This window comes from Ambystoma mexicanum, chromosome 7p (assembly GCF_040938575.1).
Source record: "Ambystoma mexicanum isolate Mex_15411 chromosome 7p, UKY_AmexF1_1, whole genome shotgun sequence".
In the NCBI taxonomy this organism is placed as follows: Eukaryota; Metazoa; Chordata; class Amphibia; order Caudata; family Ambystomatidae; genus Ambystoma; species Ambystoma mexicanum.
In genome coordinates this window covers 566,071,007-566,359,364 of record NC_090939.1, presented here as the reverse complement: position 1 = coordinate 566,359,364, position 288,358 = coordinate 566,071,007, and positions in this window count along the sequence as shown.

The window sequence follows — 288,358 nt, the reverse complement described above, 5'->3', positions numbered from 1 at the left end:
TGGATTTTTCACACTATGTGTAGTGTTGCTTCATGTATAATAATATTGGCCTTGATATATTGCAAACAAGAAAATCATGTGTTTCTTCGCTAATATCAATGCAGCTTGAAAACCATAGTTCTCTTCTAATCATCAGTCTATGTTTCCATACATTCATCTTTCTGGCAGCTTCTATGCAATGGTGTATGTACCTTTCCCATTGCTTTAAATCTGTCTTGCTGCTTGAGCACTTTTGCATTCTGCTAATATGAATGCTATGTCTATGCTAGGGTATGTGTACCGTTTCATAAGGCTACTGATCTGTGTCCTGCATCTAAAACAACAGCCTCCTTGTGGCTGCCGTTTTTTGTTTTGGCTATTAGGTGGCACTAAACTGACACCTGTAAACCAACACATTTGCATTGAAGTACAGAAGGAAGGGAAATGAGCTTTGTGGAGGGATACAGAGCCTGTGGGTGTTATTTGGTTATTTACTCAACCATTGACTGTTCTGCCTCATGCTAATCCCTGTGGCCATTCTCACCCACTACCAACCTCTCTCTGTCCACAACACATGCCCCCAGGATCTCTTTGAGCTAGCTTTGTCAATCTGTAACATCAAACTTTGACCTGCCCGTATTCTTTCTAAACAGTATTCTGATAATGAATACCTGTGTTACCAAGATTTATAAGCAGTATGCATGTCCTTACACTGAAAGCAGAACAAGCTATGGGTTGAGAACACATAGGTGGGGGGGGGGGGTTGGGGAGAGAGGAGATTCTGGATCCCGTCTTTTTTTTGGTTGTGCACTGCGGCAAAAGGCATCTATGCCACGGGCCCCAAAAATCCTGAAGATGGCTCTGCTGCCCATTGCAACACACACATACACAAATACCATTCAGTAATAGCGGGCCTACAAATCCTGTAATCGTCCTTTGGTATCTCATGGGGTTGTATCTGCGAGGTCAACTGTGCTTGTGGGTGAAATAAGATGATTTGCTATGAGTGTCATTTTCAGTTTATTGAAAATCGTGTTTTATGGATATGGTTGGCAACAAATGTAAGGCTAACAAAGGAATAGAGAGAAACTAATAAGCTTGTAGGGACGGTCATTATAAGTGCATGCAGACCTTCCCCCCTGTGCCCTGAGATGTGATGCAATGGAACGGTCTGCAGAAAAAAGGCTACTGTCCCACCACGGACGATCGCAGGGGTTAATCCTAAGTAAACACAGTTTACAAAGTTTACACAGCTTGAATTTCGCATGGCTAAGTTAGAACTGAAGAAAGCAGAGAAACATAAGGACAGGGATAACCAGTTGGATCTTGCCAAGTTACAAGCTGCCAATGGCTCCTCTAGAGGATCTGATAATGGGCCTGGCTCCTCCCCTCATCCAAGGTTTCCAAACAATCTGCTTAGTATGTATGATTACAAGAATGACATTATGGACTGGTCAATTGCATTTAAGTGTGCATGTGAACGGCAAGAAGTTTTTTGTGCTGATAGGATTGCATGGTTGCATAGTCGACTACCCCATTCTGGCTGCAGTGCCATTATGGAGTGTCTAATGCTGACAGAAAAGACTTTGCAAAATTGAAGCAAACTCTGGTCTTGAAGGTTGGGAAGACTCATGCTCAATACTTGAAAAGATTCAGAGATTACAAAAAGAAAGAAGGTAATACTTGGGTCTCACATGAAACAGATTCCTTGAAAACCTTAAATAGCTGGGTGGAAGGTTATAAGGTCACATTTGAGGGTATGATTTCTTTAGTCATGCTTGAACATATTGTTGCTTCTTGTTCCCCAGAGCATAAGCAGCACTTGGCTGATTCTAAGGAAATAGATCCAAAGAAGCAGATGAATGGGTGTCGTACAGAGTGTCCCGTAAGGACAGGTTTGTTCCTGGCCAGCAGGAGGAAGGGAACAAGCACAAAGATAAGGAGGGTGGGGGTACTAATAAAACGTCCTCGTATAAGGGCCACAAAAAGCATAGTAAGGGTAAGTCACATGAGAATGTTCAGAATAGTGGGAGTCAACCTCCCAAGTATAGCTCTGGTTACAGTAAGCCTCACTATGTCCCAAGACCCAGTGGATCTTGTGTGGCTTATGGAGCAAGTGACCATGTAAAGGGTGCCGCCAGATGTAAGGCAAAACCTTGGGGGTCCACTCTGTGAGAGTGGCATTCCCCTCTTATGAGGAAGAGGAAATTGTCACGGGGCATCCTTCTCTCCAGACTCCTTCCCCAGTGGGATAGAGTCTGAAGTAGTCTTAGTATCGCTGGGTTCCTGGGAGCCTAGAGTTTCTGAGGTCTATGCTAGTATTGCCGACAATACCAAGCACTACTTTAAGGACAGTGTGCTAATCAATGGAGGTAACTCTGCTGCCCTTAGGGATAGTGGGCCAGCAGAACGGTGGTGTATTCCCCATTGGTAATCCAAGAAGACCTTGCCAGAGCTCCCTTGATGCCCAACAAGTTAGGTGATTGCCCCCCACTCAAGTTACCAATAATGTCTGTCAATCTAACCATTAATTGTACAGTAGTAAGGATACTGGTGTGTTTACAGAGGCATGTGCCTGGGAAGGTTCTACTGGGAAATGACCGCAGAGACTTAGGTGTTGTGGGGGACAAAGCAAAAGGACCATGCACAAGGTCACAAACAAAGGCTTCCCTGGCCAAGTCCACGTCTGAGCCAAAGCCAAAGGGGGAAACCAAGGCTAAAGTAGTCAAAAAACTGAGAAGAGGGAAAGAGAATATTCACCCTAACTCACCTGCTACTGAGGTGGAGGTAGTTGGCCAAGCACCTGAACCTGATGAGGAAGAGGTGCTGCCTGAAATTCACAACCCATATGACCATCCTGAACTCCAAAGTGTATTGGTTGAAGGTGGTCCTGATCGGGAAGAGTTTAGTAAGGGCCAACGTGAGTGCCCAGCTTTAGAAGGCCTAAGGAGACAGGCCGGTTCCCAGCTTGAGGGTGGACCTCATACGATTTATTGGGAAGGCGGGATCCTGTACAGTGAGCCCACATAGTCTACTGAAAGTGACCATAGGAGGTTGGTGGTCCCCCTTCAAGACTGTGACTGACAAGTCATTTGCAAAAGCATTACTTGGAATATTTACTAGGGTTGACTTCCATCACTACCTATGTAGTAGACTATGGGCCTCATTACAACGCTGGCACTCCTGGAATGAAGGGGGCCAGTACGGGACCGCCCCCTTCATTACGGGAGCGCTGATTACGAAGTTCCTTTTGCGGGACCCGGATCAGATGTCTGGTAAAACCAGACGTCTTTTCTGGGTCCCACAAGGGGAAGGGGGAGGTAATAACGGGTCACCTGTAATGTGCCCGTTATTACCTCCCTCCCCATTGAGCCCTATGGGGGCTCAAATGGGAATGGGGAATGGTTCCTTCAAGGAGGAATTACTGGGTCCTCCTATGTCGGAATGACCCGGTAAATCCCCATTGCAGGAACCCGGTAAAGGAGCCCGGTTTGGAGGCAGCCATGGTGCTAATAGCACCATGGCTGCCTCCAAACTCGTAATGAGCCCCTATGTGCTGGGATTAAGGAAGAGAATGGTCCTTCTGATGGCTCAGGCCAGCAATAGGTTGAAAGCTGGTAAAGCTCTGGTAAAACATTGATATGACCATAAGGCTTCACTTATTCACTTCACCCCAGGCCAAGAAGTCCTGATTATGAACCCTATGAGGCCTGGAGCCCTACAAGATAAATGGTCAGAACCTTACACAGTGTCATGGCCACAGGCCCCAGAACAAAAAAACACACCATCTAGTGATGGAGGCAATGTGTCACCTGACTCACTTATGTCCCTTTAGGACCCATAAACACAGGGACCCTGGCTGGACTCAGTGCTGGCCCCTTTGGCGCCAGGCTCATATAGAGATGTGAGCAGGAACACTTTATTTCAGAGCAGGTGTGTTTTTACTTTAGCAATAGAACAGTGTGGTCCAAAGGCCTATGTGAACAACCAGTGCTAATACTCAATATTAAGAATATGAAAGAGGCAGCGTTCAACTTGAAAATTTGAGGGTGCCAGGACCAAGAACCCTCAGTGAGAGATAAGTTAAGTGTAATCAGTGAACTGCGCCAATTAACAATAATACAATAACAATTGAGTTATATTTGTAATTCCATTCCACAGCCTGACACGTGTTTCGAGCAAAGCTCTTTTTCAAAGGCTGTACATAGTTGCAAATATACAATCAATAGCATGTTCATTATTGTATACACATCATATCAATTGGGCAAACACCAAGGGGTTACGAAGGGAAAGTGCCCAAAAATAAATGTGTAATACATGACAACAAAATTAACATCATGACAATATTGCACAACCATTATGGTTAAATAGCATTAAATGATAGTGAAACATTTTTCAAATTCATACAGTCAATTACCGTTTGATAAAAGGCATCCATCCGGTTCCAAAACCAATAAAAGGGATGACAATACAACATGGTAAGAGAATAAGTGCGTGCGGTGATCAAACAACCATAGATTAATTCATATACCGAATCAACTAAATTAGTCAAGACGAGCTAGATATATTTACCGATGAACCTTGTCCAAGAAGAATCTGTACAACAAAAATTCACAAATATTATCGATTGCCATAGCTATTACGTCCATAGCCCAACCAAAATTCCACGACATCAAACCGACCAGAATCAGTTCAGATAAATTTAATTCATAATTTAAGTCAATATCAGCTCTCTCCAGAAGAACACTCACTGTTAAACAAAGGGTTATCATTTGCTCCATCCTCTATCAATGACTGTGTGCAGGTACAGATCGATCTATTTAAATTTATCAGAAAGCTCAAGTTAAAGAAGTTCTTTGCCACACAGGTCAAACAATACTCCCCTATGACGCCTGTTGCCGAACTATCAGAACTTTCATTGCAAACAATGATGAGTACACACATACTTATGTCTATCGATGAGTCAATGTCTGACAGTGAGTCTAATCTTCTTGATACCATGAAAGAATTAGATATTCAGCATCGTAATTTGACAATTAAAGAATTTGCAAACAAATCCAAATTTACTCCTATTCTTTCAGATGATAATGTCATAGATACTTTTCATCGGGTTGTGACTAATGATATCCGCACATTGGTTGATCGTTGTTCTTCTCGTTCTCATCATACATATTCCAATCTATCAGTAGCACAGCGTTCCACCCTTCATAAATTAGCATCTAATGAATCGCTGGTGATTAAGGAGGCTGATAAAGGTGGAAACGTTGTAATTATGGATAAAGTAGACTATATCTCTATGGCACTCGACCATTTGAACTCTCCAGGTTGTTATGCCATTTTCAAAAATAATCCTATCGCACATATACGTAATAATGTTCACTCTTTAATCGACGAATGGTATAAACTAGGCATTATTACAGATGTGGAAAAATGTTTTTTGTTCTCTGATAAACCTACAATGCCAACTGCCTATTTTTTGCCTAAGATTCACAAGCCATTTGATAAGATACCTGAAGGTAGACCCATCATCAGTGGCCAGGGTGGAATTTTGGAACCTATATCAGTTTATGTTAATGAATGTATTGTACCACTGGTCCACTCCACACCCACATACATACGAGATACTATGCGTAGTCTTGATATTCTTGCACAATTGCCTTGTATTTCTGAAGTATTATTGGTCACACTTGATGTCAAATCACTATATACTTCTATTGATCATCATAAAGCAATTGCCAGCATTACCTATATTTTCCGACACAAATCAGCATCATACCATCTTCATATTGAAATGATCAAAGAATTTCTTCTTTGTGCTTTGCAAAATAATGTTTTTCTTTTCAATGATACTTATTACCAACAATTGATTGGGATTGTGATGGGAGCTAGCTTTGCTCCTTCTGTGGCAAATATATTTATGCACCAATTTGAAGAACAATATGTGTTTCAGAACAAAGTTTTTTCTCACTTGATATATCTTTGGAAAAGATACATTGATGATGTTTTTATGATTTGGACTGGCAATGTGGCGGAACTAAGTGAGTTTGTAAATTTTCTAAATGCTAACAATTGGGGTTTGCAATTTGTACATCATTATTCCAATGATTCTGTGGATTTTCTTAACTTGAATATCTCGATGTCCCCTACAGGTTTTATCACAAAAACTTTTCGTAAACCTACCTCGGTTAATGCAGTTTTACACTCATCTAGTTCTCACAAACGTTCTGTTATCAACAATATTCCGAAAGGTGAATACATTAGAGCTAAACGGAATTGTTCCCTTAATGCTGACTTTGATGCAGAAAAACTGTTTATACATGACCAATTTGTACAACGTGGGTACCAACCAAATCTTCTCGCTAAGGTTGAACGTGAAGTGTCTAGTATGAAGAGGGCTGATTTACTTAAACCTAAAATTAGAACAAATTTAGCTAACAAGCCTTTTAATAAAATCAGACTGATTACTCGATACAACAGTGATAGTAATGAGGTGTATGCTATACTAAAACGTCATTGGCACTTACTCCACCTTGAAAAGGATCTTACCAAATTATTGGAACCAAACCCATCAATAGTATTTAGTAGAGCTCCTACTCTTAAAATCTTTTATGTCCGTCCTTTATGGCACCAGCACTCACTGCCAAAACATGGTTAGATCAAGGGCGCTTGAATGGGTTTCATAAATGTGGGAGTTGTAACATGTGTTCACATACATTTGAATCTGAGGCTCTTGATTTTGGCACAACAGGCAAGCATGTAATTAACTCATTTATTAATTGTAACACTAAGTTTGTAGTGTACTGCATCATATGTGTTTGTGGCTTATTCTATGTTGGGAGCACCATCAGGCCACTCAAAATTCGGATCTGTGAGCATTTGGCCTCTTTGAACAAACAGGATGCTAAATATCCATTGGCATTACATTGGCAGACTCTACACCAGTTGGATGACTTCAAGGACTTAAAATTTATTGGGTTGGCTCAAATACGTCCTTTAAAAAGAGGTGGCAATATGGAACTTAGACTCAGACAATTGGAAGCAAGACTTATTTGTAAACATAGATTGGTTAATTGTGGACTTAATTCCGATCATGAATTTCATGTTTTCTTATGATTTACTTCTTATTTTAGATACTTTCTTACTAATGTATGGTTTTAATCTGCTTTTATTATACTGATTATAACTTACATAGGTCGCATATAGTTGCTGACTCATGTGTCAGACTTTGTTATTGAGTGAAATCAGTAAGTTTGGTTACTTGTGCCATTGACATTTAGGTAGCTACACTTGACTACCGTGCTCTTTATGCTATTTATTTTCATTTTGATTTTCTGATCGAAAAGGGAGCTAACCTGACTGTGATTATGCCCCGTGATGAATTAATGGGTGTGTGCGGTTGATTACACAACCTAGGATGACATATCTTTTTTAGACTGCTAAGACTTATCCTTCTTATCACAACAATAATATATATAATTGCGCCAGATGATTCGGATCATTTTTTCAATTAAATTGTAGTCTCAAGTAGTAATTCAGGCTTAGTAGCACCAATAGGTGTGTGTGTTGAATACATAACCAGGATTCACTACTTTCAGTGTGCTAATTTTAATTTTATTTCGTATTAACACCTAAATTATGCATGTAAAAGCACTAACATATCCGCTTTAATCTTATAATTAATTGGTGGATCCTAGTGTTTAATTACGGCTCAGGAGCATGTCACTTGACTGCAGCCGGTCCTCTCCCTCACCTAATATAGCCGCCGCTGGATGTTCTGTCATGTTGATGTCTACGTGATCTAGTTTTCTTCCTTAACTACACGAGCAGCACTACGCGCGCGCGCTCTCCCTTGGATACTGTTGTTGCCGGAAGGCTGGTAAGCGGTCTGCATGTCCTTTTGATACGGTCCCTGTGTCTCAATCAGGCGCTTCCACCTAATTCCGTTCTTGTTCCCCTTTTTTCTTTCTTGTTAACTGTTCAATCATCTACTGACATTGGATACGTGCTTCATCCTGAATTGGTTGATTATTGCATCCTTACGGGCAACAATTCCATTTCGTACGTGGATTACTGCAGAATTCCTCTAATTGTTATTGCATTTGCAAGTAATATCAAGGTATTTACTTTTTATATTAAATGTTGTGGAATTTTGGTTGGGCTATGGACGTAATAGCTATAGCAATCGATAATCTTTGTGAATTTTTGTTGTACAGATTCTTCTTGGACAAGGTTCATCGGTAAATATATCTAGCTAGTCTTGACTAATTTAGTTGATTCGGTATATGAATTAATCTATGGTTGTTTGATCACCGCACGCACTTATTCTCTTACCATGTTGTATTGTCATCCCTTTTATTGGTTTTGGAACCGGATGGATGCCTTTTATCAAACGGTAATTGACTGTATGAATTTGAAAAATGTTTCACTATCATTTAATGCTATTTAACCATAATGGTTGTGCAATATCGTCGTGTTTTTACTTTATTTCAATGCAGTAGTGCTTTTATTTTACAAGAACTTTCCAGGAGCTGAAAGCCTTTATTCCAGAGAATATCCTCATGTGCTGACTCATCAGGTGTGGCTCCCTAGGCCTGCGGTTCATGTGCTGACTCATCAGGTGTGGCAGGGTGCGGCAGGCAGGCTGAACCTGGTGGGCATGGCTTCAGAAGCTCAGCTATATAAGCTGCTCCATCCTTAAGGCCGGTGCTTTGCATTACTGTGCACTCACATGCAACGTGAGCTCACCACCGCTAGGACCAGTTTACTTACCTTTGAAACCAGGTGTTCTCCTGAAGGAAACCGGTGCTTCATTGCTTCATCTGCAGACTCATCTCCTGACATCCAATGATCTTGATCCTGACTCCGCAGCACTGCACTCCGCATCCACGAACTCGGACCCTGTGAACAAGAAGAAAGACAAGGTTAGAACATCAACCTAGGGCCGCACCGCATTTGAACCCTGCGCACCCCCTAGTTAACAATTTACCAGCTACTGTACCGCTGCAGCTTCGTTCCTCATTCCCTCCAGCTGCCGCCTCAAGCTCCGCAGCGGGCTGGCAACATCACCTGCAAGGGAAGAAAGCAAATGAGCAAACATCAAAAGTGGAACGGACAGCAATACAAGACAACGAACTTTACAATACAACAAAAACAGACGAGGAAAGACAAAGGCAGCCAGGAAAACTTCCATTAAGTATAGTGGCTTAGTCGCAGCAGGACTGGACTACCACGTCCAAGGGACCAGTGAAGGAACTTGGTCCAGATCATACAAGCACCCCTGCCAGAAGCAGCAGGCCGGAGTGCTCGTCAAAACTAATCAACAGGTGAGCCTTCCAGGGATAGCACAGCCCACTAGTACCACGGTTGGGAGAAGGGGACTGGAAGGGGATCAGGCGCACAAGCTGGCATACTCACGCCCCCTATTCTCCACGCAGGAGCAGTGCCGAGCAGCATCACCTCTTACCACAAGTCACCACATATGCGCAGAGGGCGAAGTCGGACCCGAGCGACCTCACCCCCGGAAGGGCTGCAACCTTACCCCAACGCCTCCACAGAGACCAGGTGAGCTTAACACACAGTTGTGGAGCAGCTGGAAGAGGTAAACTATTTAGTGGACCCTAGGAAGCCCGGGTCAAGCCCACAAAGTGTTCCTCATAAATAGGTCAAAGGCTTTCATCCTTAGGGTTGATATAGCAGCACTTACTTTGGCATCTGACAGTGATGATGAGGAATCTGAACCTCTGTCTCACTTGTTCCAATGTAGCCCTTCAGATGGCTCCATTGAGGGTGTCAAAGTAGCCCCTCTCCTGACCCCTATGCATTAAGAGGAAGTAAGAACTTTTCTTAGGCAGTTCTACCCCTTGTTCACACTTCCTCCTGGTTTGACACTTTGGTGCAAACCCGAAATTGACACAGGGGACGGTGTACCTATCAAAAGTAGCGGGTACAGGATGTCAGACAAGGTGAGATCCTACATTAAAATCGAGGTCACAAAGATGTTGGATCTTGGGGCGATTGAACCCTCCAGTAGTCCATGGTCTAGTCATGTGGTTCTGGTGCCAAAGGCAGATGCTTCTGAACACAGGTTCTTTGTGGATTACAGGGCTCTGAATGCTGTTGCCAGGACCTTTGGCTAGAACTGATGAGCTGGTGGCTACTTGGGTGCCTCCAAGTACCTCAGAAAATTTGACCTCACTGCAGGGTATTGGCAAATAGCCTTTGCAGAACATGCCAAGGAGAAGACAGCATTCTCAACCCCAGAGGGTCTTTACCAGTTCTGGGTAATGCCCTTTGGATTAAAGAAAGCCACTCTTCGAAGGCTTATGAATCATGTCCTAAATGGGTTGGATGAATTCTGATTAGCATATCTGGATGGTAATACAGTTTTCAGTGCCACCTGGGAAGAACATGCGAAACACCTGGGAATAATGTTGCAGGCTCTTCAGAACCCCCACTGTACCATAAAGGGCAGTAGGTGCCAGATTGCTGCAGTGCTCTCATCCCATGTTCACACAGAGGATCCGAGCTATCTGCCAGCTCGGCACAAGCCTTGTTCCCACGCAAGTCCATCCTTTCCATGTCCCCTCAATGTTGCAAATATCTAGTATTGTTTCCAAAGGATGCGCCCTGTGAAGAGCATGAAACCATACTAGGCCCCAGCGCAGTGTCTATCCATCTCCACTAAAGTGCCATTGCACCGCAACCCCCTACCTCTTCACATACCGATAAACATCAGACCCTCTGATCCTGACCATTTCAGATTACCCACCACAGATCTAAAGCCTGCACGATCTTTCTAATAGCAACAAGCATCTCTTTGTATCAGGAGGCAACAGGGAAGGTAGACCATAGATCAAAACCCTCTGGTGAGAAACCTGGGTGCGCGAACTTCAGTATTAATGAAACCCTGCATGTGTGGGTCAACATACCTATATATTATTCTCCTTTCTTGTGGGCACCCCTTTCATATGATGTACAGGTACCTGCCATGACAAATGAGTAATTGGTTCCTGTTGTTTAGCTTAGATTAGATAGAATGTTTCTAACATGTGGCCTGACCTTCACCACAAAAATGAACCACCCAGCTATATGAATTGTTACTGTATAGGTACACATCAGTGATGATGCGTTTGGCATTTTTAATGTGCGGCCCGTGTAATTTTTAGAAGAGCACTCTCAGGCAGGAGAGTTCTTTTGCTGGCATTTATATTACATAAACCTTTGTTATCCTTGCAAAACGATCTCCTTGCTTTATTCCCTAGCGGGGTGTGATTATTTTGGAGTGGACGTTCAGATGTCTAAACATTCACTACCCCCACTACACAAACCCAAGTGAGAGCCTTCTTAGGTCTCCCTGGGTACTACCAAAATTTCATGGCAGACTATGATACCATAGCTGCCCCTCTGACTGCTCTCACTACTCTGAAGAAACCCAAGAAGGTCTCTTGGTCTGAGGAGTGTGAGATGGCCTCCAATGGCTTAAAAGACTCCCTGTACCAGGCCCCCGTTCTCAGGGCCCCTGACCACAAATGTGCTTGTATTGTGCAGACAGATGCATCTGACACTGGGATAGGTGCTGCACTATCACAGGTAGATGATAAAGGCAAGGAAACCCCAATTGTATTCATTAGTTGCCAGCTAAAGGACAGAGAGCTCAGGTGGTCCACTGCAGAGAAACAATATTTCACTGGCGTGTCGGCCATAAGGAAGCTGAGGCAATACCTCTATGGGCCCCACTTCACTACAAAAACTGAACATAAGCTCTTAAACTGCCTAATGAACATGAAGGTAGAGAATCCGAAGTTGCTCAGGTGGTCCATAAGCCTGCAGGGGTTTGACTTCACCATTGAGCACAGGCCAGGTGTCCAACATAGCAATGCTGATGGGCTGTCCAGAATGTTAAGTCGACCTGAACATGAGACTCATCCAGGGGTGGATTAATTCACCCTTCCTTGGTCTGGGTGGCGCGAGTGTTAGGAAGATTTCCCTTATGTGCAATTTTCCCTCCTTTTATGGACCCCCAAACGTTTAGCTTTTGTTTGGCTTACCTAAGGTCACTTTTTCCAGTGGAGCACATCCTTGAGCTGCACTCCTCTGCTCTTTTGCTCACTTGTTATGGGCAAACTGACAAGTTTTTCAGGCTTTCAGTACTGGGAAACTATGTTCCCCTTAGTCTTTCACTATGTTGCCGTTTCTTGGGAACTTTTTATCAATGTACCAACATTACTGCGCATAGGAGTACTTTTGTTTTATGGTCCTAGCCACCCTCTATGGATTTTGTGGTGTTTGTTCAAGTGTTCCTAGCATGAACTGGTGGCAGCAGTTTACTTTTAAACTGTATTTACTTTGTTTTTATTGACCATATTGTGTTTACCGTGATTGGGCCAGGTCTGTGGCCAGTGCCGAAAATGGCTGTGCCACAAAGTCTTTTTTTTCTGTTCTTTGGCTATTTTGTCCCTTAGTTTTCCCCCTGGTCGAGATACCCAGTTATTTCTTATTTGGACATGCTGCCTCCCGTGCAAACTGCATCTTTTGCGGGCTCCTGCATGTCACGTGTGCTAGTGCTGAGGAAGAGTGCGGGGACTGTCTGGTCCCAATCCCCACTACTGGTGCCAGTATGTCTGCTAGGCCTGAATGACAGGAACCACCATAGGTCATGATTGGCCCACGCCTCGCATGCATGTAAGAGAGCAGATCTTCCTTTGGCTATCTCAGATTTGAGCATAAAATGAATCTTGGATAAGAGAAGGGGCTCTGTATCCCTTCCAGGTCAATCAACTGAAGTTCACACTGAATTACAGAAGGAACCAAATATCCTGAAATGAAAGAGCAAACCCGTGGAATCGTCAGAGATGTGTTGGAAGGTTTGGCACCCTTTGGCTTTTGCATCGAACCAAGAATGCCTACAAGGATGATTCGACCCTTTGGAGTAGTAGGTCCAACTACTCTGGGCATCTTCAGCTTACCCTCGCAAAAAGCCTCTTCTGAAGTGTTCCTGGTGTCAGTCTAGAAAAATGGATACCTCTCATGATTGGCGGCAAACGTATTTTGGTGGCGGTGGGCCAACAGTCTCATGCACGATATGATAGACAAACAGGTTTCCGAGTTTGCCAATGAACGACCATTTTGATGTAACAAGGATCGCCATTTTGTTTTCTAACAATTTCTCATTGCTTTCTGTTCAAATTGCTTCCCAGCACATTTTCTGCTCACACTGCTCGATTGTTAATATTGTTGTCTGAACGTGAAAGGACAAGGCCGCAGGGCCGCGAGGCTAATAAGAGTTTGTTGAAACACAACGTAGACAGAACCGGGAAGGAATGCCTGGCTCCCTCCCGAATGTAGCCTTGAAGCAGAGCCGCAGGGTATTTAATAATTTCACAGCTGCCAGCCAGTCTCGTTATATGGTAGAATATGTTAGAATAAAGCAGCTAAAGGCTTGAATTATGCTCTTCTTAAGGCTCCCCTTTACTGAGTCCTGTAGAGCGTGTTGGCTCCCAGGACACGAATAGCACCTCATAGAGAGCAAGGTCTGGAATGTGACTCTTCCCCGTATGTAGCTCGCTTCCAAGAACAGAAGCACTGTGTTCTTTTCAACAACTAAAAGATGCCTCCGCACTTGCAAAATTGCATATTGTTACTAGAATAGATATTTGAAGGTGTCATATTTGTCGAAAGTGTCCATCATCACACAGAGTTCAAAGAAACCCAATAAAGGGGGGTGTTAAACATATCATAGCTGATTGTATGATATGCATTCTGTATATATGTAACTGATGTACATAATTCACTCTCTTGCGTCCCTCGAGGTCTAGAGATACACGTTGCGGGGCGTGAGACCGAGTTGGCCAACTGAGACTATTTGCTTTGCAATAAACCCTAGCTTTGGGAATACAACCTCGTGTCTGGCGTATCTATCGTGTGTGGTGACTTGCCTTGTTTCCATAGATGTAAGGGACCGCTAGGGCCCCTTTCAAGATGGCGCCCGAATAGGGACCCTCCCCCACTTGTTCCATCGTATACGTTGTAATTGAGTAAAGGCAGAGAACGGCAGGACGGGACGATCGAGCCGGGATCAAGAGGTGCTCGGGGTGCCCTGTAGAAGTGATGAGAGATTCCTTTGCAGATCTGCACACATCTGATCCCTGATCAAGGGACCTGGCTAGAGAACAAGGAGGCGAGGGTCCTGAAACGAGGCAGAAGCCAAGAAACGCAGAGACGACGTAATTGGTTGCGTCAGTATACAGACGACTTGTGTCCTGAAGGACAAATTGATTTATCAGGTGAGTCATTCCCCGATTCAAAGTAATCCTGATATAGGTTGAGAGTTGACTTTGCAAAATCAAACTCCTTAGGTAAGGTTGACTAACCAGGGGGAAGGTTGAAACATGCCTGGGGTATTGTCCACCCTAGCAGGGTTTTTCCGCTGTGGTAGACAATCTTTGGAAGATGGCCTAATTACACCACCTGGGGGAACGCCGGCATATGAGATGTATGTGAAGTATGGAGTGGGTGCAATAATATTCTGTGAGACTTGACATAGGCAAACCAGAAAGCAACAAGACCATCAGTGGCAGATTAATGGTAGTTTTGAGATAGCGAGAATAGATAACCTGGAAAGGGTGTTGATAAAAAGAAAGCGCGTCCTGCAGCATTTAATACCGTTAAGGACCGGAGAAGGAAAGCAATGCTCCAATTTAGAAGTAGAGCGAAGCATGCGCGCCGGCATAAATCTAAAGGTGAAGTAGCGGAAGCAAAGGAGGAGGAGGAGTAGACTGAGAGTCTAAGGAGGCCAGGTAGACGTGACCAGTTGAATATAGAAAAAATATACCCACAACGAGAATTGAACATAGCAGATGAATTGATGGAAAACATATTGATCCATACAAAACAAGGCCCAAGATCAGAAGCGAGGCCAAACACGTTAGTAACTATTGCCCAAACCCCGCTCGGAGCTCAAACTCTCCCTCCCGTAGCTCAAGCCCTCCCACAGCCACAGACCGCGCACGTAACACTTCCTATTAGCCAACCAAGCCCACAGCAGACACTCCCCGCTTCTGTTGTCCCATTTGCACCTCCTGCCTTAGATACAGACTCGATATCGTCCGTCCCTCCTGGGGTTGAAGTTGAAACCACGGGGGCGAGAGGCGGGACAGAACAAAGTAAATGCACAAGGGTAACTCGCAGTGCGATCAGCAAGGAAAGGAAGGTGGGATTACAGCAACAGGCAGAAATGTATATAGACGGAATGATGGGATGACAACATTGGCTTCGATATATGACTTCCGAAGAAGCAATGAAAGACAGGTAGTGTTGGAATGTATGGGTGAATATTTGGTAGAGAGATGGAAACAGTTAATTGGGAAATTACCACCGCAGCGATTGTTAGATTTGAATGCATTATCACGCTGTAGAGGGAGGGATGAGGAAGTGAGAGAACATGTATATGGACTTTTTGAACTTAAAAATTAATTAGATAATGATTATGCTGAAATGTTTACTGCACCTGGGTACAGGGGTAAGGATATCGGGAGACATAGGAAGGAAACTGTAGAGCCATATATACAACGACGACATTCAATGTCGTCAGTACAGAGGGGCGACAAGTTGAAAGTATGTATACGAGAAGCGTTTAGATGGATGTCGGATCCCAGTATCCCCACAGTGGAGATACATGAGATATTTGATGAATATTCCATGCCCATGAAAAGAAAAGCACTGCAGTCCATGGCTGAACATTTATTAGACAAAGATATAAAAAATGACAAGGCCAGCCCACCCGAAATAATGGCACTATATAAGAGAGCACTAGAGCGAGGGACAGGAGAACCAGCCCTATCGCTTGATCTGGGAATATTGTTGCACATGAGAGAAGGGGGAGGGACAGTGAGTGCGGCATTTCCTATGAGAGAGGTCCCACCTACCTTTGTGCCCAAAGTAGAGATTCCCGCAGCGGGCGCCGTAGCGGCGCAGGTAACACCAGCCCATTATACCGCCCAATATGTGCATGTCCCCTTTTCCAGACAGGAGGTGAACAACATAAAGCAGACGATTCCCGATATAAGAAAGAATCCTGCAGGGTTTTACAAGGAAGTAGAGTCCTGCCTGCAATCATCCGTGCTTACCATGGATGACATAGACCTGATATTCCCAGTGATCCTGCCAACAGACATATGGAAACAAATAAGAAAGGTGGATGACATAACAACCTTTGGCGCCACATGGGCGGATTTGATAATAGAAGACAAGAATAAAGCGGTTGGAGGAACACCGGGAGCGAACCTGGTAGCATTACCAGCACGCATAATACAGAAATTAAAAGAAATTGTCCCAGAGAAAAGAATTCAATGGGACAAATTGACTGCATGTGTGCAAAGCAAGTTTGAGTTAGCAACAGATTATTTTAATAGGTTTGAAGAGGTATTTACAGACTTCAGTGGGCAGGAGGTCAGCTCGGAAGCGGGGAAGAGGTTACTTGTTGACAAATATGTGAGGGGGTTAAAACTTCCAATCCAGAACCTAATAATGACATCAGAGAGTGCATGGCAAGCAAAAACGCTGGGCGAAGTATTACACACGGCCCAATATTATGAGAACAGAGTGACTGCGGAGAAAGAAAAAGAGGAGAAGGATAGGGTAAATCTGAAAACACGGGTGCTACTGCAGCAAGTAGCAGGACATAATAGAGGGAGAGGGAATGCACAAGGAAGGAGTAATTCGAATATGCATGGGGGGCCAGTGGGACCAAATCAGTGTCCGTACTGTAAGGAGGAAGGACACTGGCGAGCGCAATGTCCACATCTGCAGAATAGAAATGGGTCTGGTCAGAGAAGACAGCACAGAGGGCAACAAGGAGCGAATGGACCAAATAGGAATAGTATGCAGCAGCACCACAATAATGGAGGTAATCAAAACCAAGCCCAAAACCAAAGTGCTCCTAACCAGAGTCAGGGACAGCAATACCGACAGTATGGAAATCAGAGTGGGGGAAATAGAGGGAAGAGTGGGAACGTTTTTGATACACAGCCAAATACGTATTACAGTAATAGTAATGATTACACATCGGACGATGTGTTATTTCCCCAATAGGACAGCCCAGGACAGGGGTCGGAACCAGTGTCTATTCCCGTGAATCAGAGAGGACCCTAAGTAGAAATGAGAATCGGGAATGAGGAGCATCGCTTCCTTGTAGATGCAGGAGTGCAAAAGTGTTCAATAGACCATCACTTGGTTCTGGATATACCACTGTCAGGGCAAAAGAATGTTTCTGTAGGGTTCGCAGGTACACCAGTCATAAACCCAGTGTCCCAACCAGTCCCAGTTAGTATAGGACCATTCACTAAATATTGTCCTTTCCTTTACCAGAAAATTGTGGGGAGAACCTGTTGGGTTAAATTTGTTGAAAAAGTTCCGTTATACATTGCACGGCAGACGGGGTGTTCCTAACGATTTGGCCACAGGATGCCCCTGTGTCAGAATTCATGTCTGAAACTTTACCAGGAGAACTAAGTAAAGTGCCAACCTGTGTATGGGCAATGCATGATAATGATGTAGGATGCTTGAAAATAGAGCCAATAAAGATCCTTTTGAAAGAAGGTGTTACAACCCGCGATTTCCCCAATACAGAATTTTGACTGAAGGTGAGAAAAGATTGAAGAGTATTGTTACAGATTTGGTGAAATTAGGGGTGATTGAAGAAATTACAGGCATTTACATGCAACAGCCCGATTCTTCCAGTTTATAAAAAAGGAGGCAATGAAGTACCATACCGTTTCATAATTGATTTGTGCGCGATAAACAAAGTAGTAGATCCACAATTTCCTTTAGTCCCAGATGTCACTGCAATATTGACAATGATACCTGTCTCAGCAGAATATTTTAGTGTAATTGATCTAAAGAATGCTTTCTTTAGCATTCCGGTGGACAAGGACAGCAGATATTTGTTCGCGTTCACATTAGGAGGACGATCATTTACATTTACGCGGATTCCACAAGGTTACACGGAAAGTCAGAGTATTTACAGTAGAGCATTGAAAGAGCAGCTAGACATGCTAGAATTACCAGTGGGTTGCGTACTCTTGCAATACATAGATGATCTATTGTTAGCTGCTGACACAGAGGAGATTTGTAAAGAAAGCACTGTATTACTACTGTCACACCTAGCAGCACATGGCCATAAAGCTAGTTTGAAGAAGTTTCAATACAATCGAAAGGAGGTGGCCTATTTGGGCCACCTACTTTCGAAAGAAGGGAGAAGGCTAACTGCAGAACGAATAGAAAGTATTTCTTGTATGCCTATTCCAAAGACACAGAAAGGAGTCAGAGCCATAATAGGCATGGCTTCGTATTGCCGACAATGGATCAGTAATTTTGAGATAATTGTGAAACCGATGGTGAATTTGACTAGGAAGGATGCGGTTATTCCTTTACAGTGGGATGAGGAATGTCAGAGAGTGTTTGATCAATTGAAAACTGCATTATGTTCTGCTCCAGTTTTGGGCACACCAAATTATGAAAAGGTTTTTAGACTGTTTGTGTGTGAAAGTGAAGGATGTGCATTGGCGCTTTTGACACAGGAACAAGGTGGAAGAAATAGGCCGTGCGGCTATTTCTCTTCCGCGCTGGACCCTGTAGTGCGCGCACTACCACGATGTTTGCGATCTGTCGCGGCGGCTGCTGCATCGGTGAAACAAACGGAAGGAATGGTATTAGGGCATACTTTAATTCTGATGGTGCCACATGCCATAGACGTTCTATTAAATAGGACACAGATGCAACACCTCACCTCTGCTAGATTGACAAGATATGAGATTATCTTGTTCGCGCCCCATATCCAAATTATGAGGTGTAGCGCTTTGAATCCTGCAGAATTAATGCCACTACCCATAAAAGAAATTGGTGACAATGAATCACCCCCCCCATGATTGCTTAATGGTCACTGAGGAAGAAACGAAGGGGAGAGTTGATTTAAGTGACACCCCACAGAAAGAGCCAGATGGAGAGTTATTTTGTGACGGCTGTTGTTTTAAATTACCTGATGGCATGACAACTGCCGCCTATGCTATCACTACCCTAGAGAGCGTTGTAGAAAGCAAAAGAATCCCCTAGAACTCGGCACAAGCCGCAGAGATAATAGCATTGACCAGAGCCTGCGAGATTTCTGAAAATTTGAATGTGAATATATATACTGATAGTCAGTATGCTTTTGGGGTGGTTCATAACTTTGGTTGAATCTGGGCTGAGAGAGGTTTCTTGACATCACATGGTGCCAGAATTCAACATGGCCCTTTGATTGTACGATTGCTGTCTGCACTCACGTTTCCAAAATGCCTAGCAATAGTGAAATGCGAGGCACATAAAAAGGTAACATGCAAAGTAGGAGAGGGAAACACGTTTGCAGACAGAATTGCAAAACAAACTGCCACTGATTTAAATACTAAAATGATGACAGTCCAGACTGAGGAAGTACCCTGTATGATAGAAGATGGAATTGCCACTGTGAAAGAGATGCAGGCCGAAGCCACGGCCGATGAGATACAAGGGTGGGCGGAGGACTCTGCTGAGTTAGATCTGGAGGGTTGTTGGGTTGTCAAGGGAACTAGAAACTGGATGTTGCCAAATTCTTATGCGACTGTAATGGTCACAATGTCCCACAGACCTACTCACATCTGTGCGAAAAAGATAATACAGCACCTATCTACAGTATGGCAGAATGTAAACATAAAGAAGAATGCAGAGATATTGGTGCGGAACTGTATCACGTGTTTACAACACAATGTAGGAAAGGGAACAGTGACTCCGGTAGGGAGTTTTGGCCCACCCTCTATGCCTTTTGAGGTAATCCATTTTGATTTTATAGAGATGGAGAGATGCCAAAACTTGAAATATGTCTTAGTGGTGATTTGTGCATTAGTGGGTGGAGGCATATCCCTTAAAAGATTGCACAGCAATAAGCACAGCAAAAGTAATGCTTAAAGAATAGTTTTCCTGTTTTGGCTTGCCCCATTTCCTATGGTCAGATAATGGTCCACATTTTGTGGGCGCAGTGGTGTTACAGATATGTGCGGTCTTCAGATTGATAAGAGATTTCATAGTTCAAGACATCCGAGTTCGGCCGGTCTTGTGGAGAGGCACAACGGGATCCTCAAGTCAAAAATAAGCAAGATATGTGCAGGAAGCAAGTTGAGTTGGGTCGATGCATTAGCAATAGCGCTATTATGCATGCGTACATCTGTACAGGCTAGAACTGGGCTCTCCCCGTACAAAATCGTAATGGGGAGGCGCTCCTCATCCAAACCGACTTAGAGAGGTAGAACATCCTGTGCTTTTATGGCCTTTTAATGCAGAAATTGCATTTGATTCATCAGCAGGTGCAGGAGGCTCTACCAGTGAGATACACCGGTCCGGGGAACACGCTGGAGCCAGGCGACTGGGTGCTGCTAAAACGTTTTGAAAGAAAGTCATCGTTAGCACCCAGGTGGCTCGGCCCCTATCAAGTACTCTTGGCAATGCAGACGGCTATACGGGTGGATGGACGGAAGTTGTGGATCCATGCCACCCATGCCAAAAAGATTCCAACTTCGTTGAAAGACTTGCCTGACCCAGAAGACTGGAAAGAGACAGCAGTCCCAGGAACGAATGAAACTGTTGCCAGTAAGCTGCCACCAAATGTGCCCGAGCGAGGAGTGAAACTCGAAACAAAGCCTGAAACGATTGCCAAGAAGGGGGAAGGGCAAAGAGTGCCCCAACGTTGCCCAGCAGAATCTACATCACTGTTGCCTGACACAAAATCTGCATTGTAAATACCGGCAAACACTAAACGTGTACCCCTTTGGCGCCCACCAGCCCTTGCCAGCACGCCAAAGACAGAATCTGCATCACTGGCGCAGCGCACAACAGCACCTGCCGTAGGGCCACAGGCTGACTTTGAGCCTGGATCTGAAAGTGCACCGGCACTGTTCACGGATCACACAATACCAGGAGTGAGGCAATATGATTTACGGCCTGGAAAGACAAAGTGATCCACAGTTCTTTGGTGCCTATGTTAACCTCTGGTTCCGCTCATGGACGGAGAAGGAACTAGAGGTGTAGAGGAGAGAAGCGTGAGAATTGTGCAAGTCGAATAATTCAAGACTCGCGGCTCCTTGGTGCGATCATGAAAAGTTCATGTGTCTGGAACCAGAGCGGACAAGCTGGGCGCACATGGTACTAAGGGAATAGATAACTGACCAAAAATCCTCTGAGCAGTATGAGAAAGGACATGTGATCTTGCCTAAAAACAAATAAGCAAATCCAGGCTATAAAGGACTGGCAGAACTGAACTGTGACAATTCCGTTGAACTTATTGACATCAGAGCAAGTGCAGCGAAGAGAGATATCCACAACGAACTCTAATAAGGAAGAAGAAGGACGATGAGAAACATGTCGGGACCGGTTTCAGCCTCCTCCTGCACCGCTGCTGAGAATGAGTTAATTGTAAAGACTGTAAGCTTAAGAAAAACGCATGGTAAAAAAAATGTATGCTGGCACTGACAATAATTATGTGCTTTATAAGTGTGGTAGCACCAATAACGACAGCCTTAGTATTATGGTATGTGGAATAAATATGCCCATTGGGAATGTTTTAACTGATATATCCACTACTGAAAGCCCGGTTCAGGTGATTATTTATACCTTGTCCCCAACGGAAGAAAGACACAGAGAAGGGTATGGGAACAATACGCTGTTATTGATTATGAATTAATAACAGAAATTGAAAAACCCTGATGCTTATATTCATCTAAATGCTTCTCTCCAAAAGCAAGAGTTGGGGGTAAACCCAACACCACTAGTCAATGTAGAACATGATACTAGTCCAATAGAGGTGGATAACAGCGACTTACAGAGTATCACTCTAGCCGCAGGCACCATTATTAGAATGGCGGTTGATGACCGACATTTTTCCATTGATTTAGGCAATGAACTGTTAGGACCAATCCCCAAGGACTGTTTTGACAGTGATGACAACACAACACCAGACAGAGGGCCTCATTACATGGTAGGCGGTAAGGGTTAACCGGTACCGGTAAGGGCACCGGTACCGGTAAACCCTTACCGCCTTACTACGAGTTCCCTTTGCGGGACCCGACCTTAACGGCTGGTTTCACCAGCCGTAAAAGTAGGGTTCCGCAAAGGGCCCTTGGTGCTAATTACGGTACCGCAATTTGCGGTACCATAATTAGCGCCTTCCCCTTTCCCATTATGCCCTATGGGGGCAAAAATGGGAATGGGGAAGTGCCTTGGTGAATGGGGATTTACTGCCCCCGCTCACCTTGGATTAGGGCGGTAATTCCACCATCCACCAAGGCGGACACGGTAAAATACCGGCGGCAATCATGGCGCTAATAGCACCATGGTTACCGCCTACCGTGTAATGAAGCCCATGATCTTTACCCGGCATTGGGGGAACTTTCTGGTGTACACTACCTGCCATTATGGTAAGGAAGATGTGACTTGTGACTTCAGGAGGGATGAGGTGATTTTCCAGGTCCATGAGGGCTGCCTTTCCCACCTGAAGCCACCAGTCCAAATCAGCACTTTGACCAGGGACTTCTCCACCCAGTTGGAGAAGGCCGCTGAGATAGTGAAACCAGAAATCTTTCCAGGCTTCAGGCAGATGGTTGAAGAGAGAGTTGACGTAGCTGATGCCTGTGAGACTCTGGAGCAGAAGCAAAAGTTGAAACAAGTTTTCTTGGATTTTCAAGATCTCTTTGCGGTGGACTCATATGACTGTGGTCGCACCGAAATTCACACAACAACAATTCCCACAGACCCTGGCATGACTCCAGTGTTTGTGAAGCAATATATATTGCCTCTAGCATCAATGGAGTCCCTTACTGAAATAATTAAGAACCTTGAGTCCCGTGGGGTAATACGTCCAGTCCACAGCACCTTCAATAATCTGGTGCTGGGGATATTGAAGCCAAACGGCCAGTGGAGACTCTGCGCCGACCTTAGGGAGCTCAACAAACGGGTCCATACTTCCCGATGGCCTCTTCCCTGCATTAACCAAGGGCTGGCCCAGATCCAGGGGTCACAGGTATTCACTGCAATAGACCTGACCAATGGATACTGGACTGTACCTGTCAGTAGGGAGGACCAATGCAAGCTGGCTTTTACCTTTGGGGGACAGCAGTACACATGGACCTGAACTCCCTTCGGATACATCAACTCCGGCAATGAATTCATCATTTTCCTACATAAGGCCATGCCTGACCTGGGTGAGAGGGATAACCTGGCCCATGTAGATGATGTTCTCATCAAAGGCTCAACTGTGGGGGAACACATAGCGGAGATCCGCTTTGTTCTGACACAGTTGAGGGCCGCCGGAGCAAAACTTTCCTTTCAAAAGGCACAATGGTGTAGAACACGTGTCAATTTCTTGGGGCATGAGATTACTCCTCAGGGTCTCTGCCCCCAGGAAAAGAAAGTGGAAGCACTCCAGAAACTGAAAGACCCCACAACTCTGCGGGAACTCAGGAGCCTCCTTGGACTGACTAATTACAGTAGAAAGTTAATTGAGGGCTACACAGAGATCACCAGACCCCTGATTCATCTTTTGAAGGGGGGGTCAAGTGGGAATGGGGTCCATAACAAGCCGAGGCAGTAAGACAACTCAAAAGAATCCTCTCACAAGCGCCTTGCCCAGCTTATCCTGTCAGAAACAAGGAGTTCTTCTTGGAGACAGGGTTCTCTAATACGTGCTTGACTGCAGTATATACCAAAAGCATGACAAGGTCAATAAAGTAATCTCCTATGCGAGCAAAACTTTATCCTCTGTGGAGGAAAAATTCAACAATTGTGAGAAGGCACTCCTGGCAACGGTTTGGGCATTGAAGAATTACCACCCGTTCATCCAGGGGAACACATCACAGTGGAGACTCCACACCAGCCTCTGCAATATCTCCAAAGTGACAGAATCCGGGCCGGAAATGTGAGTAATTCGAGAATTACTTCCTGGATTCTGTCAATGCAAGGCTTTCCTGTGGAGGTCAGATATGGCCAAAACAAGAAGAGTCCCAACGCACAAGGTCTGGCTGACTTGCATGATTGTGCCAGAGAAAACTGTCTCGAGGACGAGAGTCTAAAAATCAAGGACAACATGAGGCATACCTTAATTCCCCACACAAAGTCTTTGAAGAAGACAAGTGTGGGGGAATGCCCGCTATCTATGTGGATGGATGTTCTTAACATGTTGGCAAAAATGGGGAAAAAGAACTTGTGGCTGGTGTATGGAATGCATGGGTGAATGAGATCCCAGAACCCTCCGCTGGGTACAAGATTGGTCCCTGAAGTAGTCAAGTGGCAGAGTTGATGGCTGTGCATCAAGCCATGCTCACTGCTGTCCAACATCAACTCCACGAACTGGTCATAATCAATGATTCGGATTATGTACGTAATGGGATCGTGGAGCACCTGGTTAATTGGAAAACCAGAGGCATGCTATGTGCTAATAACAAACCCTTGAAACATGGGAAGTTAGTTCAAAATATTGATGATCTGGTCACCTCGAATGGGATGACCATCTACTGGAAAAAGATCAAGGGTCATTCCAAAGTAGAGGGACCAGACAAAACTGGAAATGACTTAGCTGATCAGCTGGCTAAAACCAGGGCCATCCAAGGGGATCTAATAAAGATTGAGTCCCTGATGGGGGAAATCCAGGTCACTGCTATCACTAGGTCCCAGACAAATGCTCACAATGACCTCTCAACTGCACAATGGAGTAAGGGGACCCCAGATGCTGATTTGATTACGGCTCAGAAGGGGGATCCAATAATTGGTAAGTTTTATCAACACATTGAGGACCCTGAGAACTTTCCCCTGACGGATACCGATTACATTGGGAAAGAGGACCTCAGAGTGTTGGTGAAATGTCCAAAAAATGTTCTGAATCCAAGACGGTTTGTTGGTAAGGAGATCCCTAGCTGGCCATGATCAGTGGGTGGTCCCTACCTCATTCCGAAGCCTGATGTTAAGTCACGCCCAAGATGCGGCCACAGCCGGTCATAGAAGGTTTCATAAAACACTTCAAATCTTAAGAGAGGTTGCATACTGGCCACATATGGGGCAGAAACTAGACCAATACTTGAAGGGGTGTCTTGTGTATGCACAATTTCAGCCAACATCCCTCACACACCGTGCGCCTCTCCAAAAGAGAGGGATGACACTGCCATGGTCAGATTTGCAAGTCAACTTTATCGGCCCCGTGATTCGCTCCTCTAGGGAAAACAAGTACATGTTGACCGTGACATGCTTGTTTACTAAATAGGTGGAATATCTCCCGGCCCCAAACTGCAAGGCAGGAACAGCAGCTGCCCTGATGACCAACCACGTCTTTTCGCATTTTGGTCTACCCCAAAGGATCAAGTCAGACAGAGCTAGCCATTTCACCAGTGAAGTAATGACAAAGATGTGGGAGATAGTTGGGGTTAAAAGGAAGCTACAAATTGCTTACCGGCAAGCCTCTAGTGGTGCAGTAGAAAGATACAACAGAACAATTGTGAGCATATTAAAAAAGTTTGTGGCAGATTCTGGGCCAAGTTGGGATATTCGATTACCTCTTGTCCTAATGGCCATCAGATCTACCACTTCATCTGCAACTCAAATGTCACCGTTTGAGCTGATGACTGGACGCAGAATGGTGCTTTCCCAGCAACTGCTCTACAGGACCCAAGAGCAGACATTGATCAATGCCTCCACAACTCATGAGTATGTTGAAAACCTAAGAAAATACCTTCAACATGCTTTTGCCTATGCTCAGCGAAATCTAGAGAGATCAGCCGACAGCATGAAGACCCAATATGACTTAAAGACTACCAGAAAATAATACAATGTAGGAGACCAGGTCTACTAATACAATTTTCAAAGGAACCAGGCCAAACAGCGAAAATTTCTGCCTACCTGGAGGGGTCCTTTTGAAATTGTAGACAAAGTCTCACCAGTCGCCTACAAGATCCGCATCCCCAAAGGCAGTTTAGCAGAAGGGGAAGATAAGTGGGTCCACATTAATCAACTAAAGTGTTGCCATCCTAGGTACACTCTGCAGCAACTGGAGGAGTCTTCTGGAACCCCAGAGGGGGCCACTCCAGACCCATAAAACTCCAAATGTATAGTCTATTAAATATAATAATAACAATGTGTCCTGATTATAAAAATATATCTGTCCGACCCACTACATTAATAGTGGTGGGGAAATGTCTACAAATATGTTTTTTGCTTTGTCATCCTAGGAGAGATAACCTATCGTTGATTGGAGACCATGGAGACTAACCAAGGAGGACTACCCAGGGACCGGGAGCAAAGATCCGAGGGGCCCAGAGTATCGCTCAATACTCCCATCAGGACTGGCGAGGAGAACCGATCGATCCACCCCTGATGGAGGAAAAGATGATGAACTTTGCCTTTTGTAGAATCAGAAGAGATGAGGCTGATATACCAGTCTTGCGAATTCCCATTGATGGATGATCAACGCAAAATCGCAAGAGGGGGGCTTTTGGGATGTTTCACCCCATTAGTCTAAGCCCTGCAACATTACTGTGCATTGCTTGCAGCAGAAACATCAGAATGGCCGCAGGAAAGCATGCTGCTCGCTAAAAATCACCAGTAAAAATCCGAAAAATAGGCCACCATCCACTTTTGACTATGTCAGTGGGAACACAGGAGACCACTGCCAAAACCCATCATTTGGCTGCCCACAGAGCAAAATCATTGCATAAGAAATACAGAGCTGTTTTAAAAATCCGTTTTTCCCTGGCTGTCAAAATTGCAAAAATCATGGCTCACAAACTACCCAAAAAGATCCAACCTCCTTGTTGGGTGCTGAACATCATTCTACTTCGAGAATCCACATAAATACAATGTCCACAGCAGTATATGTTATCTGAACAAAGTCCACTTTTGAGGATGGTTTAGCTGGAAGAAATCTGTCAAAAATGGGTGTAGTACCGTTACTCACCTCTGTCAGAAGCCGGCGATTTAAAACCTGTCATTTGTAAGGTTGTACATTGAACTCAAACTATGCCAAAGAAAGACTTGCTATCAGAAGCCTAAGAGGTGGATACAATTCAAAACTATATTCTAAAAAGGCTTGAACTAAGAAATTGTTTGATGTATTTGTTAAAAATGTAAGTTATATTTTAAGACAAGTCAATTTCAGACATTAGGTTTAAAAGTTAATGTTTCCCACACTGGGCTTCAAACACATTCCACACCTCCTCCCTAAACAAAGGAATCTGTTCTCCTGTGCCCTGCTAAGAAAGTGGCTGGCTGGTGTGAAAAGGAACTGGCAGGGGCACCCTGGCCTGTTACTCTGAGTGCAGACAAAGGGCTCCCTTGAGCTGAATGTAGATGCTAATTTGGGGCATCAATAGAAACTGCCCTGGCAGGATGGAGGCCATGTGACTCTCTGACTCAGCTAAGAACTTGGAGGCAGGCCATATTGAAAATGTGGATTTGACATTGGATTCAATATATGTTAAAGGAAAATACTTCTAAAATATTGTACCAAACTGACAAAAATATGAAACTTAGAGATTATTAAAATGAAAAATTCGCTCACAGTTTAAAACTAATCTGGAATCTGTGCGATGTTCTGGGACTGAAGCACAAACATTTTTAATATTGCGCCTATTGTAGTTGTGCTAGGAACATGAATAATTACAGAAGTATGACCAGATGGTATGTGCATGTATATGTAAAAAATTGTACTGATCTGAAAAAGTGTAACCAACCAAAAGCGCGAAAAAACTGTCATTTGTGACCCGAAACTCGTAGGAACATGGGACTTGAACAGAGATGTGCCTTAATTAATCTGTGATGTTTATATGTAATATTAACAAGTTGTGCATATGGGAAATATGTTTTTTGGGAAAAATAGATTTTCTAAGTAAAAGCAAAGGGGAGGTTCTTCTCTAGATTGTAAATGGCAGCATCACTATGACACATGATAACACACAGTTCCTTTCTCAAATCAGGGGACAGGGAATTCTCCGACCTATTGGATCCTTAAGGGGTTGGGCATAGACAATTAGCCTCCCCACCCACTTTGGAAAATGGATAAATAGGGACTGTTAAGGACCCAGAAGGACAGACAGACTTTTCACTCATCAACTGATTCCTTGGCGAAGCACCCTGCAGGAAGATCCAGGCTCCAGACATAGATCCAGAGACCAGACTCTAGAACTTTGAAGCAGAAGGGCCCAATCCCAAAAGGTGAACTCTTCTCAGCTGGCCTTCAGAATCTTAAGCAACCTGATTCTTACCCCTAAACTTCCAAAGGGCACCACAAAATCCAACAGCCTGGCTGAGCTGTTTTGCTGTTCTAGCTAAGAACCCTGTGCTAGAACAAAGATCCAGATCCGTCCAGCAAAGCTGTAACCCAGAACCCATCAGACCCAGTCCAAAAGGCCGTGCAGACCAGAGGGTCTTGCTGAGAGCAGAACCCAGTGCCTGAGTTTAGTCTAGAACTGTCCATAGTCATCTCTTAGTTAAAGTAATCCTATTCAATCCATTTAAACCAATCCAGAACTGCATTATAGAATATTGTGTCCATCCTGAATTCTTCTCATGATATAGTCTGTGATAGTTGTAGCGATAATCAGCTATGTGCTGATATTTTTGAAGAAAGTCAAGTGTCCTGGCGCACAGCAATCAGAGTGGAAGGCGCCCTGTTCTGGTGGTTGTCCCGTTGGGTATCTTGTACTTTCATCGCCCCTTAGTATAAGTCCATATTGTTCAGAATCTTTAAAGCGCAATCTTCATTTTGAAATCTTGACTCTGTTTCTGAAAAATCTACCTTCACAAAAACCTCTGTAACTTTTGAACAGTACGTCCTAAAAACGAAATTGAAATTTGAAGCTAACATCCCCAGCTTTAAAAAGAACCCAAAACGGCATTCCAATCCCTGTTAGTTTTGCGGTAATCGCGTTTCCCGCACGTGGAAAAATTGCTGCAATTTCGCATTTGGCTCAATTTAACCCTATGTAAAACAACAGCTATTTCTTGCTTTCAACTTCTGAATTTCGTTTTCCATCTGCTAATCATTCTATAATCATTGCTAGTGTTGACCTGAACCAATCCAAAGCAACTCTCACTAGTTCTGAATCCCATTTAGCGAATTAAAGTCATTTTTAGCAATTGCAAATCACATTTAAAAGCATTTTGACCTGTTTTTAAAATCATTACTGTTCTCTCTAAGCTTGCTGGGGGAACTGGGATTGAACTGCATTGTTGATTGATATTCCTGAAACCTGTGCGCCCTCATTCCACCTCTTCATATTGCATACTGGGGGGAATGAGTAATAACAGGGGGAAAGAGTGATCATATTGTCTTTTGATTGAAGTCATATCAAGTTTTATTTCTGTGTTGCATTTCTTCCTATCATTGTAATCACTTGAACCCATTCAAAGTATTCTCTGCTAGATTATTCTTCCTATTCCTACTCCTAATTGATTAAATAGATTGTTGATATTGTAATATGATCCATTGCTGATCATTGTTCATATTCATAAGTGTGATATTCAGATATTATTCATATTCATAAAAGTATAATATATATATTGTTCAATTCTTCAAATAAATCTTTTAATTTGCAAAGCAAACCTATTTCTTGGTTCAGTGAGACCAGGGGAATTCAAAGAGAGGGGCGTTATATAAGGGTACATCATCCATAATTAAACAAACTTTTGACATAAAAATATATAAATAAGGGTTTCCATAGGGCATCCCATCCTAGGCATTGATTTAGTTGGAGTGCTGTATTGAAATCACTTACACAGTGAAGGAATCTCTTTGATTTATTGTCAGAAAACACTTTTGCTTAGAGCCCTGTGTTTTTGGAACGCATTGTAAATGGTTCCATTATTCTCTACAAAGCTGCTGAAGGTATGTGCATTGCTTGTGTTACAGCAGCTCGCAATATTTCATGTCAGGATGAAAGCCGCAGTATGTTATCCAAACAACAGCGCTTCATGGTTATGCAAATGAGATATGTCTGGGTTTGCATTATTGATGTCATTTAGGGTTAGCTAAGAATAGCAACCGCTACCCCAGGCGATCTCATTGTTTCCCCTTGCACTGCCTCTGTAACTCTTGGACTACTAGCCCTCGCACTTAGCTGTCAAGGAGCGATTTATTGCTAAGTGAAAAGAAACATTGTTGGCCGGAAAATAATCACTTTGGTTTTTTTACTCTAGGGGAGGCCATTTAAACTGTTCTAAGCTGTACACCAAGGTGTAAGTGCAAGAGCTAATGATCTTACGCCTTGCTTGACCACTCCAGCCCATTTTCCCATTCTTGCAAGGCAGAGAAGGGACACAAATCATAGCAGGGCCATTCCCCATTGTCCCCCCGCACTTGAGGGAGGAGGCAAGGTGAAAATACTATCAGGGGAGTCAGGGGAGGCTGTCCCTCTAGCGACCCCCTCTGGGGGTTGGACATCTCCTTAGCGGTGCCATTCCCCATTATCATCCCCCTCTAGGGGTATAAGACATCATTCAGTGATTATACATACCTAGGAATCACAAGGACAATTTGTGTATATTTGGAAACACAAGATCACATTTAATGGAGTCATACAACATTTTGGGGGGCGGCCTGAACCCTAAGTAAAGTCACATCTCCTTAGACCTCTAAGTTAGCCTTTGGTTATGTCGGGCATTCTCATTATCTTATTTTTCCCAGGGATACTTGTCACTTCCGGTTTGCAGAGTTGCGGATGTCCACCTCTGATTGTAACTGTCAAGCAGTAATTCTTTGGGACCACTGAATCTCGTTGACGAGGAGTCTCAACTGTCCCTAAAGGACTCATTGCCCGTCATCCGAATTCGGCCCGAGTGCGGCCATCAGGAAACTGCTCACAGCCGAAACTGCAGCAACAAACTCTTCCCCGGCTAGGACCGCCCTATAACTCTGCCACGCTTTGGGGGTGGCACCCTGCTGCCCCCCAAAACCCCCACACACAGAAATGTATACTTACCATACAATCTAGCTGCAACCAGCCTTCAATAATGCCACCAGTATCGCTTTGAAGAAGAGATCATTTCCCTGATTGTTTAAATGCACCCCATCAGCAATGTAGTGAGAAGGGAGTGAATTCAAGCAACTGTGTCTAATAAATCCCAAGCCCTCAGTCCTTGTGAATTTTTCAGTCCCTTTGTTCAACCTCCTTCTAGATTTCTTCATCCCTAACTGGGATGCTGAATCCCGCCAGTTAAGTCTGGGCACTACCTCCGACCAGAGTATGTCTGTGCCCGCAATTTGTGCGCCAAGGGGCACAGAGCGACTTGTATTTGTGCCAACAAGCAGCCCATCCCAATGATGGTGAGGTCATTACCCCCCTCTACCAGCATGCATCAGGAGGGGGCCCGGCGCTTGGGCCTTCATGAGCAGGACTGGACAGCTCTCCCGGTGGGGCCATCATTCAGAACAACCCACTTTCCTTTACCCTCTTGGTCCCTCTAACACTGTCCCAACTTGATCCTCAACACTTTGCTGTCGTTGCTTGACTAAAATTGTGAGTGAGGGCTTTCCCAGATTGGTCCCGCCTGCTGGCTGGCATTACTTCACTGACCCGAAAAGCCACCAAAATTGCCAGCGCGAATGCTGTCCTATACAATACCACCTCAAATGCATCACTGCATACCCTGGGCAGGGCGGGCAATCATTTCTGCAACAAGTCAATGTCAATGGGTTTGCAGCCATCCTGCTTGGGTCCCTCTAACCAGCCCATCCCTTCAATGCCATGCGTAACACAGAACCTTTGGTGGGGTCACCCTTGCCAATTAATTTGCAGTAAAAGGCTATGGCTGCCACGTGCCCTATCGCTCACCAGGTTCTGCTCCTCTAGTGCACAGTCTGTTTTCTGCAATGCTTTCGACACACTCAAGAATTTACCGTAGCCATGCTGGTACCTGGACCTAATTCCGGGTGTGAGCGATCGCTCCCCCAGGTCCCAGAGCCCCTTGTTCATGACACCAGCTGCCACCACTCGCTCTTGAACAGTGCCCCCTCCTTCTTGGCCTCTGGATTTGCTTCCCGGAACTTGCGGCGCTGAAAACGAGAAAGAGCGTCAGCCTCAACATTAACAACCCCCTGCACATGCCAAGCCCTGAACTCGATATTCCTGTGTAAACAGACCTCCGCCAATTTCCTCAAAAGGCTCAGAACAGTCGGGAATGATGCAGACTGTACATTTATGGCTTGTACCACTGCTTTGTTGTCGGACCAAAAACACACCCTTTTTTTCCAATTCCTTGGGCCACAAAATGAATGCTATGACAATGGGGAAGAACTCAAGCGCCATGATATTCTTTGTCCTCCCTTCTTATGCCACTGGGTCCGCCATTTTTGTGCACACCACTCCTGGCCAAGGATTACCCCGAATCCCTCATACCTAAAGCGTCAGCGTACATCTTTAATTATCCACTGTGTAATGCACCCCATTCAACCCTAGGAGGAAGGACCATCACATTCGTGGATACTCTTTTAAGCCCAACCGCAACCGGATGAGGTGATGCCTCTGTGAAACCCCAGCTGTTGCCCGTGCCGATATGTGAGCGAACACCATGTCTGCGGGGTTCACCTTGGCAGCAAAATTCAATTTTCCCAACAATTGTTGGACTTGCTCAAACGGGGTCCTGTCCTTTGATAAGGTGCCCTCTATCTCAGCAATCAACTCAGAAGCTTTTTTTCCCGTGGCAACCTGCAAGTACCCTTTCGTGTATCAATTTCAATACCTAAAAAGGTTAACACTTCTGTAGGCCTTCCAGTTTTCTCTGGTGCCAGCGGAATGCCCATTCTGTCCATCAGGTTTTGAAAGGAAGACAGCGCATGCCTGCTGTCCGTTGACCCTTGCCTACCAATAAACAGGAAATCATATAGATAATGCATGATGCCACCCCATTGCTCTACCCTGCGCGCAGCCTATTCTAAGAATATGCTGAAAGCTTCAAATAGTGCGAAAGACGCAGAGCAACCCATTGGCATACATTTGTCAATGTAGAAACGTTACCCGTTTGCCCATGCCGGCCACCATACCCATGGCCTGGTCGAAGGACGCATAATGCACTTAGCAGTGGTCCTGATCTAGCCAGTCATGGACTGAGTCCCCTTTTGGGTATGATAAGTGGTGTATCAATTTGAACTTGCCCTTTTCCTTCTTGGGCATCGTGCCCAAAGGGGAAACAATGCAACTTGGAAGCGGAGGGTGGAAAAAGGGGCCCACAACCCGACCCAGTTCTGCTTCTTTCTTTATTTTGTCACTTACCACTTGTGGCTGTTGAAGTGCAGAGGGGAGGTTCTTGACCACCCGACCCATCAGTGGTCCACCATAAGGGATCTTGAACCCCTTGCTAGAGCCCTCCATCAATAAATCCTGTCATTTCTTTTTGGATAGTCCTGTAAAAATTCCTGCAACACTCTCCTGTCAACAGGGGAAGACCCCTTCACCCACTTCACACTATTGCGCACCTCTGCCCCTCGGGCCCCCTTCTGTTTTGAAGTAATTTGCAATTGTGTGATTCCCCCCTCATTTAGAGCATTGGTGTTGAAATCTGCACCTGGAGCCGCAGGTACAAGACCCTTTGTTAAGATCTTCAGGCCACTCACGCAGAAAAACCCCAGTGTGCTTGTTAATTTCCCCTCTGTGGTGAGGGGCCCTGCTGAAAGGGCTGCCAATCGGTTTTCTAGTTGTGCTCAGACTTACCATACCATGCTTTCCTTGTACCTTTTGATACTTCAAAACTCGGTTTACTGCCCCTGTCCTTTCCACCCATGTATGATACCCAACCTTCCATGTCCTTCTGATCTCATGTCATGTCGGGCACCATAGCGATTTTGGACTTAAAGTCTCTTTCATAATCTATTCAACCCATGGAGCCATACTTCCTTTGCTCGTTTACAATAATATCCCTGTATTTCCAAAAGGCCGTCCCCTGTTTAGATTATTTTTCCATCAAAACCACTGCCAACAAAGAGAAAGCCTTGTTCCAATTAAAATAGTTCTCCTCAGGCCTATAGCTTTCTGCCTCCTCTTATCCTCCTCCTTGCTAAGAGAAATATCTGGACCTGCTGTCTCCACTGCCAATAACGAGAATATGTTGAAATATTCCCTTTCCCAAATTCATTCCTTCACTTGCCTGCGGATATGCCATGCCAAGGTGGACCGGCCCAATAAGGTAGGCGCAATAGTAAATAAAGAAGTGGCAACCCCCTCTATTTCATTCCCTTTGGTGCCGGTAAGAGTGTCCACCTCTGCTAGTCCCCCAGGTTGCTGCTGAACATGTACCTCCAAGGCCGGGGATGCCACCCATTTCTCCCCTAGCAACTGCACCCCAGCGCCCTTCAAAATTGCCTGAGTATGCAGAGATAAAGCACTTGGCGAGGCTACACCCCCCTCAAGCAATGCAAGGTAATTACCCCTGAAACCTCTTCGATTGCAGCAGGTTCTGGAGGACCTTCCCAAACTCTTCTAATGGTCCCACTGCTAGCACCTTCCTTTGACGCCTGCACCACTCCCCGTAATAATTTCAGCATCACATCCAAAGCATTGCTTATCTTTTCACTTATCCCTGCATTACCTGCAGGCAGTATACCTACCAAAACACTGCCCACCTGCTCCCTGGTTTGTGCAGTCCCAATCCCAACTGTAACACCTAACTGTCCAGCTGCCAGAAGGACTAGCTGCTGCACTTCCATGGGGTGCCCTGCGTGATTACCCACCACCTCTACCAACACAGGATCTTGCAGCAAGACGACCACCGTTTTACCCCTAGGTTTTGTGCACCACACGTTTTTTTGGTGGTGGTGCTTCTGGACTACCCCCTACCTGTGACAACACAGCTTCTTGTGACAAGACAGATACAGCCTTACCCCTCGGCACACGCGCTGCACTTTCGTTTTGGATGGTGTTATGATGGCAGGCATCTCACTTGCCGGTGGATTGTCCAGAGCTTGAGGCGCACACACCTGGGCCTGCACAATCTACTGCTGAGTGAGAAACTCGTGTTCATCCTCCAGCATCCTTTTGGCCCATTCTTTCCCTTTCTTGTGCATTTTCTCCTGGAAAAGTGCGAACATTTCTGCCTCCTCCTCAAACTCATCATCGCAGGGACTGTTAAAATTGACATTGATGCTGACAAACATGTCTGGAGAACCTAGTTGGGACATGCTGTGTGTCCTGCATTGATGAAAAACGAATTATATCAGTAATTTGTGGGAGACAGTGAATGGGGGAACAAGAAGATGCCCCCCTAATCTCTGTAGTCCTATGACACCGTAAATAACATTCCTCTCGATGCCATTCAAATTCCTGCTTAACCCGTAGACATTGCCTAGGTCTTGTATGCAACCCAAGCCTTTTTTCACTCTTCCTTCCAGGGCAACCTTACCACTACCTACTGCTCTTCACTTGTACCTTGACCGACACACCAATAAACTCTGTCCTTTCTGGACCTGCTTGAGTTGGCCCCACTGCGGGGTTCTGTGCATCCCAATCTCATAGCTTGGAGTTAAGCTAGCCTTTTAAAGTTAGATGGCATCACCCAGTGGCTCTGACGCAACATGATAAGAAATGCACTTAAACGTTTGAATTGAAAAACAAGCAGGAGCCGAAACTTCACAAAGCCCCTTTGCCCCTCTGCATACTGTGTAATACATGCTTGCCAGAGATACTTACTAACCCCACTATGGCATAACCTTGACACCGGTTCATTGAACAGCAATTGGTAAATAAAGAAAAGCACAAAAACTAGGAAGCCGTAATTTCAAGATAAATGCTCACATGGTTTTAAATGTTTGTCGTGCCAGGCCTGGCATTTCAAATATGCGACCTTGTGACAAACGGGCAGCTTACTCAGTATCTAGGGCCATGACTTGCATGCATTGTTTCTGGTTGGCGGCTCATCCATTTATAGCACAATCCATTTCATGAAATGTGGCACGGCTGCTGAAAACGGTGACCACAAACATCAAAGTGCTAACTCATTCTCCCTTAAGGCCCTTGTTTGCATCGTTTCGGGGTGCTCATCCATTTATTGTAAAATTCCTTCCATGCAATGCGGAACGGTTGCAGAAAACAGTGACTAAACCAAGTGCGAATTATCCCTTAAGGCCCTTGTTTAATCAAATTGCAGGCTTGCACTTATCCTGCTACCCTGAAAAGAGTGTTTCATATGGTTTCGGGGTGTTTGATCGTATGAAAAGTGACTGCGTCAAACTGACCGGAAAAAAAACAGCCTGCATGCAAACACTTTTCACATGATCCAACATCACCCCTCCAACCCCCAAACCCCATTCCCAACTTACCAGTTTGCTCGCCGCCTGGTTGACTGCAGCCCTGCAGCATCAGATCTGTCCCTCAAACGCGGGTCGGATCTGACGCTGCAGGGAACTTTTATTTTGTTTTAATTTTTTTGGTTCCCAGCCTCCAATATTGAGGAATTGGGGGACACCCCCGCATTCCCCCTTGGCTAATACATACTGATCATAGGACAGGGGGACACCCCCGCAACCCCCGCTCCACATGTTCGGTATTTATTAGCCAATTTGTACATTTATATTCGGTGAAATGTACCATTCGGCCAAATAAAAGCAGACACGTTTACTGATACCGTTTCATATACAATCAGATGTTGCACTGCGACCTCAGCAGGTGCATGCCATTCAAAACATGGACATTTAAATTATTTTCGGTGCTCTATCCAATGTGGCGCGACAGCCTCATTAGGTGCCTTCAATTTAATCATCTGAACATTCAAATTCATTGCGTTCTTTGTTAAAAGCACACCTCTTAGGTTAAATCACCTGTGGCACGGCGGTTGCAAAATGTGTATGAATTAACACATTTGGTGCGGCATGTGTTCAGTAAACCCCCCCTGGCTGTACGGCGACCACACAGGACACACACAACATAATGCAAAGTAATACTGCACACAGAAAACATCCAATTGCTGCCACATATGAAACAACCCGAGGTGTGATGTGAAACTACTGTGTAGGGATAAACCTCTGTGTCAGGTACCCTCCCCCAGGACAAAGTATTTCCATGGCCTTGTTCCATCTCTTTGCTGCCCATACAATGCAAAACCTTTTAACCGTTTTGCGCGATCGCCATTTTTTTCTTACACAACTAAAGGCAGCCTCCCGCAGCAATTACCCAATTCCACAGCAAACAACACATTTGTTAACAAAACTGAAACGGTGCATGTTAAATAGGCGCCTCTTGCGACCCTGCTACTGGCAGGACATAGCGTGCATCCAAAATAAAGTGATGTCTTCCCCTAGTCCCCTGAAAGGCAAGGGGGACTGCAAACGCTGTTCACAAAAACTCAACATACTTCCATATTCCAACGGTACAGGGATCACAACAGTATAGACAAAAACTCCAGACAAAAGGGCACCCCCCCCCCCAGCAATTACCTGTGCGGTGCTGGGACCCTGCAGAGAGAAACCTGTAATTCTTTCAAGCAATGACCGGAAAGTAACCCCCTGTCGCATTACCTATGCAGTGTGATGTCCGCCATGGGTCAAATCTGTTAACTATTTCCCAGCCAATGCAAAAATTGAGGTGCCAGATTGAACATCAGGATGCCCCGCATCACCGGCCTCGTATCCCCCATTACTCCTAAAGTCATACCCACCACAAAGCAAACTGTGCACTGTCTTCAGACCAATCAAGCTCCTTCCTCCAACTGGATCGACGGTCCATCATGCTGCTGCTACTGCTGCTACTGCTTCTTCAGGCGGGGGCTGCAGAAAGAGAATGGGCTGAGCAGCCCCCACCTTATCTACTCCCGGAGGAGTCCAGTCGGAGGTGGCTGGGCCCGGGCTATGCCCATCCCAGCCGGGAGGGGGCGAGGGGAAATTACCCCTGGGGGGTGGTCAGAAGGGTGGCCCACTATGCTGGCTGTCCATCTAGTGCCCCCTGCGGGGGGGGGGGGGGGCTGGACATCCCCTGAGTTTCATCTCCACAGGGCTTTCCTACTCTGTCTTGGAAGAGCACAGCCATTTTATGTCTGCATGACATTTTCATGCAGGTGTCAAATTAATAGACTACTATGAATCTGCCTCACATTTGCATTCTGCCTTGCAAAAGTTGAACATTGCATGCAGGGGATGTAATAGCATGCAGTGGCGGTCCACTGTACCGATTAAGGGAGTTTGGTTCCAGTCACGCTTTCCCTATGATGGATATAAGGTGCGTGCCTCCACCACAAGTATATCATGCCGGAATTTACGCTTTGTTCAATGGCATAAAACCATTTAACATTTACCACACTAACAATTGCCACGGCATCTTGGTTGTGTGTACCATCCCTCTGGGGACTTTAAAGTTATTATTAACACACACCATCTCTCTGGGGGCTTTAACATCAAGATCATCACACACTATCTCTCTGGGGACTTTAATATCATTATCATCACATACCATCACTCTGGGGACTCTAAAGTTGTTATTAACACACACCAGCTCTGTGGGGACTTTAACATAATTATCACACACCATCACTGCGAGGATCTGGATATGATTATCATGACATACAATCTCTTTTGGTACTTCACCATCACCAAGCAAACACGATATTTATGGGTACTTTATCATTATGTTAATCACACGCCTTCTCTGTGTGGTTTATAAAACAACATAGGTGTAGGGTCTTTAACATGATTATTCATACAAACCATCTCTGTGAGGACCTGAAATCAGTATCAAGGTACACAATCTCTACTGGGACTTCAACATCACCAACATCAAACACCATTTAAATGAGGGGGGGCGCTGTTGAGCACGATAGAAATGGCTGCCTGATTCCAGAGCTCCTGCTCCACCGAAAAATCCTGAGCCATTTTATCTATCTGTCACAGCACTGCCTATTTACTCCAAACGCTCTGGGAAGATAGCCCAGCCACCCGGTGTGGGTTGGGCAAACTCCTGTGGGTCAGAAGTCAAGAACGCCGGAGATACAGCTATATGCAGATTTGCCGACACACAAGGGGAAAAAATATCCGGAGGCAAGCTCCAGGGAAATCCACTCGAGAGCCGCTGACGTGGCTGAAGTAACTGGGCCCCAGGTGGGAGGAGCTTAATTCCGGCTCAAGCCCAACGCCCTGCTGGTGATACGCTGCGGTCTCTGGGTTGGCCGCGACACGGATGGTCCGCTGTACGGGCCTGCCCGTGCCCCAACCCGGCCCCAGTTGTGGTGGCTGCGGTTGCTGAGCCCCAGAGAGCTCCTCGCGGATCCTGCAGTATAACACGGGGCAAGGCATCCGGCGGGTTCGTGGTACGGTGTTAGGGAGAATTCTCTGTTTAGGCTGAATTTCCTAACCTAGTGAGTTCCCCAGCATTTTTCTGGATTTTTGGGGTTTATTTTTTTTCTCCTGCCAAGAGTGAGACTCTTTTACCCTCACTCTTGGACATGATTTGAGTGTGTTTCTTTGAATCTAGATGTGTTTAATGGGCTGTGGGGTCTTTTACTCCATAGGGCTTCATGTGTTTTTTGTGATGTGTGTTACACAGCACCCTCAGTGCAGTAACACAGGGGTGTCATAGTGACCCCCCAGTATAGACTCCATACCCTGGGACTGACTACTGTCTCCCAGGGCATGTAAAGTCACCATTGTCTTTACTAGTCTTAAATTCTGAACAGAACCAGTACAAACCATCATATTGTGGACGTACTGGCTGGGGCAATTCAATTGCCCCGGGGTCTGTTAGTCGAGGGGGCACGTCTCCGTCCCCCCTGATCGATCTTTGGCTGGTGGCAGTGGATACTACTTTTTATATTCAACCGCGAATATTTTCCTATGGGATTTCCCATTGTTTTAGGCTACTATCTTTATTTAATTATTTACAGTAGCCTCGAACATACCGCCGGTTTATTTAATTAATATTAATTCTCCAGTTGGTATTTTTTGCCAAAACCTGATTCTAAAATGGCGTTTGTGTTCTCTCCTGTAACTCCAACCCAAGTCGAGCCCTTTGTTCCACTTTTTGGCGGGCTTCTTCACAGAAGCCCTCCAAAGTGGTGCCACTCTGTCTGGGGTACTTAGGATGGGTGGAGGGGAATTTAGGCACCCTGGACTGAGTTGCCTAGGCAGCTCAAGTCGCACTCTGTCCTGATTGGCCCAAGTGGTGAGCCGGCCGGCTCACCACTTAGCATGTTTGAGTGACAGCTAGGCTGAGTAAATGGGGGTTTTCTGCATAAAAGCAGGGCTTTGGGGACTGGAACTTCAGAAGTCGCCACAGGACCTAAGAATCTGACGAGGGAGAAGCTGAGCTGACCTACCACGACGCCACCACCGGTGGAGCCCTGCTGGACCGTCTCACCACTTTTCCCAACGACAGAGGAGATCTCCCGCCGGAGAGTCTTCTTCCTTTGACTGGTGGGGATAACCAGTTTCACCGTCTTTTCGCCTTCCCAACGTACCTCGTGGCCGCCTTGCCTGTGCCAAGCACCCCGGCAACCGGGATACCACGTTTTACCATGACCGCGAATCAAAGGTACCACCTTTAACTGGAAAACTCTGCGGCTGGTTTCTTCCCTGGTAGTGCAACGACCTTCATCTTACCTCCAAGTCGAGATCTTCTCTTCCCCTGGACGACGACGCAACTTGCACCCACTGCCAGGAACAACTGCCACCGCTGGAGGACCCTTCCCACTCAAGGTACCGTGTCCCGCCTGGCTTCCCTTGCTACGGACTGTATGGGGTAGATTTAGCCCCCGGCTTTTCGAACCTGGGTTAGCCTGGGACACCCTGGCTAAACTTCCCTAAGCCTCTCTAAACTCTCTTTGGAACTCTCTGCAAGACTTTCTAAGCCGAGTGTAACTGTGTGATCTTGGGCGCATTTGTGCTCTGCTCTCTCTAAGAGTGGGCCCAGCCTTTGGACTTTGGCTCACCAGTGACTTTTTGCTCTTCTGCCTTGCTAACAGTGTTCCTGAACCTCAGAGTGGTATATCTTTCCCTATTCTGTCTTTTTCCCTCCCTTTCTCACAAACTTATTGGAGTGCCATCTAGTTAAGCGCTCACCTCTGTATGAAAATAAGTGGTGTTTTACTGTGACTTATCTGATAAGGAAAAAAGGGGTTATATATTACAATAGTAACTGTGTTTAGAATATTTTACAATGAGAGTGCTGGAGTGTTTCAAACAGTGTGTTTTTAAATAAATAATTATATACTTTGATACCAAAGCTCTGGTCCGTGTTTGCTTGTATTGGTGTGTCTGAGTGCCTATCGTGTACACTTTGCATACTGCCCAACTCTTCTTGAGAGAAGTCTGACTGCTCAGCCACAGCTACCAGGTAAATCTGGGTGGTACAGACTGCTACCAAGTGGGTTTACTGCCAACACCTGTAGTCTTAAATCTTTTGCAGTGTTCCCTAAGGGAACTGCACAGGTTTCTGCCTAACATACGGGACCGCGAAGAAATCCTGAGGAGGAGACATTCGCACTAACGGCTGGTAAGGAGAGGAGTTGCCGCAAAGGGACACATAGTTATCCGGGGTTAACGGCTGGTGCAGACCCGACGACAATCCTTATTGAGACGATTTATTCTATCTGCCGACGAATCCCGACAGTGCACGTGGCACGTTAGAGTTCCTGGACCGGTTCCCCGGTTCGGGAATCAGCCCCCACAAAAACCCCAATACCAGCTAAGGGCCCCTCCCATTGAGGCACTGGTCGGGCCACTGTGGGCTCACGTTTCGGTGATATTCTCCAGCCCCCAGGCTCACTACAGTGCGCTCCATAAGACCTCTGGGGGGCACAAGCCAACATCGCTGTCTCTTATAATACGGAACATGCCCCGCGTAGGGTCCAGGCTGGTCTCAGGTCCTGAACATGTGCAGCGGCTCCTGACCGGAACGGATCAGAACCCCCCTTGAAACAAATCAGAACTATAAAGGAGCACAAACGTGGTAACCGTAGAGTTCAGTATGTGGGGGGACACCGTCCACTCGGAATATCGGGCTCCGGCTGGGGGCTCATTATGATTAATCGCTTATTACGCCTCTAACCCCTTACTCTGATCCTTCCCAGGGCTGGGGCACTGGGTAAGCATCAAGCTTCAACGACAAATAAGTTTGTCTGACAATATACTGCACCGCCTCGGAACACCATTCAGACAGTATCATGGGGAACCGCAGAGACCAGCAAAAGGCACCAAGACTCCGGGGAAGCAAAAGAAAGGCCCTATGGACGCCTACACGGGTAGTCAGAGTCAGGCCACGTCAGCTGAATGCCACACTGACAATACCGAGCCCCCTACTACGGAGCCCAGTGAGAATTTAGACAACCTAACCGCAATAGTGCAGAATGGTTTTCGCGCAGTCAATACAAAGTAGGATGGCAAAGGGTCCACCATCGGCTCCTTAAAGGCTAGAGTGGAGAAAGAAAGTTTGTGTATAACAGAAACTGAAAGCAGAATAAGCACTAATGAAGACACTATCTCACACCACAGCCGTGATATCATCCAAATTAAGGAAAGCATGGCGAAACTGCAGAATAAGTGCAAGGACTTAGAATCGCGCTCAAGGAGAAACAATATCCGTGTGGTGGGCGTAGCGGAATCATTTGGCAAAGGCCAAATGGAGAAACAACTTGAGACACTGCTTAAAACCCTGTTTGGACCGGAGACATTCTCTGAACATTTTTTGGTAGAACGAGCACAACGCACATTGGCTCTCGCACCTAAGCCAGGCGCACCACCACGCACCATAATTGCTCGACTCCTCACATTACAGGGACAGAGACACAATCCTACATAAGGCAAGAGAGGCGGGCACCCTCCAATATAAGGAAAGTCGCCTACATATTTATCCGGATTTCTCATCGAGGGTCCAGGCAAGCAGAAGATCCTATGAGCCAGTCAAGAGGCTCTTAAGGGAATGCCAGATCCCATATGCTTTAATGTTCCCTGCGAAAATGAGGATTCAGCATGCAGGAAGGGCCCATTTCTTCGAGTCTCCAGCCGAAGCCACGCATTACATTGAAACTTCCATACCCCTTCCTCCCAGAGCGGGCAGACCGGCACAAAACAACAGACCCAGACCTGCAGACTAAGAAACACTCGAGAGTAAACCCTCTCTAGAGCTAGAGTCCAGATAAGTAATTGATTAAGTTAGACCAGGCAATTTGGTTAGTGGAGTTGATGGACCTGATCGGCTGCCATGTGAAGCAACATGGCTATCCGCGGAATATTCCATAAGTTTGGTTGGACACATCGTCAAGTTGGGGGTGATTATGTGGGGGGTGGGTGGTACAGGGGAGGGGACTGGTTATTTCAGCTCTTGTATTATTGACTTATGGTGGCATTTTGTTGGGGATTGGGGCCACTCTATGGAGCTATGTTCAGGTCGACAGTGGGTTGAGGTAACTCGTTGGTTGAAAAGCAAAATTTTGGTCGCATTGAAGCTGGCACTGATTATGTTGCACGACTACGGTAAACTCGTCAGATGTGGCAATGGCTAATTTTCCATCTCAGATCCCATGTGATGGGCTTAAGGTCAAACTCCTAACGTGGAATGTACGGGGATTAAACAATCTAGTTAAGGTCAGGAAAATTTCCAATTATGTTTCCAGGCATAATACCCAAATCCTGATGCTACAAGAAACCCATGCAGTTGGAACAAGTAATGCTCATATATTACCCAAATGGGGTCCCCTAAGGTTTTATATGGACTATTCATCCCAGTCCAGAGGGGTTCTCACCCTCATTCACCCAGGCCTTGGGTTCAGGGTGGGAGGGCACAAGGTTGATCTCCTGGGCAGATATGTCATGGTCTGGGGTGTGGTTGCCACCCAACAACTGCTCTTGGTCAATACATATGGGCCCAACATCGATGACCCTTCCTTTTACATGTTTATATATCAGATAATTATGTCACTTGATGTTCCAAATGTTCTAAGGGGGGGAGACTTCAATTTAGCCCTGGACCCGGTTCTTGATAGATCCTCAAAGGTTGTTAGATCCCCAAGCAGGTCAGTACTAAATCTGAGACATGTGCTGGCACAACTCTTGCTGGTCGATGCATGGCGGGAAACCCACCCGGGTAGCAGGAGATACACGTTTTATTCCTCGGTGCATGACTCCGAGTCCAGGATTGATTATTGGTTTATTTCCATGCCCATGACAGCTGTAGTTGAGGGATGTGAAATCCTTCCTCGAACCCTGTCAGATCATTCCCCAGTGTTATTGGCACTAATGTTCCAGAATGCCCTGCGTCCCTTCAGGAGGTGGAGAATGCCAGGTGGAATGCTGGGTGACCCCGGGATAGTAGAGTCACTCCATGTTGAGATTGCAGAGTTTCTATCCAATAATGTGGGATCGGTTGACAAATACTCAACAGTGTGGAAATCCTTCAAGGACTGGATAAGGGGTTTGTTGATGTCCAAAACTACAGGTATGCTGAAGGCTGTGAGAACTGAGTTGTCATCTATTGAGAGCAAATTAGATGCTCTGGAGAAAACATACACAAACACGCAAGACAAGGCAGTATTAGCCGATATATACTCGCACCTTCAAGAGTTTGACAAACTTGCATTAAGGGAGGCCCGATATGTGGCGGCCCCCATTCGGGCGTGTAGATATGGGGAGGGCAACAAGGCGGGCAGAGCGCTTTCCAACTTACTTAAGCACGATAAACAACCTACACAGATTACAATTATACGCACAGCACAGGGGAGGGTACTCCTTAGAGATGAAGACATTAATGGGGAATTTATGGAATTGTATAAGCAATTATATTCAAACTAAGACAAGAAAACATTCACAGAAATTTAGATTTATCTTGAAGCTCTCTCCCTCCCTAAGCTCCCTGACGAAGAATGCCTAGCAATGGATCAACCGGTGACTGCGGAAGAGATTGTAGAGGGAGTCAAAGCGCTGTCTACAGGCAGGGCACCGCGGTCGGACGGGTTGGGAGATGAATTATACAAAGAATTCCATGAGGAACTTGTTCCGATACTGTTGCATGTGTGGGAAGAGGCACTCGAGTGCGGTAGGCTACCCCCAACTATGAGAGAGGCCATAATAACTGTACTCCATAAGCCTAGGCGCCCACCACAGGACGTTTCATCCTACAAGCCCCTGTCACTCATCAACACCGATGCTAAAATATTTGCAAAGGTCCTGGCGAATCGCCTTCTGCCGGTAGTCCCATCCCTAGTTCATCCTGATCAGAACAGGTTTATTCCTACTCGATCTACAGCCCTAAACCTCTGACGACTCTTTGGTATGATGGCACAAATAGATCCCGCGAGGAGCGCAGTGGCCATATCCCTTGACGCTGAAAATGCATTTGATTCGGTTTTGTGTGTCTATCGCCTTTCGGTGCTGGAGGCGTTTGGGGTGGGGCCCAACTTCATAAGATATGTAAGACTTCTCTATACAGAGCCTGGGGCTCGTGTCCTGACCAATAAAGCCATTTCCGAATGTTCCTTCTGGGGAGGGGAACCAGACAGGGGTGCCCGTTTTCGCCCTTACTGTTCGCATTAACCATTGAGCCAATGGCGGCTGCGTTCCGTCTTAGACATGCGGATAGAGGGATCAAAATGAAGGGATCCACCCAACTAATGTCTCTCTACATGGATGACACGTTGCTATATGTCAGGGACCCTGAAGTAAATATAACACCCATCATGGCAGAGGGACAGGAGTTTGCAAATTACTCTGGGTACACGATAAATAAGGCTAAATCGGAAATATTTCCTCTTACACCTGCCACCCAATGCCCTACAGTGACAGATGGACTTAAGTGGTCTGAAGACCACATTAGATACCTGGGAATACTGGTCTCCAGAAATAAGCTCACACTGTACTCAGATAACCATGAAAGTTCCCTTCAAACTTTAACTGCTAAGCTTCAGATGTGGGGGTGGCTCCCAATTTCCTTAGCCGGCCGAATTGCTATTCTTAAAATGGTGGTCCTGCCTAAACTCCTTTACCTGTTTGTCAACATCCCTATATGGCCTGGCAGAGCCTTCATTGCCAAACTCAGATCCATGGCGGTAACATTTCTCTGGAACGGTAGGACAGCAAGGATAAATTGGGAAAAAATGACAGAACCCTATTCTTCTGGAGGTATATCAGCCCCTGATTTCGAGCATTACTACTATGTGGCCCAAGCTCAATTTTGCTAAATATTGGTACAATGATGAGAGCAGTACACTCCACGCATGGATAGAGGAATACACTACACATCTCACAAACATACAATCAGTCATCTTTGATCCACACTACAAAGACACGTGTGAATACAATCCGGTTAGCTGCACAGTCAAGGCATGGGAAGCTATATACAAAAGGCTGGGATTAGAGACCCCCTACAATCCCGAGATATCTCTTTGGAACTTTCCGGGTATACCTCCACCACATGACACGAAAATACAGGAATCCTGGGACCCTAACTGTGAAATGAAGCTTGGCGATATGTTTGTTATTGGTATTTTTTTAGACCTGGACCTGATGCTGAGGGCGCTGGGAGACGGACCACTGAAAACGTTGCAATATTACTGTATGAGATCTGCATTTCAGAAAAGGTGGCCCCTCTTCCCGGATGAACCCCCACCACATCCTTGTGTACAACTAGTGACAGCTAAAAATGGCCTGGGGATTTCTAAGTTATATACAGTAATTCAGGCCCATACCCCTACATTGAATCAGATAAAGGCGCGGTGGGAAGCGGACTTACAAGTTCCCATCGAAGAGAAGAAATGGGCCAGATATTGCTCATTAACTAAGAAGGTCTCGCTTAACTCTGGCCTGAGGTTGATCCAATTTAAAATTCTAAACAGGTTGCTTTACACACCGGCCAGAATCGCAAAATTTGCACCAGATACCTCTGACACCTGTCCTAAATGCAATGCACCTCAGGCCGGTTCCTTTCATATGTACTGGGACTGTCCAGTTGTGAGGGGGTTCTGGAGGGCGGTGGCAGAACTGTTGGAAAAAATTACTCAGGTACCCCCCGATTTGACCCCCCCCAGAAATACCTGTTTGGGGACATAGGCAAGCACTCAGAAAAAATTAGAAGACTGTTTAACATTCCATGCGCTGTTGCCAAAAAATGTATTTTACAGAAATGGAAAAGTGTTCTTCCACCCAGCATGAACCAGTTCCTACAAGAATTGACGCATGTCAATGAATCAGAGGAGCAGTTTATGTTGACCCAACCTTCAGCATGCAGACCCAAAGATATTTTGGGCCTGTTTAGAGTCTACCCATGCAATATGATTACTGATTATGACTTGTCACCATAATATTGTCTTGGGAAAATGTATTGAACAATTTACTTCAGTGGTAACTGTGAAATAACTGTGCAGTGGTGCTGTTTGCTTTTCTGTGACCAATAATAAAACATATTTTTTAAAAAAACACCATTTAAATGAGGACTGTAACATCATCATCAGACCAATCGCAGAGAGTAGATGTGTTTCGGTGGACGAGATGGTGACTGTGAAACAATGACACCTGTATTCAAATCACTGCTTCCTCACTTGACCACAGTGTGTGATCCCAAGCCATTCACCTAATCATTATGTTCCCTAGTTCTCTTTTCAGACACATTTGGAGTGCTTTAAAATAATGTATAATGCCACATTGAGCTTGTTTTTAAGGGAACTTCTTATAGGAAATACAACAACATTACCATCCATCTATTGTGTATTTTTCTGGTACGGGCAGGTACTCATATATGGAAATTGAACTTTGTATTTTACAAAGATGTCTGTGAAACAAACCTTTAGCTATTTGCATAGGGAAACATTCAATTCCAAATAAGAATAATAAAGTCCTCACAAGGATGGTAACACGCGTTCAGGTCCCCAGAGTGATGGTACCGTACACAAAATAAAAAAATAGCATTTTTGCACATTTGAAGGGAAACATTCAATTCCAAATAAGAATAATAAAGTCCTCACAAGGATGGTAACACGCGTTCAGGTCCCCAGAGTGATGGTACCGTACACAAAATAAAAAAATAGCATTTTTGCACATTTGAAGCTGGATCCGATATACATTTTTTCTGAATATATTTCTGCTGTTAGCATATTTTTAAAACATTCGGAAAGGTTAGTCCCCACAAGGTAGGTATCCACACATAGTCCCCACAAGGTAGGTAAAACGTGTATGTGTGTGTGTGTGCATTCAACATCCCCGTGTTTGAAGTTTGATGAAGTGAAATGCTTAATGTCTTATGTTTGATACGTCATTGTAAACTGGGCACATCACTTATTTCTATGTACATTTGACATTTAGGGAATTACCTTTTTTAAGCAGGATGGGGATAGCTCAGGCAAGTATGTGTTGACTTCTAGTTACTGTATTCCTCCTGCATCCCAGTACATCTTGTACCCAGCAGGTTTTAATACATATTTATTTGATATTTTTAAATTGATTTAGAATGTGTTTTGACACTTCACATATCGCCTTTATTAAACGCAAACAACTACTTCGGCACAACATGCAGACATCTTAGTTGGTGTACAATTTAAGATGGAATGGTATGATATGTGGTCTACTGGGTACATTAGAGACAAATGACACAAGCATAAATCCCAGCATCACTTGTGTAAGGCAAGACCTCCAGACAACCAGACAATAAAAAAAAACACTCCTCTTGGGAAACAAGCTTGGTGCACCGCTTTGTATTGCTTTTATTTTGTATAGAAAAAAAGGAAAAAGGTGTCAGGTGGCCCCGTAGAACCAAACTGACATAGAGCTCTCTGTTACTTCAAAGCAAGTATGGGTTTTTTAAGGAAAGAAATTGTCACTCATGATGTAAACAATATACAGTGTTATCCCGCACCCTCACATACATACTACCAGTCACCTACAGTCCCTTCATCGATTGGCCACATCCTAATCTACACCTGCCCTCTAGCAAAATGTCCCCCTATTCCGTCCCTTTGGTTCCCAGCTACTGGATTTGTGAGTTTATCTGGAATGTTACTCTCCCCATTGGGCTAGTCACATGTTGTGCACCTGGTTGTTAGCATGAGCCCAGTAGACAACTGCAAGGTCAAATTGGCCCTTTGAAATATAGTGCACTCCTCTTGATACCAGACATGCAGGCACACCAGCCATGCCTCCCCAACTCCATTTGTTGGCATCACCTCTTGCTCTTCTTATGACAAATCACAGGATGGTCTGCTCCTCGCTCCCCTATTATCAGTTGCCCACACACGGTACACCTCCTTGCTCTCTCGAGAACCACATTAACCAACCCAATTCTGATGGATTTACGTATTCTATTTTCCAGCCGCCTGGCAGTTCAAATAGGATGGCCATTGTCCCTGGGGCCGCTCGTGCCTTAAATCTAAACCGTGCATGTTGGCAGCTCAAGACCTCTAACATGCCTCCCATGGATTTGTCCTTCAGGATGGGCTAAGCCCTACTCTTGCTCTGCAATTCATATTCCACTCTGGTTCTGCAGGCCTACAGCTTTATACAATTGAACAATGTCACTATTCTCAGCTTTACTCCTGGGACTTGGGAAAGGGAAAATGATTTGAGCTCTTCATTATGCCACACTGCTAAACCTCCAACAGAGAATAGAAAATGCTAACATCCACTTCCAATATGGCCATATTCCAGAATTTCCAGCACTCCAGTCAAGTGTCTATATCATCATCGTTACACAATATATTTCACTACTGCTGCATAATATCTTCCATGCACTATACCTGAGTCTACCTAAGCCTCTATAAGTACTTTAGGAATACATTTGTTGCTCCCAAGTGCGCTCTCCAAGCCCCAGCAGCTATGCACCTTCACATTCTCATGAGCAAATAGATTTTTCTTGGCCTGAATCGTTTGGCCGTTTATGGGAGCTGTATGTGCATCCCAAAATTCCCCCTTAAGTTAATCCTCCATTAACCTACCCAGCAGCTTCCCTTCTTCTATAATCATCATCTATGGGCACCCATACCCAGCACATGTGGTTTAAACTTCCCCTATCTTGGGCATATTTTTATGGGGTACAGGTAAGGTAAAGAGAATCGCTATCCCCAGCTAAGTTGATCCAGTGCTCCACATAATTTACTGGATCTGGTGGGGGCAAAGTTAATGTCGCCGGGGGGTGTACAGGATGTTCAATTCTCACCATACATGGTCTGTCTGGACTGTCTGTTTAGGTATACTATGTTTTGTGATAATAGGAGCTCCACCTGCCCTTATCGATACCATCATCATGGCACTGTTTGGGAGAGTCTTGGTACAACATCGAAGGATCATTTGGCACATGCAGAAAATTAGCAGCAGAAACACCATGATAGGAACCAATATTTTCATTGCTACTCATAGCTATGTTGGGGCCCAGAAGAACGTGGTATGAAACCAATAATCTGCTGCACGCCACTTCTGTCTCCATTCCTGTATTCAATTTGTGTAGGGCTCCTATTATGTGGGTCAAGGACCCATTGTCTGCATCGTTTGTGGGGGGTTATGCATACAACATGAAAACCACATTTTTTTAAAGACACCCACCTTCTATGGCCGTCAACAAGTCCAAGATGCATCAATTTTTCAGGGTCATCAGCCATATTTCTCGCAGCTCATTTTCTATCAAATTCAGACCCTGGTCTGTATCATTCACTAACTGGAAATGGAGCATTTCCCACTGCACTATCTGCAACCATTTAGTGTTGGCTACAGCCTGGATACCTGGCACCAAAAGGGAGGCAAAAAAACGTTTCTGCCTTTGTAGTCGATATTTGTCTGGAATTGCTTTCAAAGGTTTGGAATATTCTTCAGACAGATAATTTGATTGTTTCTGGTGGCTTCTTCTGATAGAGCGTTTCTCTCACCTTGCTTGCAGGGGTTGGGATGCCTCTGGTCTTGGCATATTTACTAGAGAAAGGTGTGCCTCAGGAACCACTCAGACAGCTGAATGCACAGTAATTAGTGAACAAGTGCCTCTCAACAATTGCAGAAGTTGCATGTAGGCTTGCTGGCCGCAAACCCAGGATATGTCTGTAAGAGCAGCTGTTCCTTTGCTAAGATCATAGATGAATAATGTCTTGTTGCATAGGCTGTTAGTTCCCACAGGAATGGTGCCATTTCTGAGAAAGCAAAGCGCATATTCTGCTACTGTCTGTATCTTCACTGGAATCTATTTTGCTTCGACCGATGTTTGCTTTGACACATATCTATCTCATATGGCAACACAGATCCTGTTCATGTTCCAAATTGCTTCTTATTTGAATCCCACCAAATTCCCTGCTGCACATCTTACAACTGCCGCCTCTCATTTATTGTTGTTGTGAAGGCATCACGAAGCAAGACAAAGGGCCTCATTACACGTTGTGCGGTAACCATGGCGCTATTAGTGCCATGGTTGCCGCCGGTATTTTAACGTGTCCGCCTTGGTGGATGGCGGAATTACCGGCCTACTCCAAGGTGAGCGGGGCCGGTAATTCCCCATTCACCAAGGCCCTTCCCCATTCCCATTTTTGCCCCCATAGGGCATAATGGGAATGGGGAAGGTGGTAATTACGGTACCGCAAATTGCGGTACCGTAATTAGCACTGCGGTCCCTTTGCGGCACCCTACTTTAACGGCTGGTAAAACCAGCCGTTAAGGTCGGGTCCCGCAAAGGGAACCCGTAGTAAGGCGGTAAGGGTTTACCGGTACCGGTGCCCTTACCGGTACCGGTAAACCCTTCCGCCTACCGTGTAAGGAGGCCCAAAGACAACAGATTCAAAGTTCAAACAAAAATGGTTTATTAACTTAAATGGCAGGATGGTTATAGGCCTAACTTGCCTAAGGAGGGATTTCCCTACCTAAAGAAACTAAGGATAGTACGAATCAGTACGTTCAACTTAAAGGTCTGTCTGTGTCCAAAACCTATACATGCCCTCGCAACTACATATAAACAGTGTGTGGGAATCTCAGCAACAAAGGAAACAGTGTTCAAAATAAAGTTCTGAGCTTCTTCCAGCTCCTGGCTTACTTTCCAGCTCTCCTTACCCAAGTTCAAGACAGTTCAGCAAAATCTCTGGGTTCCCTTCCCCAAGAAGACAACACAGTTCAAAAACGGGGTCTCGAGGTTCCCTTCCAGAAGACAACCACAAAGTTCATAAGGTCTCAGGATTCCCTTCCCCAAGACTTCAGCTTGTTCAGCTTGCCAGAATGTACTTAGTGTGAGAAACCAGAATGTGTCTCACCTCCTAGTATCCAGAGATCTGTCATCCAGGCGGCCAGGACACAGCCATCGCTTTTGGATCCAATTCCCGAGGGTGGACCATTGCAGTAGGATCACCTGGGTGAGGGGTCTTCGGGGAGTGGGAGTGGGACGCCGGATGGTGAAATGCAGTATCCCGTTCCGTATAACACCTTTGCCCCATCCTACCAGGGAGGATATTTAGGAACTCTACCACTCCCACTTTACAACAAGAACACTTTCTCACGGACAGCCCGCTGTGAGAGAAAACAGACTAAGACCCAAGCCATTTACCTGACGTGTCCCAATACAATGATCAGACAAGGTCAGGCAACTACTGACCATCACACACACCTGACTTCCATTGAGCTTCCCCACATAGATAAAAGGTGGAGCATGAAAGCACGCTCTGAGCGAGGCAACACATATGAGGAAACAGCAGTTCCAAGATGGCAGTTTAAGGAGAAAAGAAAGACAGCAAAATAAAAGGGGATAGCAAGGAGGTAAGTTCCCTTGACCTTTTCGATAAGGAACCATTGCTTTAATGAACCCTCGAGATTGGAAAGCGTAAAACCAGGAAAATAGGCTGTAGAATCCTGCATTGTGTGTAGGGGTTTCCCGGGGCCCTCCCGCGTCAATAATCAAGGCGGGGAGAATCACCAGCCACCATGGTACTGTCCTTAGCCCCAAGAACAAAGCAGCATCTGTAAAATGAACACAGCCAGTGAGTTGATTGGACCGATGCAAGACCGGTCTGTGTTGAAGCCAAGGTTGCATGCAGCAACATTGTATGGTGAACGCTGGAATGAACATTGTTTGAAGTACATGCAATAAAAGATGCAAGTAAAGTTGAACTGCTGATGAATGATTGAACTTTGACACCAAGCTACAATACCTTTGGCAGAGTGGTCCGGCACTGCGTGTATGCTCAATTGAACATCTCCATAAGGTATTCAGTTGAAAGTGAGAGTTGTAGAGAATTGTGAATCAAAGTGGTCCTGTGACAGGTCATGCTAAATCTCACGCACAGTCGAAAGTTTTTGATGTTGATACAATAAAGAAAGTTTGTGGCAAAGTAGAGAAAGTTGGACCGCCCGGCAGAGGGAGATCAATTGAAAGCTTTGTGTTAAAGAAGGAATGAGCCTGACGAAGACGGACCTGTGGGTGATGCAAAAATCACATGAGAAGGTTTTGTGTTCAAATGGGTCTGAGCCCAGCAGAGGGGGACCCGGGTGAATAGAAAATCACCTGAGAATTTGTGCATGTGAAATCCTAAGAAGAAAGGAACTTCGATGTTTGGGGTCTGAGCCCTGTAGAGGGAGACCCAGGGTTTACAGAAAATGCCCCAAGAATTTGTAAATGTCAAATCCAAAGAAGAAAGGAACTTTAATGTTTGTTGAGTTCCATCAGGCCTTCTGAAAAAGAGACTTAGAATGGCAAAGAGACTTTGGCACAGAAGACCATGATATTGAAGTTTTGAACTGCACCTTGTGCTAGAGAAGCCTGAGACTGTGCTAAACTCGAGTGTGCCGCCTTGTCCTGTGCTGGATACGTGGGAAGGGAAGCCAACAGCTTGAATATCCTGACAGATCATTTCTTGAACACTTTTCTTTTGCATAACATTGTTTCCCACACTATTTGTACTTAGACTTAAGGATTGGCAATAGGTTTATTAGTATAGGCCCTTTTATTTTGACAAGACACCACTAGAGGTGTGTTATTATTATTTGATGGTCATAGCTTGCTCCCACTTTTAGATTTAGGATTAGATAGGCATTTTTCAAACCCAGCTGAAGTTCAATAAACACCCTTGAACTGTGATCACTTGTGTCTGTCTTACTGTTTGATACCATGCCTTCCTTACAATATTCTCAGTCTCTCAATATTCAAAATCAGTTCCAGGTCAAAAGTCCACTACTTCTGGTTTCTTGACAGTTCATCCAAATTGCTTTCTTCTGCTTCACTTCAGCAATCTCTCCCACACACTTGGATTTGCTCTCTGTATGCTTCTTTGGCTTTCACTGTAACCCCAGTCTAGCAGCAGTTGTCGAACCTCATGGTCCATGCAATACAGGTCACGCAACAGGTAACCCTATTCTTTGTTGCCCACAAAGGTTTTTCTGTAACTGCACCTGTGTTCTGGTTCACATTAATTTGGCTTTCTCCTTGCCAGCTTTTTAACTTTGCCACAATGGGTTTTTCTCTTTGCCAGTCTCTGGACTTTGCTGCAATGTGCGCTTTCATACAGTTTGCTTTGTGGTGCTCTATTTCCTATACCCATTGCTTCCACACTCTTCAAAAATATTAAAACTTTCTTTTTCACTGCATGTTATAAGAGTCACTCTTTTTTAAAAATATATTGTACGTGTACTTCACTCAAACTTGACATCTGTTCATTGGTTTGTCAAAAGATTTAATTTAGTTCAGTATTCAATAGTTCAGAGCTTTTATTCTGTTGCTCACAGTTCATCCTATTCGTATTACACATCACAGCCCATTGCTTTGGGTTTAATATATTTTGCATATCATCTTCATTCATTCCACATTCACTTTTGTTCTCTAACAGCCCCCAGGAGCGCCCTGGTTCAAGTGTTCCCTCCTCTGCACGCACTGGACCCTGACGTCTTCTCCAGGTGGCTGCTTTGTCTTCTTCTCTGTAGACTAGTTCCTTTGGATTGCAAGCCCTGCTTGCACTTTGCTCCACTTTCTGTGGTTTGCCAGCATGCCGGTAACTTGCAGCTGGCAGATTTCTTCCATTCCCACAGCTCCATCTACGGGCATCCTACCAGTGAGTCTCCGACCACTGTACCCCTCTTACAGCAATCCTGGGCCTCGGCTCCACAGCTCCTTCAGGATACTTGCTGGCATCCTGACTTACCAGTAGGACCTGACGCAGCTGCCTCCTTCTGCACTGGATTCTCCCCTCAAGCCTGCAAAGCTCGGCCCAGCTTCTCTCCTGCTGGTCTCTCCTCTCTCCATGTCGGCTCCACCTTTTATACACCTGCAACCATTTGACAGGTTGCAGGTCTGAGTCCTCATGCCCAATTGCCTGACCATAATTAGTGGAGTACTGTGGACATGGCTGATCCTTACAACAGTCTGCAGGCTTCTTCCTCGTCTCAGTACCATAGTGGTGACATGACATGCTAGTGTGCACTACTTATAGTTGCCTCTTCCTCGTCCCAGTGCTATAATGGTATGAATGAGGGGAAATTAGGGAAAATGGTTTGCAATAGCCTATAAAGGCAGGGGGAGGGGAAGGTTGGCTCTCACAAGGAAAAGGGGATTCCATGTCTTGCCTGCGGATATCCTCACCCCAATCCCCAAGGACCCTCCACCCAGGTGATCCTCCCTCGCATCTCCACCCCCAAGGTCAGGATCCAAAAGCAATGGAATTTCCCTGGCCAGCTGAGAAGAGGATCCAAGGGGTGTCGGTGTGAGGATACCCTCAGGTTTCTCACATTGGGCCTCAATATTAGGTTGGAGGTATGTAACTGTCCTTACCGGCATGGAGCAAATACTGTGTCAGGGTAGTAAAGAGCCCGTTAATAGAGGGCTATTATGAGTACGTGTGCACAAGCTTTGCGCCATGCCGGTAACGACATTACCGGCACGCCGTTAAAGTCCAAAAAATGGCCCTTAGCGGCAGCATGGAACATGCAGACAGCACTACCGGCATCAATTGAAACGGCATTAGCGGTGACCGCTATTAGCGGTCACCGTAAATAAGCGGAACCGGAAGTAGCGTCTTCGCACAGGAACGGGAAAGAGCATGGTGGCCATCTTTAAAAACACAATCCATTGTCATACTCAGCACCGAGGACCTGGAGTATATTGCTGAGTATATACATCAACCTCCAACAACTATATCATGCCCAAGGCAGTTAAAAAAGGTACCTCCCACCAGCTCAAGGAGCGCTTTAATGAGGATGAGCTCACCATGCTGGCTGAGACCCTGGCTGACAATGCGAAGGTCGTATTCACAAACAGCCTCAAGAGGGAGGCAGTGATCAAGAAAAAGGAAATCTGGGAACTTGTCGCCCAAAGAGTCAGCGCGGTGGGCAACACCCCCCTCACAACAAAGGATGTCCGGAAGAGATGGGATGACCTGCACCTGCGAGTCAGGAACATCCTGTCCACAAACAGGAGCCAGGCCATGGCTACTGGTGGAGGAGCAAGCTCACCAACAAAGCTAAACTGGTGGGAGGAGATCTGTGCTAGCACGATTGGCATAGAGGCCATCGAAGGCATGGGCGATACGGAGCGTGGGCCACCTCATCGTCGGAAGGAGGTGAGTGTCCGTAGAAAACACTGTAATGCAAAGTCTGATGATAGTCCACCAATTTGTCTGTCTAAAGAGGCAAGGCACAGCCCAATACATACACATTCCCAGCCTAGTTGTCGTCCGCAGCACAGACACATGCACATGCCTGCAGCATGGCAATGCCATACCTGACACACATCACAAAAATATGAAAATGGCATAAGTCACACTGCAGGCAGGCCACAACACAAATGCATGTCGCATAGCATATGCCTGCCCCAACATGAGTGACCCCGATGGATGCCTGCATGATCCACCCATATAGCAAGCAACGTGATCATCAAAGCTCCACTGCCTATTCCCCTCTAATGTGTAGATGAGCAATAATACAAATGTATGCATGATGCTTGTCAAACCATCACTCATGCTGTCGCTCTCTTCGTCCCCCACAGGCTCAGATCCTGACAGCGAGGCCCGAGACTCACCCCCACAGGCGACTACACCCCGGAAGAGGGCCAAGATGAAGGCAACAGGCCGTCCACCTCTAAAGCCCCACACAAGCCACGACAGGCACCGAAGACCAAACCAAGCCAGGATGCCATGTCACTGGTGCCGCCAAGGCCCATCACCACAGTACCCACAACACCTGTGACACCTGCACAGGAGACAGTCGAAGGGGCACAATCTGCAGAGAACAGCTCTGTTGGGGAGGCGGCAGCTACAGCACCCCTGACAGATGACGACGTGCAGGGACAGGTGTGTGTGCCCATCGAGGATGACTCCTCCGACCTACCTGCTACACCAAGTCCGGCCCCATGCCCCCAGGTCACACCTGTCGACTCCTACCACGACACCACCCCGGAGCAGTCTGTGGGGGAGTCCATACAAGGGAGCATGAGCCCCAGAGAGGACCCAAATGCATTTGCCCATGTCACACATGCACCCTCCACCTTCAATGGTGTACCAGCATGGGTGCAGCAGGCAGGACACGCTGCGCAGCGCCAGAAGGAGCTCACTGCCCTGGTGAGACAGTTCGTCACAGACAGTGCCCAAGCAAGGCAGGAGGGGCGCGACAACACCGCTTCCCTGAGGCAGGTCATCGTGGAAAGCACCAACAGATTGTGCGAGGAGGTATCTGCCTTGAGGCAGGTCCTCACCCGCATTGAAGATTCACTGGAGGCTGAGCGTCCAGCCCCCAGAATGTAGCAGGCGGCTACCCCATTTTCTTCAAGCTCCACGCAAACCAGCCCACTACGCAGGTCGGCGTGCACTCTGCGCTGCTAGGGTCATGCAGCCACCAGGTGCAGGGAGTGGCAGGATGTAGACGGGGCAGCCTGATGAAGGCAATAGACAATTGCTTGGACACCATGTGTGGGGGAGTTGTGGGGGAAGTGGGAGGTGGTGAGGGTGTGTGGGGGAAGGGGGAGGGGGTGAGGGTATGTTGGGGAGTTGTGGGGGTAGGGGCAAGGGGGAGAGGGTGTGTGTGGTGGAGGGTTTGAGCACTTTAATCTTTATTAGACAGTTAAATACACCCATTGTGTGAAAAGAAATCTTGAGTGGACATTCCTTATTGCATATGTGTCATTTATTCATATACAGTGCATAGTGTACATGTACTCCCACACCCAGTGCCCTCTGTCCAACTTTCATGTCAGCCTCTGCACCCATGGGTGTTAGAAATATTGTGCAATCACTGACTGACGCACAGCACGTCCCTCCTGTGCATCAGCACCGTGATGATGTGCAGCCACATCTTCTTCATTCCCTTCATCATCACCAGGTGGTTGCAGTTCAATGTCAGGGGGCGGGGCATTTTCTGTCGGATACACATGTTGTGCAGCATGACACATGCCATGATGATCTTGGCCACCTTCTCATGCCTGTAGAGGAGTGCCCCACCCGACCGGCTAAGGCAACGAAACTGTGCCTTCAACAGGCAAAAGGTCTGCTCGATGACCACACGGGTACGGGTATGGGAACGATTGTAGTCCTCCTTGTGCCTGTTCTGTGGGTTTCGGACAGGGGTGAGGAGCCACGGCTTCATGGGATAGCCACTATCACCTGCATGAGAGACAATAAAAGGTATATGTCAGTCGATTCATGATGGACAGCTGTACTAGTCACACATGCCTGCAGATTATCGTTGGTCACATGCACATGTCCCTGGTTGTATGCACACAATTGTCATGCCCTCAATGTGTTCTGTGCCATGGACTTATGGTGTGGGTTGCATCTCCAAGTTGATACACAGTGTACACTGCCTTGATGTTGTTCATGCATTGTGGATGCATACTGCTGTGTTTGTGTCAAATTTGTGATGTCTAGTGTTCTGTCTGATTTTCTAACTGGCAGCGTTGGCAGTTGGCTCTACAATATTAGGCATTCAGTGCTGATTATTACGATGGTGACATGCTGCACTTCTCTGGTGGTGGCGGCCCTGTGACAAGCAGTGGATTCCCTTGGTGATTTTGTTCAGTGGACTCCCATGGATGCTTGTCCTGTGTAGTGATTTGCTGCAGTCATTTACATAGTGAATATTCACAGCATGTTCCAGGATTGTTTTACAGAGGATGAGGTACAATGATAGGTGGTGGACGTGTTGTGGGATGTGGGGTGTTTTTAAGTTTGGCATGTTGTGATAGCTGTCCAGCTTACTTCATTGCTATGGGATTTTGCTGTCATGTTAATTCAGGGATGCTTTAGGGCACAGTGTTTTGTGACCCCATGGTGGTGTGTGCATCTATCCCCCCATTTCACTGCCATGTGCCTGTCATGCAACTTACCAAACAGCGAGGCACAACATCCTGCATGTCGCTCCATGTAGCCTTGTAGCGTAGAGTTCCACAGGACCATTGAGTCATGTGTTGATCCAGGATATCGGGCACAACAATGTGTGATGATCTTGCTGGCGTCACATACCATCTGCACATTAATGGAGTGGTATTGCTTGCGGTTGTTGTACACCACCTCCATAGCATGCGGGACCACCAACTCCACTTGGGTACAGTCGAGGGCACCTATACAATTTGGCATGTTTGCCAGTGCATGGAAGCCAACTTTTGTGTCAAAAACCTCCTGGGGAGTCCGTGGTAGGGATATGTGGGCCCTTGTGTGCTTCAGGAGGGCATCCATCACTTGGTTCAGCATGCGAGAAAATAAGGGTTGTGACATGCCATGCATGTGCCCCACTGTGTGCTGGTAGGTGCCTGTGGCAAGGAAGTGGAGCACCAACACTACCTTCAGAAGAGAGGGGATGGCGGTGCATATTTCTATGAGGCTGACAATGTCATTGTGTATCATGTCCACGATGGTGGTGATGGTGTAGCGGTCCAGACGGTACAGGGTGTGGATCTTCTCAGGGGTTAAGTTGAACGGACTGGCTCTGATGCGAGGGATTGGGGGCTGCCTGCATGGTACCACTGGATGCACTGGTGGGGTATGCTGGGCCTGTCTCACCCTCCTTCTCCTCCTGCATCTCCTCTGTGGTGCCTGCTGTTGTTGTTGTTGTTGTTGCTGGTGTAGCAATGCAAGCATGTCCTCCATCCCTAGTATTGCTACTACTAGTGGAATCATTTTGGTGTGGGAAGGGGTGTGGTGTGTGGGTTTGCTCCTTTTGTGCTGGCCCAGACTCCATTGCCTCCACCTGTGCTGATTGTGTGCACCTGTGGCAGTTGGGAACACTGCACAAGCAGTTTACGGGTGCTTTGCGATGCCGGTATCCCCTATCAGTGCCATCATGATGCCGGTATTTACATGTCCACCCGACTTGTGATGTCCTCCTGTTATCCCGGTATTGCCGGCTTGAAGGCCTGCATGCCCGCACCCTTGCCGCTATTAGAGGCACCATTATTAGCGGTGCCTCTAATACTGGTTTCTTAGGTCAGAATATCCCGGAGCGGTATGCGATGCCGGTAATCCTTTACCGGCATAATTTTTCCATTACCTCCAACCTCGTAATGAGGCCCATTGTCTATTATTCTAGTTCTTTTCATATGGACATCATTTTGAAAAATATCCCTTTGTGCACACCCTCTACACCCCCCTTTATATGTCCCCACCATATAAACTGAACCAAAGTATATACACAATATAATGCAATAAAACCTAAACATATGTACAATATTGACAATATTACACAATGCTTGTGGTGTGAAACCTTCAAAGAACTAAAAGGAAGAGACTTCCATACAGTGATAACAATATTCATCATGCTCCGTACCACTTGAACTAATGTATTATACAATTGAATTAACACATTCATGAAATAAGAACACATTCTCTACTTGAAATGCTTGCTTTAAAACATCAATTGCTGGCATTCATACTTAAACAGCTATATCTTGATTATGAGAGTTGCTGTGGATCTGACAAAGGGGGGGCTTTATAAGGTGCCTTTCGGATATCAGAAAAGTGAACACAATACCGTAATTAATTAATCTTGACAGCAAACGTTGCTACAAATACAACTATGTAGGGCCCATTAAATCTTGGCTGACTCCGTCAGACGAAGTTCCTGACATGGATGGAGTCTCCAGGCAGGAGGTGCAGGGGCAGTAAGCTTATGTGGTTCGGTGATGTGCCGTCCTCCAGCTCTTCTCTTTTTGGTGCTATCTGCTGAGAGAGAAATGTTATCCATCTGATGAATTGACGCAAATACCCTGTACACTCCTCCCCAAAAATACTTGCAGACCTGTGAGAATCAGATGAACTACGTGTTGGTGAAAGTGGCGTGTGCGTTCTCCTCTCCGTCACAATTTTGTGAGGCGAGAGGTAATGATTTTGCAGGGTTGCATTCTTAAACTGAATAAAGCCATGGGCAAAAAGTGGACCCAATCCTTTTTGAGGGTTACTCACAACTTAGACAATTTCCCCTTAAAAAGTGTGACCATCCATTCAACAATCTTGTTGGCTTAATGATGGTTAATGGGGCGCATCTTATGCCGAATGCCTAGCAATACTGCTATCTCCTTGAATAGCTTGTTGAAGAAGTGAGTGCTATTGTCAGATGTATGTACTTCGCACACTCGCCATCGGGGGAACACTTCTCAAACTAAACATGTGGTGGCTGATTTAGCATCTGGATGTGCATATGGCCCTGCCTCAACCCATAGGCAAAAACAAGCATACAATGACAATAATGTACATCTTTACCCCATATTGGTAAAGGCTATATGGAACTCAAAGAATGGTCCACTGGGGCAGGGTATTGTGCCACGCAGTGCGCTTAACATTTGCCACATTTTACACATGTGACATGCAGTACAGTTAGCTAAAAAACATTCAGCAATTCCTTTGTGTTCAGAACAAACACATCTTCCTGAATATCTGCAGCAATACTGTTTAGACCTGTGCGCGGCGTGATGCAGCTTCTCAAAGGCAACCATAACCAACTCTTGGGGCATCACTACATTACCTGTGATGACCTGTCTCAAATAAGATCAGTGGGCGATTGCATACATCCTCTTTTTTCCACAACTCTTATTCCTCCTGTGGTGCCTGTCCGTGTAGTTCAATCATTTGAGTGACTGGTACAGCAGCATATGCAACCATTAATTGCACTTGCAAACTTGCTACTTCTGGATAGGCTGCAAGGTCTGGCACTGGGAGATACGCTGCTATGGCTGGTTGTACTGCCGCCTCGCTAGAGGGCATAAATCAATCCGTCAAGTAGTACCACATTTTGCACTGGGGACCCGTCAGACCTGCAAAACCCTCTCCTCTTCTATCGAGATAATCCTGAATGCACAGTGGTGGTGACAATCAGAGTATATTGTCACTCAGCAGCCTTGGGATGCTTCTAGCGCTTCAATGAGGCCAATGTGCTCTGCAGCTTGTGCAGAGTAGTGCATGGGCAAAGTTTTCTGAACCAATATCTCATACTCTCCATCTACTGCTGCACCCATTGGCCTTTTCCCCTTCTCCTGGAACTTATGGTCAATGAACCATCCACTAAGAACCCCTCCCCCTCGTCAAGAGCACCATCCCTCGCCTTAGGTATGTCATCCTCTGGGCCCTCATAGTTAACACAGTCATGCATTTCGCCCCCTCCTTAATTTGTTCAGTGAGAAAAGAAGCTGGATTGACAGTTCTGCACCTAACAATGCAAATGGATGGGCTTGATGAAATCACTTCATATTCTGAAGCTCTCTGTGTAGTCAGTGTGGTTTTGAATCTCAAGAATTAAAATACTGCATTTTCCACAGACAGAGTTACTGAACACCCCATTGTAATCGTGGCAGATCTTTTAATGGCAAAAGCTGCCACCGCCTGAGCTGCCCACATGGGAACTGCCCTTCCATCACTGAATCCAACATCCCACTATAATAGGCCAACGGCTTGTGATCCATAGTACTTTTCCGAGTCCACATCTGTCCATTTGAGTAGGAAAACAAATATAACTCCTGTGTATAGTCAGTGGTTGCTAAAACAGGGGCATAACTGATAACGTCTATGAGTTCTTGGAAGATTGCAACCCTCTCTTCTGTCCATGTGATGGGGCTTTTCATCTTTTGGGCCTCCTGAAGTCCTTGTAATAATAGCCTTTTGTATGTGATGTAGTCAAAAATCCATGCCCACTAAATATTAAAACAAACAAACAAACAAATTGCAAAACCCCAGGAAGCTCTGCATGTTTTTAACTGTGACTGGGTGTGGGGTGCTGCACACTGCAGCTGAGTGCTCAGGTGTGACTCTCACCATCAACAGAAATAAGATGTCAAAAATATAACTCTTCCTGTTGACAGTATTACATTTTGGCCATGTCCACCATTTACCCTTTGTCTGCTAACAATTTCAACAGTGTGATGGAGTCCTCTCTGCACTGTTGTTTGCTTGCACTGCATACCAACAAATCATCAACATATTGGATTATGACAGTGGGCACATGCATGTTCCCTAAGTCAGCATGGAGTACCCTGTTGAAAATAGTGGGGGACTCACAGTATCCCTGTGGGAGCCAAGTATGCTGGAATCTCATCCTGCGCTAGGCAAACACAGTGAGGTATTGGGAATTGGGATGAAATGGATGGAGAAAAATGCATTCTTTAAGTCAATGGGCCTCATTACGAACCTGGCGGAAAGTGACTGACTGGACCGCAACAGCGTAAATAGCGTTTCCGCCATTGCACGAAGGAGCAAAGTGCGGCCCATTCCGACCCATCGGGCACGAGCACCACGGCATGGCGGAAGTGCAAACTCCGCGATGGCGGAAATGACCCCAAAACGGCCCACACCGCCGCCGTACGTCGCCCTAGGTGCAATACCGCCACCCATCACAGCGGACACCGCAGAGTGCGCCTACCGGAAAGTACGGTGACCGGAAATATACGGAAACGGAAGTAAAAACATGGGCCCGGAACGGGAAACATCCCGCCGTACACCTATAAAACCACAAAAACCACACAACCACTAAGAACACTACCCCGAGACACACCCCAACCCGTCATCCACCCTAGCGAAACCAAGAAAAATGGGAAAAGTAGCGAAGAAAGCGTGCGACCGCAAACGGCAGGTCCACTTCTCCCGTGAGGAACTCACCGTGCTAACAGAGACCCTCCAGGAGAATGCTGCCGTCGTCTTCTCCACGCAAATGACCAGGACGGCACTTGCGAACAAGAAGGCCATATGGGCTCTGGTGGCACAGCGGGTAAGTGCGGTGGGGACCGCACCCCGCACCCCACAGCAATGCCGAAAGCGATGGGACGACCTGCGGATAAGCGTCCGCAGCATACTCTCTGCCAACCGCAACATTGCCACAGCCACCGGGGGAGGCCCAGAATCACCCATCAAGTTGACCCCCTGGGAAGAAATCTGTGCCTCCACCATCGGAATGGAGAGCATAGAGGGAGTCGGAGGGAGTCGGAGGGACGGAGAAAGGAGTGCAGACATCCGAAGATTCAGGTAGGTGGGCCAGATAAAACAATGCTAAATCCACAATGTCCAATCCTGTGAACTATCATGTGTCCACATAGTGCAACAGAAACACATGTCCAGGAGAACGTCCACACACATCGCCCTGATAGCGCACTTTAAAACTCACAATAAATACATAAATAATTAAAAACCCCTAAAACACCCACTACACGTGCAGCAGGCACACCCTAACTGCAGCCTGCCAAACAACTGCACCCTCACTCCACACACAAATGAAAGCACCTCCAAGGCCCCGACCCAAATCACCCTCAGGTACCACCCCAATGCATGTGATACAATGCCATTCCAATACCCACAGACCCATTATTAACCCTCGCCCTCCTTTACTCCACCACAGGGTCTGATCCAAACGACGAGCATCAGGACACCCCTACCAGCGCACCTGCAAAGAGGGCCAAGACCAACGGCCAAAGACCCTCCACCTCAGCTGCACGCATCAAGACACGGCAGCAGCACACATCAGGTGTCAGCACAGAGGAGGGAACATCAACAGGCACCCCAGCAGCCAGCATGCCCACAACACCACCACCACAGGTCCCCTCAACGGATGCCACAGAAGGCACTGGCTCTGGTGGCAGCAGCACCATAGGTGACACCCCAATGATGGCAGCATGCTCCGACACAGAAGACGGGGATGTCGAAGTCAGATCCATCCATGACCTGTCCCATTCCCCCTGTCTGTCCCATCCCATACAACATGAGGATACCACGCAGGGGCACCCACAAGACGACGACTGGCCATCCCCCACAAGCCCTGTGGCAAGGCAACATGAGCTCAACAGCCCCTCTGTGACACCCCCGCAAATGGCCATGGCCCAGCAGAGGCAACAGTCCCTCGACCAGTTAATCGTGCAACAGCAGCAACTGGCCACGCTCCTCAAGGACCATGCCGATGAATGTGGGCGCACTAAGGCAGACATAGAAACATCAACTGAGACACTCAGGGCAGAAATGGAGAGAAGTACAGAGACACTAAGGGCACAAATGGAGAGTAGCACCGAGTGCCTGAGGGGGGAACTGCAAGCGACGTCCAAAGACGTATGTGCCGAACTTGCCGCAGTGCGCCGTGTGCTCACTGAGCTCTCACAAACCCTTAGGGACATGCATGGACGTGAGCAGGCAGAGACATCATCCGTTGCAAGTTCCGTCCAGGGCAGCCCCCAACGTAGATCTGGGAGGAACCTGCGCTCCACAGGCAGGGGTGCCCCTGACACCCGCAGAGGGGGCTTGCAATAGCGACCGCCCACTGACAATGAGCATCTTTGGACACTGGTGTTCGGGGGGGAGGTAGGAGGGTGGAGGGGGTGTGTTGGGCTCACTAGGGTGGCGGGTCGATAGGGTGTTCAACATGATATCACATATGCCATAAACAGTGCACGATCAACCAATGAGATGTGTGGACAATGATTTTAGTGTACTAGGCCATCATAGGCGTACAGTCCATATTGTGCATGTACCAGACACACACAGTGCCACGAGTCCCGTGTCCATGTATCAGCCACCAGGCGTGAGTGCTAGAAGCATGCATCAATGAGATGCTGACGAATGTCACGGCCCTCCGGTGCCTCGCAGACTCCTTGAGGTGCTGCCACATCCCCACCCTCATCATGACCATCATCAGGTGCTTGCAGTTCTGCGTCAGGGGGCATGGGCACATTTCTACGTACGCACATGTTGTGGAGCATGACACATGCCATGACCATCTTAGCAACCTTCTCATGGCGGTACAGGAGTGCCCCGCCAGACCTGCTGAGGCAGCGGAAACGAGTCTTCAGTAGGCCGAATGCCTGTTCAATGACTACACGGGTACGTGAGTGGGCATGGTTGTAGTCCTCCTCTTGCTGGTTCCGTGGGTTCCGGACTGGTGTGAGGAGCCATCTCTTCAGTGGATACCCAGCATCACCTGTATGTGGACGATAAACGTATGATGTGGAATGCCATTGCTACGTACGCACACCCCCCCCCCCTTCCTGCCAGGTCATTGCCGCATCACATACCCCACATCATCATGCATGAAAAGAGACTCACCGAGTAGCCAGGATCTGTTCCCTGCGTGTCGCTCCATGTAGCGTGGTATAGTAGAGTTCCTCAAGACCATAGAATCATGGGTTGATCCAGGGAATCTGGCACAACAATGTGTAATGATCCTGTTGGAGTCACACACCATCTGTACATTCAGGGAATGAATTTGTTTTCGGTTGCGGTACTGGGCCTCCATGGCATGTGGGACGACCAATTCCACATGGGTGCAGTCGATGGCACCAATGCAACCCGGTATGCCGGCAAGTGCATGGAATCCCACTTTTGTGTTGGTAATTTCCTGCTCCGAGCGTGGTAGAGAGATGTAGTCGTCTGCGTGCTGCAGGAGGGCATCGAGCACTTGCAATAGTGTCCGTGAGAACAGTGGCTGAGAAATGCCATGCAACTGTCCGACTGTGTGCTGGTAGGTGCCTGTGGCCAGGAAGTGGAGTACAGACACCACCTTCAGTAGGGGTGGGATGGCGGTTGGGCTATCTATCATGCTGACAAGGTCAGCCTGTGTCATGTCCACTATTGCGGCTATGGTGTCCCGGTCCAAACGGTAGAGGGTGTGGATCTGCTCATCAGTGAGGTTGAACGGATGTGCTCGGAGGCGTGGGATTGCGGGCTGCCTGCGTGGTGGTAGTGGCTGTGCTGGCGGCCCTTGCTGGCCCTGCCTTGGCCTCCTCCTCCTCCTGCCTCTCCTCCGTGCGGCCGGTTGTAGTTGGTGTTCGTCTTCATCTTGGAGTTGCAGTACTTGCAGTGCTATCAAGTCCCCCAGGGCCAACATTGCGAGTCCTGCCGGTAGCATTTCGGAGTGGGTGTGGTTGTGGGAGGAGACTGGGTGTGCATTTTATGTGTTTTCAGGCTGTATGGCCTCCACCTGTGGTGATTCATTCCACCTGTGCAAGCTGCTCTCCCCTTTGGGCGAACACGTCCCGCACACAACGCTGCGAATTGAGGAATGGCATCTTGCTATTGCAATCATGTATTTGTACCCGATGGCCGTGTAACATTTGTTGATATGTACATTCGGCTATGGTGCCATTGTTTCACATACAATCTTTGCAGTCGCGAACAGACTTGTGATGGGTCAGTGGAACGTAGTACTCGAGTAACGGTGGGCCCTCATGCATCACTGTACCGAGTTGCAACGACGGGCGGGGCGTCCCATTAGTGGGTGATGGCAGTTGCCATTTTCACACACAGCCGCACTAGCTGGATTAATTTGTGATTTCAAACGGCCACAGATGCCTTTTCGACGTGATGTTGCAAATGAGGAATTCGAAGGCCGGCGCTTTCGGTATTCAGCTAGCGGAGAGGAGATGCCCACAGGTCTGACTGCAAATATAACGTTCTATTGTTCAATGTCCTTGGGACAGAGGCCATGGCGAGGAGCAATGATTGATATGAATAGTTTGGGGTGCGCAATAGTGACGTGGCCGATGAGGCCGGACGTTCCCAAATACATGTAACTCCACAACACTGGAATTACGGGCTGGGGCACTGTGGATTTTGCAGGCTGCATAACGCACAGACTCAATGGAAATTTCGAATGTTTTGTGAGTAAATATTCAGGCGTTTTTATGACAGGATGAGGGAATGATGAATGGATGCTTGGGCAGGTGATTTGATACAGGGTTTGCCATGTACAGGGCTTCTTGGAATCTATCCGCCTCCCCTGCGCTATGTGATGCAGGGCTGCCATAGTGGGACCATCGTCTATCTGGCCTTGTTGAGCCCTCCCTGTCTCGACGCGCCTTCAGACACTTGTGTCCATGCACGTTAACATTCCCATCTGATGGGATCTGTTTTGACAGACGCATGCACACGTACACTCGTTTGTGATGGTGTTTACACCTCGATATGGATAGTTATGAGTCGCAAGTGGTTTTGGGGTGGTGATGTTCCTTTGGAGTGGGCTAGCATGCATATGGCTGTGGATTTAGTGTGATCATTGAAGTGAGTTGTTCGAATGTAGTTCTGATGGCCATTCTGTTCTTTTTCTTTTCTTTTGGTTGACAGGTATCTCCTCCCCTTTTGCCACTGCCATCTGTATGCCACTCCTGCAGATGGCGTTTACTCCCGACACCTGCTGCTTCGTGTTAATCAGTGGAGCAGCATTACGATCTTATGGGACGATCGCCAATGGGCCACATGCCCTTACGCAGTACTAGTGGCTCGGAGCAACATTTCGGCCTTTCAGCTGGACTAGTGCCTCCCCATTGGGACGGGCCTGCGGTTCTGTGCGCTTCCATGTTGCCTTTTCGTACGTGAATGTGGCTCTGTGTGCCATGATGGAAGAGGGCGTCACACAAGTAGTAGCTGGTCATTCCTTGCGGATGCAGCCCACGATGGTGATATGTGTTTTGGAGTTCATGGACTAATGGCTGTATGAGCTTGGTGATTTAGTTGTGCATAAAATTTCTATTCTGATATGGGCCGTGTAGCGTTCTTCTTTGCGAGTGATGTGGCATATTCCTATTTGGGGATCGATGTATTGTGAGGAGATCTGCATTGGGTTCCGGCTTCGGAGTATAGTCGCGTGGTACTGTGCTGGGCGCGTTTGCCTACGGAGCCCAGTGAGGTCAGGGATGGGGGCTGCCAATATGACTGTTTGAATGTTGTCATGCTCAGGGGCGGGGGATTGGGTTTTGTGTAACAGACGCCGGTCAGCCAGGTGGACTGGTGGAATGTTGTGATTTTCGGAATATTGCTGGTCACAGGTGCCTGTGTTTGCGTGCGTTTCGGGGGGGGGGGACTGTGGTCATGTCCATTGGAATGGATTCTGTATTCGTGCCATCTGTGCCCTGCAGCTCCCATTGGCCCCTCTTGTGAATCTTTTGTTCGTTGGCATGCATGGGTGACTTGTACATTTCACTGGTTGCATTGTGTCTTCATTGCACCTACGGGGAGTTGTACTTTGTGGGCAGGGAGCGGTGTACAGGCACTCAGTGGGGCCGTTTACGGTTGATTCGCGATGCCGTACTTCTCACCATGGCGGAATGGTGCTTTCCGCCATGCTTGATGGCGTTAGGTACATGTCCGCTAGGGTCGGAATTCGCGTACCCTTGCGCCATGGTGGTATTTACGGTTTGGCATGGCGCGCGCGCGCGTACTTGGTGCAGTTAGCGTTGGCGTTCACTACGGTGTCGCTAATGGCTTCGTACTTTGCGGTGACGGGTCATAGTCGCACCGAGCGCTATTCAATGGCGGTATTGCATTTCCGCCATCGTTTTCCGATTTCCGCCAGGGTCGTAATGAGGGCCAATGACAGTAAAGTGAGATGCTGTGGTACGGATGTTACCAAGAATAGTTGCTGGGTTCGGTACAGCCAGGCATTCATCTTGAACCAAACCTTTTAAGGGGCGTATGTCCTGAATCATATTCCAACTAGATATTTTTGACTTCTTAACATGGTGTAGTATATAGCGTGTTTCAGGGGGACTCTGATGGCACTGTAATAACCTGGTGCAGTAGTGCTATGATGGTGTCATATATTCCCTAATTTTCTTCCTTGGACAACAGATACTGCTTCACTGTGGGTAATATTGCTCCTCGTTTGAGGGAAATGTACACTGCGCCACACTCTTTTACTGTGCTTCATCATGGGAATTACTTTTCCACAAACCGTCTGGTACTTGTGGTAAGTCATCCTGGGCAAATTATGGCAAATTATGGCATACTTCCAGCTACCATGATGGGACCTGGAACATTGCGATATTGGATCATTATTTCACATATAATATAATATACTTCCCTGACAAAGTCAGTGTCCTCAAACAGTTGCCTGTCTGACACCCCCTCAATGGTTGGGTTGGGTTATTGCACAGGACAGTGTGCCACTCTCCTCCCACTGCATCAGTCCCTATCAACACAATTTTGTCTCCTGTGACCACCACCCTTTCCAAATCTAATTTAAGGATCGCCCCAGCTTCATGTTCTTGGGGCAAAGCTGGTCAAAATAAGAATTGAGTTGGCACCCTCCTTGTCTGGTAGCCATACCTAGCACTGCAATAACCAAAATTGTAACCCTGTATGCAAACACATCTGGGTGTACAGGTACTCATCTGGTTGCTCCCTCACTTCCCAATGCATGCACAATGACCGTAGGCTTCACAAAACATATCCCTGGGGTCGAGCAGACCACACCTTCCTCCATGAATAATATTGTCATGTTGAGTTTGCTTAATACTCCCTTACAAATTCATAGAGGATGCGGTTAAAAACAACAATGGGGCTCACACCTCATATTATCTACCTTGATGGGTAATTAGTCTGTATGTGGAACCAATCTTATTGCCTGAGAGAACCATGATGTGTTCATTACTTTACCAGATAAAGTGAAATGCCCATCCCTGATACATGACTTCATTGCTCGGGTGCCTAACATTAAAACAAATGATGTGTCTCATATCTCCATGACCAACAGTGCTTCCTCTTCTGGGTTTGAAGTGACTGACAGTACTGGGCCTGCTAAAGCTCTCTGTGGGCCTCCCTAATTTGGGTAGGTGTTTGTTCCTGGAAATGTAACTAGGTTCCCACCCACCAGACTGGACCCTTGGTAGTGAGTGACTGTGCTGTTGGTTACTACGTTATTATTTGGCAACTGAGGGACCTGCATTGGTGTCTGATGTACAGCATAAACTGGCGTGCTGTTGGGTGCTGGCGTGGGCATCTGCGGGTACTGGGGCTGGGCATTAGATATGGGCATGGGCGGTATATTATACGGAATATTCAGAGGTTCCATGGCATGTGGCTGGGCATAGGGGGCTGGTCCTCCTGGTGTGTATGTGGGCATATGTGGGTCATATGCAGCTGCTTGCCTTCTCCTATATTTCTGTGAGAAATGGCCTGTCCTTCCACTTGTCCAAAACTGCCCTTCTCTCCCAAATTCTGGACTAATTTCTCCAAATCATCCTCTGCCCAGTCTGAAAACTGTGATGCCCTCCCCCCTCCCTGGAGTAACCCCCCTGGGGCCCTCCTGGGTATTGTCCCTGATACCCAAATTGACTGTATACATTATAGCAGTGGTCTTCAAACTTTTTTGGCCTGGGCCACCCTGAAAAAAATGTGGGCAGGCCGGGCCCCCCCAAAAATGTCAAATGGACAGTATGTATTGTGCGCTGTCATGGCACCCTACTCCCAGTACAGTCTCTGGGCTCCCCCACATGCTCCCATCACAGCTTCTGGGCATCCTCATACCACTCCTACCCAGTCCCGGGGCTCTCCCACCCCATCATACACCGTGGGCTCTCCCCACCCTGCTCCCACCACTATCCCATGGTTCCCGCCCATCCTGCTTCCACCACAGTCCCTGGGCTCCCCCATCCCTTTCCCAACATAGTCCAAGGGCCAGTGGCGGCTGCTGAATTTTTTAGGTGGAGGGCATAACTATTTCCCCCAATAAATGCCATAGCAACCGAGCGCATGGAGGGTGCCGGAACGAATCAAGGGTGGTTTGGGGGGTTTTCCTCCCATCAATATGTATTAAAATAATGGGTTAAAATGTTGTATTGTAGAGCATATTTAAAAAAAGGTAAATAGCCAAACAGTTTGAAATTGGTGCTGGGGGGCCCAAATGGCAGGCATAATATTTTTTACTGGACATCTATGATAGAAGTCCAGTAAAAGGATACCATCCCTCTCCCCTGGGCCCCACTGGGCCTAACACAATCAACATGATTATGTGTGTATGCAAGGCGCTAGGGTCCGAAGCGGGAAAGCATGGTATTTTTAAATGAACGTCTATGAAAGAAATCCAGTAAGAAAATACCATCCCTGTGCCCTGGGCTCCACAGCGCATCAGAAGAAGAGCTGATTTTGGCAGGTGGGTAGGGGGACTGTGAAACAAAGGCATTTAGGCATTTTAAAATGCCTTTGTTGTACCACCCTCCTTCCCCCCTCTATCCACCACTTGCCAAAATCAGCTCAACGGACCAAACAAACTAACACACACACAAACACACACACACACACACTGCAATCACTCTATCATTCACACAAGCATCCATTACACTCACTCATAACACAAGCATACACAATACACACATCCATACACATGTTTACATTTAAAAACAAATGATCATAAATGTACCTTCTGCATTGGCCTGCGTGTGGGTGTTGAAATGCCCTGCTCCAGGCTGCTCTGTCCGTATGTGCAAGGAAGTGCAGGAGCTCCCCCTCGCAAATACAGACATGCAGTGTCCCAGCCAGCATTTCCAATGAGCTATGCAATGTTGGCGAAGCAAAGCACCTCAGCCTTGCATGGCTCAGTGATCATGTGCAGCTGGGGAACTGAATTGTCAAAGGGAAATAGTGGCTCCTTAGCCCCTCCATAATGGGTGAGGGGGCCACTGGGCGGGCACCCCCTCGCCCTTATGGATAAGCCACCAGTCTCGGAATGGCCTATAGGGCAATAAGGCAATGCCGGTACCAAAAATGCAAAATGCTAGTGTGGGCCAGTCAAAATGGACCACCTTTTTGGCAAATGTGGGCCAGTTTGATGAGTTACTTCACTATGCAGTTAGTAATTTTGAGCATTGTTGCTGAATAAATATTCTTTAAATATCAGAATATACTTACATTTTAACACAAAGTACCCCCTTGGCTATTCATACAGTCTGTGACTAAAGGAATGAATATCCATTTACAACTGCGGGCCGCTTTTGGTGCCTGAGACAGTTTCATGCTTCAGTCCGACCACGTGAGCCGCCCCTGCCAATTTATTCCAATTGCGCGCCCCACAGTTTGAATACCGCTGCATTATAGTGTCACACAACTATTGCAATGGCATCTTCTTAGGACAACCAGAGTTCTTATTCTATCATTTCCAGATACTGCAGAATTCTGCAGCTCGCCTTGCACTTAATGCCCTGAGGTGTACCCATATCTTACCTCTGCTTGATCAGCAGCATTGGCTTCCGTTCAAGAGGCACATTGAGTTTAAGCTCCTCTGTATCGTCTACTCAGCACTCGGGCCCTCCTTTCCTCGAACAGAAACTCTGTCAGTACTTTCCATCAAGAGGCCTGGGCTCTGGCTCTCAGATCTCATTTACTGTTCCTAGATTTCGTAGTGCCTGTGAGGGTGGGCGTTCTTTCACAGTTCAGTCTCTCGAAGCTGTGGAACACTCTTCCTTCTCACTGTCGTGAGATGCCTGACCATCTCTCATTTCGTAAAGCTTTAAATATATTTATCTTTGTTTAGGTTTGGAATAGGGGCTCCTCTTATAAGCAGTCCTTGCATGCAGAAGCACCCAGATGCCTCAGGACGTTGTCCTTGCGCTTTATAAATCACCATACAATACAATACAAAATGGGCCCGTCATAGATGTTGTCCGATATCTGTACTCCGGGATACCCTACCTTGACCCAAATGTCATTGGCCTGGTCTCCTAATACTGCGACAATCAAACTTTTCAGATCGCCCTCGGCTAGGGTAATGCCAGCGGTCTATTTTTCAAAGGCATATATCCATTTACCCGCACCTGTGGTGTGGGATGGTAACGTCTTAATCAAATTATTCCTGTCCATGTATTATGCCCTCCCAGGATCTTTGTTTAATAGCAGGAACTGTGCCCCTACTGGTCTCCCCGTCATCTTTTTCCCCCCTCGTTATCCTTTTTCTACTGCCATGCACCCATGCCGCAATCGCAATCTGGGCCGCCGCAAACAGTCTACCTGCAGCGATACAATGGGTGGGGCCACATCCTCCCCTTGCTGCTCCCCATGCCCCACTCTTCCTCTACCAGAACTGCTGCAATATTGGCATTGGACTGAGCCAATCCGTAATCCAAGTTCTTGGCCTGTGGACTGCCTCTGTGCTGCCCTTCTGAATACTGTTCTTTACCTTCTATCTCCACATGTACATCGCAGTACTATCAATTCAAAACAGGATGTCACCTGCTCGCCATTCATCTGTCCCAACAGAGGCTCTCTGCCCATCTTCTCTATCCAACTTCAACCTTGCTAACTCTTCTTCCGTCTTACTTAAAGCCACTTCTAAATTCCTCTGTGGCCTCTGCTCTGGTTCTCTGGTTGCTAGAGCTCAAGTAGCTGCAGATGCTATGGGGTGGTAAAGCAGGAGGCGCAGTGGTCCATACACAGGATTTGTGTACAATGCCACTGCGTGCATGTGATAACACACTACTGGGGAAAGCTGCATGGTGTGTGCTGTGCTCAAAAGGATGGGGTACCCCTGGATGCTCTAGGCAGTAGGAGCCTTCAGGGGCATCTCTACTTTTGCGGGGTCTGGGCATACATTGTCCAAATATTCCACCATCCTCCATAGTTCTAGAACCCCCTTTCTGTTCTTCAATTTCTTTCCCTTATACTTGGCTGCCAAAAAGGTATACATGTGGCCCAAAACCTACTTGTTATGTGTTCCCTGCTTGGTCATGGCTTAAACATTCCACTTCTTGTCTCAGCCACCCGCTCCTTATGGTACTTCATCATTTGCTCCCCATATACAGGGAGGCCCATACACATATACTCCAATGGAGTTGATGGCTCACTTTTTGTTTCCCTTACTCGCTCGTAATGTCTTTACTCAACCCAGGCTCTGATCCAGCAGTCCCATAACACCCCTTTCCCACCCCTTTCCCATTTTGGTCCCCATTCCCCACTCATCACTCTTCACACACCCACACCTCGTATTACCACACTACTAAAATCCACACACTCTCACACAACTATGCACACATTACTGCCACAAAATTATATAAATACGTAGCAAAGCTGGGCTCCTCCTCGGTCTGTACCACCACAATCAAAACACCAATAAAAACCCACAACAAAAAACAACTATTCATTCTCATGCCCCCTTTATAATCAGGCAGAGGGATCCCATACCCTATCTTTATACTGGGCCTCTACCCTTATTCCTCTTTTTCTCCTCAGTTCAGAGAGAATTCCGTTACTCTATTATCCTTTTACCTCATATAATTAAAAACATATATAATGTTATTCCCTACATGAGCATGCCAAATTACCTGTGCCTGTATATGATATGATTGTTTCTATCTTCAATGTTTATTAGCCTGCATAGATATAGAACACGTAGCTCCCCATGCCCTCTCTCGCACCTCAAAATCCTACTAGCCCATACCTTGCATGTGATATTGCTTACCTATTGTGGCACCACTTCCTATTATATTGCGGCCACTAGTTATATATCAATTGTTTGTTATTAAACTTGCGATTTGTTAGCATCTACAGTCACTGCACCCGCATAGATCCTATCTCTGATGCCTGCATAGACCAGTGATAGTCTCCCAGCACTGTCACCAGATACTGCCTGCCGGTTCTGGCTTTACAACCACTGGGGGCTCGACTACCTTTATTGCCAAACTATACCATGCCCACTACTAAGTTACAACTAATGCTTATGAAACATATACTCCTCGGAGCCCTCATAACAATGACTTGCACCCCACTCATACCCTGTACTCCGCAGGAAAGAAACATAAGACTGAGAGCGAGATTGCCACGGATTTACGACCCTCAGGCTCGCATCCTTAGCCTCCAAGACTCCAACAGACGGCAAAAAACCAGAACCTCACTTTCCCATCTACCTACACAACCTGTAGAAACTGTACATAAAACCTATGCCAAAACTAACCCACCCAAAGAGAGACTTCCCTCTATACAAGGGCAGAACAAGGCAACAACTATCAAAGGAGCTATCATCAATGCCAGATCCCTCCTAGCACATACCACATAAATAGCAGACATACTTACTACTGACAATCTAGACATCCTAGCTGTGACCGAATCCTGGCTTCATGATCCAGCGGGCCCAGCCCTCATGTTAGCCATACCAGATGGATACCAAATACTTAGAGTGGACAGGCCCAACGCCAGAGGGGGTGGCCTGGCCATCAGAGCCATAACTAAACTTGCATTAAGGCTGAGCATTTCATCTGAACCCAAATCCTGTGAGCTACTCGCAGCAAAACTCCCGATCTCTGACAACAGTATACTAACCATTTTTCTAGTATACCGACCCCCAAGTCCAATTGGCTCATTCGAATAAAACCTTTCCAGCCTCCTTACCAACAACATCAAGGACACCTCACAACTCCTACTGCTAGGAGACTTTAATCTGGGATTTAACGACGCCACGGATAAACATGCCCAATCTATTGAAACTATCTTGACAGATCTTGGCATGACCCAAACAGTCTCCCTACACACATAACAGGACTCACTCTAGACTGGATAGCTTACCTACATTGCGCGATCACCATCACCAAAATAACCCCCCAACCTTGGACAGACCATTACTTAATCAACTTCTCGACTGCCATAGAGCCACCAAAACAGAAACATCTCGAAATGGCACCACTGCTCCATACTAGAAGCAAAAAAGACATTACTGCAGAAAAATGACTCCCACTCCTCCTACCTTCCCTTTCCGCTCTCACCAACAATTCAAACCCCAATACTTTAATAGCCACTTTCAATGAGACTATGACTAAAGTCCTTGACGTCATTGCGCCCACCAAACTCTGCAAAAGCAAAGAAAAATCCCATCTGAACACATGGTTTACCCCCCAACTTAAGGAATTGAGACTCCAGAAAAGGAAACTTCAAGCCATCTGGTGACACATCCCTACAGCAGAAAATAAATCTACCCTAACCAATTTCGCTAACTTGTACAAAAAAGAAATTATCCTCACCAAAAGAAATACACACAATGAAAGAATATCCAAAGCTAACCACAATACTAAGGAGCTCTTCTCCATCCTTCGGGAAATGGAGAACCCTATTCCACCTATGGATAAGAGCTCGAAAGATAAACAATGGTGCACCAGCATCCAAAACGACTTATCAAACAAAATAGCCACACTGCAGGCTAATATATCTGCCATAGAAAAGCTCCTTGCACTCTACTGAGACGCTCACTACCCCTCCCACCACCACCTTAATACCAAACTCACTTTTCAGATTCAATAACAGTGCCTGTGCATCTGACCTGCTTGACTCAAGGGTGCCTTTCTGCCCGCAAGGTCCGACCTGGCAGGCAGAAAGGCACCCACGAGCACAACACGTAGTTTGCAATCTTACCGGTACCGTAGTTCCTGGACCGGCAAACTCATAATGAGGCCCATAGTCTTTCCACTCCACATCCATTTCACCATCAACACACACACACACACTTTCTCCTCCACACTCTCATACCCCTTCCCCTTACTGATTTTTCCCACAAAGATGCACTTACATCTACATGCTCAGCTGAGCTCCTCCTTCACAGGGTCCCATCAACAGCCTGCATAATCCAGGAGCAGCGGACTTCAGGCAACAGGTTTCCAGTAAACCTCTCCAGTTTGTATATAAGATGGCAGGGTGTGGTATGTGAGGAAGTATTTAGCATATTGTGGCTATACCTGGCAGGCGAGACTTTAACAGATGTAATATGGAAGAAAAGGTCATATAAGGCAACAGTGGCATAAGAAGGCAGTGCTCCTGACCTGTGTTGGATCTGGCGCATTTTCCTGTATGATATCATGACTTTACCAATCCATATCGGGGCAGCGCTATAGTTGATATATGGTTTTAGAACTAAAGCTTTTAATCATACTCTAATAACAGTTTTTGTAACTTTTGTAATGTCACTTCCTGTGATATCACCATGGCAAGAGGTCATATGGCAGCATATTGTGTGATATTAGGGTCAAGTTTCACCTGCCATGACTTGCTTCCATGTTATCTGTCATGATGTCAGTTTCACTACGCCTGGCATTTTGGTGAATTAACGTCTCTGTCATGCATGATAGTAACCAGTCAGCAAAATTAAAGCAAGTGTCGGGGGGAAATTCTGCCGGGGTCGGCCGGGCCATCCGTAGACCTCCGGGCAGGGAGGCCCCAACTCCTCCCGTATATCCCGAAAGAGATAGAGTATGAGACACACGCAAGAAGCAAGGTGACTCTGCTGTTTATTAGACAAAACGGCAGGGATGGGTCAAGGATCGTACGCGTCTGTCCTGACACACACACAATCGTGGGGCTCGCAGGCCCTTTTTACCTTAGTATGACGCGCTACTTGCGTCACCTTAAAAAGTTTAGCAAAAAACCTATTTCCACTCTGGATTGGTTACTCGAGTGGTAGGGTTAGTATAGCATACATATAGAGAACGGTGTTAGTGGTTGAGGGTTAGTCAGGTGATATACTTGGGCTGTCCCTTCAATTTGATACATGAAAATTGTTACATGAAGACCTCTGAGGATTGGTCAATTTTAATGGCGTCAGTGATAAGAGCCCCATGTTCTGATTGGTCCGCTCGCGAGCCTCCCAATCTGGGACTATCGCTGTTCCCAGCTCGCGGTGCACCTGTCATTTGCAACAATGTTTTTACTATGGGTAGGTGTAAACAATGTGAGGATTTATTCATATGTTGGGAGGTCGACTACTCCCACTGCTGCAGATGTCCAAAGAGCCTTTTAATTGTATCTGCCTGTGTCTTGAAACGTGGGATTCAGGCGTCTCCTTCCTCCTGGGCTTGGCATCCTGTCAGGTTTGGCTTTGTCACGTGAGGTGGGACCGTGTTTGAGGCAGAATTCAGCACAATTCATATTGTTTTTCCCACTGTGTGCCTGGTTTATCTTGCAGGTGCGACCTTGGCGTCGGCTTGCGGCGTGCGAGATTGCAACATCGTGCCCTTGGCTGTGTGCTTTCGCCGGGCTCATTCTGCAGGGTCAGCAACCGAGCTCTTGCTCATTCAATGTTCATGAAAGCTTTTGCTTGCGGCCTACTTGGGCCTGGTGCATAGGTGGAACCGTTTGATGCAGAGCGCTTTAGGTTACGGTATCATATTGCTCTATCCCCAGTATCGTGTCTCCGTTATATTCTTCATTATGGTACATGGTTCTTAGAAGAAGCGTGAGCAAGCCTTTTTAAATAAATTCATTATGCGTCTTGCGTTTCTGCATTTTGAGAGCCTATGTGGAAAATAATAAAGATGCACGTCCGTGGGTATGTCTGTCGCCTACGTCATAGCACTGAGTATGTTCTTCGTGTGGATTGGTGTGGGAGTGTCCGGTGTGCATGTTTGCACAGGTGTGCTGACCGTTGGCTAGGTCGTCATGGCATCTCTAACGACGTGTAGGTTTAGTCGAGTTGATCCATGCCGCAGGTGTCGGCATGGGCAGGGCGGGCTGCTGGGCAGGTAGGTGGGCACATCCGTATGTTCCTGTACCAGGGTATTTGGTCGTCTGGTAGATAGGCAAACTCCTCTCGTGGCGGGTGTCTAGGCCGTGATCCTCTAGGCCAAGCGCGAGAGGGGAAGGGCGGGAGCCTGTTCTTCCATTCTCCCACTTCAGTCCCCCCTCTGGTCGACTTGTCGACCACAAACATATCCTTTTCTTTATCTCCTCTTACTCTCCATATTTTAGTTATTCCTCCCAAATGTCCATAGTGGTTAACATGGTCTTGAAATGACCAATACATATATGCACAGGTTCCTCCAGGAGTGCAGTATACCCATTTCCCTATGTAGCTCCTTGGGTTTCTTGGGTTTTCGAGCTTCACAGATGGTGGGTCCAGGTGGTTGGTGATGATCTGGTTGCGCAACTTCTCTCTCTCTTTTATGATTGTGCCTGTGTGTTGGCCGTCGTCTGTTGGCATCAAGAGGTGCATACCAACCATTTCGATCATCTCGTCTGTGGTGCGTGCCTTCCGGGCCTTCCAAAATCTTATTATGATCAGTGTAGCTCCAGCCAAAATATTACATCCAACTATAATCTTCAGTCCATCTGACAGCCAAGATGGCATCCATGACCATAATATTGAAAACCAGCTCTCATCCTTTTTCACACCTTTACTTTCATCCATCATTTTTGAGTGCATCTGGGCCAATTGTAAAACTGCTTCTGTCAGTGTACCATTGTCAGCATCGTTGGCAGGGATGAATGTGCAGCATGATTGTCCTATCTTAGCGCAAACTCCTCCTTCCATTGCTGTGAGGAGGTCCAGTACATATCTGTTCTGAAGTGCTACCATCCTCACAGCTCGCAGTTCCTCTTTTATTGCGTTGAATCCATTTACCGTAGAATTAATAGTCATCATTAGTTCCCATCGAGTTATCTGGAGCCATTTTGCGTTTGCGTAAGCCTGTAGTCCTGGATGTATTATCGAGGAGAAGAACATTGCTGCTCTGCTGAATAGTCTGTGGTCTGGTGGAATTGAAGTGAGTGCTGTTTCCGACCTTCCCCATAGGTAATTTCCTGTCAGAGGTTCTCCTTGTCTTTTCTTTCTATTCAGGACAGTATTATTGCCGTCGGTTTTGCTCTCTGGCCCCTTCTGAGGTTGTACAGATCTCTTCTTCCTCTTGTTCCCTTCATCCATTTTGGGGAAGGTCGCCACATTGACATGTTTCTGGGGTACCACTAGTGATGGTACATTAACGTGCACCATTGTGCATATACCATTCCACAGAGGGGGCAGTGTGTGGTATGCTTTTTCTCCACAGGCCCAGTAATGGTCCATTACTACTGCTGTTCCTGCTCCCCCCTCAGGTAACTCCATCACGCTTGCACAGTTGGTGTTGTATCCTACGTCCACCTTCCCTTTATGTTGGTAGCATACCTTAGGCGCAGTTAGCGGCAGTATTGTTATTGGGTCTTCATCCTTCTCCATCCACGTGAGCATGGGTACGTACTTGACCCAAGTCATCCAACATCTATGGTTGTGTCCATCAATAGTTGAAATATTTTCTCTTGTTACCATGTTGCTGCCAACCACTCCTATGTCCCATTTGTTGTTCATGTACACCTTCCCTGTTATTATCACCAGTGGTCTTTCCCAACATCCGTTTTTACCAGGGACTTCAGTGGCGTACCAATCACATGGTAGGTACTGTAGTGTTACTTTCTTTGTTTCTCCTTTTTCAGGACCACTTGTTATGTATCTGAATCCTTCAGCATGTAACCTGCTCTTGTGGTAACTCAAATAAGTCTTGAGGAAGTTGTTTTCATATGGATATGTATCTCGTGTTTTCCACACCAGTTGCACCAGTGTCCCTTGAAATCTTCCTTTCGTCTGGAACAGTGCCAGGTATATTATACATCGTGCTATTTTTTCATCTATCTCTGTGGCAACAAATGTTCGAGAAGCGCTCATGGCGTATGGGATTAATGAGCAAACATAGCAGCTGTCTTCTGTTGTCTGCTTACCTATGTGGGTCATGTGTTGGTACCATATGTTGTTTGAGATGTGTGCTGAATCTTGTATGTAGTTGTCAATACCTTTATTATCTGAGTATGTGCTGCGTTTAACTCTATTTTCCTTGTGTGGGATTTTACTAGTACCACCTGACGTAACACCTGTTGCAGCTGGGGGTGGGGGTGTATTAGGTTTGGGTACAGCAATAATATTGATAGCATAGCTGTACTGCCATATAGAGGCAGCCAAGAACCCGGTGGTCATTAAAATCCCTATCAATTTTATTACAGATGCTAATTTCACCGGCATTTTGCTCTTACCTTGCTGCAGTCCGGCAGCTTATTCTTGCGACGTTACATTTGCCCGCCTGAAAATTCTTAATATGCTTGTTATTAGTGTTAGTTGTCATTTTTAAGCTCTCCCTGTCAAGTAGTCATTCAGTGCCCAGGCGAAGAGCTGTTCCCACGCCAATCTAAGCGATCTATCTCTTAGGGCAGGCAAGTATGGTTGGAGGTGGGGCATTGAATGTTCTATGGCCAAGAGGAATGCTGTGTAGTAGACACGTACCCTCCTTCTTTTCAGGTACGTTGGCCTTTTTATTTCATATACAAATTGGTGTGACAATTCTTCCGGGTAATTATCGTCTGAGGGTACCATCTACTCCTGGGCAGTGAGTTTGTTAGTTATCTACTTTCTTAGTAGTACAATAATACGCTGTACCTGCATGTGCGAGAGAAAAGAAAGAGAACATTCAGGTGTTTACATGTGTATATGTGCAAGACAATGTCCTTCAGTTCAGTTATTACTGCAGTGGGTAGGGGTTCAATGGGCAGAGGGTTTGAGGCTCAACTGGCGGAAGTCTCTTTACTCTTTAATCGTGTAACCATGGGGTGGGCGGTATGGGGATCACCCCTTTCTTTTCTAGTAGTTGCCTCTGGGGAATCTGAGGGGTGGCAGGGGTGAGGGGGACACTTAGGCCGTTAGTTGTGGTAGAAGTCTCGTCCTCCGTTGGTGACGCTGTTGTTGTTCTTCCAGTGGCCCTGTCGGTGGCGCTGGGGCGGGTCTGGAGTTTGTAGATCTTTACGTCGTGTAGTTGGTTCCAGGCACGTTTGTCCTGTAGCTTTACTGCTCTCGTTGATACCTCCTCTACCAGATGGGGGCCAGTGAAGCATGGGCTGTTCCACTTTCTGTTGAAATTGCGAAGTAGTACGTGGTCACCTTTAGCAACTTTGCACAGTCTTTCCTTTTCCAATTCTTTATCCGCGTCTTCTTGTTGATCGCTGTTAGACCCGCCCCGCGTGCGCTCGAGCTGTTGAGACACAAACACTACACTAGTAATCAAAGAAGACACATATTGGTACATTTCATCACCAAGGACATTTGCAGTACTCTCGTGGTCGGTAAATGCTCTTGATGTTGGCGTTAGGGGAAGGCGCATTTGACGTCCGGTAACCACCTCGTGAGGGGTGAGGTGGTGGTCGGAACCTGGTCTATTCCTTAGCTCAAATAGGGCTACTGGAAGGCAGTACAACCAACTCTTCTTTGTTGTTTGCTGTCTTTTTGCAATTGCCTCCTTTAATAGGCCATTCAGGCGTTCACATAAACCGTTGGCCTGTGGGTGGTATGCACATGCAAATTTATGCTTGATGTTCAGTAAGGATGTGATGTGCTGGAACATTTCGTTTGCGAAATGTGGGCCATTATCTGACCGCAGTACCTCGCACACTCCCCACCTGGGGAAGACCTCCCTCACTAGGAATTTAGCTGCTCTGAATGCATCTGGGTGTGAACAGGGCCCTGCTTCAATCCACCTCGAGAATGGGCATACTACTACAATCATATACCTATTTCCTTGACATACGTTGATCATATCAACATAGTCAATATGGAGATGTCGGAAGGGTCCCTCTGGCCGGGGTATAGTACCTCTTATCACCTTCAGAGTGTGACCGGCCGTAAATTGTTGACATGTGAGACAATTGCTGATAAAATTTGACACATGAGAATTTAACTCGGGGCAGAACCAGTCTTCCCTAATTCGTGCTGCAATTACTTCCTTGCCTGTGTGGGCTGGGTGGTGTAGTTGGCTCAGGGCGGTGTTCAATAGTGCCAGTGGTATTACAATCTTTCCAGTGTCACCCTGGCGCCATAGTGCGTCAGTTGGTGACATTGTGCATCCTCTTTTTACCCATATTTCTTTTTCTGCCATTGGTGCAGCCGCTTGTAGCTCCATTATCTGTGTGGCTGGGAGATGGGTGTACCCTTCTCTTATCAACATCTCCTTAGCCATTCCCCTCCCTCTCCCTCTCTTTGACTCTGGGGGGTTCCATATCTCACCAAAATATGCAGCATACTTTGCATGTGCGTCTGCTGCTGCATTCCCTTTTGAAATGTGGTCTTCACCATTGGTGTGTGCGGTGCATTTGACCAAAGCTAATTCTTGGGGGTCATTTATTGCTTCAATTAGTTCAGCCAATCGGAGGGCATGTTGCATTGGAGTGCCATCAGCTCTCCTAAACCCTCTTCTTCTCCATTTCGACAGCCCTGAGTGGACAGTGGACGTAACATATGCGCTGTCGGAATATATGGTCACTCGTTTGTCAAAGCTTTCCTTCAACGCCAAGATTAGTGCAATTAATTCTGCTGCTTGAGCGGAATAATGCTGTGGTAATTGTACACATTTCATTGCCACACACACCGGTACCTCCATCATTTTTACCACTGCTGCCCCAGTCCTCCTTATACCATCCCTTTGGTCGATAGTTGATGACCCATCAATGAACAGGAGCTCACCTCCCTCTAGTGCGTTCTCTTCAATCTTTCTAGTACATGAGTACATTTCAGTGATTTGCGTACAATCCTATGCATAATCTCCTTCCTCAATAACTTCTGCTAGGAACCTTGCAGGGTTGACCGTGCTACATCTAACAATTGATAGTTCAGCTCTGGATAAGATGATCTCATAACCTGATGCCCTTTGCGTGGTTAGGGTGGACTTAGGTTTATTCAATATTGCAAATAGTGCATGTTCCACAAACAGTGTAGTTGGGCACCCCATGGTGATTGCTGATGCTTTCTCTACCGCAAAAGCAGCTGCGGCGAGACCTTGTTCGCAAGGGAAATGACCTAACATCACAGGATCTAAGTGGCCGCTGTAAAATGCTACTGGTTTGTAGCCCATGCTTGTTTTTTGAGCCAACACTGCTTTCATTACTGCTGAGTCGCAATGTGAAAATATAAAGAATTGTCGCTCATAGTCTGGGGTCGCCAGTACCGGAGCAGTTGATATCGCATCTTTCAGTTCATCAAAAGCCTCTTTCATTTCCATTGTCCACCCCAACTTTTTCTCCCCTTTATTAGCTTCCTTTAACGCCTCAAGCAGGGGTCCTATGTATGAGCTGTAAACAAATACCCATGCTCTACAATAGTTGCACAGACCCAGGAACTGCTGTAGTTCCCTCACTGTTTGTGGCACTGGCGTTTTTGAAATGGCCTGTGCTCTTTGTGGTGCAATCTTTCTTCCATGTTGGGATATGAGCTGACCAATGTAAAGTACCTGTTCTTGACAGTACTGTAACTTTTCCATGTCTACCTTGTAACCTTTTTCAGCCAATATTGTCAGCATCTTTAATGAGTCCTCTGCATGTTCTTTCATTTGTACTGCAAATTATTATGTCGTCGACATACTGCAACACTGTGCTTTCTACTTCAATGTTAACCAAATCCATCTGTATTACTCTGTTGAAGATTGAGGATGATTCGCAGTACCCTTGTGGCAATCTGGTGTGTTTCCACTTTGTGTTTCTGTAAGTAAAGCTTGTCAGATCTTGTGAGTCTGGGTGCAATGGTATTGAGAAAAAAGCATTTTTAAGGTCGATCACTGTAAATCGTGATGTTTCTGCTGGAATGCCACACAATATTGTGGTTGGGTTTGCGGCTATGGGGTATTCTGCTTCTACTATGTTGTTCAAGGGCCTGAGATCCTGTATGAAGCGCCAAGACCCCCCTCTAGCCTTGCGCACTGGGTATACAGCCGTGTTACATGGTGATTCTGAGGGGACCAATATGCCATTATCTATAAGGGCCGTTATGGTTTCATATATGCCCTCATCTGCCTCTTTTGATAGTGGGTACTGTTTCACTCTGGGGAGTATTGCACCTTTTTTCAATTTTATCCTTACTCCCTGTCATGATCTCTGCTTCCAAAAGGTCAGGGTTTTCCCAACTCCCTTGGAAGCAGATCCATAACCCAGGTTCCGAGTGCCAACCAGTCCCAATTGGGACCTTTTGGACCCAGTCCTGGCACCAGTGGCACCAGGCTCATAAATATGCCCAGTCCCAGCGCTGGAAGCGCCGGGCTCATAATGCTTGGGTGGACTTACCTGCAGCAGACCATGCTGCTTACTTGCCTGCCAGTTGAGCCTCTTATCCTCTTCTGTTTGGAACTACTTTTCCTGTTGGGTGGGGCAGGAGCCACTCCCTAGGTTCAGAACACTGGAACTCTTCTAGAAAGCAGGAACTCTTTTCTTACCTAGGCGTGGCTGTGGAAGGAGACACCTAAGCACTACAGGAGGCTATTTAAACCACACCCGATGGATGAATCTTGCTTTGCGTTATTCTGCATCCTCTGCAGCAGAACGCTCATCGTGTCTTCTGCATCTGATCCTGGGCCTAAGGAAAAAGGCTTACCATCCTGAATCCAGTCTTCAGCAACACCTATAAAGACAAGAAAGAACAGGTTAGCATTACGGTCTTCAGTGACAGCGCTTCACTTACCTGGTCCATCGGCTGTCACCAACGCCTCGCGCTGCATTCCGGCATCTGAAAGACAAAGGCTTACCTACTCTTCGTGCGCTCCGGAGGACTTCGCACTGCATTCCGGCATCTGAAGGACAAAAGCTTACCAACTCTTCGCACTGCATTCCGGCATCTGAAGGACAAAAGCTTACCAACTCTTCGCACGCTCCGGAGGCCTTCGGCGCTGCATCCCACATCTGAAAGACAAAACAAGGTGCGTTTAAAGACATTGGGGAACTTTAATACTCACGTGCCATTACTCCTTTCCACATCTAACCCAGTGGGTATTCCGGCACCCTGCAGCCGCTCCGAACTTGTACCTGCAAAATAAAAAGACAGTTAGAGCGCATCGTGAAGCAAGCAACAAGCGCTTACTTACGTGCTTCCAGGCGCTTCTATTCATCACACGGGCTCCATCTTCAACTCACTTCAGCCCGGCATCCGCCATCGCCGGAACCCTGCAAAACAAGAGACATCATTACTAAAGACTTTTAAAGACATTAGAATTACTCGAAACTTACTGTTCGTGCAGTAAACGACGGACAGCAGTCCTCTGAAGTCAAGAGGCCTGCTCCCCTTATCCAGTGAAGAAACTGGTTACAGCACCCTGCCCCGAGGCAGATGGAGAGCACGGCGTTCACTTACCTAAGGTGAGAGCGTTAACCTTTGGGGTTCTACAGGAGAAGAGAAAGGGAAGAAGAGAGAGACATTCAATAACCCAGTTCATTAATCCCATATTTTCTATCTGCAGACATCTTACCCTTTGAGTCAGACATACAGTGCACAGAGGTCCAGCCCAAAGAGCCAGCCGTGTGTTACACATCACCTTTGAAGATACCGTATACGCCCAGTCAAGACCGGCGCCTCTACGGGAATCAGGTGAGCGTTACAGAACGCAAAGCCTACCGCAAAACTCCCGTCCAGGCGCTATGGAAACCTCGGATACCGACCAGCTAGCCCAGTTACTTGGGGAACTAAGGGCAGAAGTGCATGCAGCCCGTCAGGAAACGAACGCTCTAAGAAGGGAACTGATTATTTCCAAGGAGCGAACAGATGATCTCGCTAGACAATTGCTACATTCACAAGCCGGACAGACCCCGTTACCCGCATCTGGGGGAAATCTTCCTTCTACATCCTCTATGAATCCAGTGCAGATCAACTTACCTGGGAATGTACCTCTGGCTCCGCCCGAACGATTTTCTGGTGACCCAAAGAGGTTTGCAGTATTTATCAATCAGTGCCGGTTGCATTTCTTATGCCGGCCACCAGCCTTTCCAACTGATCAAGCTAAAGTAGCTTTCGTGCTTTCGTACCTTAGTGGCAATGCGGCAGACTGGTCGATCCCTCTAGTAAATCAAGATGATCCGGTCCTCCATGATTTTCAAGCTTTTCAGCTCAGTATGGAAAAACTGTTCGCAAGACATTCACAGGGGCAGGCCTTGGACAATGAGCTTCTTTCGTTGCGACAAGGTAATCAAGAGCTTTTGGCTTATATTGCGTCTTTCAACAGACTGATAGTGGAAACTCAATGGCCTGAGGACAAAAGGATTACGCTGTTTTATAGAGGTCTACGTGGAGAGCTCAAAGATGTGTTAGCCCAAGTAGTGAATCCCCCACAAGATTGTTCGGACTATATAGACTTAGTCGTTCAAATAGATCACAGACTGCAGAACAGGAAGGCCGATCGTTCCAAGTTTGATGCTCGAGTATTTTCCAAACCGCCAACTCCTTCCAAAGGAGTAGACTCCGGGGAACCCATGCAAATAGGGGGCCTGAAAGGTCCTCTAACACAAAAGGAGCGGGAAAGGAGAAAACAGTTGCAATTATGCCTCTATTGCGGAAACTCAGGGCACTTTCTTCAAGACTGTCCGGTGAAACCTGCCAAGAAGGCAGTAGGAGCTGCAGTTACCAAAGTCACAAACTCTGAGCAGGGAAACGACCTCGCCCGACAAGAATAGAGGTCCTCTTGCCGAGCGTGAAAACCAGTTCCGTGACCTCGCATTTCGTGATACCTATGGTCCTCATTAGCCCTGATAATCCGGATCGATTACATGCAATTGAAGCTTACGTCGACAGCGGTGCCATCGGCAATTATGTGGATCATGAAATGGTTTTGAGGATGAATCTAACTCTTTGTCCCAAGGCTGTAAAGGACGTCATTACTACGGTGGATGGAACGGAGATAGCCTCCGGACCAGTAACGCATACCACTCAAGAAGTGACGCTAGTAAGTCAAGATGGACACCATGAGAAGATCGTGTTCGATGTGATCAAGGCTCCTCAGTTTCAGATTATTCTAGGAATACCTTGGTTAGAGAAACACAATCCTCTGATCGATTGGCGAGCAAGAACGGTCCAGTTTCCAGAATGTGTCTCTACTTGTCACCCTCCACCTGGTGTTGCACTGGCAGCAATTTCTTCAGAGACTCCCCAGTTACCTCCCGAATACCTAGAATACCAAGATGTTTTCCGGAAGGATCAGGCTAACTCTCTACCTCCTCATAGGTCTTATGACTGCCAGATAGACCTGATACCTGGATCTACTCCTCCTTGTAGTAGAATTTATGCCCTCACCGAGCCTGAGAACCTTCACCTTCGACAATACCTGGATCAATACCTGGCAAATGGGTTTATTCGTCCTTCCAAGTCCCCTGCTTCTTCAGCTTTGTTCTTCGTTCCAAAAAAGGAAGGAGACCTTAGAACTTGTATAGATTATCGCTCCCTGAACCAGATCACCGTCAAGAATAGATATCCGTTACCTTTGATCCCTGAACTCCTGGACCAAGTCAGAAAAGCATGCATATATACAAGGCTGGATCTTAGAGGAGCCTACCACTTGGTACGAGTAAAAGAGGGCGATGAATGGAAGACGGCCTTCCGCACCAAATATGGGCTATTTGAATATCAGGTCATGCCCTTCGGACTTTGCAATGCCCCGGCCGCCTTTCAATATTTTATGAACGATGTCCTCAGAGAGCTCATAGATGTGTGTGTTATTGTTTACATTGACGACATCCTCGTTTATTCTTCATCGGAATCTGAACATCGGAAACACGTGAAAATGGTCCTCGAAAGATTGCGTCAACACAAACTTTTCGCTAAGTTGGAAAAATGTGTTTTCAACGTGACTGAAGTTGAATTCTTGGGATTCATATTATCACCTAGCGGAGTGCGTATGGATTCAAAGAAGGTCGATGCAGTTCTCAAATGGCCATCACCATCCTCCGTAAAAGGTGTGCAAAGCATGTTAGGCTTCGCTAACTTTTACCGCAGGTTTATCCCCGAATTTTCTCGAATAGTCGAGCCCATCACTGCCTTGTTAAAGAAAAACAAGCGTTTTGAATGGTCTACCGAGGCGGAACAAGCTTTCCAGGATTTGAAGACTAAATTTATCTCTGCACCAATCTTAAAACACCCTCGCCCCGAACTCCCCTACATTGTGGAAACTGATGCTTCAAGCCTTGCCATGGGGGCAGTTCTATCACAAAAGGACCCGGTAACCAATCAGTTGCATCCCGTGGCATTTTGGTCCCGCAAATTCTCGCCTCCTGAAATCAATTACACGATTACTGACAAGGAACTTCTGGCTATCAAGTCTGCCTTTAAGGCTTGGCGGCATTATCTGCTGGGGGCCCGACACACCGTTACTGTGATTACGGATCACCGAAACCTGAAATATTTGAAAACCGCAAAAGCCCAATCCTCTAGACAACTCCGTTGGGCATTATTCTTTGCCGAGTTCGACTTCATAATTACCTATCGACCTGGTACAAAAAACGGTAAAGCTGATGCCCTTTCTCGGATGGGAGTGGAAGAACACTTGATCAACCCTAAACCTGTACCAATCATTCCCGAACAAAGAATTCTGGGTGTAATCGCCACACAATCCATAGAGGAAGTTAAGGATAAAGCCAGGCAACTTGTAACTCCAGCAAACATACAGAATTGGCATCTGCAGGGAAAGGACTTTGCAGTAAAGGACAACTTATTGTATTTCCAAGAACGATTATACCTGCCCAGCACAGATTTACAGAAAAAAGTAATCTCTTGTTATCACGATTCTTTAATGGAAGGACATCCCGGTATGGCCAAGACCTCAGAAAAGATCAAGCGCTACTTCTGGTGGCCGTCTTGGAAAAAAGATATCAGAGACTTTATAATGTCCTGTGGAGTATGCGCCCAAAACAAGAGTCAAAAGGAAAGACCAGCAGGCCTCTTACGCCCTATTGACATCCCACCTCGCCCTTGGCATACGCTTTCTATGGACTTCATCACCGATCTACCTCCATGCTCCGGATACAATACGATTCTAGTAATCGTGGACTTATTCTCCAAGATGGCGCATTTCATTCCGCTCAAAGGCTTGCCAACAGCAGCAACTCTGGGACGAGAATTTCTCGAAAACATCGTCCGACTGCACGGTTTTCCTTCGGTTCTAATTTCGGATCGAGGTAGTCAATTTATTTCTCATTTTTGGCGAAGTTGCTGTCGGTCGGCTCAAATTGATGTGAGACTAACGACCAGTCACCACCCTCAGACCGACCGACAAACCGAGAGGACCAATCAAACTCTGGAACAGTATTTACGCTGCATGCTGCAACAAACTGAAAAAAACTTGGAAAGACATCCTTTGAATAGCCGAATATGCCTACAATAACTCTGTCCATTCGGGAACTGGGAAAACTCCGTTTTTTCTTTTATACGGCAGTCACCCTCGAACCTCGGAGTTGGATCCCCTCCAAGATCTTGAAACACCAGCAGTAGACTACCTGCATTCTACAATCACCCAATCCTTTAAGGAAGCTGTTTCTCACCTTCAAAGGGCTAAAGAACAATACAAGAAAGGAGCAGATCAACATCGGAAGGAAGCCCCTCAATATCAAGTAGGGGATCAAGTCTGGTTATCCACCAAATATCTACCTCTAAAAGGGCCACGCACATTCAACCCAAGATACCTTGGTCCCTATTCCATCACTACCATAGTAAACCCAGTTGCGGTCAAGTTGGACTTGCCCCCGCACATGAAGATACATCCGGTCTTCCACGTCTCTCTGTTAAAACCCGTGCAACCTCAAACCCGACTAACTAAATCTCCAAAACCCATCCTAGTTGATGGAGAACTCGAGTTTGAAGTCAAAAGCATTCTGGACTCCAAGATCTCCAAATCTAAATTATTTTACCTAATTGACTGGAGAGGCTACGGCCCTCAAGAGAGATCCTGGGAACCTGCTGAATATGTCCACGCTCCTCGCCTAATCAAAAGATTTCACCGAACATTTCCTGACAAGCCAAAACCCCCGGAGAAGCCCGGTTTGGGAGGGGCCTTGAGGGGGGGTACTGTCATGATCTCTGCTTCCAAAAGGTCAGGGTTTTCCCAACTCCCTTGGAAGCAGATCCATAACCCAGGTTCCGAGTGCCAACCAGTCCCAATTGGGACCTTTTGGACCCAGTCCTGGCGCCAGTGGCACCAGGCTCATAAATATGCCCAGTCCCTGCACTGGAAGCGCCGGGCTCATAATGCTTGGGTGGACTTACCTGCAGCAGACCATGCTGCTTACTTGCCTGCCAGTTGAGCCTCTGATCCTCTTCTGTTTGGAACTACTTTTCCTGTTGGGTGGGGCAGGAGCCACTCCCTAGGTTCAGAACACTGGAACTCTTCTGGAAAGCAGGAACTCTTTTCTTACCTAGGCGTGGCTGTGGAAGGAGACACCTAAGCACTACAGGAGGCTATTTAAACCACACCCGATGGATGAATCTTGCTTTGCGTTATTCTGCATCCTCTGCAGCAGAACGCTCATCGTGTCTTCTGCATCTGATCCTGGGCCTAAGGAAAAAGGCTTACCATCCTGAATCCAGTCTTCAGAAACACCTATAAAGACAAGAAAGAACAGGTTAGCATTACGGTCTTCAGTGACAGCGCTTCACTTACCTGGTCCATCGGCTGTCACCAACGCCTCGCGCTGCATTCCGGCATCTGAAAGACAAAGGCTTACCTACTCTTCGTGCGCTCCGGAGGTCTTCGCACTGCATTCCGGCATCTGAAGGACAAAAGCTTACCAACTCTTCGCACTGCATTCCGGCATCTGAAGGTCAAAAGCTTACCAACTCTTCGCACGCTCCGGAGGCCTTCGGCGCTGCATCCCGCATCTGAAAGACAAAACAAGGTGCGTTTAAAGACATTGGGGAACTTTAATACTCACGTGCCATTACTCCTTTCCACATCTAACCCAGTGGGTATTCCGGCACCCTGCAGCCGCTCCGATCTTGTACCTGCAAAATAAAAAGACAGTTAGAGCGCATCGTGAAGCAAGCAACAAGCGCTTACTTACGTGCTTCCAGGCGCTTCCATTCATCACACGGGCTCCATCTTCAACTCACTTCAGCCCGGCATCCGCCATCGCCGGAACCCTGCAAAACAAGAGACATCATTACTAAAGACTTTTAAAGACATTAGAATTACTCGAAACTTACCGTTCGTGCAGTAAACGACGGACAGCAGTCCTCTGAAGTCAAGAGGCCTGCTCCCCTTATCCAGTGAAGAAACTGGTTACAGCACCCTGCCCCGAGGCAGATGGAGAGCACGGCGTTCACTTACCTAAGGTGAGAGCGTTAACCTTTGGGGTTCTACAGGAGAAGAGAAAGGGAAGAAGAGAGAGACATTCAATAACCCAGTTCATTAATCCCATATTTTCTATCTGCAGACATCTTACCCTTCGAGTCAGACATACAGTGCATAGAGGTCCAGCCCAAAGAGCCAGCCGTGTGTTACACATCACCTTTGAAGATACGGTATACGCCCAGTCAAGACCGGTGCCTCTACGGGAATCAGGTGAGCGTTACACTCCCCCTATACTTTTTATGCACCCCACGTCATAGGGGCTAGTAGTCCATAATGATGTGGGTACTTTTGTCATATCCTCCTCAAAGAAGGGAACTGGGGTGGATGTGGGTGCCTCAAGTGCCATTGCAATTTTCTGTGCCACTTGTTTGTACGCCACTCTTAGCCATATTTCCACACTCATCATAAACACCATTTCACCTTCCTCCTTTTCTTCTGAGAACAGCTCCTCATCTGACACCTGGGTGAGTCTACAGCCTTCTGCTAATGCTATCACTGCCCTCCATGCTCTTCCTTCTCTATCTTGGGCATGTACCGCAATGTAATCAGCTGTTGCTATAATGCTCTCAATGTCCACTGGAACCACCTTCCCTTCTAGTTCATTGGCTGGTGTTTCTGGTCTGAACAAATAGGCTGCTGGCCTCCTCCAGATCTTTCCCTCTATCCCTGGCATCCATGCAAATGCCATGTCTGTCCCGTACTGGAATAGTTCGCCATCTACTGGCTCAGCCCTAATCGCTGTCTGTCCGCAGTATGCTTGCATAATCTGTCGTGCTGTGAGCATGTTAATTCCTGGAGTAGAGCAAATGATGCCGTCCTCCGTAAAGGAGTCGTCATATTCAACCTGTTCATGATGTCTCTCCCCAGTATATTTACTGGTGAGGCACTATAACATAAAAGTGGGACTGACATGTCATAATCTCCTATAGATAAGGGAATGTTATCAGTAAAGGGAACCAACCCTCTAGCCCCAGAGAATCCTTGGGTGTTCATGGCTTCGCCCGACATCTTAAATTTACCTTCCCTTATGCAAGACCGGGTCGCCCCGGTGTCAACAAGGAATGATAATTTTTTGTCACCTATCGTTACCTCTATGCGTGGTTCCTCCGCACTATTAGGTGTTACTGACAGGATGGGACACACCAACGCCGTCTGTGGGCTGTCCTATTGAGGGTACAACGATTGACCATTTCCTGTGTAAGGGTTGTGTCCCAGGACCGTCACCCTACCCAGTTGTGTTTGTTGTGCTTGGGGTTGTTGTGTTGTTAGTTGTTGCTGTTCATTTCCCTGTTGCAATGTCTGCTGTTGCTGTATGCCCTGCTGTTCCTGTGTGGGCCTTGGTTGTCCCTGTTCGCTCCATGATGGTGTTCCTGGTCTTACTCTACACGTGCGTGACATGTGCCCTACTAATCCACAACTCCAACACACCGGTGGTTCCCTACTCTGCCATGGAAAGCTTCCTGTGTTGTCCTAGTATACTGGTTGCCCGGTGGGGTAGGAATTTCTAAGTCCTCCCACCTGCTGTTGTGTGTTATATCCGTATCCTCTCCCTCTCATAATTCCTCCTCTTCCCCTGTTGTAATTCTAATACCCAGCTCCTGGCATTGAGTATCCTCCTCCCATGTTGGTCGTGTATGGTTGGAGTGGCGGCACCTGTTGTGTTATAGTCTGTGAGGGTGGTATTTGGGAGGGATCTTGTGCAGCCACTACTTGTGTGGGGCTTTGGGTCATTGTTGTAGGTGTAGTTATTAGTGCCCCTTCCATTGTGTATTTAGTAAGTTTTTTCTGTACTAATTTAGCCTCTTCCGTTTTCCTGTCCTCTTCCTTTTGTTTCATTTTTCCTTGCCATGTCCTGCAATGATGCACTATTGTCAGTTGTATTTCTGGCCATGCTTTTGCTTCCATTCCCACTACTTTCTTCAGTTGTTTCTGAACTCCTTCTGGGAGCCCTTGTACTAGTATATGATAGAATATTGCTGGTGTTTTGTCCCATTGTTCTCTAGTTTCCATGCGCCACTTCTCTTGGATTTCCTGGATATAATCAACAGGATCTTCGTTCTCACGCATCTTGCGTGAGGTAATTGCTCCTATGTCTGATGTGTCTGGGTACTGTACCCTCAGTGCCTGCCATAGTGCATGTCTGCAGTTTGCGAATGGTGCCCCATCGTGTGATGTGTTTGCTATTGTTACCCCAGTGAATCCCGCTCTCTTCCAAATGTCATCCGCTGCATCCCCTAATATCGATATTAGAAGGCCCTTTACATCTCCCACTGCCAGTTTCTGTCCTGCGGTGTGTTTTTCCATTTCATATATCCATTTACCCGCACCTCCACTTAATGATGGGAGCCTGCACTTTATATTTTCTTTGTCTGTATGCTTCCAAGGGACGTACTGTGGTCTAACCCCTCCCCTCTCCAGAAGTGGCATTAAGTTGTGTCTCGTTTTACCCCTTGGGTTCCATAAAATCGAGTCCTCACACCCCTCCTCTTCTTCCCTCTGTCCTACATCGTCAATTTCGTCCGTATTTCCCCTGCTCGTAACTCTTTCTTCTCCATCTTTTCCCCTTCTTCCATCATTTCCTGTATTTAATGTGGGCGTGTGTATTCGTCCTTCCTGCCTGCGTCTAGGGAGGTCTCTAAGCCGACCTGCATAGGGTGTCAGTTCGTTTGTGAAGGGCGCAAGTTTGATTGTACGTAATGAGCGTGAGGTGGTTGAGCATGTAGGGTGGGATGGGAGAGGGTGTGATGGTGACGGTGTGGCTTCATGTGTCTGTCTTTCCGCTATTCCTTGCTCTTCCTCCTCACTTCTCTCCAGTTCATCCTTTCTCCTACAGATCCATGGTGAGTCTGTATTGGTCCGGGTGGTGTATAGTTTATCTAGGCTTTCCCTTTCACTGTTTCTTCCTTCCTTCTCCATTCCTTCTTCTTCCTCACTACAAAAGTCATTCGTAAACGGCAGCCCCCACTCTGTCTTTTTCCCCTTGATTGTTACTGTTTTTAAGTCTATTAGGTCCGGTTCTCCCTTTTCTCCTTTACCAACCGCTCCACTTTGCGCTGATGTTGTTGCTACTTCTGTGTCTCTATATACATACCCCCTTACTTCACTCTCCCCTCTCCTATCTTCTCTTTCCCCTTCATTTCTCTCCTCCATCTCCCTACCAATTTCCTCCCTTTTCCTTTTTAATTCCTCCATTACTTCACTACTCATCTTTTCTAATATCTTTTCATCCTCTTTCTTCCTTTCCCATCTCACCCTCTCCCTTTCTAATATACTCTCTATCACCCTCCCTTCTTCGTATTTCCTAGTCGTTTCTGATAGTAATCTCTTCTTCCACATTGCCATTTCTTTTTCTTTCTCTTCTTCTTCCTTTTTCCTCTCTCGTAGTACTGCTCTTGATACCCTTTCTGCTGCTGCTTTTGCCCTTTCAGCTTCTCTCCTTTGCTCGTCAGTTCGTTCCCTTATTTTTTCCAATTCGTTCTTACCTTCTTTCCTTTCCCTCGCTCTCTCTCTTTCCTCCCTCTCGAGCTGTTTGATCAGTTCATTCTGCTCATCCCTTAACTCTGCTAGTCGTTCCTCCAAAATCTCTTCCTTTTGTCGTAACAGCTCTTCCCCTCTCATTCCACTCTCCCTGGTATTATCCTCGTCTATTTTCCTTACTACCTCCTTCTCTTCTCCTGTTAATGAACCTTGTAATTTTAATAGTATCTGCGCAGCTACCCACTCATCATGTCCTATTTCCACAGTTTGTTCTTCTCCAGTCCTCCCCTCCCCTGCTGGCATCTTCCTATGAGCCACATATGGTGGCGGGCTGTATGCCGGGTTCGAGTACCCCTCAGCCGCCCTTAACTGTCCTCTTTCTATTTCTCCTAATTCTCTTAAAGGGTACAACCCCCCTCCCTCTGTTTTCACTACCTTTGCTAGGGGTATATCGTTGCTCTGTTCCTTTTTTATTTCATTTTCTTTTGAGTTATTATTCTTTTCTCCTCCCTTTTGTCCGTTCCCCGTGTTCTTTGGGTCTTCGCTCCCCTTTTTCCCATTCTCTCCTTCCTCCTTAATCTCTTTTTCTTCTGGTATTTCCCCCACAGTGAACATTCCATTTGGTCCTGGTCGGGACCCTTGGAACATCCTCCATAAGTTAAACACCTCCACGTGGTGTGTCAACTTCTTCCCTTTGTATGTATTATGCCGATGGTTTAATAGTGAATGTTGGGTATATGGATCAAAGCTACCATTAGGTGGCCATGGTGTTATCATTTTGTTGTCCGTCCCCTGTGTCCATTCTATGCTATACTTGATCAGTTTCTCCCTATGGGGTGACAGTGTTCTACATATGTGTTGTAGTGGGGTAGTGAGGGTGTTCCCTTACCCTCCTGATCCTGTCCCGTATGACATAGTGGCGCTTTACTTATTATCCTTCCCCTATTTGGTAGTTATTATCTTACTAACACCTACAATACACATCCTTATACCTTTACCTGGCCCCGTAAATTTGGGGACTTGCGATAGTCCGCTAAGGAAAATTATTAAAATATAGTATTTACATTTGTATATTTTCTTCTTTCTTTCTTCCTTTACACAACACCGTTACGGCCCCCTGCGGCCGAGGCACACTTAGCCCCCTGCGGCTGCGTACCCCTTGTGACGTGCTTATACAGTCGTCCTATTTTCATTTGCTCCTCCTCCTTCTTCTACACTTGCCGTGGCCGGCGTTCTCCGTGCGCAGCCACGTCCCCCGTTTCGCCTTTCCCCGATCAACTCATTACCGTTTATCTCCGTTTCCACTCCCTTACCACAGTTCTCTTCCCCACCACTCTCAGAAAGAAAGATGCCTTGTGCTCGGGATATCCTATGAAAGCCCTACTGGTGACGTTACCGATCTCTTCGAACTACTGGTAAGTTCTTCATATATTCTTTAAGTCCAAAATACACTTGCAATCTACCCCCGTTAACCTCACAGCTGTCTTCCTGTCACTCCTGGAACAAGGTAATCAATAATATAATCGGACTGCGCACGCTGCGTCGCCTCGCGTGTGATACGCCCCTCGACAGGAGGGCTTAACCAGCCAATTATCTTCCGTATTGGGCAACTAACTAGCTACCGCCTACAGGGAAACGTCATCTACCTATCGAGTTTCTTGCTCGAACAATAGGGATCCTCATCTACTCATTGATCAATAAATGCCAAATCGTAGGAAACCACACACACACACCCTTACACGTAGTCGCGACCTAGGCCAATCAGTGTCTACGAGCGGCCGCACGTGATGTTTTCGTGCTCCCCCCCTCTCTCGCGTAATGTAGCCGACTGCTCTCGCACTCGTTCGGCTACCATTCATTTCATTGCCAACACTAAATTGTCAAACCTTCGCCGCGCACCTGTGCAACACCTCCCACCTCCCGTATTTAATTCCTCCCCCCTCCCTCACAATTTCACATTGCTTGTTGTGCGTGGCATGCTCACCAAGTTCTCTTGATGCGGGGCCGCTCGACTGCGTGCACCCCTCCAAGCGGCACGCCACCTCCCCTCGTCTGGACCACGTCTGGACACTCGCCAACCGCGGGCGGGATACTTCTCAACCGGCTCCCGAAGGCCAATATCCGGATTGCGCTGTCCGGTCTTCTCGCAGTTCCGCGATGGTCCTGTAGTCCTCAGAAGGGGGCAACGGCAGAGGGGGCCGCGCCGCCGGGCCTCCTCGCAACGGGAGTACCTGGAAAAATTAAAATTAAAAAAAGCAGATCTTAAACAGATCTCAGCAGTGCCTCCAACTTGTCGGGGGGAAATTCTGCCGGGGTCGACCGGGCCGTCCGTAGACCTCCGGGCAGGGAGGCCCCAACTCCTCCCGTATATCCCAAAAGAGATAGAGTATGAGACACACGCAAGAAGCAAGGTGACTCTGCTGTTTATTAGACAAAACGGCAGGGATGGGTCAAGGATCGTACGCGTCCGTCCTGACACACACACAATAGTGGGGCTCGCAGTGCCCTTTTTAGCTTAGTATGACGCGCTACTTGCGTCACCTTAAAAAGTTTAGCAAAAAACCTATTTCCACTCTGGATTGGTTACTCGAGTGGTAGGGTTAGTATAGCATACATATAGAGAACGGTGTTAGTGGTTGAGGGTTAGTCAGGTGATATACTTGGGCTGTCCCTTCAATTTGATACATGAAAATTGTTACATGAAGACCTCTGAGGATTGGTCAATGTTAATGGCGTCAGTGATAAGAGCCCCATGTTCTGATTGGTCCGCTTGCGAGCCTCCCAATCTGGGACTATCGCTGTTCCCAGCTCGCGGTGCACCTGTCATTTGCAACAATGTTTTTACTATGGGTAGGTGTAAACAATGTGAGGATTTATTCATATGTTGGGAGGTCGACTACTCCCACTGCTGCAGATGTCCAATGAGCCTTTTAATTGTATCTGCCTGTGTCTTGAAACGTGGGATTCAGGCGTCTCCTTCCTCCTGGGCTTGGCATCCTGTCAGGTTTGGCTTTGTCACGTGAGGTGGGACCGTGTTTGAGGCAGAATTCAGCACAATTAATATTGTTTTTCCCACTGTGTGCCTGGTTTATCTTGCAGGTGCGACCTTGGCGTCGTCTTGCGGCGTGCGAGATTGCAACATCGTGCCCTTGGCTGTGTGCTTTCGCCGGGCTCATTCTGCAGGGTCAGCAACCGAGCTCTTGCTCATTCAATGTTCATGGAAGCTTTTGCTTGCGGCCTACTTGGGCCTGGTGCATAGGTGGAACCGTTTGATGCAGAGCGCTTTAGGTTACGGTATCATATTGTTCTATCCCCAGTATCGTGTCTCCGTTATATTCTTCATTATGGTACATGGTTCTTAGAAGAAGCGGGAGCAAGCCTGTTTAGATAAGTTCATTATGCGTCTTGCGTTTCTGCATTTTGAGAGCCTATGTGGAAAATAATAAAGATGCACGTCCGTGGGTATGTCTGTCGCCTACGTCATAGCACTGAGTATGTTCTTCGTGTGGATTGGTGTGGGAGTGTCCGGTGTGCATGTTTGCACAGGTGTGCTGACCGTTGGCTAGGTCGTCATGGCATCTCTAACGACGTGTAGGTTTAGTCGAGTTGATCCATGCCGCAGGTGTCGGCATGGGCAGGGCGGGCTGCTGGGCAGGTAGGTGGGCACATCCGTATGTTCCTGTACCAGGGTATTTGGTCGTCTGGTAGATAGGCAAACTCCTCTCGTGGCGGGTGTCTAGGCCGTGATCCTCTAGGCCAAGCACGAGAGGGGAAGGGCGGGAGCCTGTTCTTCCATTCTCTCACTTCACAAGAATAAGTCTTAAGTTATAGACGGGAGTTTAGCAATTGTTAAGTGGAAACATTGGGGACTCTCTAGAACCACAAATCTATAAAAGAGAAGCTTTGGCAAAGCTAAGGGATATGGTTTTGTAAATACAGGGTGGAGCCTTGTTTGCCTTGCATGGTCTTTACACAGAAGCTTTCCCAGTGTGTTTAAACAGTCACCTAGGTTTGACAATATTGAACAAAATGTTTGACTGCTCATTTACGGCACCCACAATAGTTATTACTTGCATTAGTGCTTAGGCTGTCACAATTCATGATTTTTAATTATGCAGAGTAGAATGGACCCCATGCCTAGAATTCATCTATCTTGCTATTTACATAGAGCCACAGCTAAGGCTCTTGTAGACGCACTCCAAATGTGCCCACTGTTAAAGTGCCATATATTGGCAATGGTGGTGGAAAGTGGTGTAGTGGCTCATTGTTGACTAATCCCAAGAGTTTTTATTTTTTATGTTTTGTATTGAACTATCACTAATTTTGTATGTGAGATCAATTTTAGGTGAGGCGGCAAAGTGTGGACATGAAGAAAAATTGTCAATCTCTTGTTTTTACCCCTTTCGTAGCACAGTTTGTGGATAGAATGCTACAAGTATGATGTAACTGCAATTCGATAAAAAAGTGGTTGCCAAATTAAGTGGACTGGGGGTTGTATGATCAATGGTGTGTTAAGTGTTGAACTTGATTGCGGAGCAGTAGAGTTGTTAAAAAAAAGATGGACCTGATTTAAAAAAGCATTTTTCAATATGAACATGCCATTGAAAAAGGCTTTGTAACTCATGCCGACTGTCTCATGAATGCTCGTTTCTAAAGATCGATGTATACGTAAGACCCTTGCAGACATTTTTTTACTTATTCTATAAGGTCCCTTTGTTAAATGAAACATGTTTTTTACCTACAGTTATGTTACATTAATCTGAATTAAAGGGATTTTAATGCATCAGCTAAGTACTGTGTGTCTTTTCCACATTTATCCTAGTACTCCCTTATGACATTGAGGTATTTAAGTTATTTAAGTCGAATTTAAAGAATTGCAGATTAAATATCCAATAGAGCTGTGCGTTTCGAAATGAGTAATTAAAGTATTAAACATATCAAATCAACATTACAAGAAAATCTATAAGGCCAGATGAATTAGCGGGGATTTAATTGCAGGAAAAGTAGCCATTATTTGTGGTTTGTGGGTTGGGCACACTGGTGTTGCTAATATATTTCATATAATGACGTCACAATGCATGCTTTCAGAGCCAGAACATTGAGCTAACTGACACTTTCTAAGCAGAACAAGCTGCCACCTAGTAAACTCCTAATTAAATAGATGTCTGGATCTCGGATTCCTGTCTTCCGATCTGACTTTCCCTAACAATTCATAATCATTATACGACAAGGGGACATTTGTATTTATTGTGTTTATATAGCGCTTTACTCCAAAGTGCTTTACATTATAACAACAAGATACATAGAAGATTGTAACAGTAGAAGCAATTTACAAGACATGAATCAAACCAACAAAACTGTGAGTAGAGCAATTAACCTGTGAGGGTAAACAAGAGAGTAGGGGGGTGAGGAAGGGAAAGGAGGAGGGAGACAGAATGGGTTTTAGGGTGAAGATGCAAGGAGTGGGTGGTAAGGGTAAGAGGAAAAGGAGCGGGTGGGAGAGGTGAGTAGAGGACATTTATGGTAAAATGTTTAGTGAGTGCACTGCCAGAGTTTATGAAGGGTCTTGTACTAAACCAGAAAGCCAGGCTTGTTAATGCATTTGTTTTAAACTGCATATAATATGCTATGATGAATATCTGGCTGTCATGCTGTAAGAATAAGCCTGTGATGTCAGAGTGTTGTGAGGTCAGAGTTGATCCAGAATGCCATGAGATCAGTGTGTAATGTAGGGTTTGTGACTTTGTGAATGCTCTAGTATGACAGTTACAACCGGCTGGTTGTGGGTGGCCAGTGTGCCGGTGTATATATAACATCTTATTACCTACCTGTGAACCAATGGACATTAAAGCTACTTATCTGAAAGCACAGGTCCAGCGTCCTCTGTGATCCCAGGAAGTCACTTTAAAACATTGTCGGCAAGTGCCTTCAGGGATGTCATTACACCAAAATGCTTGGGGTAGCGGAATTGGCATCTCACGACCCTTGACCTCTGAAGATATCACAGGAAGTGATGCTATTTCACCCCGCCCCCAAGTGACATCACCGGAAGTGATCAGTGTGTATAGTCTCCAACACCCAAGACAATAAAGCATTGTCAACAGGTGAAACAGTGTATGAAAAACCAATATAAAGAGAAACACTGGGATGAATATACAACCAGAACAAAAAAGATTGTTTAAGCTTTTTACAGCATGTAAACTCAGCTTCTGCCCAAAGAGAATACAGCGGTGGTTTCCAAATTAGGATGCCTGGTGTCACAAGGCTCTACCACCTGATGACAGCAGAACTACCAACAAAGTCTGCCACAACTCGCAGGTGTCTCCAACAAAAAGTGTCTGTCTCCCGCACTGCAGCAAATTTAGTCTAGAGGGAATCATCCTGTTGTGGAAGCAAATCTCAGTCTTTCTTGGGATAAGTTAAAAGACTTCCCCAATTTAACACTTATATGTGCTCAAAAACAGTTCCTTGATGGGTTTGCCATATACAATGGAGGAGGTGACTGCTACTTTAATCTCGAAAGAGGCAAGGAGGAAATCCGACGCGGTCAGAAGTCATAGTGCTTGTGCCAATGTGTGTTTCTGCACAGTGATATTGCATACCTCAGTCCATCCATGAAAATATGCTCCATTCCATTTGGAAGACAGAAGCATAGCCCTGTTTGCAAGGCATTCTGGGAATTGTAGGCTTGTGTTTTGAATGGGGAAACCCAAGACCACCAGTCAAGGAATGCACATGAAAACACCTGACTGGACTAACATCTGCCAATTGGAATGTATCAGATATGTCCACCATTTTGTGAGGTGGCATTAGCAAGAAGGTTTCAGCATGCTCTAATGCATAGTGCACTGAGGAGCACATGTTGCCCAATGCCTATGAGCTTGAAGCAGCAGATAACAGACACTCTTTTTTACAATTTTTTACAACTAAGTCTAAAATGAGTGCCAGATGCAGCAAACAAGGCTGGCCTTAATATGCCAGAGGGAAGCTATTTAAAGAGGAGTTATTTTCATGAAGAAATGTGTGGAAAACATTCCCAACTAGTGGTCATGGTGCACTTTTAGTTGCACCAGCCCTTTTGGCTGCACACTTCAGAAACACATATAAGTGTTAAGGCAGCCATGGAGGGATTTCAGGAAATCATGACCCAAAAAGGATTTGCCCAAGATCGCACCATTGGTTCTAGTGAGTCATCCAGGATTGAAACTAAGGCTGGTTTTATTACTGCCAGTTTAGCTACTTGACTGAAATGTACATGGGGGTTATAATGCCGTGAGCTGAGCACCTTAGCGCCTAACAAAATAAAAAGCTAAAAATACAGTTTTGGAGGTGATTCTGTGAGGTGCTGGCTGGGCATGGTGTGATGTTTACACACTTGGCAGAGCTTTGGAACACCAGCAAGGACTCAAGACAGCTGGCGTTAGTCATCAGTGAACCAACCGGGATGGCTACCAAGCGCCAGAAATGTCACCATATGGAATATGTTGCCCCTAAGGTCACCAAGTGCTATATGGTTTCCAGAGGGTGAACATATTTGTGGGTGGCGAGAACTGGTGAGACCAATCTTTAGAAGCACCATCAGGATTATGGAAGAAACTGTTTGTACAATGGATGCATTTGTCTTGCAAGGATTTGATTTCAAACGTATTTTGCTTTTATAGGAGATAATGTCTTTTAGATGGGTAATGGGCTGATGTTAGGTTTGGAGGCCTGCTAGTTATATCATGCTTATGTTTGTGTTTATGTTGTGGCCTCACATTTAGTCAGTGGGTAAGCAGTCATTTTATGGATATGGGTGCGGGATAGTCCACCTTAGTTGTCAATGGAATGGAGACTGGTGGGTGTGGGGTGATTTAAATGTATTGGAAATGGCAATGTGGGTGCAATGTGCCCTGCTTTTGACTGGGATTTGAATGAGTGGGTGCTGTTGGTCGTATTGGTATATATATTATTTTTGTGGAGGGTCAGTGTAATTTGTGTAATCTGAATTTGTAGGTGCCAGGTAGTTTCCAGGTACTTGGGGATTATGTGGTACTATTTGTAGTATCAGTTGGGTAGTTGTTCCATGTTATTGTCATGTTGTCGGTTTTATTTCTGGAATGTGATGATTGCTGGTTGATTATATAGACATAGTCATTATTATGGTTTGTTAGGTGTGTTGCCCAAAATAGCCAGTTGGGTTCTGGGGGGGGGCTGGGAGGGTGCACTGCTGGCACTTCAGTGGGGCTGGATGTCATGTTTCAAACGTATATAAAGTGGGACTATTCTAATGTACAGTACCACTCGCTGAGCACACCGAACCACGCTGGAGTTCGCTGTGTTGTACTGAGGGCAGATAGCTATCTGTTACTTTGTCCTTTGAAACTGTTCAGTATAAAATAAAAGATCTTTGTATGTTCCTTTGTAACCCGTGTTCGGTGTATTTCTTTTTGGGGTACTCAGCCTCGATATTTTCTCTTTGTTTTCACAGTTGGCGCCCGAATAGGGACCCTCAAGATTGATGCCGGATTGTCGAAGGTTGACACGCGCTATCGGACCGGGATCGGATAGTGAAAGGGGCTCCTTCTGAACAAGACGCGACACCTCAGCAGCGCTGCACGACCCGATCCCTGGACGATTAGCGTGTGGTCCGAGACGGCATCTTGACGAGGGTCCACTTATCGAGGCGGACAGATTTGCCGAAATCACCAAACACGAGGTAAACTTAGTTAGGTAAGATTCTTTGTGATCCGATCGAACATCCTTAGGATTGATCAGGTGAGTCGTGACCCGATTCTTAAGTATCCTGGTCATTTGATTTTGGTGTATTGTATCTGCAGACACAATTATTGACCAGGTAACACCAATATTTTGATATGCCTGGGAAATTGTCTGCCTGTTTCAGGGCATTATTCCACAGCGATAGACAGTCTTTGGAATTTAGCCGTCCGGCACCACAGGAGTGGTCGCCGGCTTGTACTATGTACTGTAAGCATGGCATTGGAAGAATAGTGTTTAATGATATTTTGCACAGACAAACCAGACATTCCTCCGAATTTCAGTGGCCAATCAATGGTAGTTTTGAAATCCCTCGTATTGAGTATTTAGAGTCAATTTCGTTAAAGAAAAAGGCTAGACCTGCAGCATTTGATGTTTTGCAGAATTAGAAAAAAGAAGCGTTACAGCAACTTAAGAGTAGAGAGAAACATGCACGCCGTCATAAAACGAACGCCGAAAAAGCATTGTTATATGACCAGGATAAACATTCTGAGTCGGCTAGAAATATGGATAGGGCTTTCTCACTTGGTATTCAGAAAATCTATCCTTCCAAAGACCTTCATGTTTCCGATGAATTTATTGATAAATTGTTAAATGAACGAAGGCCTGGTGCCTCTGCGCCACCTCTGTATGTTCCTTTTCCTGTTGTTTTGCCTCTTCCTGCTGTTATTCCTGCTCTTCCTGCTGTTGTTCCTGTTGTTCCTGCTCCTCCTAATGTTCTTCTTCCTCCAGTTGTTATTCCTCCACCTCTTCCTATTGCACCAGTAACAGTACCTCCATTGAATTTGCTTGCTCTCCCTCTTCCAAGTGGTCTTGTACCGCTTGTAATCGATCAGGGTGTGGGGTCAAAGGTTGTCACTCGTAATACTGTACCTCCAGAAAAAAAACATGAATTGATTGCATGGGCCAAGCATTGTATGGAGAGAGATGATCAAGCTAACGTTTTTTCCACACTTTCTAATATGGATAATTTACCGGAGAAAATGTTTTTCATTGAAGGTTTAGGGGTTCATTTATGTGTAATGTGGGGCAAATTAAATAATACAGATCTCCCGCAAGGGTTAAGGGATCTAAACACTTTAGCGTTTTCAAGAGACACTGTGGAGAAAGTAAATGAGCATGTCAAGAGGTTATTTGAGTATAGAAAGGAGTTGGAAAGGTTACAGAATGAGCATGACGATGGGGAAAGTATGTATGTACAGAAACAGTTCCTTACGAAAGATGCAATTAGATGGATTTCAGACATGTCGATAACTTCAGTTGAGGTATATGACACATAGACTCAGTATACGCCAGAAATGTAAAGGAAAGTGATACAGGTAATGATATAGTACCTACAGGATGATTGTGTGAAGAGAAAGATTAGTTGTCCCACAGAGTCATTGAGTATTTATAAGAGAGCTTTCTCACTTGACACTTCTTCGACTGCTTTAGCGCTCGACTTGGCTCTGTTGCTTAGTAAGCATTCGGAGTTGCCTACTTCTCAGTTGCCTATGAGAGAGGTTCCTCCGACATTTGTCCTGAAGGTTGAGATTGCGGCTGATGCTGCAGCGGGTATAGTTTCTGTGAACATTCCTGCACATTATGTATTGCAGTCTGTTCATGTCCCGTTCTCAAGACAGGAAGTGAACACTATTAGACAATCTATTCCTGACATTAGGAAAAATCCGACAGGATTCTATAAAGAAATAGAGTCTTTCCTGCAGTCCTCAGTATTCACCCTGGGTTATATTGATTAGTTATTTCCTGTACTCCTTCCCGTAGATTTGTGGAAACAAGTTAGGACTATAGACGACATACTAGGGTTGGGAGATACATGGGATAACATAATTAGTTTCGATGGAGAAAGACCAGCTGGTGAGAGACCGCCCCAGGTGATACTAACTTTGCCTGATAGAATCATTGCAAAATTGAAAACTATAATTCCCGAAAAGAGAATTATTTGGGACAAGCTTACGGACTGTGTCCAAGGGAAGTCTGAGGGTGTTACTGAGTTCTTTAATCGGTTCGAACAGGGATTCTCAGATTTCAGAGGACAAGACTTAGGCACAGAGTCTGGGAAAAGATTATTTGTGGACAAATTTGTGCGTGGATTGCTGCCTGACATCCAGTCACAAATTATGTCTTCTGAGAGCGCTTGGCAGGTGAAGTCCCAATCAGAAGTACTGCACATGGCTCAGTACTACGAGAATCATGTCAATAATGAAAAGGAAAGAGTAGAGAAGAGAAAAGGTGATTTGAAGACTAAAGTATTATTACAGCAAATTGCTAGAGGCCCCAGAGGGGGTAGTTCGCAGATTAGAGGTCAGTATGTTCCACAAGGGAATATGCCCTTGGGTCCTGTGAACATTAACCAGTGTGCCTATTGTCGACAAGAGGGTCATTGGCGTGCACAATGCCCCGTCCTTCGACAAAGGTCAAATGACACATTCGGAAATATGGGTAGAAGATCCAGAGGTCGCCCGGGTGAGGGGGCCCTGGTAGAGGTCAGTTTGCACAGGATCCTCAGCAACCTTTTTCACAGGATAATCAGGTACCAAGTGTGGATACTAGAAACATATTTGATCATCCTTCTTCTACTTACCTCTCTGAAGAGCTTCCTTTCGACGATAATCTGTTTCGTTAGGATTGCCCGAAGAAGGGTTTGGAACCTACACCTATGCCCGTTAATCAGAAAGGTCCCTACATTGAAATGGTAGTGGGAAATAGGAAACATCTGTTTTTGATAGATACTGGAGCACAGAAGTGTTCCATTGATCATTCTCGGGTTCCAAACATTCCACTGTCAGGGCAAACCAATGTCTCTGTAGGGTTTTCTGGCACACCAGGTGTTTGTACGGTTTTTTCCCCGGTACCTATTTCTTTGGGTCCTTTTATGGACCACTGTTCATTCCTTTGACTTCTAATTGTGGAGAGAATCTGCTAGGGTTAAATCTGTTGAAAGAATTAAATGCAGTAATTCATTGTTCTTCTGATGGAGTGCGTTTGACGATTTCACCACAGCAACTTTCTGTCTCTCAGTTCTTAACCAGACCTTTGCCACCAGAATGAATTCATTGATGTACTAGAGTGTTTATGAGCAATTGACGACAGTCATGTCAGTGTTTTACAGATTGATCCGATTAAAATAGTCTTGAACCATGGAATTAAGCTGCCACGCATTCCACAGTATAAGATTTCAGTTGAGGGCGAGCAAGCTTTGAAATGCATTGTTTCCGATTTTGTGCATTGCGAGGTGATTGAGGAAATTTCAGGCAGTTTGTGTAATAGTACGATTTTACCCATGTACAAAAAAGGAGATAATGCAATTCCATTCCGTTTCATAATTGATTTGCGTGCCATTAATAAAGTCGTCGCTCCGCAATTTCCAATTGTGCCTGATGTGACAACAATATTAACCATGTTTCCAGCTACAGCTACTTACTTTAGTGTTGTGGATCTGAAGAATGCTTTCTTTAGTATTCCTATATACAAGACAGTAGATACTTGTTCGCGTTCACCTTAGGGGGACGCTCGTTTACATTTACTCGTGCACCGCAAGGCTACACAGAGAGTCCTAGCATTTATAGTAGGGCTTTGAAAGAACAGATTGATACCCTTGAATTGCCCTCTACTTGTACATTGCTTCAGTATGTTGATGACTTGCTTTTAGCTGCAGACTCCGAGAGCGCCTGTAAGGAGGGCACTGTGTTGTTGCTTATTCATCTGGCTAAACATGGTCACAAAGCTTCGCTTAAAAAGTTTCAATATTGTTGCCAGGAGGTCTCCTATTTAGGCTATCTCCTGTCAAAGGAGGGAAGAAGATTGACACCTGAAAGAATAAAACACATTTCTGGCATGTCTGTCCCAAATACACAGAAGGAAGTTAGAGCCTTGATAGGTATGGCTTCTTACTGTAGGTTGTGGATCCCAATCTTCTCACTAGTGATTAAATCAATGTTGGCGTTGATGAAGAAGGGCATTTCTTTGCGATTGCCGTGGAACGGGGAACACCAGCTATCATTTGATCTGCTCAAGACTGCGTTGTGCTTGGCACCAGTTTTGGGCACACCAAACTATGAAAAGGCCTTTGTGTTGTTTGTGTATGAATGTGATGGATGTGCTTTGGCTGTATTAACACAGGAACATGGAGGGAAGAATAGGCCATGCGGTTACTTTTCTGCCGCCCTTGATCCTGTAGCATGCGCTTTGTCAAAAGGTTTGCAAGCTGTCACTGCTGCTGCTGCGTCTGTAAAACAGTGTGAGGGAATGGTCTTAGGCCATGATCTAACCCTGATGGTGCCTCACTCTGTGGATGTTCTACTGAACAAAACCCAAACGCAACACCTCACTTCCACACGGTTGACGAGATATGAATTGATCTTGTTTGCTCCTCACATCCAAATTAAGAGGTGTTGTGTTCTTAATCCGGTTGAACTCTTACCTTTCCCACAAGGTACTGCTTGCGGTGACGAAGAGTCACATGACTGTCTGTATACTACCGAACAAGAGACAAAGGGTACAATTGATCTAAAAAAACACTCCTTTGAACAATACACAAGGAGAGCTGTTTTGTGATGGCTCCTGCTTCAAACTTCCGGATGGTACATCCACAGCTGCTTATGCAATTACCACATTGAGCACGGTCGTGGAAACCAAGAGAATAACGCATAACTCCGCGCAGGCCACAGAGATTATAGCATTGACCCAAGCTTGTGAACTTTCCGAAGGGCTTACAGTAAACATATATACTGATAGTCAGTATGCCTTTGGGGTGGTTCACAACTTTGGGAGACTTTGGTCAGAGAGAGGGTTCTTAACTTCGCATGGCACAAAGATCCAACATGGCTCCCTAATAGTACAACTGCTCTCAGCGCTCCCTACTCAGTTAGCTGTCGTGAAATGTGCAGCTCATCGAAAGATTATAGATGATATAGGAAAAGGGAATGCTTTCACTGATCAGATTGCTAGACAAACGGCCACCAATCTCTTCACAGAGATGTATGTTTCAAGGGAGACTTATAAATGCCTATGCAATGGACGTGGGTGTCGGGTCAGTACGGGATATCCAAGCAGATGCCACGGTTGAAGAATCCAAGAGGTGGGCTGAAGGCTTGGTGAAACTCGATGATGATGGGTGTTGGGTGGACATAGTTGATGGGAAATGGCTACTCCCTGACGCTTATGTGATGATGATGGTCATTATGGCCCATGGCCCTACACATATATGTGCCCAGAAAGTTATGAAAATGTTAAAGAAAGTTTGGGCAAATGACAAAATTTCTAAAATTGCCCAGCGTTATGTTCAGGACTGCATGATTTGCCTACAACACATTGTGGGAAAGGGGACATCAACTCCAAGGGGAAGTTTTGGGCCACCTTCTGTCCCCTTCGAAGTCATTCACTTTGATTTTATTGAGATGGAACATTGTAATAATATGAAGTATGTGTTAGTTGTCATCTGTGCTTTTAGTAAATGGGTCGAGGCTTTCCCTGTCAAAGATGCTACAGCCATGACTACTGCGAAAAGCATGTTAAAGGAATATTTTCCTCGGTTTGGGCTACCAAGAGTCATCTGGTAGGACAATGGTCCACATTTTGTCGCTGCTGTAATTCTGCAGATTTGTGCGGCATTACAGATCGAAAAATGGTTCCATTCGGCCAGAAACGCTCAGAGCGCCGGACTAGAAGAAAGACACAATGGTATAATCAAGAACAAGCTCGCTAAGACGTGTGCCGTCACCAAACTAAAATGGCCGGACACCTTACCGATCGTGTTACTAGCCATGCGTACAACCCCTCAAACTAAGACTGGGCTCTCTCCATTTGAGGTGGTAATGGGGAGACCTGCCAATATCTGGAATCTTCCTAAATGTAGATCATTGAAAAATGTTGAAAATGCACTTCTTTCAGATTATTGTAGCCAGTTGACTAAAAACCTGTATTTGTTTCATCACTACGTGCGAGAGGCTTTACCTGTGTGGTACGAGGGTCCGGGCCACAGCATTCAGGCTGGGGATTGGGTGCTTACCAAGGCATTTGAGCGTTGTTCCTGCCTTGCACCTCATTGGCGGGGCCCATTCCAGGTCCTGCTGGTCACACAGACGGCGGTGCGTGTCTCAGGCAGGAAACATTGGATCCATGCGTCGCATCTCAAGAAACTTCCTCACCCAGTGCCACACGATACAGAAGAAACAGAACCCCTCACTAACGCTGCAACCAATGATCCCAAAGCAGTAAATAGCGCTGAGAGTGCTTCGGAGAATCTTTCTGAGCCCGTGAGGCTTGGGAAACCCGTCATTCTGTCTCCACACTCTCCAAAAGTTTCGCTTCTGGAAACTGTCATTCCGAACTCCGCATCTTCACTTGCTCTTGATAAGTTGCTTCCAACGGGAAGTGATGACACATTGTTTCTGGATCAATCAGTACCGGGAAAAGCAAGGTACAATCTGCGTTCAAGGAAATAGACTTACGGCACGGTTTTGCTGTGCCTCTTATAGACTTACGGCACAGTTCGGCTGTGCATTCGGAGAAGGAAAAGAATCATCGAGGGCTTGCTTTTTGCCCAAATAATTGTTTGAGAGAAAAAGGGGATTCTGTTGGCTAGGGTTGTGGAAGGACTAAGAAGTCACGCAGCCGGGACGTCGCCAGCTAATGACACTGGAGTTTTTCGTTTGAAGACTACAATGCCTGCCACCGCTACCGCTCGTACGGGACTTGTAAATGAATGTGTGACCAGCCGGGATAATGGACAAAGCACTTGGTCCCCGAAAACGTATTGCTGTGTTTTTATAATATTTGGTTTTATAATAGTCACTGTTTTAGGCCTATGGTACCTCAATGAAACTCATCCTTTAGAGTCCTTGTTACCGACTGAAAATGTACCCACTGTTTCTACTCCCTTCGTACATTTGCATACTCTGTCCCATAGGGACTCCCAGCAGAGACAAAGGTATCATAACAATACTCTGTTACTTATCATGAATGCTACGCATCCTATTTTTAATAGGTCCAACTGTTGGGTCTGCTCGCATTTACAGCAACATGGGGAAAAGGGGCTAGGTTGGTATATCCATCCTTTACCTTTGACAACTGCTTGTTATGCTTCTCTTAGGGCACTGTTCTTTGGCCGATGGAACGATAGCATCTCGGGGAACTTTGATGGTACTAATTTGAATGCGTTTGAGAAATGTATTCTGACTGCCCTGGGATGCTCGCTTTTCGCAAATAGGAGTAAGCTCAAGGTTGCTTCTATTAGACCTTCTGATAGACTGTCTCATCCCTTTCAATCTTTGATTTCCTTCAAGATGGCTCCGATAGGCAATAAGGATGCCATGCTTCCTTCTTACACTGTTAACCATAGCCCTGATTCAGTTTCTTTCTGCGTACAGAGGAATGGTACTCAGTCAATTAGAGATTTTAAAGGTTGGGCCAACGTTGCAAATTTGACTGGGGAAGACAGACCTTTGTTTGCGGTAATGTAGCATTTCCATGGTTAGCCAGGGATTGGCAGGAACCTGTTATTTAGGGATCCTGTTACTGGGTGTTCATAGCTAGTACAGTAGAGGTTTCAAAGGCTCGTCCACGATGGGATGAGGATGGTGACACTCCACCACAGGTCTTGGGAGATGTAGCAAAATCATTTGTGCCATTTTGGGGGCAGATAGCGAATTCCGAAGATATCAGAAGACTAGCGAGAGTACTGGAGAGAACCATCAACTGGACCACGGACATACTCTATAACATGACATTAGAACAGAAAGCGATAAGACTAGTAGCGCTCCAGAACCGGATGGCATTAGATGTCATTCTGGCTGAACGTGGTGGAGTGTGTAAATTAGTGGGGTCCGCTTGCAGTGTTTTCGTGCCAGATTCCTCCCCAACTATCTTGAAAGCAATACAGAATCTGCACGTCCTTAGTTCAGAAGTGCATGTTCCCGAGGGAAACTGGGATCTTAGCGCTTGGTTCTGGGACTTCTTGCGATCTTGGGGTTGGAAGGTACTTTCGGTCTTACTGATCATTTTGGGAATTCTGTTGTTCCTTTGTTGTTGTATCCAGTGTTTACCTAGTATATGTTCGATGCTAGGGGGATGTTGTGCACAAGCGATAGGTACAATAGGACATGAAGTGTATGCCCCAAATAAAACCTCCAAGCAATATGTGTTAAAAGAAATGTTAGCGAATGATCTGATGACAATAGATATTTCTGACAGCGATTCAGGGTGCATGGATGATGATGCATGGAGTTGTTTGCAAGGAGATCAGAAGTGGTTTAGCACTTGGCATAGGCCAAAAGGAGGGTTTGTCAAACGGGAAATTATATCGTGCCTCCTATTGCAATGAATATATCTATATTGGTCTACGCCAAGCTGCTTATAAGCCACTTGCGAAGAAATTAGTGTTGCAAGGTCGTAACCTTAGAATCGATGTAAACCGCCATTTTAGGTCAATCCGCCATTTTAGGTTCTCGCTGCAAAGTCACCCTGTGAGCTAAAATGGTGGACAGTGTCATTGCAAATGTAACATGGCTGTCTTGACCTCTGCGTACAACTAATATGTAACTTGCCTGCAGGCCACCTGTTAGGGTCATGAACTGAGAACTTGTCCTTCGTTCACCTGTATGTAAAGGATTACTTGTGCCAATGAAACTAATCCGCGAGCATATGTTAAGAACACGGTATCCAAATACTGAACTGAGAAAACTTGTTTAACTACATTTTATTAATGTTTGAGAAGATCTATGAGAAATCCTAAAATACACTGTTACCGTATAGGCTTGTTGGCGAATGTATTAGAGGCAAACCCTAAGCATATAGATGTGTGAACTCGGCATGAACCCTAGATCAGTAATGTATTAGAGGAATACTAACCCACAGTGGGGCTGGACGTCATGTTTCAAACGTATATAAAGTGGGACTATTCTAAATGTACATTCCCACTCGCTGAGCACACCGAACCACGCTGGAGATCGCTGTGTTGTACTGAGGGCCGATAGCTATCTGTTACTTTGTCCTTTGAAACTTTTCAGTATAAAATAAAAGATATTTGCATGTTCCTTTGTAACCCCTGTCCGGTGTATTTCCTTTTGGGGTACTCAATATTTTCTCTTTGTTTTCACAGTGGCAAGCTGACTGAGTTATGCATCGGTAGGATAATGGGGTGCTGCAAGAGGCTTGTGGCAGTAGCTTATTTGCTGTAGTCTACATCGCCTGTTATTCTGTGGGTGTTAAGTCTTAGTTTGCAGTGTGGTGCTGTGGTTGGCAAGCTGACTAATGTCTGTATGGTTAGGTTAGCAGCGGGATGCTGCAAGGGGCTTGTGGCCGTAGCTTATTGACTGTGGTCTGCATGCCTAGTTATACAGTGGGTGTTGCAGGAGGCCTGTGGCTGTGTCGTTTGTGCTGCGGTCTACAAGGCCTGTTTAAGGGTGTAGAAGGGTTACATATTTTCATTTGTTTTTGAGGTTAGGTGTGGGAGTAGTTACAGGTGCAATGGCATCTTGGTGTGTGCAGTGGATGGCTCTCTACATGTTACACAGTAGTATATTTATTTGGTTGTCATTGTGCCTGTGTGTAGCAGTTCTTTTTTATTTGTTGCCCTTTTCTACGTCTTTAGAGTTCTGACTCCATGGGGTCCAGGTTACCTTGTGTTCTTCTCCTTGTGTGACATTCTTTACCGTTAGCTTGTCTGGTGGTCACGTATGAACTATGGTAGTGAGTGTGGTGTGTGTAGGCAAGGTTCCCGTGATGGTGTCAAGTGTGGTGTTTCCATTATTTCATGTGTTTGGTGTTAGGAGGTTGTGTTCGTGGAGTAACAGCAACTAATATTGTCATTTTATTATGTGGAAATGTGCATTTTAGTTCATGCGAGGCCTATGCCACTCCTAGAGAGCAGAGTGAAATATAAGCTATTAGTGCAACATTTGAAAATGCACCCAGGGAGAGGCGTTATGATCTTGTACATCTTGCTGTTATGCTGTAGGTATAAACCAGCGATGCCAGAGTGTTGTAAGCTCGGAGTGGATCCAGAAGGCCATGAGGTCAGTGTGGAATGTGGTGTTTGTGTGTCTGAGCGAGTGTTCTGGGAATGCCAGTTAACACATGGAGCTAGCTGGGTGTGGATGGTCAGTGCGTCGGTCTATATACCATTGTATTACCTTGCATGTATATCAAAGTAATGTACCTGAAAGGACAGTCCAACATCTTATGGGATCCCAGCAACCCACTTTACAACATAATACTTGTTTACAAAACCGCACAGGCTGCATATTTGGTGTTTTTTCAACCATGCCCTTTCTACATTCATTGCATGGTAAACGTCAAGGTATATAGCACCTTTTGAATTTTAATATTCTGACGGACAAAAACACCAGGCCTAGATATAGCAGTGAACAAAAACAAGTGGCCTAGATATGTGATGTCATCAGTGATGTCATAGATTACATTTGTGATGCTATCATTGATGTCCTGGGTGTTAATGTTAGCAGTGCATTGTGGTGGTGCAAGTTATGGTTGCTTAGCTTACCATACATAACTGGCAAATTTCTGGGGGGTTTCGGTTTTACTTGTAATCATAACGTCTCTTTAACAAAGTTTTTTCACAACATTTCATAGGTTTGGATTAGTGCAACTTAACCATAACGTCACTTTAACAAAGATTTTTCACAGAATTTCATGCATTTTTACTAATGTGCCCTCATTTGCTTCAACTTCCTAAAATAATACCCATAATATAGCTGCATTTTGGATTTAAAACTGTGGCATCCCCCACTTCCTAGCAACATTTTAAACACTTCTATACACTTTTTGCAACTTTTTCCAGTTTTTGTGTTCACCGATGTTCATGGACATCTGATGTCACCGCAGACTTTCCAGCCAGTGTCACATGACCTCACGCATGCAGCATGATGACGTGTTTGTGAATGCGTTAGCACTTCACAAACGGGTCCGTGCTTCACGAATAGTTTGAAACTGCATTTCCGTCTGATCTAGGAAGTTTAAACTGAAAATGTGCCCTTGCACAGCTCCTACACCTATTTTTTACAGATTCTCCATTTGCAGTCCAGGACACAGCACATGCTTCTAACAATAGTAGCAGAACTGCTATTTATCTTCAATAATTGCATCAGCTATTGTCATTTCTCCTCCCCAGAAGCCACCGCCACTACCACCAGTTGAAGGGCTTAGAGAGAATCATGGGTGTGGCAATTAATTACCACTGTTGGGAGTGTACCAAAGGCGAAAGCTACAAAGGTAAAATGCACTGAGTGCAACGTTATACTCGGTTGCCAACAACCTGGGTAGTATTCCTACGGTACCACCTCCATGAGCCAAATCCAAGCATGGCAATGCTCTAAAAAAGGCTGTTCCTTTCTCAGGAAGAAGTAGGTTGTCTTCCTGTACCTCATCTTCCCCAGCCAATACTGCCCCCAGCTACCTTCAAACTACAAAAGAGACTGTTGATCCATATCTTTCGAAAACAACTATATACTGCAACACATACTGTGCAGGGGGGAGCAGTTTCAAAGTGCTTTCGATGATGCAATCAAAGAGCATGAGAAACACTGCCTCCTACCTTCGATTTAATGCACACCCAACATCTTCCCCTGTTCACCTTCCTCTCCATAGCTGTGCTTGCGGTCCCTTCCCTTACACCCCCCTCCCCCAACTTACATCCTGGCCAGTCCTGCAAAAAATAAAATCAATAAACAGTTAGAAGCCACCTTTCACAGTTAAAACATAGAACTAATAAAATATCAGCTTATAGACTCCATCTACTTTACCTTGTTCAGTAAAGTAGTTGGACTCAATAAGATGCTCCAACATTCCCATTAGCATTTTCTACTATGCTAATGGTTATAATGTACAATAGTATACTAGAGAAGAAGAACAAAACACAGAAACAATTTTCTGTCCCAAATACTTTTCTTTAGCATACAATAAGGACCATAATCCATAATTATTTGAATTGTATTCATTTATTTATTTATTTATTGCAGGAGAGGCCAGAAAGTAAGGTGGGGAGGGAAATGAGGGAAGGGGCACCAACCATAGATATGCGGGAGCAAGTCGACAAGGGAAGATGTTGTGCATTTGTTACATCTAAGGTAGGGGGCAGTGTTTCACATGCTCCTTGATAACAGCTTCAAAAGCACTTCGAAATTGCACCCCTCTGAAGAGAGGTGTGTTGCAGTATATACAGAGTACTGTTATTTTCAAAAGATATGAATCAACAGTCTCTTTTATCGCTTGCAAGGTAGCTGGTGAGATTTTGTGTCCCATAGAAGTAGGCTATGTGGTTACAATATTTGTTGAGGCAGATGAAGTAGAGGAAGACAGCCTACTAATTTCTAAGAAAGGAACAGCCTTTCTGAGAGCATTGCGGTAATTGGACTTGGTGTGCTGGCGCATGGAGGTTGTCCCGTAGGAGTACTACACAGGTTGGCCAAGACTGAGTACATTTAACCATGGTAGCCTTAGCCTTTGGTGCACCCCGAACAGTGGTAAAGAACTGCCACAACCATGATTCTCTCTGGGTGCTAGAGGTATGCACTTCCTCTACCTCATCTTCCTGGTCCTCTTTATTGTCTTTTAAGGTATTGCGCTTCTTTCGTGTGGAGGTTCTCCAGCTGGTTGTGGCTCTAGGGGGTAGGTATGGTAATAGCTGATTCCATTCTTTAAGATAAATAGCAGTTTTGCTAATATTTTTAGTATGTGCTGTGTGCTAGATTGTTACTGGATAATGAGTAAACATAGGCGTAGGAGCTGTGCCAGGGTAAACTTTGAGCTTCAAAGTTTCTCGATCAGCTGAAAATGTAGTTCCGAACTGTTAACGAAGCACAGACCTGTTCATGAAGTGCAGATGCATTCGCAAACACGTCATCATGCCACACGTGCATTGTCACGTGACACTGTCCAGAAAGTAATAACAATGATGCTAGAAGGAGGGAGTTTTAAGGTGAAACTTTTAATTGGACAAAAATGCTGCTGTATTGGGGGTAAGTAGATTTTAGTAAATTGTAGCAAATTACGGTGCAATGGTAAAAACCCATGAAATGTAATGAAAAAACTTTCTTAAATGGAAGTTATGCTTAAACTGCACTAATTACAACCTATTAAATTCAATGAAAAAAGTTGTTAAAGGGACGCTATGGTTACAAGTAAAACCGAAAAAAATCCCAGAAACTTGCCAGTTCTGTTGAGCTAAGCAACCATAACTCGTGCCACCACCGTACACTGCTAAGACTAACACCCAGAACATCAAAGATGACATCACAAATGTGGGAACAGCAATCCAGCTGCTCTTGGGCTTTCTGGTGCTTACTGCATTTGAACTGCATTCATCATCCTTCACATTTGTACAGGACCAGCGGAGCTGCCTTTGGTACTTCAAATTACTTGCCTGCATCAACGAACCACTTGGGACTGATTTGGACCTGTTTCACTCAATGCGGCCCTAAACAGAGACTCACTGCTGCAAAATCCTTTGACTCACTACATCTCTGAACACTGCAGTGAACAAACAGGACATTGGCTCGGCCCGACTTGAACACTGACACAAACCACTGGAAGCCATTGTGTCACAGGCTAACTCTACCTGGCTGTAACCTCATCTCAAAATGACTTGACTGTCAACCGAAAGTTATTGGAACGTTTGAATCATATTGCCTCAAATGCCAACTAGCATCACACAGAACCCTGTCTCAAAGCCAACTCACTGCTGGATCAACACGACTTGTCACATCTTGAACCCAATTAGACTATAAGGATAGTGCAGAAAAGCCCAGTTTGATGTTGTCAAACCATCTAAGGCCAATAATACGATACTGTCAAGAGGCCCTCTTTCCCTGGTCCAATTTTCAGACCTTAGTGACTTTAAGGCCCCCTTTTTCAAACCTTTACTTGAAAGGCATATCATTTTGAACAGTGCCATATCTGCAATTGCTTGCCTGATCACCCCTGTGCAAGTATCCTGAGTGCTATCCTACACCAGTTCAGTGTTTACTGTGTTTGCTCCATGGGGTGAGTGTGTTTTAGTGTATTTTTAGTTAGTTGATTTCATTTCTGTTTGTTTAATTAAAGTAAACTTATATTCATAGATCATTGATTGGACGTTCTTTTATTTTGGACTCTGCACAATTGCTGTTTGGGTTGTTACTATCATCACTTCACATCCATCCTGAGAGTGTAGGCTGCCCTTGGTCAACGTTACCAAAAAAGGCAAAGGTGGTAAACCCGTCGGCCTGCGTCTCTATTACCTTTATAATTGGGATCACTGCTGGTTTAGTACCGTTGTGGGCCTAAGTAGGCAGTTTAGACACTACTTATTAATGTTCTCCTGCAGCGTAGTAGTCACTTGATCACAATTGATCAGATGATAGATTTAGCACTGTTGCACAGTATTCTACATTAAGGGCCTGATTCATGGAATTATCTCCACAGAAAATAGGGACTTTGCGCATCAAACTGCATGAAAAATCCTGTTTGTAGATTCATGAAATTGCATGCGCAGGACTTTTTCAGGACTTACGTGGAGCTTGCGCCGGCTTGACATGTCTCTGCGAGTCGTGGAGCGCCTTTGCGCAAGACACCACGCAGAGCGTGGGCGCAGCTTGCGCAGAGTGCTGGGAAGGGGGCAGAACACAGAAAATGGGGATGAACATTTGAAAAAGTGGCCGTTTAAAGGCACAGGCCGCAGGCAGTCCCTCGCATGCCCACAATTGTGACAAAAGACATGCATTCCTGGATCCAACCGCACAGTCACTCGGCATAGAAATGCCCATGCAAATCCCTCGATCTCTACGCCACCCGGAGGTAGGCGTAAAGACACTTGCGCATAGGAATCGCAGTGTGGAGGTGGGTCTGCATGTCATATTTAGTGGTGCATGTAGACAACCGGGGTTCTGATCTAACTTAGTGATGCGCGTACACAGTGTAGCGGGGTGCAGGAATGGTTTACAGGGTTTGCACACAGTTTTTCTGAGTTGATCCTGAATTATGATTTTTCATACGCATGTTGTTGGGGGGCCGGCAATAGTTATGGGGACCCTGCGCAGGTTTCCTGAGATGCAGGCATGCTTGCGGAGACCCATGCACTGTTTGAAGGGTGTGCGCATTCGCACCTGGGGGAGCACGCAAAGGTAGCGGTATACCTTTGCAAATCATTCTCTGGGCACAATAGCTTCTCATTACCTGTAAATGCTTTTCAGGCAACATTATAGTTTCTAAATTGTTTCAAAGATGTAGCTATATAATTGGCATTACAAAAGGCCTTATTGTTGGGACACAGATGATCAGGTATGAAACAGGGCAAATATTGTTTTCGCAGGATGGAATGCCTACTGTGGCCACTCTAATAATAGTTGCAATTTAGGCAGTATAGAAAATGCCACAGGATTATCACTGGGGCACAAATGTCAAATATTGCCGGAAATCTTGCAGAACATAATTTTGTATCTGCCCTAAGCAGAGTCACAAAAGAACTCCTTACCAATCTGATCTGGAACGTCACTGAATAACGAGAAGCTGTGAAGTGGTACCCTGTCCAATGAGCAGCAGCTGAGGATTTGTGAAGACGTCCAATTTCAGGCCTGGCTTTGGGAATGAACCAAAAATGTCAGAATGTATGACAAATTATGGTCATGGAGAAAACACTCAAAGTGTAGTAGGTGGAGCTGTTAGAGACTTCAATGCTCATTTCAAGCCAGAATGTATATAGGAGTGGGTTGTACACTGAGATGCAAAGCAAGTAAAGATATCAAGGCAACCAGAAATAATACTTATCAATGCCCTAGACATAACCACTGATGTCTGTTTAGGAACAGATTGGCTATTGTGGCACCTTGATCTTCCACAGTTGCAACACATCAGAAAATAACCTGGTCAATGAGTGCTTGTAGGCAATAGAATATGCTATCAGCGGCTGGTCCAAGGTTTCCACATAGAGGAATCAGAATTGTTTACAAGGAATGATAGTTGTGTCTGGGTCAAGGGTATCCCCTCGCAAGACATTCACTTCTTTATTTGGGCTCATCCAATGTTACCTAATGTGTTCTTGCACATTGAGAGAATAGGGTTGGTATGTCGTAGTGCTTTGTAATTGGTCTGCGCTCCTACAGTTTAGGTTATTGAAACTTTAAGGGATTTTGCCCAAAGTTCAACAAATAGGTCTAACAGGGAAAGAAGCCCATACCTTGTTAAATATATGTGACGAGAAGAAAGAGGGCTTTACAGGTCACTTACCAGCTTGCCATACCTGTTAACACCTTCTGACATAGTATGTCTGACAACTGAAACCATAAAGGTACAACCTTTCCTTTCTTTGGGTGTGATTTTAATGATATTTCTCATTAATTTAGCAAGTCTGACCCATTGTTGCTGCAAGTGATATTCTAGCAGGGGACAAGAGAATGTGTACACAGTTAAACGTCACACAAAACTGGAAACCATTATGTCAAATTACAGGCAATATAATAAATATATGTATTTCTTCAAAATAACTATGACCCTGCACTAACCAATTTATTATCCAATAAGAAAAACTCAAAATGTTGAATATAGTTGTAAGTTGATTATATTGTTTCGCAGATAATCAAGAACCTTGACATACAATTCAACAAAAATGTGACCATCAAATGGAATTGTATATAATCCCATCACCCTTTCCCAGAGCATCACAAATACCCTATCATCTGACAGCCGGACCCCTCGTGACTTAATCACACTATGTGAAGAGATACATTAGATATATCATCTGAAAGCCGACACGTGTTTCGACCAGAGGTCGTTCTCAAGGCTAATTATATCATTTGTCAAGTCACATTCAAAATGGTCATATGCTTATTGTCATTACTGCTTGCGTGCCATTATTTCAAGTGTGACATATGATTTTGCTCTCTTTTTGATTGCCATGTTGGATAAAAGTAACAGGAGAGAGGAAAACATAGGAGAGACCAACAAAATACACAAGAAAAAACAAGTTTCTTTTTAAATATGACCATTGATTGTTCTATCACAAGTTATGCATTTGCATGATTTCTTACATCTTATTGTGCGCATGCTCATTCTAATGTCAACCCTGCTAGTAGACTTCTGAGACAATCATAGTTATTTATCCAGATTTTTCATATTTTTTTGACCATTTCATTGGTATACAATGAATGCATATAATATTTCAAGTTGAACCAATATTAAGTGCCAATCCACTAATTGCTGGGTAATTCAAACATGCATATCTCACGCCTTATATCAGGATGCTCCTTTCATTAATGTCCCCTGTGAGGTGCACCCATCCACCCATTAGTGCTATCTGATCATATATTGATTTTTCAAGTGGGGCTAAGTGGGCACAGCTTAGTTTATCAAGGGTTTTTCAAATAGTTCATATACTGTGTCCTTTAGTTATTTGGTCCTGTCGCCAGATGACACCACATTTGCACAATGGAGTGATACATGAAAAATTGTCAAATGTGTGTCTGGGTATAGTACCCCAGACAGCTGGAAGGACCTGTGTGGCTATCCACTTCAATTCCTTTCTAATTCCTGTTATAATATTGTTTCAAATCTGGAAAAGTTGAAATTATGGTTCAAAAGTTGTTTTGCAGAGTTTCAAAAAAGTTTTTATTTCAAAGAAAAAGTTAAAGAAAAGGCCTGATGAATTGTACATCCAATGCATTTCGGTAGTGATAACCATCTTCAGGGACTATTTTTAAACAGAAAAAAACGTGTACAAAAGACCATATTTAATGTAAACATATTGATAAACTGATATCATTTTTATATGGTTGATGTTAAATTCACTTGTTTGTTGTGCGTTCATATTTACCAGGCTTCTATGTCTTTACTTGGTTTGAACCAAAATATAAATCTCTTTTGTTTAGCTACCCTGAGATCTATCTGCAATACAATAGTAAATCACTGATATTGTGGTGTTTTAAGAATCACTTGATTATTACAATACAGAGACAGTACTTTGATAAGAAGTTAGATATGTATCATATCTTAATATGTATTTGTTTGTGTAATCCAAGAATCCTTCATCAGGTAACATGCATGTTAAAATATTACTGATTGTTGGTAATGTCCACATTAATATTTAGAGCTCAGAGATCATACTTTCTATGGAAAGTTGGCATTACTTGGACAGAGTTTTGGCTTACTTTGTTGTGCATAGCGCATTCCAGCAGAACACCAGGTTCTCAGAGATGTGACTACCTGTCTGTCCTGCTCGTTTTTATTTGATTTTGGATTATGGTTTGGGTGAATATCGCAATAATGTTGTAAACATACTGAGATCTTTTCATGGTGTGAAAGCGCAATCATCACATAGTGCATCAGTGCTACTTCATGGATTTTGATCATATTAAGAAGAACAAAGATTAGAGATCAGGTTCTCAAAGTGGATTGATGACAAGAATTGATAGAATTAATAGAGAAAGTTACTTGTGATTAATGTCAAGAATTGGAATGCAAAATAGAGAAACCATGTGTCACCTTCTGGAAGTGTACTGCATCTCTCTGATGAGTGGGGCTTCTTGATATTCAATATATTCGTTGATGGTGTGGACAGAATGTGACTGCTGCTTTTTTGTAGAGATCATCAGTTGAGTTTTTTTTCATTAATGTTCACCAATATACACTCTACTGTGAAAATGTCTTTCGAAAAAGGTTGTGTTTAAGAAAACATGCATAGTTACTCCCTTCATTCATTTCCCCTGGTTGTAGGGAATTCAGTTTTTCTATCCAAAAAGTTTCTTTTTGGTTAAGAAGTTTGTTGATGTCCATATTTGTATCTCCTCTCTTTTCTATGGGCTCTAATATTTTGAATTTCATCTGTGCGGTATCATGTTTTGCCTCTTTAAAATGTCGTGCGACTGGAGATTTGGTATCCCCTGTCCAGATATTTGATCAGTGTTTGTTCCAACGTATTTTGGATTTCCTAATGGTCTGTCTGATGTAATACTTCCCACATGGGCATTTGATGCTGTAGATCACATGTCAGGTGTCGCATTATGCACATTTTTTCAAATAATTTTTCTTGCCAATGTTAGGATGAAATATTGTGTCTCCTATGTGTACCATATTACAATTTGTGCAGTTCAAACATGGGTATGTGCCCTGTATTTTTGGTTTCTCGCTGGGTTTCCTTGTGTCGCTTCTTACTAGCATGTCTCTTATATTTCTGCTGCGCGTTTAAGCAAACATAGTGGTGTGGTGTAGAGATTTCCCAAAGTTCTATCCTTGAATAGGAAGTGCCAGTGTTTTTCACAATCTTTTTGATCTTGCTACTTTGTGTCGAGTATTTATTTTGTATATCAAAGGAGGTTGCATAGTGGTTTTCTCTTTCTCCAGTACAGTTTTCCTGCTGATTGTGTCAGTTTTAAGTAAGGAACTCTCAATTTCTTCTTCATGGTATCCTCTTTGTTGAAATCGTTTTTACCATTTCATTCACTAATCTGGTGCATTCGGTCTCATCCTGTAACATTTTTGACTCATAGAAATCGGATGAATGGTAGGCGTCTTATAGTGTTGAGTGGATCAAAACGCAGTCTGTGTAACAGATTGTTGCAATCGCTTGGTTTCCAATACAACGTTGTTGTCAATTTAGAGTCTCTGTTTTTGATGGTACATCTAGAAAGTTGACCTCGTTGTGACCGTTGGTTGTTTTGGATTGGATCCGGTCATCTATGGTGTTGAGGTATTCCTCAAATGTATTGAACTGTTCTTGTGTGCCTTGCCAAATGCTGAATACATCATTGATGTATCAGCCCCAGTAATGTAAACGCATCTGCTAAATAGCGTGGTTGATGATATGGTCCTTTTCAAACTTGTGCATGGATATGTTGGCGTAGCTTGGGGCCATGGTTGCCCCCACTGATGTTCTGCTTACTTGGATGTAGTATTGGTTTTAAATCTGAATTATGTGTTCTGTGAAATGAAGTCCAGTCATGTCATTAGGAATTATTTGATGATTGTATGTCCCCAGTGCGTAGGACTAGTCACTCTACCACATCCTGTCCTAGGTCATGGGGTATAGAGGTATAGAGACTTTGTACATCTGCTGTAAAGAGAATGATGTTATTTGGTATTTGTAATGTATCTAAGATAATGAGGATGGGTATGGTATCCTTGATGTATGTTTCAGTGGCTTGATTAATTGGTTGGAAGAAGTAGTCTAGATAGGTTCCCAATGGTTGAAAAATACTGCTATACACAGAAACAATGGGTCTCCCTGCAGGTTTAACTATTCTCTTGTGGATCTTAGGTAGCATGTAGAATACTGGCACTCTTGGGTGAGAGGCTGAAAAGAAGTGGCGTGTTTTATCTCTTATCCGTTCTTTTTCTTCTGCTGTCTTCAATAAGTGTTCCAGATTCCTTTGTATTTCCGGTGTTTGATTTGAATTTATTGGAGCATATGTTAGTCGGTCTGCTAGTTATTAGTACATTCTTTTTTGTTATCTTTGGTGTTGAGAATTAACAATCCCCCCTCCTTTGCCTGCTGGTTTGAACGTGATGCTTTCAGAAGAGAACATGTTTTGAACAATGTTTAAATCTGTTCTTTGAAAGTTGCTCCTTTTCGGTGGTGCATAGGATAATTTGTTGAGGTCGGCAGTGACCATCCTTTGTAAAAGATCGATGATTGGATAACTTTGTGGTGGCATAAAAGTACTCTTGGTCTTAAATTCTTTAAACACTGGTTCCTCTAAAGATTCTTCCAATGTGTCATTGTAAATGGAGGCAAAAAACACTTTTAGTGTCAGTTTCCTTGAAAATTTGAATAACTCTATTTTTTCCTCAAACAGATTAGCACTGTAGGTAGGAACAAAGTTTAGTCCTTTTGTAATAACATATTCTCGATGTTGCTAACAGGAATTAGAAAGAAATTGAAGTGGATATCCACACAGGTCCTTCCAGCTGTCTGGGGTATTATACACAGACAAACATTTGACAATCTGATCATATAATGACACTTTCCATACTGTCAAATGAATATTTAATACATACTTCTGCTCTTGTGTTTGTCCACATAAATTGAATTGTTCTGTATTATGCAGAATTATGATGGTGTTTGTGCATTGGATTAGTCCATCACGAATAGTCACAAAATATTCTATGAAAAATATCTCTTAGTATGTATCAGATTTCTAGTGAAATATAGTATTAATGATAAGGTGAACAATAGAATTGATGGTCCAATAAGAATACATGCTTTAATTGTGATCTAGAGTATTAACAAAGGTCAGTCTGCATTGGCCCGTTCCCCATGAATACTACTGAAATGTAGCAGGTGAGGAACATGGAATGTCATAAGGTTTGTTGCACATAAAGTGAAAAGGCAAAATCGTGGTGACATCATTTTCAAAATTATATTTGGTCCTCTCTGTGTAAATTGTGCTATGCACTGTTTTATGTTTTCTATTACAGTCTGGAATCCTAAAATAATAGAAAATGGAATATATCATCAGTATCAAGAGAACTGCTTTTAGCTGAAGTTGTATTATGGCTTGTGAGTCCTTAGTTTAGAGGTTGCAGTATGTCAGTGGATATGTCAGCATGACATTAGGTGGTTGCCAAAAGAATTGCAGACAGTGGGCTTCATTACAAGCATGCTGGTCTGGAAACAACGGTGCCGTTAAGCTTACTGGCAGTGTTGTTTTCGGCCCGGCAAACTACAACTCTGCTGGGTGGGCCTACCGGCCAAACTGACCCTGCCAGTAGAGTTTCACAGAAGCACCAGCACTGTTATTACCGGTGCCGTTGCTTCCGTGGTCCCTACTCCAATAGAGTCCTATCGGACTCAATGGGAATGGGTAACAACATATTACCAGCGCCTGACTTCCCGGCCACAGGGATTGTAAACCCGCTAGTGTTACTGGGAAGTCAAGTGCTGGTAAATATTTACGAGTCCGGGGCAATCTACCAGTATCACCGGCACGATTACTGCTGGATCCGTAATGAGGTCTGTTGTTTTGAAACTTTAGAAGCTTGGAGGGGCCATGGGATTGGCCCATCCAAAATGTAAAGGATTGTGGGCATGTGGAGCTAATGGAAAATTGTTTATTTGTATAAAGTTTATTCAAATTAAACATCCAGCAAACACAAACATTAAGAATATATGAAAAACCAGTTTTCAACAATCAATTAATCACATTACAGAATAAGAATAGAGGCAGCATTTACAAACTCAAAACCTTAGAGAAGCAAGTTAAAACCATATGTCTCAAAACAGTTCAAACGTTTGCTATCCCCTTAAAATCCCCTTTCTCCGGCACATTGCACTTTTCTAATAGGACAGGAGGGCCCAAGCAGTCAGCTCCAATTCAGCCATCAGAACTATCAATGATGCAGGCCTATTAAGGCGGATATTAATTATCTTGACTACCTGCAAGATAGTACTCCTTCTAATATCCCCCTATGCAGGTAAAATAGTATAAAATGTTTCAGGTCTTCCCTTGCCGCCCCACACTGGGCAACTAGGATCATTAGAGAAGCATGGCCACTTTTCTGTATTGCCCTTTAACTGTAGGCAATCAAAGCTAGCCCTTGTTATAAGCCCTCTTTCCTTCATTTTCGTGGCCCATATGAGGTAGGGCTGTACCTCAAATACCTTGCTAATCAACATATGTTGGATTTCAGAATAGGTTGTCCGTACCGAATTGGCCTGCTTTTCAGATATCCCCTGATGCACATCCTGCTTGTACAATCTCAACGGCATGAGGGACAACACTGTGTCAGGAGGGAACCAAACCCGAATATTACTAGAGCCCAAAGACTCCCTTACATACGTCAGCCATGGGATTTTGCACCAACATTCCCTACTCATAGTGCATGTAATAATAAAGTGACGAAAGGTTGCATGCTTGTTTGCCCATATCTAGAAGCTACTAGGGGCGGCTTCCCACTCGTCCTCCCAATACTCCATCCTCAATTCCCTGTGGACAGCTGCAAAGGGGGTTGAGCCAGGGAGGCCCAAAAGCTTATTTTCTTTTCTCTGGAGTTCTACGGCCTTTGTATGACCTAACAATGGGGTTCCATACTAAGTGCTCGCCTTTTTTGGGTAGCATAAACCTTCAGGGCTGGTTTTAGGGGCTGCCCCTTGCACCTTGTTATTTGCTGACTCATTTTCAAAGACTGTATTTTCAGATGAGCAGTGACAGTAACAGTCTCTGAGAATCTAACCCCTAGGTAATCAGATTATTTTACTCTTGGGATGATTTCCCCATTACAAACCATAGGACGCATCTTAGCAGGCCTCTTCCTTCTTACACAACCCATGACTGCATTTTTCTGGAATAGATTTTTAGCCCCAAACCATTCATAAAGGTTGCATAAGTATCGCCCAAGGCCTGCAGTGCCCTTGGTGTTCGGGCCATGAGGACAGTCTCATCGGCATAGGCCAGAACCGGAAAGACCCTACCACCCAGGCTCAAATAATCTATGCATGAGCCCACCAGTGCCTTCAGGAGCCCATTAATATATAGTGTGAACAATATTGGGGTGAGCACACACCCCTGCTTGACCCCTATCCCAACATTGAAGCACTCTGTGAACTGGCGCCCCAGTCCAGTGCGAACGCTCACCTTATTTTTTCAGGGCACCCCAAGAACCCGAGCACAGCCCATAAACTTAGGCCTATGGACTTTGTCAGAGGCCATGCTTAGGTCCATGAAGGCAATATAAACCGCCTCTCCCTTGCAAAACACAAAATTAGAAATGAGGAGGTACAGATTTAGGCCCTGTTCCATTGTTCCCAGGCCCAGTCAAAAACCAAATTGGAAGTCTGACAGGACCGACCCTTCTGCGAGCCAGGACTCAATGCAGCCCAACAAGACCCATCCAAAAATGTTGAATGAGGTGATATTGGGCGGTAGGACATCGGGCAAGTGGGAGCTCCTTTTTTTAGAAAATTGGGAAAATTATAGCAGATTAACAGGAGGGCTGATATTGACCAGCGATTAGGCAGGCATTATAGGCTAAGGTCAATACCGGTGCCCATAGGTCAATTTGTCAATATAGATAGATAGTGCAGTATCACATCTGGACGTGGGGCTCAGTTACAGGCCTAGACCTGTGCCCTGATTGCTAGTGAGATCTCTTCAATTTTGAAAAATAGGGTAGACCTACTGTTCCTCCTCTTTTCTGGTACACCACCAGTTCCAAACAGAGAACCAAAATGCAACACCTAGGCTTCCACTGCTACAACACCACGCCAGAAGGTGTAAGCCAGCACCCACCCAAAGGGACAAGTACCAGGCAGTTACCCCCTGTGCCAGGGCTAGTATCATCTAGGAGCAGCAAGGCAGCAGGGTGGGCAGGAGCCCAGCTCACGATCCCTGCACACTACAAGAGCCAAATCAAGAGCTCCAGGCCGTTACGGCCCCTACAATGCAGATGACCCGGATTGAATCTCTGGTTAGCAGGCTTTTAAACTGCTAAAGTCAGCTGCACAGCTGATTCTTTATTTTAATTTACATTCCTGGAGACCGCAACTGAATCCATTCCCCACCATGAGGAATACCATAAAATGGCTGCTGGGCCAAATGTATCTTCGTTTGCCTAGCAACCTGGACGCCGGCCAGAGCGTGCAACTGATTCGCTCACGGAAGCAAATATTTCCCACAACACCATGCCGGAAGGGGCTAAGCCGGCACCCACCCTAAGGCACACATCACAAGGCACAGGTCATTGCCCTCTACCCTGACAATGTCCAAGTACCCACCAGATTCTACCATTGAAGCCTCAAATAACATTGACTATTGTACCGAAAATGACCTGCTCACTAATATGCCACGTGAACCCTGATATGAACTAATTTACCCTATATTAATACGGCGCAGGTACACGTACGGCAAACTCTTCCAGTATATATTTGCATGCACTACCACATCCTATTATCCTCATTTCATGAAGCAACCATCTTTGTACGGCATACGCCAAACTGAAAATGCCCGATTTGTACTTGAATACTGCAAAAACGTATAGTGCCCAATATTGAGTGCAACCTGCACACTAGTGATAGGCCCAATACCATGTGGTAATGGTACAGATTTACAAAAATGTCACCCAAATTAGTCCCAATATGCATCTTTCATGCACTACGGCCCACCACTGTCTCATCTCTTATGTTCAATTACTATTAAGCTGCCTGTACTAGTTCTGACACAATTAAGATTATGGGACTCATTATGAGTTTGGAGGTAGCCATGGTGCTATTAGCGCCATGGCTGCCTCCAAACTCGGGTCCAGGGCGGGTAGTTGGAATGGGGACTTACCAACCTTGGAGGACCCGGTAAGTCCCCATTCTGAAAACTATTCCCCATTCCCATTGGGTCCCCCATTGGGCTCAATGGGAATGGGGAAGGAGCTAATAACGGACCCGCAAATAGCGGGCCCATTATTATCTCCCTGGACCCTCAATGGCTCCCGCTAAGGGCGGCTGGTAAATCCAGCCGGCCTTGGTGGTCCCTGCTAAGGGACCTGGGAATGCAGCGGTAGAGGGTTAACGGCACCGTCATCCTTACCGGTGCCGTTAACCCCTACCGCCATACTCGTAATGAGGCCCTATATCTAGACCCTCCTGCAAAGCTGATACCCTTACCTCACTATATCACTACATAGTTGAACTAGCCTATTGTGTGCTACTATGGCACTGCATAGTTGAACTAGCCTATTGTGTGACACTATACCACTGAAAATTTGAACAAGCCTATTGTGTGCTACTATTGCACTACATAGCTGAACTAGCCTATTGTGTGCTACTATACCACTGCATAGTTGAACTAGCATATTGTGTGACACTATACCACTGTATAGTTGAACTAGTCTATTGTCTGACAATATGCCACTGAAAAGTTGAACTAGCTTATCTCAGCACATGATGTTTGCAACTACCCTCTACCTTACGGCTCTCATGTCTACACTATTGTCAATTGAGTGCTGGCCCACCCAGAATACTTCAAAGAATATCATGACTAGCCATTCCCATCAGACAACAAGATCTCACCAGCCTAATACTCAACTCAACATACACATAACAAACGCCCTATGCAATCTCCTGCATAGGAACCTTAAACTACATTCAAGACTACCTAAGTTATAAGGACCATTAGCTAGATTAGAAAAAATGATACCTACCATTCTAAATATAAACTATCTAAACCCAACACAAGTCATATTACAACGTCCATTAACCACATAAGACTACATCCACCTCCACATTAGCCTCACCTACCCATCAGCTTAAAGGAGCTCTTATCAACGTAAGATCCCTAGTAGCACACGCTACAGAAATCGCAGATTTAATAGAAACTGAGAATTACGTCTTCTTAGCAATCACTGAATCCTGGCTGCACCAAGCAGCAGGCCCTGCTCTGATGATCGCCGTACCAACAGGTTACACAATTTTAGGAGAAGACAGAGCTAACACCCGAGGTGGGGGAATAGCAATTATAGCTAAATCTACACTAGCAATGAGATTAGTAGCTCCTATGCAGGCTAATTCATGTGAATCCCTGACTATAAAGTTACCTATCTGAAACTCACAAACTATCGCTGTACACCTAATCTATAGGCCTCCAAGCCCCATTGGCTCCTTTGAAGAGTACCTTTCCTTGTTACTATCTGATAACCTAAAAAATGCATCCCAGGTACTCCTACTATGAGACATGAATGTAGACTACAATGACCCCAATGATATTCACGCGACTATCATCGCCAATACCTTATCTGAACTTGGCTTTGTACAAGAAGTAACTCTGCCCACCCACGTCAAGGGCAGAACTCTTGACTGGGTGGCAGACCACAACTGCAACATCAATATCACCACCATCAGCCCTCAGGCTTGGACGGACCACTACCTCATAGCATTCACCATAGACTCCAAAATGATCTATACTTCTAATAACCCCATAGCTCCTGATATGCCAACCAGAAATAAATAGACTATAACTCCAGACAGACTCCTACCACTTATACTTCCCTACTCTAAACTCACTTCCGGATTCTCTCGACCCTTCCACCCTAGTGAATAAATTCAACGAAGTTGTATTAGAAGCACTTGATACCATTGCCCCTTTAAAAAAATAAGGAACAGTAAGCCACAAACACATCTAAATTACTGGTTTACTCCACACCTTAAGTCATTAAGAAAAGAAAATCGAAAAAGCAAATCCATTTGGAGGATAACACCTTCTGAGGTCAATAAAGCAAACTTTATGAACATCTCCGCTAAATACAAAAATGAAATACGACAAGCAAAAAAAGAAAGTTTTGACAAGAGGATATTACAGGCTAAATCAGGTATGAAGGAACTCTTCGCCATTCTAAAGGAATTATAAATCCCCATCCCTGTACCTGAAAACTGTGTCAAAGACAAGCCATGGTGCGCTGGAATACAGAAAGCACTCACAGACAAAATTGTCACTCTTCAAGTAAAAATTGCCAAAAAAAACGAAATGTACCAGCAAATACTACCCAACCCAGAAATGTGCTGAATTTACCTAAACCAAACATCTGCTTCAACTTCAACAAAATGGCAATATTAGAAGTTGAAAAAATAATACTGTCTCTCAAACCCTCCACTTGCCGAGAAGCCCAATTCCCAGCCCAAATGATAAAAGACACTGCAAGAGATCTCTCACCATTTATCTCTAAGCTTATTAATGCATTCTTTAGAGCAGGTACTATCCAAAGTAATCTCAAGGATTCCTGGGTCCTCCCTCTTCTGAAGAAACAAACTCTTGACCCTGCCATACCCACTAATTATAGACCTATAACAACTGTGCCTTTCCTCCTTAAAATATTAGACAGGTTGGCATATTTACAGATTCAGAGCTTCTTGGAACAGAACAAACTTCTAGGCACTAGGCAATCAGGTTTCAGGCCCCAGCATGGAACTGAGACAGCACTTATTGACCACAAGGCCCAGGTGGACGAGCTGAGAGATCAGGGTAAATGTGCCCTTTAACTCCTACTAGATCTCTCAGCAGCTTTTGACCTGGTGGATTACACTGTTCTCTGTAACCACCTACAATCAGCTGCACATTTTTCACAACATGCCATAGCATGGACACAATCATTCTTGAGTGAAAGAACAATGAGAGTCTTCTCCACCTCAGAAGCAGCTGATCCTATCCCTAACTCATGTGGTGTTCCCCAGGGTTCCTGCTTCTCCCCTACCCTGTATAAACTATTCACCAAGCCCCTCTTTGATGATCTGGATTGTCTTGCAGATGACACTCAGATTCACTTCCCACTTACAGGGGATTACAACTGGGATTTGGCCTTAGTGAATAAGATATACCTCATCATCCAGGCATGGATGGCATTACATGGCCTATTCCTGAATGATGATAAAACGGAGCTCATCATCCTGGGGACCACCCTTAACATCAACAAACTCGGCCATAAATATACTTCCTTCAACTTAGACGGCAATTTGATCAAGGTAATGAAGGAGGTTAAAAGACTAGGTTTTTACCTTAACTCCGGCCTTACTCTGGCAAAAACAATTGAATGCCATGGCATCTGCTATGGCTTACATGTGCAAACTGATCAGATCAGTTAAACCTTTCCTTTCAATGAGCAGTTGCACCACATTGGCAAGAGCACTCGTGCTTTCCAAGCTTAACTATTGCAATGCTCTTTACATCGGAGCTAACAAATACATTACAAAGAAAATTCAAATACTCTAGAACAACGCCTTGAGAGCGGCGCTAGGAATAGCTCAAAAAAGAGCATATGTCCACAGAGAGGAGAAACAACAATTGGCTATCCACCATTGATAAAATCGAACTCAAAACTGCCTCCCCAATGTTCAAATCCCTTAACAATGCAGCACCTCTCTATCTCACAGAGAGGTTTAACAAAAGACCGACAATCCAACCAACCAGAACGGTGTACTCAAATTGCCTAACAGTTACCCTATTCAGACAAGCCACCATAGGCGGTAACAGCTTCCAGGTCAAAGTCGCCCAACTATGGAACTCCTTGCCCCCACGTCTAAGGGAAAACCAAACATACCGACACTTTAGGTGCAATCTTATCAATTGGTTCAAATCAAACGATATCTAAAGCCAGACCTGAGAGAGAAGGCCATCTAACTTCTCCTCCCCATTTTCAGCACCTCTTGACTTCCTTTCCCGCCTACCCACCCTCTGCACTATAACCTGTATTTTATTTTTGGTAATTTAGTATGTAATTGTGTAAATGTTGTAAATTCAATGCACTCTTTGACACTGTACATTCCTTATGTAATAATTATGCAACTTGTAAATTATGTAAATTCCTGTGACACATTCTGTAACCTGTAAGCTTAAAATACCCTTGTCTCCGCACCCTGATACCTCCGGGTAAGGCGCGCTACAAATAAAGAAACAAACAAACAAACATGGGTGCCACTATGACTCTCTTTCGGACTATATGCCAGCCCCCACCTCAACAAATTCCCAGAATCTTTTGGCGTTGTTGGTCCTACTGGCCTCAAGAAAGTCTTCTCATGCCCATTCATCAAGCTCCATTTTTCTGTTCTCTATCGCCTTGCAATAGTGGGCTCTTGCTTGAATGTTCTTATCTCTAGTGTTAGCTGGATATTTCAGAGCATTTAATAGAACTTGTTTAGCAGTTTTACCGGCTTGAGCAAACCATCTCCTCCTCTTGATGTTCTCTGTGGATTTGTACTCTACCATGAAGCCCCAGTAAAGGCCCCTAGGATGTCCTTGAAATGCTCCACCACATCCACTGGTTTGGCCAAATTCTCAAGGATACCATGGATTTCCAGAGTCATCCCTTCAAATGCAGGCCTGAGTCCCAGTTCTTTTGGAGAAAGCTACTCTTTCTACTTAACAGATTACTCTGTCTTGCTGTCCTCCGCCCAAACAACCCTCTTAATTTCAAAACCAGGGGGTTATGGTCTCTATTACGATCTGCCACCACCGCAAAACTGTCTCTTCACAGATCTAGGAATAAGCAAAAATAGCCAATTGTTGAGGAGCCCAGATGGTTATGAAAGGTTTGTTTTCCTGCCATGTTATTTAGGAATACATCCAGCGAAAAATGGGAGGTTGGCCATTTGGCTCTTACTATCCTAACTGTAGGTTTAGGGGTTCTAGATTGTTTCCGTTTTTCTTGCACTGGTGGCCATTTTCCCATGCCACCTTCTTCCCTGGTTTTTGTTTTCACCATATTGTCTATGGTCCGAGATAAGGTTGGATGCAGTGACCAAAACCACTCAGGCTGTATGCTTTGATGGCACACATTCTCTGCTAGCACTCACAGCACTAGAAAGTACAAAATGTTGCAAGCCTAGTTGAAAAAAAGAAAGGAGTTTAAAAGCATATATAAAAGAGGGTAAAACAGATAAGTAAAACATACAGTAAATCTATGGAAAGTCTATTAAACGCCTTCGGCACTTGCAGTTTAAGAATAAAAATAAATGAGTAAGTAATAGATATATAGATGTAAACACATATCAAAACACCTAGCTGCAAAGAGGCCTTAGATATGTATATATAAGAAGATACAGATCTGTGAGGTAGTAAAACAATGACAGATAAAAACAATCTGGAAAAACTTTAGAAGATAAAAGCATCCCGTTGGCCCTATAGCATTTGCAGTTTAAGCAGTTTAAGCTAAGATTCCCACAATGGAAAATGAGTATGAAAAGAAGAATGGTTGCCCCTCTTGAGAGAACCTAACAGGTATGGTCCGGATGCAGAGCCAAGCAGGGCCCGAAAGTCAAATGAAAGGACCGACCAGTATTCCCCTGCTTGTACTCCTATGGTCTCTGGTCTCCGTACAACGTTCTGTTCAATGTTCTGTGTCAGGTCGGGAATGACCGACAGCTCGGGGAGCTGCCCTAATTCATCTCTCCCCCCTGGCCTGAGTCCAGTGCCTGCTGTGAGGCTCCGGCGTGACAAACACTGCCCCCTGCCTCCGCCTGTCCCCAGATGCCAAACAGAGCCAGGATAGATGCAAGTTCCCAAATCCAATGGATAGGCAGTGAAAACCAGGCCATGTTGGCGGTAAACAGTACAAACAATACATAGGTACTTTGTGGGCAGACTCCTCAGGCTTGTTTAATGGGCCTAGTCCTCTAGCGTCCAGAGGAACACATTTATATGAGATTGTTTAGCTTGTTGCATTCCTGATTGACAATGTGGGGATTCACATATCCTTAGACCCCAACAGAAAACAAACATTAGGGTAGTGGGCGGGAGGGTGGAGGTCGCCAAACACAAGTACAATGACAAATGTTTAACATGCCTTGTAAGCTAAAACTTACTTGCACCCACTGTCTACTCACCACCGCCGCCCCACCACGAACCACTAGAAACCACTTCACTCCTCCACGCCGCACTCTGTGCTGCATTGGTGTTTTTGCAGTGTGTGTAGACCAGCTCACAAGGGCTCTTCCTCTTCCAGGTAAACACTATGGAAAGACTCCACAGTCTCCACCACCAGATCAGACTGGATTAGGTAATAGGTTAAACGGGTACACCTATGTTATGACACAACTCCATACAATTACACCTGATTCTCTACCCGTGATTAGGGTACAAGACTTCAAAATTGTAAACTCTTTCTAGGATTATCGGTCATCTCACTTATGCACAGATTCACTAATGCGAGACATAAGTATATGACAGGCTTTTTAGATTTCAAGAATCTTATGAGCCTAGTACATATAGGCACTCGAGCTATGTGTTTTTTTCCTTGGATAATCAAACCTTTCAATGTATATTTATTAAGCTTAGGGAGTTGACTATTTTCAAACCGGCTTAATTGTTCTTGCGAAGCACACAGGGGAGTGCTCTAGGGGCATTACATACTTTGTGTTTTGTTCCACGGCATGCCTGCACCTTTTTAAAACAATTTGTGTAGAACATATTTGCTAACTGTGAGAAACCTAAGGGTATCCTCACTCCAACTCCCCCTGGATCCTCTTCTCAGGCGGCCAGGGAAAGGCTATCAATTTTGGATCCTGACCCTGGGGTTGGTGAAGTGAGGGTGAATCACCTGAGTGGAGGGTCCTTGGGGATTGCAGTGGGGTGCCCACAGGTGAGACATGGTAACCCCCTTATCTATTGTAGACCAATCTAACCCTCCCACAGCCTTTATAGGCTATTGTACAACGTCTTCCCTCATTTTCTCACACTTTATCTATGAGAGTACCGGGACGTGGAAGAGGCGACTAGGAGAAATGAACACTAGTAACTTCTTTTTACCATTCTAGTAATAGAACGAGGAATATGCCTGTAAAATATTGTGAAGGTCAGGCATGTCCCTTTAACTATGGTCAGTCAAGTTCAATTGGGAGCTTACACCTGCAACCTATCAAGGGGTTGCAGGTGTGTAAACGGAGATGAAAGGAGCAACAAAGAGAGAAACAGGGAGGCCTGTCTGGGAGAGACCGGCAGGGAACACTTTCCGTGAGGAGGCAGCTATGGTGGGACCTGACAGGAAGCCAGGATGCCGGCAGTAGTCCCAGAAGACTGGTTGAGCCCTGAACTAGGTGTGCGTTAGGCTGACACAGATGTGGGAGCCTCCGTGAAGCTGCTGGAGCTGTGGAAAAAGGAAGAAAGAAGAAAGGAGGCTATCCGCGTATGGGGAAGTGGAGCAGAGCTACCCACATATGCTGGGAAGCACCCGGAGTGCAAGCGGGGCTCACAGAAACCTGCCTGCCAGCCTGTGAAGCAGAGATAAAGCAGCAGAGCCACCGGAGAGGCACTCCGTGGGCTCGTGAGTATGGGGGAATGTCAAATCAAGCCGGGGTGTTCTTTTAGGTGCTACGCATGAGTAACAAAATGTTGTATGAAGCAAAACTGAATGCCTACCTGAATGAAAACTTTAACCAATGTTAAATTAAGGCCATTAAATATTGAACAGAATGAAAACTTGAAGCAAAGCTAATCACGCACATTGACTACCAAATTGAATACAACTTTGGGCAAAGCTGTTAGCTGTTGAAAGTCAAAAGGGAAAGTGCCCATTTGAAGAAAAAAAAAACATATTGGAATAGTGCAAGTGTGAATGAGTGTAACAGAAAGGTGGAAAATCAATAAGACCACCACAAAATGAACTATCTGAATGGCGACAGTGTGGCAAGGCCAAAGATTGGCATAAGGCATACAACACATTCTGGCAAAGCCAAGAGGCTGACTAGGAGAAGCCAGGAGAGTGTGAAGCTGCACACAAAATCCAAGAGACCGACAGAAATAAGCTAAGTGAATGTAAATAGGGAAACAGGGCACATGCAGAAGAACCTGTGTGGGCTGAAGAGCCTAGGGTTCCAAGTTGCATGACCTCTGATGGGTGAACTGTATGGTCTGACAACTACGCCTAGACCAGGCCGCCTTAAATTGTGAAAACCACAAACATCGTGAGACACACCAAGAAGGAGCATTGTAAGTGAACTGTTGATGCAATCCAGAAGGAGGGTCAAGTTGACCTGGAGTGGTGTTGAAGTTTGAAAAACTAAAACAAATACAAGTTGCTATGTTGCTATGTTGAAGTCTCTGGGAAGAGGAACCTGAGACTTGATGAACTGTAGATGCTCTCTTGAGGATGGACCCTCAAGACCCTTTTCTTATGAAGTGTGTTTCTTTGAACTTGGGAAAGGGAACCCTGAGGAATGTGCGGAACTGTATTGCGTTGAACGTGAGGAAGCTAATCCTGAGACTTTTGTGGAACTTTCTTGAACTTGGGCAAGGGGAGCTGAAAAGGATGCGAAGAGCTGGAAGAAGCTCAGAATGTTGTGCTAGTCACCATTTCATTTATCATTAACATCCCTACACATTTTTTAGCTTTAGTTTTGAGGGCACTCAGACTTTCCATAGTTTCGTTCAGGTAGGGATATCCCACCTTAGCATAGGGCACGTTAGGTCTTCGCCCATCCTGACGTTTGAGTTAATAAATAATTTCAGTTTGAACTTTGAATCTGTTGTTTCCTGCTTCATGATGCTTTCACATAACATGAATACTTTGTTTTTTTTCCGTTTGAACTGAGATTGCACAGCAAATATACTATGTTAATCCATCAGTTCCGTCAGTAATTGGAGCTTTCACCAGATTTGTGACAGTGCATGGAGCAGAGATATTATTTGCATGAACAGTGAATCAATCTTGTCATGAGTGCTTTACATATTCAGGGCTGATGTTGGAATTGTCCATCAGAATGTACTGACATTGGCTACCCCTTTGTAGTCTCCCTTTGGATAATACATTCTTGACGAGGACATACTTAGCCTTTTGGATTGACAGTCCTAGAATTACTATTCCATAGTTTGCCCTGTGTGAAAAATGTACAGGTATTCCTAGGAAAGAAAACACCACTATTATTGGCTATTACAGGTTCATATATAATCCCCTAGCCAAATCAATACATGGTCCAGATTAACTGGCCTACATGCACCAATGTTATCACAAAATGTGCCATCCCCTACTTCACCCTTCCTTCGCTATGCCTGTCACACCTGCACTCTACTTCTCCTATCCTCTAATCTTCCAGCAGATACATTTTCCTTTGCAGATCCTGGTATGGACACCTCTGGGAACGGCACAATATGCTATCCCCCAGACAATCCTAGGTGTTCTGACACCGCTATAGTGTTGATTTGGCACATTATCAATGCTACTGTACATAACATCAGCTAATATTTGATAGTGGACCCTTTGGTGTTGGTTAAGGATCCTCAATATTTGTCAAAGTATCTTCAGGTCTTTTCTGATTAGTAAGTAAGTGAGTTGAACACTTAGCAACTCTTCAAACTTCAGAACTGATACTATTTTTCCTGTGTTTTCAACATATAAAATTGGCTTCACAGTTTTAGTCAGTGATTATAACACAATTAATGATGGTATAATGGAGGGCTGTAATTGAACTCTGTGTTCAATAACTCCCCACCTATCACCTCTTCGCCCATCCTGCTTAATTTGTTGCCGGCCACCTCTTCACCACTACCTCCAACCAGCCAGGAGATATAAGTATGCACTGGTCAATGCATGCACCCTCGGAGCCCATGCAATCGAGATACATAGACTACCACCTTGACCTGCTTGCGACCTCTGAATCTTGCCTCCGGAGTGCATCTGGCCAATTACTTTCGCTAGCCATTCCCCCAAATTACTCCACCTTAAGGGCTGACTGCATTAGCTCCATAGGAGGAGGTGTTGCCCTGTTCGCCAAATCATCCCTTCTCATCAGAAGTACCCATACTCCCCAAATGTCTGGGTATGAAACATTTCTCCTTAAACTCACTGTCAACCACCAGGCCATGTACAAAATAATTCACCATTAGCGGCAACCCAACTTCCTTAGCCCACCTGAATCTGACACCCTCCTCCTGATCAAACCACTCATAAAGCTAGATACAAAATTCATAATTCTAGTTGACTTCAACCTGGAATTCAATGATCCTGGAGATAACAAAGCAGCCTTACTAGCCCAGTCCTTACAGGAGATGTACTTCCCTAAAGAAGGTATCCTCAATCGTATTCTTACTACAAATATCACTGTCAAAATATCCACCATTTAACATGTCACCTGGTCGGATCACTTCCTCATAGAATGTGACCCCTTTCATTCAACTCCCCCTAATGACCACACCTCCAGCTAAGCTCATTCTGGTCCACAATACATGTAAACCTATGCCTTAGATGCTCAAGCTTACTCTCACCTGCCTACTCTCGCCCACTCTACCTGTAAACTAAAGCCCCAAAGATCGAGCTAATCACTACCATCAGGGCCTCCTCCTCACCATGGATCAACATTCACCTTTAAAATCTAAAACACCAAAACCACATAATCCTGCCAACACATGGTTCTCTGAGGAGCTAGTCACACTCCGCAGAAACAAGAGAGCATTAGAGCACCATTACAAGAAACTCCCCAGCCAAGCAAACCACATGAACCTTGCCAACTCCACTAAGGCCTACAAGAATGCAGTCATCTCTTACTAAGCAACCTCTTATGACACAAGAATATCCAACATAATCTCAAATGCCAAAGAATTGTTCTCCATCTTAAGAAAATTGGAAAACCCAGTACCGCTATTACCCACACAAGGTCAGACAAAGATTGGTGTTCCACCATTCAAGATGTCTGTGCTAACAAAATTGACCTAATGCAAAACAAAGGTATTGCCACAAAAACCAAACTATCTACCATATGCCCTCTAACACTCCCCCTGATGCCCCCTAGACCACTCCATACATACCATTTCAACCCCTTTCTCCTTTTTTCAAGATTCTCAAGTGACTCTGCCGGAGACCATCCAGTCAACTTGCAAAGGAGACTCTTGCCCAGCACAAATAGTCGAGCTCTGTGCTACCAACGTGTCCCCCTTCATTACTGAGTTTTTCAATGCCTCCTTTAAGACCAATGAAGTTCCCAACAGCATCAAATCAGTGTGGATCACCCCACGCCTCAAAAAACGTTCTCTTGACCCCTCATTGCCCACCAACAACCGACCCATCACTACCATCCCATTCCTGCTCAAAACCTACTGCATCGCTTACTCCCAAGTTCAACAATTCCTAGAATCCCATCTCCCCTAGGAGCAAGATAATCAGGTTTCAGCCCAAAGCATAGCACGGAAACAGATTTGCTTGACTTTAAAATGCAGCTAGATAGCATTCGGGACTGAGATTACTTAGCCATTTTCCTCCTCCTTGACCCGTCTGCAGCATTCAATTTGGTCAACCACAATGCACTATACTTACACTTCGACTCACAGTTTCACTTCTCCACAGACGCTGTTGCCTGAGTCCAATCTTTCCTCAGTGAACGCACCTCCGGAATCTCCATTGGCAACTCAGCAGCTGACCCCATCCCAGTTCCCCTATGTGTCCCCCAAGGTTCCTGCCTGTCACCCACTCTGTATAATAACTATACCAAGACTCACTTGGTATCACATATACTAGCTTTGTGGACAATACGGAAATCCTCATCCCAATAAAAGTAACTACACTCAGAACACTGCTGTTATTACCCGGTATACAGAACTATCCAAAATTGGATGGCCACTCGCTATCTCTGCCTTAATGATGATAAAACTGAACTACTTATTGTTGGATTCAGCTACTGTCTCAAAAAACTAGATGCTGCTTACTCCTCTTTCTGCATCAATGCCATCATCCCAGTACGCAACTAAGTTAAAACCCTGGGGGTTCACTTGGACACTGAGATTACCATGACCAGGCACATTAACACCTTGGCCTCCTCCACGATCTACACCGTGAGACTCATTTCCATGAGCAAAGCATTTCTGTCACTGACTAGCTGCTTCAAGCTTGCAAGAGCCATCATCATCAGCAAACTGGATTATTGTAACTTTCTTCTCATGGGCATATCAGCAACCAACCTTGCTAAGCTCCAAATCCTCCAAAATAAAGCCTGCAGGAGCTCTGGCCCTGTGCCATTCTGACCACATTTCAACATCCAAACTAGAACTCCACTGGCTAACCATTAAAGCATGCATGTACTTCAAAACCCTGACTCTTGCACATCCCTGCATCTAAAGGAAACCCCTCTACACCTGAACAAGAGTATCTCCCAGAAACAGCATATGCACGCACTCTACTCCTCCAACAGTATCTCTCTTATCACACCATGCTTCAAACTGTCCAGAGCATGTAGGGCTGGGATGTCTGCCACTGCCCCTCACACTTTCCTTGGTAAAATAGCTACACTCCAAGCCAAAATTAATGATAAAAAAATCTCCCTCCAGATTGACTCGCACGACAAGCCTCAGCATGATAGATCTAAACTCAGCAATCACACTCATAAACCATTCAGCTTCTCTCCCCTTTCTACTACTCAAGTTGAAAATGTCATTAACAATCTCAAACCTTCCAACTGCCAGGGTGACTTATGCCCAGACCCTATCATCAAGGAGGCCTCACATAACTTAGTCCCATTCATCACTGCTTTTGTAAACTCTTCATTTAGCACAGGTATTGTCCCAGAAAACTTGAAAGATGAGTGGGTCATCCCACTTCTTAAAAAGCATACATTAGATGCTAGCATGCCTACAAATTACAGGCCTATTACCACTGTACCTTTCCTGCTAAAAATCTTGGATCGAGCAGCCTACATTCAGATCCAAGATTATCTGTAAAATAATCTCTTGGGCCTTAGACAATCTGGCTTCCGTCCCCGTCATGGTACTGAAACCGCCCTTATTGACTTCTAAACCCACATTGAAGACCTAAAAGACAAAGGCAAGCTGGCCCTTCTACTCCTTCTCGATTTATCAGCAGCGTTCGACTTGGTGAACCATCAAATCCTCTGTCGTCACCTCAAATCAGCTGCCCACTTCTCAGACAATGCTACTGCTTGGATCAGATCATTCCTGGATAACAGATCCATGAGGGTCTTCTCCCCCACTGCTGCTGCTGAACCATCACCAGTCCCCTGTGGGGTACCAGAAGGATTGTGCATTTCCCCTACACTCTACAATGTGTTTACAGAACCACTGTTCGATATCCTGGACTATTTGGGTGTCACATACACAAATTAAGCGGATGACACCTAGATACTCATTCCCATTACGGGTGACCACACAACCAACACACTAGCCGTAAACACTATCTACCAAGTCATTCAAGCCTGGATGGCTCAACACAAACTCTGTCTCAATGACGAAAAGACAGAGCTTCTCGTCTTCGGATGCCACCAGAGACTCAACAAACTTGACTCCTCCTTCAAATCATTCGTCATTGATGGTAACATCAAAGTTAAGAATGACACCAAAACTTTAGGGATATACCTTGACTCCACACGATCCCTCTCCAGACAAACTAACGCAGTATCCTTGGCCGCAGCTTACACCTGTAAGCTTATCATAGCCTGCTGACCCTTCCTCACACCAGCCAACTGTACCACATTAGCCAGGACCCTGGTTATGTCCAAAATTGATTATTGCAACCCCCTCTTTTTAGCCACAAACCAATGTAATCTTAAAAAGTTACAGATTATCCAAAATAATGCCATCAGAGCCGCATTAAACATCCCGAGGAACCTTCACATTTCCGACACAAGGCGGCGCCTTCATTGGCTTCCAGTATCACAAAGAGTTTCACTCAAAACACTTGCCCTGACGCACAAATGCCTTGCCAACCAAGTACCCAACTACCTAGCTTGCATATTTGCCTACCACACCTCCAACAGACCTCTCAGATCTGCCCACGCCAACTGCCTCTCCATAACTCACTTTAAGCTACAAAGATCAGGTGGGATCAGCTTTCCAGTCCTTGCGGCGAAACTATGGAACTCACTCCCAAACCTTCTTAGAGCTGAACCTTCATTCCTTGCCTTCAAGAGTAAGGCCAAAGCTTGGCTGCTTGCCCAAGACTCCCCCCAGTACTAATATGCCCTTCGCTCCAGTGCTATCTCCTTTATTGTATAAAGTTGCCTGTGTATATATCCTGCAAACTTATTGATTGTACATACTCGACATTGGTAATTGGCCCTGCCTATCATCACTGTTTTGCTCGCTGACTACAGCATTTAATATGAATGCAAATTATCTCTGTTTATCCTTATATTGTATATGACCCTGTACATTATGTTTGTCAATCTGACTTGTAACTTGCTTATTATGTATGCCAACCTTCCTTGTAACCTAAGTGATGCGCCCGGATGCCCCTAAATAAAATACAAAATAAAAATACAAAATACAGATACTCTAGGACTCCTTACATCCAAATATTAGATGTGAACGATCCTACATTGCCTTCCAAAAACTCATGAAATCATACCTCTTCAACAAATACGAATAAAGACAGACACTCTATACATAGTTATCACAGTCACCATTCAATTAATTTCTACTTACTCTGTTCAATTGCACTGTTTGATAAATATTTGACATTTTTAAAATATCAAAGTTGCCTCAACAAAGCATAACAAGTGATCAGATAAAATTGTTTTGTGGTTATATCAACACAGTCGAATACCTTCCTAAGCAGATCAAAGCCGTTGTTCCCTAAACCAAAAAATGTACATTCAGAGACAGTAGCCACGAAGCCTGCATGTCACTTATTTACGATGTTTTGAAAAGTGTACAATGTAATTTTCTGACTGCTATTTAAAAGGAATAACTGGATCCATTTTAGGGTGATTTCTGCATGCAGACAATTGAGTAGAACCCAATGATCTACTGAAGCAATAGAAACCAAGGAGGGGGAGCATTACCGGTCGGGTACTGCCTGCTTCCGAGGGTTCTATTGTTATTAATACTCGCAAAGCTTTTCCAGGGTTCTGATAGCAACAGAAGCTTGTCCAGAGCTTTGTTTGGTATAGGAATGTGTATTTCAACAAAGAGCTGACATGAAATGGCTTCCGGCTGTCAGGAGTTAGAATGGGATGAGAAGACTAGATTTCTCGTTCTGTACCGATTGGTGACGGTGGGAGGCCCTATTGGTTGTATTGAATACCACTGATTAGCGTGCAATTCTAATCAGTGGTCTCCAAGTATTGGAATGACATTAAAATAGAATCAGAACACTTCTATACATAAGAGCCATTGGAAAGGATATACATGATTAAATTGTAGAAACTTGAAGGAAAATAGGAACACACAATAAATCATATTGCAATACAGAATGCAAAACATAGACATTGCTTAACGAGTACAGAAATAATAAAATTGAGTGCACAGTTGCACATCAAGGAGTGTAGTGTGCTTACGGTGCAATGATTATACATCCAATAATGTGAGTGAAAACAAATTGTTAGATTCACGCATGACTTCAGTTACAAATGCACAGAATAGTGGGTGGCTGAGAGTGACGGCTACACCTAAAAGGTGAAGAAAAGATGGACAAGCATATTCATTGGTATCGGAAGTGCATTGAGGAGGCGATTATTGGGTGGTTTGGCCACAACACATTAAAATGATTGAGGTAATGGCAGTAGAATATAGAGTTTGCAAAGAAGTATGCAATTGGCATAGAAATACAGAGAAAACACAAAAGTTGAATATGCATTAATATTAGGATCATTGTGAAGAGTGATTGAATTGAACTTTGCATGAAATGTGAAAGAACAGTTAGCAAATTGAGGATTAGAAGAATTATTAGAAGAGTAAGTAGTGAGGAAGGTAGAATTGAAAGGAAGGTTAAAGTTCCACAGAGGAAAAATTGAATGACATTCCCTAGTAGGAGAAGGAGAACCGGCATGATGTAGGATGGAAAACCATTTACGACGTTCAGTTGTAAGACTTTCCAATAGCTATCAATGGAAGAACCACTTATATGACTGGTGTCTGACATAATTTGGTGTGCCTCTGAACCGGCATTGGCTAAAAGTTGGACAGATGTGGCACAAATTGAATGGTTAGTGCAAATAGTTAGTAGTTAAGCATGTTTGTTGATATTGGACATGAATTTACCAAGAGTATTCTTCACAAGTGGACGGTTGGTGTACCAGGTAGTTTCAGCAGTACACTCTTTCAATTCAAAACAACAGCAAGGAGCATCTGGTGGTAGTTTGGTAATATAATACAAAAGAGATTTGACAGGACAGTCAGGATCGTTGGGGGCTTCACACTTTTGCCCTCTGAAGTCACTCCAGTGCATTCAAACAAAGGGTAATGGTTTTTGGTGTCTTCGTTGAAGGACATAGTTGGATATTGCATTCCATTCATTTCAGTGAAAATCTGAAAGTCATTAGCAGGAAGCAGTCACTGAACTTCACGTCCACGACGAGCGAAGTGCAGACTTTGAACTGCAACGTGATGGGATTATTCGAATTGAAACACCAGAAATGTTAAGAATGTGCATATTATTGTGGGGGGGGGGAATATTTGCTTAGTGAGCAGATAAGTTTTTATTTACGTTCACGGCAGAGGCGTTTAATGACAGTGATGAAAACATTGCTGGCACTGATAAAATGTTCATTGACCATAATGTTAATTTTACAGGTGAATGGAGAATTATTCAAGTAACGAATAATTCCACAGCACGTAGAGATTAGGGTTTGTATTTGATATTCTGCACTGGATACAGACAGACTTCTGCATAAAAAATCACATAAATAGGAAGCAACGGTTGCAAGAGATGCATTTTCAAAAATTGTGGAGTTCCCCTTCTGAATTAGCCGTCTTTTAAAAGTATCAGTAGCCCATTTAGAGGCAGATTGTGTTTTAATTGCAGCTTTATTAATTTCAATTTCATCCAATTGACACACATAGGCAGCAGCATTTATGTGGACTTTAAGCATGGAGGACAGTGCATTGTAAACAGGTACTTGAGATGAACATGAAGGTATGGCTTCATGTTCCACTGGGCTGTCTTCTAGCCACTCCTCTACTGTCATTTCATCAATAACAAATAACACTGAAATGTACTTTTGGAAAAACGTAGCTTTCCTCTAATTTGTTGAAGGATGTGTCAGTAGGTGCTGTTTTCACCTCCATAATGGATTGAACCACTGCTCATCCTCTCACAAAACACAAACACACTAAGACTGATAGTTAGGATGGGGTTGCAAAACTAGGATATAGGACCCCAGGTACCTTGACCACACACCAAACCAACCCAGATAACTATGTAGAGCACCGGGTTGATTTAGCAGGAGATGGGGGCTGTTGCTTTAAGATGGGCACTCTGGAATAATTTGCCTAGGGGGGTTACAATCATGTGTGTAGAGCCTAGGTACCCAAAGATGATGACTGAAGAAGGACGGAGGCAGCATGGTTAATTAATGGAGTATTACATAAAGTGGGAATGTTGGGATGCACTCACAGTGTCCCATCCAGGCAAAACTGTTCAGGCTGAGAGAAATCGATAAGTATTTGTCACAGTGTGAGGAGGGTGAGTTTTGCACGGCAGAGGGCACATATATCACTCGTAGTAAGTTTTGATACATATTAGATACCCACATATTGCAACACAGAAGGAGCAACAAATATATACATTTTGTGGTTTCAGAACTTAAAGAGAGGGCAGTGTTATGGGCCCTGTGCTTAGGAGTTGTCAGTGAGGCAGCAGTTCCACCATATTGGATATTAAGACCTAATATACAATGAACAGAATAGAACGTAGGCCTTGATGTGGAGCTGAAGCTCCGTTTAGTTCAGTCCCACAATAAATCCCTTTTCCATCCTTCAGGAGAGAAGCCAAGGTCAGAGGCACCAATGCAGCACAGATAAATGCTAATTGTGTCCAGCTGCAGGACCGAATATGGTGGGAACGGAATGTTAGTTGTATCAAGGGCAGGCAGGATGTGCCCTTTCAAGGACACATCAATGAGACTAGGGCATGAGGTTTTGTGATGCCAACAGGGCAGGCAAAGATTTAGAGCACTGCTGCTCCATCCAAGGAGCTGCCATCCCATTTGAATTACAAGTAGACACATAACTAAAAGCAAACAAATCCCTGAAATTCAGACTCAAGAGTATTGGCCTGGTCATGTCATTACTGGGCACTAGGGGTTTGAAGGAGATAAGAGTGGAGCTGTGCCTGTAGCTTTCTGTGATTTGGGATAGTAGCATGAGAGATGATGCCAATACATTTAGTACATGGTCGGGGGTGCAGTTTGTGTGTGCAACTGCATTTGGCATAATTAGAAGACCCATTGTCTTATCAAAGCAGAGTTGGCATTACCAGTTTACATTGGTGTCTGGATCGGAGGCTTGCACATCACATGATGGTCATGATTTATTAGTTTATCAATATACTCATGAGCCAATCCCGCACTTGGATTCAATTTTAATGATGTAGTGTGCCACGTAAATAGGGGAATGAGTTTACATAAGGTGTGGCCAATGAGGGTGGTGGAATGATATTGAAAACTATGTATGCTGATTTGTGGTATTCCCCTATATAACCTGTAAATTCTTGGGGCGTGACAAATTCCTTGTCAGTTCATTCTACGGGACTGCCAGAGACCTTCTTGCATGTGATAAAAAAAGTTTATACTTGCAAAACAGTGCAGTGATCATTTGATCGCTTGGATTTGTTTTTGCACAGGTTTTGGATTACTGTTCTCTTTACACCAACCATGAAACAAAGGAGCACTGTGTGGACAGCATTGAAAAGCTTACATCAAATCAGCAACAATCTAGGTTGGGGATGACCTTCTAGATTACATAATTCGAGTATGTGTGCACAGCAAGGAATTCTTTATACTGAGCACTGGGTGTTTGTCGCGACAAGTTAGGCAAATACGGATGAACATTTGTTCATGCATTAGAAAGGCTTGTAACTTACATTCTTGTCAGCCAAATTCTGGTAAACACTGCAATGGTGATAGATGATTTTGTATTTATCAGGCAGTCTGTTGTAGGAGCAAAATACGTTTAGCTTAGCTGACCATGCCTGTGATCAAGGGATGAATTAACCTATGCTCGACAGATCAGTGTTTTATCTTCCTCTCCTTTTTGTAGAGAATCTTGTTACCTGAATACATTTATGGAGAATCACTAGTTAAAAGATTGATAGAAAAGGAGTGTAAAGACTTTCAAGACTTGGCAGTAGGGCTGGAAGGTCATTCCAAATAGAAATTGAAAATGCATTCAAAACATTGGCCCCATGAGCCTAAAGATGAAAAAATCAAAGACCATTCTGTTTTGCGCCCTCAGTAGGCCTGCAAGCATGTATGTTGAGAGATCCAAAGCTGAGAATTTTCAAAGAGCAATTTCTACATAATTGGGGATTTACTTAATGAGGTGATGACTTGGGTGTGGGGATATAGTAGAATGTTGTCTTTCCAGCTACAGGTGGATGTTGCCGGACCAACACTTAGATGTGATTTTGCATTGGGAACATTTAGTCCAAATAGAAATCTAGGCTCTTCATAGTTAGGGCGTTATGTGGAATATGGCATATCAATATAAGCTGTGAAAACGATGCTGAGGGGCATTATCTCTCCCAGGAGCAGCAGCTCCATCTTGGCTTCATAAAGATTGTGTATGTTGAATGGTAATATCCTTGAGACACTAAATACAGACCTGCAATAACCTTTGTTAATGTGCACCACAAACTGGTGGTCATCAGCAACAATCATAGTTGTGTGATGACCCAAGCTAGTGGGTACATTAAGGGGAATGCTTTCTTCATTTCAAAATAGATTGACACATGATTGTAGTCAGTCCCATCATATTCTGCACAACCTCTAGGCAGTACAACAACATTTGGTTATCTGATATATTAAAGACAGCCAACAGGTCAAGTAAAATCAAGACTGCTGGCTGTTCCTCATCTCTGACCCACAGCAGAACAACCCTAAGATTGCTGAGCGGTGGACTGGAGCCAGACTGCAAATGATGTATGCCAATGACTGCCTTGTTCTTCTTGATGGGATTAAAATTTCCAGCACATAACAGATTTCATTAAAGGATCAATGAAAAGTATTTTTGAAATTTGGCATCAACCGATTGCAGATGGCAGTGATTGTTTATTAGAGCAGTCATCAATAGTAACTTCAAATGCAAGATGGCATCCCTCAAATTAAAAGTTGAATTGATGTTTATCATAATGACTCAAGTAAGGCTTGTTGCCATGGCTTTCTAACTGGAATAGAAAGTATTCCATTTTGTTAGGAGTTGAGTCACCTCTTATCATGAGGTTGTTAAATAGTGGCCGAGTACTGGAAGAGTAGGCTTGCGTTTGGATCCATATCTCAGTGAAAATTCTTCACTGATAGGTTAGGTATGTTTAATATATAGATTTAATGAGTAAGAACATGACTGAGTTCTCAGTTTGAGAGAGGGTGATAGAGTGACTTCCATTGACCAATATAGGTACACTGCTTAAAAATGTGAAGTGTGTCTTGATGTTATCATAGGGATCTATATCATAGTAGCATCATATAGTTATTATATATCATAATAGTTTATTCCCTCCAAAAATCAACAGAAGAGAAGTGAACTGGCTTTTGTATGCAGATGATCTGGTCCTCTTGGACCTCACACCTATAGGTCTTCAACGCAAATTAAGCATCCTAGATCAATACATTCAACAAAACGGTCTATGCGTCAATACAAGAAAATCAGAGATTCTGATCCTGCAAAACTTGCAAAAAACAAAGAAATTGTTGGGAAAAAAAAGTTTGTCTGGAAAATGGGCAATGAATCAATTGATCTGGTAAAACAAACGATGTACTTAGGCATGTGCATCAGTTCTAGTATTAATGATGCCCCTTGGCTACAAAAAACAAAGGACAAATTTAAGCAATTGACAGCTCAAGCTTGCTTTATGAACAGGAAATACGGTAAATAAATATTCCTTGAAACCCGTTTTGATCTTCTATAAAATGAAAGTAATTCCAGCACTAATACATGGAGCCAACTGTGCTGTTGGATGTCCAACAGAATTGTGGACCTCTTTAGAACATTCTTTCTGGTCTAAAGTCTTGCAGCTCCCATTGGGCGTGCCTACTGCGTGTATAAGATACGAGCTCAGTCTCTTATCCATCAATGCAAGGATAACGTGGAACACACTAAATGAATATTGTAAAATGACTGCAGAAATGGTTGAGCCACAATACGATATTCTCAAAGATCTATCATCTGGCAGTGTTGACAGTGTGCTGACACAGTGGGCCCACCACTGTGAAAAAATATTGAGTGACATAGGAGCCAACAGAAGTCTACTGCAAAACAACCCAAATAAAGTTAAATCATTGTTATGGTCACAAGACTGGATAGACACTGGTGATATACGTGCCAAACACAGAATCATGAAAATGGCTACTCCTGAAACAAGGAAACTAAACAAGATTCAGTCTTTTTTAGAAAAGTTTCCAGGAACTGATCGCAGGTCCATCTTTATGAAGTACCGTTTAAACCAATTCCACACAAGAGAAAGTTTCAGTATACAGGAAAACGACGAATCTGCACCAGTAAAGTGTCGTCTGTGTAGAGAAAACAATGAAACGTTGAAACATCTAACTTTATCATGCCCAGAATTGAGACAAGAATGTACCAATCATTTGGGAAGGTTTATCCTAGCAAAACCATAATTGACTGTTGATGACTGGTGGAGAGAATCCTTTCAAGATTTGGATTGTGAACTAACAATTCAACTAACTTTTTTTGGGAAACAATGGTGAAAAAATTGGCAAAGGCCGAAGCTGAATTTAAAACATAAGTTTTAGGACTATTGCCACTAGTCAATGAGCATATACAAAAATTAGTGACCGTTATGCAAGGATTGTTAGGTTGGTATTGTTTATTACGGTTTTCTTATACTTGATTCTCACCCAAACGTGTGTTTTACCTTCCCTTTTGAAATGGAATACGTTTGATGTGAAGTAATTTTCTTTTCTTTTTCTAAAGGTTTGTAACAAACCAATAAAAAAAAAGAATAAAAAAAAAATGTATCATAGAAGTGTAAAAATATTACTGAGAACCATCTTTCCCATTTATCTCTGTGCCTGGATTAAGTTAGCTATATGCACTTCTTTTCTTGCCTGAACTCCCACATGTCTGTTCTTGTTATTACCACTACCTCTGCACATTTCTAATTTTACCAGACAACAATATAATAATATTTCAATATTGATAGACATGGTGTTAAAAATATTAACCAACAGGGGATGAGAAATGTATAATGATGGCTGTGTGGTCAGAGTACATTTGGTAAACTTGTTCTTTGAAAAGTCATGTTCTTTTACATGTGGCAATGGTTTCAGAGAGCATTAAACATATCCATTATCATGATTTCCACTTTCTTGAATATGTTAGTCACTTTCTCCTTCCTAACAGGAAATTGAGGCACCTGGAATTGCACCTTGGAGAATGGAAACTGTTGGCCCTGTATGCCATTTTCATGGACTAAAGGGACACATTTCATGGGGTAAATAGATCCAAACTATGGCACAAATAAAAATTAATGAAATCTTGTTCTCATTTTATAACCATGGCCTATATGTTCATCTGTTGAATTGCTGCTGAATGTTCCAAGCATATATGAACTCCCTTAGCCCTACAGAAGCTTATCACAGTGTATGTTGACTACATGTGTAATATAGACCTGGGCATTAATGCCTCAAAATCAAGCATTACGGTTTTTCAAGCTGGAAAAAAATACATTAATCTTCCAATTTTTAAGCTGGGTGTCCAAATAATAAAATCTTGCACCCTCGATTAGTAGGCTCACAACGCATAGCTAAGGTGCATACAAAAATGACTCAATCCCTAGGGGGTATAACTAGATTTGCTAAGTCATTTAAAGCACAGCCTATTGTAAGACACTCATGGTGGCAAGAGTAAAGACAGACAAAAGTGATTGCATCAAGGGGGTGTATTAAACTGTATAACATTGGAAAAACGTCTAATCTAAACCTAAATATACGATGGGAGCAAGGTACAGTCCTAGTGGCATCTTGTCAAATTAAAGGGCCTATACTAAAAAAAAACTATTGCCAATCCTTACAACTAAATACAAAAATAGAATAAAATAAGGTTCGTTCACAAGAAAGAAAGAAGGGTTTGACAAATGATAAGTCAAGATTTGGTAGCCGGGGGTCTCCCTGCCCCACGTGTTGAGCACGGGACAAGGTGGGACTCCTGAGCACAGCACACACTCGAGCTTTCCCAACACGAAACAACAGTTTCACTCTTAGCTATCAGTACCTTCGGTGGTTAAGTCTCTTATTTACATCAAATCTCTTGCCTCCGAGCACCTGATGTGTTCAAAATTATAAATGAAAAGTTCTTTTCAGCGTGTACGTTCGGTGATGACTTTTCACCCCTGGGTCCCCCTCTTCTGGGCTCAGACCCTCTCAAATATCAGCCTCCCTCTGTCTGGTTCACGACGGCTTTTCAAAACAATCTCACCTGTGACATTCACAAGTCTAAATGTCTTTTTAACCAGTTCACTGTGGAAATCCCTCTGTCGGGTTCACTTTTGTCAACACACTGTTCAATGGGACTTTAGGCTTCACCCCCTTTGCATCGGCATCCCTCTGTCAGGTTCACTCATGCCACTTCACAGTTCCTTTTACTTTCTTATGATGCAGGATTCACTTCCATTGGGTTTTCAAGGTTTTGTCGGTCAATGACTTTCGAATGTCTGGGGATTTTCTAGATCCCTCTATGACCCCTTTCACCTTTTCCTTGCAGCTCTCCTAGGGCCTTCTGGTTTGGTAGTTTCAAAAAACACGGGATCAACCAGAATCTCTCGAGTGAGCACCCACGTGGTGCCAGACCCCTCTGCAGCAGATCTTCCCTTAATGTTAACAGTTCTTTGAACTTTCCTTAACTTGCCACTTTGTGACCTTCGTTCAACACAGTTTGCTTTCTTATCGGTTTTCCCCTCGACTCACCGGCTGTGATGAACCGCTTGGCTTTTCTTGTATCTTGAGTAAAGGATGGTACCAGGGTAACAGGCATCTCTCTCTTTCCTGCTTATCAGCGTAGACATACTCTGTTTACCTGTTGACATCTGCTGCAATACACGCTAGCTATTGTTTGCAGTCTTACGATTCCTTCCAAGGAGGCTTTGCGAGTCTGGGTCAGAAAGAGCAAGGTTGATTCTCTCCTTGCTATCCCTTCTGTTCTCACCACCTTTCTCCTCCACTTGAACTGCTGTGCCTGGATAGGTGTCTTGTTGTGTCATCTCCCTTGCTAGTAGTGTGCTCTTATGCTCCACCTTTTATCCCTGTGGGGAAGGGAAGGGCCATTGGGGTGTGTGTGATTCTGGTCAATTGCCTGACTTTGCCTGATCCTTGTGTTGGGAAATGTCAGGCAAACGGCTCTGGTGTTCGTCCGTTGTCTTTCGTAATGTGCGAAAGTGTTCGTGTCGGAGAAGGGGGGGATTCTGAGTAGCCTACGTGGTAGGCTGGTGAAAAGGTGTTAGAAGATGAAAGATACTGCGTCTCCCCTGGCGGTGTACCGCTTCCACTCCCCAAGGACCCCCCATCCATGTGATCCTCCCTCAATGGTCAATCCCCAGGAACTGGATCCAATAGTGATGGCTGTGTCTTGGCCACCTGGATGACAAATCCCAGGGACTATCAGGGAGACACCTTCAGGTTTCTCTCATACCCTTCCTCCATGCGATGTAGCCACATTTGTTTCACAGGGGAACCAGTAAAGAACACCTACATTTCCCTTGTCTTCTCCTTTTTGCTGTTCCACAGTGAAACAATAGGGTTGTAAGTCTACAAACATTGCATGACCTGATGGTTGGAGTCTTTGTGTTGGCTAATTCAAACTGGGGGTAAGTGGTCTGTAACAAGTGTGACATTTTCAGCGAAAGTGGCAGAATTAGTAGCGCTTATTGTCGCGCTCGAGAATCATGAAGGGCAGGAAGTGACGGTGTAAAGGGACTGCTTACGTGACATCAGCCATACAGCACATTGGAAAAGGAGGGGCTACCTCAGTGAGGACGGCACTCCAGTGCAGCACGCATCCCTATTGGACAAGCTTATTAAGGCACTACAGCTCCCAGTAGCCATAGCGGTCGTTAAATGCACTGTTCACACTAAGCGTACAGACTTTATTTCTTGTGGAAATGAAGCCGCAGATGCAGAAGGCAAAAGGCTTGCATAGTCACTAGATATTTCAAGTTTTGATACTCCAGATGTCAAGGCGAAGGTAGTCATAATTATAGTAGTGAAACAAGGATTTAATTGTTTGCCGAAAACCCAATTCATGGAGTTTTAAGGCAGTGCACCACAGGAAGAGCAGAAATTATGGAAGAAAAGGGGGTGTTCTTTATCCCCCACTGAAGAATTATGGCAACAGGATAGCACTGGAAAGCCGGTGATGCCAGTAGCATTGTTAAGGTAGCGATTGGACAGCTACACTACCCAGCGCATCTAACAAGGGAAAGTCGTGCTGCAACAATTGCAGAAGACTGTTTTATTCCAAATTTGTTACAACAAGTTGTCATTTATGTAGAAAACTGCATCATATGTCAAAAGTTTACCACTGGGCATACACTGCGAACAATTAGAGTAATAATTCCTCAACCAAATGGTCCTTTTCAGTATTTACATATTGACTATGTTGATATGCTGCAGGTGTGTAATGGATACAGATATCTGATTGGGGTGGTGTGTCCCTTCTCTGGGTGGATCGAGGCAGTTCCATGTACACAACTTGATGCCACTTCTCAGTGAAGTTTCTAGTATATGACATCTTTCCTAGATGGGGAATGTGTGAAGTGCTGAGATTCAATAATGGGCCATATTTTGTTCATGAAGTATTTTAACAGATAGGATAATTATTAAATGTAAAGTACAAGTTTTGTTCTGCTTATCACCAGCAACTGAACCAGATATGTGGGAGACTCAACGGCCTCCTTAAAGAAAGGATTGCCAAGCTCAAGCTTACATTGAAAGGGGGATGTCTATATTGGCTGCCCTTAACTTTATATGCCCTATGGAATCAGCCTAGTTTGGACCACCACCCTACACTCCATGAACTAGTGACAGGGAGGCAAATGAGAACACCTCTGACTCCTTTTTTTTCTTCTTTTTTTATTGTTGCATTATTAGTTTACAAGAAAGCTTATACAACATAATACATGTTCTAAAAATATACAGTCCATTATAAAACACAATATATTGAACAAATACAAAAAATCAGCAGCCTACATATAAATAAGTCCTTAACTCCCCAATGTCAATTCATATTAAATTAAAAATCCATAACAACCCTTATTTTTTTTTCTTTCTAATTTAAAATCATTGCGTTGTAAATTAATCTTTTCCAGTTCGTCCGTGATATCCTGAAGTAATAAATTCAAAGCTAAAATTAAAGAAATGTTTACACCTCACATACAACGGCTCCAAAACAGATGCCTAGCCATTTCGAGATCCTTATTGAAGCTGTCTTTCAGGAAAACCACGCGTTTAGGCTCAAAATATTTACAAGATAGTACACGGTACTTAAGTGTCTCTTGCAATCTGGTTTCTCCACAAAATCGACAACTAAAATCCATTTGATCCAGATTATGCATTGCATCATTGTACAACCAATACTGTGTCCTTTCTAAGGTCGGTATTTGATTGAGCCTAAAGCACATATATATAGATCTGGCCCTATCACAGGGGAATCTTTGTAGATAAATCGGCAAACATTCCCTAGCATGACCATAGCTTGCGTACTCCTTATGAGTGGAAGATGAGTCCACCCTGTTTACCCTATCTACCCAATCACCCTTGAATAGAAGCCTCTTAACCAGCCATGGACGCTGGACAAGATCCTCTAAACATAAACACAATGTACTTAATAACAGAATCATGTTGTCACAGAACTTTCTGATAGATACCACTGATCCAGATTTTACAACCTCACTTAAAAATTCATACAAAGTATTAATAGGTGGATCATTCATTTTCCTAAACAAAGATAATTGCCTCCAAAGGTATCTAGCTTTAAGTGATCTGAGGCACAACTCATGACGGATAATTGCATTGGGGATTGCCATCGATAGACCAAGAAGTTCTTTCCACATTTTCCTCTGAACAATATTGAAGCTCTGACTCATATCGTGGGTACAAATGCCCAGGCCATACAAGAGGACCGGCTAACATTTTGCAAGATAGAATCTCCTTAGGGGTAACAATGAGAATTTACACACCCTGACTTTCAGGAATTTCATTTGCACTTTGAGTTTTGCCGCCTTCTCCTCCAGGTTCAGTTTCCACATCTTCAGGTTAGACCTGTTGGTAAAATTATAGCCTAGATATGTGATAGCCTGAACCTGTTCCACCCGGTCCTCGCCCATCCTCCAACTATAGGCTTTACTAGTTAATTTTTTTGTTAACATAATCGTCCGGGATTTGGATGCATTCGGTGAAAAATTATTTGCTATTGCATAATGATAAAAGAGGTCCATCTTTCTTCGAAGGCCACGGGAGGTACGATCAAATAATATAAAATCGTCAGCAAACGCCATCCACTCGATAGCCAAGCTCCCCAACTAGCAGGTGCGACGGAAGGTCCCTGCCACATACCCTCCACATCGCACACATACAGGTTGAAGAGTGTTGGCGCGAGCGAACAGCCCTGCTTAACTCCTACGTTAGTAACAATGGCCTCTGAGAGAACACCTTCACTGGTCATAAGAGCCCTGACCGAGGTATTCCTATGCAGCAGAGCCAAAAGTTGAACAATCTTACGACGAATACTCATAGCTAACATTTTTGGCCATAGTCTAGCTCTAACAACTCCATCAAAGGCATTAGAAAGGTCTAAAGATGCCAGAAAAATCTCTCCTATGTTGGATTGATGAACCATGTCTTTAAGGTGGCCCAGAATGTTCCCAGTCAAATTAGTTCCCAAGCCCTCTCTAAAACCAACCTGAAATGTACTGACGAAGGCATTCTTCCTTATCACTTGATTAAGGTCTCTTAAAAGCAAAATCCACGTCCTATTCCAAATCAAATTTAGATGGCAGTTCAAATGTTTTCTTGTAATAAGTACACCACACCTCTGCTTGAATGGGGCACTCAAGTCTATCCTTAGCAGGGGTAAGGGTACTATTAACGGCGCCCAAAATTTAACATCCCTACCCTTACATACATTTTCCATCATCTGTTGATGGGCTGCAAGGTATTGATCCATTTTCAAAGACTTAACCAAGTTTTTGTGTTTCAGGATGATGTTTCTTTTCCTAACCTGCAGTTCAGCAAACGTAATGGGTAGATTCTTAAGAACCCTCAGGTCCCTGCATTTATTTAACTTGGACCTGTGGATTTTAGAGTCCCAACCAATACTTCTAGGGCTATGTATCCCTGTACCACCTGCCTTGCTAATTTTATATGCACACAACATCATAATGTTGTTGGAATAAATCCACCCCAACGGCAAATCCTCTTCCCTCGAATTTAGATTGGAGGCCCGAGTCAAATTTTCTAGAATGAGGGAGGTAAATTTCATAACCGTTTTCTTACAACACCTCTGACTCCTCCATCGAGGAGTAGAGGTTATGTATGCCCAGAATACAACGAAAATGTTAGGAAATTAGTTATGTGATTACTTGACATGTATGACCTCTAGCATCTCTCTCATTTCAGATCAGCTCAAGCGTCAGGGGGGTCGGTCTCAGAACACAGATGAAAACCATTCAGCAAACGGATCAAGTGAACTATTATCAGCACCTAGACTATTTGTTGGTGACACCGTCCTAATTAAAAACTTCACTATGAAGTGGCACGAGCCAAGATTTAATGATCCGTTTCTTTGTTCATGTCAAATGATCTAAGAAGACCCTGCCAAAGAGGAAAACCATGATGGTGTCAATAACAATGGGTAGGGCTCATCCTCTCACAAAACACAAGTACACTAAGACTGATAGTTAGGATGGGGTTGTAAAACTAAGGATGGTGACAGTAGAGCAGGATATAGGACCCCAGGTACCTTGACCACACACAAGACCAACCCAGATAACTATGTAGAGCACCAGGTCAACTTAGCAGGAGTTGGGGCTGTTGCTTTGAGATGGGCACTCTGGAATAATTTGCCTGGGAGGGGGTCACAATCATGTGTGTAGAGCATAGGTACCCAAAGATTATGACTGAAGAAGGACGGAAGCAGCATGGTTAATTAATGGAGTATTACATAAAGTGGGAATGTTGGGATGCACTCACAGTGTCCCATCCATGCAAAACTGTTCAGGCTGAGAAAAATCGATTAGTATTTGTCACAGTGTGAGGAGGGTGAGTTTTGCACGGCAAAGGGCACATATATCACTCGTAGTAAGTTTTGATACATATTAGATACCCACATATTGCAACACAGAAGGAGCAACAAATATATACATTTTGTGGTTTCAGAACTTAAAGAGAGGGCAGTGTTATGGGCCCTGTGCTTAGGAGTTGTCAGTGAGGCAGCAGTTCCACCATATTGGATATTAAGACCTAATATACAATGAACAGAATAGAACGTAGGCCTTGATGTGGAGCTGAAGCTCTGTTTAGTTCAGTCCCACAATAAATCCCTTTTCCATCCTTCAGGAGAGAAGCCAAGGTCAGAGGCATCAATGCAGCACAGATAAATGCTAATTGTGTCCAGCTGCAGGACCGAATATGGTGGGAACGGAATGTTAGTTGTATCGAGGGCAGGCAGGATGTGCCCTTTCAAGGACACATCAATGAGACTAGGGCATGAGGTTTTGTGATGCCAACAGGGCAGGCAAAGATTTAGAGCACTGCTGCCCCCATCCAAGGAGCTGCCATCCCATTTGAATTACAAGTAGACGCATAACTAAAAGCAAACAAATCCCTGAAATTCAGACTCAAGAGTATTGGCCTGGTCATGTCATTACTGGGCACCTGGGGTTTGAAGGAGATAAGAGTGGAGCTGTGCCTGTAACTTTCTGTGATTTGGGATAGTAGCATGAGAGATGATGCCAATACATTTAGTACATGGTCGGGGGTGCAGTTTGTGTGTGCCACTGCATTTGGCATAATTAGAAGACCCATTGTCTTATCAAAGCAGAGTTGGCATTACCAGTTTACATTGGTGTCTGGATCGGAGGGTTGCACATCACATGATGGTCATGATTTATTAGTTTATCAATATACTCATGAGCCAATCCTGCACTTGGATTCAATTTTGATGATGTAGTGTGCCACGTAAATAGGGGAATGAGTTTACATAAGGTGTGGCCAATGACGGTGGTGGAATGATATTGAAAACTATGTATGCTGATTTGTGGTATTCCCCTATATAACCAGTAAATTCTTGGGGCGTGACAAATTCCTTGTCAGTTCATTCTACAGGACTGCCAGAGACCTTCTTGCATGTGATAAAAAAAGTTTATACTTGCAAAACAGTGCAGTGATCATTTGATCGCTTGGATTTGTTTTTGCACAGGTTTTGGATTACTGTTCTCTTTACACCAACCATGAAACAAAGGAGCACTGTGTGGACAGCATTGAAAAGTTACATCAAATCAGCAACAATCTAGGTTGGGGATGACCTTCTAGATTACATAATTCGAGTATGTGTGCACAGCAAGGAATTCTTTATACTGAGCACTGGGTGTTTGTCGCGACAGGTTAGGCAAATACGGATGAACATTTGTTCATGCATTAGAAAGGCTTGTAACTAACATTCTTGTCAGCCAAATTCTGGTAAACACTGCAATGGTGATAGATGAGTTTGTATTTATCAGGCAGTCTGTTGTAGGAGCAAAATACGTTTAGCTTAGCTGACCATGCCTGTGATCAAGGGATGAATTAACCTATGCTCGACAGATCAGTGTTTTATCTTCCTCTCCTTTTTGTAGAGAATCTTGTTACCTGAATACATTTATGGAGAATCACTTTTCTATATGTCTTAGTGTATGTAATGTTAAATGCTAACACAGTTTTTGAAAGGTTCTGTCCTACACATAGCTGTACATTTGTGTAGCGCACAGCTCACTTTACACAAATGGTTGAATCAAAAATTACACACAGGAACAAACCTACTGATGAAAATATTGCCCAGGAGACTAGTTAAAAGATTGATAGAAAAGGAGTGTTTTTAAAGACTTTCAAGACTTGGCAGTAGGGCTGCAAGGTCATTCCAAATAGAAATTGAAAAATGCATTCAAAACTTTGGCCCCATGAGACTAAAGATGAAAAAATGAAAGACAATTCTGTTTTGCGCCCACAGTAGCCCTGCAAGCATGTATGTTGAGAGATCCAAAGCTGAGAATTTTCAAAGAGCAATTTCTACATAATTGGGGATTTACTTAATGAGGTGATGAATTGGGTGTGGGGATATAGTAGAATGTTGTCTTTCCAGCTACAGGTGGCTGTTGCCCGACCAACACTGAGATGTGATTTGGCATTGGGAACATTTAGTCCAAATAGAAATCTAGGCTCTTCATAGGTAAGGAGTTATGTGGAATATGGCATATCAATAGAAGCTGTGAAAACGATGCTGAGGGGCATTATCTCTCCCAGGAGCAGCAGCTCCATCTTGGCATCATAAAGATTGTGTATGTTGAACGGTAATATCCTTGAGACACTAAATACAGTCCTGAAATAACCTTTGTTAATGTGCACCACAAACTGGTGGTCATCAGCAACAATCATAGTTGTGTGATGACCCAAGCTAGTGGGTACATTAAGGGGAATGCTTTCTTCATTTCAAAATAGATTGACACATGATTATAGTCAGTCCCATCATATTCTGCACAACCTCTAGGCAGTACAACAACATTTGGTTATCTGATATATTAAAGACAGCCAACAGGTAAAGTAAAATAAATACTGCTGGCTGTTCCTCATCTCTGACCCACAGCAGAACAACCCTAAGATTGCTGGGCAGTGGACTGGAGCCAGACTGCAAATGATGTATGCCAATGACTGCCTTGTTCTTCTTGATGGGATTAAAATTTCCAGCACATAACAGATTTCATTAAAGGATCAATGAAAAGTATTTTTGAAATTTGGCATCAACCGATTGCAGATGGCAGTGATTGTTTATTAGAGCAGTCATCACTAGTAACTTCAAATGCAAGATGGCATCCCTCAAATTAAAAGTTGAATTGATGTTTATCATAATGACTCAAGTAAGGCGTGTTGCCATGGCTTTCTACCTGGAATAGAAAGTATTCAATTTTGGTAGGAGTTGAGTCACCTCTTATTATGAGGTTGTTAAATAGTGGCTGAGTACTGGAAGAGTAGGCTTGCGTTTGGATCCATATCTCAGTGAAATTCTTCACTGATAGGTTAGGTATCTTTAATATATATATTTAATGAGTAAGAACACGACTAAGTTCTCAGTTTGAGAGAGGGTGATAGAGTGACTTTCATTGACCAATATAGGTACACTGCTTATAAATGTGAAGTGTGTCTTGATGTTATCATAGGGATCTATATCATAGTAGTATCATATAGTTATTATATATCATAATAGTTTATTCCCTCCAAAAATCAACGGAACAGAAGTGAACTGGCTTTTGTATGCAGATGATCTGGTCCTCTTGGACCTCACACCTATAAGTCATTAATGCAAATTAAGCATCCTAGATCAATACATTCAACAAAACAGTATATGCGTCAATACAAGAAAATCAGAGATTCTGATCCTGCAAAACTTGCAAAAAAACAAAGAAATTGTTGGGGGAAAAAAAGTTTGTCTGGAAAATGGGCAATGAATCAATTGATCTGGTAAAACAAACTATGTACTTAGGCATGTGCATCAGTTCTAGTATAAATGATGCCCCTTGGGTACAAAAAACAAAGGACAAATGCAAGCAATTGACAGCTCAAGCTTGCTTTATGAACAGGAAATACGGTAAATATTCCTTGAAACCCGTTTTGATTTTCTATAAAATGAAAGTCATTCCAGCACTAATACATGTAGCCTACTGTGCTGTTGGATGTCCAGCAGAATTGTGGACCTCTTTAGAACATTCTTTCTGGTCTAAAGTCTTGCAGCTCCCATTGGGCGTGCCTACTGCGTGTATAAGATACGAGCTCAGTCTCTTATCCATCAATGTAAGGATAACGTAGAACACACTAAATGAATATCGTAAAATGACTGCGGAAATGGTTGAGCCACAATACGATATTCTCAAAGATCTATCATCTGGCAATGTTGACAGTGTGCTGACACAGTGGGCCCACCGCTGTGAAAAAATCTTGAGTGACATAGGAGCCAACAGAAGTCTACTGTAAAACAACCCAAATAAAGTTAAATCAATGTTATGATCACAAGACTGGATAGACACAGGTGATATACGTGCCAAACACAGAATCATGAAAATGGCTACTCCTGAAACCAGGAAACTAAACAAGATTCAGTCTTTTTTAGAAAAGTTTCCAGGAATTGATCGCAGGTCCATCTTTATGAAGTACCGTTTAAACCAATTCCACACAAGAGAAAGTTTCAGTATACAGGAAAACGACGGATCTGCACCAGTAAAGTGTCGTCTGTGTCAAGAAAACAACGAAACGTTGAAACATCTAACAATATCATGCCCATAATTGAGACAAGAATGTACCAATCATTTGGGAAGGTTAATCCTAGCAAAACCATAATTGACTGTTGATGACTGGTGGAGAAAATCCTTTCAAGATTTGGATTGTGAACTAACAATTCAACTAACTTTTTTTGGGAAACAATGGTGAAAAAATTGGCAAAGGCCAAAGATGAATTTAAAACATAAGTTTTAGGACTATTGCCACTAGTCAATGAGCACATACGAAAATTAGTGACCGTTATCCAAGGATTGTTAGGTTGGTATTGTTTAATACGGTTTTCTTATACTTGATTCTCACCCAAATGTGTGTTTTACCTTCCCTTTTGAAATAGAATACGTTGTGATGTGAAGTCATTTTCTTTTCTTTTTTTTAAAGGTTTGTAACAAACCAATAAAAAAAAAGAATAAAAAAATATATATCATACAAGTGTAAAAATATTACTGAGAACCATCTTTCCCATTTATCTCTGTGCCTGGATTAAGCTAGCGATATGCACTTCTTTTCTTGCCTGAACTCCCACAGTTCTGTTCTTGTTTTTACCACTACCTCTGCACATTTCTAATTTTACCAGACAACCATATAATAATATGTCAATATTGATAGACATGTTGTTAAAAATATTAACCAACAGGGGATGAGAAATGTATAATGATGGCTGTGTGGTCAGAGTACATTTGGTAAACTTGTTCTATAAAAAAGTCATGTTCTTTTAAATGTGGAAATGGTTTCAGAGAGCATTAAACATATCCATTATCATGATTTCCACTTTCTTGAATATGTTGGTCACTTTCTCCATCCTAACAGGAAATTGATGCACCTGGAATTGCACCTTGGAGAATGGAAACTGTTGGCCCTGTATGTCGTTTTCATGGACTAAAGGGACACATTTCATAGGGTAAATAGATCCAAACTATGGCACAAATAACAATTAATGAACCCTCTTGTTCTCATTTTATAACCATGGCCTATATGATCATCTGTTGAATTGCTGCTGAATGTTCCAAGCATATATGAACTCCCTTAGCCCTACAGAAGCTTATAACTGGGTATGTTGACCACATGGGTAATATAGACCTGGGCATTAATGCCTCAAAATCAAGCATTACGGTTTTTCAAGCTGGGAAAAAAATACATTAATCTTCCAATTTTTAAGCTGGGTGTCGAAATAATAAAATCTTGCACCCTCGATTAGTAGGCTCACAGCGCATAGCTAAGGTACATACAAAAATGACTCAATCCCTAGGGGATATAACTAGATTTGCTAAGTCATTTAAAGCACAGCCTATTGTAAGACACTCATGGTGGCAAGAGTAAAGACAGACAAAAGTGATTGCATCAAGGGGGTTTATTAAACTGTATAACATTGGAAAAACGCCTAATCTAAACCTAAATATACGATGGGAGCAAGGTACACACTAGTGGCATCTTGTCAAATTAAAGGGCCTATACTAAAAAAAACTATTGCCAATCCTTACAACTAAATACAAAAATAGAATGAGATAAGGTTCACAAGAAAGAAAGAAGTTTATGACAAATGATAAGTCAAGATGTGGTAGCCAGGGGTCTCCCTGCCCCCCGTGTTGAGCACAACAGTTCCACTCTTAGCTATCAGTACCTTTGGTGGTTAAGTCTCTTATTTACATCAAATCTCTTGCCTCCGAGCACCTGATGTGTTCAAAATAATAAATGAAAAGTTCCTTTCAGCGTGTACGTTCGGTGATGACTTTTCACCCCTGGGTCCCAATCTTCTGGGCTCAGACCCTCTGAAATATCAGCCTCCCTCTGTCTGGTTCACTACCGCTTTTCAAAACAATCTCACCTGTGACATTCACAAGTCTAAATGTCTTTTTAACCAGTTCACTGTGGATATCCCTCTGTCGGGTTCACTTTTGTCAACACACTGTTCAATGGGACTTTAGGCTTCACGCCCTTTCCATCGGCATCCCTCTGTTGGGTTCACTCATGCCACCTCACAGTTCCTTTTTCTTTCTTATGATGCAGGATTCACTTCCGTTGGGTTTTCAAGGTTTTGTCGGTCAATGGCTTTCGACTGTCCGGGGTTTTTTCTAGATCCCTCTATGACCCCTTTCACCTTTTCCTTGAAGCTCTCCTATGGCCTTATGGTTTGCTAGTTTAAAAAAACACAGGATCAACCGGAATCTCTCGAGTGAGCACCCACGTGGTGCCGGACCCCTCTGCAGCTGATCTTCCCTTAATGTTAACAGTTCTTTGAACTTTCCTTAACTTGCCACTTTGTGACTTTCGTTCAACACAGTTTGGTTTCTTATCGGTTCTCACCTCGACTCACCGGCTGTGATGAACCGCTTGGCTTTTCTTGTATCTTGAGGAAAGGATGGTACCAGGGTAACATGCATCTCTCTCTTTCCTGCTTATCAGCGTAGGCATACTCTCTGTACCTGTTGACATCTGCTGCAATACACACTAGCTATTGTTCGCGGTCTTACGATTCCTTCCAAGGAGGCTTTGCGAGTCTGGGTCAGAAAGAGCAAGGTTGCTTCTCTCCTTGCTATCCCTTCTGTTCTCACCACCTTTCTCCTCTTCTTCAACTGCTGTGCCTGGACAGGTGTCTTGTTGTGTCATCTCCCTTGCTAGTAGTGTGCTCTTATGCTCCATCTTTTATCCCTGTGGGGAAGGGAAGGGCCATTGGGGCGTGTGTGATTCTGGTCAATTGCCTGACTTTGCCTGATCCTTGTGTTGGGGAATGTCAGGCAAACGGCTCTGGTGTTAGTCCGTTGTCTTTCGTAATGTGTGAAAGTGTTCATGTCGGAGAAGGGGGGGTGATTCTGAGTAGCCTACGTGGTAGGCTGGTGAAAAGGTGTTAGAAGATGAAAAATTCTGCGTCTCCCCCGGCGGTGTACTGCTTCCACTCTCCAAGGACCCCCCCATCCAGGTGATCCTCCTTCAATGGTCAATCCCCAGGAACTGGATCCAATAGTGATGGCTGTGTCCTGGCCACCTGGATGACAAATCCCAGGGGACTATCAGGGAGACACCTTCAAGTTTCACTCATACCCTTCCTCCATGCGATGTAGCCACATTTGTTTCACAGGGGAACCTGTAAAGAACACCTACATTTCCCTTGTCTTCTCCTTTTTGCTGTTCCACAGTGAAACAATAGGGTTGTAAGTCTACAAACATTGCATGACCCGAGGGTTGGAGTCTTTGTGTTGGCTAATCCAAACTGGGTGTAAGTGGTCTGTAACAAGTGTGAACTTTTGTCCTAATAGGTGGTATCTAAGATGGATTATGGCCCACTTGATGGCCAGGGCATCCAGTTCCAACACAGAGTAATTTGTTTCATGTGGGAACAGTTGCGACTAGTGAATAATATGTGGTGTTCCAGTCCATCACAAACCTGGGGCAGGGGTGCTCCTAACCCTGTAAGGGAGACATCCATTTGTAATACAAATTCTTTAGAGAAGTTGACTACCTTTAGGATTGGGTTCTAACATAGAGTGTGTTTCAAGTTGTTTTAACATATCTAGTCTTCGTCATTCCAGTGAAGATTCTGGGGTTCAGCATTCTTAACTTTATCTATTGTCCGGTCTGGTTTATCCAAAACATTGGGAATAATCCTACGGCAATATCCTATTAACCCGAGAAAAGCTCTATGATCTCTTTTGGTCTTGGGTGTTGGTGTATCTAAAATGGCCTTTAACCTCTCATGTTGGGGTTGTACATTCCCATTCCCTACAAAGAAGCCAAGGTATTTTACAGCTGACTGGGCCATTCTGTTAGATTAGCAGATAGGCCAGCATTTTTGAAGACTGTCATGATGGAATAAAGATAGAAGAGATGGTCCTCCCAATTCTTACTATAAATGATAATATTGTCAATATAAGCTCCACAGAAATCGGAAAAATGTTGTAGGATTTGATCCATGAAGGGTTGGAAAATGGCTGCTACACTGTTTAAGCCAAAAGGAAGGACTTTGAAATGAAAAAGTTCTAGAGGCATTGAAAACATGGCCTTTTCCTTTCTGGACCATATACAAGAACTTGCCAGTACCCTTTGGTTAGATCAAGGGTATATAGAAAGGTGGCTGCTCTGAGTTTATCAGTTAGGTCATCGATGCATGGCATGGGATAGGTATAAAAGTCCGAAATAGCATTAACTTGACGGTGATCTATGCAGAATCTCCAGGATTTGTCAGGTTTAGTGACCAACACGATAGGAGAGGACCATGGGCTTGACGAAGGCGCGATAATATTTCCTTTCAACATTTTGTTGACTTCCTCAATCACTATCGGTTTATGGGCTTCTGGGAGTCTATAAGGTTTTAAATGAACCACTTTACCTGTGGGCATTCTAATATAGTGGTATGTGCCTTTTACTCTTCCTGGTTTTTCTGAGAATACATCAGGAAACGAGTCCACTACATATTTTAGATCTTCTTGTTGTTAGATAGATAAATCGGGAGGAATTGAGTCAAAGTTATCTGTGTCTTCAGGAACCAGACAGGCAGGTACTTTGGCATGGGTGGCTGACGAGTTCTTCCTCCATTCTTTCGAAAGATTTATGTGATACAAATGGACCTTATGTTTTCTGTCTGGTTGGGCTACTTTATAAGTACATGTTTTCATTCGTTCTACTATCTCATAAGATCTGTGCCACTTGAAGAAGACAAGTTTGTTTTCTGAGGCGGGTAAGAGGACCAGTGCTTTTTGTCCAATGGACAATGATATTAAATTCACTTTTTTGTGAAAAGTGGATTTTTGTTGGCTCTGGGCCTTTTCCATATGAGTACGAACTAAGTCTGAAGCAATTTCATATGTTCTCGCATTCTGCGAGATGGGAATGGGGGCCTCCTCTCATTCTTCCCAGGTTTCCCGGAGCATGTCCAGGACATCTCTGGGCTCTCTACTATAGAGTAGTTCAAAAGGAGATAAACCTGTGGAAGCTTGAGGGGTTTTCCTTATGGCAAATAGTGCCCACAGGATCATTTGGTTATGATATGATATGATATGATATGGTATTTGTAACGCGCCTATACACAAGTGTTTCAAGGCGCGACGAGGCAGGGAGGGAGGGAAACAAGGGGAAGACAGACAAACGATCCTACTAGGCCAGGTGTCATTCAGATCGTGCAAGTGCAGAGGTAAGGGGAAAAGGAGAAAGTGCAGGGGGAGGAGGTGGGGGGGAAAGTGCAGTACAAGGTAAGTAGCGTAATAAAATAATAAATAATAAATAATAAATAAAAGGGCCAGCTGGTGGCAAGTGCGAGGTAAGTGCAGAGCAAGTGCTGGGAAGGGGGCTGTAGGGATGCAGTGACAGTCCCACAGTGCAGGGGGAGCCAGGGAGGCAGTGCAAGTGGAGAGTGGCTGGGCCCTGGACCGAGGTCACAGAGTGGCCCAGATGCAGGTTTAGTGCAGACTTCAGTGGGGAGTTTAGCAGGTTTAGCAAGGGAGAGGGAGAGAGAAGGCAGAAGCGAAGAGGAAGGTTTTGAGGTGCTTCCGGAACCGGAGATGGTTCTCCTCAAGTTTCAGGGAGGCAGGAAGGCTGTTCCAGAGGGAGGCCCCTGCTGCGGAGAGAGATCTACCCCCAGCTCGTTGCTTCGAGAAGCGGCTGACCATGAGGGAGTTGGAGACGGATGAGCGAAGGGCTCGTGAAGGCAGATATTTAGGAAGAGAGAGTTGAAGGTATTTAGGCCCCAGGCCCCAGAAGGCCTTGTGGACAATGCAGAGGGTTTTGAACTTAATCCTCGCAGCCACTGGGAGCCAGTGAAGAGATTTCAGTCCTGGAGAGATACGGTCCCTGGGCTTGAGGCCAAGGACAAGTCTCGCAGTTCTGTTCTGGATAAGTTGCAGAGGGCGGAGAGTGGAGGCAGGCAGATTAAGATAGAGGCTGTTGCAGTAGTCCAGCCTTGAGAGAACCAGGGCTCGGGAGACAGTGAGCTTCTGGGGGAAGGAGAGGAAGGGAAGAATACCTCTGAGGAGGTGCAGCTGGTAGTGTCCCGTCTTTCCCGTCCTTATCTACCAATTTTTGAAGAATTAGCTCCAGGGTTTTATTTAATCTTTCTACCAAACTATTGGTTTGGGGGACAGTACACAGAAGTTTGCAAAGTGTTAATGTAGAGTAGCTCTTTGACTTCGGCGATAAGCTTTCTCATACAATTCAAACCCTGGTCTGTGTTATTTCCTTGGGAAAGCTGACACTGGAGAACTATGGTACAAGCTGTTTAAGGATCTGCTGTGTGGTATTATTTCACATTGGGAATGCCTTGGGATATCGGGTCACATAATCCACGATCACAAGGACATATTTATTGCCTAGTCTGGATGTCTCTAGAGGTACAATTATATCCATACCGATTCTTGAAAAAGGGACTTCTATGATCAGCAAAGGGTTCAGAGGGTCAGGTAATGGGATGTGCGTGCTGGTCTTTAGACATATTTCACACATCTGGATGAAGGTCTTTATATTTGAGTGGATAACGGGCTAGTAGAACTTCCCACTCATTTTTACAATTGTGTTTTACTAAACCTTCCGTGGATGTCTCTCTTCTATTAAGCAATCCTTGGGCCCCATTACGACCCTGGCGCTCCCGTAATGAAGGGGGCTGGTACGGGACCTTCCCCCTTCATTACGGGAGCGCCTATTACGAGTTTCCCTTTCAAGGACTCGGATCAGACGTCTGGTAAAACCAGACATCTTTTCCTGGTCCTGTGAGGGGAAGAGGGAGGTAACAACGAGAAACTTGTAATGTGCCTGTTGTTACCTCCCTCCCCATTCCCATTGAGCCCTATGGCGGCTCAAATGGGAATGGGGAATGGTTCCTGCAAGGAGGAATTACCCAGTCCTCCTATGTCGGAATGGCCCGGTAAGTCCCCATTGCAGGAACCCAGTAATGGAGCCCGGTTTGGAGGCAACCATGGTGCTAATAGCACCATGGCTACTTCCAAACTCGTAATGAGACCCCTTTTCTTAAGAAGAAAAAGGGGCTTCCATTCTCTAAGCCTTCTCCTTCTAGAACTGCTGGCAGAAAAGCTTCAGTGAGAGCTGGATCATTTCGCTGGGTGAAGGCTACATCGGAATAGATGGCAGGCTCTTCTCCCTTCCTTTCATTGATGTTAAGAGATTTATCAGCTTCCCAAAGCCTAAGTTACCTCTTTCTGTTTTTATCTGGTTCACTTTCTTTAAACTGAGGAGATTTCAAGATTCCCTGGGCAATTAGATATCCATGACATACCTCAAAGGGGATCTCACCATGATTCTGTAAGAGAACCTTCACATCTCCCCAGAAGTCTGGATCAATAATGCCTGCTAAAACATCCGTCCGAACTTCCATGCTAGGCCAGATTTTGGGGCCAATCTTATGTAGCACCCCGGAGGGGGTATCAAAACTAAGTCTGTAGGAATCATTCCTCCTTTCCCTGAGGGAATAATATCTTCCCTACTGCTACAGATATCAAATCCTATTGATTCCTTGGTGGCGATTTAATGGTTACAAGATCCCTGACTGAGTTTTTGAAATTGTAGGCTTCCCCAATTTGTTTAAATTGAGTCACATCCTACTTCTTACACCATATTTAAGAAACTCCTGGTGGCAACAGTAAAGCTGTGGTGCGGTGAGCTGCAGTTTATGTTTTTTGGTCACAGGCTCTGGGTTACACCAGAGTTGCTGTGGAGTTTTCCTTCAGTCTTTCTACAGTGTTTGGTGAAAGGACACAGCTACCTTTCAAAAGCCCCACACACGGTGAAGAGCAGCAGTGTGCTGTAGTGTGTGTTTCGTGCCCTCTGCTCTACATTACACCAGAGTTGCTGTGGCATTTTCCTTCAGTCTTTCTACAGTTTTTGGTGAAATGAGGTGGCTACCTTTCTAAAGCCCCACACACGGCGGAGCACAGCGGTATGCTGCAGTGTGTGTTTCATGTTTCCGAGGTGAAGATGGAGCTGAGGTGTTCCTGCTGGATCCTCTATTCCATACAGAGGCAAATGTTAAGCCTTTTAAGCAGTACGTGCCATTGCCGTATACACCTGGCATAGGAACAACTATAAATCAACACACTGCTGTGTTGGATGTTTGATCCCTATTCCGCCTATTAGCTCGCCTTGCACTGGAACTCTGAATATTGCAACGAGCAGTTGTTTGAGACCTATCCCGCTCATTAACATGCTCCGCTTTCAAACTTTCATTGCTGCAACAAGCATATAGAAGTGTGCTATCTGCGGTTGGAACTTATTGACTCAAGGGCTGCCTTTCCTATGGTTAGCTCTAACGCATTATCTTTGCATATTGGGATACATACTTAAGTACTACATCAAGGCATAAACATTTCCAGGAATATTCACCATTATTGGGGCTATCGACTTTGCATTGTGCTGTGGACAACTATTAACAAGTGTAAAGTGAAATGAAGCCTAAATCCTCATTGAGGCAGGGGCTTCGCAGGGAGATGGAACTAAAAAGAAAATGTTTAAGGAGTCCACCTCAATCAAGAAAATGTTCAAGAAATGGACCAAAGTCAAAAAAAGAAAAGAAAGATTTTGGGCCCAGTGGAAGTGTGGGATAGGGTGCACAAACTAGGATCACATGATAATTTGCAGGGAGTGGCAATCCTACAGATAGCTCTTCACTAACCGTGGGCATCTATTGCAAGGAAACTGGACCAGCAATTGCAAAAGTCCCCCTCACAGGGTTTTTGCTTCCACCAAGGACACTCAAGATCCTCTTCTTTCATGGTCACAGCATTCACTGGACAATAATGGATCACTATTGAATCTGTGTAAAACCATAAGGCATAAATCCCTGGGGCTGCAACAAATGGAGAGGAATGCTTCCATTTCCTTCAACCTATCAGCTATTCCAAACTTAGAGGCTTGTGGATGCATTAGGGGCAGAAAGTAGCCCCTGTCATGTCCACTCTTCATCCCTTAAGGAACCTGAATATGAAGGTAACCAACCTGAACTATTATCTGAGCTATTAGCTAAGGTTTAAGCAGTGTTTGCCCTGTGCTCAGTAGTTGCTTCAGACCAGCGTATAATGCACACAATGATGTGCAGACTGTTGGAGCCTAATGGTCAGGCCCATCCAGTTATACAGCCACACTTAAACACTCCGTCTCTTACTCTGATGACTATGCATACAAAAGAACCTGATCAATGAAGAAGTAGTGTGGCAGGAATTGTAGTGAGGAGTATTAAACACCTTATGGAGGACAAGATCGGTGTGGACTTAGACAATTCAAAAGACGCGATTGAGGTATCCGATGGACCAGATGCAACGTGGAGGTCTTAAGACTCCATAAACATTGCTGCTGTTTCTGAGGATGCCCTTTAAGCCTTATGCACAGAAATTTCAATGATGAAAGCACTCTCCCCAGATCCTAAGTTCAACGCCCAAGATAAGGTCTTATGATCTATTGAAGGGATGGGCCCTAGTACACCCATTTGGCTAAACTCTGAGCCTTGAGGGTTGCCACCTATTGGTGGTGTTCTGAAATCTGTGAAGATGCCAACACTGATTACGAGAATGCAAGGTGATGGCTCAAGGCGTACAGTGACACTCCATGGACCGTTCGATAATTGGGCCGATCTGGAGCTATTGCATCTAATATCCTTCCATCCGCTGAGACTCCGATTACCACCCCAGTCCAGACAAAAAGTCAGCATGCCCATGGTGAAAGCTCATTGAGGCAGCCCAAGATCAACACCATTGATGCCCTCTCTTGGAGTGAGTTGAGTAAAGAGAAGAGGGGATGGTATGGCAATGTGGATACCGTAATGAAACCATCTGTGCCTGTCGGCTCTGTAGTCACTACTACTCTAATGGCCCCTAATTGGGTGGCATTGGTTGGCCCCTCGTCTTCCAACTTTGGAGTTCCTAGGAGTGGATATGAATCGGTGGCTTTGGTGTAGCTACAGGTAGTAGAGCAGTGGTCCAACTCAGATTTAGGGCCTCGTTTAGGCTGGACGAGATTGATATCTCTGAAACAAGCCAGTTTTTAAACAGATTGAATCTGTTGAGACTCTGGGCGGCCGTGCCCTGTCTCTCTGCTATGACATCTGAAGACATGCTGAAGATAAAGCTCCCGAAGTGGGTCAGCACGTCGAACTGGACTTTGAATTTGTTACCCTATCTGCTGTGTCGCTGTTATGTGTCAAAGCAAATGAATTATGCACGCTGGGACTGAAACTTACAGTTTGCCTCCAGAAGAGGGCACCTATTTCCCAGTTTGGACTACCATCGGGACTGGTCCATAGTATGGTCTATGCACGTAAAGAGGGGGCCCTGTGGAATATACCATCTAGAGAGGCGCAAACAGCTGTAGGTGCAGCAGTGATACGTGCCCTGAGTATAAAGCAATAACATGGGGCGGGCCTACTGTGGAGGTGATTCCCAAGCATCTACGTGATGGGGCACACTGACTAATTAACATTTCTCGTTGCAACACACAAGGCTTTAGACACTTATTATATAAGAATAGTTCTTTGGCCACTTTGACACAATTTCATATTTTTATGCTACAGGAAACCTGGTTGGACAGGTCCCTCCAGATGGAGGGATATTACATCTAGCAAACTATGGCTAAAACAGGCCTGAAGGGTAGGCGATTTGGGGGCCTTATAGTTGGAACCAATCACTGCTTCCACTACTGTCAGTTGGTGGGCACCTCGGCTGAGGATAATGTGATGGCAGTCGAGGTGTGGCAGGAGGGAAGTGAGAATGATTGGAAAATGTTGTTGATTAATGTAAACATACCCCCCAGCACTAAAGTGTTGGATGATGTCCATACAGCGCTCGAGGAGCTATTGTTCACTGGTGAACGCAAAACTGCTGAATAAACGATTATTTTGGGAGGAGACCTGAATGCAAAACGCACTGATGAAAATGCCTGTGCAGCTTATGCACATTTCTTTTAAAGTGTGCAATGACTCATGACATAGGTAACCACAAGGGTAAAGAGTGGGTTGTTTACTTGCGACAATGGGATCTGTTTTTGTTAAATGGTAGAACCAATTGCAATATACCAGGGAGCTACTTCTGGAGGGGAAATGAGTGTGAGGCTACGTTAGATTATTATTTTGGAAACAAACCCTGTTTACTTGTGACCATTGAATTAAGAGTTCTCCCTATAGAATTCAGTGACCATAACATTATATCACTGTGTATTAACCTCCAAGATACTAAACTTACTGGTTGTAGGTGCACTGATGTTCATATTAACCACACAGGTAATTGTATCCACTGGACTGTAAAGCACCTACAAAAAATTGATATTTGGTTGTCTGAATTGAGGGATAATGATTTCAGTGCTCTGGGATTCATGCAAAGCGCCGAAATAGAGAAGGGGTTTTGTACACTGACTATTGAATCTGCTGCTGCTGGCAATAGAATCCAGGGCATCATTTGTGACAAGCTACCATATGCATTTGATGTTGTCATTATAGATGGAAAGAGAGCCATGTGAAAAGAAATATGCCTAGCATGTAATTCTGGACTGGAAGCTCAGCCGCTGGCCAGGCCTTAAGAGACAGTACCATGGATGGCTTAGAAGGTGGAATCACTCTGCCCTTAATGCCAGCTGGCAGGAAATGTTTGCTGCACTTAGTAGTGTTGAGTATAGGAACATATGGGGCATGTTAGCTAAGGCCAAGGGGGATAGAAATAAACGCTTATTGAACCCTATAATAGAAAACGACTGGTTGGACCACATTAAAAAGCAATATGGGGATACAACTGTGGCGTCCTATCCATCATATATGACTGGGGGATGGCCTTTGATATTTGATGAAGACGACGTTCACCTGATTATTATGAAACTCACAAACTCCAGGGCGCGTGGTCCAAATGGACTTGCTAACACAGTCTTAAAACAGAACTCTGATATATGGGAATGCATACTAAGAATCTTATTTGATAAGGTAAGCTTGACACAAAATATCCTGGTGTTGTGGCAGCAGTCCATTCTTCTACCGGTGTATAAGAAAGGTGACTGGCTTATGCCAGGAAATTATAGGCTTCTTTCATTCTTAGACGTTACTGGGAAGATCTTCTCCACCTTAGACTTAAGGGCGCTTCAGGCATAGGCACATGAGTCTAACATATTACATCCTATGCAGACCGAGTTTCGACCTAGCTGGTGTACTATATATTACTTAAGAATGCTGGACTCACTGATTAGGGGAACATTGGAATCCGGAGGGCGTATGTTACGTTGGTTGACTTCAAAGCAGCATTCATCTGAGTCAATTTAACAATGCTGTGGGATAAATTGCTTGACTATGGGTGCACACAATTAATTGTTAATGAGTTAAATCTTAACACCCAAGCTCGTGTACGCATGAATGAAGAAGGATGTCCATCTATGCCAGTTACTATTGGGAAAGGGGTGAAGTAGGGCTGCACTTTTGCACCTCTGCTCTACAATTTATTTACAGCTGATCTCCCGCCTCGACTTACACAGAACAGGGGTTGTTGCCCTAAGGTTGGTAATAGAGGCATCCCCTGTATGTTGTATACCGACGACTTGGTCATGCTGAACTATACTTACATGGGAGCAAATGCTATGTTTGGTTCCTTGATTAAGTACGCCTCTGGAAATGAGATGTGCATAAATATGGAAAAGATGAAGATTCAGGTTGTCTCATCTAAAAAAGTGAAACTCCTTGATTTTCACACCTGCCTTGGTAAGGTTGATTATGTTGCATTCTATCCCTATTTGGGTCTAGATGTGAGTGGTAGCAGGGCATGTACATACATAGTGGCCACTAAGAAGGCTAAGGCCTTACGTATGACTAAGTTAATTTGTAACTTTGCAAGAAACACAGCTAGGTTTCAATGGAGGGAATTATTACCCTCTATAAACAATGTTTCTGCCCTATGGTCCTATATGGACTAGAGGCATTTAATATGAGAGACCTACGGTGGTTGGGCCATATAGAGGGAGCTTTTTGGAAACGCATATGGACGATGAGCAAATCTACCCCTATAGAATATATTCGGTTAGAGTTGTGGTTGGTCTCGCTCAAGAGTGAGTTGCTCACCAGAAGAGGTATGCTTCATATTAAAATGTATACGCAACCAAAATATCAACTGCTCTCACTGTTGGGGACAAGTGTAAACTCTACCCACAGGGTTATAGCAGGCCAGTTTGACACTCTGGTCACCAGCCTATATGAGGATATTGGATTGGATGGTGCCCCCATGTTTCGAGAGGGCCAAGTCATCAATGTCTAAAACATATTTTTAAGCATAAACTTAAACAATGGGATTGGGTCAACAATTATACCCATCTGGCCACGATTAGAAGCTATAGCTATGTATCTAGGGTGGTGCACAAATATTTAAAAGCCCAATGGTACCTGAAGCAATGCCCCAATTTATCAGTGCAGAGCTTCCGAACAAGAGTACGAACAAATCAACTGCCAACATATGTCTTTGCCCCTTAAGTAAAATACCTGGGATACTGGAGATGGCAAAAGATCTATTTACAGAATGTTCGGCCATTAATACTGAATATATTAACATGCTAGGACACATGGTGTATCACTATGATTTTATAAAGGATGATACATTCTGGGACTATTGCCTTAACATGGATACTGAAAGCACGCATATTGCACTTTACCGTTTATGGAGTATTATAAGAAAGTGATTGCTAGCTGATAAGCAATTCCCGGGTCAATAATGGAAGATTATTACATTTTAGATCCACCTATTCTATTAAGGGAATCTTTAGATTTTAGAATTTTAATGTGCTTAGTATTTATTATTTTAATGAAATTTGCTATACGATTAAATGTATTAGGTTATTTGTGTTAGGTCCTAAAATCTACCCTTAAATTCTATCCCTAATTCTTTTTTCGAGAACATCTAGTGTATTCAGCGTTCAATATTTGATTTGATTTCATAATGCCAGTCAATATTTTAGCACTATTAATTGCTTAACACATCTGTGGAATTCTCAGTTCTTGGACTTGTATGAGAAAAATCTTAAGACTACTATGCTTGTGTGTTAAACTGTAAAGCTAAAGTTGAAAGCCATAGAAGAAATTGTAATTGTATTTTTTTTAATCTTATATAATGTATATTCATTTATTGTAGGTTATACACATGATTCAAATGGATTTGAATTGTGTGGAGATTATATTTTGTAAAAGTTATTTTAGAAATATATATAAATAATAAATAAATAAATAAATAAATATGTGGTGGTAACAGTAAAGACAGAGAAGAACCAGCAGATGTCCAACACTTGCCGAACCCTCCCGTCCCTCGCACACCCAATGTGTGTTGCAAAAACAACCAAAGATTTAGTGTTTACTTTATCTTAAGATGTCACTGCGACCATGTTCCGTAAAAAAAAATAATTGGACTATTCCTGTGCACTGCTTCTCCTATGCATTGTCCTACATAAAATATTCTGCTCTAACCATGAACAAAACAGGGTCATCCCCATGTTTGAGTTGCAACAACTGCACTAATCTTATGAGAGGCAATTATATCAGACACCCTAAGAAAGGCAATAAAATCAAATTGAAGGATTTTGCAACTTTTTACACCAAATCAATCATATAGCCTAAGTTGCGCATGCAGAATCTTTTATGTAGGACACACCACAAGAAAAGCAAAGGAGAGGTGGAACGAGCATAAAAGTAGCATAAGAAGTAATAACACCAGATCACCAGTTGCTCGACACTTTCATAGACATGTCGTGATTGTGTTGGAGATAGTTAAAAAACCACACAGAGGGGGGAACCATTCCAGACTCATGGACCAAAGAGAAATATATTGGATTGAAACGTTAAGCAGTCTAACCCCTGATGGGATGAATGAAGTGTTTAGTTTGGGTTCCTTGCTGTGAAATCACAACTTTCTTAATTCAATGTACATGTATATAAACATGGGTGCTTCTGTCAGGATCCTAAAAGGTTTCAGTTCCCACCTCACATGATACCATAATTCGCAGAATGTACAACGGATATATTTACAATAGTCTGTGAATTAAATTGATCATGATTGTATTTAATTGCAAACAGGTCGCTCAAGATTTTACTGAGGGAATGGCCAAAAGTCACTGTTCATTTTTTGTGTGAAATTGTAACACCCACAATGTACAGTTTTCAATGTAATATATTACACAATACGATTACACAAGATTGTGAGCATGTATCTCATAATAAGCATAGGGATGATACATTGGCAAAGGAATAAACCCTGTTTGGGATTTAGAATAGTCGAGTTAGTTTGAACAAAGCATACCTCTCCAATATGAGAGAACTGCTCAATATAAATGTAAGTTAGAGTTCAACTTGACTCTTATGAATATTGACCCCAGGGGACAGCAATTCTTGGTAAAGTATTAACTCCATACGCTGTCCATGCTAAATTCACCTACAAGAAACCATGGGATCCCAGACACCCCCCACGTGGGGTAACTGAGTATATAGGTACCAACCTAGTGCAAATACCCAAACATATGGTCTATGTACATTGTATGAAATACAGCAATAAGAATTGATTTAGATATCTACAATAGAACAACCTAAGGTGATATAGAGATATTGATAGAGGATTGTATGGGTTTAGAATAGTCAAGTTAATATGCACTAACATCTGTTACCAAGAATCCCTCCTCGGTTTGAGAGAACTGCTCAATAATAAATTTAGGTTAGAGTCCAATTTCACTCTTACAAATGTTGACCCCATGGCACAGCAATCACAGTACAAGTATTAATTCCCTAACCCCACCATGCTCCATTTATCTACTAGAAACCGTGGGAACTCAGATAACCCCTATGCTGTGGAACTGTTTAGACAGGTACCTACCATACAAAGAACCCAGCACATGATTTATGCACATTATATGAGATATAGAAACATGAATTGATTTAAATATCTGCCACAGTACAACTGATGGTGATACATACACATCCCTAAAGGACTGCATATATTGCCGCAGAGTAAACGTTTTTTGAATACATTGCCAGTTTGGAAAATAATGAAATATTTAAAAAACATTATTTAACTCAAAATAATCTCTGGCACTACATTTCAAAACCTAGGCATCACACTCAGCTTGAAGCAGAGATGCTTGTTTAAACTCGGTATTTACCGACCAATTCCAAGGTAATTAAACAAGTCACGTCATCACGTTACGGCATGATGACGTAGGATAACAAAAAGCAGCAATTTTTGCGAATGCGCTCTCCTTGCGGTTCCTCCATGCAGAATTGATGGCACAGACAAGACGTGCTGGGGTAAGTAAAGGTGTAATATTGAAAATGAAATCATTGGAGGAAATAATGTATAACTCATAAGGACTATACACTATACCCTAATACCCCACCATCGCAATCTGTATCAACAGGGCACAGATCTTACTACTGTGATTTAGAAAAGGAATAGACAAACAAGGAGGACTATCTGACGTCCAGACTCCCACTAGGTAAGAACCTAACTATGCACTAATGGGCGTCAACGTTTGGGTTGATCAGGAGTGGTAGGGTTGGGAAAAAGCTAGCATAAATTACAGTTTCATTACCTGACCCAAAGGGATGTGACAATTGACTATTTGAAGTATTATATTGGGTGACCCTTTGCCAACACTGAGCAGTGTACTCTTCACTGCATATGACAGGTATACTTTATCAGATCGAACTTTAGTTCTTGCTTTGAGGTAATTGATGTTATTAGCATTATGCTTCATAAACATTTAGATTTTAACTAAGCATGGCATAGCCTCTTCATTTTAATGATTACACCTCTCCTATCCACAGGAGGAAGCAGGTTCACTTGAGGAAATCCTGAAATAAGGACGTTTTTAATATTTGAACAAATCCTTTGTTAAAACAGTATCATCCTGGTGATAATTAGTTAAAAGGATACATGACAGAGAAAACTATGGTTGATAACTAAATGAAAAATTGAAATCTAGTATGTGATTAAATATCATTAATTCTAGAAAAGAAAGGAATTAGCATCATTTTGATTAACAGCTCCTGAAGAAGGGAATGGTTCCCGAAATGCGTAGAGCATACACTCAAGGAATTAGGAAACTACAGTTACTATGAATCCGTCAATGTGAAAAAATGGTGTAGGATTTATTTGGGAACAATTGAACTATCCACTTTGTTTTATATTCTGGAGATATAATAACAAAAATGTATTTTTCTTTTATAAGTGAATTTTGTATTTACTTGTTTTGAGAAAACAAATGGAACTTGGTATACAAAATATTGTTTATATGAGAACCAGTGGACAGTAATGTTGTTTTATATTTTTTATTATCCTTTAGTCAATGGTCCTTGTTCGGGGAGTGTGGACTAGTACATCGCAGTAGGATACATTGTTTGGTCAAGAGAAGACACAGTCGTACCTATTTACACATAGTTACTGGTGGGGGGTAGGAAATGTGGAACAGGGACAGTGGGGCAAAGGGTCAACTGTTTTACACACTATTTCGTACAATATCGCACATATATCTTCCCAAAAGGTTGTGAATCGTGGGCAATCCCATATCATATGGAAATATTTGGCATTGGGAAAAAGGTAGCATGGGCATGCCCTGGTACCTTCCCTGGAGAACTACCAAAGACTAGTGATACAGGTGCAGCACCTTTAGCTGTAACAGTCTGAATCAGGAGGTGTATGATACTTTGTTTGTTTGTGCACACATATTGGACCAAAGGGTATTGACTATATCTAATTGGAGATCTGCAGCCCATTTATTCTGTGCATTGTAGTGTGGTGTGGTGGAAAGAGCTTGGATCAGATGATAGAATGATGAAACATGTCTGCTGTTGTCTCCTGGAGCCACCACATATCTCAACATGGGGCCGTTCTCGGATTTGACTGGGAAGCAATACCATAATTGCTTGGAAGCCTTGCAGAGGCTGGCATATTGCAGCCATTGTGAGGTTTGGCTACACATCAATTCAGGAAAGTCAGAGGATTGGATGAAGTTACCTTCTACCAACATCGACCCCAGTGTATTAAATCTGTGTCGCATCCAAATGCTGCTGGATCTTGCGTCTACTTGCGGCAGGGAGGGGACGCAGTTCCAAAGAGGAAAGTCCTCCTGATATGGAGCTGACACACGTAATTCCCTAAATATTTTACACCAGGCAAGTGCTGTGATGGTAGCAGGGTCAAAGCTGCAATCATCCGCAAACCCAGGTGGGAGCACCAGCGATCAGAGATCCTAGTTTCCCGCTGAGAGTTTCACGAGTTGTACATGAGGGGGGAGGGACATCGCTGAATTAGTGAACCTCAAACTTAGGTGGGCAAACCCTCCCCTGTCAAATGGTTGTGTCGTCATCTCCTGTTTCAATCTGACTGTGCCAGAGTGCCAGACAAATTTGCAGACTTCACTGTCTAGTTCCTGGAGCAGCGCCCAAGCATGCCATAGAGGTACGTTTAGAAACAAGTACAGGAGTTTAGGAAGTATTATCATTTTCAGAAGCGCTATTCTACTGTCAATTGTGATGGGTAGGTGGGACCAGCTGACAAGTTTAGGTTCCAGTTGTGCCATGTAGGTCATGTAGTTATGGTTATATAGAGAGAGACAGTTCCGCGTAATCATCACCCCCGGGCATCGAATGGTTTCAGGGGACCATTTAAAACCCTGAATGTCTGGAGGTGGTTTAGTAGTGTCTGTGAGGGGGAAGAGTTTGGATTTACCGCAGTTTACTCGGAGGCCCGAAATCTCTCCAAAGGTCAAAATGTCTTGAATAACAGGTGTCAGGTGCACCCCTGGGTCATGGATATATAACATCATATAGTCAGCATAGAGTGAAATTATCTGTGGTTCTCTCGACATTCTGACCCCCGGTGACTATGTGTAAGGCAAATCATATCTGCCAGGGGTTCAATAATAATAGTGAATACCAGGGGGGACAAGGGACAGTCCTGGCAGGTACCCCTGCCTATCATAACTGCGGAGATAGTAACCCGTTTGTATTGACCCTAGGCACTGGTGATGCATTAAGGAGTGAGATGGCTTCCAGGAACACACGGCCAAACCCACAATCCGCCAATACAATGTACATGAACTCCCAGGACACAGAATCTAATGCCATCTGGATATCCAAGGTGGTAGCTACAGCCTGGGCATCAGGATCTACCTGTGCTAAAATGTTGAAAAGGCTTTGCAGATTCAGAGCCGTGGATCTGTCCGGGATGAAACCCGATTGTTCGAGATGAATATGGGCGGCATGACTGGCACAAGTCGAGTAGAGAGTATTTTGGCAAAAACTTTCCCGTCGGTATTAATTAAGGAGAGAGGGCGGTAGAAGCTGCATTGGTCAATAGGTTTCCCAAGCTTCAATAGAACCACTATGACCGCCTCCTGCATGGTGGGGGGGAGTGAACGGGACTCAAGCGATTCCTGCCACACCTGCAAAAGGTGGGTGGCTAGGGTTTCTTTGTAGTGTTTATGTAGTTCAGTCGTGAGTTTGTTGGTACCTGGAGCTTTCCCAATTGGCAAGAGATCAATAGCATGGGTAATGTCGGTAAGGGTTATGGAAGATCTACCTTGGTTCTAGTGTTGTGGGAGAGTTGAGAAACCTGTAGATCTGCTCCATCGTGCATGTAACTTGTGGTGTAAAACTCTGTGTAGAACTGTGTGAATACTTCATTGATGGCGTTGGGTGTGTGCACTGAAGTACCAACAGCGTCTGTCAGAGCCGAGATGCATCTGCTACCGTTTTCATGGTGCACAATGCAAGCAAGTTGTTTGCCTTGTCTGTCACCCTCCCCATACCTCTTAGCTGCCACCAGGGTGTCAAAGAACTTCACCTCGCACTCACCATGTAATCTGAAGGTGTCTTTAATTTGTGTCAGTGTGGCCGAAGGGGGGGGGGGGTCAGAGCTTAGGCCTTGCTCCAGTTTTCTGAGTGTCTCCTAGCACTGTATTGTGTTCCGATGGATTGCTTTAAGAACACTGAACTCTGAGGACATCATTACTCACCTAATGTAGACCTTGAAGGTCTCCCAGAGCTTACCAGGCAAAGTCACAGAAGCCACATTTTCTTTAAAGAATAATCATACGTGTCCATCTATAATGGATGCAAATTGAATTGTTTATTTATATAGCACACCCAACCCTTAGGTATCTGGGTGTCCTTTAGTGCCAGAGATTTAAACCTGCAGGTATTGCGAGGTCTAGCCAGTGTCAGAAGTGTTAGAAAGATGGTGACTGGAGCATAATCGGAAAAAAAGGTGTGTGGTAACATGCGTGTTTCTAGAACCCCCCCCACAGAAGCATTTCCAAAATGAGCCACAAATCGATATGGACAGATGAATAGAAAAAGTAGGATTGATCTCCGACATGTAGTGATCTCCAAGCATCCACAAGTCCCAGTGAGTGCATGTCCTCCTTGATAACGGAAGCAGCTCATGTAGGGGCTCTCTGAGTGTGGGTGGACCTGTCTATGCATGTCTAAGCATGGATTCAGAATGATGTTAAAATCACCCCCCATAGTATCAGTATCAATGGATTCTGATCGAGTTTGCCAATTATGTCCCTGTAAAATTGAGGGTTGTCAACAATGGGGCTGTAAACATTCATCAGTACTAACTCCCTCCCCGCTAGAGATCCGTACACCAGGACATACCTACCCAGCAGGTCAGTTTTTATGTGTTTGCACTGGAATGGGAGGGTCTTGTGGATTTGGCTCATGACACCTCTAGATTGTGAGAAATAGGTTGTATAGAAGCGATTTGCACCCCTGTTTTAAGCAAACCCCTCATAAGTTGTAGAGAGGGAATGGGTTTCTTGAAAAAAATTGATTTTCGCCTTGTGTCTAACCACATATTAGTGCATTTTACGATGTTTGACCGGGTTGCCCAATCCCCGTACATTCCAACTAAGGAGGGTTATGTTTATCATTTACAAAACAACCCAACATTCCCTCCAACCGCACACCCCCATCGCCAACAGAAATGAAGCGATGATGTCCCACAAGTAACTCCCACAACTATAAGCACAACATTCCAGAGGGGAGGCTGGTGCATAGGTTCACCTGGGCCATCGCCAGACTTTATGTATACAGAAAACAAAGAAATGTACCAACATAACTTGTACAATGAGTTACAGAATAATATTACGATCACCCCCACCTTAACCATCTGAAGGAGGAGAACTTCCTCTAAGTTTCTTGAACAGTTTTTGTGGTGGCAGAACAGGCCGACAAGGTGGACCCCATAGTAAATTCTCTGCGAGGGTGTAAGTATACATATGAGCAGTCAACTAGGACAGATAAAATTTGCTATATAACCAGGATCTAAGGTGCTGGCAAGGTTTTGTCCATGAATTTCATAGCTTCACCAGGTATAGTGAAGAAGAAACTTTGATTGCTCCATTCCACACACAGTTTGTCAGAGTATAGCACAGCATATTTCATGGTATTGTCTCGTAGCAACTTCTTAACCGCCAGGAAGGACTTCCTCTCTTGTTGGACGGCCACCGAGAAGTCCGGATATATATGTTTTCTGTTGGAGCCCAACATGAGGTCTACTTGCTCCCGGACCGCCCAGAGGATTGCATCACGGTCGCGGTAATTAAGTATTTAGGCTATGATGGGTCGTGGAGGAGCCCCAGGCTTAAGTTTGGATTCTAAGGATCTGTTAGCCCAGTCAACCACAAATTGTGATGACAGTGAAGGGCTCCGCAGTAGTGGCAGTAAAGTGGACTCGATCCAAAGCTTGAGGGAGGGTTTGGAGCTTCATTCAAGGACTGCAATGATGCAGATGTTGTTACGGCGAGACTGCAATTCCAAATCAGCATTCTTCTTCTCCACTTGGAGTACCCGCCTAAAGAGTGTAGCTAGTTCCGCCCTCATGGTGGACATGTAATCTTCAACCGTGCCGACTCTCATCTCAGCTTCCGACAGAAGCAGGTCAGTTTTCTCAATGTGTGTCTTGATAGAGTCAATGGTGCTTGTCATATCATCAAGCTTGTTATACACTTTGGCGAATCCCACCTGCATGCACGCCATCATGCGCTGGGTATCGGAGGGTTCCATCAGGACAGAGTCAGGCTATGCATTGGTGACTGTTGCAGCAGCCCTGTTTGTGGATTTACTATATTGGTTTATTGGAGTGTTGATTTTTAGCCCCTTCGTTGGTCATCCTCTGTAACAGGCCAGGTATGGAGAACACAGGTGGCAGGCCCTGTGATTTTATTAGGTGCCTGAGCTAGATCAGTACTGATATGTAATACAATGAGCCAGTACAGGCAAGTACAGCGAAGATCTAACTATTTTGTAACGGGGCGCAGGTGGTGTAGAGGCATCAGCACCTGCTTTCAAGTGGACTGTGACAGTTTAAATGGACGGCAATGTATGTAGATTCAGCCATCAGGAGCATGTATGGGGTCCAATGGTCAGTGTGCCCATGATTGTTCTTTAGAATGGGTGGGGTAGTAGCAAAGTATGGGTACACAGAAAGGTGCCACCGGATCTCCTATGGGTGTAGATATTGAGGCCGGCCCCAGGACTGCCAGATGAGTGGGGAAGGAGCGCCAGTGTAAATTCAGTTGGCTGGCTACCCAGTGCACCCACATTATCGGGCCGGGTTGAGGAGTTGAGGAGTTGGAAGCGCCCCAGGTAGCAGGAGACTGGGGGCATTCATAGGTATTTTGCCCCGGGTGTCTCCAGGGATGAGCTGTGGCGCCACAGCCCCTGGTGGTCCCGGTGGTCCCGCTGGGGTGGTGCTTTGTAGAGGTTCTCTCTGAGAGGGTCTCACCTCTGGTACTGTGTGTCATCCTCTAAATCGCAACAGGCAGCTGGCCGGGATCCAGTGGGACGGTTGCGTATTATGAGTCGGGTCATCCCCGGCAGCGGGAACTCTGCACTCAAGTCAGGGTGAGGGTGCCGCCAGCAGCACGGCACATGGGCAGGTGGTATTGCAAGCATCAAGTATGCACTCCAGCTGGTGTCAGGCCTAGAAAGAAGGTGAGTGGTGCAGAGGTCTCCTCATCCGTCACCCCAAGCTCTGCAATGAAAGTCTGGCATCCAGTTCACAGTGACCAGGAGTCACAGCAAGGTGGGGAGAAGACCTCCGAGTAGGTGCGAGCATAGGGACTCCAGCGGCAGCCAATGAATGTCACCAAAACAGTTGGAAAAGAACATGCCAGCCCTCAGACAGTGCCAGGTGCAGGAGCTCCAGGAGAGAACCGCCATCTTGGCTGTGGTGCAACAGCTTCCTTGCCATGCTTCCGCAGACTGCTTCGCTCTGCAATTCTCCAGTATCTCGGTGCTCCGCTCTCCACAGGTTCACTACTGGTTGGGCCGGAATCCCTGCTGCTCTCCCTCTTCTCTCTTGTGTGTTACACCCTTTATACACCTGAGCCCTATTAAGGGGCCTTAGGTGTGAGTCTTTGGGTTGTCCTGCCTGACTGCATTCAGCCCAATTATTCGGTCATGCCTGGCCTTAAGTCTTTTAGTTCTCCAAACCCCTCTTCTTTGTCCCAGTACTAGAGTAGTGTTTTCTATAGGAATTGTGTATTACTCTTTGAGGTTTCTTCCTCGTCTCACTACTTTGTGGGATAAAAGAGGGACAGATAGGATAGGATTGGCAAAACCCTATGAAGTTTGAGGGAGGTCAGGGCAGGTTAGTGTCCGGACAGGGGGGATACTATGTCTCACCTTCAGACATCCTCGTCCCAATCCCCAAGAACTCTCCACTCTGGTGATCGTGCCTCGCTTATCTGCCCCTATGATCGGGATCTGAAAGTGATTGCCCTTCCCTTCGCCACCTGAGCAGAAGCTCCCAGGGAGTAGTTATGAGAGTGCCTTCAGGTTTCTCACATAGGTCAATACTGGGAAAGATATTAACACTAATAAAAGGAAACTGTTTAGGAAAGAACACAATTTCATATGTATTACCCACAGTGAAGAAAATGGTCTTAACAAACAAATTGAATGGCACAAACTGTAACAAGGATTGATGAGGTTATATCAGACCTCAGGGATATTTAATAATGTACAAACAACTGTGCCGAGTATGAGAGAAATTGCCTGTAGCAGAGATGAAGAGTAGGGGCTAGAAGAAAGGAATGATATTTATTTAGTCATGCCATGACATCAGAACACAAAACGATCAAAACAGACAGGTAGAGTACATCCCGACATTGAGAGGAAGGACACCACAGGCTGCAACGGAACATGAACGTATTAATAGGAGGTGAGCACTAAGGGTGTGAACTGTGAGATTACTCTAAGGACAATACAACATAAAATATACATTTGTTTATTGCTTTACAGAATAAACTGGGTGCCTGTTGTTGCCTGGTTAAGCAGAAGCCACCAGGATGAAAGACACGTTGAATACATTAAAAACGTATCGTGTTAAGGTAAAGAGTGCGCTTGTTTGAAGCAAGCAGCGAGAATAGTTTTTTACCTGTTTGATATCTGGTTTCACTATAGAGCACAATATGAGTGCTGTGATCTACCATCACAACAAGTGGAAAAAGATTCAAGAAGGATTCTTGAAAACCTATATGGGCTTGACGGATGAGATCCCTAAACTAAGAAACATCAGGCCAAATGTGCTCTGATAGATGGTTGCTAACAGTGTGAGACGAATGTTAAAATAGAGAAACAGAAAATCTTTCAGTGGCCGCACAGTTGCAAACAATACTAAAAGATCACTCTCTACTCATTCAACGTGTTTTTATTTAGAAAAGAAGCAAATAGGAGGAAGATAGTATCTAGATTATAACTAGGTGAGAACTCATGTGGTACTGGAACTATTTTTACAGTGTTATTTAGTGAAACATATACGTTAATAAGAGAAGGGGGTGCGGCAGGGTTGCACGTTGGAACCTCTGCTCCTTTGCCTATATATTAATGGATTCATAAGGGACCTTGTGAACAATTGCTTTGACCCCGCCCCCCAGATTCAGATGGGACAGGCTGCCCCCATTGTTCTTTGAGGACGTCACAGTTACACTGTTGACCTCGTCCATGGGCCTCAGGAAAAATGTTGATATTTTTATGAAGAAATGCAAGCACCTGTAGCTGGTGATTAACAACAACAAAACCAAGATAATGGTCTGTAGGCAAAATCAGGCTAAGAAGACTATGTTACGAGTTGAATGTGAGGGCCAAGTTCTAGAACAGGTCGCTATGCATGCCTATCTGGGTATACAGTTCTCAGAGAATCTGCAGTGGTCTAATCATCACCACAAGGCAACAATGCCCATGGCAGGGGAGTGTTATCCCCTGCACTGGAACTCTGTAGATCCCAGGCTTTTCCTGTGGCAAAATATGGAGCAGAGCTCTGGGGTCACCAGAGGGTCCCTGCACTCATTGTTGTAGAGAATGATTTTTAAGTGCCACATTGATGCAGTCAAAGAGGGCTCCAACAGCCAGCCTCTGGCGGGAGTGTAATTGGCCTCCAATTGCTGGTGCGTTGTCTTTGAAACCGCTATTATATTGGGTCAGGATCTGGTCAAACGAGTACCTAGCGCCCTACCGTTTGGTGTTAACACTTTGTTTAACCCTTAGTGGGGCACATTCACTTGCCTGGTTCAGGTTTATATGTACAGAGCTTACTAACGTGGGTTTGGCCAGGCTTTAGGAAAACCCGCATTGTATGATAGTGGGTTCAATGTTGGTGGTGAAACATGCCTTCCATGCTGCAGCTAGAGACCGAATGATGCAGGAATGTATGGCATTGAGTACAGGGCGTCTTGAGGAATTCCTTGACAATGTTAGACCTGCATATGCGCATTCTCTATATATACAATTACACACTAATACATTGAAGGTAGCCTTATTCATGGCAAAATGGAAGGCAAATTATAGCTATCTGTGTGTAGCCTGTGGTGGTGCAGATTAATCCATTATGCACCTTATGCACTAGATATAATGATTTTAGAACGTGTTATTTGATACCCCCTATTTAAATTAAGGAATGTGAGGTTAGTGCAAGCAGCCTTGGAGCTCTAAACAAATGCAAAGGAACCAGTGGCAGTGTTTGCTGTGTCTAAATATCTGCACCGGGCATGGCTGACAAGATCAATGCTATAATGTGCCCCTTGCCTTTTAATCAGATGGGATGTCCTTAGCTCGGACAAGTGGCCCTTGTTAAAGGTCATGAAATTATGTGGATGATTTTTTACTTGGTTTTTAAAAAGTGACAGTTGTTTTAACGATTTTATGTACTTTTTCAATGAGACCTGGATGAGTTTTTATGATGTGTTTCTAAAAATTATAATGTATGAAACATATTTTATAGTTTTATAGTTTTAATGGTATGTACGGCTTGTATTCCATGTTTTATATGCTTTTATGGCTCAAAAGCCAAATCAAGTTATGTTTCATCATCATAAGTTAATAATGGATAATTATGATATTCAGAACACTGACAATTGATGTATGTCAGCTTCCCCCTGAAGAAGTTCCTGTTATTGTATTTTAATCAGCATAAGGATCAAAATATTTTGGGTTTACATATATGTATGATGTGACTCGGTGTAATTATAGCGGTTGTATGTTTGTGAAAAAGAAACTGGCTAATGAGGCATGTGCAATTTAATAGCAAATATTTGTTAATGAGCTGAAAGAATATGCAATTTGTCAAAAAGGTAAATTAGATATCGAAAAGTAGGGAGTTATGTTTGCTATAATAAACAAATAACTATAATGAAGCACGGCTCCATAAAGTTTAAAAATTGATTTGACTTAGTGTATAGTAATCTTGTCCAATTTCTTGATAAAGACAAATAGATATTGTTTTTAAATAAAAACCATCTGGTTGTGTTAATCCTAGTTGTGTTTCTACAAGTGGGGCCAGAAGTGGGATTCCCAGGCTAAGATACAATGACACACACCCAGCACCACACTATAGAAAAATCGCTATGGATAACTAGTACCCGGCGAGGGCGCAAACGGAATGAAACAAGCATTCTGATTGGCCCTCGCCAGGGCTATACCTGGATGCGAATCCCTCGATTCGCGGCCGGGATTCCAGCTGCCTTTTCCACGGCAGGGGGTGTGGCAGCCCCTCAGCCAATTAGGAGGCTCGAAGCGGGGTCATTCCCGCTTCGAGCTTCTGCACGGCTGAGAAGCTGCCTTCGCCCACCACCGGGGACTCAGGTATGTTTTTTTTTGTATTCCCTTCCCTCCCACCTACCCGCCCTCCCCGCCCCACTTACCTTCAGCCTGTTTTGTCACCGGTGGGGGACGATGGCAGCCTCAAGCAGTGTGGAGACATGGGGCAGGGCCATCCCCGTTCCGAGTCTCTACACGGCTGGAGGCTTCCATCATCCCCCACCTGGGACCCAGGAGCATTGTTTTTGTTTTCCCTCCCTCCCTTCTGCCCTCCCAACCCCACTTAACTTCTTCTTCTGTTCCCAGCACGTCCGCTCCTGATGGCTGCCATGGAAAGGGAAAACGGGCTCCCTTTTCCCTTTCCTGGCGTCCATATTCTTGGTCGTTTTTTTCTTCTTTTTTGTTCTGTCCCGAAATGCTGCAGCGTTTCGGGACAAAGAAAATGCTTTTAGTGCCCCGGTCACGCGGATCTTGCGGGCCTGGGTACTAATAGCTTAATGCCCCTCGCGGCGGGGGCATTACCGACTCCGGTAATGCCCCGTGGACTTCGCTATGGGCCCGGGGCATTTCCTGAGTCGGTAATGCCGCCGTCGCACGTGGCATATTGCTTAATTAGAACCTCAAGGAAGGACAAACTGCAAATACGGGCTATTCCAGGATTAGATGGCTTTGACCTAGTAAGTATTGCACAATAGGTAGTATCAGTGCAAAGACCCGATTAGACGTCCAGCACCGCAGCAGGGCATTTGATAGGATAGCATCTAGGTCCAGTTTAGCATTCCCACAAGAGATATGGTGAATGTAGAGGTTGATCTCCCCACTGGGACATGTTGGATAGCGAAAAACATCCAGATTGGATCTGCTCCATTTGGGAGATTTTAAAGTAGGAGCCTTTGATGCAGACTATCCATGGTAAATCCAAGTGATCCTCACAAACAATGGGTATGAAAATTATGACAACCAGATCAGAGATCATATCATGGTTGATCTGAAAGGTCATTGTGAAATACAGAATGGAGAAAGTAACTTCTCTAGAAAACATTGCTAGAGGCCGAGGTTGCTTCGGCTCCACTCCAAGACCACACATTTTACAGACATTCGCTCACATTATCCCACTTCTGGCGCTGAGACCCTTTTAACTGGCTATGCCAATGCCCAACAGAATGACCTCCCCATTGAGGGGGAATCATTTCATACAGAAGAATGGTTTGTTCTACAGGATCCATAACAGCATGAGTATCAGTGGTAAGCCATGTTACTAACTGCTGATACTGATGTCATTTCAGCTTGATGTCATGGAGATTACCCATTCCCAACTCAAGCAGATCAACAAGGAGTCACGAAAACCCATGTCCACATCTGCTATAGGTTCTATAGGTCAGGAGTTTACAATCGCATAAAGAAATACTTGCAGTACTGCCCTCCATGTCAGAAAACTGCACAACAAAAAGCCTTTCCCCATCATCAAATGTAGCCATTTCAAGGGGTGGTTCTAGTCATATTCGGACCCAGATCCATTTATCCCCCAAACTTGAGTTAGCAAGATATCCTCTAATTGAGATATGGATATTTGAAACTGTACACTATTTCTGCATCAGAAGGCATGTTACATGACTCAGTAGCATGAAATATGACAAAATGATTATATGGTATGTGTTTATTAATTTTATACATAGTTATGGTTGAGTTGGTGTTTCCATAGGAAGAGCATTTTTTGGGTGGCTTATAACTTCGCTCCCTCTGGATGAATCCTCACCAAACGTTGCAAAATAAGTATATGGCCCACTCTGAATTTTTTTGCAAAGTTTGGAGAGGTTTGGTCCAGGGGGGGCAAAGTTATAGGGGGGGTCCCAAAACTTTTGTTTTTTCCCATAGACATAATGGAAAAAACTTTGCGCACGCCTACAGCCCAAACTGCTGGACGGATTTACACCAAATTAGTGGCAGGAGCGGGTGCTTGGTCCTGAAAGCGTGCTTTTGCAAATTTGGTGTAAATCCATCCAGTAGTTTTTTTTTAAATGACCAAAATGTAAGGCAAAAAAATTTGTGATATCTCCGTTTGCTTCGTGGACAGACTTCCCTGTTCGCTCCGTGGACTGTGCCCTGATTGGCCGAGCGGCTTGCACAATGTGTTCGCTGATTGGATGGCGTGGTGCATGAAGCGCATCAGATTTTCTGTGGCACCCGCCATCTTGCATTCGCGGACGACCGCGGACAGCGCAGTGAAACTTGGATTTAAAATTGTATTAGTGGTGTGTGTTGGTGTGTAAGAGAGTTTGAGGAGGGTGGGGGAGTATGAGATAGGTTGGAACTTCATAATAGAATGCTATTTATATCAATGCAATGCTTAATGCACTTAATGCACTAATTAGCTTGTGATATTTATCGCAATGATCCTTGACAGTTTTTTGTCAGCATTATAAGAATGCCTTGTACAGAGTTTTTATGAAAAGTAAATGCACATGTGAGGTCATCAGTGATGTCATCAATGACATTTGTGATGTCATCTTTGATGTCCTGGGTGTTAGTGTTAGCAGTGCACGGTGGCGCGAGTTATGGTTGCTTATGTTACCATAACTGCCGAATTTCAGGGGTTTTTCGGTTTTACTTTGAACCATAACGCCCCTTTAACAAAGTTTTTTCACTGAATTTCATAGGTTTTTAGTAGCGCAACTTAACCATAACGTCCCTTTAACAAAGTTTTTTCACTGAATTTCATAGGTTTTTAGTAGCACAACTTAACCATAATATCCCTGACTTCATATACATGTAACATAGAAGCTACTAACCCCCTCGTAGTGATTTTCATGTCCGCGGACTACCGCCATGTCCGCGGACATATTGAAAATTTGAGCGTGGTGAATGTAAATTTAAATAGTGTGCCCCATTTCCCCTTTGAAGTTGGCTCTGAAAAGAGCCGTTTTTTTTTTACAGATGCTTGACAGACACCTGTTATTTTGTATTTTTTTTCTTGTTTTTTTTCTTACTTTACTCCTAAAATCTTCACATAACCTTCTCCAAATCAACCCTTACATTCCAAAATAGAAAGGCATTTCCCGTAAAAGATAAAGAAATGCCATCTTCTTTAAAATTAACAGCATTACTGGCATCAATATTCTCATTATTACAGAAGAACATACCAGCTCTAAGTATGAAGGCACACATGCCTCTGTTGATGACACACCTAGCAATGTTTTGCTGAGGACAAAAAACTGAACTATTGTCCCATATTGCCTTAGGTAGTAATCCAGAAAAAATTACTTTTGCATTTGGAAGGATCTTCATTACGGCTTGAACCAAGCGTTCCAAATCAGCCAACAAAGTAGGGGCACTGACGTTACCCAAATGGAAAGCACCGTAGTGCAAAACTACCACATGCGGACTGTTCATCGTGGCCATATCCTCACAAACTTGTACAATTCCCTGTACATTGCAATCAGGCACAGTGCTCCACAACACCTCCACTCCTTTCACATCAAAGTTCTTTGCAACATGCCTGCATTGAGCGTACTGTTGTAAACCATACACAAACATATCTCCAAGCACCAACACCCTGACTTTCTCTACTTCTGCCATCTTCACCACACACAGTCTCTTTCAACACAAATCCACAACCTCGACATCTGATTGGCTGATCCGTACAGTCTTCTTTCCATGTTGGATTTCCTGGAAAAACCCGGATGTAGCACGCCCTGTCCACGAACAGCCGCGGTGTCCGTGGACGGCGTCCACTTTACTCTCTGTGCCATTCCCTCATTGCATACAGCTAAGCAATCACACAATACGAATAACGTCCTCAGAACACCCACATTTTGTGAATTTTCGAACATTTCAGGACAATTATCATTTCATTATTCAACATATTACCATTACAAATATTATACTTTCATCTTGTACTCTACACACAATGCTATGTTTCTCCATTAGTAGCTCAGTATACTAGATAGATCCCATAATACAATGCTGTTTATATCAATGCATCGTTCAAAGCACTAATAACGGTATGATATTTATTGCAATATCCTTGACACTTTTTTCGCAACATTATAATAAAAATCCCCAGTACACAAATTCCATGAAAAGTACATACACATGTGATTTCATCAGTGATGTCATCAATGACACTTGCAATGTCATCTTTGATGTCCTGGGTGTTAGTCTTAGCAGTGCACAAGTTATTTTTCATAGCTTACCATAACTTGCGATTTTCAGGGGTCTTTCGGCTGTACTTAGAACCATAACGTCCCTTAAACAAACTTTTTTTAATATCACGCAAACAATATACAAACATGGCATGCAAAAACCAACTTCTCACAGATGGCTTTATACAGAATGTTGCAAAGTAAGAATTTATGCTCGTTCACAGTGAAGGTCAGCTGCTTCCATTTTTTTCTCGGGCCCCGGAGAGGCTCACGAAGCGGACTATAAGGTTGTATTGTGTTTTGACCTTGACAGACAGAGATTGTGATGAAAGACTTCTCTTGAAGGAGTGTTGCTAAAACGTAAGAGAAGATAATGATGACATTTCTGAAACAAAACCACTTTTATATATTATATCACTATGCGAAAGATTGTTCGCACACGCGGAGTAGTATTTTGGGACTGCACTACTCGTAGACAATGGAAATTGCAATTGTACTGTAAGTAACCCTTTAGATTATTTTATACCAAATATAATTACAATAGCGTAGTATTAAAGACCGCTCAAGCTGAACTTGTTCATTGAAAGTGGCATAATGTTTTCTACCGTGCACTATCACTGCCGAATTGATCCCCTGTCGTTTAGAGGGCTCTGAAAAAGGCAGACGACACAGGGTGGGTTAATAGAAATAATTTAACCGGTCTATAGGCGGTCAAGCGCTCTACTCGCTGTGCCACTTCACTGTAGCCTGTCAAGTGGCACAGCGAGTACAACGCTCGCTTTGACATCCGTGCACAGCTTGCTAACGCAAGTTCGAATCCCGGCAAGGCCAAACTCAGCCTTTCATCCTTCCGTGCCGATAAATGAGCACCACACACCGTGGTTAATAATAAGCACTGCTTAGATACCTCACGGTTCATAGCGCTATATGAATGGGAAAATATTATTATTTTATTATTAACATACTCCGTTGCACTATTTTTGATAGCAAATAGTTTCACGCTCTAATAAATATAATGATGATTTTTAATGACGATCGGCTGGTGGGACTAATTTATGTTTTTTAAAACAGGTATGTGGCCCCATTTTGCCTATGTCACGATTTACAGACTCCAGTGGATGGGGTCTTCAACTTCCAGGTGCAGGTCCAAATATGCAACTTCATGACCCTCACCATTTTATGGGACAATCACCAAGGACCAATATGCCCTTACGCAGTACTAGCGGCTACAAACAGCATACCAACCAATAGGGTGGTCTAATGGCTCGTTGTTGGAGCAACCTTCCGATTATCAGAGCGACCATTTATTGCTTTTATCATAAACCAACAGCTTATCTACCGCAAAGGAACAATGTGTGGCTCAAAATAAACTTTTGCTGATCGACAGCAGAGACAATAGCAAATCGCTGAATATTCACTAAACATTTCATGTTAAATAAATGTACTTTACCAAATGTACAATCCTGCTGTTTACTTTTAAACCACAGTTTCATATTCCGAATTGTGGCGCACTGAGTTGTAAGCTGATCTAACACCCTCTGTACCGCAAACGAACATCGCGTGCCTCAACATGAACTTTTAAGGATCAACAACAAAGTCAAATGCAAATTGCTGAATATTCTCTAAACATTTGATGTCAAATAAATGTACTTTACAAAATTTACAATCTTGCTGTTTGCTTTTAAATCACTGTTTCATATTCCGAATTGTGGCGCGCTGTGTTGTGACATAATACGTGTTGTCTTCTGGGTTCTGTGTAAAGTCACTTAGGACTGAAGAGGACTGGGCGCATTTGATGACGCACCCTGTAACGTCACGGAGAGAGGTGGGGAATATGAATGCTTTGATAATATCAGGCTTAGGGGCAGGAGATATGATTTAGTGTCTCAAAAGCAAGTCAGCCAGGTCAATAGCGCCAGTCATAGGATTATCACATAATGTCGGCGCACACCAGCCGGATTTATCGTTTCTTTAGTGGACAAAAAGTCGGGTGACGCCCATAGGAAATTGTACTATTAGCGTACAAACGGAGTGGGCTTAAAACACTTTCACCCTGACAACGAACAATACAAACAACGTTCTCAGAACACCCCCATTTTGTGTAATTGCAACCATTTTGGGACACCGCGAGTGTTCTTAGAACACATTCAACTAGACAGATTACAATACGGACATCGTCCTGAGGACACCCCCAGTTTGTGTATTTACGAACAATTAAGTACACCGCGAGTGTTCATAGCTCATTTTTACCTTCCTTGCGATCAACAATGACACATACTCCGTCCTCTAAACACCCCACCATTTACTTTATTTACAAAATGTCAGAACAGCCGTGTTCTCCGCGGACAAATCGAACGCAACAAAAACATCTAGCACATAAAAAAAAAAAAACAATGAACCTATCTCATACTCCCCCACCCTCCCCAAACACTCTTACACACCAACACACGGCACTAAATACAATTTTTTATCCACGTTTCACCGCGCTGTACGCGGTCGATGGTGAATACAAGATGGCGGGCGCCACAGAAAATCTGACGCGCTCCATGCCCCTCGCCGTCCAATCAACGAACACGTCGCATGTCCGCGGACATGACGCAAGGCCATGGGCCAATCGGGATGCTGTCCGCGGAGTGAACAGGGAAGTCCGTCCGCGAAGCGAACACAGATATCACACATTTTTTTGCCTTACGTTTTGGTCATTTTATAAAAAAACTACTGGACGGATTTACACCAAATTTGCAAAAGCACGCTTTCGGGACCAAGCCCATGCTCCTGCCGCAAATGGTGTAAATCCGTCCAGCGGTTTGGCCTGTGGCCGTGCGCAAAATTTTTTCCCATTATGTCTATGGGAAAAAAAAAGTTTTGGGACCCCCCCCTATAACTTTGCCCTCCCTGGACGAATCCTCACCAAACTTTGCAAAAATATTCAGAGTGACCCAAATACTTTTTTTGCAAAGTATGGTGAGGATTTGTCCAGGGAGAGCGAAGTTATAAGCCGCCCAAAAAGTGCTCTTCCTATGGAAACACCAATTTACCCATAACTACATGGCCACTACCGTGGCCATGTAATATGTATATATATATATATAGTCATTGAAAAAAAACTTTGGTAAAGGGATGTTATGATTAAGCTGCAGTAACAAAAACCTATGAAATTCAGTGAAAAAGAAAAACTTTGTTAAAGGGATGTTATGGTTACAAGTAAAATCGAAAAACCCTTGAAATTGCCAGTTATTATATTGCCAAGCAACCAAAACTCGTGCCACAACCGTGCACTGCTAAGACTAACTCCCAGGACATCATAGATGACATCACAAATGCACTGAGTGCAACGTTGTACTGAGGTGCGGACAACCTGGTCAGTACTCCTATGAGAACACCTCCATGCACCGCCACACCAAATCTAACCACCAGGATTCTCTAAGAGAGGCTATTCCTTTCTCAGGAAGTAGTAGGCTGTCTTCCTCTACCTCGTCTTACTCAACTGCTACATCCACCACAGAGGTTACTACTGTGGGGCACACAATCCCACCAGCTACCTTGCAAGCCGTAAAATAGGCTATTGATCCATAGCTTTCCAAGACAGCAATACTGTGTATTTTCTGCAACACACCACTCTGCATGGGGAACAGTTTCAGATTGCTTTTGAGGCTGTTATCAAGGAGCATGAGAAACACTGCCCCCTACCTTAGATTTAACACATGCCCAACATCTTCCCCTGTCTACCTGGCAATGTGGTTGGTGGAACTTCCCTCATTTCCCTCCCCCACCTTACATCCTGGCCTCTACAAAATCAAAAAACATTAATAAAAAAGGGTTTTTTTTAGCAACCACCTTTCACAGTTAAAAAATAGAACTAAAGAAATAATCTTATAGACTCCATCTACTTTACATTTTTCAGTAAAGTAGTTAGACTCAATAAGATTATCCAAATTTTTCATTAGCATTTTGTACTATGCTTATGGAAATACTGAACAATTGTATACTAGAGAAACAAATAAAAGGACAGAAACAATTTTCTGTCCAAAATACTTTTCTCTAGCATACAATAAGGACCATAATCCATGGACCAGCATTATAATCTGCGGTCTCTGCAGTTCTCTTTTCAGGCCAATCTACAATAAAAGCCTCGGTTGGCACATGCACACCATCACACAGGGCAGCCCTTCTACCCTTGTTACTTTTATGTGTGAAACACTTCTTCATTGCATGCTTTTGAACAGTCACCCATCCATCACCCAATCACTTCCAAAAACTCTATATAAAACCCTTTAAACATATTAAACCCAAACACCAACTGCCACTTAACAATGTTATAGACATCTTTTGCATCTGCATTTACCTTAGTAGGGATGGGCAAGTGCTGATGGGAGCCAAGGAGGGAAGTGCCAAGGGATGTTAAGGTGGAAGCCCACTGGCAAACTGCTGAGATGGAGGAGTCACAAGGGTGTGGTACACAGCCTCCAGCTGGTATAACTATAAGGGCAGTACTGAAGGGGGATATACTGGTGTCAACTACCAGTCTTAGTGGCAATGGTAGGAGTTAGTAGGGAAGGGATGGAGGGAAATAAGAAGAGAAAAGCAGCGTTTTGAGAGGTTTAAGAAACTTAAGAAAGTCCGTCTCAAGTCTGGGGGCAGGAAGGCTGTTCCACAGAGAGGCACCAGCCAAATAGAGAGACCTGCCTTCCGCTCTATGTTTGTAGAAGCATTTCACAAGCAGACGATTGGAGTTACAGGAGCAGGGGGCTCTAGCAGAGGAGTATTTATGGAGGGAAAGTCAGAGATAGGGTAGTCTTAGGCCCCAGAAAGCCTTGTCAATGATACAGAGGATCTTGATTTTCATCCTTACAGCCACCAGGAACCAACATAGAGATTTTAGGGCTGCACAGATACAATACTTGGGCTTGAGGCCAATGATATGTCTTGCAGTCCTATTCTGGATTAGCTGAAGGTGACATACAGAACAAAGGCGGAGAGTGATAGAAAGACTGTTGCAGAAGTCCAGCCTAGACAGGACCAGGGCACTAGAGATGCTGTGCTACTGAGGGAAGGTGAGCAAAGGTAAAATGCCTCCAAAGACGTATAGCTGAAAGTGGGCCTTCTTGACATAAAAACTGAGGAAACTGAAAAACAATTGGTGTCAATCACCCCGAGTGAGGAAGTTTGACAGATGTGAATCAACATGGAAAAGTGGTACAAAATCTTTGAGGACGACATCAAATTAAGGAAACAGCGGAAATGTATCCGCAACAAAGATGACTATGAAAAAGGCAGGGTAATCACATTTGCCAAAAGATTTGATAATCTCTGCCAGAAACTGACCACAAATGACCCAAAACTTGCATGACCAGCACCGTCAGATCCATCATCCTCTGAAGTGGACACAGCCGAAAGTGAAAGTGAACAACCACTGAGAAAACTGAATTTTTTTAGAGGAGATGAGGCTGTTAGGGATAGACGGTCGAAATAACATCAGCACAAAAGCAGAGGCAGAGGTCGAGACAAAACAACGGCCCAACGTGGAAGAAAAATATGTCTCAAGCGCATCAGAGATGGAGAAATCCGAGAAGGCAACTTGCTCTGGGACCAAGAAATAAAAAAGAAACAGATATGGCACTCCCTGACACATCAATAGTCAATCTTTAATCTCATTCCTTTTCCTGTAATGAACTGACAATTTTGAAATTGACCTCAACTTTTGCCCCACAGCATCCTATGACTATGCTGAAACTAGAATAGATCTTGACAAATATATGCGTAAAGTCAGATTGAAAACGTTTTTTGTTCTGAATCTACCTAAGTCTAAACCCAAAGAACCACTACTAGGACACCCATTGATGCCCATTGCTGACATTCACGTTCTCACAGATCTTAGAACACAAATGCCTCCCCGATCAAGACATTAATGAACATGAATGGAACATGCTCGACATTCATAAAGATTGGCTGGAGACAAGTGAACTTAAGTCCAAGTCTAGATTCAACCCCATGTTTAACCCAGGAGGACATATTGAAGCCTTCCAGGATTTGGTTATCAACGACTTAAAGCAGTCAGGAAAAAGAATTTACATTCTAAACATAATCTGAGTAAAGCACAACAAAGTACTTTGAAAAGGCTAAGCTCTCTTGCTGACTGTATTATCAAACCCTCAGATAAGGGAACTAACGTGGGTATAATGAATCAACAGGACTACATCTCCAAGGCTGAAAGACAATTGAATGACAGAGGATGTTATTAGAAATTACAGACCAATCCATCTGAAGACATGGATTGCAAACTTTCCGCACTCTTAAAAGTCTGGCAAACCAAAGGTATCTTGGATGAGGATATGTGTACATTTCTTCAGCCCAGATTTCTGATAACACCTACCATTTATTTTATACCTAAATTACATAAGAGCACCAAAAAACCACCTGGAAGACCAATTGTAACTCTCTGCGGTGATCTCCTTGAAAACACATCGAAACTGGTAGATGAAACCTTGGTCTCTTTTGTTACATCTTTTTGTTCCTATTTGAGAGATACCAAGGATTTCATAAATAAAATAAAAGGTATACCTTGAGAAGATAATTTCCTATTGGCAACACTCGATGTAGTGTCACTTTATACATCTATTAGACATGATGATGGCATACGTGAATGTAAAGAAAATGTACACACAAGATCCATGAATTTTCTGCAACACAGTACCATGATTCTGGAGATGATTTCTCTTTGTTTGACCAATAATATCTTTATGTTCAACAAGGAATTTTTTTATCCAATTGCAAGGAAGAGCGATGCGTACCATATTTGGGCCCCCATACACAAACCTGACAATGTCATGGTGGGACCAATTTGTGGCGTGGTCTCCAGAAAACCGTATCCATACAGCCAAGATAGCCCTATGGCTCAGATACATTGATGATTTGTTCATTATTTGGGATGGTACTGCCACTGAATGCTTATATTTTGTTAACATTCTTAACACCAATGAACTAAATCTTCAATTTACTGAAAGCCACAACAAGATTGCTATCCCATTTCTGGATATTCTTGTTACGATGGCCCAGGGTGAACTTAAGACAGCACTACAGCGTAAACCTACCAGCTCCAACATCCCATTACATGCTACCAGTAATCACCCCAGGTCTTTGAAATGGAGCATACCATATGGGGAATTTATCCTTATTAGGAGGAACTGCTCCGATCTGCAAAACTTCGACACTGAATGTGCCCGCATGGCTATCAGATTCTTGAATCACGGCTATCCGTAGAAAATACTTGAGAGGGCCTACATCAAAGCCAAAGAGAAAGATCACACCTTTCTCCTTTTATCTAATCCCACAGTGAAATCTGATGAAGACAATAAGGACACATGCCTAATCCTAATTCATGGCAATGGATCTAAAAACATTTGCCGCATTATCAATAAACATTGGCACGTGCTTAAATTGGATCATGACTTGAGGGATACTTTGGGTGATAAAATTAACATTACGTTTAGGAAATCCCCTCTTTGAAAGAAAATTTAGTATACAGTTTTATGAAGCCAATTGTTGACACATGTAGCCATGTTGGCTAAATACCAATACATTGGGCTTTTTCAAATGCATGAAATGTAAAGCATGTGAACATGCCATCAACACTGCTAGCTATAGACATCCCATCTTAGCGTCAGATATCAAAATAACATCTAGGATCACATGTAATACCACACACGTGGTTTTTGTACTCACCTGTCCATGTGATAAATGGTACGTAGGTAGTACCATTGGTAAACTGAAAATGAGGGTGTTGCAACACATGAGAGCTATTAAAAACGTGGATCCATCTTATCCAATAGTGGTACATTTTAATGCTAAGCATGCCAACAAACTAGATGGGTTTCGCTACTTTGGTATTTGTTCAGTACCTGAATCTCCCAGGGGAGGTAATTGTGAACTTACTTTGAGACAACTGGAGACAACTGGAGACAAAATACATCCTGGACCTCGAAACCAAGAGTCCTAAATGACACAATTTGGATGAGGAACTTTACACCTTTTTGGGTACCTGATTTTATGTATACATGATATCCACCTCTCCATGTTTTCTTGATTTTCTGGTTTTCTGATGCTAGATATGACGAAGTCCTCTTACCTTTGCTGTATAGGGGGTATTGTCATATTTATTTGTTTATTTAATTCATTAATTATTGATATAGTTGACAGTTTTGAAGTTATGTTCCCTTGGAGAGTTCTTTCAACTATTAGCTCAATTTACACATAAGTCTCCATAGATCATTGCATTGTCTGGCTTGGAATTGCCTGGCTTTTTGGGCAATATGAAGGTTTGCAAGGCTCAGGCCACTTAGTCAGCCACATACAATGGGCCATATATTAGAATTTTTTTTATTATTTAGCATGGTTTTACCTGTCCTTCCTTCTTTTTATAATATTTTAATGTATTTTTTGATGTGCTATTCATTCTGTTTGCATACTGTATTTTTAACATGTTCATATTAAAGGCATGTAATTCTGATATGCAGAGCCCAGAAATCGAGGTTAATTCTTGCATTTGCATTAGCACTTTATTATTATGCACTTAGCACTTTATGGTTGCCTATTTGCACATATGATCCACACTTTGCACTTTGCTAAATATTGCATTTGTTGCACAAATTAGCATTTTTGCACATAGTAATCATATCATTGTTTTTTGAACCTCCAAGTGACATTCTGAAATGCTATTTGCAATTTAAACCGCATACAAACAACAAAATACATTTTACATTCAGAATGGGATTGCTAAAGCATTAGTCATCTCATATTATAGTTAACTTGCATCAAACCATTTACCTGTTTTTATATTTAGGGATAGTGTTCAAGGTTCCATGCAACCCACTTGGGTTTTACCATTATATGTGGCTCGCTGGTTAAATCTGCATTTATGCACAAGGAGGTCAGACAGCACAATGGAAAACCATTGCACATGCTTCACTAGAGGCTACGTGCAGTTTACGCTTTTTGCCTATTAGCAGTTTACGGCCAGGATCTGACAAAATGATCAGTGGTATAATACCAGTAACCTGGCCATACTGACGGCATTTATTGGTTGCTTAGAAGTCAGAATGGTTTTTGTGAAAATGATGAATGCTTTATTTACGAGCTGTGGTTTATTGGTGAACCATTTCATTATCACAAGCTCGCACTGAAAAAATGTGCAACACATACATATGTTTATTTTATGCAATTACTTCACTCAGATTTTATTTTATGCGATTTTTATCTATGTGCTGATTTCTGCTGCAAACACTTTGTGGATATGCTTTAACCTTTTAAAAACAAATTGTGGCTGTTTTATGTAAACATGCTCTACTGCAACATGTCCGCGCCTTTTGTACACCAGTATTGCCCTAATGTTAAAGCCATTTTTGAAGACATTCTGGAAGCCAAACCATAGATACTTAGACATATTTATTAGTCCATTGTTTGTGTTAGAACCTTGCAATGTGAACAAGCAGTTTGTTACCACGAAACGCGTCGTTGCCTGCAGTTTTCATTTTTCCACAAAACAATTAATAAAGGATATTTGTTGTTGTGGATACTTTGGTTGTTTGTCTGGCAGTGTTGGGTATTCATCCATACTGCTGCTCCTGAAGTGCTGTCCGCTGTTTGTACCTTGTGCAAGTTTTTTGGAAAAATTACACAGCCACGGTAGTGGCTTTGTAGTTATGGTTAAATTGCTAATCCCATAGGAAGAGCACTTTTTGGGTGGCTTATAACTTAGCTTCCCCTGGATGAATCCAGACCAAACTTTGCAACAAAAAAAAGTATATGGCCCACTCTGAATGTATTTGCAAAGTTTGTTGAGGTTTGGTCCAGGGGGGAAAAGTTATAGGGGCGGTCCCAAAATTTGTTTTTTTCCCATAGACTGAATGGGGGAAAAGCTTTGTGTACGCCTACAGCCCAAACCGCTGGATGGATTTTCACCAAATGTGTGGCAGGAGCAGCGGCTTGGTCCCAAAAGCGTGCTTTTGTAAATTTGGTGAAAATCCCTCCAGTAGTTTTTTTTTAAAACAATCAAAAAGTAGGTCTCCAAAAATGTGTGATATCTATGTCCACTCCGCGGATACACTTCCCTGTTCGCACCACGGACAAGATATCGATTGGCTAATCACTCGCGTCATGTCCGCGGACATGTGACGTGTTCGCTGATTGGATGGTGAAGAGTGTGAAGTGCGTCAGATTGTTCCGATGCGCCCGCCATCTTGGATCCGTGTTTTGGTGTCCGCAGACATCGCAGCAAAAACATATTGAAAAACACAACATTGCACTTGTTAAACTTATCAAATACTGTCTGGGGAGGTGAGGGTTGATGAGGATGGGATGGGATATGGTAGCAAGAAGCAAAAAAACTGGTGTTTTTTTGTCACGAAAGTCACACGGTACATTTGGAGGTGTTCCACAATATAATGTGCCTAAAGTACAGGCAAAGGACTAATGTGGCTGTGTTAAAATGTAATTAAAATAATAATGGAGTCAGACTGCCACCCCCTAGAGTCTGGCATCTGAGGCAGCCACCTGCAGTGTGTGATGCAAAGAGTGGCCTTGCACGTGTATGAGAATAACAGTTCTCATGGCGGCGGTGAGGAAAGTTGTTGCAAAGTGAGAATGTATTTTGATTCTGAGTGAAGGTCACCAGCTTTGAATTTTTGTTTGCGGACTAAGGAAGCCCACACATGAGACACATGGTATAAGGTTCAATTGTTTTTTGACCTTGAGAGAAAGGGACCATTCTGTAAGGAATGCAATGAGAGGAGGTTTGTAATAATGAAGATTTGATAAGGTTATGCATTCCAAAAGTGTGTAAGGAACATGTAAATTCACTTCAAGAAGAATCTTTGGTGCAAACGCAGTGAGCATTACGATCTGACTTTCCCCAAGAGAATGAAAATGGTGAATATAATGTAAGTTTGATTTTCGGCGATTGTATACCGGAACAAGCATTAACTTATTATTATCTGAAGATTATTTTTGGGTTATATTCTATTTGTCTGTTCTGTGTTGCTTATTGCAATGTAACTCAAGTACTATCTTTGTGTGTAGTTGTCTTTTTTACGTGGTTATGGGGAGTGCAGCATCGAGGTGCATGTAGACCACCACTAGGTTCACCCCGGTTCAACGCTAATATGTAATTAAATTGTCATGTATGACCATATCGAATTGTGTATCAGTTTCCACGTTGTTTTCTCTTTATTGACATTGTTTGATGTGTGTGCTAATCGTTAGTTTAAACTCTATGCCGAATGAATAAGTCAATAGATACATTGTAATAAAGTTTGGGTATTGAGACACATTTCGGTTATGTTTTCGAAACAGATATATTCTGCCTTTCTGCGATTGTCATAGATTTCAGATGCCAACTGACGGCTTTTTTAATCGGCAGATGCATATAGTTGTCAATGCCTAGATCACAGTGACTGTTTTTTGGGACGAACGGCCAGGGCCCATGTGTCCGTATGCTGTACTTGCGATTAGGAGTAATATAACATCCTTTATGGTTGTCTAGGCCCAAGTTGATGTAGAAGCCCTGGAATTCACTGTGCGACCAAAGCGGTTCTTTTACCAAAAACGAAAACCTTGTGTATGCAAAAAGAACAACATGTGCCTCACGATAAACATTTTGGATCGCGAGCGAAGAAACAAATTTGCAATTTGTTTGAATATGGCAATAGTCTGATGTTCTCAGAGCGTTTATTGTGAAATAAAAGTACTATACAAATTGTACAGTGTTATTATTTTCGTTTAAAGTACGGTTTGATATTCCGAATTGTGACGTGCTGTGTTGATAGTTAATGTGTGTTGATTTTCAGGTTCTGCGTCACACCAACGTAGGTGATTATGGGTGCGTTTGGCTACGCTGAAGAGGAACGTCTCCGAGAAAGGTGTAGAATATTACTATGGTTGGTGATGTGAGGTTCAGGGACGAGGCATATGGTTTAGTGATGTCAGGCAGTTTACCTTAGGCACATACAGCAATGGATAAGAATAGCAGCAGATGGACATGCCCTGCTGCCAGATTTCGTATGTTTTTAAAAGAGGAAAAGTCAGGTAAGGTGAATTGGAAATGTTTGCAATAGATCAACGTATGTATAAAAATACATTGCCGAACCCTCGGGACAATAATATTTCCTGAGCAGTGCACTTGTGAAACTTATGAAATAATGTCTCGGGAGGTGAGGGGTGATGACGATGGGTGGGATATTTCTGACATGAGTTCAAATGAGTTTACAAAGTTTGGTGGGGTTTTGTGCAGAGGGGGTAGCTTATATGACGATTGTATGTGCATTCATTTGACACTTTTGCAAAAATACAATGCGGGAGGATTTCCAGCAAACTTGCGTAAGGCGCATTGGCATGGATCTACAAGCTTGGTTTTGCAAATGTGGCAGTGTTTTCTTATTTGACAAGTGTTATAATGTAGTTAAAAAAAATAGCGGTATAGCTTTAGTGACTGAGGGGTAGTCTGGGGCCATGGGCAGTGGCCAGAATGTCCGGTTCATGATATAAGGTCATGATCCAGACAATCTGGCTACTGGCCATGACTCGAAGAGACAAAACATAGGATTAAAGTGGTCATGTCCACCGAGACTGGCTTTGTGGTAAAGTTATTCAAAATTAGGATAGCTTTGAAAGGGAAGAAAAATTTGCTTGTGGTAATATGGTCATAGGGTGTTCTTTTTGGCTTCTGCAGGCTGCCATGGAAAGCGAAGAGGGGCCCTGTATGGAACCCCCGCCTTCCCTTTACATGGTGGCCATCTTGTAAAAGGATTTTCCTTCCTATACCGGGACGCCACAGGTGTCCCGTTGTAGGACGAAAAATCCTCTTTTTTAGTACCACAGGTTCCCGCTTTGAGAACCTAGGCTGCTAATGGTCTTCATCCCCCATTTCAGGGGCTGGAATGGGGAGATAATTGTCCAGAGACCTCGTTATCCACCTTTGCTTCGCTTGGGCTGATAACTTGGGCTGCTGGGCCGGTATCCATCATTCCAGTCCCTGGAACGGAGGATGAACGCCCCAATATTGCCATTAGTATAACACAAAATGCAAATGGAAATGTTGGAATATCTTATTAAATCTATGTACTTTAATGAGAAATATAAAGTAGATGGAGTCTATACGTTTTTTTTAGTTCTATTTTTTAACTGTGAAAGGTGGTTTGGAAAGGAACATTTCTTTTGTTGTTTTTGGAAAGGTGGGGAGGGAAATGAGGGAAGAGGCACCAAACACTAATATGGAGGGGCAGGTGGACAGGGGAAAATGTTGCGCGTGTGTTATTTCTAAGGTAGGTGGCAGTGTTTCTCATGCCCCTTGATTACAGCAGTGGTGGTGTCTCTTGGGGAGGAGGGATGGCTTTATCTGATGCCATTCTAAGATAAATAGCAGTTTTGCTAAATGTATGTATTGTGTACTAGATTGTAAATGGATGAGTAGGAATAGGTGTTGGAGCAGTGCAAGGGAAATTTTTAAGTTGAAAGCACAGATCTTATCGTGAAGTGCAAACGGGTTCTCGGACTCGTCATCATGCCCTGCGCCAGTATATGGAAATGTGGCACTGTCTGGAAGGACTGCAATGAAGTCAGATGTTCGTAGACTTTATGGTTAAGTTGCACTAATAAAAAACTATGAAATTCAGTAAAAAAAACTTTGTTAAAGGGACGTTATGGTTAAGTTGTGCTACTAAAAACCTATGAAATTCAGTGAAAAAACGTTGTTAAAGGGACGTTATCGTTTCAAGTAAAACTGGAAAACCCCTGACATTCTCCAGTTATGGTAAGCTAAGCAACCATAACTCACACCACCACCATGCACTGCTAAGACTAACCCCCAGGACATCAAAGATGACATGACAAATGTCATTGATGACATCACTGACGACATTACATGTCTGGCTCCCTCTTTTTTCATTTACTGATATATCTAGGCCAGTAACAGTCAGGAACTAAACATTCACTATGCTATAGTACAAAGTACTATATTTGTAGACGTATACTTCAAATATGTTCTTACAGTAATTCACTTAGGGTCCACTCAAAGCATATGAAACACATACAAAGGGGAAAACACTGATGTGAAAGACAGCAATGCTTTCTATGTATGAAGATGATTAGTATGGTTATCAACACTGTCTTATAGTTCTGTTGTTTTTTTATTACTGTACTTTCCCTGCATATGCTCATATTTTTACACATTGCACTTACACTACTTTACTTAGGGTCTAGTCACAATATGTGATAGTTATACATAGGGAAGTAGTAGCTTTGAAGCAGAGCAATCATTTCTGGGCATGAAGATAATCAGTTAGGTTATGAAGATTGTTGGGAAATACTGCTGTTTTTTTGTTCACTTCACTTTCTCTGTATATGCTCTATTTGTATGTGTTGTTGTCTATTTGTGTTTTGTGTGCAGTAATGCAACAATGTAGTAAGTGGGTTTGATTAGGTACTTATTAAATGTTTCACAGTATGAATGACTAATAAGAAAGCATTTATAATTTTAGTATTTAACATGGCAAGATTATTAATATTGCATCTTCATCATGTCTGCTGCACACTATACCTATGTTACTACATGTGTACCTTAGTATATTGGAAAAAACTTCATAATACAATGCTATTTGGATTAATGCATTACTTAATGCACCACGTACCTCATGATATTTATTCCAATGATCCTTGACACTTTTTTATTAACATTACAGTAGGAATCCCTTGTACAGACTTTTCATGAAAGGTAAATGCACATGTGATGTCATCAGTGATGTCATCAATGACATTTGTGATGTCATCTTTGATGTCCTGGGTGTTAGTCTTAGCAGTGCACAGTGGTGGCGCGAGTTATGGTTGCTTAGCTTACCATAACTGGCGAGTTTCAGGGTTTTTTCATTTTTACTTGGAACCATAACGTCCCTTTAACAACGTTGTTAAAGGAACGTTAAGGTTACAAGTAAAAGCGAAAAACCTCGGAAATTTGCCAGTTATTGTAAGCTAAGCAACCATAACTCGCACCCCTGTGCACTGCTAGGACTAATACCCAGGACATCGAAGATTTTAGATCTAGATATGAATGTTTTTGCATAGTTTGGTGGGATTTTGTCAGGAGGGGGCAACATTAGAGGTGTCTCAAAATATTGTAAAGGTTTATAAATGTGGTGCTGTTTGACAAATCTGAAAAAAAGTTTGCAGAACATGTTTAGATCTTGATATACATGTGTTTACAAAGTTTGGTGGAGTTATATTAAGAGGGGGCTAAATTAGAGGGGGTCCCAACATTTTTAGATGGCTTATAACTTTGTTGTCATTTGACAAATGTAGACCCACTTGTGAATGTTTGTGCAAAGTCTGAATGGATTTTGTCAAATGGGGGCTAAGTTATATCACTATTGTATGTACGTATATTCTGAAAATTAAAATAAAACATAGGTGGATTTCCAGCAAATTCGTGTAAGGAGCATTGGTGGGGACCTGAAAGCATAGTTTTGCAAATGTGCCTGTGTTTTGGGTGACAAGGTATATCACTATTTTTGTAACAAAGAAAACCATCGCATTTTTGTTTTGGGAGGGTTAGATAATTATATATATATGGGATGTGGGTTTTTGGGAATAGATAAATCTGAAAGGGAATGGGTGGTTTATATGTAATGTTAATGAATACAAATGTATTAAAGTGTTACTATAACTGTGTACAAAGACGACACTCAATATATCTTAAAATAAATCTTTACAAGACAACGGCCCATATATTTATAACAAAACATGAGAAAGTATAAATAACATGAGAAGGTACAACAGTATAGGAAGAGGAAAGGTAAAAAAAGAATGGATTAATCAAGGTACTGCTTTTAAAAGTTCCTGAAGGCTTACAAAGTCCACCCACCAAGAGACAAAATGCAATGACAGAAAACAGCAACAAGGTGCTTGGGAGAGGGATACAACCTCTATAGCCAACCAGAATGTGTTTTCCATACACGTGGATACGCCCAAACACAATAATGTGTTTGTACCTAAATTATTAACCAATCGCCTAAACCAACGAGAAGACACGCCTGCATGTAGCCGTAGCCACATCCAGGAAAGGTCCAATCACTTTGAAAGCTACATTGATGCAGCTACATGGCTTCGATCATGTAACAGTTTTGCATGTCCACTATATCTTGAATGTGTTAATGTTTCTAATTTTATCCAAGTAAACAGTTTAAATTAGTACCTGACAAGGGAAAATTGGATTGTTACTGTGCTGCCAGTGTTTGAAGACTCAGGTTGTTGCTAGCGGCACCTTTAATGGGTGGAATTTGATTATGCACAACCACCGTTCCTAGCTAGATTGAAGATATAAGACTACATATAAGCCAAAAAAGACTGCAGCCCAGTATGCCCCAGACCATCTCCTGCAATTTCCAACATGCATCATCCACATCATCGCAGGGGACTTGCAACCGATGGGTTATCATAATTGATGTTCCCAAGCTGTCTGATGGAACATCATAAGGGCCCCATCTTTGGGCCTCATTACACGTTGTGCGGTAAAAACCTCAAATTACCGGCATGGCACTCTTAACGTGTCCGCCCTCGCAAGAGGGCGCTAATAGCGTACCATTACGAGTACGCGGACACGAGAATAACGCCATGCCGGTAAAGACCCTACCGCCATGCCGTTAAAGACCCAAAAAAGTCACTTACCTCCCTCGATGAAAGTGCAGATTGCACCTCTGCCCACATGCTGCATGCAAATAGCGGTCACCGAAATTAGCGGTGAACGTTAAATTGCGGAACCGGAAATAGCGTCATCGCACAGGAACGGGAAAGAGCACGGCGGCCATCTTTAAAAACACAATCCATTGCCATCCACTGCCCCCTGGACCTGTTTGGAGTAGATTGCAGTTGCAAATCATCCGAGACACCTTCAACATGCCCAAGGCATTTATAAAAAGCACCGACCGGCAGCGCAAAGAAAAATTTACCTCAGAGGAGTTGACCATGCTGACCCAGACCCTGGCTGACAATGCTGAGGTTGTCTTTGCCAACGACATGCGGCGGGCGACACTACTTAAAAAAAAGGCCATCTGGGAAGAAGTTGCGGTGAAAGTCAGTGCAGTGGGCACCAGCACCCGCACGGTGCGTGAGTGCAGGAAAAGGTGGGACGACCTCAGACTGCGGGTGAGGGGCATCCTTGCCGAAAACCACCGAATAGCCACTGCAAGTGGAGCCGGTTCATCCATCAGACTAAAGGAATGGGAGGAGACCTGTGCAAACCTAATCGCAGTGGAATGCATTGAGGGAGTAGGCACTATGGAGCAATGCGTGGGAACCACTTCGGATGGAGGTGAGTGTACGCATGACAGGATGCTATGTGAATGTACTGTTCCCCCCAAATGTGAGCCCATAATCCTCTCATGCATGGACACACATCCACACATGCATCCATCCCTGCCCATGTCAGTGTCAGACCCAAACACACACACATGCATACATCACCAGAGACAAGTGCCAAACACAACCATGCATAGATGAGGCACTGAACTGACACATCACCTGCATCCACAACTATTAAGTCCCAATGGCCACAACTGCATTATTGATGTATCCTGCATGAAGTACATAGAAACGTAACCAATGCCATCCCCCTTCTTGTCCCTGACAGGCTCACATACAGACGGTGAGGATGCCGCAAATGCATCCGAGGCACCGCCTACAAGTAAGAGAGCAAGGGCACAGGACTCTGAGGACACACCCACGACATCTAGGGGCAAGGGGGAGGGTTCCACATGATGAGTGTGAAGCATCGGAGGAGTGCCACTGCAAGGATTGAAGTAGCCACACCACCAATTACAGCCCCACCACCGGAGGTGAACCCACAACCACCAATACCAGCCACCGAGGGCCCACAATCAGCTGCGCCAATCTCCTCAGGAGAGGCAGCCGCCACTGCCCCCTATCTGATCTTGAGGGCACAACAGTTGGCACAATGCAGATGCACACCCCAAGCCCCCCTAGAACCCCTGAGCCAGCACCATTCCAGACACCTGGGTCTGATGTTACTGGTCAGGACAACATTCCAGCCATAATGTCCCCCATGGTGGCTTCACCTGCTGTCATGGATGCATCTGAGGGCACAGCAGCCACTACACCATCACCCAGCACTGCCCTCGAGCTGGTCACCATCCAGCAGCGTCAACAGGAACTAACTGTGCTGGTTGGCCAGCATGTTGAGGAGGCTGCCCATCTCAGGAAGGATATTGTGGAGACGGCAAGGCACTCCAGTGAGAGGATGGAGGCCTGTACTGACAGGCTGTGTGAGGAGATAGCCAGACTTAGGGAGGTCCTCACTCGAATAGCTGACACAATGGACCGCCACTTCGTCATCTGCCAGTTCAACGCAGACAAGCCCCCTCCGCTGCTCAACACGCACCACCAGGCGCATGTCTGCCCATCCTCCAAATGCTGCTGCAGATAATGGCCAATAGGGGGTTAATGTCGATTCTTCTGCGCGCATGGGCCAACGCAAACATGGCAGAAACATGAGGAACTGTTGTGGGGGGTGGGTGGAAGTGTGTCATGGGTCTGTTGTGGGTGGTGGGTGGAAGGGTGTTATGGGTCTGTTGTGGGGGGTGGTGTCATGGGTCTGTTGTGGGGGTGGGTGGAAGGGTGTCATGGGTCTGTTGTGGGGGGTGGGTGGAAGGGTGGTGGGATGTTTGGGGACATGCACTTTTTCATCTTTCCGTTACTTAATACACTGGTGTCTGATCAAAACACAGGTTTGGACATCTTCATTGTGTTTGTGTACTTTATTGGCGACAGGGTCCATTGCGTGCTTCTAAACATACACCAGTACATTACTACCCATATCCATGTGACAGTACCAAAACATGTTCCTCAGAATATTTGGTTGATCAGATGCTGTCTCACAGCACGTCCCTTGGCCCATCCCCTCTTGCAAGACCTGCATCCCCTTCACCTCCGTCCTCATCACCATCATCATCCTCATCAGGTGCTTCTATTTCAACGTCAGGGGGCAGTGGCACATTCCGTCTGATACACATATTGTGCAGCATAACACATGCCATGGTGATCTTGGCCACCTTCTCATGGCCATACAGGAGAGCACCACCAGACCTGCTAATGCACCGAAACCGTGACTTCAAAAGGTCAAAAGTCTGCTCGATCACGATGCAGGTACGGGTATGTGCATGATTGTATTCCTCTTCGTGCCTGTTCTGTCGGTTCCGTACAGGTGTGAGGAGCCAGCTCTTCAGGGGATAGCCCGCATCACCTGTATAGGGGAACAAATGGGGTCCTGTTACTGTTCTCCTCAAGAGCGGCCTGTTCATATCACAGAAATTGACATTGCATTGTGATTCAAGTACACAGTCAACAGCATACATGCAGATGGTCTGTGTGACAGCAATGTTCAAGGGTGAGCTCGACCATGCAAGTAGACATGCCCCATTAATGCCTCCAACAGTAATTGACATATCCTGGGTGAGGCGAGGTCTTAGGTTTCCCTGGGCCCAGGCAGATTTGGTTCCTCACTGCTGTTGTACTGCCATTCCAATATAGATGTTGCCATGCAGTGAGGCATCACTTCAGTGGTGGTAAAGGTGCGTGGTGAAATGCTATGTCTATGGCTAGGGCTGATCCCTTTGCATGCATCATAGGGCACATTGCATTATTGATGTTGTGCTGGACTGATTCCGGATGACTATCTTGATGGCACGTATGAAATCTGTGTATTTTGTGGCGTGGAATGTTGTGCAATGTGTATGTGGATGTGTGTTTGATGTTACTAGACCTGGAATGTCATCTGTGTTGTGTAGCTCATACTTGCATGTCGGTTCATCTCAAGTACGTTGCGGCCTTCCCAGATGGACATTGGCGTACATCTGTATGTGCATTTTGCAGACAGATGACAAGCTACACCCAGTTGGAGTCTGTATTGTATCTACCCCCCACCCATCACACCCAGTTGGAGTATGTATCTCCCCCCATCACACCCAGTTGGAGTATGTATATCTCCCCCCATCACACCCAGTTGGAGTATATATCTCTCCTCCATCACACCCAGCTGGAGTATGTATCTCCCGCCCACCCCCATCACACCCAGTTGGAGTATGTATCCCCCCATCACACCCAGTTGGAGTATGTATCTCTCCCCCATCACACCCAGTTGGAGTATGTATCTCTCCCCCCCATCACACCCAGTTGGAGCATGTATCTCTCCCCCCCAATCACACTGCCATGTGCTTGGCCTGCTACTCACCAAGTAGCCACGAACGTTGTGCGGTTTGTCGCTCCATGTAGCGTGGGATAGTTGAGTTCCGCAGGACCATGGAATCATGGGTTGATCCGGGAAATCGGGCACACCAATGTGTGGATATCTTGTTGGCATCACATACCATTTGGACATTGATGGAGTGGAATTGCTTCCTGTTTCGGTAGACCACTTCATTGCGATGTGGGACCACCAATTCAACATGTGTACAGTCGATGGCCCCAATGCAACTTGGGATGCCTGCCAGTGAATAGAAGCCAACTTTGGTGTTTGCAATCTCATGGGCAGTCCGTGGCATGAATATGTGTTCAGATGCATGCTTCAAGAGGGCATCGAGTATCTGGTTCAGCGTGCGTGAGAATACTGGTTGGGCGATGGCATGCATCTGGTCCACTGTATGCTGCTAGGTGCCTGTGGCCAGGAAGTGGAGCACAGTCACCACCTTGAGTAGAGGGGGGATGGCAGTTCTGATGTCTATGAGGCTCACAATGTCGTTGAGTATCATGTCCACGATGCTGGTGATGGTATCCCGGCCAGATGGTACAGGGTATGTATCTGCTCAGGGGTTGGGTTAAATGGACTGGCTCTGATCCTGGGGATTGGTGGGTGCCTCTGTGGTATGATTAGGTGCCGTGGTGGTGCTTGCTGTGCCTGTCTTGCCCTCCTCCTCCTCCCCCTGCGTCTCCTTTGGGCTGCCTGTTGTTGTTGCATCTGCGCTGCAATCATGTCCTCTAGCCCATGTAATGCTGCTAGTATTGAAACCATCTTGGTGTGGGAAGGCGTGTGTGAAGGGGTGTGGTGTGCTCCTTTTGAGCTGCCACAGTCTCCATTGCCTCCCCCTGTGCTGATTGTGTCCACATGTGGCATGTGGGAACACTGCTCAGTTCTCTTAACGTGTGGTTCGCGATGCCGGTATTTGCGCCATGGCGGTAAGGGGTTTTGGGGGCTTTACCATGCCGCTATTGGCATGTCCGCTCGCCTTGTGATGCTGTGCTAATAGCGGCATGGGGTAATTTATGGGATAGTGGGTCGCGCGCACGCGGACTGCCCGCTATTAGTGGCACCGTACTTAGCGGTGCCGCTAATAGCGGTGAGCCGGGCCGTAATTTGCATGGGGATTTAACGTTACCGGTATTCCATTACTGGTAACGTTAAATCCATACTGCCTACCGTGTAATGAGGCTCTTAGTGTTTTCTGGCAGAATGTTATACATATTGAAATGTCCAAATGGTGATGAAAATATAACATAACAAAAATTACAACTCTAAAAAACAATGCCTCAAAAAATGAAGCCTCTTCTCTGAATCTCTCTAGCATTTCTAATTACTCTTCAAATAGATTGTTCCTGTGCTGCCAGTGTTTGAAGACTCAGGCTATTGCTAGCAGCACCTTAAATGGGTGGAGGATTAATTATCCACAACCACCGCTCACAGCTACAGTGAAGATATAAGACCACATATTAGCCAAAAAAGGCTGAAGCCCGGTATGGTCCAGACAATCTCATGCAATTTCCAAGACGCATCATCCACATCATCCCGGGAACCTCTCACCAAATGATTTATCATTATTGATATTCCCAAGCTTCATATCCCATTCCAGGATGGGCATCTTGTTTTTTCTTTTTTCAGTTACAAAATTCCAGAGTGTTTTCATACGAATAAAGAGACTATCAGTACCCCACAATGAAGTGGATCAAGACTTCTGGCAGATGCATTGCATCAGAAAGAAAAATCATGGGAAGACCTCTTGCTCATCCAAGTGGTACTGGTGGAGACAGGAGCAGCACATCTGCAGGCACTTCATGAAAAGCCTCCTCTCTGAACCTCTCTAGCATTTCTAATAACTCTTCAAATAGAGTGCTCCAGTGCTACCAGTGTTTGAAGAATCTGACTGTTGCTAGCAGCACCTTATGGTTGGAGGTTGATTATGCACAACCACCGCTCACAGCTACAGTGAAGATATAAGACCACATATAAGCCAAAAAAAGCTGCAGCCCATTATGCACCAGACATCTAGTGCATTTTCCAGTACGCATCATCCACATCATCCCAGGAGAGTTGCACCAGATGATTTATCATAATTGATGTTCCCAAGCTTTCTGACAGAACATTCGAAAGAGCCACTTTTTAGTGTTTTCTTACACAATGTTAGACATATTGAAATGTCCGAATTTCCAGAAAAATATAAAATAACAAAAATTAGATCTCTTAAAAGACAATGGAACAAAAAATGAAGCATCCTCTCTGAAGCTTACTAGCATTTCTCATTACTCTTCAAATAGAGTGTTTCAGTGCTGCCAGTGTTTGTAGACACTGGATTTTGCTAGCAGAACCTTTAATGGATGGAAGTTGATTATGCGCAACCACCACTCACAGCTACAGTGCAGATATGAATCCACATAGAAGCCAAAAAAAGCTGCAGCTCAGCATGGGCCAGACTATCTTGTGCAATGTCCAATATGCATCAGCCAAATCATCCCAAGAAACTCACACCTCATTTATCGACCACCAGGACCCATCGCCTCTTTCATAGAGGACATTGCATCACTTATATCCATAAACAACAAACCTAACTCGCAAACCATCCTACTTGGTGACTTTAACCTCGGTCTCAATGATCCTAAAGACACCAATGCCCTTGACTTAGCCAATTCATTATCTGATTTGGGTCACATGCTCATCATCCACGAATCTACCCATATTAAAGGTAGAACTCTAGACTGGCTCTCACACATCAACTGCTCTATTGACCTCCTATCCAATGACCCATGCATCTGGTCAGACCACCACAAACTAACCTTTGCTATCAAAGCTAACACTACTCACTCAGCGCCCACCATCGCCCCTGCCATCTGCATGAGAAATAAGAAAGACATTACTCCCGACAAACTCCTACCTATACTACTCCCCATATTGAATAACATTGATTCAGATGCAGACCCAACAGCTCTAGTGGACACCTACAACCAGGCTATACTTAAAGCTCTGGACTCCATTGCCCCGCTAAAACTGCGGAAACCGAAACCACAGCGTCACCTTAACACATGGTTCACGCCTCAGTTAAGAGAACTAAGTAAAGCCAAAAGAAACGCTGAGGCACTTTGGAAAAAACATCCCACAGCACCGAACAAATTTGAACTAACCCTAGTATCCTCTAGTTACAAAGAAGCCATACTCCTAGCCAAAAAGACTCCTATAACAAAAGGATTACACAAGCGGAATCCAATACTAAAGAACTCTTCAAAATACTCAAAGAATTAGAATCCCCTATTGCCCCGACTGACAAAGGTATTACTGACGCACTATGGTGCAGCAACATCCAGAAAGCCTTATTAGATAAAATAGCTTGTCTACAATCCAAAATTAACGCAAAAAAATCTGTGCTATTTGCAGACCCTAACCACAAACAACTGCCTAACATACCTCCAACCCTCCAAACGACTTGTAAACCTTTCAGCTTCTCACCCCTTTCAACGTGGGAAGTAGAAAACATCATCAGGAAACTGAAACCTTCAAACTGCCAAGGCGATGCCTGCCCTGCCCCGATTGTTAAAGCAGCTGCACACGATCTGGCGCCATTCATTACCAATCTCATCAATGCCTCTTTCAAATCTGGAATAGTTCCTGACAATCTTAAAGACGCTTGGGTCATTCCACTCCTCAAAAAACCTACGCTTGACCCAGCTAACCCGTCTAATTACAGACCAATAACGACGGTACCTTTCCTATTAAAAATACTGGACAGAGCAGCCTACCTACAAATACAGGCTTATCTAGAAGCCAACAACCTCTTAGGGCTCAGGCAATCAGGCTTCCGACCAAGACACGGTACGGAAACTGCACTTATTGACCTTACCACCCAGATCCAAACCTTGAAAGACCATGGCAAACTTGCACTCCTTTTATTGCTTGACCTGTCAGCAGCGTTTGATTTGGTTAATCATCAAACACTCTGCCAACACCTGAAATCTGCAGCCCACTTTTCAGATGCAGCCACGGCATGGATCAGTTCCTTCCTGGCGAACAGAACCATGAGGGTCTTCGCTCCCACAGATTCCGCCGAGCCGGCCCCAGTACCTTGTGGTGTCCCGCAAGGCTCATGCGTGTCCCCGACACTTTATAATATATTCACGAAACCCCTCTTCGATATCCTAGACTATCTGGGTGTCACGTATACCAATTACGCGGACGACACCCAGATACTCTTTCCTATCACGGGTGACTACGAAATAGACAGTACGACCCTCAATGAAATCTATTCAGTTATACAAGCATGGATGGCACACCATGGCTTGTGTCTCAATGACGATAAAACCGAGCTGATTATCTTGGGCACTCATGCCAAACTTAAAAATCTCAATCCCTCATTCAAAGCATTTACCATTGATGGCAATCTCATCTCAGTCTCTAATAACACTAAAACCCTTGGTATTTACATTGATGCTACCTTATCCCTCTCTAAACAAACCAATGCAGTAGCGTCATCAGCTGCTTACACTTGCAAGCTTATCACTGCATGCAGACCATTCATCTCCGCACCCAACTGTATCACTCTAGCGAGAGCTCTAGTCCTTTCCAAAATAGACTACTGTAACGCCCTTTACTTGGGCACCAGCCATAAAAATATTAATAAACTACAAGTAGTCCAAAACAATGCTATCAGAGCTGCCTTGAACATCCCCAAAAAAGCACACATATCTGAGACCAGACGTAACCTACGCTGGCTCCCTGTCAAGCACAGAATATCCCTGAAAACGCTTGCCCTCACACACAAAGTCAGGGCTAACCTTGCTCCAGCATACCTCACTAACCACTTCACACCACACTCCGCCTTGAGACCTCTTAGAGCAGCCCAAACTAACACCTTGACCATACCGAGATTTAAACTCCTCAACTCGGGTGGAGCTAGCTTCCCGGTACAAGCATCCAAACTATGGAACACCATCCCCCCACATCTACGCGCAGAACCGTCATTCAACCGGTTCAAATATAGCACGAAATGTTGGCTCCATAACACGGACTCCTGACAGTTTAACTTCCGCGCATGCACTTGTTTATTATGCCAGCTCCTACCTGTAACTACTTTGGAACCTGGCCGACTGTATTGTTTTGATTGCATACTGTATTGTTTTGATTGCATACCCATGTAACTGTATCCTTCCTGTAACTGTAACATAACTCTGTTTAACCCTGTAACCAGCTCTACCTTACGCGCCCATATGCCCCAGGGCCTGGCTGCGCTTTATAAATAAACTAAATACAAATACAAATACACCAGATGATTTATCATAATTGATGTTCCCAAGCTTTCTAACAGAACATTAGAAGAGCCATGTCTTAGTGTTTTCTTAAACAATGCTAGACACGTTTAAATGTCCAACTGGTGATGACAATATAACATAACAAAAATGACAACTCTAAAAGACAGTGCCAAAAAGTAATGAAGCCACATCTCTGAGCCTATCTAACGTTTCTAATAACTCTTTAAATAGAGTTTTCCAATGCTGCAGATGATTGAAGACTATGGCTGTTGCTAGGAGCAACTTTAATGATTTGAGGTTGAGTCTGCAAAACCACTGCTCACAGCTACAGCGAAGATATAAGAACACAGATAAGCCAAAAAATGCTACAGCCCACCATGCAACAGAACATATCATGTAATTTCCAATATGCATCATCCAAGGTCACTCGCACCAAATGACTTTGCATAATTGATGTTCCCAAGGTTCATATCCATTCCATGGTGGACATTTTTTTAAATTTCTTTTTTCATATGCAAAATGCTGGAGTATCTTCAAACGAATAAAGACATTATTAGTACCCCGGGATGAAGTGGATGAAGACTTCCAGCGGATGCATTGCATCAGAATGGGAAGATCCTGTGAAGGTCATTCGCTCATCCAAGTTGTACTGCTTCAGATAGGGGCAGCACATCTGGAGACACTTCATGAAAATCCTCCTCTGTGAACCTCTCTAGCGTTTTTGAATAACTTTTCAAATATAGTGTTCCAGTGCTACCAGTGTTTGAGGATTCTGGCTGTTGCTAGCAGCACCTTTAATGATTGGAGGTTGATTCTGCACAACCACCGCTCACAGCTCCAATGAAGAAATAAGAACACATGTAAGCCAAGAAATGCTGCAGCCCAGCATGGTTCAGACCATGTAATGTAATTTCCAATATTCATCATCCACAGGACCTTTGCACCAAATGATTTATCATAATTTATGTTCCCAAACTTCATATCCCATTCCATGGTGGACATCTCTAAGCCTCTCAAGCATGTCTAATAACTCTTCAAGTGTAGTGTTCCAGTGCTACCAGTGTTGGAAAACACTGGCTGATGCTAGAAGCACCTTTAATGGGCAGAGGTTGATTATACACAACCACCGCTCACAGCTACAGTGAAAATATAAGACCACATATAAACCAGAAAATGCTGCAGCCCAATATGGGTCAGACCATCTTGTGCAATTTCAATACGCATCATACACATCATCCCAGAAGACTTGCACCCAGTGATTTATCATAATTGATATTCCCAAGCTTGCTGACGGAAAATTAGAAGTGCCATGTCTTAGTGTTTTCTTGCACAATGTTATATATATTCAAGTGTCCAGCTGATGACGAAAATATAAAATAACAAAAATTACAACTCTAAAAAGACAATCCCACAAAAAATTACGTGAACTCTTTGAACCTCTCTAGCATTTCTAATAACGCTTCAAATAGAGTGCTTCAATGCTGCAGATATTTGTAACAAAACATTACAAGGGCCATGTCTTTTTGTTTTCTTGCACAATGTGCACTGAACATCCTGTGCCTCCCCGTTGAAGCATGGCATATAATCTGTGCATAGGAATCTACTGTAAAAAAGCATTACTACTGCTGCTGTTCTCCAACCAAATAAAGACACTTTTACTACTCCATTACAATGAGTCACAGTCATAATAGCAAAAAGCCAGCAGCCAAGGGGTCATTCCTGCGTCATATATTGCCCCCTGTCTTTATTAAAGCCCCCACATTGGTCTGACCTGTAACTATGAGCATGCTAAACATTCACCTTAACTCCAAACAAGAACCATTGTGCCCAGTAAATTGGAATTCACTGCTGTCACTATTTCTGTATCAAGTAGCAGTGGAGTAACAATAACATTAAAATAAAATCATGGAAACTTCTAATCAACCATCCCAACATTTTACAACCTTTAATTTGTGCAGTAAAATTGGACTGCTAAGCACATACTGCACTTGCATATATTAGGACAATTTACTCCACAAAATCCATTCAGTTTCTATTTTATATAATAGCAGTTTGCAGAACTAATACCATTACTATATTCTTTATGAATATATATTTAATATATATTTTCATGAAATTAAACAGTAGGTTTCACAAAACAATAAACAATTGAAGACAATGCATTTTCTCGTATAAATAACCACACAGTAACATACTACTCCAGACCAAATCTTTTTAAAGCACACACATTTTTAAATTACCCCACAACAGCAAAAGTAAATATTTTGAAAACAAACACATTTTCATATCACCCGAAAAAGCACTTTAACACATACCATAAGTGATTATGAAAGCACTGAAGATAACATCACATTTCTACTGCTCTGTGATCATTCTTTTATTTTGAGTGCAGGAAGTATACTTAAAGATTCTGTATCATACACTTCACTGAAATTCATTTTCTTTCCTAAAAACCTAAAAAACAACTTCCAACAATTATTAACACCCATTTTCTACACATACAGCAGGACCACTTCCTTGTTAACAAATGCGGTAAAAAAACAAAATAAAAATCAAGAGCCCCATTATCAACATATTATCAAATAAAACTTTCAAGAAAACAATGAAAAACAACTGAATAGTGCCAATCATATTTTATCACAGGTAACATGAACTGCGCTGTGTGAGTTGTACAGTCAAAATGACAAAAGTAGACAAATTGGAAGTTTCATACTTTTCAAAATCAAAACCAGAAAAAGAGGACTATATTATAAGAAAACTAGTAAAATGGCCAACACATATTCACAGCAACCTATCACAAAGAAGTACTCATTAAAACATTAACACCAGCCAATTACAAACACTGAAACACAAACAAAACCCTGCCCAGCATCACTAGAAGCAGCAGATTTTCAACGCGCCTACAAAGCTTGCTTGTAGCCATGACTACACATGCATTTTCTATAAACTATAAACCAAAGTAAGCCAACCTTCAAAACTTCAAATAAGACCTAAGCACACAAAATAAAATACACAGATACAATTATGTGCTATATCATCCACATAACAGTATGAATATTGCACAGAAAATGTATGTTTATATACACGGCTATGAATATAACTGCGCCTATAAACACACCCAATAAAAAGATGAAAGCATTGATGCGCCCACGCACATGCTTTTTTACACACGGTTATAGAAAAACCCATACATGAGTGTTTTACTGATAGCTGTGGCTATTCACAAAAACTCCAAACTATGATCCCTAACACAGATATCAGCCCCCCTCCAGTCCCCATGGTCCTCCTCCACTCCCCTGGGCTCTCCCAGTCCCCCAAAACACTCAATTCATCTATGATGCCACTCCACCCAAAATAGCTACCACACGTTCACAAACACACAACATGCCTTTTGACAGAATACAGCTGTGACTGCAGAGGGTACCACATCTACCTCAACGCTGCACATTGAGTGGCTGTTGGATAGCCATGGATAATTACAACAGTACCACCAACCAATTACAAACTAGAAAACACACACACCATATATACCCTGCTCATACAAACTACTAGAAATTCAAAATAGGAATAATTTTACTGGAAACAGAAGAAGGCTGCAGATATCATGACTGGTTTGAAAACTGTGTAGCTAATTTGAGACAGTTGGCTGTTTTGGGTACTGCCTTTTTAAGTAAATATATGCATAATAGATCAGTCTTAGAAATATAATATAGAATAGATCAGTCTTAGAAGGGACACTTTTGGGTACATACAGTGTACTTATTTTAACATTGAGGCCTATAGCCGCGGGTAAGGTCCAAGAAACCCACGGCTATGACCATCCCCAGTCGTTGCTGTTGTTAACCACACCTCCAATATTCAACAGCCCATTGGGCTACACCATAGCCACAGTTATTCATCTATGTTTAAAAAAAATAATAATAATATCCTTCTATCTGGTAAAAAAAAGAAAACATAATCAGTTAGAAAAGACACACACTGTTTATGAAACACAATTTAATACACAAGTTTTTATGATCCTCATATCTTGTATGCAGTGCATCACATTCGCGCATCCAACACTGTTGTTCTCTTTCCACATACTAATCATTGAGTTATTGGGAAATACATTCCAAATGAGATTTTACAAAAACACATTAAAAAGCTAGGTGTGAGCAGTGTTTGTGCATAATGAAACTCCACACATCAAAGGTGCTGCCATCAAGACCCAGAGAGTTGAAACACCTGCAGTCCTCCATTTCAAGAATAATCAGAAATGCTAGGCAGGGTCAAAAATTAGGCTTTTCATAAACGGTCTACAAATTTTCTGCTCCCATCTTCAGCAGTACCACTGTGTTTTGAATATAGGTTGACATTTCACAGACGTCAATTGTTCAACATCTGGTGCAACTCCACTGGGTTGATGAGCAGCATACAGCTTAAAAACAAAAACAAACAAAAAATGATAAAATCAATTGTACTACCTCACAGAAAACTCAAAACAGCTCAGAGTACTGCATAACTGAAACTGCATTAAAATTACAACAAATACAATCAAACAAACCTTCAACCTCACTAACATGAATACAAAAACGAAATGCCTACTTGTAAATGCCATTGATTGAAACATCTAATGTTGTAGATTCATGATAATGAAAGTTAAACATACATTACAAAATTAGAGCAGATGAAAAAAAGGATAATAAACACCATCTGAAAGCAGTAATTGATATAACTAACACTCAGAACACTGCAAATATACCTTCAAACATGTAAATATTTATTAACAGTTACTTTCTCATCAGCCACACTCTTGCCATGTGTACAGTGAGAGTTCTGGAATCAAAAGGATACAACTGCAGAAAGTGGTGGCTTTTATACTTTCCAAAATGAATACCAAAAAAGAACATATTATACCAATACAACTACTAGAATGGATGACACATTTTCATTATAACCAATCACAAAGAGCTGTACAAATAGTACAGTAACAACAACAAATAACAAACAATGAAATTCACAGAAATCTTCCCCACCCAGCCTCCTTCATAGACGCGACTATTTGATGTGGCTGCAGACCTTGCTTTGTATCCACGGCTACACATATGAAAAACGAATACATAAAATAACAAAACCAAATAAAAGTCTGCACTGTATCATCCACATAAAAATATGATTATTGCACAGAAAATGTATGTTTATAGAGACAGCTTTAAATTTACCCGCAGTTCCAGCCACAACTAATAAAATGCTCAATAGAATCAATGCGACCACACACATGCTTTTTTAATAGACACAACTACAAATACATAACATCCCATTTGCAATGAAATAGCCGCTGCTACAAAACTGTGCCACATTTAGCTGTGGGTAACAATGCTGCGCACAGAGTGGCTGCTGCATAGCCACAGATAAACACAACAGTACCATCAACCAAGCACAAACTTCAAAACATACACATCAAATAAACCCTGCTTATACAAACTATTAGAAAATTAAAGCTAGGAATTATTTTCCTGGAAAAAGAGAAAAAGAGAAAGACTGCAGATATCATGGTTGGTTTGAAAACTGTGTGGTACATACAGTTCAACATAGCCAATTTCTATAGACATGACAGAATACACCTAACCGATGAAGAAATGCAGAGTCCCTTAAAAACATAAAAACAGTACTCCAGATGTGCTAATGTACTACACCCAGTGTACTCCAAAACAGTCCTTTTAAGGACTACTTATGACATATAAATACACAAATACAATAAAATAAACACATTTTTTTTTTATTTTACCCGTGGTTACAGTTCGTTGACATTTACTGTAACTGCCGTTTCATAAATTGGTTAAAAAGGGGGAACATTTCAGGTTTTATAGTACAATACAAGTTAAAAGATTAAAGGGAGGAACACTTCAGGTTTTACAATACAATACAACTTAAAGATTAAAAGTGAGAATACACAACCTAAAATACATTGTAAGGGGCATCTAAAACTAGAGTATGATTCCTCCTTTTATATTAATTTGTCAAACTATTTTCATCTCTTTTTCTACACAACTCTATAAACACACAGTCAAAATAAAAAAGACTCACAAATACCAAGCAGGTCATCAGCCAGTGAGTTTTCACCCCTGACGTCACTATACCTATAAAAAAATGTATTTAACAAAACATACTGACACCCCAAAATATATAGGCGCAGGTACCGAGCTACACATACCCTTGCCTATCCGTAGTTCTTTGTATCCTCGAATATAGCCACAAATTTTGGCAATACGGACAAAAAAATGCTTTCCTGTCCCCCAGACACTCACCACGTGCACCCCTCATCTGTGCCAGCTCCACGCACTTGCCAGAGGGCCTCCTCACCTCCCCTGCCCTCTCCCTTTCCCCCAACACAAGCTGTTTCTTTGATGCAGTTTGCTTTCGGATGTCGGCTATTTGCATCTATAGACAAGGCTACAGGAAGCTTTGTAATGCAAACTCAGTCCTTTAACCCCCTCCAACTCTCAAATTTCACTTGGTGCCCTCTAGCCATCCCACCCCACCTCTAGCCTGATGACATTTAAATGTTTTTGACCTGAAAATAACTTTTTTATTTCATTCAATTTGTCCATATCCTCGGCTATAGCAGCTATCACTCACATCGAGAGAAAACCCAGATGGCGGTTGTTTAATTTCTAAAAACCCCCATGATGCCCAATAAATAAGCCAAAGTTGCAAGACCACTTGGAGAAATGGGCCAGCCCTTTCTTTGCTTTGGTCTAAGCAGGGTCAGTCCCGGTTACTGCAATTGTTGTATTTTTCTAAACCGTGCTACTCTCAGTCCTTGAACATTTTGCACTCAAAGACAATGTTTTGCCATCTGCTGAATTCATCCTAGTAGTTGTAGTCAACCAGTAAATAAATAAAAAATATATATTTTTAAAGCAACAGTGTGTTTCCCATCCTGACAGAAACTGAGACGAACCCTGCTTAGCTTCAAAACACCCTAAGGCCATGTTGCCTAAGAAATGAACCTATTTTACAAGACTACTTTGAGAAACATGGCCTAAGGGGGCTGGATCATTCCTCACTTTAAAATTTAGCAGGGTCGGTCCTGGTTATGAAATGGATGGGAGAAAGTCCACAGTCCCGAATGGCATGTGTTTTCTTAATTTTAAATATCTCATAACACACAGGATCCGCATCTTTTTTTGGAACCGTGCTACTATTATACCTTGAAAGTTTTGCACTCAAAGACCATTAGTTGCCTTTTGCTGAATTGCATATTAGTTTTAGTATCATAGTTAAAATGGGGGGAATAATTCCACAATTTTACACTATTTGCCTAACATAGTTCTTTAAGGATGTATATATTGAATGACACTATGGTATGTGTACTTTTCAAGTTATCTTTATAAAGCAGAGTATTTCTGAAAGGCCCAGGTACCTGCTCACCCTGCCACCCTCCCGCACTGCTTCTGGGCCACATCTTGCACTGGGGTCTGTATCTGTACCCATACAGCCCCCCTTTTTCTTTCTGCACTTATCAGACCTGCCCTGTCCTTAAACCTACCACTTGCAAATTGCTGGCTGCACTACCACTGTTTGTTGCCTTTATTATTTATTTATTGTTATTTATCTGTTTCTCCTCTGCTTTGCACTTTCCACTTCTCCCCCCTTCCATGCACTTGCGCGTTCTCAATCTCACTGGGCCTAGTAAGATCGCTGTTTTGTTCTCCCCTATTCCCCTCCCTTGCCTTGTCGTGCTCTGAAACACTTGTGTACAAGCACGATAGAAAAAAATATCAATATCAATATCAAAAGCTACACATGGGGTGAGGAGGGTAAATGATGAGAGGGAAAGTAAGTCATGATTATTTTCCCACAATGTGGCAAGAAAGTTTGCAATCTTGGACACTGGTGAAGTCATTTTCCCCTGATTGTGGTTGTTTTTCATGGCACCAGTAAAGGACACATGTGGGTGGACAGCATAACTTTTTTTCAAAGAGCGGACACACCCTGTGGTTTCTTTGAGGTTAGCAAGCTTGCTCAAGTATTTGGCCACTGGGATTTTATGGAGGTTGTCATGTGAGACATACGTTTTTACAGCTACAGTGACATTGAGGGTGAAAAATCACTGGGACTCCCAACCATGCAGTAACCAGGACCACCCTGCTTAGCTTTAAAGAGAGGAAAAGGTCAGCGCCCCTTAGGCTATGGTGCCAAATAAGTAAGGTAAGGTTACAAGACCACTTAGAGCAACATGGCCTGAGGGGGCCGGCCCCTTACTCACTTTGAAGCTAAGCAGTACTGTGCGTGATTTATACTATGGGTGCAGGAAGTACCTGGGCATATGTTATTCTTGCAGCCGGTCATTTGTTTCCTGTTCCTGTGGTGCTTGAATGTGGTTATTTGGGTTTGTGCAATGTATCACAACAGTCACCAAGAGACCGGCCAGAAAACAAGAGGCTTGGAGCACGGGACAGGACATTTCATCGTGGCCAATTAGGCGCACACATTTATGGCAGGACCGCTTTGACACTGGTCCCGTTTGGAACGCCAAGTTAGACGTAGCCAGTTGGGCACAGGAACCTCCTGGCACAAGGATGTTTTGGCATGAGAGGTTGCAATTGGCATGAACCTGCAGGCACTTTGCATTTTGTAATATGGATTAAACATGAAACACATTTATTTACTGCAACATTACAAAACAGAATGAAACATGCATTACACAATCTCTGGGCAACATTATAAAACTGAAAAAACAATATTGTGAGAACCTTGGTCTGTAGGAGTTTGAGATGCAACACTTTACTGTTATGCTACAGTGATTTTATTGGTTGGATTTTCACAAGTTTCATACCTAGCTTTTTACAGTTGGACATATTCATTTGTAGGCTAAGTATGAAATGTATGCACCATGAAGCACTAAGCGATAGTGGCATAGTGGTTGAATGCTGGTCCTTGAACTCTGGCAGACCAGGGTGCAAGACTTATTTGTTTTTTAAATTTAAAACAGTATATTTTGGTAAACCCTCTGTATTCAGGACTGTAGCCTAAACTGTCATGCATTTGATCCATGTGGCCTCCTTCAAGATAACATTCACCCAATGACTGCATGATTTTAAGAAGGTCTTTTGAGCTGCACTACCAATGGGTTAATACTATCGGGCGTCTTCCATTGGACATGAGCCAGCTAAAACCAGACTATCTTTGCAGCTCAAGGGAAGGACTTGCCACACAGTCCCATTATTCCCTTGATATATTGTGCTACTTTTAGACTTTGAAACGGTGGGGGCAAGTAGACACCACTCCTCTCCAGCCCCTTATTCTCACTTTCCACAGTTGAAAAAAAACATATTTTACTTGTTTCCACCTCCTCTGATTCTACACTACGTACCTCCTCCTTCAACAATTTACAGATACCCTACTGACAATCAACCCAAACCAATAGAGGTGCAGGAAAAATCATGAATATAGCCAAGTTACATGTGTTGTATATATTGTGATATGCCACAAGTTCCTTGTTATTTGGAAGATGATCATTCAGATTTCCTTTTTACTTTGCATTTTGGGACTTGTAGTACAGTACACTTGATGGACAAAAAAACACTCAAAGTCACAAAATACAACAAAAAACAAGAACTGGATTGGCATCTTCTGAATCACATTGAGGCATGCAGACACACAGACACACACTGACACTGAAAAACTCACACTCAATGTGTCACAATGCTCTCATACACACAGGGGTGCACACGCGTGTGCACAACACTTGCCATCACTTAGCAAATGCACAGTGCACGCCCAATCCCTCACACACACCTTTACACCACGTACACACACGTCACATCAAACACAAACACACTGCATGCACACCCTCTCAGATTACATGCACACCCTCACATCACACATTGCCCATTACACCGCACATATATTCAAAAAGAGGACTACATCATCTCTGGGCAACATTATAAAACAGAACAAATAAAATGAAATAAAATCACATTTATGCTGAAAACTGCCATCGGAAAACCCTGACCTGCAGGAGTTCAACATGCAGCACTTAACACTTATGCTACAATTATGTTATTGTTTGGACACAAGTGTCATATCTTGCCTTTTATCATTGAACATATTAAGTTATAGGCTAAGTATGAAAAGTATGCCCTGTGAAGCAGCAAGTCATTGTGGCCAAGTGGCTAAATGCTAGGCCTTGAACTCCGGCAGACCAGTGATCAAGCCTGTGTATTTCTTTTATTTATTCAACTAATTTAATTAAATTAAAAGAAAAGCAAAACAACTGGGAGGCAATGTTTGTTGTGGTGCAGTCCCTGTGATCTTATTTGGCATGCTACATACTGGCACCATCCATTGTAGCATGTCACCAACTTTGACTATCCACATACATACCACCAGCACTCCTACCCAACCTGCACACCGCAATGTAACTATGTAGCAACACATTGCACCAGTTACCACATGCAGGCCACCATGTGCCCCACTACCATATTCCATCCGCATAGCACAGCCACCCACGCTCCCATCAAACTCATGTTATGTGCACTTCATTTCCCTTCTAAAATTGCTATACCACCACTTACCACAGAAAGAGGTCGGCGCAAACAGGTCGCGGCACAAGCTATCGGGCTGTTACAAAACCTGCCTTGTACTCTGCACCCACTATTTACAGGTCACCACCCACTAACTGCTGCACAATGCAAAATGCATTACTGCCGGGTGTCAGAAACTCCTATCCTCTTGCACGCATGGCCTTTAGCCTACTGCTTACAGCCATGCACCCAACTGTCTAGGCCTTCAACACTCTCACTGCTTCACCATCCATGGCACCATGTCATCAACTTCGACTATCCACATACACAGCACTACCACCAGCACACCTGCCCAACCTGCGCACTGCCATGTAAGTATGTAGCAACAAATTGCACCAGTTGCCATAATGTACAAAGAAAACACTCTCCCCTGCACCCCTCTGCACTTTCATTCACATACCATGGCGGTCCCCATTTCCATACCCAAACTATTGTGTCACTGCCACAATACCTACAATCGGTTTGCAACACTGCCCTACTGCAACCAATGAGCACACACCCCACTACGCAAGCAGCACCCTGTACCAGATGCACACCCACACTTGCATTACTGCGGTGGGCATGCTAAAGCCGTACGCTCTTCAATGCATGCCCTACTCTCTACGACCTTCGCCCATGCACCCAATAGTCTAATTCTTCGACAGACCCAACGCAACTTCCTGCACCCTTGCATGCCACCATGTGCCCAACTACCGCATTCAATCCACATAGCACAGCCACCCGTGCTCCCATCCAACCTATGTCATGTGCACTTCATTCCCCTTCTAAATTGCAATACCACAACTCACCACGGGAAAAGTTTGTCGCAAACAGGTCGCAGCACAAGCTATCGGGCCATTATGAGACCTGTCTCCAATCACCACACAAAGTATTCTAGCTACCCGCGACTTGACGCAGTACGCATGAACACTGCAGGCACTCCGTCTTCTTCCACCTATCTACCTATGTCACATTAACCACTTCTCCCTCCACCACCCGTTCCCTCCCTTATTGCCAGCAACGCATTCCGTACGGTACATTTTCCAGACCCTTCCGCTGCTGCACTGTCCTCCGATACACCATGGAGGCTTCCCCAAAATATGTTGACGCACACCACGCTTTCCTCCAGCCAACCACCGGCCGCGTCCAAACTTCTCCAACAGCAAGCCGTACCGCCAGCCAATGACACTCCTGTCTGCGGAGCGAACAGGTAAATATATATCATGAATTTTTTGGGACGTGCATTTCAGTTCTTTGCAACAAATTTACCAGTTGGATTTCCACCTTTCCACCAAACACTCAAAAGCACGCTTTCTGACCCAAGCCCCCGCTCCTGCCGCAAATTTGGTGACAGCCTGTAGCCGTGCGCAAAGTTTTTCCCATTCAGTCTATGGGAAAAAAAAGAAATGTGGGACCCCCCTATAACTTTGCCGCTCCCGCACGAAACCTCTACCAACTTGGCGAAAAAAATCAGACCCGACCATATACTCTTTATGCAAAGTTTGGTGATGATTCCTCTAAGGGGAGCAAAGTTATAAACCAACCATAAAGTGCTCTTCCTATGAGTTTAGCAACTTAAACATAACTACACGGCTGCTACCACGGGCTGTGTAATATATGTATATATATATTGAAAAATACACGTACAAAGGTACGAAAAAGGACAGCACTCCAAGAGCAGCAGCACAGTAAAGTTTCCGAACTGCAGAAAGAGAAACAATCATTACCTTTATTGTTTGTGCAGTGAAATGTAAGAAAAGCAGGCAACGACGCGTTTCGCGTTAAACAAACCGCTTGTTCACATTGAGGATATATATATATTAATATATCATGTTTACACTTATAGTGAGGGCATGCTCTAGTAAATGCAAAAATGTTTTTCGCTTTCTCAAACGACCTAAGCATTGCAAAGTAATACGTTCAAATGTAATTAACATTACTTGTGCAATTATAAATGGATATTTCTATACATGAAGGTTCACTTAAGATAATCATTAACTCGAGCAAGGCTGGTTTAGACTGGATTACGTCTATTGGGAACCATTAGAAATGGACCAACTGCAATGTATTGCAAAGCTTGACGTCTAAGCTCAAATCTGACTCTAATCCCTGTCATTAAATAAAAGGAGACTAGGGAAATGTATTTTTCAGAGAGCATTTGCTTCTATTTATTCTCTATTTTTCCAAGCTGAGCTTGTGGTTCTGTGAGTGCAACCAAGTGTAATATATTAATTCAATGATGTATGAGCGGTCAATCATGGCAGTTGGCTGACTCATGTCTCCAAATGGCCTTGGCCTCCCACTTTATTCTAAACCCTCTTAGGACTCTTAAAATAACTGCCAAGGGAGATGCTTGGGCAAGGATGTGTTATCTGCGCAATCTGCAATATTCTGGTGTTTTAATTAAATATGTAGATTGATTATGTATACTGAGTTATAGTTTTAGTTTGCATTAATACAATTTTTATATAGGAAAATTGTACGCTCGATAGAGGTAGTACGAAGAAATATTATTTAAATGGACTATTGTGTGACACATGTCATTCAACTGCAAAGCAAGTCAATTTATCACATACTTTATGTCCTGCACTCACAACACTGTTTCATTTTCTGTGCAGATTTTTAAAGGAACACACACTTTAAATAGAACTTCATTTACAACCTTTAGAAGATGACATGTTATAGGAGAAATGACAGCGCCTTTGGTAAACCTACTACTTGAAAATACACCACTAATGGTCTTGTACTTTACAGAGAGGTAAAACAATGCACAATACAAGTTACTGAGTTTTTAAAATACATAGCCGGATTCCTGGCACAATAAATTTAATACATTGGCCCTCATTACGGGTCTGGCGTTAACCATGCTGCTACCTGCTGGTAAATCCAGCAGGTAGCCGCTGGACCCTTAATGATTTACAGCCGCCTTACTTGCCAGAAACACCGGGGCCTTACAACCCAAGCAGTCCGGTAAGTCAGGCGCTGGTAAAATGTTGATCCCCATTCCCATAGAGTCTATGGAGTGGGGAACACGGAAGCACCGGCACGGTTAATAACAGTGCCGGTGCTTCCATGATAGTCTGCAGGTGGGTGCCGTTCCACCTGCCACGTCCGACCCTGGCGGGCAGTAGAGCACCCACCCGAATACTCATAGTTTGCCGGTCTGGAAACAACGGTGCCAGTAAGCTTACCGGCACCATTGTTTCCGGACAGGCAAACTTGTAATGAGAGCCATTGAGTTCCATTTACATTAAATATTCACTACACAGAAGTAACAGTAAACACTACACACATTCAGCTGACCTTTTTTCTGGTGTTTATTTCGTGCACCACAAAATCAGAGTATATGAGAATGCACTAGATAAATCAAAATAAGAAAGGAATAATAAATAAACGCCACTGTCAAGTGTGGGCCTTTCCTCAGTGCCTTAGTTTTCTCTTTGTTGAATTGCAGCCACTCAACTGCCGAAGCCACCTTCCTGCAGCAAATACCAGCAGGCTAGTGCCCGTGAAGGGGGGCCAATCTTTGATGGAAAATACCCTGGTGGGGAAAAAAAAACAAAAAACAGGACTGAGCTGGACAACATGATGATGCAGGATCAGGATCCAGGAGGACAACTGAGCAGGATACTTGTCCCAGCAAGATGGCTGGGTGTAGCACCTAGATGAAAGCAGTGAATATCCAAGCTGACCAGCAGCAGAGACAGGAGGAAGCTAGGCACGGCTGAAGGCAGGGAGAAGGCAGCTGGAGAAGCAAACAATTAGGAATGAGGTATCTACAGTGAATAATACAGAACACAATAAGGTACACTTACCATGTGTCGAGCAACACATAAATACTGGCATCTCGGTAGGGCCAATCAAAAGTGAAAGTACCGCCATCTTGAAAGGGCACTGTGTACAATGCGGCTGCCATCTCGAGAGAGGCATCATGCTGTGGAAGGTGTCAATGGTATAGATGCACCTGAGTGGCCAGGAGCACCAGCAACTCAGGAGATGTCAGTGCATCATCAGGTGTGGCATGACAGGCACAAGTATAAAAGTAACAATTGTTGAACTCATTAAAAGTAGCTGTGGTGATGCAAATTGATTCTTGGGACCCAGTTGATTGACATATTTTCCAGTTGATTAAGCATTTACCTAGTTGATGGGGCTTATGCCAAGACCAAACCCATGTCCCTATTCCATCAGGGTTTATTCGGTAGGTGTTCAATGCCATGACCACTGTGGCAACATATAGTCATGGCCATCTGCACCCCTATGCCCTTGAAAGGATGGCTACATCACTCTCTCCTCCTACTTACAGTGCACGTTTGGAGAGGGAGAGTGCATGAAGCTGCAGGAGCTGCCATCTCTGCTGAATGGAAAGGAGACCTAGTGGTAAAATGTCAGACAGTGTCTCAAAAAGCTCTTTTCAAGCATTATCCTACATACATTGATGCCAAAATAGTATCGAGAAGAGTGTGGTGTGGCTGATTCACCCAATTAAGAAAAAGCGAAATGGACAATTGTTGTTGACTCATACTCTCCATTTTAGTATAACATTGACTTGGTCATACTAGACCACATCAACACTCTTCATCGAAAGTGTTCTGTTATTTCGAAGTTAACATGTGCATTTACAGAGAAAGATTGAATTTGAACTCTAGCAGTGCTTTTGCTTACAAGCTATATGTGTTTTTTCTGTCTCTGCAGAATATTGCTATGTTTTTTGTCTATCCTGTCTTTGTCTTCGGTAACAGCGTGAAATATAATTTGTCTGGCACAGTAAGCAAATGAGGATCTGCGTTGTTTATCACCAGGGAACAACAGCAGCTAATATTGGCAGGTATGTTTAGACTTGTGCGGGCCACTGAATGCAACTGAGAAGCTCAAGAGTAAAGCTGATTGTCTTAACACTGTATTTCTGTTTACTCATCCTGATTACGAGCTGGGCTTTAGAGCTAATTCAGAAAAGAATACACATCAGTATGAGAACGGTGTGAATATTCTGAACGGATCCGTTAAAACAATAATTTTAATGGGATTAGGCGACGCAAATGTCATTCAATAGACCCACTGTGGTCTATGTGTTTCTTTCTGATTATTAGTGTGTATCCTTCTAGCACTTCACACAGCATGTTGTGATCAAGTGGAGCAAAGTAGATCAATATTCATTTTACAGTACCAATAATGCCTTACAAATCTGTCAGTAGACATCACAACTATTTCCATTTGACCCTGTCTATATAATGTAAGTCATCTGTATTCCCTGTTAATGTAGAGCGTTTGCTTGCACAATGCAAGCGTTCTAGAACTGGAAGCAGCAGCACGCCATGTATATGCAGATCAAAAGCGATTAAAAGCTCTGCATCACTCCATTCTGAGCCTGTTTCCCCTGCTCCATACATGCCTTAATAGTATTGCAGTGCAGCAACTCCCATGATACATGGAGTAGCACAGGGCAAGTGAAACAAGGCTTTGATGTATTGGACCCCTCAGCCCCCTTCCAAAAGTCTCACCTCTAGCCCACCTTAACCATGATCCTCCATTGCAAGTGGCAATAGTGGAATAGCTGCACACATTGAAGAAGAGCAGTAAGAGCCTGTAGCAATTAAACCATGGGCCTGCACACAACTGTGCATTCCAAAACAATGATTTTTTTAAAAAATAGTACAGTTGGCTCTGGGTATCCCCCACCTGCTTGTGTCTTGCAAATAGCCAAACAGTTGCAGGGCAGCTGCATCAACCCCTACAGTTGCAATATCATTGAGCAGATATTAGCGCATCCAACGGTTAGATTGCACTGACTGCAAATATGGACTCTTCAATTCAGTCCAAAAAAAGTGAGGCAAATAGTAGTGTTATATAATTTCAGAAGATTGAGGGGAGTCTTGGGACAGTAAAAAAGTTGCGGACACAAAGATCCATATCTTTTTGGTTTTGGCATAATTTGAAATTTTGATAATTATTTGTCCACTTTTTATATTGAATCTCTGTTTCAGTCATAAGGATTGTATGCATTTTGAGTGCTTCTTGTTTTCTGTCTGCCACATAGGCCGCTCAAGTAATTCTGCCCCCCATGGCTTACTGAATCCGTCCCTCTCTAACTACCAGTCCCCCATGCCCAGTACTCACCGCCTGCTTCCTCCTTGTCTGGTTACCAGTGAACAGCCTATGGAGCTGTCCTGCTTCTGCATACCCATCCGTCTTCTGCATGTGTGCCCTTCATGCTGCCTGGATGCTTTGGTGAGAGGCCCTAGTTGTGGTAAGTTTGTGTCTTGTAGGATTTTCATCCAAAACGATTAAAATAACACTGCATGCGCTCCAAGGATATCCCATGAAACAGGGCATGTTTGTCTATCACAAGGCAACTAAATCAGACTCAATTTTTAGAGTATAATAAGATTCTTGCCGGATAGCAACCTACACATTCAGAAAATCTACCATTATTCTGGCCTGCTGGCAATCACTATGCAATTTGGAGAGATAGTGTTCCCCACTCATTCTGAAGATGCACAACTAAGGTTTCCCCACTTTGGCTCCAGCCACATTAGCCTGTCGACCGGACAGTATCATCAACAGGAGAAAACATTGTTATGAAGGGTCTACGAAACTGGTCTGTGTGGCGTCGCTGGCATCACTTATCCTCAGTCTGTTCGATTTCTCCCAAGATGGCGTCCTCTTCCCAGTGTGTCGTTCCAGTGCTGCAGAAAGGAACACGGGGGACTCCTCCCTCATACCCAGAAACAGTACTTCTGATGCAGAAGCCGGGACCACAGTGCGTTGCTACTGTTTTTGATGGTTGCGCTATGTGAGTTATCGAGTAATTTGTGCTTACGAATTTCTTGGAATTCTTACCTTTGATCCCGTTCCCTACCGACCCCTATTTTTAACTTACCTTGTGTTTCCAGGGGATCCCCTTACACTCGTCTTCCAACCTCTGACACGAACATTGGAGCATTTGATAGGCAGTGGAACACAATTCACGGCGTAGGTATTTTGTCCCCTCATTCCACTCATAATCTTGCCCGCTTACTTCCTTCTGCCATAGAAGGTGATTTCCAACTCCGAAACTACAATACCCAGCATTTCATCCGCTCACCTAGCAGACTTCTTCGTTAGCTATCTTGGTAGGTGGGGCTTAGGGGCTAGACTATGTTACAGATCCATACTCCCTCTGCTTTCAACCGTAACACTCACCTCTTCGTTTCTTAAGGAACTCATCGCTTATCTTACTTACAAGGTTCCGATTTGCATTCCATTCAGTCCGGCTATTCCCACTCACAGCAAAGGTATTCTTGTCACCCTACTATTATATTCTGCCCAATATCTTTTTTGCCGTACTAACTCTCCTTTCTATTATAGAATATATCCAGTGAATTGGAGGGTTACCTAGCGCTACACTTTCCAGCCCAGAGGGATTTAATCGACGCTCTATAGCTAAGATCCTGATTCCTCCTGACCTTCGCTCTCATGCTACACAGGTTATTTCCCTTTTGAGGGTTTCCCTGACATGTTCTCTTGTTGCTTGCCACAGTAGTAGGCATATAGAGAGTGTGTTAGGTGAACTTCTCTCATCTTCTAGCAGCTCCTGAAGACAAGGTAGGCGACACTTCGGATTACATTGACTGTCTGTCAAACACTGAGGTGGAAACATTTGTGAAATAAGCTGCAAACCAGTATAAATGTAACAAACATCCCCCACTCAGAATAGCAGTCCAGTTGTCTTGCTGGAAACCTAATCTTCTCTACTCGTCAACCAATGAGTTGTCTGGTGGATCAGCCCCTTTTGTCCATTCACACCCAACACATGGTGATGGGCTTCAAGGCGATGTCTGTATTCATAATCATGATTATGAAAAATGTTCACCAATACAATTTTCTGCCCTTAAATTGTTTGCTAGGGCCTAAGTGGCTGGTGAGCATGACAGCTTTCCCCACCTTATTGGCAATGGTTTTTGAGATAGATGTGCCAGATGAACAAAGCCAGCCAAAGATGAATGCAAGATCATGGCATGCAGGATTCCAAAGGCAGTACTGATGGCACCATCCTTTCTACTCTAGCAGGTATAGCATTTGACCTGCTTGCTTGTTACTGACTGAGCAATATATCCTTTAAAAGGTGTGCACTCATTTAAATAGCCAGACTTGCCAGCCTGTCATATTTTGGATTTCTTTCAATGCTTTGTGGCTTGCATCTTATCTAACTCTAGCTGTGCTTACTCCTTATTATATTCATGCACCATAGAAAAAAATGAGGCTTCACTCAATTGTTTGTGATAGTCGGTAGTGTATTAGTTTGTACAGTTTCCCTTTATGATGACACGTGTTTTGACGGATGACACCGTCTTTTTCAAATCAGGGCCAATTTGTGTATCTTGACTGTTTAAATGTTCTTTTAACATGCGTATAGAGTTATGGGGTCAATCCCAACCTGAAAACTATAAGCCTCCTAACGTCCGTGCGTTCCAGTCCGCGTCGGTCAAGACACACAAATTGGCCCTAATTTGAAAAAGACAGTATCATCCGTCATCATAAAGGGCAACTGTACAAATGAATACACTACCTACTATCACAAATGTACAGGAAATATATTGGTATTTATTTAAATTAACAGTAATAGAAATTAGCAAAAAATATTAAAAACACTACTTTATCCATGGCACAACACGATCAACTTCTCTCAGCATAAATAAATCACAGAAGTGGGTTAAAAAGAACACAGACACAATTCTTACTTTCTGCAAATTTCAATTCATGAAATAATTACACTGATCAATAATATCATTTTCACCCATCATTTTTGGTTTAAAACAAACACATGGTGATTTATCGCTTTGTTTTTCAGACCCCCCCCCTTGTTTTGGTCTATGTTGGAAAGTCAGAGAGAAAAATCAGGCCTGTGTGAAGTTGGATAAAAAGGTTGGACCGATTTAAGAACAAAGACACCCCTCTTTCTTAAAGAAGTCACGGTCCGGTGAAAAACAAGGATTACCCAATTAAATTATAGGCTAGAGTTTTCAGCGCACACTGGGAAGTGAGATTTGTTCATTTCGAATTTTAACAAAATTCACCCAGTAGTGTTCTGCCAAATGGGCAATTAATTAAATTAATATTGTTGGTTAAATAGGCTAAGAATCTACACATATGTGCCTCCCCACCCACTATAAAAGGAAAAGATTCAAGGCAAGCAGACTCCCCCCACAATTTGGTTGTCCAGGGATTAGTTCTACTTACATAGAAAGCCTCTGTTTAAAGTGCAGGAAAGCCAGCTGCATCTCAGGACACTCTGGAAAGATAGGGCAAAGGTCTGGTCACTCCACTCTCAAAGATGGCCTCCCACTCCACCACAGGACCCAGTCAGCTTTGAGGCCTTCCTAGAAATAGACAGCTCCACCCAGAGGTACTCTCAGCAATCTCCTCTGGTGTCTCCTTACAGCTGTCATATGGTAAGTTTCAGCAGCCCTCTGGATGGTCTGTCTCTTGTGTCGGTCCTCCTGTCTTTCTCCTTTTTCTGTCTCCCCAGTTTTTGTGTGTCCTGTCCTACTGCAGTCCCCCTTATATAGCAGCATTGGCATCACCAATTTTAAAATGTTGGGGAGCTACCCTGTAATAATTCCTGCCACTAGGATTGGACAGTTACCCTCTCTCTCCTCCCAACCCCACCTCCAAGTCAGGATTGGTTTAGAGGGGGCGGTATGGAGCACCATATGACAATTCCCATTTGTAATTGCCCCTTTGTTCTCCTTTGAACTTTTTGTCAAAAATGAGTTATGTATCACAAATTCATAATTTTACTAGCAACTGCCATTCTAAACATATTTTTTGTTTTATCTGATCATGGCGAATTAGATAAGCCAACCACCAAATCGTAGAATGTTGCATGGCATGTGGAACATTTCTGCCATTTCCATAAAAAGTACAACAGTTATGAGTATGTAAGTTATTAATCATTTCCCAAATTTCATTTTCCACCTGCTCCCCAACTCTCACTTCTGGAACATGTTCAGCTCAGCCAGAAACCTAGTCTAACTGGCCATTACAGTTCCCCGAGTCATTTTACCCCTATAATCTCCCACATCTTTGCCATCACCTCACTGGTAAAATGGCTTCCTCTGTCTGACTCAATCCTTTGTGGGAGGCTGAAACGAGAGACGATGTGGTTGATCTTTAGTGCAGCAGCTGTCTCTGCCTTACAATTCTGGGCTGGTAGACATTCTACCCACTTCGTGAACAAGCATGTCACAGTCAACATGTACTTGTTTCCTCTAGAGGAGCAAATCACTGGCCTGATGAAATCAACTTGCATATCTGACCAAGGCAGCGTCATAACCCTTTTTTGTAGAGGGAACTCTGTGAGTGAACTGGATTGAAATTGAGCACACACAAGACACACCTTTAGGTAAGTATCGTGGTCCTAGCCCATGTGTCGCCAGTAGGCAACCTCACGCAAGATTTCCAATTTTGTATGAAACCCCCTATGACCGGCAGTGGCTGCGTCTTGGGTGTGATTCAACATCAGGCTTCGGAATGAGGTAGGTACCACCCACTGGTCCCAGCCGGATAGGGCTCTCCTTACCAACAAACCGACTTGGATCCAGAACATCTTGGGAAACTTCATCAACACCCAGAAATCCTCTTTACCGGCATAATCTTACTCTGTTACAGGAACGCTTACAGGGTCTTCAATGTGTCAATAACATTTCCCAATGATCTGGTCCCCTTTCTGTGCAGTGATTAAATCTGCATCTGGGATATCTTTACTCCACTAGGCTGTTGATAGTTCGCTGTTAGCCCAAGTTTGTGACCTGGTGACAGCTGCCATTTGGATTTCACCCTGCAGGGATTCAGTTTCTATGAAATCACCCTACAGAGCTCCGGTTTTAGCCAGTTGGTCAGCCAGGTCATTCCCAGTCTTATCTGGCCCCTCTTTCTTGGAATGCCCTCCTATCTTCTTCCAAAAGATGGTCATGTCATTGGAAGTCACCATATTCACTATTGACTGCATCAATTTGGCATGCTTTAGGGGTTTGTTGTTGGCAGAATGCATGCCTCAATTCTTCCAGTTAATCAGGTGCTACACAAACACATTCCTGACATAATCAGAATCAGTGATTATGACCAGTTCATTGAGTTTCTGGTGCACTGAAGTGTGGATGGCTTGATAAACAGCCATCAACTCTGCAACCTGACTACTTCAGGGTCCTATTTTATAACCAGCAGGGGTTTTCGGGGTATCATTTACCCAGGCATTCCCAATGCCAGCCACCAGTTCTTTTCCTCCATTGCTATCAACATGGTAGGAGCACCCATCCACAAGAACTGTTGGTATCCCCTGACACGTGTCTTCTTCATAGAGCTTGTCTGGGGAAGTTAAGTATGCCTCCAGGTTGTTGTTGGTCATTAGACTTTCATCCTCGAGACAGTGTTCTTGAGCACAATCATGCAAGTCCGCCAACCCTTGCGCTAGGGCACTCTTCTTGTTTTGGCCATATTTGACCTCCACAGGAAAGCCTTGCATGGACAGAATCCAGGAAGTAATTCTTGAATTACTAACATTCCCTGCCCTGATTCTGTCACTTTGTAGATACTGCAAGGGTTGGTTAGGAGTCTCAACAAGGATGTGGTCCCCCTGTATGAATAGGCAGTAATTTTTCAGTGCCCACACGGTTGCCAGGAGTGCCTTCTCGTAGTCATTGTTTTTTCCTCCGCAGAGGTCAAAGTATTGCTTGCGTATGAGATGACTTTGTTGACCATGTCATGCTTTTGGTTCAATACCTCTTTTAGGCAAGTATATGAGAACCCTGTCTCCAAGAAGAACATCTTGTTCTTTATGGGGTAAGCCAAACACAAGCCCTGGAAAGGCTTCTCTTCAGTTGTTTTACTGCCTCAGATTATTCTGGACCACACTCCCACTTGACACCGGCTTTTCATAAATGGACAAAGGGTCGAGTGACCTCTGCGTAGTCGTCAATTAACTTTTGACTATAATTAGTAAGTCCAAGAAGGCTCCCTAATCCTCGCAGAGTGGTAGGATCTTTTAATTTTAATAAGGCTTCCACCTTCTTCGCCTGGGGGTTAAGACCCTTCTGCATCTGGGAAAGAACATAGCAGATTTCACCACTGAGTCATTATGTATTTGGGTAGAGCAAGGAAATATGTAGTTATTAACTCCCTACTATCGGTGTTCACCGCTGGAAGTCTGAGCAAATGCACACTTTAGCTCCTGCACAAATTCCCTCGGCACCTGATCTTCCCCACACTGCAAGTTATATGCAGCCTAACAGGCCTCTTGTGGGTTCCTATGTGTTGAAATCTTTTCAATATGGCTGCCTCATAAGTGGACCATTTATGATGATCCTGCTCCTCCAGTCCTGCAAAGAAGCTGGAATACTCAGGTGAGAACATCCATTTAGCAAATGCTATACAATTCATATCATTCCTAATCTGGGATGATGTCATCATCTGCTCATAAAGTTCCAGGTGCTCCCATACCGAATACTTTGCATTCTTATGGTATGGGGTCAGGAAGCTCTTTATGGCTTTGATTTGTCTTTTTGGGTCTTTCACAAAACGTTTGCTCTACTTTGCTGTCTTTTTCTTCCTATGCACCTGAGTCCACTCACCTTCTTACTCAGAACTGCTAGTGGTACTCCCTTCCCTGTGTTCTAGGTACTCCCTATCTCTATGAGACTGGGATTATCTCCCAGAACCATAGGGTCTGGACTCCTGTCGCCTGGCCCAAAGTGATCTCACAGGGTCACTCTCCCTGGAGTTCCTTTCAGGTTCAGGATAGAACCCAGTTTTCTCATCCCTCCTACCAGGGAGTCTGGGAAAATCCCACTTCCCCTGAATATACAACAGTTTTTAAAATGCCCTTCTTAGGCCGAGGGTCTGGCTTTTCTCCTTCAGCGAAGTGGGCAAGGTGGTCTCTTTGTAGTCACATCCTCAGCCAATCAAACTCCCTGACTTTCTCCTCCTAAGAGTTTTCATGGTCTGAAGTACTTACCATATTATTCCTTACTTCCGAGGACACACTGGCCGGGACATTTTATCTTCTGTGTGGAAGAGATGAATACTCACGAATATCAGACAGGAATGCCCTTCTTGATCAGTTGGGCTAGTCCTGGGTAAGTCTCACTGCCTCAAGTCACCCTGTTCCTGATAGGTCGCATGCATGAGGTTAGTTCACATTTGTGCACAAGAGGTTGTAAATGACTACCATGAGGCCCCTTTTGGGAAGGGTGTTTTGCTTTGATCAGTGGGCCTTGTCTTATATCCTGATTGGTCAGGGTGCCTCGGTCCTGTTTATAATTTTCAATTCCCTTGGTGAGGCTCTCACACCTGTGTCTCTCTTTATTTATTTGTTGTTGGTAGTTAGAGAGTTGGCTTTTTAATTCTGACACTAAGGCCTGATTAATCACATGCACCCTGCTCTGAGCAGCCAACCAATACTTTATTTGCTGCACCTCCTGCTGAAGTGATTCTTTTTCCTTGTGTGAGCCTTGTATGTTGCGTGCATATTCAAGGGGCTTTACCTTCAAGAGACTCATGACTTTCTCTTGTTCATCCCTACATTTTACTGCCTCTAATAGTTCAGCTTCTATTTGCCTCACTCACTCAACAAGCTCATTCCTTTCTTCGCTAATTTTGGTCAGTTCTCGAGACCCTGACTGTTCCTTTTCTACCTCCATTTCCAACTGATTTGATTTTCCTCTGTAACAGGATGCTGTTATCCTGATGGAAGAGGGCTTTTCCCTGAGCCAGCTACATCCTCTGTTGTTTCAGAGTACTTACCTGCTGATGTATCTAATCAGTGTCATTTTGGGAATCAACCCTTTTGAAAATGTCCTCCAAAATGACTCTATTATGAACAGCCTGCTCATTTAACGTGTGTGTTGCAGTGTGTTCAGATTTTCTACACACTTGTTTTTTGCATTTTGTAGTGCACACCACTGTGTTTCACGCTCTGCACTCTCTTGCTGCAGTCTTTTTAACTCAGCTTTGAGTTGTTCAATAAGATCCAGGGCCTGTGACAGGTCTCCAGCCTGATTAATCCTAATAACCTCACTATTTTGTCAATGCTCTTCTACTAAAAGCAAATGAAAATATAACTGAGCAGTTGGCTGAGCCATTTGAATGTGTTCATCACGAGCAGTTGTGGTCACATTAAATGCATCAAGCGCTTTGTGCACTATCCCAGCTTCAAGCAAATTATAATTTCTTACTGAGGTAACCTCCAGCACAATTCTGGTTTGCCAGTTTCCTGCATCGTCCTCAACACATTCGCCTTTGAGAAATAATTTAGTTGGTAGATGCTTCCTGGCTTCCCCAATTTGTACAGTAGTCATTTTCACAATTGGCTTTTTGCACTTTAATAAAACTTTCTTTATGCAGGGGCAAACTCACCCTGTTCTGTTTGATTTCCTCACTCAAACAAAAGCTTACACACTGTTCATTTTCTACTGATACAACTCCCTGGAACTCGGTAGTCAAGTCATAGTGGCACTTTAACAAAACAAAGATGACTTTACCTCCACCTTAATGCAACTGCATCAAAAATAATATACTGACACAATGTACTTGTCATGGGTCAGGAAAAGGAAGCTAAATCCCAGCCACGAGCCCCCACTTTGTAATGGTTTATTTAGAAGCCACTGTCAAGACAAGGTGTACTTTCCCTGCTCACTCAAGTGGTTATGCAACAAACTATTTAACAGATTATTTTTTAGCCCTATCTCAGGCAGCTATCATGCCTCTTGGATCCCTCTCCTCTGAGCTAACAATGAGCCAAGTACCAGGCCGGTTTAAGGAAATATATAGGTATTTATTTAAATTAACAGTAGTAGAAATTAGCATGAAAATATTGAAAACACCACTTCATCTGTGGCACAAAACAATTAACTTCTCTCAGCATAAATAAATCACAGAAATGGGTTAAAAAGAACACAGACACAATTCTTAATTTCTGTAAATTTTACTTCACGAAATAATTACAGTGACCAATAATATAATTTTGCCCAAACTTTTGGTTTAATATAAACGCAGGGTGATTTATCGCTTTGGAACTGGAACGAAAGAACCGAAGACAAGCTTGAAGATAACGGCTGCTGCAACTCCTGGACCATTGGTTTGCCCGCTGAAGCCCTGCTGAAGGTCCGACTCGCCAAGTTCATTTCGACAGGGAAGCCCCTTCAAGGGCGACTTCTCCCTTTGAGTTGGTGGGACCAATCAACTCAAACCGTAAGCCACCTGGATACTCACTTCAGAGATGGTTGACTTTCCTCAGCATGCTGCAGGAAACCATATAACCAGTGAGGGAGACACCAGTTTGTGTGCTTGTCTACAGCTACAGGAATCAATGTTTTGCCACTTTCCAGCTTGTTTGACCAGTCCCAGTGCAGTGCAGGAGTCCCCCGAAGTTCTTCCTCTTGTCCCCACGAATGAGGCACAGGAACAGCGAGATCTGCAGGAACTGGCAGGAACAGAAGTCATCAGCTGCGTCTTTTTCCTAAATTGTAAGGGTACTGTAAAACCCGACTGAGAGTAATTACCTCTCGCTGTGAAAGTGCTTGAAACTTTCCCAACTCAAGGGCCAAATCAGCTTGTGACCCAGCATATAATTCTTCTTGCTACAAAGTACTCCTAAGAACTTGTGCCAAGACTTTTCCGTTTCACTATCAGAACTGCTTTGTCCTATCCAAGACTTTAGCCCATTGACTTTGGCCGAGACCCATTGAATTGAACTGACTGTTCTGGTGAACTCTAAATATTTGCACTGTCTAAGAATAACTTGTAACCTTTCATGTTCTAAATAACCTATGCCTTTTTGCTCCTACTTCAAAGTATTCTGAATGCCAGTTTGCTCCTCCTTCAAAGTAGTCTGCATGCCTCAGAAACTTAAAGTGTATAGTACTGCAGTATATTTGTATATGATAAGTAATTGCCTCCTTCTAGTGAATGGGCCTCATTCCGAGTATGGCGGTAAGGGATAGCGGCCACCGCTAACGAGAGCGGTGGCGGTAATCCCTTACCGCCATACTCCGAGTTCCCTTAGCGCCATGGTGCTTTTAACACCTGCTTTTAGCAGGCGTTAAATACCATGGCGCTAAGGGACCTTGATGTTAATTACGCCACCGTAATTTACGGTGGCGTAATTGACGCCTTCCCCACTCCCATTATGCCCTATGGGGCAAGAATGGGAATGGGGAAGGGTAAATGGGGATTGGGGAATTACCGCCCCGCCAACCTTGGAATGGGGCGGTAATTCCGCCAACCACCAAGGCGCTGCCGGTCCGGGTACGGCGTCAACCAAGGCGTTAATAGCGCCATTGGTTAGCGCCGTACTCGGAATGAGGCCCAATGTTTTATAATTGACAGATGAATACATTAATAAGTGTTTCACTAAGAAACCTTGAGTGTAAGAGTTTATTTGAGCACCTGTGATCGTAGACCTCTGTCTAACATCCTTACAGCTCACATTGCCTCTTGAGATAAGCCTGGCCGCTCAGCTCCACTACCAAAAAGTGTGTAGTACAGACTTTTACAAAAGGTTGGTTTTGCTTACACCTGTAGTCTTAGTTGTGTGTAGTGGTCCCAAAGGGTACTGCATACACACTCTGCCTAACAGTTCCTCCAACGTATTCCTCATTGCCCTCCCAACCTACCCCACTGTAGAATTTCCAAGCTTTAGACTTTACGTGCAACCAAGATGGAGCCCCTCGAGGGACATCGGGTCGACCGTCTCAATGTACAGCACCCTCTGGCGAGTAGAATATGTTTTCCGAAGCAGCTGAAGCTGGAAATGAAGACATCAGGTGTTGATTTCAGTAAAAAAAGTCAACAAGCTCATTATCCATTTTCTTTAGCTCCACAGGCCCATTGCTTTTCACTTTGATCTCATTCATAACTGATTTTCTGCTGCCATGAGCCATCTTTTTCCCAGTATATGCCTCATAGCTGGATTTTCAAGTATGTGCAGGCTTGCTTTTTACACTTTTCTTTCCGAATGGTCTGGTTTTCTAGACGGTTCATGGTTATTTATATATCTATTTTAAGCTTGATTATGAAAATTAATTCCATCAAAGCAGACATATCAAACACATTAATGGATTTATACAACAATGAACAAAGTAAAATAAAAGATGGTTGATCTATACTTCTCTTCCACCTCCAATTCATTGACTGGATGTTCATGTTGAGGTTTCTTAGCTCATTATGTAAGAAATTATCGAAGTGCAAACAGGAATGTGATTTTCACATGCAAAATCCATTGTCGCTTTCGATTGTGTAGGCTTTCAAATGTCACCTCTTCTGGAACCAGCTTTTGCCTTTGATGGTCCAAACTCTGATGCTGGGCCAGTGTGCATGCAGAATGTTGTGGAGGATGGTGTGGGGTGTCCATGGTGCTGTGTGACCTCCATTAGAGATTCAGTGATTTCCAGTCATCCGCATGGACGTCCTTATGTGCTACTTTTCACGTTGGTAGTTGGTTATGTGGGAAGCATCCTTAGTGTTACAGACGGTCTGACACCTTTTTTTGATTGACTGACGGCGCAATTCTTTAAGATTTGTTCAAGAGCCCACTGGCCCACCCATATAAATGAGCAAATCCAGGAGGATTCTAGGCTTGCTGCAAAGCACATCAGTGGAACCCCTGAGTATGAATACGTGTATTAAGCTAATGCGTTCATATATTCTTATATATGAATTATGATGTGCCTTCACACACAAGTCTCGCCACATTTTTCATGCTGTGTTTTCTGCCTGTGGATGTTCACTACATTTTTAACCTCTAATAGCAAATGTGTTCAAATGTACTCTTCAATATTATTTATCTGATTGTCTGCTTGCTCTTCAGCATCTCTTCTTTTGAAGCAGTTCCTCCTTATCACGAGTATCTGACCAAATGCCGCTGTGCTCGGGGATTACAGCTCTTGGACTGTAGCATAGATTTCCAGTCAGCAGATGTGAAGGACATCTTGCCTGGCATTTCACCTTTTCTTCAGATAAGTAGTGCTGACCGACATAAAAACAGTTTGGATTTGTACATCATCTTCTTCATTCCATGATGGAATAAATGCAAATTGGAACATTTCTTTTTTGATTTTTTCGCAACAATGAGATACTGTGGGTGTAATACTTGTATTTTATGAAAGTAGGTATTTACAATGGGAATGAGGGAATCAATATTCCCTTTCATATGTGCCACGATAGAGATGGACCCTTCACAATAAGCGTCCTGATAAAAACGTAACGTATATTATAAACATGGTAGGGTGCTGACAGGTAAATATAAGAATTTCCCTGTGCTATTGCAAGTTTCACATGAACCATGTTGAGTGTTTCTATGCAGGTCACCATCCGTAAATCGCTTAGCACATGTATTTAAGCAATACTGGCATATATCAAGTAGCACAATAACAACCAATAGTGAGCGAAAGTCATGGTAAAATATGGACATTTTAAATTTAAATAAATAATGTCAATGAGATCTGTGAACAATTAAGGAGATGTTTCACATAATTCTTTTAAAGAAAATGTACATATTAAATTACATTTTTGGTACATGCCTACTCAATATTTTGTTCAACATTGTCGCTACTTAGGTAGATGCATCCACATCAATGTAAATGGAAACAAGAGTCTGTATGTGAATACAGTAATTTCCCAGAAGATGCCCATAGAAGAAATTGGAATTCTGAGGAACGCATCTACTACCTAGATCTCTACCTTTAGACAAGGTTTGGACCTTCCCACTTTTTGTCTACACTTCTGTTGAACCAGACAGATGTGCAACCTTCCAGTTTCAGTCATTATTCTCTTATTTGACAACATAGCATTTTTAGCGCTCCAGGCTGCACTGTAACCAGCACCAGGATAGCTGCTCGTGCACCAGAACAATGGAACAGTGTAACTCCCACCAATGAGCTATCCTCCTTACAAAATCATTAGGATTAACTGCTTGCTTACTGCAACTGCAACTGCTAAAGACAACTGCCTGCAATGATCCATTCTTCTGTACTCGTTTGGAAAGGTGGCTGCCATGTCCTGATGCAAAGCCCTATCTTTTGCTGTGGCTCTATACTCAGCATAACATGTATTAATACCATGGAGTGGAGGTTGTGCAGCATCACAACCAGTATCTCACCCAGCCCATCAATTGCCCCTATATTTTCTAAGGGGGACTAACCCATAGTGGAGTGCATACAGGTCCTGAAATACCTTTGGGCACCCTTTGATAACTAGTTAACCTCTTGCCCTGGTTGGACTTGAAGAACATTTTTTAGCTGCAGGGACATTAAGGTGAGCAATACATTGTAAAAAAAACTTTAAAATTCAAGGAAAAACCTTTGCTTGCAGGGACGTTAAGGTCAGAACTTAACACAACAAATCCCGTAAAATTGAGCTAAAGCCACTTTAACTTTGCTTCTCCATTTGCACAGCCTCTGACCACAATGATGACATCACAAGATGACATCAATGATGGCATCACTGGTGACATCACTAATAGGGTGGCACACAGAGAAATAACCTGAGAAAGCAAATGTTCCATTAAAAATGCTGGCAAAGTTTGAAATGTGCTCACCTTTAAAACCCAGCCCTTTGTTGTGAAATATTCCCATGAAAACAAAATCCCAAAACGAAAGTGCTTGTGGTCTTGTGGGTAAGCGTCTGCATTGGGAACATGACAACCTGAGTCAAATCCTTGTAGCCAAATACTCGAGCATGTTTGCCAACCTAAAAATAAACTAAGGGGTTGTGTCAGCCCTCTGAGAAAAAGTTGTGCTGTCCACCCATGTGTCCTTTCCTTGTGGCCTGAAAAACAGCCACAATCAGGAGCAAAAAACTGCACCAATGTCCAGAATTGCAAACTTACTTGCCACATCATGGGCAAATACCCATGACTTACTTGCCCTCTCATTTTCCCTCCACACCCACATGTCTGGCTTTCAACAATACTCTGCTTCATACAGTGGTCGAAGTGTACGAAAAGAAGTAGTGGAACTATCTTCCCTGCTGGTCTGCCCCGCTCCCCACAAACCCCATTGCTGTGCCCCCTCCCACACACAATCAAACCCCCAAACAAACGCACATACTATTTATGGGAATGTGCAGTAGAGTGCAATGAAATGCAAGCTTCAACTTCTTCCTACACTTTTATTTTAAAACGAAACCATTCCAGAATGGTTTCTTTTTAAAATAAAAGTATAGGAACGGTGAAACTTAAAAATAAAACGTATAGGAGCACCGCTCCCGACCGCTCCAGCCCACTTCGACCTCTGGCTTCATATAGATAACTTGAAAGGTACACATACTATCGTGTCACTCAAATATATAAATCCTTATAGAACTATGTTAGGCAAAAAGTGTACAATTGCAACATTATTCCCCCACCTTGACTGGGAGACTATAAATACTGGTATGCAATTATGCAAAAGGCAAACAAATTTTCTCTGAGTGAAAAACCTTCAAGGCCTGACAGTTGCATGGTTTAAAAAAAAAAGACTGAGGCTGCCGTGTGTTTTCTTAGTTTGTTATGAAAACTAAGTAAACACAAGGCATCCAGTACTGTGGACTGTCTCCCATCAATGCAGTAACCGGGTCCAACCCTGTTTAGCTTCAAAGCGAGGATGAGGCCTGCCCATCAGGCCATGTTGCTCTAAGCGGTCTTGTAACTTGTGCTCATTTATTAGGCAATATGGCCTGAGGGGGCTATCCCCTTCCTCAGTTACTGCATTGATGGGAGACCTGAATGGCTCTCATATCACTGGCCATCCCCGACGTCACTGTAATTGTAAACATATCTATTTTCGAGAAGAAAACAAAATCTCAAGCCGTGGGTGCAGAACTACACATACCCTTGGCTATCTGTAGTCATATTATTGCTGCAAATTTTGGAAAAACTGGCAAAAAATTATAATATGCTTTCCTGCCCCACAGGCCCTCAGCAATTGTCCCCCTACTCTGTACCTGCTCCCCAAACACCCATGATGGCCTCCTCACCTCCCCAGTCTTGGCTAGTAGGCCCAAAAGACATGTATGATGGACGTTGACACCTAGTATGTCCATAAAAACATATTGGGGGTCACGTAGAGTGGGCATGGCGGAAGGCCATGGCTAGTGGCCTAGTAGTGCTTTAAAATATACAGTTGGCATGGTCAAAGGCCGTGTTCATTGGTCAGGGCCAAAGGCCTTGGTTAGTAGGCCCGAAAGCCATGTATGATGGCCATGGCCAATGCCCGTGACCACCTAGTGGCTCAAAAAGAAATGTATTGTGGAGCATGTACAGTGTGACATGGCCTAAGGCCATGGCTAGTGGACTGGTAGTGTTTTAAAATATACAGTGGGCACAGCCAAAGGCTGCGCTCAAAGGCCCTGGCAAGTGGGCCCGAAAGACATGTATAGTGAGTGGGTCCATAAGAAACAAATTGGGGAACATGTACAGTGGATACGGCTGAAGGCCATGTCTTATGACCTGTAAAGAAACTATGGTTTGACAAAACGCTTGACATTCACTGAAGAAACCTTAGTTAAGGAGCAGTTAAGTTGCACAGATTTTACGGAACGGTAATTCCGCAGATGTGGTAAGTCATGACCAGCTTAACTCACTGCATTCATCTTCTTTATAATGTGACTTTAACTATAAACGTTTCATGTATTTCTCACATGAACAGTAGAGTTTTTAACTCAGCTGTGAAAATGAGATAACACATTTGGCTGCGCACATGCTACTTAAACCAAGACATCCACAGCAATGTGCTTGATCCTGAAACTGAGAGCAATGCTTGAGTTGTTTATCATTCTAAGTTGGAATGCACTCTGTAGTTGAAAGCAACCCATCAATAGTTGTATGTTTTGTATGGCAACCCCTTTTCCAAGACAACGTCTACCCAAATGGAATAGCAGGGCAGTCGGTGTAGAGTGGAGGCATGAGGGACTATACATACAAGCTAAAAATACCAGATACCAAGGCCTTATTACAAGTTTTGCAGCGGTGAAAAAAAATATATTTTCCCTCCACTTGAACTAAAAACATGTTTGGAATAACTGCTGGTGGCAAAACCTATAAATCTCCAATGGAGCCATATCGACTACTGGAATGGAGATTAACACTATCATTTCACCATTTGTAATTAGACAGATTTGCCATGATTGCTATTGTCAGAAATGGTCAACTTGGATGGTGGTATTTACATAGCAAACATCACCAATTTGTAATGAGGCCCCAACTTTCTTCTTCCCTCCCATCCGAGCACCCTAAAAAGGAAAAAGAAATAATATGTGGCAGAGAAAATAAAGTGGTAAGATCTGTAGGTCTGAGGAAAGAACTGTTAACATCAAGATTAAAGCAGGAGAGGTGGTGAGTGATGAATGGGTGATAAAATAGGTGGTAACATCGGAGTGGAGCAGGAGGTGGCAGTTAGACTGAAGGGGGTTTAAAGAAGAGTTGGTAATATCAGGGTGGAGCAGAAGGATGTGGTGAGAGCTGAAGGGTTGGTAAAGGCGGTGGTAACATTAAGAGTGGAGCAGAAAGAGATGGTGATAATGAAGAAAATGATAGCATCAAAACAGAGCGAACAAAGGAGGTGGTGGCAGATAATGCAGTGACAAGATCTGGACAAAAGGTTGGAAAATAGAAGTGATGGAAGGGAGAGGTTTATGGAGGAAGGGAGAACAGCATTGATGGAAATAAGACCAGAGGAGATACTGAGGCAAAAAGGAGGACAGCACCCAACAGAGGAGAAGGGTCCCTGCATAAAGAAGAAAGGTGAATTGTTGAACTCAAGAGTAATTCAGAAACCATTGTACAATGATACTGATACAGACGAAGCAGGAGGAAGCAAAGAGGGTGAAAGAGTTAGAAAGAGAGAGGAAGACCAGTCCTTGGCCAGCCAGAACAGACAGTTTGCGGTGGACCAGGTCAGCGCTAGGTAGGCCCCCACATTGGAAGAAGGAACGCAACCAGGTCAGTGAGAGTAGGGTCCATTTAAAAAGGGGAAGTGGAAGAAGAATAGGGTTCAGTTACCTTGGCCAGAGGAAACCCTCTCTGGCTCTCCCTGTCACTCACAATTAACAACTCACCCACTCACGGGGACTGCTTAGAGCATTGATCCAGTGGTGTGGGATGCTGGAAAGCCAGCAACTAGAGCCAACTGAAGAATACAGTTGAGATTCCTGTGAGCCTGCAATGCCAGAGAAAGGGGAGGCGGTGCAACCTCCCAGAGACTACAGGGACTGAGGAGATAGAGGGTTCAGGAGCCTGCAATGTGATACCAGAGGCAGAGGGGCCTGGCCACTCACCTTCTTGGGAGAGACAGTTATTTGGGAAAACCATCCTGACTATTATTGTTGTTCTTGGTATTTTATTGTACCTGTGAAGTTTCCAGTTAACCTTCCCCGGTTGTCCAACTCCAGGACTCAAGGGTCGGGATCCTGATGGGTTTTCAGGATATCCCTCATTAATATTCATTAATAAGTGGTATCTTGAAAACTGAAATGTATCCGGCCTTCGACGACAACAATAGGTGCAAAACTAAATGGCGGGGGTTGTCCTTCATGGTCTCTGTCTACGTCATAATAAATAAATACATACCAAGTCTAACAAATACGTGCCTTTGATTTTTGTTTTTTACATATAAACAAAAATACTGCACGAACCAGCCTGAAGAACAGGCTTTACGAAGGAGGCTATTTATTGTGCCACTTATCTAACACCTGCATCACTTTCTCTAGGGCCATGCTATACAGCTTGGTGGTGTGTCTAGAAATATTCAAAATCTACGTCTGTACTGATGTCTGACCTTGATTTCTTATTTGGGATTGGTTGGTCTTGGAAGCCCTTTATATATGTAACCTGTGGCCACATGGGGCCTGGCTAGTGGGGGTTATATATGAGTCCCCTAAGGGACCCTAATAACAAAGATGCAGGGTTAATAAAAAATAGTTTATTGAATTTGGTGTTGTTAATTTATGTGTGTGTGCTATGCGTTTATTATGGATTAAACCGTCCAGGCCACTATGCGGCTGGATGGAATGTTAAGCAGGAATAACAGAAAGGAACAAAGGGACAGCACTCCCCTGCCCAAGAATGAGCTGTTCAGGGTGTCAGCCCATCGGGGGCCAGACCAGACAGGCCCACCATCATTCAGGCTCCGTGCAGCATGCACGGTGCTGCCCGGGCCGAAAACTAACATTGTGGGGGATGGCTCCGACCAGGCCACCTGGCTGTGGCCACAGGCCCCAGCCTCATTGTCAGCAAGGCGGGCCCATTCTAAGTAGTCCTCTTGGGCTACGTATTTGAGGTACAGCCTTAGAGGTGAAAAGCACGGACGTTTTCTCCACTCAGGAAGGTGGAGCGATGTAGGGGACTGCCCGAGGACAGTCAGCAGAGCTTGGGCTGCATGGTGAGTATGGGTTGCCCCATATGGTGGACAGGACTACCCTGAAGAAAGAAGAGGAGCCAGGCCTGAATCTGTCATCCGGGGACAAGCCACCAGCAGTTTTTTAAACAGCTATAATTCCAGCCCTCAATGTGCCAGAGCCACCAGATACAGCCCTAAAAGGTTCTGTGAAAGGGGCGGGTGAGTGTAGCAGTCTCCCCATTGTGACATATTGTTATATGTTGTATATATGTTGAATGTAAATGTATATATGTATGTGTATTTATATGTATATATTTAATTATTAAATGTTAAGTAGTGAAAAGTAGAATGGGGTTATATAGAGAGGGAATGTTATGTAGAGGTAGGATGATAAGTATGTTTAAATAGATAAAAGGGGGTAGAGGTGTGCTGCCCTTGCGTGAGGTAGCAGGATAGTGTGGTGGCATGCCTGAGGCTGCCTAGTGAGATGGGACCACTCACTGAGGCCATGCTCTGGCCTCACACTCCATGCGGGTGGTGCATGAGTTTAGATAAGGAGTCTGTTGTGTCATATTCACTTTAAGGTTCCCACAACCCCTCCATAGCAGGTCCCTATTTAGTTGGGCAATTCTAGGGAATAAGAAAAAGGGAAAGTATTAAAGATTACATGATTTTATAAATAAAGATGGGTCCCCGTTGGGATCCCTATACATTCATGCAGGTGGCTATGTCCATTGGTATTCTAAGCACTAAGGGTAGAGCCCATCTCCTGTTAACAGAGATTTTATTTGGCAGTTGCAGCGCTCCTTCCTACCCAGTTGGACTTGGGGATCAGGGTGGTGGTTTCATTGTGAACTCTCCCTAACCTAAGCAAGGAATGGGTGCTCCTTGGTTTGGGTTGGGGCCGGAAAGCAGGGGCTGCATATATGCTGTGAAACTGAGGTGGACTCTGATATCAGTACTACTGGACATGATGCTGGTATGGGAATGGTGTACAAATCTTCAGATTGCCTGGATATTGACAATGCTTATTCTGGGAAACAAAGAAGGCAATCAATCTGTGCCTGATAGCACGCTCTGCAGAACTCAGCAGTCAACATCTACACACATTTCTCAGTATTGAGTGGAGGTACTGCTATAGAACATTGGAAAGTTGGCCCATAGCCAGTTGCAGCGATGATGCAATGTCCATCATATAAAATGCCTGTAATGGAAGTCTGTGAATTTTTCTGATTGTGGGTATGGTACACATTATGAACAACTTGCTTGGAAATGTATGTTCTATCGAGCAGGGCTACTCAGATGGTTGTGGAGGAGAGAGGTGTTGGATAGAAAAGGTATATCATCCAGCAATGGGAAGAGAAAATGTAGAGATGGTGTTGCAATATCCCTCACTGGTGTACCAACAAGCTCTCCCCCTCTCTTTTAGCTGAAGCCAGCAACCTTGGATTAATCTTTGACTATTCTCTCCCTTTCCTTGGCGGGTGGCCAATCTCTTTCCTCGTCTGGCTCCATCCTCTGGAACAGCCTCCCCCTTCCTATCCATCTTGAACCGGATCTCCTCAAATTACACAAGCTCCTTAAGACTTTCCTCTTCTCCTCCTCCTTTCCCCTCTCCCTCCCATGCTAAACCACACAGTCACGGAGATTGGTGGCCTGGGCCCATCAGCCTCCACGCTCCCTTCGCACTTGTCTTTGGGCAGCCATTGTCCTGGGCTGTCCCACAGGCCTGCACTTATTCTATTGGCAGGAGACCACCCTTTACCAAGTGGTCTCTGCCAGGTACTTACCTGTTGCCTTGCAACAGACTCTCTGGTGCTTCCCCCTCTGTGGAACCTCTAGCACTTACCTCCCCCCTTCCCTCTCTCTGCACTTGCATGTTCCGAATGTTCTCAAGGCCTAGTAGGACCGTCTCTGCCTTTGTTCATCACTGTTGTTTTATTTGCCTTTTGTTCCCTTGTTCCCTCCCCTTTGCCTTGTTGGCGATTTGAAACACAATTATTTGATGTATAATCACCTTAAAAATTAACAATACAATAAATACATAAATTGAGAAAAACATAGTGAGTGATGTCACAATGTGACTTCTTGGTCATTTTAGGATGATTCGCCTCTTGGGACTGATGTAGATATATCTAAATCACTAGAGTCGTCGAACTCAAGGAAACTCTTCTAACTTTTTTTCTCAGTAAACAGGTGATTACAGTTGTGACCATATACTCTCCTTTCTATCCTTTTTCTTGCACTTTTTTATAATTCTTAAAATGGGGTTTCAGAGTGGAAGGAAGAGGACTCTGGTACCACTGTCAGTACAGAAGGTTTGGAATCCATCTTAACCTTCTGTGTGCTATTTAAAGCTGACTCTTTGGTTTTACTCATGGCATGAGTCCCATATGTAATTTCGGTTAACAAGCCACAGATGTCACGTTGACATCCATTAGCCATCCCTTGGAGTTCACTTCCAGTTTGGAGGACCAAGCAATGCATTATAGGTATGCAAGTTTACTCCAAAGCATGCATGTTGCTCCAGAAAACAATCTGTGTCTTAAAAAGCGTGGCTATTGTTATCACAGCTTTATCGGCCCAAGACACTCAGCTCTCTAATGAGTTACATATTCAGTAGAAATGATCAGTGTGGTACAGTCTGACCCATCTCATTGGAGCATGGCGGACATGTCTAGCAAACGCTATCCAGGCAAAGCCAATGTTTAAAACATTATTTTACATACAAGCAATTCGAGGTGTACATTGTATGGCTTGCTTTGAATCTCCTTACCAGTCAGTTATACAGGGGCTCTACTGAATCCAACTGATTGAAAACATAATCTGAAGAATTTACATCATAAACCTTGTGGTGAATTTTAAAGCTTTGGCACCCCATACTCTGCTAGCAATCTTGAAACAGAAATTGCTGTCAGCCTGATTAGTTGACTGACATCTCCAAAACAAAGATTCTGAAGTCGCAAAAGCGAAAGGTTGCACCAAAGGTCTCTAGGTCCACACGTCAACAGCCAATGAATTCCATAATGTAAGAAGGCCGGCAGATAATATGGTCAGTCTAAATGGGAAGTATGTTCATGGTCAATGGGCTTGTCTGCAAATCCGCGGTCTTTAGCGACTAACCTGGTGTACATATATCATTTAGTGACTATTTGGAATCCGTATCCAGAGGGGCATGCAGTGCGTGGAGCAACAGTAACAGAATTCCAAAAGTGGCAACAGAGGAGTCATTGGCCCTCATTAGGACCCTGGCGGATTTTTTCCGCCGTCGGCGGACTTTTCCGCCATGGCGCAAAGTCCCTTTACGCCATGGCGGATGGCGGACTTACTGCCCCATTCCGAGGTCGGCGGGGCGGTAAGTCCCCATTGACCCATTTACCCTTCCCCATTCCCATTTCGGCCCCATAGGGCTCAATGGGAGTGGGGAAGGCGTTAATTACGCCACCGTAAATTACGGTGGCGTAATTAACACCAAGGTCCCATAGCGCCATGGATTTTTACGCCCGCAAAAAGCGGGCGGAAAAATGACCATGGCGCTATGGGAACTCGTAGTTGGCGGTAAGGGGTCGGCGCAGCTAACGCTGGCGCAAACCCCTTACCGCCAGGGTCCTAATGAGGGCCATTATGTGGCAGTGACTCCACGATAGGACCTGGTTGTCTTTGAAGGTCATTGCTGGAAAGAGGCCTGTACTCCTCGTCTCTCTACTGCTAGGCGGCAAGAGCAAACGGGGACCATCTGCAGACACAGATGCCAAGAAACCTTTGAGGAAACTTGGCGTGTCTGAGGCGGCGAGACATTTTTCAAGACATCACTGAAAGAAGGCCTGAAGATGGATACGGTTCCATTCTTCCAGTGGCTGAAAAGGAAGATGGGTCAACAGCATATACATGTTTCAGGCGCCATATGAAGGGGCACTCTGGCGATACCTTAGAGCTCTGAAGCGCCGTGCCTAGCAGGATACATGTAGAATGTTTAGAAGGTGGATGTTTTCCTTCGTTTTTTTTTCTTTATTGTACTTTTAGTTGATATTGGCTTTGCCGTCTGTTGTGACGATTTGCTGGCGAAACAAAGTAATTAGTTAGCAGTGGTTTCAATATTTTGCATTTCTTTTCCTTAGAGTGAGGCTCGAAATTTGGTATGGCAGGTGAATGACTAATGAGCGAAGCAGCAGGTGGATATTTTCATCAGTCGTTCCAATGCCATTTTTCCCACGTTTGCTTTTTAGTTTGGCTTTCTCGTTGTTCTTTAGCTCCACATACAAGCCACAACTCTTACATTGGAGTACGGATAGGCAGAAATGGCATATGTGAATGACACACAACTTCTAGGTGTTCTTTGGTTATTTGCCCACTCTTTGACTGTCCATGGCCATGCTAATCCCTATGGCCATTCCCACCCAGTTGCTGCCCTTAACCACCCAAAACAACTCTTCATGGACACTCTTTGAGCTCGTTTTACTCACGCCTTACTGTCAAACGTTGCACTCAAAGTGCGTGTCAGTGTTTTTTTCAAAGCAGTCGCCTGGGAGGTAATGACTTAATTGGAGCTGTGAACAGGCTACTTGTGTAATAAAAATGTCTTTACAAGGTCTGCTTTTAGCCACTCGATTTATAAGCACTATGCATGTCCTTTACTGAAGTCCTGTTAAACACAAGCATTTAGCAATTAGATGGCCAAATACTCATACCATTTTGCACCTGCTACCATCAAAGACCTGTTAATACCACTAGGCAGTGCATCCACTTCCCATGCCAACACGAAAGCCTGCATTGTTGGCATTGCCAATGCTTGTTTGTATATAGTGATTTGAACTCCAGTAATGCAGCTTTATAGTGCTGTAAAAATATATTTGTATGATACCCAGTTCAATGTTACATTGTCTGTCACCTTCAAAGACTGCAGTGACAGCACCGAGTGATTAACTCACTGAGCTGACTGGCGAGGAGAGGTCGTAGCTCACGACTTCAACATGTTCATGGATGCTGTTTCATTTTCTGTTAAAGAAAACAAGGAACGATATTGCTCTGTCTTTCTCTGAACGGTTTTCTGTCTCTTCGGTCAGCAGACAAAGCTACTATGATTCACGTTGGTTCGAGAGCGGCGTGAAGCAGTCTGGTTACTGCTGTGGAACCTTCTGCAGTGTGTTTCAATGTGCGCGTGAGTGAGCTGCAATGGCGGCCTGTCAACAGGGTCTGTGCGGTGAGGCATGAAGTAATTGATGGGAAATGAGAGGTATTCATTGCATTTATGGAGGTGAGGTTGTGTTTACGTCTCTTCTTAGCTAAATTTACTTATTATATGTGGGCAGTGGCGTCATTATTTCATTAAACGCCGACGTAACGAATTATTTAACAGGTTTGTAAAGGACTATCATAACAATCGCAGTGTTGTATTTGTATAACGCACTTGCAACTAATTTCTATGGATAGCCGTCTATTGCAAGCATATCTTCTTCGATTGTGCACAGGGGTTGAGTCTTGTACTTCTGGGAGATGTACTTCCAGACAAAGTGCAGCAATTTATTTCCAAAGTGCTGTGTTCCTTTTACAAGACATATCGTTCTATAGAAAAATACTTCGCTTCAATTTGGAAAACAAATGATGTCATACAGCTCTTACAAATGCCGCAGGCGGTGCCAGGAGCTCACTTCCGCATTGTGCATGTTCCTTTTAAAATTCTCACTTGGCTTGTTGTTTTCCAGCAAAGCACAAAAGCATACTGCCTCTGCATCCTGTCGGCTAATTGAGGAAGAAAACAACCATTTCGTCACCATCTGTCAACGAGCCAAAAAGACTTCTCTCAAACGAAAGTATACTTGACATATAATTGTTGCTTTCGCCTAACTGCTACCGACAATGCTTTGTGAGCATTCCTTAGAGACACACTGAAAAACCAATTTTGATCTGACACTCGAAGACGTCTCCACTGGTACTCGGTGAACAGTCCAAGGTCATGCAGGGCTTAACCCATACCGAGCCTAGAAACCCTCACGAGGAAACCTCTTATTAGAAATGTCACTCTATGCATTTTCCTTGTTTCTTCTGACTCACATTCGATTAGCATGTTCCCATAGCATCAATAGCTTTCTGGTAAAAGGCTGGACTGCATTTGAAATCTCAACATTTATGTTTTTTTAAAGATATATACGGTATTTTCATCTTGGCACCAAGCTTTTTTTTCACATAAAATGGTGCTGCGAGTGATGAAAGAAAGACGGTTAGCAATATCACGGTTCAGCGCACAAAAGCAAATGTTACTGGTGCCCTATTCTCAAATCCTGCCTTTTTGTTCTGTGTCTTAAGTGATCCTTGCTGTAGTTTTTGATGTGTTTTAAAACACCATTTGTTTGTGCCATAGGAGCGAAGGCCAACACCTCTATCCAGGAGACCGGCATTATTATGATGTTTTCCTACTTTAGAATATTGCTCTCTCTGTTATGTTATGGAAATATGCTTTTTACACTGCGCCAAATCACCGCCATCGTAGCTTCATAGTGCCTAGACTTTTCCGTGGAGTGGATGTATCCAGCAGACCGCAGTCTGCTGGGGGAGAGAAAATTAGTGATGGGGAGATAAGAGGATGGGGAAGTAGAAAAAGGATGCAACACAGGGAAGGAGAAATCTTGTTGGTGAAGGTCAATTTCCCCAAAATGTCAGGGTTAGTGGCCACAGCCAGTGACATCACATGCCCTTTGTACTCAATTACATGACAGAAAGTGCTGCCACCTAGCCTTTGACTTGGATGACATAACAGGAAGTGGTGTCAGTGTTGGAAAAACAAATACTGTGATAAGCATAAAATAATAAAAGGACACATCATGTCTAAAGTTGATACAATATATTACTCAGGGTACTGACTTGGTGTGCCATGGGTGCATTTATATATAAAATACCACATAGAAGCATCTTAGGTAAAAGACCCTCATTATAAAGTTGTTGGTGTGTAATAAATGTGCCATATAAGTTTGCCGGTGGGGTGCCAGGAATGTCCTCCAGCCAGGAGCTGGAGCACATTCCAGAACCCCATGGGCAAAAATCGCTGGTATTACCGCCAACGGTATTACAGGTATGGTTAATACCAGCAAATCCCCCCGTGAAGTCATATGGGACCTATTAAAAAGGGAGGAATCCCGGTAGTCACTAGTCCACCAAAGGGTGGAAGCAAGTGTCTACTCTGTCTATACCCGGGAAGGGAAGAACATCAAAATATATAAGAGACAGAGCTGAAATGACAGGTTGCACAACCAATGGGGGTTCCTAAAAAAACCCTATATAAACTTTAATTAAATACACATAAAGAATCAGTGATTCACACAATTAATAACAGTCATCATAAACTCTTACAAAAAAGATCTGTTAAGATCATCACATAAAAAAACACACGGATTTTGTTAATTACAATCGAATGGTCGGTTAACATAAAGTGCAAAATACATTCAACAAAAATCTGTCCATGTATAAGTTTCTGATCACTATTAGATAACACAAATTGTTATATCCCTGTATAAATGCAGGAAGTTGTCTCGACATGTTTCTGTTCTTAGGGAGTTTCTCAGAAAACATTCATCAGGAGTGTTGTCATAATTACGGAAATCCAATTTAAAATTATCAACTGTTTCGTCAATGGAATAGTGTAGGGTGCACATGCTGCCTGTAAATTAAAAGAAAAGGGGGACAAATGAGGACACAAAACTAAAGCTAAAATCCATTTGTCATATTCCCCAAAGGGTGAATAAGAGGACCGAACGTCAAGTTTTAATTACCTTTCGTGGTGCTCGTGGGGGCTCACAACATATGTAAATCAGGTTGTGGTAAGCTATTGAGTAGCTAAAACCTGTAATTATTACATGAAAGAGCAATGCTCAAGAAATTCAACTGTTACAGATAGAAATGGTAAGGAGGTGGAAATCTTTGGCTCACCTGTATGGTGTAAAATACGTAGTGAACTTCAGAATAATGGGACACAGCCCTTAGGGCAGCTCTGCTTAAAAAACGGGCCACTATCAGTGGTTATGATTCTTAAATCACCAGCTCCACCTTAATGGGGCTAAGTAATCATTAATTAACAGCTAGCTCACTTGTCCCTTCCCATATCACCAAAATGTCATCTATATAGCGGTTCCATTTTTTGATGTTCAATTGAAATGGGTTAGTACTGCTATATATATGGGACTTCTCGTAGGTTTATGGCACGGCTATGGGGGCGACCATGGCCCAGAGTGTTGCCAATTTATATGTAGAAACCTTCGAGAAGTCCCATATATATAGCAGTACTAACCCATTTCAATTGAACAGCAAAAAATGGAACTGCTTTATAGATGACATTTTGGTGAAATGGAAAGGGACAAGTGAACTAGCTGTAAATTTTCTGGCATGACTTAATAATCTGAACCGCCACCTTCAATTTACAATGACTATTGGGAGAGAAACCATAGATTTCCTCGACCTGACCATCTTCCACTCGAATGGGATCTTGACATTGAAACCCTACCAAAAGCCGACTGATATGAACTCCTTGCTTGAATATACCAGCTACCATATCAAACACCTATGGGATAACTTACCGTTCGGCCAATTCTTGCGACTTAAAAGGAACAGTTCAAACAACAGCACCTACGAAACGGAAGCAGCAGTGCTTATTAAGACGTTGAAACAAAGGGGTTACACCAAAAAACTGGTTAAAAGAGCAGTGAAGCGTGCCTTCAATAATAACAGAGATGCCTTGTTAGAAGGAAAACCCAAGAAACCCAAGGATGAGAGAATTGTGTGTGTGAACATCGTCACGGACCAAAGTCTAAAAATCAAAAATATTATTGCTAAACATTGGAAAATCTTCAAGACTTCTAAAACGCCTCTGCCGCTGCCTGTGTTTGCCTACAAAAGAAGCACTACAATTGGCAACAGAATAAGTGGGAGTAGATTGAAACCATTAACCAACAACACTATGGATTTAACCACACTCTGGGGCCTTCCATCAGCAAGCGGCCACTATCCATGTGGAGCTTGTGGAGCCTGTAAACATACCTTCAAAAGTAAAGAGATTGATGTAGGATTGCCTAAACCATGGGTGCAGAAAAACCTAACAAATTGTAATACTGATCATGTAGTATACTTAATAAGATGCAAATGTGGCCTCCTTTATGTAGGCAAAACCATTCGCAAAGTCAAAGGTGGTCATTCCGAGTAGGGCGGCAAGGGTTAACGGTCACCGGTAACGATAACGGTGCCGTTAAACCCTTACCGCCCTATTCCGAGTTCCCTTTGCGGGTTGGTACTTAACGCCTGCTTTTTGCAGGCGTTAAAAAACCAACCCGCAAAGGGACCTAGGAGCTATTTACAGCACCGTAATTTACGGTTCCGTAATTAGCGCCTTCTCCATTTCCATTGAGCCCTATGGGGCAAAAATGGGAACGGGGAAGGGCCCATGGTGAATGGGGAATTACCGCCCCCGCCAACCTTGGAATGGGGCGGTAATTCCGCCATTCACCATGGCGGAGTCAGAAATATAACGGCGTCAACCAAGGCGCTAATAGCGCCTTGGTTAACGCCAGGGTCGGAATGAGGCCCAAAGTACGGATTATGGAACATCGGAGCTGTCTTAGAAACAAAACTGACACCGCCCCCAAGGTTAAACACTTTATCCAGGCTAAGCATGAATACGAAGACTTTACATGGACCGTACTTTTAACGCTGAAAGGTGGTAATCCGCAGATGCTAGAAAATAGACTTTTAAGGAAAGAATAAGAAATGATCTATAGATTACATAGTGATACTAGAGGCATGAATGATTCTGTAGAATCGCATAAGATCCGACAATAGTAAGGTCCTTTTTATTGGTAACTAAAGTCTAAAAAACTGCTTTTAGATAGATACATATCTGTTTTTGATGATGAAGCAGGTTGAAGTGTGAAACTACAATATTAGAACATGACAGTGAGCTTTTCTTACATTTTACATCAGATCTAACAAAAAGGTGCCCAAAAGGAACAAAGATATGACTCCCTGTTAGCTGATGTCATTCATGAGGGTACGTTGATATAACCCTGTGATTTTGTACCTGCGATAAGAGGATGAGATGATGGGTTTATTTTTGGTATAGCACAATCCTTTAAATTGATGAGTGCTGACAAGCACAAAACAGATACTGATGCAGTGCCCATGCCAACTGAATTATGTATTAGTGAAATTGAGTATTTCATCTTAATGTCTTTGACTTTGTTAGAACTATGTGTTCAAAGGTTGCTCACTTTCATACATTTTTTTGACACCTATAGCATGTCCTTATAGCTGTTATTGCTCTGCAAACTACTTTAGGACGGCGAGCACTATAATATACACTGACGCAATGCCCAGGTTAATTATGCATGGAGTCCTTTTGAAAAACATGTTAAGATTTAAAAGACAAGCAAACAAAGTTTTAGTCTCATCTGATTAGCTAGCCACTTTGCTAATTACACCCATTGTAACTCTTACTGGGCCATGGAGAGTTTATTCCCATTGCTATTTAGTAGATCCCTGTTCTGCTGCGTTTATTACACCTAGCCTGGAGAATTGCATTTCCCCAGCGTTCTTCTGTATTCTCTCTATCCAGTTATAAAGAACCCTATGGCTATTCATGAACATAATATGTTCGGTGGTATTATCTATAGTTATGTTAAGATGGAACCAGAGGATTTTATTATACAGAGGATTCACGTATCCTGACTCTGTTTCAATATGGCCGTTCTTTACTACTACAACGTTGAGGCACGTTCGGTATACGGACGCACTCACGTACCATCTCAATGGAGACGGCTATGCACTAGTATCCGTGTAACACATCTCTAATCCGAGACGCTACCCCAGCTTGCAGAGACATTATATCCAGCGTACCGATCGGACGCTCGTCCTACATACCGAGGTACGTGTACATGAGCGAATCTATCAGCTTGTACGACGGTTCTGGGAATACAGTGCTGTATATATATATATATTTTTTGGGTACTGGCTATGCGAGCTCAGGCTGTATTTTTTGCAGACCGAGACTTGATTGGTGGCCTAATTTGGATGCTCCCGTGCCTGCAGACGTCACACAGAGATTAGTGAGCAGCCAGCCAAGTAATTAGGCGGTAAGCCAAATTCCTGCTAAGTCAGAATTAGACATCTGGATGCCAGCCTTCTTTTCTATTGATCCATTGAATCTTGGTGGCACGTGGCGAATAATTATCAACATTCCTAGGCATTCACGGGCAATGATTTATATGTCACAATGGACTTTTCACCGGTCTCCATCTGTGCCGTATGTGTTATGGGGAAATGGTATCAGGATAGCGCTGAGGTTTCCCTATGTACACTCCCAGTTGGTTTCTGGTGCTGTTATTTACTCCCAATCTTCAGAGCTTCATCTATATGCTTAATGAGATAGCACTGGAGAGTTTTACATGCTTCTACACGACTCAGTGATGCCTATCAACACTCTTTTCTCTGGATGCTAACTCCAGGCATTTCAGGCTAACAGTCAGCTAATGCTGAGTGCACCTAATTCATTGGCTATACCTTCTGACTTTCTTTCCCTTATAGTGATTACTTAGCCCCATTAAGAAGGAGCTGGTGATTTAAGAATCATAACCACTGATAGTGGCCTGTTTTTGAAGCAGAGCCGTCCTAAGGGCTGTGTCCCATTCTTCTGAAGTTCACAACGTATTTTACACCATGCAGGTGAGCCGAAGATTTCCACCTCCTTACCATTTCTATCTGTAACTGTTGAATTTCTCGAGCATTGTTTTTTAGCCCATTTGAAGAACACTTATCCAGGTTCTTTCAAGTATTTATTACAAGTTTTAGCTACTCAATATCTTACCACAACCTGATTTACATATGTTGTGAGCCCCCACGAGAGCCATGAAAGGTAATTAAAACTTGACATTCGGTCCTCTTATTCACCCTTTGGGGAATATGACAAATGGATTTTAGCTTTAGTTTTGGGTCCTCATTTGTCCCCTTTTTCTCTTAATTTACAGGCTGCACGTGTACCCTACACTGTTCCATTGACGAAACAGTTGATAATTTTAAATTGGATTTCCGTAATTATGACAACACCCCTGATGAATGTTCTCTGAGTAACTCCCTAAGAACAGAAACATGTTGAGACAACTTCCTGGATTTATACAGGGATATAACAATTTGTGTTATCTAATAGTGATCAGAAACTGATACATCGCCAGCTTTTTGTTGAATGTATTTTGCACTTTATGTTAACCGACCATTCGATTGTAATTAACGAAATCCTTGTGTTTTTTTATGTGATGATCTTAATAGATCTTTTTCGTAAGAGTTTATGATGACTGTTAATAATTGTGAGAATCACTGATTCTTTATGTGTATTTAATAAAAGTTTATATAGGTTTTATATTTAGGAACCCCGATATTGGTTGTGCAACCTGTCATTTGAGCTCTGTCTCTTATATATTTTGAGTCATATGGGACTCCATGGATTGGGTAGTTACCACCGTTATCAGCACTTGGAATACAATGGACATTCCACCAGCTGGATAGCTGGTAATGATATTACTGTTTGCTGGTATCCTGGCGGTATTACGTCCAGGATACTGGAAAACTTATAATGGGTCAATATCTTAATAAAACTGTATACTTTTACATAAAATGACATGTTATACAAGGAACAACCTCCTACACCCAAGTACTACCATCAAATGTCATGTGTGCTTCCTTTGCCCACTTACATGTAGACCTGCCTCCGCAAATCCCTTATCTGAAGAGACTGTTCCTCAATGCTAGGAGCTTGCAGAGGCTTGTGTGTGTGGTGTTCCTCAGAAAATCATGGTGCCACAAAGATCGCAGAACCTCAATTTTACTACACATAATGCAACCTTTAATATAGTAAAAAAGAATGACATTCTACCACTTCTAGTATAGTAATGGTGTCACAGGTTCCCAGTTTAAAGATATTCAGGGGTTAATTCATAGAAATCAGCGCACAAGTAGCACACGCGATGGCACACAGTGTGCACGTGCGACAGTCTGCGCCAGCCACGTGCGCCAAAACCCATTTCAGCGCACAGTGTATTCATGGATTTCAACATCCATAACCAGCCGTGGCGCGGAGTGACGCAGCGACACTCCAGCAGCACCAGTTACGCCCCCAACCCTGCCCCGTGCGCCATGAACAGCGCGCAAATCCAGTACATGGCACAAAGGCCAGTGGACCAGCATACAGTCCCCCAACCACAAAAACACGTGTAAAACTCCCTGCGCACACCCCAAAATACACGTACCCCGCTCGCGCCAGCGCAAACATGTGTAAAACCCCCCACGAACCCCTCTGAACACACGTACCCCGATCGCACCAGCGAAAATGCATGTAAAACTCCCCGCGCACCCCTCTGAATACATGTACCCCGCTCGCGCCAACGAAGACGTGTGTAAAACTCCCAGCGCACGCCCAGAATACACGTACCCCGCTCGCGCCAGGTAAATTGCATAGACAAAGCACCCCCCTGTGGCGTGGACTGCCTGTGGGCCATGCCCAGGGTGGATAGGGTGCCAGCGTGTATTTGGGGGGTGCGCAGGAATTTTCACACGCGATAGGCCCTGTGCAAGCAGGGTACGTGTATTTGGGGGGTGCGAGGGAAGTATCACATGCGATATGCACTGTTTGAGAGGGGTACATGTATTTGGGGGGTGCGCAGGAAGTTTCACACATGATAGGCCCTGTGCGAGCGGGGTACTTGTATTACTGGGGTGCGCGGGGAGTTTTACATGCGTTTTTGCTAGCGCCAGAGGGGTCCGTGTATTCAGAGGAGTGCGCAGAAAGTTCCACACGCGTTTTAGCAGTGAGGACCCTCCCTGGTGTGTCCTTAACCCCCGCCCTATGCCCTGCAGGCAACCCACACTACAGGAAAGCACCCTACACCCCTGGGCATGCCCCGCAGGCAGCCCATCACCCCTGGCCATGCCCCGCAGGCAGCCCATCACCCCTGGGCATGCCCCGCAGGCAGCCTGCATGTCACCATGCACCTGAGAGCCTTGACACATGTCCCCCACCCCAACCACCATTGATGAGTACCTGCCAGCAGGCTCCGACTCATGCCCCCCCAACCCCACCCCAGTGACGGGTACCTGCCAGCACGCCCTGGATCATGACCCCCACCCCCACCCCCAGTGATGGGTACCTGCCAGCATGCCCTGACTCATGTCCCCCCAACCCCACCCCCAGTGACGGGTAACTGCCAGCAGGCCCCGACTCATGTCCCCCCACCCACACCACCAGTGACGGGTACCTGCCAGCAGGCCCTGACTCATGTCCCCCAAACCCCTCCCCCAGTGACGGGTACCTGCCAGCAGGCTCTGACTCATGTCCCCCCAACCCCACCCCCAGTGATGGGTACCTGCCAGCAGGCCCCGACTCATGTCCGCCCACCCCCACCCCCAGTGACGGGTACCTGCCAGCAGGCCCCGACTCATGTCCTCCCTCCCCCACCACCAGTGATGGGTACCTGCCAGCAGGCCCCGACTCATGTCCCTCCAACCCCACCCCAGTGACGGGTACCTGCCAGCAGGCCCCGATACATGGCTCACCAAACACCATGTTTTCTCAAAACAGACCCATGTGCCTAATTCCTACACAAATCCCCCCTGTCCCCCATTCCAAGCACGCAAGCATCCACTGCCCCCACTCACAAATTACACATGCAAGCCTCAAAAGAACCACCATGGGCATGCATAAATCTACAACAGAGCCACAAAGTGGCAACACATGAAAGAGGCAATGCTCATTGAGCAATGCCCAAAACCAATGAGAGTACACCAATAATGAAGAAATATGATGTGTATTAAAATGCGTAATTAAAAAACAGAAAGAAACTTCAAAGTAGTAAATGAAGAAAATACAAAATTCAAAAATGATGATGAATCCAATGTAAACCAAAAAAACACAAGAGGAAAAAAGGGAAGTGGTCTATTTCAAAAGTCCAAATAAAGTACTTGAATAAATAAAAAAAAAAACATTGATCCATGGTCATGACAGAATAACCAAAGTATGTACAAGTCTTGAATTATATACACTGAAAGATTGACGAGTCCATGATGACCAAACAAAAGGAAACCTACCAAAACCCTCTTTTTTTTTGTTTGATGTTTTAGTTTCGTGTCAAACTTTTCCATCATTGTGAATTGGATGTGTTGAGGTGAAAAAGTGTGAAAAGAGAGAAAGAAAGAAAAAAAAAGGAACAGTCTTGTGCTGTGATTCAGGCGTTTCTTCCGTTAAGATCAAGGATGCTGGAGAGGAAGAGGGAAATTGTGTATATATATTTGTTGTTTCTTCCACTGAGGATGGCAGCCCATCTTTCTTCTGTATTCATTTGTTGTGATGCAAGATCGAAATAGGTGCCAAATTGCTTGCGTTGAGGTGCGAGGGACTCACATTCCATAACCAGCTGGGATATGGTTTCCGGTGTTGTTTCAGCTTTGCAAAAGCGGCAGTAATTTTGTGATCTGGCAATCTGTCTTGTTGTGGCGAGATGAGAATTTGTTGGTAAAATGTTCAATCGAGTTCTTAGAAATGTTGATCTGATGGTTTGGTCTGGGAATGATAGAAGATACGGCGGTGGTTCATGTATTTTTCTGTTGTCTTTGTTACATTGGAGGGTCTCTTTGTAGCTGTTTTTCATTTGGATGGTTTTGATCCAATCGTTCTGTAAAAGTTTGGTTTGGCATGTTGGGGGCGCATGATTAGGAGTTCTTCAGATATCTCTTCCTTTTCCATTTCTTTAAAGATAGATTTTTTCCATTTTTATAGCACCGTGTTGTTGAAGGTGTTTGGTTGGGTTTTCAGAATTTGAATTGCAGGAGTTTTCTCATTGGATAGTAATTTTCGATAGATGTCTAATCTTTTCCAGCATACAATGGATCCAATAGATTGAGTTGCTAGTTCATATCGTATTCTCGGCATTGGGTACGAGTGTGGGAGGTGGAGAATCTTACGCCCAAAGGTTGCCTCAAATTTCATCCAGTTTATTTTTTCAGTATTCATCATTGCTTCTGTTCCGTATGTTATTATCCGAATGTATTTTAGTCTGTAATAAGCAATGATTGGTGTGAATGAACATTTTCCATATTTCCTGTGGAGTATGCATCCTTGACGTGCCAATGTTTGTGCCTTTTGTTCCACTTTATCCAGCCATTGTTCTTCAGTCTTGGACTGGTTGATTAATATGCCGAGGTATTTCAATGTTGTCACATTTTCTAATCGGATTCTGCTGATGTTAAATTGCGGTTGGTGTATTGTTTTTGATTGTGGTTTGGTTAGAGTCATAGGGCCTCATTACACGGTAGGCGGTAACCATGGCGCTATTAGCGCAATGGTTGCTGCAAGTATTTTACAGTGTCCGCCTTGGTGGATGGCGGAATTACCACCCTACTCCAAGGTGAGTGGGGGCGGTAATTCCCCATTCACCAAGGCACTTCCCCATTCCCATGTTTGCCCCCATAGGGCTCAATGGGAATGGGGAAGGTGCTAATTACGGTACCGCACATTGCGGTACTATAATTAGCACCAAGGTCCCTTAGTGGGCCCGTTCCTTAACGGCTGGTAAAACCAGCCTTTGAGGTCGGGTCCTGCAAAGGGACCTCGTAGTAAGGCGGTAAGGGTTTACCGGTACTGGTTCCCTTACCGGTACCGGTAAACTCTTACCGCCTACCGTGTAATGAGGCCCATAGTCTTTGTTTTTGAAATGTTGATTGTTAACTCCTTGTTGTTCATGTAGTTACTCAGTGATCTCAAGGCAGCTTGTAATCCAGTTGTGGTTTTGTCGAGCAAGATGATGTCATTGGCGTATGCCATAACAGGGACAGGTGAATTTATTTACGGCGGGTTAGTTTGGTTGCTGATCTGATGCTGTTCAATGTCTGATGTGAACAGACTGTAAAAGGGTTGCTGCTAGAGCGCACCCTTGCTTTAGGCCGTTTGATGTGGTTATCGGTTTGGTGGTCATACCTTGCTTTGTTAATCTCACTTTTATTGAAGTTTCAGAGTAGAGTCGAATAATTGGTTCCAGGATGTTCGGAGGGCAATTCCATGTTTTGCCCATAGCTTCTGCCACGATATGGTGTCGAAGGCCATTTTCAGGTTGATGAATGCAGCGTATATGGTGGACTTGTTGCTGATGGCTTCATGTTTGATAAGGTGGAGTAATAGTAGGTTGATATTGGTTCAAACATTCGGGAGTAAAGCCTGTTTGCCGTGTTGAGATCCGGCCATTCTGTGCGGCCCAAGAAGTTAGTTGTCTCAGAAGTGTTGTTGCAAAGAGTTTTCCAAGTGGGTGCAATAGGGCAATTGGATGGAAATTCTGTGGTTGGTCACGGGGCCCATGTTTGTGAATGGGGACAATTGTGGCTGATCTCCAAGAAATTGGAATTTGGTTGAGTGTGTTTATGATGTCTATTATCTGGCACATGAAGTTTGCACATGCCGGAGGATCTTGCTTCAGTACGGCGTTTGAGAGTCCATCGGGACCAGGTGCTCTGATGTATTTAGGTTTTTTATCAAGCAAATCAGGTCATCATAGGTGACGCTTACTGTCCACTTTGCTTTATTATTGGTTGTTTCTTCTTCGAGTTGGGAAGGTCGGGCTGCATAGATGCTTGAAAAATGTGTAATCCACGTTTGTTGCGGTACGTTGGCCGTTAGCTTATCCTGTTTTTGGGAATTGTCGTTCAGAAGATTCCACAGCTCTCTTGTGTTGTTTGAGTTATATGTTTCCATTATGGTTTCTGCATCTGTTTGGAGCAGGAATTTTTGTTGAGATTTTTTCTAGTTGTTATATGATTGTTTCAGTTTTGAAATCTGTAAGATGTTTTCGACTGTTTTTGTTTTCTTCAGCTGTCTTAATGATTTCGCCAGGGCTTTTTTCTTTTCAGCTATTTCGTGGTTTTTTTTATGTGTGGAGGTGAGTTTTTTGTGATCGATTTTTGACTGTTTGTTGGAAGGGTAGCAGGTTCCACTCGTAATTCAGTTTTTCAAGATCTGTCTTGTTTGAGGCGAGAAGTTTCGTCGGTAGAAAGTATATCACTGCTTGTGGGATGCGGAGCCTTAAAGATGTTCCATCGAGTTCTACTGGACATGCTGTCAGGGTTGTATCTTGTTTGGTGATGAGGTGTGAGTACACTGTTAGTTTATTGTGGCCGTTTTTGTCAGAGACTATCGTTTAGGCTGACTTGACCGATTCATGCAGGGTTTGCGAGAGGAATATGTAGTCGATGATTGCGGATGTAGATCCTCTGGCCCATGTTGGCACGTACGTAGTGGAGTTGTTCCTTGCATGGTTAAGGAGGATGAGATCTCGGGTGAGTATTTCGTTCATCCATCTTATTGCTTTTGGTGAAAGTTGATCGTTGGTTCGCGCAGTACCATTCTGTGTGAATAGGTTAATGTTGAAATCCCTGCAGAGTATTATTTCTAGGTTGTAGTTGGTTCCAGCTAGTTTGTCAATTGTAATGAATACACCGTCAATGAATGCTTCGGTTGTTATTGCTGCGGGGTTCCAGTACAGGTTTAATATAGCAATTCTTATTTCATCAGTTTTTTGGATCTGAGTGTTCTCCATCGTCGTTATTATTGTTAATTGGATCCAGGGATTGATGTTTTCGCTGGACAGAACTTTCCATTGAGGTTTTTTATTTATTAGGGTGAGTAGGCCTGATGCTGGTCTTCCTTGTTTTTTGACTATAGCAGGGTTGAGAAAGGTGAGAAATCCATCGCACGCTGGCGTTTCACTGATCCAAATCTCTTGCAGGCATATGATTTGATAGTTTTCTAGATCAGTTGAGGGATGGGTAAACAAATGCAAGTTTCCTCTAATATTCCATGAGCGAAGTGACCATGTGAGATCTGGTTCCAGTGATTGTTATGATTGGGAGTTAAGTGAGTTTCTTGACGATACAGTTTCTGTGATTGAAGATTCGAAGTCATAGATTCTTTTGAATGGTTGGTCTGTTCTGTTCCATTCTTCCGGTTGTCAAGCGTGAGTCCGAATAGCGGCATTTCCTGTGTAGTCCTCAGTGTAGTTGCTCATCTGCTTCCTTGGTTGATGTTTTCTTGTTGATATAGATGCCCAGCAGTTAAAGCCCATTTTGAGGAGCTGGGCGCGTTTTGATAAAATCAGTTCTTGGTCATTTTGGTCCAAAAGTTCAGCAACGATCTTGTCTAGATGCTTGTTGTCTTTGAAAGTTATTAGATCGATCTTTTTTGTTGTTATTTTTTGTAGTTGCGGAATCACTCCAAAAAGGCGGAGAGTATTTGTTCTGTTGAATATTAGTGGTTCAGATCTGTTGGTTTTATTTTCGATGTGAATTTCATAGATTTGGTTTTGTTGTAATGGATTGACAAATGATGGAAATGTACAATCGGTGTTACTTGTTAGACATGAACTATGAGAGTCGTCTGAGATGTGGTCATATGATTCTGATGCTGATGAGGCGAAGGAACTGGGATTGCAAAATATATCTGAGGTTTGTTGTAGTGAGTCCTCAGAGATTTCTTCATACATGTCCGGTGGTTGTGATTCGTGATTAGTAGTGTGCTCATCTATTATTATGAAGCTTGAGGGCATTGTGGGTTGCCTAGGTGGCGATGTGTCATCTGCTATCTGGTCTCCATGGGTTGAAAGGTTGAGGAGATCTTCATCTTGGGTGGAAAGTTCGGACGGTGGCTCTGTCGTTCCACGGGTCTGTGAGGCCCCAGTATATTGCTGCTGGTTTGGGTTATTGTTGTCCTTTGTGAAGGTACAGGGTATCTTCTCTGTGGGTAATGGATGAATTTGGTCCGCCATCTTCTCTATTACTAATGGATGTCTTTGTTCAGTCGTCTTTACTGTTCTAAGGAACGCTCTTGAGCGTGTTTGTCATTTTTTGTTTGGTTTTGTCTGTACTGTTTTGATGGTAGTTGCTAGTTTATCCTTCGAGAAGATCTGGTACTGCTCTGTGGTGTTCTTAATTGAATGGTTAGGTTTTTGGCTCTCTGGATGTGAAGTTATGGCAGATTCTAACTTTCATTGTGTATGACATACGCCGATGGTTTGGACTCCACCAATTGAATGTTGGAACGTATTGTTAGCTGGGGAAGCTGATATAGCTTGATCGATCATTATATTTGGTTTCTGCGCTGTTCGGTGTTGATGCTGGGCTTTGAGTAGGGCTAGTACTTCTGTGTTTAGATTGTTTTTTTCTTGGCGATCGCTTCTTGCTAATTCTGACAGATGTTGTTGCCATCGATTGGATTGCTCTGCTTCCAAATCGAAACGGGATTCGATTGTGGTCATGAAGTTTTCTATGTAGATCTGTTTGGAGTGTATCAGTGCTAAGAGAGTTGCTTGGTCCTTGATATTGTCATTCATGGATTTGTGTAGCTTCATAAAAGGAATCATGGATTGCGAGAGCACTGCAATAAGCATATTTTGTAGGTCCAGCATAGTGGTCGGAATCCTAGAGTTGGTGTAGTCATCGTGTTCCGGTTTGTTGGATGTAGTGTTGGTAGTTTTAATTTCTGGTGCACTCAGTTGAGGTGTAGGTTGTTGATTCTTGGTCCTAAGATCAGGTGTGTAGAAGGATTCATCTGTGTCATAGGTGAATCGAGTCGGAATATCTTGGTTTCTTGGTCGGTTTGATTCAGTTTCTCTTTTGATGGGTCTTAGACCGGTTCCTTGAGTCAAATATGGGGTCGAAGTAAGCTGCAATTGATGGTTTCCTGTTATGGTGCCAAATATTTCTTTTTGTTTGTCGAGACTTAACATTATTGATTCAATTTCTGTAATATCTGTTAAAAGTCTTCTTGCCTTGGTTATAGGTTGGTTATCGATGTTATCTGGAGCTTGAGCAAGTTTGATTGAATTATGTGTGTGTACGCAAGTTTGGCTAGTCTTGCTTTTTCTTTTTTTGTTGGTTGAGTTAGACTGGTTGGTGGTTTTTGTAAAGTAGTGATGAGTCATGGTTCATCTGATTGAGGTTCGCGAACTTCATGGTTTTTGGGATCTTTCGTGTTCACACGTGGTTCTTCTAAAATGGCAGGCTGAGGCTTGTGTGTATGGGTGTGACACGCGTTTGGTTGGTTTTTGGCAGTATCATTTGAGGTCTCGTATTTGTGTGAGTCAAAAGGTGGAACAGACGATTCTTGTTGTAGGCCAGTGAGGGACTGGTAAGATAAGTTGGTCGGTTTATCTGTTGGTGCAGAAACTGGGTTGCTGGCCAGTGTGTCTCCTAGTCGTGATATAGGTCGTTCTTGTGGAATAGAAGCCTTCGAGTTACAGTTTGGTTGTGTGATCCCGTTAGTCAAAGTATCGTTGTTAATGGAATCCTGTTTTCTGTTTTCTGCACTTTCAGTAGTGTTTTGCTGGTGGAGAGAGTGTAGGTTTCTAGACGTTGGTGATGTTAGTTCTTCTTGTTCGATGTAGCTTCATGAGTTGCCTTCTATTGTTGAACATCATTGGATGGCTGGGTAGGGGAGGTTCCTAGTCGAGCGGATGCTAGTTCAGGGTCATTGTGGATGTTGGGGACTTGGGTGTCATGACGTTCAGTCGTGGTGATGGTGCTATGAATCTGTGCTAGTATATTGATCTGATTCCGTAAGACTGGTTGATCATTCGGTTGTCGATTGCGTTCTGGAGTCGAAGGGGTCGTCTGTGATGGGGACATGCTCGATGTCCAGGTCCACTTTTTGTTGGTGGTGATTGAGGTCAGGTTTTGTCGTATGGGTTCTGAAGAGTGATTGTTCCAAGGGTAGTTGCGAGGAATCTACGGCAGACATGGCAGCGGTGTTGAGTTTGGTTCTTAGTCTTATTTTAGGGCGCACAGCGGGTTGCTGTTTGGATCGGGTTGCCGACATTTCTCCTTTGATAGTTCTAGAGTCTGTGTTGAGATCCGTGGTGCAGACCCTGTCAGGATCCTGTTTTCTGTTTTCTGCACTTTCAGTAGTGTTTTGCTGGTGGAGAGAGTGTAGGTTTCTAGACGTTGGTGATGTTAGTTCTTCTTGTTCGATGTAGCTTCATGAGTTGCCTTCTATTGTTGAACATCATTGGATGGCTGGGTAGGGGAGGTTCCCAGTCGAGCGGATGCTAGTTCATGGTCATTGTGGATGTTGGGGACTTGGGTGTCATGACGTTCAGTCGTGGTGATGGTGCTATGAATCTGTGCTAGTATATTGATCTGATTCCGTAAGACTGGTTGATCATTCGGTTGTCGATTGCGTTCTGGAGTCGAAGGGGTCGTCTGTGATGGGGACATGCTCGATGTCCAGGTCCACTTTTTGTTGGTGGTGATTGAGGTCAGGTTTTGTCGTATGGGTTCTGAAGAGTGATTGTTCCAAGGGTAGTTGCGAGGAATCTACGGCAGACATGGCAGCGGTGTTGAGTTTGGTTCTTAGTCTTATTTTAGGGCGCACAGCGGGTTGCTGTTTGGATCGGGTTGCCGACATTTCTCCTTTGATAGTTCTAGAGTCTGTGTTGAGATCCGTGGTGCAGACCCTGTCAGGATCCAAGGGGCGTGCCCTTTTGGTCTCCTGGGTAAGAGTATGATAGTGACTCTGTTGAGGGTGTTGTACAGTTTCCTTTTGGTCTCCTGACCGAAGGAAAGGAACGTTGTTGTTGCTGTGGTACAGTATCCAAGGGATATATCCTTTTGGTTTCCTTAATAGAGGTTGTGCTAAAAAGATTATTGCATTTCGGTTAGGATCCAAGGGCCAGACCCTTTTGGTCTCCTAACAGAGTAGGAAGTGCAATGTTCAAACTATTAGCTACAGGATCCAAGGGACAGGCCCTTTCGGTCTCCTGAGTAGAGAACGTTGAAGAAGCTCTGTTGAGATCCAAGGGACAAGCCCTTTCGGTCTCTCAACAGATGTGGTTGATTGGTAACAAGTTTTTCTTGTAGGCTACAGGATCCCAGTGACAGGCCTTTCTGGTTTCCTGAGTGGTAGGTTGAACTGCAGGCTCCGGGATGTCGTCTGGAGGATATAGCAGAGGGTCTGCTTGAGATTTGAAAGAGCGAAGCAGGGGAATGATATTCTTCCTGTGTTATCTAAGGTTTGAGAGTTATGTCGGGGGTGGTGTTCTTAGTACAGCACCCGGAAAGTGGTGGTAGGTAGTAGCAAAAATGGAGAAAATCCCTGTGTTCACATGTGTAGTAGCTGGTTCAGGCGATCTTGCAAGGAAGAATTCGGTACGTGCGGTACTAGATGGTTAGTAGTGCAGGGAGTCACAAGGGGTGGGGGCAGGCCCCTGCAATTTCCTGTTCCTTAAACCTTAGGATTCATTATTCACTCTCTGATTGCAGTACTTGTGAGCTGATGCTGAGCAGTCTTTGTAGTGGCACTGTTGCATAAGAACAGAGAGAGGTTTGGAGGTAGAGTGCCAATGAAGTGATAGTCTTGTGGAATTAAGGTATACAAGTCTGATCTTCCTCTGAGTAATTTGGGTTCTTAATAGGGCACTAATGCAATAGTGATTACGGGCTCCGTGTGGTCTAGGCGTGCTTTCAAGGTTGGAGCGTGGATTTGCTGTTTGTTCGTTGGGCAGTATTCCATGAGGCAGAGGAGTGCCGTCCGGGTTTGTAGCTGCTTTGCAGCAGAGAGCAGGCTCAATTACAGGTCTGTTTTTTGGTGGATTAGCGGGGACCGGAAGGTGCGGGCAGAAGAATCGAAATCCGGAAGCCAAATAGTAGGGAGCTCTCAGCGTGATCCACGAGAAAAGGAAGAAGAGGCGCCGGGTGGGAGACGATAGCACTGTTGCTGTGGTAAGCGGTGGAGGGTGGGCATTATCTTCGTAGTGTGGGGATGGGGGAGGTAAGAGTCTTGTAGGTCTGTCAATTGTGGAAAGGGGGAGCGCTGCAGCAGTGCGAGAGGGTGATTACAGGGTATGGGGGGGTGCCGGTGTTGTTAGCGAGAATCTGTCGGGGAGGGGGGTGGACAGAGTTAGAGTCTCGCCGCAGCGCTCAGCGCGATCGACGAGCAAGGGAGGGAGGAACGCCGGGGGGGTGCGATAGCACGGCGGAACACACGGATGGGCAGGCTAGATTCTGGAGGGGGGAGAGGTGCGAGGGGGCGGGTGAGTGAACAGGTGGGATGGGGGAGGTGTTGTCACTCACCACAGGGGCAGGGATATGATGGTGTGCTGTGCAGATCCAGCCGGCAGAGGTTTTCTTTTGTGGGTATCCTTTGATGCACTTTGGGAGCGACGTGTAGAGGTGCCGCAGAGCCTGCAGAGCCTAAAGACCTAAAGACTCTGCAACAGACTCCGCGGCGGCTCCGCGGCTTGCTGGGTATTTTGAAGTTGCCAGGGACAGAAATGGCTTCAAATCCTCAAATAAACTGGAGCAAAAAGCTGTAGAGTCCCCCCAGTAAGCACACACGTCATCATGAATGTCACGTGTGCACAATGTAACACCAATCAGGACAGTCTCCATACGGTCACAGGTCCCCTCGTCCGCAAGTAGAGGAGTGTCAGATGACGTGGAGCTCCCCCCTATCTGCGGACGGGCCTGGGATGGTGCATCCCTGCTGATGCACGGTGGTGCAGTCACAGTGTCATGCACAGGCCCCTCCACGGCGACCTGTGCTGCCTCCTGCCCCTGGACTGCACCACTTGCACCAGTGGTACCACCCCCACCAGGCCCCATGTGCGGCTCAGTAGCGGCCTCCCCCATCCTCTGTGCGAACCACCAACCTGGATGGCTCCACACCGTCTTCTGCCGTTGCAAGCCCCTGTGGGGGCTCACCCACCCCTTCTGCTGCAGCCGTAGTGGCAGACGCGGCACCAGTCGCCTCGCTCCCGGTTGTTGGTAATTCCTGGGAGGGTGACTGGGACTTGCATCGCCGGCCGGTGGAGGCATCCCTGCCGCTCTGCTCCACAGCGCTGTCTCCACCCTCTTCTTCACTCGCCGCTGTATAGAGGGAGACATAGAACACAAGCATCAGGGTACTGTACAATAGTCCCCTAGACGGGAAGCAATAGCACATGAGTGGCACTGTCAAACATCACTTCCATCATGTCCCTCCACAACACATGGGTCAGTGCAGGCAACACACATGCAGAAACAGGCATGGCGCATGCGAAGAACATTTTCATACATGTCCAAGGAACTGTTGAAACATATGATGGTGGTTTGAAACTCACATGCATCATGGGTCATACTGATCACATGCACACACATCACCGTAGTTTTATCCATCTGGCCTCGTACAACCCAGACACAGTGGAGACAAGGATGACTAGGCTGCATCAGTGAATCAGAACATTGTCACGGACATGTGTCATGCATCCATGGCATTTACAAGTCACACAAATGCTACTCAGACACACAGACATGTACACCATATATGTCCTTGACAGCAGCACCCATCTCTCACACCCCATCCATGTCCAACAACAGAGACAGGCATGCATTCATGTGTGCATTCCGCATGTTGCTCTGCATGTTGCATTGTAACACATGCACCATCCATGTGGTTCACGCATGACAGGTCTCACATGCAGCACCATGATGTCCCTGCACACACACATCCATACATGGGCTATCTCACACATACAGGCAAGTAGCTGACTACCAGCACACTGCAACATGCCCTGTTTCACACAGCAATGCATGGCCACTTACCGCTCAACTCCAGACGGGCCTGCATCCTGAGGATCTGGTGGCGAAGCACTGGGCGAATGCACTCCAGGACCCTCATCTGCCGGTTGGTAAGCTGACCCCGGCGCCCACTGCATCCTCTGCGTCTAAGAGGCACCGGGCCTTCTTGAGGGTCCTGGACTTGTAGTCCTCCCAGCACTTCTGGATGTGTTTCATGTCACAGGGTGCCACCCCCTCCGCGTTGATGGCACCCACTATGTCCGTCCAGATCCTCCTCCGTCCTTCCTTGTCAGCGCACAATGGTGTGAAGAGGGCATCATACTGCCCCAGGACTTGCTCCACCAGGATGCCAACTTCATCGGAAGTGAAGCTGGCAGCCCTATGCCTCTCTGGCTGGGGGTTGCCACTGGTGCCAGAAGGTGTTGTGTCGGACATGGTAACCCCCTAGGCAGGTGTGGGTGGGCAACTGGGTCCTGGGGCTGGGCTGTGGAGTGATGGAACACCAGTCGGGAGTCTTCTGTTCCAGCAGGAGTGGTCACTGCAACTGGACCCCTGTAGATGGCAGATGTGCTGGCACAAAATGGCAGGGCACAGTGGCAGCAGGCAGGCAGGCAGCAGCAGATGGCTCGGGGGAGGCTGCTCGGGTCTCTGGGGGGCAGGAAAATGGCCTTCTGTGCAGGAGCGTGGTCTTCCATGTGTTGTTGCGTGGCCAGCTTGATATGGAGTGATTTGGCACGTGAAAAAACTGCACGTCAGCGTGTAATTCGAGGAAAGGACCTGAGCGTGTAACCATGTCTGTGATGTTACGCGCGCGGGCGTTTCACTCGTGATGGGTGCATAGTGAATCAGCACGTGAAAAAACTGCACGTCCCTGTGTTAATGCGTGTAATCCGAGGAAAGGGCCTAAGTGCGTAAGTGACGTGATGCGTGCGGGCATTTCCCTTAGCACGGGTTAAAGGTGAGCGGGGCCAGCAGTTCGATTTAGGTGCCTTTCGTGGAGACCGACGTGTGTGTTGCTGCTTCGTGTTGTTTCGCGCGCCATCACTACTTCACAGCAGATCAAGGATGTATCTGCTCTTTTGGCGGGGGTATTGGCTACGTGTGTTTTTCATTATCATGCTAGTCAGACGGTGAGTCGCGCACGCTATTTTTCCCACTGCGGGCCCCCCTGTGTATCGCATACCATTTTCGAGGTCATAGTGGCCTGCGTGTCCACGCGTATGCGTTTTTCATGTTCCTGGGTGCCACCGTGTACTGCAGGAGGTTAATTCCACGCACGTGGGATATGGGGGTTGCATGCATGGTTTTACAGAAGTTTTGGGGTGCCTGAGCGTTGCGTGACCCGTCACTTAAACATCGGGGTCACATACAGCCTTGCAAGTGCAGGGGTGCTATTAACATCTTGTATCCCACCCCCTTCACCCCAATTGCCCAGGACAATTGGCGTGTACACCTCCCATTGGCACTAATACATCTGTGCCGGCAGTACTCCATCTGTGCCATGGTTGGGAGGCCACGAAAGGTGAAGGGTGCCTCAGCAGGGCGTACTCCCTGTGGCAGGCGTGGTCAGGGACGTGGGTGGGGTGACCAGGAGTAGGGGGACTCCAGGGTGTCAGGGTGGCTGCAGAGGGGGAAGAGGCAGGGGTGCGCCAACTCGGCACGATGTTTTGCCACGTGTTGGTGCAGTCATGCCACCACCCCCTGCGGCTCCGGGAGATGCAGTTCTTGCATCTGGCACTGTCGCCCATGTGACCCTGCAGTCCGTTTCATCGACTGCCATGGGCCCAAGGGTAGTGGTAGCTGCAGGTGCAGCTGTGGACACCACCACCCAGGCTCAGGGTCTGCCAGCGCAGGCTGCGTTGGCACTTGAAGAGTCCATGGAAGATTTCCAGGAGGTCAGGAGGCAAACCATAGGTGCACGCAGGGCTTCCCTGACCGAGGCACGTGTCCCTGGGGCAGTAATGTCATCTGCTGCCCCGATCAGCTGGGTGTTGGCAAGTGCAGGGGCAGATGCAGCCGACACCACCCCGGTTGTGAGTCTACCAACCAGGACAGTCCCGGTCAATAACCCTGGCACAGCGAATGTTGCTGCGCAGGGTCCATTCCAGGGCACCCATCAGCCACTGACGCAAGTCAGGGCTTCACTCCATGTTCCGCCTGCCACTCCCTCGGCTCATTCCACCAGCACCACTGCCCATACTGATCAGGGCAGCATTTGCTCAGCGTCCAATAGGAGGAAGGTTGCACATGCAGTACAGGCTGGGACCCCAGACACAGCTACGGCCTCTGGCACGTCGAGGAAGAAGCCTTTCTGCAAGCAGGAACTGGACTTCCTCGTGGACTACGTGCGGGAACACAACCGTGACATGCTAGTGGGGCTAAATCGTCAAACTACAAACTACGGCTGCCCATCGTAATACCCACTGGAAGCAAGTTGCGGATCATGTGAGTGCATTCGGCCATGAGGTGCGCACAGCGCAAGAGTGCAAAAAGCGTTAGGATGACCTCAAACGCAGAACTAAGGCGAAGCGTGCCTCTAATTACAACATGACTCTGGTGACTGGTGGTGGGCCACCACCTGAGGAGGAAGACGTCACTCTGCATGAGTCTCTCGTTGCGGAGTTCATACCAACAGGAATGGTCGAAGGAGTGGGAGAGATGCCGGACTTTGATGCCCCGTCTAGTGAGTGTTGTTGCCTGTTCGTCAAGGACATGTGTGTTTTGCTTGTGTGATGTGTTGTGCTTGACCGCCCATGCATGTCATGTGTACATGGTTCTCATGTGCAAGTCATGCAATGCTTCACTGATGCGTGCCAGATGTGCAGGATAGTGGACATGTTGAGCAGACGGGGACTGTCCTCACCACCCTACTTGCACCCTACTCACATGCTAGTCACCCAGCTGCCCCTACAGTCCATGTTCCAGCTCAATGGCCCTTCAGCATGTAGCCTGGGGTGTGTTTCCTCTCAGCACTGGGACTATGCCATTGCATGACTGACATGCATGTGTCCTCTGCATGCATGCGGGTACTCCACGTAGGCATGCTCCCTTGCCCCTCCACCACCACTGCACCCCAATTTCAACATTGCACAGGTGTGCATCATGTTGGCATACTGCAATGGCCTGTTCAAGACTCCTGTGTACATGCAAACTTCCACCAGCCAACCTGCCAGACACATGCAGTGGGTTACATCCTCTGAACTTCATGCAGGGTGTCTCACTTTGACTGTGCAGATGGCATATGCTCCGCAGGGACATGAGTTCCCATTCATGCTCCATGTGTATTACATGCATGCCCCTATGTGTCCTTGATTGGATGATCATTGTAGTACGTGTCCAGAATGACATACATTTCTTAGCATTTGATCATCCATTCCATGCCCACTCTGGCTCAGTCCTGCATCACACACATGTTTAGGGTGTCACAGTATGTGCGGGGCACAGGCCTCCCCCTGTTTCAGGCCCACTGACACTGTTCAACTGGTGTAGCGGCTTCTGCACACATGGCTGTACTACTGAGGGTGCATCATGTGTCCTGCTTTCTGTCCCATCATCATCTGCTGTGTTGTCAGTTGACTCAGATGATGCAATTGATGCTAGCCGCTGCCAATACACAGGTCTCTGCTCGCCCTTTCGCTGCCATGCAATGCATCCTGCATTTTCACTTAGGGGGGGGTTTGCTTGTAGCCATGCAACACATTGCATGCACATTGCACGTGATGCCTGAACTTGCCCTTGCACTGCCTTCAAGTTAATTGATACACATCATGATGTACTTGTTCATGTAGATAGTGGATAACGTACACATGTTCTGCACTGCATCAACCCACTTCAGAGCTGTGTTACACTGTTCTGCATGCCTACTCCCTGATGCTATGTCAAAGTGACCTGGCATGCATGCCAGGTTCACATTTGTGTGTGACATGTCTGCTTCATGTGTTGGCTGTCTGTGTGATGTCTATGTGTGTGTGTGTTATGTGCTTCTGACATGTGTACTAATGTAAATTTTTCTCCACTTTCCAGATGATGACGCAATGGAGCCAGAGGATGGTGTTGTCATGCCAGACACAGGTTTGCTATCACACCAGCAACCCGGCACACGTGCGGGTCGTGGGGTGGTAGACCACGAGAACCCACATGTGTTACAGACCATCTTGTCTGTGGCTGGCAATAAGTCAAGCCCGGATGATCACTCTGACGACAATGTCAAGTTGGATGTGCATCGGGTCCATTCGTCAGGGGTGGGTGATTCTGATGTGGACGCTCCTCTGTCCGCGGCACCTCACTGAGGGGCCAGACAGTGGTGGGACCTCCACCTGTGGTGGATCGGGACGCAGGGTCACCCTCCACACCAGTTGCTGATGTGCCTGGGGCATCACGTCGATGGGGGAATGTAGTCTTGCAGCCACGGACGGTGCCAACCCAACAAGGACGTCGGCGCCTTGGGCCCCGAAGGTGTCAAGCCCAGCAACATGGTGGCAACTCGCCACTGGGGTATACTGAGTGGGAGCAAGCCATGGTTCTCAATTCAGAACACCATGGGGCAGAAATAGATAACATCGCTGAGTGCATGGAACGTGTGGCCCAATCCGTGCTACCCCGTGCTAGGCAGGTGGAACTCCAGCAGCGGGCGGCACAGTCCACAGCCCGCTCGCTCAGGCTGGTCATGGCGCCCTCAGACAGGGCACGCCGGGCTGAAATGGTATCTTTGCGTCAAGCAATTGCTGCTCACACAGAGGCACACATGGAGGCCATGAGGGCTGAGTATGAATCCCGCAGATCCACTGTGGGTGTGCTCTTGATGTCCTAGAGGGAGCGGTCAGAGGAGAGGTTTGAGCAGCTTGAGTGTACCATCTCGGCTGAGCTACGTGCTTGCCGGGAGGTGCATCAGTGTCCAGCCAGGCCACGCAGGAAAAACTCTGTGTTACACGTGTTACCTTGCAAGAGGAAGCATGCATATCATGGGAGGTTCTGCATGCTGACCTACGTGTCATCACCGCAAAGAACCAGGCTCACCCGTCCAGCAGACTTGCTGCCGACAAGGGGCAAGCTGCACCTAGGTGGGGTCAGGCTCCTGTGTCACGTCTATCTTTTCAGGAAGAGGCTGACTCGGACGACGAGAAATCTCCCACACAGGTCGGGCATGGAGGTATTTTTTTTTTCTCAACATCATCGCATGTGGGTGTTGAGGTGCACCCTGTGCCTCCCCCCTCCTGGCTGCCCCCCCCCGGGTCATATGTGGCCATTTTTGTTTTTTCATTTTAGTTTAGTTAGTTAAAACTGTTTTTGATAGTTAGTTTAATTAGGTAATGTAGGTTTTTTATAGTTAGTTTAATTAGTTAATATAGTTTAAACCGGCTTGTCTATTGTGCATTCATGTAACGGTATGGTGCTTTGTGGCTTTTGAAAGCATCCACTGTCTGTTCCAGCTGGCCCTTCAAGCTTTTCTCGTGTATGTGTTTGCAGCTTGGGGTCCTGACTCACTTAGGCCACTCCAGCTTCCCTTATCCATGGGCTCGCAAGGATGGTTTGGTGTTACAGTCATTTACACAAGGGCTTTGGACTGTCATATCTGTGGCCTGTCTGCTGCTGTACTACTTGTGTTAACACCACTAGTGGGGATTGTGGGGGTTTTATCCACAGCATGTCTGTTTTAGATTTGGGTGAGTTCATGATTGATGTGTCCATTAATTGATATACATTGTGATGTATGTTTCTTTTCTTTGCTGTACATGTGCTTGATGCACTGCATGCTGTAGACAGTGGCCGGCACCCTTTGCCTGTCAAAGTCACACTGATGGTGGGAGGAATTCTGATGTAGGTCTCTGACTTGTCCCAGTCACAACCAGCATGAAGAGACACACGCAGGGAACTTTCCAGCGTTAATTATATGTTTTGTGCCCTTTCTGCAGGAGAATGAGCCTCCAGACCACCTTTGCCAGCAGACATGGGGCATAGTACTACAGACAGCTGGCCACGTTTGGTGGGGCAGACATGCGCATGTGTGCACAAGCAGTAGCACAGGGCTTGTGCTCAGACATCCAACAGAAGCAGACGTGTTCCCAGGAGCTCCAAGCAAGGTGAGTAGCACAAGGGGGCCACATTGCAGCCAACCTTCCACCAGGCCACTTGCACATGCATGCTAAGTAGCGCCACTGATGGGGAGCTTGGACAGATATTTTTGTTGAAGCGCACAGTAGAGCTATGATGCGTTGGGGATAAATGGCAAGTTGGTTTCCAAGTTGTCTGGGGCACACGCAGGGGCTGTCGCACATATCCTCCAGTCCCCCCTGCTCCATAGAAGCAGAGTTATCAGCACAGTAGCGTTCCTAGCCAGATACTTATATAGCGCACAGGGACACCCAACGAGGCAAAGACATGTGTGCAGTGCATATCATTGGCATGTGCAAATTGACACGTGCATTACCTATTAAAATCTGCGGGTGCCAGAACACAACTTGTACTGAAGTCGCACCTCGCTATACGCGTCTAGCTGCTCACCCAGGGACCATTGAATGATGTGTGATTCTTGACGCATTGGTCTTCCATTTTCCGCATGCCCATGTGCGCCTGCCTTACTGCATTGACAGTGTATGAACCATCACAGGGGCAAGCTAACGTATGGGTACAAAGCAGCAGACAAGAGTGTTTGTTTGTGGAGGAGTCACTTACTTTGGGGCATGAATGGTGTTGTGTGTGTGTGTTGTAATGGGGGCACCATCATGTCCACCGGTACACCCTGCCGTGTTGCAACATTGTGCAGGACACATGCTGTAAACACACACAGATTAGTAACTCACATTCTCTTTGCAGCATTGAACTGCTCCTGTTACCGGACCTCAGAGTGTTCAGGCAGGAGGCCAGCACTCACCCCAGAGATAAGTCTCTCTTTGGCTTGCATTTAACTCATTTGTTACAATGTGCATGATGAACATGTTTTGTCTGATTGAGTATGTGTTATTGTCAATAGTTGTTTTTTGTATTTTGCCTGCTTTCCCTTGACAATCCTACTCCCCTCCCCTGTCCCTCTTTCTGGTGATCCTGAATACCAATGCCTTTCCGAACAAC